This window comes from Malaclemys terrapin, chromosome 11 (assembly GCF_027887155.1).
Source record: "Malaclemys terrapin pileata isolate rMalTer1 chromosome 11, rMalTer1.hap1, whole genome shotgun sequence".
Lineage (NCBI taxonomy): Eukaryota > Metazoa > Chordata > Testudines > Emydidae > Malaclemys > Malaclemys terrapin.
Window position 1 is genome coordinate 31,070,728 of NC_071515.1, and position 288,358 is coordinate 31,359,085.

General features: G+C 40.6%; 3 protein-coding genes across 7 annotated transcripts; 2 read left to right on the forward strand and 1 right to left on the reverse strand.

Moving 5' to 3' along the window:
- Positions 1-6,994: 6,994 nt before the first annotated feature.
- Positions 6,995-63,299, forward strand: TFPI (tissue factor pathway inhibitor). Of its 3 annotated transcripts, XM_054043745.1 has the most exons (8): positions 6,995-7,331; positions 18,774-18,895; positions 27,286-27,486; positions 41,505-41,543; positions 50,126-50,302; positions 51,394-51,468; positions 58,112-58,294; positions 59,879-63,299. In XM_054043745.1, the coding sequence occupies exons 2-8, from the start codon at positions 18,778-18,780 to the stop codon at positions 59,983-59,985; spliced, it is 900 nt and encodes a 299-aa protein (XP_053899720.1). In that variant the 5' UTR covers positions 6,995-7,331; positions 18,774-18,777; the 3' UTR covers positions 59,986-63,299. The 3 variants fall into 3 exon arrangements, with proteins under 3 accessions (XP_053899720.1, XP_053899719.1, XP_053899721.1); XM_054043744.1 differs by lacking the exon at positions 6,995-7,331 and having other exon boundaries at positions 18,763-18,895; XM_054043746.1 differs by lacking the exons at positions 6,995-7,331; positions 58,112-58,294; positions 59,879-63,299 and adding an exon at positions 52,286-52,508 and having other exon boundaries at positions 18,763-18,895.
- Positions 63,300-69,264: 5,965 nt separating this feature from the next.
- On the forward strand, positions 69,265-165,528 carry CALCRL (calcitonin receptor like receptor). Of its 2 annotated transcripts, XM_054043878.1 has the most exons (15): positions 69,265-69,499; positions 114,949-114,985; positions 120,684-120,772; positions 122,707-122,809; positions 124,494-124,638; positions 126,076-126,186; positions 127,301-127,413; positions 130,792-130,883; positions 138,716-138,842; positions 140,634-140,787; positions 142,707-142,767; positions 142,876-142,942; positions 153,148-153,366; positions 153,787-153,828; positions 161,909-165,528. In XM_054043878.1, the coding sequence occupies exons 4-15, from the start codon at positions 122,756-122,758 to the stop codon at positions 162,128-162,130; spliced, it is 1,407 nt and encodes a 468-aa protein (XP_053899853.1). In that variant the 5' UTR covers positions 69,265-69,499; positions 114,949-114,985; positions 120,684-120,772; positions 122,707-122,755; the 3' UTR covers positions 162,131-165,528. The 2 variants fall into 2 exon arrangements, with proteins under 2 accessions (XP_053899853.1, XP_053899852.1); XM_054043877.1 differs by lacking the exon at positions 114,949-114,985.
- Positions 165,529-172,928: 7,400 nt separating this feature from the next.
- LOC128845069 (sushi, von Willebrand factor type A, EGF and pentraxin domain-containing protein 1-like) lies at positions 172,929-235,798 on the reverse strand. Of its 2 annotated transcripts, XM_054043279.1 has the most exons (8): positions 235,222-235,798; positions 196,829-196,927; positions 187,838-188,074; positions 181,418-181,657; positions 179,180-179,398; positions 176,191-176,457; positions 174,828-175,064; positions 172,929-173,245 (listed from the first exon to the last, which is right to left on the reverse strand). In XM_054043279.1, exons 2-5 carry the CDS (start codon positions 196,863-196,865, stop codon positions 179,259-179,261), a joined length of 654 nt encoding a protein of 217 aa, XP_053899254.1. In that variant the 5' UTR covers positions 196,866-196,927; positions 235,222-235,798; the 3' UTR covers positions 172,929-173,245; positions 174,828-175,064; positions 176,191-176,457; positions 179,180-179,258. The 2 variants fall into 2 exon arrangements, with proteins under 2 accessions (XP_053899254.1, XP_053899255.1); XM_054043280.1 differs by lacking the exon at positions 235,222-235,798 and having other exon boundaries at positions 196,829-197,157.
- Positions 235,799-288,358: the final 52,560 nt, after the last annotated feature.

The following is a 288,358-nucleotide window of genomic DNA, read 5'->3' on the forward strand; positions in this document are numbered from 1 at the left end:
TCAAACGGCCAAAGGCACATTCGACTACCATGCGGCACCTGCTCAGCCTGTTGTTAAAACACTCCTTGCTGCTGTCTAGGTGCCCTGTGTAAGGTTTCATGAGCCAGGGCTATAAGGGGTAAACGGGGTATCTCAGGATTACTATGGGCATTTCCACATCCCCCACTGTGATTTTGTGGTCTGGAAAGAAAGTCCCCACCTGCAGCTTTCTGTACAGGCCACTGTTCCTGACGATGCATGTGTCATGCACCTTTCCACACCAGCCTGCACTGATATCCATTGAACGCCCCCAATGATCCACAAGCGCCTGCAACACCATAGCGAAGTATCCATTCCTATTGATGTATTCAGAGGCAAGGTGGTCTGGCGCTAAAATTGGAATGTGTGTGCCATCAATCACCCCACCACAGTTAGGGAAACCCATCTCTGCAAAGCCACCCACTATTTCATGCATATTTCCTAGAGTCCGCAGCAGGATGCGATTTATTGCCCTGCACACTTGGAGTTAGACAGCCCCAACAGTGGACTTCCTCACTCCAAATTGATTTGCAACTGACTGGTAGCAGTCTGGATTCGCCAGCTTCCAGACAGCAATTGCAACACGCTTCTCTACCAGAATGGCAGCTCTCAATCTGGTGTCCTTGTGCCCCAGGTCAGGGGACAGCTCAGCACATAGCTCCAGTAAGGTGGCTTTATGCATCCTAAAGTTCTGTACCTACTGGTCTTCATCCCACACCTGCATGACACTGCGATCCCACCAATCAATGCTTGTTTCCTAGCCCAAAAGCGACAGTCTACTGTATGCAGCTGATCTGTGAATACACAAAGCACTGATAAGTAGCTGCTGTCCATATCACACTTGGGTGCCTGCGATTCATCCTCTGTCTGTAACTTTGCGAGTAACTCTCTGAGTAACTGTGCTGCCATGCGCCATGTCCTCATGACAGCTAACAGCACATAGGAGATCCATCCTCTCTCTCATTGCAGATGTTAGCGCGCACTACAAAAGACTGACAGTTGGAAAAATGTCGTGAAAGGAATCCAGAAACCATTGGAAGGCTGGGACACAAAGCGGTGCATGACGGTACTGTGACGCTCTGTACCTTGGGGGAACACTGTACACCCCCACGTTCATCTTTGTTAAATGGCTGTGTGGTATCCAATGCAAAGTTCATGATGTTGGGTGTCTTCGGAAGGCTCAGAATGCACTGAGCATGGTTGTTATAGTGATGTTACAGTAATGTTATAGTAAGGTTATAAGTTATAATTTCATGTATATACTTATGATGCTGAAAATGTATCCTCATGGCTTAAAGCAAGCCCATGCAAAAGTCTCCAAGAACAGAGAGGCAGTTCACACCTCATCAGGGCATGGATGGGAGAAACCCGGCCCAGCCTCACAAGAACAATGGACACTGGCTTAGGCAGCAACAAAAGAATCTGTTAGACCCTCGAGGGAGTCACCCCCTTCCTTTGGGCAGTTTGGGACTGCAATGAGGTAATGTTCACCTGGCTCTGAAGGGGGGAGCAAAGCCAAGAGGAAAGAAAGGACATGATAAAAGGGAGAGACATTTTGCCAGGCTCTCTCTTCCACCTACATCTACAGACACCACCACCACCAAGCGACTGAAACGCTGCTCAAAGGGGAGAGCCTGACTGAAAAGTAACCAGCCAGCCTGTGGTGAGAAGCATCTAAGTTTTTAAGGACATTGAAAGTGTTAAGATCAGCTTAAAATGCGTTTTGCCTTTATTTCATTTGACCAAATCTGACTTGTTATGCTTTGACTTGTAATCACTTAAGGTCTATCTTTATAGCTAATAAATCTGTTTGTTTGTTCTACCTGAAGCAGTGCATTTGGTTTGAAGTGTCAGAGGCTCCCCTTGGGATAACAAGCCTGGTACATATCAATTTCTTTGTTAAACTAACAAACATATATAAGCTTGCAGTGTCCAGTGGGCATAACTGGACACTGCAAGATGGAGGTTCCTAGGGTTGTTTCTGGGACTGGAGATACTGGCTAGTGTCATTCGCTTGCAAGTAGCTGGGAGCAGCTTACCTGCCAGAGGCTGTGCATGAACAGCCCAGGAGTGGGGGTTCTCACAGCAGAGCAGGGTCAGGCTGGCTCCCAGAGTCAAGGATTGGACTGACCTAGCAGATCACTGGTCCAGACAACACCAGAGGGGAACATCCCAGGTACATTTTGCACATCCCAGGATGTGCTGCACTCCGTTCCGCATTCCCACAACACCTAGTGACGGCTGGTGTCGCCAGGCACTGTGGGATTCATACCCACAGTCCATTGCTCTCGCTGTCGACAATGGTGCCCCGAATGTGGACACGATCTGTCAACAGAGGGAGAAAATGTAGACACGCTTTGGCAACTTTGCTTTTGTTGATTTTTCCTTGTCGACATTAGTTTCATTGACAAAACTTGCCAGTGTAGACAAGCCTTTAGAAGGCATTTAGAAAAAAAAAACCACTACAAAAGGAAAGGGTGAGGTTATGTGTAGTGTTTCTTTAAACTATAGCAAGCTGTCAGGTGGTAAGAGATGGGGGAAGATTCCAGGCTGAAATCCACTGAAAGAGAGAAGTTTCCAGGATAACTTCCTTAATCTGATGAAGTTCCTCATTCAGTATCAGAAAGCAACTCTTCCTATTTTTCTTTACCATTGGGCTCTGCTCTGCTGCAGAATTCCTTGTTACCTGAGCTATAGGGTCCTGTAAAATGTAACCTGCTGTCAAAATCACTCCATTACAAAGTTGTGCGGAGGAGGGCTGCTCATGTATAATAATTCTTACATAGTGTTTTTTTTCCCTTTGTTTTGTTTTTAGTGTGCTAACTCCAGTGGCAAAGCTAATCAGAAAACATCCCTCAGAAAAGGCATCTTGGGTTGATTTTAGGTCACTTAAGTTATGTCTACACTGCAATTAAATGCCCATGGCTGGCCCATGTGAGCTGACTCAGGCTTATAGGGCTCAGGCTATGGGACTGTAAAATTGCAGTGTAGATGTTTGGGCTCCCACAAGGTGGAAGGGTCCCAGAGCCCAGGCTCCAGACTGAGCTGAAACATCTACCCAATATTGCAAAGCCCTGCAGCCCAAGCCTCCTGAGCCCAAGTCAACTGACATGGGCCAGCTTCAGGGTTTAATTGCAGTGTAGATGTACCCCTATATGGCAACACACAGCACATTTTTAGAGAAAGGACAATCTTGCGGTTAAAACACTGGACTGGGACCATAGGCGTTGACGCCCTGGGTGCTCCGGGGCTGGCGCACCCACAGGGCTGCAGCCCCCCATCAGCACCTTCCCCTTCCTCCCCCCGCGCCTCAAGCCTGCTGCAATCAGCTGTTTCGCAGCAAGAAGGAGGATGAAGGGGGAAGGGAGTGGAGCGGGGATGGAGCGTGCTCAGGGGAGGGGGCAGAACTGGGTGGGAAGAGGCGGGGTGGGGACGGAGCAGGGGCAGAGTGGGGGTGGGGTCTTAGGGGAACGGGTGGAGTGGGGATGGTGCTTTGGGCAGAGCTAGGGGACAAGCACCCCCCAGCACTCTAGAAAGTTGGTGCCTGAGACTGGGACTCAGGACATCTGGATTATAGTCCCAGCTCTTCTACACACACGTTGTGTAACCTTGAATAAACCACGGGGGTTACATCTACTCTGCACCTGGGAATCAGCCTCCCAGACTGGGTAAACAGTTATACTAGCTCAGCTTGAGCTAGTAGGCTAAAAATAGCAGTGTGGACATCCTAGCTTTGGCAGCAGCTCAGACCCCCTAGGTCTGAGCTTGGGTGGCTAACTCAATCTCAGTCAGAGCTGAAACATCCACAGTGCCAAATTTCAGAATTAAGCATGGCACAATTGAACATATGTCTGTGTTTGTGCAAACCTAAGGTATGCGCCCAACAGGCCACAATTTGCATGACATATCCTACACATGCACTCACCAGCTATTTGCACGCTTCTCATAGGTATATGCAAATTAATTTGCACACGCCTACTCCTGAAAAGCTGATCCTTTACTTCTCACTTCCTTAGCTTCCCATCGTAAAGTGCAAGTAATATCTCGCAGGTGGGTAGTATTTGTAAAATGCTTTGTGATCCTCGGATGGAAGTCACTGTGAAAATGCAAAGCCTTAATAGTATTGCTAATTTCCAGTGATTGTCCTGGGACACAGTGGGGCTTCCCATATCACTGAATTCCATGAGGGAATTTATGAACAGCAGAAGAGATTCCTGTTATGAGCTCATACCCACTAGCTGCCTGCCCACACCCACACTTTAACAGGCTATTGGGACACCAAAGTGTTAAAGATACAGAAAAAAGTTCAGGGAAGGCTCACCACTCTGTCCAGTGGATCTGCCTGGCTGAGCATGAGAGCCACCTGCAGCTTGTTATAAAGGGCTCTTGCTGATGCTGTCTGGGTTGTTACATTACAGACACCAGGTAGAGTGTGAAGGACCCTGTCTGTATAGAACTCATTTAGTATTGTCAAGAATAAGAGAGGGGAAGGTTATTGAAAGATTAAGATTTGAATAAGGAATGCAAGTGAGAGCAGTGTTTTAAAGAGCACACGTCTACAACAGATTTGCTCGTGTTTGGTTTTTTTGTTTGTTTGTCTCTATTTTCTTGCCTACTTCAGTTTTATACATGTCTCTTCATCACAATTTAACTGAGTTCCTGTGGCAGCTAGTGATCATCTCTCTAGTGAATTGTAGTATGGCCATACTGAGTCCAGTGTTAAATCACATCAGAAATCAGATCTCTTAAATCTTATCAAAGGCTATTTGTAATTGTAATCTTTGCACTGAAGATTGATGTGTATGCACATATATTACATAAAATACAACAAAAGAACATGCAGATTGAAAAGTTGCACACAGAAAAGTTAGAAAATTCCAGAATTAAGCTTCCTGAGTTCCTAGAACAGATATCACTGCACTACTATTCCAGATATGTTTACAAAATGATGAGAGCTTAGGAGGAGACTTTAAGTCAGTGAACATTCTTTTTTGTTAGTTTGTTGTACAGTTTGAGAAATTACTGGGGTCTCCTAGCACTTTTCTAATGACTCTAGGGATTTAAAATTCTCAAATTCCATCTCACTGAATATACTGAATAAAAGCAAAAGACACTAAGAAAGACACCCTGTAAAGATTGCAGGAGCCTGTTAAAAGCACTGCAATTCTTTCCACTGACTTCAGTGGGCTTTGGGTCAGACTGTAAGTCAAACTTTATTTAGTGATGCTGAAAGCTCAAATCAGTCTGGTTTCATCTTCAAAGTCTGTTCCCAACTTCAGTCACAGTCTGTCCGCTCCTAATTATAAATCAAAGAAATTCAAAGATAAATAGTTGTCATTTGGTAAATCATGAGGATTGAATGTAAATGTGGAGAACTGGAGCTACCTCATCAAAATCTAAAGGAAAACAGGATCAGCTTCAAATGAGAGACGCTGTCCTTTGAGCTAAGCTTCTCATTTTGTGCTTTCTATCTACAATGAAAAATTTGAACTCTGGTTTGATTTCATTACTTATCAAAGGTCTTGTTAGTCAGCCAATTTTTAATCAAAATAGAGACATTGTTCTCCTTGCGTCCCTGAGAATATTGTTGTTTATATATGGTTTCTCAAAAAAAAATTGCTGTAATGGGGATAAATAAGCATTCAGGTTTATGGATCTTCACTGAAGTGGCTGAACCGATGTCATGACCCTACAAACTTATTCACACACATGTAACCTTATTGATGTGAGAAATGCCATTGGTTTCAAAGGAACTACGTACAATAAAAGTTACTTGTGTGTAAGTGTATACAAGATTAGGCCCCAATATATCGCAAGGGAGCTATTGTGTCTGGCTGATCTCTTCCATAGAAACACCTGCTAGAATTTACAGATCAAAGTTGAGTGAAATTCAAAGAGGTTTGGAACATGGCAGGGGATGACAATTTTATTTTTAATTTCAGCTGAAATTAGCAAATTTTGTCTGACTTCCATCCAGATCTATAAAACCCTTTCTCTGTGCCTAAAACTCAGCATAGTTCCCTCAAAATTAATCTGAGTTTGGGGTTTATAATACTCTAAAGTAGGACAGTTTTGCCTGGTTTGGGGGCTATTCTGAATTTTTCATGATGATTTGGTAAGTAAATGTTACCAGATTAAGAAAAATAGTATCAGGCATCATGGCTTGTGATTCAATTTGTTTCATCCAGTATTTTTACCCAAACTGTAAACATATACGTCAAGAGATTCAAAAATGGATTGGTGATTTTGGGTGTCTCCATTTTTGAGTGTTCAAGCTGAGATCTTCAGAGAGTTGGTGTTCAGCATTATCTGACAATCAGGCCACCTTTAGGGTTGGGCACTCAAAACTCACTAGTGGCTTTTGAAAATTGTGGCCTTATGTAAAAGTATCCCATTCTGGGAACATCACCTTTGAAGTTATAAGCTGGTGAAGTGAAGAGAATTCCTACCAGTAACTCTTGTGTGAGCAAGGACTACTGCCACTCAGATAGGGCTGGGGGATTGCCTACAATGGAGGGCAGGCAATATTTCTAGCAATGGGACAGTTTTTAACTTAACCAGGGGCTCCGTAGGAACCCTGATCCTCAGACTTGCTGAGGAGATGAGCTATATCTGCATATCCCTTGCCATGCCCCCCTTCAAGCCAGTGACCCCAGCTCTTGGGGTTGCACTGGATGGTCATAAGGCACCTCAGCAGAGGGAAAGTTATAGTCGCCATACAGTAGAAGCCAATGTAGACCCTGTGTTTAATCTAGTTCTATGCGTAGAATGGATAAGTCATTCCCCTCTTGAACAGAACTTCATTTATTGCATAAAGGGAATATGATGCAAGCAGAATACATGGGAAGTTTTAACATATCTCTGTGAAGTAAACAGTGAAACTACTTTATGACTGTCATCAATGTACTGAAGTTAGCAAAAAAACTGAGCTAGCATTTAGACTTCCTCCTTATCCAGTTTCCTCCATACTGGAAGCATGTTTCTTTTGTGGTTGGAGCTATTTAGAAAAGTTACCCTAAAATGCAGGCGAGGTCACAACACTCTAAACAGGAAGCTTCCCCACTGCTGCTGATCTCATTGAATCGTAGCCAGAATAACCCTCTCTTCACAACAAACAGAGGAGCAACCTCTGGCAGTGTAATCAGCAGGCTGCTACCGCTGCATTATAGCAGGATCAGATTGCATTTTTCCCATTGTATCTCCCCCACTCCCAAGTCCTATCTTCAACAAGAATTGATAGCGGAGAAGCAAGCTCAACACGCTTCAGGAATTCGCCAATTCTCTTTCAAAAACTGCGTACAGGAATTTGGTTGGTGAGTACTTTGTAAAAGCCTTTGTTTTGCAAAAGACTTTCTTTGGGGGAAGAAGGCAAGAAATTCTGTCCAAAGGATGTCAAAAGTTGGTTGGTTTTTCCTTAGCATGTGTTAGGTACTGTAGTCGGATGTCCAGATGCAAAGTCTAGTACTCAGGGATTGCAAAAAAGGTAGATTTTTGTTTCTAAAGAGACAGTGCTCTTACAATAGGAACTATTTGCTGGTAGTGAACTTGTCAGCATATGGGCATTTTGGCAAGCTCGAAGTGGCTGCTTAGAACCAAACCATCAGTGAAACATTTTATACTAATTTTGATCGGTAACCCAGAGTTTGTCATGAAATGTCTCAAGCTTTTCAAACAATGCTTGCACTCAATTGAATACAGTGGAAGCTCCAGGGAGAGAGGCAGATTTATTCAGGCAGAGTTTTGTGGTCTGTCTGCTAGACTATTTTCAAATCCTATGAGCCCATGCCTTTAGAGGCAATTACAGTTTTAAGAATCAGCAGAATGCTCTGTCTGTTGTAGCAGAATTACACAAATCTCATGTAACTATAAATCAATTTCACTCATTATTCAAATCAAAAGAATATTTTCCCTGTCTGGTCCATAGATTATTTAAACAATGAACAAGGTAATGACTGTTGTCATACTGAATGAAAAAATAGAGCAAGCAACAAAAAATGATTTGTGCAATATTCTACTTCGGATCAGCATGAACTTGAGCTTCTTTTATGATAACTCTAATGAAAGCACAATGATATTTAACTGGATTTAAAAACAAGGGACAAAATCTAAATAACTACACGCTAGATTTGGTATAGGGAGTATAAGAGAAGAAGGATTCATAGCACTAATGTTCAGTGGGGGAAAAATGGACAAAGGAGAAAATGATGGGGGAGGGGGAACGGTGGGAACAGAGATATGAAAAACATCAGTGTGACTCAGTTCTCTAAATTAGTCATGGAAGTACTTCAGGCAAAATGTAAAATAAACCGTCCTTCCTGAAAGTCTTATGGACAGATGTGAAGACAGGAAGTTCAGCTGTCGAATAGATAGGAACAATAAGGGCATGCTTTCTGAATTGCCAAGAACTAGCACCTAACAATGTTATGGAACAAAGCATGGAGGTCACCACAAAACCGAATTTTATGTCTTAGGGTCATTAAACTAATGAAACAAATGTAAAGATTTCAAAGGAGTCATTTTAACATGTTAAGGGGGGGGATCATTGTTTATCCCTAATGGCATCACTTGACATTTCCATGTAATATTTCATCTTAAAGTAGACATAATAAGCTTTCAAATGGTGTGTGTGTGTGTGTGTGTGTGTGTGTAACGAGGGTATATTAAGTTGACCAAATTGGTGATGCCTGCTCCCTGCCTAGAATGAAATGTGAAAAGCAAACCTGGCAACAATGAATTAATTTTTTAAAATCCTTTAGATTTGGTAATCTAAAGCAATCAGTATCTTTCAGAAACTTTGTATTGAAATTCTGTAAACCTTATCAGTGTATGTAGATGGCCTGATCCTAAATTGGTTAGTGTAAACTTCCAAATCTACTTTTAAGTCAATGAGCTATGTCCACTTGCACAAGCTGAAGATTTGACCTGAACAGTCTTGTCTCAGTGTGTGGGCAGAAGACTTTCCATAAAATTGGCCTCAGACCCTTCTGCTAAAATCCTTCTCAAGCTCCTATGTTTCTGAAATATTGCTAGTATTCTAAAAGTTCTTAACACGATTCTTAACACAATCTGGCAGCTATTTATGTTAATCTTTTATGTTTACTAGTGCAGAGTCCGGGCGGAGGGGAAGTTGGGGACAGATCCTCAGCATTGCTCCATTGAAAGTCCATGCAAAAATCCAGGAAAAAATAACATTACCCCCAAAGACATAAAGTTCTTTCATGTAAAGATGCTAAGTCCTTAAGCAGTACTGGGTAGTCTGGCATGGACAATAGGGAGATGATAATTGTCCTATCTATGCAAACACTCTTTAACATCAGCTTATTGGGGAGAACCTGATAGCAGAATCTGCTCAAATGGAACCTCCACAAATATAGTTTAACTGAGAATGATCTCCATTCTATGGGTCCTTGAGCCATTCTACAATGGGTACATTATTTTCTGTTAAATTTTATAGAATGATTCAAAACCAGAAAAAAATATCATTTTCTATTGATTCCTTCAGGCCCACAAGGCCCTATTGTCAGCTGCAGTCAAGGATTAGCCAGCTGAAGACTTGGCCTTGTGTCATAACACAGAGTCTTGATCCTAGTGGTGGTCTTAGTACTTGCCCAGTGCTGTTTAGGTGCACCATGAAAGAAGAATCTCTTTACAGTTGCACTTCTCCTTAACACATGCAGTGTACCTACATACCACAGGCCTGGAGTTGGTTCAAGGCCTGTAAGATATTGGAGGACATTTTATAATTGGCACACAGTTTACAGTCCAGTAATTGTTGCTTCATATCAAATCAGAAAGACCAGTCAATCTTCTGAGGTGAACATGAAACAGAAAAATTGGACATTTTACCCAGCAGACATTCTTCCTTCATACTTTAGATTCAGAAATAAATTCTGGTGTGTGCTTTTTTTATTGTTGTTGGTATTATCATGTCAAAAGCAAAACTTCTGACTGCTTTCTGAAACATATATATCATGGTTTGTTTAGACTTATCTTGTTTCAATCACTTTTTATTTTTTAGAGGGAGAAGAAACAGATGTGTGAGAAACAGCATTTCAACATTCAAATATTAATTGAGTGTAAACAGAAACCACTGTCTATTCCTAGCTTTTCCAAATCAAGCTACATTCAGTAAATATTTGTCTTGTAGGGATACTGTCAGATTAAAAATGATAGGCCTGGTTTTCTTCTTCCTTACAGCGGTGTCAATGAGAAAAACATGGTGCTATCATTTGTTAAAAAGTACTGCGTGGATCAAAATACCTTTTCTACCACAGGGCAAAACCCTGCTTTGGTTAGTTCAGTGATGAGAATGGGGACATAGTCCAGTTTGGGATCCTACTGATTAGAGTAAATGTGGGGAAATTATATATATTTTTAAGTACAGTGAATTATCCAAAGGGACTAGTGGACTAAATTAAGTCAGAATTGCTATAATCTTATCTAGTTAGATATTTTTTCCTTAATTTAAACTGTACTAAATACAACCTAAGACTACGCACAAAATCTCATAACCTATGTCATACTGTTCCTGAATTTACTATATCTTTTGCATTTTTCCACTCTTCCATTTCCTATGCTATCAGTTTGAATAAGTCACTTTCATGGTCACTGAAATGTCACTTGATGCTTTTTTCTAACGCTGTCAGTTGCTAATATATGAACCCACCTTTTGTTTGTCTTTCCATTTAGTCAGACAGAAGAAAATGTTTGCTGCTAAACTCTAGTTACTATAGAAATTAGTGCAGAACAGGCTGCAAAGCAAAATAAGTATATTCAAAAGGTCTAACACTGCGGGTCATGAAAAATGTATTCCTGAAAAGTGGTCAGAAAACACAAAAAAGTTTGTGTTGGGTTTTTTTTTTTCAGCAAAATCCCTACAAACGTGGAGAAAGTTTTGTGCTATTTCTAGCCATTACAAGGATATAAAGGGACAAATCCCAGGTTAAGTCTCCTTTGTGCCACTCCAGCTATAGGACTTACAGCTCCTCTATAGTTGGGGATTCCCATCATAAAGGAATTCACAGTTAGGATTCCTGTCATAAGGAAGTTCCCATTTGGCTTGCAGCTGCCTCTATACCACTCACTTTCCCCCACCTTCAGGTCATGGACCAGGCATAGGTATTATTCACGAGTATGTGTTATGTAGGTTATCACTAATCAGTGTTGAAAAGGCCTATATACCACCCTGAACCATCAGATAACCTTATGCCACAGAAAACCCCATTTTAGGAAAGGTCTAGAAAGTTTTAAAGTTTATTGGGACTACAGTTTGTAACCCTCCAACCGTAAAGTCAAATGCAACAGTTACCATTAGTTCCACTGTAGAGAGCTCAGAGGGAGCTCTAGAAGTAACCTATCCTATCTTCTGGCACAGCTTTAAAGTCAGTCCTCTTGGGACTTACTAGAGGGAATGGTCCCACTGGAGAATTGGAGTCTCCTTTTTCCAGTAGTAAAATGCTCCTTTTTCTAACTCTATGGGCCAATAAGATCTTGAGTTTAAATTCCTGATATTCTGATGTAAAGAAAAGCTGTAACTGATGCATGATTGAATCATTCCTGTCCTGAAGTCAATGGGACCACATGTGGAGTGAGATGCTACTCTGGTGGAGTGAGGATACCTGAATCTGGCCAAGTATGAACAGGGGTTGGGGGAAGTAAATGGAGAGAGCACTAACACACACTCTTCATGCCAAGTCCATCCCCTCTTGTCTCCTGCATGCAATTGGCAAAAATTGTACATGCCCCAGCTGCTTCTGATCCCCAGAGCAGAAGGTCACACATACTACATTTTGAATTGTGCTTTATTGTATATACCACCTTAAAAATAATAATTCCACTTGAATCTTAAATCTTAAGGCCTCCATTGAACATTAAGCAAGCATTTGTAAAACTTTTGGTTTTGTAGAGATACATTTTTTTGTTAAGCAGCAGTTGAATTTGATATTGGATTTTGTTTTTCTTTTAATTTAATATGAGACATTCCTAAACTGCAAAAAGAGCCTCAGATGGTAAGCGTTAGAACCTTCACCCATTCCTCCCAAGGTGACACAATATACTAGGAATGTTTGACTGTAGGGGAATTTAGTAAGAAGATAAAGGGCATTCTGTATTGACTTGTTCTTGAGAATAAGGCAGATGTGCAATTATAAAGGCTCAATTTCCTCTTGGGAAACTACCCAAACATTGGCAATCCCGTAAGGGCTACTTTCAATAAAATACTCTTTTCAAAGGGGTGAGGGGAGATGGGAACAGGACTGCAACTGTCTCATTGAGATTTTTTTGTCCCTTGTGCAAATGCAGTAATTCCTTCTTAGACTCCCCCAACTGAATATCTTGTTGTTATATAGTTTCGGTTGCACAAGTTGCTATTACAAAGGGTCATTTTCAAATGCTAATTACTTGGTCAAATGTTTCCCTTTTTGGCTTAATACACAGCATGTTTGTTCTCAGCCTTGGATGAAAGCTTTTTGGGGGTTTTGAAGGATTGAGCAAAAACTGGTTAAGCAATTTTTGAGAACTAAAAGATATATATTTCCTATCCCTGGAATAGGCAACCAGAATTCTAGATTTAAACCTGAGGGATTGGAATCCATAAGTCCCACTATATAGGGAGGGTTCAGGTGCAAACTTGGGACTGATCCAAGGTCCACCTGAGTTTTGGATTAGGCCTACATTATCTTGAGAAGCAGTATGGAGGGCTCCATACACATGGGAAGTGGGGCATTAAATAATATGTAGGGGCTCTTCAGGGACTGAAAGTACTCAGAAATCTTTCTCATTCCAAATTCTCTTCAAGACACAAAAGTGAGGCATGCTACAAAATGTCTCGGAATATCTACTTCTGATGAACTCATGAAAGACTGGGGAATTCTAAAATCTAGTTGATTGGATATTGATTTTACTTCTTTACCCAGCCCAAATGATGTCAGGCATTCTCTTTATTCACTGAAAAATATTTATTCTCCACTCACTCTTGAAATAATTGCTGACTTAGAATATGTCTCGCTCTATATATATAATAATCCTGGTTATGGATTTAAAAAATTTTACTAATGTAAACCACAAACTGCAATTCAGACTTAACTCAGCTACTGAATGTAATATTATATTTCTAGCAGTTTAGGATGCCTTGTACAGAGCTCTTTATTTAAACAATGTGGTCTAGGCCTTTGACCAAATAGTGGATTATAAATGTGATACACTAAAACTGCTTCTCTAGCTTCGGATAAAAAAAGACCTTCTCCTAAACTTGGATCACAAACCTACACAAGCAAAGAAAGACACTGGTAAGACAAGTGCATCATAAGATGCATCCACATCCTAAAGACAACGGATGCAGTAGGGAAACCTCAAAAGGCACATTTTGCCACCCTTACTCATTCTGAGTCATATCATAGTCACTGTGGGTAAGGGTGGCAGAATTTGACCCCAAACCGGACCTTTTAGAGCTAGGTACTAAAAGGAATCAGTTGGTCATATTTCTTCTTTAACTGATTTTGTGGGTTTGTGTCACTATCTTGATGCTATATTATTTGCATATAAACTCTTATTTTATTTTATTTGGACATGTATTGTTCTTATGCATCTCATAGAATTACACGGGGAATTAGATCCATACGGAGAAGCTTAAGCAAATCCAGGGCAGTCCTCCTGAACTCCTCCTCAGAGTCTATTTGTTTGTTTTTCATGCACTATGTGAATGTCACTCAAGATGGAAATGGATCCTTTGCCCTTCTTGGCTGATTAGAAACTGGAGACTGTCTAAGCCCTTTGGTGGCAGGAGAGCACGAATACTTCCCAAAGGAAGCACATGCTGCTGGCAACTCTTTAATATGTCCTGGTCTAGATCTCAAAAGGCAAGAGTGCCTGGCAGCAAGCATTTCAGCTAACGCTCTCACATAGTATTTTGAGAAAGCAGTGGCCAGGCAACACTTAATAAACAGCTTTTTTTTTTTTTTTTTAATTCTAATCATCAAGCAGGCCAGGCTGTGACATGGAAACAGCATTCATCTCAGTGTCAGTGGCCTTTGGTCAGTGATTTCCTGAGGCCACTGAGCAGGCCAGATATCAACTGCTGATGTCAGCAACATGAATCATGAGTTGCTGCTTTCTTGATTACAATACCTGGAAGGAGTGGAAGGAATATCTTGAAATGTCTCTGCTTTTTTATTTCAGAGAGAGAGAGCACAAAGGGAAATTGCTAGGCAACCGATCAGTCTCTCCAACAGCCCATAGCTGCAGAGTTCCACGGGCCTTTATCCTGGCACCTCTTGTGTTCAATGTTTACTTTTATTAATATAGTGCCAAAAATATGCTGGATGCCTGACAGGCTAATTAAGCACTTAAATTGCCTAGAAGTGCTTAGTCTAATTTTGGACATGATACAGTGAGTTATAGCAGCAAACAGTGAGAATAACGGAATGGAGAACAAAGGTTACACTCATAAGATCACACGGTTATTTAGGTTTGTTAACTGAATGTCTTAACAGTCCCACAAAATATACATAATATTATAAAATATGGGTGTGTACATGTATCTATCTACATACAGATATGATATGTACTCTGAAAACCACCTGCTTTTTATAGTTTTTATCTGGGAGGATTGAATTGAGGTGAAGATGGGAGTGTGGTGCTAGTTATGAACAATTACAGCCACTATTCAGTGTGTTCAGTAGGAAACATATAACCAGGAGGTAAGGGTCTGTGTAAACAGGAAATAAAGACAGTCTTGAATTCACCTAAAGCACAGTGTGTTGTGTCTCTATAATCTCTATTGGGAGGGTGTGAGACTGGAGAAGTTGGTAAAACAGGATGGATGGAGAGAACTGGTAGAGCAGAAACAGACACAGGCAAGAGGAAGGACTTTGTAACAGACAAAGGATAAAGGGGCAAAACACCTAGCTTGTTTTAAGACTGGGCTTGATAAATTTATGGAGGGGATGGTATGATGAGATTGCCTACAAGGGCTATGTGGACCATCCACAACTGCTATTAGCTAGCATCTTGAACAGCCGGAGATGGGACACTATAGAGGGAGGACACTGAGTTACTACAGAGAATTCTTTCCCAGGTGTCTGGATGATGAGTCTTGCCCAGATGCTTAAGGTCTAACTGATCACCATGTTTGGGTCAGGAAGGAATTTTCCCCCATGCCAGATTGGCAGAGACCCTGGGAGGTTTTTCACCTTCCTCTGCACCATGAGGCATCGGTTACTTGAACTAGAGTAAAGGGTGGATTCTCTGAAAGATGAAGTCTTTAAATCAAGATTAGAGGATTTCAGTAACTCAGCCAGAGGTTATGGGCCTACTACAGGAGTGGGTGGGTGAGGTTCTGTGGCCTGCAATGTGCACAAGGTCAGACTAATATGATCGTAACAGTCCCTTCTGGCCTTAAAGTCTATGAGTCTATAAAGGCAAGTCAGAAATATTAATGCAGATGACAGGGTGAGGTAAGACATGCAAGTAACAGAAAATCAGTCAGTAGTTGTTGGTGAAATCCACAGAACTTCTTTTTGGAGAAAGTGCAGGAGATTCATAGCAAGTCTACAAACTAGCAAGAAATTCCTCTAGTATGGAGGCAGTGGGAGAACTTCCCATGGATCATTCAACTCTGGATGGAACATACTGACCATTATAATGATGTGGGCCATTATAATAGTGCTAGCAATGCTAGTATTTAGGGACAGGAAGGAAAGAATAATATTTATCTAATGAAAATAGCAGTTGGAGTATGGGAAGGTATAATATTCTTACTTAGTGTCCAACCCTGAAATCCGTTTTTCCCATGAGTGAGCCAACTGAAGCTAAAGTGACTACTTGCATAAGTGACAACTGGGCAGAGGAACATAAAACACTACCTTTGTGAAAAGTACCATGGAATCTCTCTTGACAACATGTGGGGAGAACTTCAGTTTCATTGCTTTTTGTATGATTTTTCAGAATTATTTTATTAATTAAAAATCAGTTTGCCTCCTCCAAAGACCAGTTATTAAATCTTGAGCAGAAATTAACCATTTCCAAATCTGGTTCTAGAATTACAATCTAATCATATGCTGAGGTTTAATACAAAATATCATGTTATCTAACACAACATGGGTTTTGACTTCTTGAAAACTTGCCAAAATATAATATGGATGGATTATTTTCAATGGCATGGGTAAGAGCTGAAATGAAGCATATGAAACAACTGAAAGGCAAATGTGTTTCTTTGTTTAGTTTGGCAGAAAAATATAATGGAGCCATGAAAGACTTTAGCAATGTAGTTTTTCTTCTGTTAAAACAATTCCCTCAATCCCAAAATCTCATTTCTTATAGAAAACATTGAATGACGATATACCTCAGCATCACTAGCCACATGAAATATTAAACTTTCAGTGGGAAAATCTTTTAAAGCCCTACTGGATCCAGATTGAATTTTGGATGACTCATGCTTTACAAATTACTTCTAATACTCGTATGCTCTGTTTTTTCACTAGATTTTTGTTTTCAGAATTTCATCTCTGCTTTTGTTTACATATAAAGGCCACAGATTGGAATTAAACTGAATAAACAGAAGGAAAAAATATCACTTGTAAATTATCAGGGGAGGAATGATAGTCTTGTCATTAAGGCACTGACTGGGGACTGAAGGTCAGGGTTCAGTTTCTGGCTCTGCCGTGATTTCTGTGTGGTCACGGCAAATAAACTAATCTCTATGGGCCAGATCCTCAAAGGTATTTAGACTCCTAACTTTTGAGGATCTGGGCTCATATGCCTCTGTTCTCCATCTGCAAAGTGGTGGTGATAATTCCCTGCTTCCGAAGGCTGTTGTGAGAAAAAAAATTGTTAATGTTTGTGGGTTGCTCAAGTACTATAGTGATGAGAACAACTAATTTCCTGGGCAGATAGAAATGATAGATGTAGATTACAGCTAGTCATGCTTTCATTTTTCTAGTGAACTAAAAGTTTGGCCCAGAGTCTGACTCAGACACAATTCCTCTCATAAATCCATGTTCAAATAACCAAAGAAAATGTTGCCTCCCATGTCTCTGATGTAACAGGCTCAGCCAGGAAGGATTGAGATAATAGGCCCATTCTTCTTCTGTGTCTGAGTTTACAAGAAGTATGGGGAGAGAGGTTGTCAGGTTGTGTGAGAATCCTGCTGGGGCTTAGGTGCAAATTAAAGAGCTGAGCAACTTGGCAGCATTGGGACGTAGGTGGTTTTTCACATGCCAATCAGAGAAAATTTAGATGCCAAGAGACTTTCCTGGAAGAAATGTAGGCAACTAGGGAATTTAAGCATCTACAGGATTAGGCAGCATCTGAGCAGGCTTTTGAGGATATCGGTAGGATTACCAATCCTCCAGGATTGGCCTGGAGTCTCCAGGAATTAAAGATTAATTTTTAATTAAATATTATCACGTGATGAAATCTCCAGGAACACATCCAACCAAAATTGGCAAGACTAGATCTCAGTGATGACTATATATGTTGGACCTAGGGACCTAAAGCAGAAGTTAGGCCCCTAAGTCCCATGATGTATCTAGCCCTAAAGCACAGCAATGATGTTGACTACCTTTGTAAAGCACTGTATCTAGATATCATTAGGTGAGATAATCTCTGGGTGCATAATGGAGGGGCGAGGATCAAATGTAGTCCTTGCATTTACTTGAGAGCTTGCCTGCAATGAAGAAAAGTGCATGCTCTATTCTTCTAAAGGGTGTTGCAATGCGGATAATACCTCTCTGCATTGGGGAATTGATGGGTACACAATTTTTCTCAGTGATCTCATTTTCCACTTAATATTTTGGAACAATTAAGATAACTTTGATTAGTGTGAAGGTGTTTTGTTTCTGTAAAACAAAACAAATGTAGGCACTAAACGTCAGATTTTCAAAAAGTGGCCTCTAGATGTGCATGCACACCCCTGTATTCTTTATCACTCATACATACAAATAACATTTTTGCTTGCAGAATTCTATATTCTGTATTCAAATGATTGTGAGCTCAGAGCTGTGTACACAAAATTAGAAACTGCGTTGAGATCCTTTGAAAAATTTTGCCCTAAACTTATTAGTCGTTACTAAGAAACTAAATACTAGAAAAGGAGCTTTAGTAGCTTGTGGTGATAAATTATATGAATGACTTTTCTCAAAATATATAGGGACAAATTCTCTGCTGGCATAACACTATTTTCTTCAGTGGAATTTTACCAGCAGAAAATATGGCCAATGAAAATAAATTCATCACATTTTGTTTAAAAATATATATATATATGTATAGATATATATATTTTCAGATAGAATCCTAGCTGTTGTGCAATCAATTTAGTTGATCACTTGTACAACATAAATCTTCTTTAAGGAGTTGAACTGAAGTTGGCTTTGGAAACTGAAATGCTGCATCTAAAGAAATCCATGCTCTGGGATCTGATTTAAATTGTATCTTAAAATAAACGTAACTGCTTGGTGACTCTTAATTGTGTTTCTAATCTGCGCTGAGGATGGGATCTCAGAATCAGAGAGCTGAAACCTGAGCCCTTGCAGAGCACGGCTGAGAATCTAGGCCTATGTTTTCTTTACACATACATCTCTCTCTCTCTCCCTCTTACATGTATATCCACATGAGCTACAGTGTACTTAGTCATATACGTACTAATGTATTATACTGTTCAAAACCTTGTGGATCAGGATTTATTTTTTTCATATTCTTTTGAACAACGTTGTTTCTCAGGAAACTTTATTAAGTATTTATTGTATTTGTATGTTATTCAGAAAGATGAAAGAAATTAAGAGAGACTGTTCCTTAGTTACTACCTTACTCCTGTTGTTGGGCTGTATCCCATGGCATGTGACTGCAGACTCAAAAAATGGAGAAGAAGACCAGGACATCCCAGGTAAGAGTTTACAAGTTTAACCCTTTCGCCATCTGAAATTGCATGAAGCAAGAATCATGGACCTTAACCTTCACCACTAAAGTCTAGGGGGCTTTCCTATTGAACTCAGTGGAAGCAGAACTGGACCTTATCTGAGCAAAGAGCAGTCCTAATAATGTATTGGACTGTAGCCCTTGCAATGAGATACTAAGAACATGGCATAAAAATGACAGAACTTATGAAGTATTGTGTGTGTATAAACCAGTTACGAAGCTCTTTCCAAGCTACAGCTTCTGGACTGTCTCCCAACCCTTTTGAAACAATTCCAAACAAACCCCATGCCAGCTGCTAACATCACTCTGTAAGAGCTATACTGTGAATGTGTCCTATGCAATTGGGCAGGGAGTAAGGATTGCTCCTTGCATGTTTGGGGAATAGGTGGAATCATGGCTGTACTCTCCACATGTACCAGGGGATGAAATATGATGGGTTTGGTAGGGGGTGAGGATACACCACTCTCCTTCCCTCCACAAAACAGGAGCTCACATAATTGCTCTTCTTTTCAAGAGTTGTTCCTCTGATGGTGCAATTAAAGACTGCCCCTTACCCAGGCACACCAGTTTTTTTCCAGGCATGCCCATTTTAAATACATAGTTACTACATGTGCACAGGCAAGTGTATTAACTGCATGTGACATTAGCTTCATGTGCAAAACTTAGAGGCCACATTTTAAAAATTTTGGTGCATTTTTCAAAAAGTAATAGGTCTTTTTCTCTAAGCCATTCAGAACACAGCATGATGACATCAACACAGGGCAAATCCTGGCCTATGGTGCCGTGACAATAATGGGAATATAAACGCATCTGTAAGTAGGCATTCACACCAGATTACCTAATTCTCAACAGGTTGGGCCCAATGCAGAATGGTGTAAAGAGTAGCTCCATAGCTACTCAGTGGACAGATGGTTCAAGGCTGTTTAGGGGACTAGGAGCTCTCTTAAATGGACTCCCTTCCAGGTGGGCCTCTTTGCATCCCGCCTCTCTGCCGTGGGAAGAGAGAGAGGCAGGATCTTGACCCTCAAATTGTTGAGTCCTTCAAAGAACATAGAGTATGGGTCTTGTAATAAATGCTTTCTCTGCCTCTCTCATAGTTACCCTGGTGGCTTGATACCTCCCCCAGCTGGCAGCTCAAATTTAGAGAGATCAACTGGGTGTCCAGTTTAAGGGAAGCTTGTATGTATCAACCAGAGACACCCATGCCTCTTCTTCCTTGCCCCCCACTGTCCATAACCACAGAGCAGGGATAACATTGAGTATACACAGTATCTCATAGATAATATCCCTAAAGGCTAGTGGGAATAGAGTCTTAGAACAGGAGGTGACCGCCACTGATTGACTGGGAGGATATCAGAATAGGATTAGCACTCTATAGACTCAGGATGGGCTTCATAGCTCTAGCATCAGGGAGGGAGTATCTGGCCCAGGATGAACAGTCATCACCCACACCAGTGTTCATGAGATAAAAGTATTAATTCTGTGTAGTCATCAGCTACAATAGAAATATAGTCAGTGTAGTCGGATTTTATTCCAATCGGTGTCACCAAATTTGAAAATAACATCCTAGCTCTGCACCAAATAAATTCCCTCCTTTCATAATCAGGTTCGATCATTCTGGAGAAATTTGCCCTTACATTTACCTCTCAGCCTTGAAGCCCATAAATAAACTTCCTTTTTTGCAAAAGCTGACATGACCTTGCATAGCATGCATCCTTTCTATGCTGTACAGTACAAACATTTTCTTTTGACAAACTCATTGCTTCCTAGTAGCTTGTGAAACTCTTATTTCTTGTTACAATTTCAACAGCCTTGATAAATTGTCGCACAGACCATTTCAATTTCTAGTTCAATTATTAAACTAAAAAGCCTGTAGACTAAGCTTCACAATCCTTTTGGGGAGTGGGGGGGAAGGGTCATGAAAAACAAAGCACAGTGCTTACAGATTACTACTTGTTTTTGCTTTTAAGCACAAAGGAAAACTCAAACCCCTTCTCGAGTCTGTGATTCTTTCACAACCAATAACTTGAGAACCAGTCATGAACTCGTTATGTTGAGCATTCCCACATCTTGGATCCAGATTCCAAATCAAAGAAATGTTAGTCTTTGAAACCACGTCCTCTTGCATCTAGTAAGGACTCCATAGCACTTTTTGCAAAAGGAGGGCTGCTATCTGATGTTCTCACCAAATTCCTATTCTATAATTAGGTTTTTCCTACCTAAAATTCCTCCTGCAATTTTCTTAGATGTGGAGTGAAATCCTGGACCCATTGTAGTCAATAGCAAAACTCTTATTGACTTTATTCAGGGCAGAATTTCACTTATGGTGTTTACTTCCTGTCCTAAGCAGTTGTAGAGTGGTGCTGAATGCTGCTAAACAGCTCCCATGTGTCACTCCAGAAATCCACCGTAGGTTCTATTTCTGTGGTGGATAAAGTGGTTCTTAAACCCAAAGAACATGTAAAATCATGCTCTGGGATCCTTTTGAATAAAAGTATCAAAACCCCCATGTTGTTTAAATTACCGCAGTTTGGAAACTGTAAGCTCAGCAGGATAGAGAGTGTTCCAATATGTTCTGCATGGTGCTGAGAACAGTGTGAGTGCTCAAATAATAAATAATTACAAGAATAAGGGTATCAAAAAGTTACAGAAAATGCCAACCTGTTACATAACTGTTTCTATGTTGCGTAAAGTGTCCCATGATACCACTTGTGGCTGGGTGCCCTTTATTTGATCTGAAGTTTCAAACGAATGAGTCACTGACATTCAAATGTACTTTTTATTATGACGTGAAAGTTTATCAAGAATTAATGTGACAGTCTGAGGATTCAGATATACTGGTAGGAAAAGCTCTTAGCAGTGTGTGGGTGGTAAGTCGTCAAATGAAACTGACAGAGAGAGAGAAAAAGAAACCCCTTTTTCATCAATGACAAGCTGCTTAGTATTGATAATACTTATCAAAGAAAAGAGGCATTTATGAGAAAGCTTATAATGACGACAGCATATCTTTACTAATAAGAATAACTACTGAAAGATGCCTGGGGTGGAGTGAAATAAGTAACCTCAGTAAACAGAAGAGAAAGCACTGCAAGCTCTGAAATATTCCTGTGTAAAGTCTTTCTAATGCAGATGACTGGATCTCTAGGCTTTATTTTCAGAGCTGAGTTAAAGTGTAGTTCTGCTCTGAAAAGTAAGTTTGTAACAATGCCATTATGGATCTTATAGTTATTGTCTCCATGACTTCGGTATTGAGTCTATTCATTTGATAAGTAAATGATGGTTGTTGGTTTTTTAACCATTAGCCCTGAATAGTCAACTCAAGATCTAAAAGTCAAGCTGGGCTTTTTGGGTATGTCTACCCAGAAAAAAAAGTGCGGTTTTCAACTATGTTGACAAGCTTTATCAATATTTCTTGTCTGTTCACATAAACCTGGGTTTTACATGCCTCAAGCTACACCATGACCTACTAACAGAATTATAAAGATGTTATATTAGGTCTCTGTCATAACACTCTGATGAAACTGTTGATAAATACAGACTTTTTAAATGGTAGCCACTGTACATGGACCCTATACCCAAAAGCTCAGCTGTAAGCATTCCTTAAAGCAATGTTTCTGAGAAATTGGATCAAATTCTGAACTCTAGTGCATCAAACAGAATATTCCTGGGTTGGGGGTATATATACCTCTGGGATGACTTTTCAGACTTTTCTTCTCAAGCTCTATCGGGCTGGCATATTATATGGATGCTTAATTTATTTTTTTCCTAAGATTAGTCCTCAAGGAAAGATGTTTCTCTTGAAGTTTCATCAGCCTTCACTAAGGTGTAAATTCTAGGCACACCACCAGAATGTAGGGACCAAAATGCAGCAGAATCAGTGTAGGGAGCAGAAGAGTATGTATGGAGGCAGAACTGCAGCACCTGTAATCAACAGAGCAGTGCTAGGCAAATGCCTTACCCCATAAGTGTGAAATGGGTAAAGGATAAAGATCTATGCCTATTCAGATCCACCAGCCAAACTCTTATCCATTTTAGAACTCTTCATTATTGCTGGGAAAATAAAGCTAATTCCAAATCAACTAAAGGAGATGAGAGCTGTTGAGTTTAAAACAATGAGAAACAGCTCTAGTAATGCTCCAGGGACTGGTGGGATGGTTCCAATCTTCTGAATCCCACAGAAAACCCTTTTTCATACAGTTTATTTATTTGGCCTTTGTACAAAAAGGGAGAATTTGGCCTTTTGTGACTTCAATGGTGCACATTTTCTTGAGTCTCTATATTGCTACTATAATTCTTAAGAAAATAAATGTGTCCACAGCTTGAGACAGTGTAGAACAGGGCACGTACAAAACGCACATTTGCAGTCCTACAACAATGTTACAACAGTAGTTCCAGTGTCATTCCTATTGTAAACAGAGGAAAGGCTTTGGGAAGTAAGGAACACAATCATTTGTTTCTGTGGCTTTGATTGGAAAATAGCTAGTTGCTGAGACAGATGATTCTTCTCATTCATTGAGCAGCAAACCTCCTCTTAGATAGTAATTTGTTTGTCCTCATCGTATGGTTCTATGATTAAATTTACTATAAATTTATAATTTGGCTTAATAAGATGGAGACAGTATCATATTATATAGATGTGACAACGTGTAGAATGCTAAATGTGTTGATGTAGCCATGTGTCTGGACCGCTTGAGTCTGGGAAGCACAAAAGGTTTTTATGCCCTCTTTTCGTGCCCCACTGATCTAGATTGATTTGGGCCAGTGACCCAGTTTATTTTAGAGTCTTGAGTTTTCATGGGTATTCTGAGAAGAAAGGATCACTAACACTTTGATATGATACCCTCTATCTAAGCATCTCAGCACACACTTCAACCAGTATGAATTGACCCTCACAACACCAGTTTGAGGTAGGTAAATATCTGGACTTGGCTGGAAACTGAGAATCCCATTTTGTGGGAAGTTCCAAAATTTCAACAACAATAAAATTGGTTGCAGAATAGAATGAAAAATGAAATTGAGACATTTCCTGTGATATGGGAATTCCAAAATTGCCTTTTCAAAAGGACTAAATGACAGAGTTGAACAAGGAACTGAGGTTCCCTGGGCATCTAGGCTGCCCCGTAGCAAGGATGTTTGGAAGCCCTGACTGTGAGGTGGCCCACCTGGCAGAGACCTGGAAATCTCCGGAACCCTGACTCTTCAGCAGCCCGCCTGGCCTGCTGCTTGGACATGGGAAGCCTAGGAGACCAAACTGCCTAGGAGCCACAGATCTGTGAGGTTCAGGCAAGTTGGCAGCAAACCAGACATGTTTTCATCAGAAACCTGCCTGACAAGCAGGATTCCATTGAAAACCTACCTAGTTTCCATCAGAATTTTGACAGAATCATTCCTATGGATTTCAGTGAATCAGCATTTTATGATGGAAAAACCTATAAATATCCTATAGCTGAGGAAACTGAGATACAGACCTTTAGAGACAATTTTCAAGTGGAAGTGACTAAAATTAGGCACTTAGATCCAGATTTTGTTGCCTAGCTACCTGTTTTAGGAACATAAAATCTGATTGTGTCCTTTACAGTCTCTCGTGTTCTCATAATAGAAGACATTAATTTTTAAATGGTTCATTTAAAGGCCATGAAGTTATGATATTAATAGTAGTGGAAATTAGTCCTCACCCTGCAATTTATATAGTTCCATTTAAGTGAATAGAGTCTCAGCTATGTAAATCAGCATAAATCTGGCCTTTGGGGTTTTTTTGATTAGGCCATTTTTGCAAATTAAAAAACAAATATCAGAGAACAGGCACAGGTTGGCCAACAGCAATGCAGAGTTTTTACCATCGTGTCTTTAGCCTGACTTGGAGGGACCAGAAGTGATTGGGGCAGGTCAGTGTCTTAGAGGGACTGGAGTGACCAGACCACATTAGCTTCTTAACTGAGACTGGGCACTCAGATTCCAATTATGATGTGATGTTGGTTCCTGTCCCCTTTCTCTCTCGCCTTGTCCCTGGACCATTGCATGGGTATCCTTGTGCGCAGTCTTAAGAGAGCTCAATGCTTTAATTGGTACAAGGAGAATAACCTACCCCCTCACTCTGACTAATTTTGGTGAGGAAAATCTTGCACTACCATATTCTATTTTGTGTGTGTTCTATGGATAAGTGGAAGGCTTCAGTTTGAAATGCTGTCAATCTGACTTTCAATAAAAATACACGCATACACCTCTAAAACTTTTACAACCCTAGGAGGGAAAAAAGGGTGCACAGTATAATGTAAACAGTGAAAGAGCTTCATCCACAGGGGTACTTAACGGGGTCTTCAACTACAGTGCTGTCTTTACATCCCCATACAGTCTCAGCAGTACAGTCTAGCTAACAAGATTTCTACTATCAAGTACTATCAAGCTATATTGCATATTAAAAGGCATAGATTTCAGCTTTTCAACTCAAGTCAATTTACTTTAATCTAAATATTCTAAAGTTGTGCACACCTTAATGATTTTACAGATCTACTTCATAATAAAGTTAAAAAAACAGGAGTTGCAATGAATAGGTTTATGACTTAGTAGTGTGTGTTATTTAATAGAATGGTGCTGCCCTCTGGAGTACCATTCTGGTTTTGTTTGTTCAAAGGCTGCCCTCTATTTCAGTGCTCGAGTTTCCTACTCATTCTAGCCCATTTCCAGCAGCATTTGTCTAGTGTATGGCATCATCCTAATGATTTAATAGCATTAACACCTAAGAGACCTAAATAGAAACAACTACAAAGGCTCAACTGTGCCCAATATTTTTTGGGTGGAAGAGAAGAGGGGGAGAGTGGGAGGAGCCCTCTCCCTACCTTGCACCCTCTGCACAGGGGCTGGTTGCTGTCCATTGGGTGACATAGGTACTGCTCCCTGCTAGTGCCCTGTGAGTGCTAGTTACCTGGTAGGATGGTTGGATAGCAGATTTGAGTTCCCCAGGCATTGAACAAAGTGCACACTTCACTTTTTGGGTTACGCTGTGACTCTTTCACAGAAACCAGAATTCTTCCTGCAGGTCCCAAGAAGTACACATTGTAGCAGATGCTCGTTCACCTTTTCATCCGTAGCTGAGGATAAATTTTGCCTAAGTCCCAGTGTAATGCAGTAAAAAAACAAAACAAAACAAACCTCTAGCTTATAAGCTTCAATCTAGCCCCAAATGTCTACTTCCTCTGAGAGGCAGGTATTTTTTACTCAAATGGCAGGGAAAAAGGTGGTTAAATCCAAGGGTCATCTAAAGGGAACTAGGTGGTTTAAATACAATGGGTCAGGAAATGGATGTTCTGTTCTGGAAAAAAAAAAGTGAGATTTCAATTTATTTTCAAATTGAGATGAAAAGACACTCCCCCCCCCCCACACACACACCAAAATTTAAAAATGCAAAACAAAATTCCAAAAAGATTTTCATTTGGGGTCAATTGAAATAATTTTTGATTTTCATCATTTTTCTTTCTTTTCACTTTTGAAATTTATTTTATTTTATATACTAAACAAAAAGTCAAAGGAATACCATTGAAACTTACCATTTAGAAAATAGTAAAACAATAGTGAAACAACCTTTTGGGACAATTTCAGAATAGCTTTTCCAGTTGTGTTCAAAATAAAATTTCATCAAAATCTATGTAATTTGACAAAAAGATTGTCAAAAAATTATTTTGATTGAAAACTGTTTTGATGGCAGTTTTTCAACTGTCTAGTTGTAGATGTCTAGTCTTAAAGCTGTATGCAGACTATAGCACAAGAACTATGGTCATCCAATTAAATTAATAGGCAGCAAATTTAAAACAAACAAAAAGAAGTACTTATTCACAAAACACACTCATTGCCAGGGATGTCGTGAAGGCCAAAATTATTATGGGGTTCAAAAAAAGAACTAGATAAATTCATGGAGTATCGGTCCATCAGTAGCTATTAATTCATTCCCTCTGAAATATCTGGCACCAGCCACTGTCAGAAGACAGGATATTGAGCTAGACGGACCATTGGTCTGACCCACTGTGGTCCTTCTTATGTTCTAAAATTTGAGCTGTTTTGATAGGATATAGAAATCCCTCACCAATCAGAGTTCCGGTCCTAGAACTGGGGTTCTGATATAGATGATCTTATTTTTTTATAAGCATATATTAAAGCTGTACAAAACATCAAATATTGTGCCAAGCCTTTCAAAGAGTGCAGGGGCAAGGGCAAGGGACAGAGCAAAGGTAAAATGGTCTCGGGGTCAGATCTCTAATCTGGGCCAATGTTTAAACCTCTAATCCCATTGAAGATATATTGCTAAATTCCCAAACTAACTGTAAAACATTTAGTATCACACTACCTTTCTCTCCACCATCATAGGTGCTGCTTTACCACCACTGAAGCTAGGAAATTCAATCTGTGCTTTTAAGGCAGATGGCGGTGAGTGTAAAGCAATATATACAAGGTATTACTTCAACATTCAAACCCGCCAATGTGAGATGTTTGAATACGGTGGATGCCATGGCAATGAGAACAACTTCATAACACTAGAAGAATGCCAGGAGATGTGCGTGGTATCAGGTCAGTATCCTTTCTCCTGTCCTCTTGCATGTCCTTTATATTCATATGATGTCTTATATCTAGATTGTGAGTTCTCAGGGGCAGGGGCCATCTCTTGTTTATGTTTCCCAGAAAAATGGGGCCTTCTGCCTGTAGGGGATATCTCAATAATAATAATTAATAATAATCATAATAATACTGCTACATAGTCATCCAAATTCTTTTTCAAGGAGTATGTCTATAGGTGTGGTGTCCCAGGGTGTGATTACAGCTCAAGCAGATGTACCCAAACTAGCTGTAATCTAGCTAAACTCTGGTTCTGGAGCAGTGAAGCTGCAGCAGCACACGTGCTTTGGTGCAGGCTAGCAATTCTGCAGGGTTCCAGGTGGGTTTATACAGTGCGCACTGCCACAACTTCACTGCTCTGGGACCTGAGATAGCTAGAATAAAGCTAGTTTGGGTATGCCTATTCAAGCTGTAATTACACCCTGTGATTGCAGTGTAGAGACACTTAGGCTGGGTCTACACTACCCGCCTGAATCGGTGGGTAGAAATCAACCTCTCGGGGATCGATTTATAGCGTCTCATCGGGACGCGACAATCGATCCCCGAATCGACGCTCTTACTCCACCAGCGGAGGTGGGAGTAAGCGCCATCGACGGGAAGCCGCAGAGGTCGATTTTGCCGCCGTCCCTACAGCGGGGTAAGTCGGCTGCGATACGTCGAATTCAGCTACGCTATTCACGTAGCTGAATTTGCGTATCTTAAATCGACCCCCCCCCCCACCCCGTAGTGAAGATGTAGCCTCAGTGTGAGCAAATCTTCTGTCTTGGGAAGACATGGTGTGAAGGTTTTTTTTTATGCCAGGTTCTGGGTAAAGGTTGTTGTGTAAAATCAATTCTTGAGGCAGAGTTGCTCCCTGGATGTCGGGCTGACACTGCTGAAAGAAGGGATTGTCTGCATGCTGATAAACCCCTTTGTTCCAGGACTGGTATAAATAAAGTTATTCTTAAAATATACCCAGACTCACATCCCCAGCTTCTCCTACACTGAGAAGACAATCTGCAAGACCTCAGACATTTGCTACAGCTACTTGGCAAAGGGGCAGAAATAATCATTAATAATGCTCACAAATAATATCCTTAATCATTGTTTCTCTGTAATGCCTGTAATTGCTCAGTTTTACGGTCCGAATGAGGCTTTGTCAGCTAACTGGTAGAAACAAAATAATGGGATGCATACCAAGATACACAGTTAAAAATGGCTTGATTTTTTTTTTTGTAAGAACTGAGCACCTAAACCTCCTACTCACTTCCAAAGGGCCTGTAGGTGTCCACACCTTTACAGATTATACCGTAAATTCAGCATAATTAGGAAAATTCCTCATATGGCATATTAAAACCTCATATCAATCACAGAAGTCATTTTGATGTGAAAGTGATATATCCCCTGTTTCTCTCTCATAGATGTCAGCAATTTGTGGTTGGGAAGTATCGCTTTGTCTGAACTTGATACTGAAACTGGATATTGTGTAAGGAGGATCTACTACAGAAATGTTTGGGTACAGTTAGATGCATTTTGTAATAAGGCTAGATCACCTTTATTATAGTTATAGCAACTTAAATTGAGTATTTCAAAAGCAAAACTTATATGAAAAAGACCTTTGAGAAAACAATGACAGATTACTATTCTGTAGAAGAGTTGATAATGACATTTTATGTAGAATATGAGCTTCAGTATTTAGGGAACACCACACTTTCTGTTAAATAATAATCATAAAGTGCTTAGGGCTCCATCCTTGTGAAATCAGCCTTCAGGACTATTCTCCTACAGAAGTGCTACAGTCATAGAATCATAGAAGAGTAGGGTTGGAAGAGACCTCAGGAGGTCATCTAGTCCAACCGCCAGCTCAAAGCAGGACCAATCCCAGCAAGGGCTTTGTCAAGCCGGGCCTTAAAAACCTCTAAGGACGGAGATTTCACCACCTCCCTAGGTAGCCCATTCCAGTGCTTCACCACCCTCCTAGTGAAATAGTTTTTCCTAATATCGAACCTAGACCTCCCCCACTGCAACTTGAGACTCTTGCTCCTTGTTCTGTCATCTGGTACCACTAGAACAGTCTAGCTCTATCCTCTTTGGAACCCCCCTTCAGGTAGTTGAAGGCTGCTATCAAATCACCCTTCACTCTTCTCTTCTGCAGACTAAATAAGCCCAGTTCCCTCAGCCTCTCCTCATAAATCATGTGTCCCAGTCCCCTAATTGCTGGACTCTCTCAAATTTGTCCACATCCTTTCTGTAGTGAGGGGCCCAAAACTGGACACAATATTCCAGATGTGGCCTCACCAGTGCCGAGTGAGGGATGCTCTTAAATCAGAAAGCTACTGTCCCCTCATGAATGTGACAAATTCACATTTTATGGACTCATCACATCGCTAGGCATGCTCTTCCAGGTTCCTTTGGATACCAAATATGGATTTTGATTTCGTGGGAGACAGATGGAAAGTGTCGTGTAGATTCAGGAGGGAGCCAGAAAGGGGTTGGGAGAAAGGTTGTGAAGTGCAGGAGGAGCAGTGGGTTGAAACTGAAAGGGCAGAAGTCTCGGGGGGTGTGTGTGTGAAAATAGCCTGAAGAATTCCAGTAATTTTCAGTACTGTAAAAAAGTTTTTTTTGTTTTTTTTGCACTCAGATTCATACAAATGATGTATGAATCCATTAAGATTCAAGGACTCATCTAATCCTGTGTCCTCAACAGAAATTTCTTTTCAGTCACAAACCCTCTGTTGCCCAATTGCAAAATATGATATTAAATAGTAATGGGCCCAGGAGACCCACGGACATAAGGGATTAAGTTATTCCTAGGCTGAGCAATACACAGATCACTTGAGATAGATTCATAACTAAGCTGTCTTGACTTTTTGAGAAGCAATCTGAGGACCCTTCTGATAGGTTTCTGTGCAAACGTCAGTAAGTGTCATTCTGTTTGTCCTCACCATGTTCAAAGCATGCCCCTGTAACAGGCCTCCTCATAGCTCTGGAAATATGCTGATGTACTCTAGGCATCAGGCCAGAATTGCAGGATAAAAATTGACCTCCTGGGAACAGTATGTATCATCTTTATGCTTGGCAAATTTTTGTATATCATAAAATATTTAATTCTGGAAAATCATTTGGAAACTAGTTTACAATAAGAATTCAAAAGACCCTTTCCTGCTGTTCTGACCCAGAGATGCTGCAGCTTTAAGACGACGCAGTTCACAGCATTGTGCTGTGTCTGTGTTACACGCTAGATGCAAAGGGCAATCTGTTTTCCTCTGTCATGTCTATCAATTTGGAGTCTGTCACTAAGGCCTGACCCAAAGCCAGGGGAGGCTCCAGGCACCAGCGTAGCAAGTGTGTGCCTGTGGCGGCAAGCCACGGTGGGCGGCCTGCCGGTCACTGTGAGGGTGGCAGGCAGGCGGCAGGCAGGCAGCTTTCGGCAGCATGCCTGCGGGAGGTCCGCCAGTCCCGCGGCTTCAGCAGCAATTCGGCGGCGGAGACGCTGATGGTGCAGCACTGGCGGACCTCCCACAGGCATGCCACCGAATCCACGTGACCAGCGGACCTCCCGCAGGCATGCGGCTGAAAGCCGCCTGACTGCCGTGCTTGGGGCAGCAAAAAACAGAGCCGCCCCTGCCCAAAGCCCAGTGAAGTCAATGGGAGTCTTTCCCTTGATTTCTGTGGGCTCTAGATGACATCTTAAATGTGTCTCAGGGGAGTCCCAGAAAAAAATTTGTGTCCATATAAAAAACTGCCAAGAGCAGGGGTGGGCAAACTCCGGCCTGGGGCCGCATCTGGCCCTTCAGAGCACCCGCCGGGGAGTAGGGTCCAGGGCTTGCCCCACTCTGGTGCTTCAGTAGGGGAGCGGGATCGGGGAACCATGACTAATGGGAGCTATAGGGGCAGCGTCTGCGGACAGGGCAGCATACAGAGCTGCCTGGCCGCACCTCTGCGTAGGAGCTGGAGGGGGAACATGCCACTCTTCTGGGAGCTGCTTGAGATAAGTGTCACTCGGAGCTGCACCCCTGACCCCCTCCCATGCCCCAACCCCCTGCCCCAGCCGTGATCCCCCTCCTGCCCTCTGAATGCCTTGATCCCAGCCCGGAGCACCCTCCTGCACCCAAACCCTCATCCCCAGAGCTCCCACACCCCAACCCTGTGCCCCAGCCCGGAGCCCCTTCCTGCACACTGAACTCCTAATTTCTGAACCCACCACAGAGCCCTCACCCCCAGCAGGAGCCCTCACCCCTTCCTGCACCCCAACCCCCAATTTCGTGACCATTCATAGCTTGCCCTCGCGCCAAAAAGTTTGCCCACCCCTGACCAAGAGCCATGTCATTAGCCCAATCCCAAACAGCTTCTTATGTGCCTATTTTCCCTCAAAGTGTCAGAATGACGTAGGGGGGAGACGAGATAAGGGAGCAGGTGTGCAGGTCACATCAAGTGCTAAAATGTTTCCTGCTAATACTTAGCACTTACTGTACATAGTGCTTCTCCTCATAGTTTGCGAACATTAACTAATCCTCCCAAGAGTTAGGTACATAAATAAATATTCTATCTCTTTATTAGAGGTAGGGAAATAAAGTTAGAGAGTTTAACACTTAGTCACATCCATAGAATGAATTTGGGTCAAAGCCAGGATTACAGCTGAGGGACTGTAGTTTCAAAAGTAACAAGGTATATTGCTTCTTTAATGAATAGCGGGGGTAGGCATAGGATTAAGAATCTGGATTTTATTCCAATGATTTGCTGTGTGACCATGGGGAAGTCATTTAACTGCTCTTTGATTTAGTTTCCCCATCTGTCACATGGAGGTGAGGATTCCTACTTAATGGGGCATTGTGAGGCATAACTGGGCCAAAGTAGTGGGCTCAATTCAGTAAGCAAGGTAAACTAAAAAGAAGGAACTCTCATGGAAGCCTGAGTTTAAGAATGACATGTGCTAAAGTATGTTAACAGATAGAAATATCAATAGTATACCTTGCACCAATTTTGCATTCACTAGGTGGGCAATGTACATGTTGAGGGGGCAGAAATGAGCAGAAAAGCAACTAACAAGAAGGTTAAGTTATCTTACACACTCCTGCTAATTCCCTTGCCACCTACTGCTTCCTTTGATTCTCCCAGACAGAAAATTGTACTCATTTTGCACTCTCACTGAACGCCAAAGCAGTGCAATTTATATCACTTAACCACATACACCTTTGTTTCTGATCAGTCTGCACCAGTCTATTGTGTTGTCGAACTTAGTTCTATACTTAGCCCACTAGAACATCCCCCACCCCACTGCAAACTGTCTGATTTCATATCAGGTCAAATGTTTGGATTTCAAATTTTAGAAGCAAAGTGGGTTTAATTATAATTTTTTAAAAATATTATATTTTATAAAGATTCTTCTTTGAAGCTGTCATGTCACACACTGAGCTACCTCTGATGACATAGAAATTTCACTGCAAAATTTCAGCAATGACCTGTGACAATGATAATGACTGTGTCACTACTAATCCTTCCATCAGCAGTAGCTTTCTGGACAATGAACTAGTTTAAGACTCAGTTTTATTGGCTTCGGCTAAGACTCAGAACAGAGCCTTCAAGGCGGAAGTTCCTCTAAAAGTGAAGATGCAACAGTGGAAAGTAGCCTAAATCTATTCTTAGGGGTTTCAGATGAGTAGTTTGCCCTGTATTTACCCTAGTGTCATTGAGATTAAAAATTAAAGTTCAGCCAGCAGCAAGTGCATGTAAGAATGATATACCAAAAAATAATGATATGCTATTATGTGACTGACAGATGAAATACCCAGGATGCTGGAGCAACTGAAGATTCTATAGCAATTAAGGTAGCTGTTGATCAGCATTTCAGAGTCTGCAAGAACAGGCTGAATAAATTTACCCCAGTTCTAACTGGGCTCAGTAACCTCACTGGGGAATCACTTCTGAATGGGTTGAGGAGGGGTGCAGCCTTTACATCATCTTTTGAATTTCCTTTTCCTGCAGTGCAGATAGTAGTTAGTATTTTTGCAGCCATGTGCCCAGAATTATTTTTTGGTAGAAGTTAATACAGTTTATCAAAGGCCTTTACAATTTTTTTTCTCTATTCCTTTTAAAAGCATGTTTCTATGGGCTTTCCCCCTACCTATTTGGGTGTTCATTAGCATACAAAAATACCATACAATTCAAATGGTTTTTAGCCTTGTTTTTTAAGATAATCATTTTAAGAAGCTGACAGATGTAGGAGGGAGATTGTTCTTGACAGGAAATCCAGCTGGGACAGGAGTTCAACTCAGGTGAACATGAACCTTGGAATCTCTTGATCCAGTACACAAAGCCAGCATGAGTAATCACATCCCAGTCCATTCCCACTTCTTATGTTTCCTTTCTTGGCTGCTCCAGACTGCCCTGTCAATCTCTTTAGCTATTTGTCCTACACAGAATTGAATCTTGTGGGTTCACTGTGGAATACATATATACCCTTTTTTTAATTTGCTAAAAGTCTGATTCAGGAAAGCACTAAAGCATAAGCTTAAAGTCAGTGGGACGACTTTGCAGCTTTAAAGTCAAACGGATGCGTAAGTGCTTAGATGCATCAAAGCCTAAGTGAATATAATAATGTGAAAGATTTTGTGCTCCACAAAGCAGATGATTCCCTGGCTCCCGTAAATGCATATTGTTTATCATATACATTTCTGTAACAAACATGTCTTTGAATCACAAATAACTAATACTATTTTTTATTAAAACTCATGCAGTATTAACATAAATTTTAAAAAGAAAAATATAAATTAGTCAAATTGTATCATTCCTATTTGGCATAGAACTTAACTACCATTGGGATTTCTAGACCAAAATTCCTTTTTTGAGGTCATATTCATAAATTTGTGTCAGGGATTTAATTTAATTTATCCTGTAAGCAACCAATCTTTCATAAAAGAAACCCATACAAACGCCATGTAAGTATTTATTCTAAAAATCTTTATTCTCCAGCAAAATTATCCAAAGGGAAAAACCTTTGTTTAAAGGGGTCTTTATCAGTTGTACAACAGCATACAACTTTTTGATTAGAAAAATATGATTAACCTGTTTGTATTCATGGGGATTTGTGCTACTCAAGAAAACAAAGCACATATATCAGAATAGCAAACAAAGCTCCTTTCTTGATTTGTTTTTGACGCTAAAAAGGTCAGGATTTTGGAGTGTGAGGATTCGCCTCTTGTTTTCTATCCACCCGACTGACACTTGGCACACTTCCGTTGTCATCTGGACTTGGGATTCACCTGGAACACTAAAGTATTTTCTCTCTCCTCTTCTGACACAGGTACAGAGTAGGGAAGCCTCTTGCATGTAGCTCATGCCAAAATGTCACCCTCTGGTCACTTGGAATGGTCCATCAGGATAGAAGGGATAAGAGTAAGGAAAGAAAGGTTGATGCATAATGAATCAAGGGTGAAGATTTTACAGGAGTCATGAGCATATGTAATCAGTAAGGTGCCATGGGAGGAAGTCGATCTCACCACATGGCTCTTTTCTCCTCAATCTAATGTAGTCGGGTTGTTAGAGACAGAGTCTGAAGCAGGAAAAAGAGGTCCCCTTCCCTAAACTCCAAAGGCAAAAGGTGTTGGGGCAAATCCTGGTAAAGGTTTTAAAGGTGGTATAAAGCTAATCTTTGCTGTCTTCTGATCCAACGCCCCCATACCAGAATCTCAGCTGGGGTAAATTGGCATAGTTTCATAGACTGAAATGGAACCAAGCTGCTTTATGCCAGCTAAGAATCTGACTTACTGTGTACAAGTCTGGCCTCAAGCCTGTTTAAGATACCTAGTATGTAACCTAGCAGCAGCTCTGTGGCAGATGCTAATGGACCAAAGGGGCTGTGAATCTGCAGCCAGGGATGGGCACAACATAGGAGCATCTGTTGTGCCTTCTCTACACCAGTAGCTGGGAAGGTGACAGGTAGTATAGGGGCCAGATAAAATGGCTTTATGGCCAAAATTCACCTTCAGTGCCAGTTAACCATAAACCCAGGTTAACTGGCTAATTAATCTAGTTTCGCCAGCATGATTCAGTAGAACTGGATCTTATTGTTGAATCTGGTGCTCCATCTCAGCATTATTTTAACTGCTTAAATACATCTTAATGTTGCCAGTGTTTCAACACAGCTATATCTATGCCACAAACAAAATGTTTCTTGTTAATATTTTAAATTTAGGAATTAAGGAAAACTCACAAAATGAGAAATGCTTGGTTAAAAGGGAAATGTCTCAGAAATAAACAAACACCCAAGACATACCCATGAAACGTCCTCTGCCACAGCACTTCAGCAATAATGGGATGTGCATGCATCTTCCATGGACCACTCACGTAAACCCCAGAAATGAAAGATGCTTTGGAGGAAGCACAGAGGAAAGGCTAAAAGTTCATGAACACTAAGATATGAGACATGTAGGCCTGACATCATAAGTAATTAAGCCCATGAGGGAGGCCTTATTTCTTAGAAGATAGATTAGGGAGGTGAATGAATTATTAGGCTGAAAATTGAAGGTTTGTGCTAAATATAAGTAAATAGGTCAGTAGGCTAAGAATACAAAATGTCTGAGCCAGCTAAGATAAGAGAGAAAACAGCCAGGGAATCCTTTAGTACAAACAAAATAAGAATGGACAAAATAAGTTTAAAAATATGGAGATGGGGTAAAAATGTAGGTCAAACAAACAATGCTTGGACAAAGCATGACATGTAGGAATTAGTAACTAATCCAATCCAAAAATGTGTAATGCAATGTATAGTAAATGCAAAAAATGTAGAATGTATATGCAGATGATACAAAATTACTAAAGATAGTTAAGATCCAGGCAGACTGCAAGAGCTACAAAAGGATCTCTCAAAACTGAGTGACTGGGCAACAAAATGGCAGATGAAATTTAATGTTGATAAATGGAAAGTAATGCACATTGGAAAGCATAATCCCATATAAAATGATGGGATCTAAATTAACTGTTACTAGTCAAGAAAGAGATCTTGGAGTCTTTGAGTGGATGTTTTCAGAGAACTATCCACAATGTGCAGCGGCAGTAAAAAAGCGAACAGAATGCTGGGAATAATTAAGAAAGGGATAGATAATAGGACAGAAAATATCATGTTGCCTCTATATAAATCCATGGTATGCCCACATCTTGAATACTCTGTACAGATGTGGTTGCCCCATCTCAAAAAAGATATATTGGATTTGGAAAAGGTTCAGAAAAGGGCAACAAAAATGATTAGGGGTATGGAATGGCTTCCGTATGAGGAGAGATTAATAAGACTGGGACTTTTCACCTTGGAAAAGAGATGGCTAAAGGGAACTATGATTGAGGTCTATAAAATCATGACTGGTGTAGAGAAAGTAGATAAGGAAGTGTTGTTTACTACTTCTCATAACACAAGAACTAGGGGTCACCAAATGAAATTAATAGGCATCAGCTTTAAAACAAATAAAAGGAAGTATTTCTTCCCACAAAGCACAGTCAATCTGTGGAACTCCTTGCCAGAGGATGTTGTGAAGGCCAAGACCAGAACAGGGTTCAAAAAAGAACTAGATAAATTCATGGAGGATAGGTCCATCAATGGCTATTAGCCAGGATGGGCAGGAATGGTGTCCCTAGCCTCTGTTTGCCAGAAGCTGGAAATGAGCAACAGGGGATGGATCACTTGATGATTACTTGTTCTGTTCATTCCCTCTGGGGAACCTGGCATTGGCCACTGTCGGAAGACAGGATACTGAGCTAGATGGACCTTTGGTCTGACCCAGTAGAGCCATTCTTATGTTCTGGCATTAAACTTGCAATCAATGTGGGGAAGTAGACTGTAGTGAAACAGTCTGATGTTACCATCCAGAAAATAGAAAGGTTGTGGGGTTATACATAAGTGTAGAGGGGTTTGGCCGGGGCTCGTCCCTCTCCGCGGTGGCAGGGAACACACCGCCTCACTACTTCCTTCCAGTTGCTGACGGGGAATTAGCCTTGGTTCCAGGAGTCTTTATCAGTATTTATCTAGGAGGCCCAGGTCCTGGGTCAGGGTGGGGCAGCAAGGAGTCAATGTCTCAGGCCCTCAGGCAGGTGCTGAGCAAACAGTATTTATCTAGTAGGCCCAGGCCCGGGGTCAGGGTGGGCAGCAAAGAGTCAGTGGCTCAGGCCATATGTCATTTTCAGGCAGGGGCTGAGCAAAGCCAAGTAAACAACAAGCCCAGGCTGTTGGCTCAGAAGGGCCTAGGAGAGGGGGAGACTGCCACCCACAAGCTGGGTGGCAGGGGGGACGCAGGCCCATCCACTTCACTGCGTCCCAGCCCGGGGCCTTAGCAGCGGCAGAAGGCCTGCCGCTGTCAGTGGGGATACTGGCTGCAACACACTGACATAGGTGCTCGCAGTGCTGCAGCCAGATTAGGGTCGGCTGCCCCCGGGCTACTTCTGAACTCCCCGTCTGGAGGTACCGGGGTCCGGATGGTGGTCCAGCACCAGGGGGTCCAGCACCATGGGCTCCTCTGGGTAACTGGCGAGAGGCAGGCTGGGCAGCTCCTCTGGGCTCTGGTCGGCCTCGGATGTCGGCAGGTCAAGCCAGTCCTCGGATCCGCTGTAGGTCGCCAGGGTCTCCCAACCGGGAGCTAGGCCAGAGGCGTCTGGCCTCTCCGGTAGCTGCTCCTCGAGTGAGTTCTGGGGTCGGGCTTTTATACTTCCCGTCCTGCACCTTGACCTCTGGGGGGCAGGCACAGGACTCGCTGGCTCCGCCCACTCTGATGTGGGAGGGGCTCGTCCCTGTCTGTGGTGGCGGGGAACCACATCACCTCACTACAATAAGGTACAAACTTTTGCTAACAGGAAGGGCCAGAAATATGTTCAAATGAAACATAGTCACTACACTGTGTATTTGTTGTCTTTGAAGAATAATTTTTTTAAATTATGCTATCTGGATTATCCCGGGGAAGAAGGAAAATGCATCACAATGGAACTTCATACTGATTCTGCTGTTGTGATAGTTTTGCTTTAAAAATCCAAAATGAAATTATGGCATGATGCTTTCAAAAGAACAAATATGTCAATAACTGCCCAGAAAGAGAAGTTACTGTTGGGATGAAGTGCATTAAAAACCAGTGCCAGAAGTTTAGCATTTACCATGAGCACCTCTGTAATTGAAGAGCCATGAAAAGTTATGGTGCTATAGATATGTTTATTATTAATCATAATTCAAGAGGAACAAGTTGTTTAATACTGAACTAAAAAGAGACTATTAAAATTATGTTTAAAGTCAACACTTCAATGGTGTTTTCTTATAAGATATTCTCTTAATATACTATATACTTATATACTAAATGTGTGTATGGTGATGCACAGAGCAAATAAAGATTGAGTCCCTTCCTGAACAGCTTCCTTACTGAGGCCCCGATTCTGCAGTTTGTTGCCTGAGATGAACTGCTGCATCCAGGCAAAGCCCCATGAAGCAGCCCACCTGCAGGTACTGAATTGCAGGTGGAGCTTTAGTTAAGAAGACCAGGAGAAAATTGCTATGCCAGGGGATGGGGACAAGCTGAGTTTGAGCACAGTAGGATTATGTGGTCACATAAGAAGCTAGCATGTATATACAGATAGATGAACTTTTATTTAGTTAAATTTGGTTAAATTGATTTCAGTATAGCTTATAAGCAACCTTGAAGGAATAGGTTATAAGACGGAACTTAAAGGAAAGGAGGAGGTTAAGTGGAGGTGGAAGGAAGTCTGGAAATGGGCCTGGAAGAAGAACATAAAGGAGGCATTAAGAGAAGTGATTTTCCCTGTTTTTTCAGTTTGTAACATGCTGTCTCTTTTTAAGTGGCTGGTCCCCACAGAGGATAAGAGCCTCTGGTTATTGTTACTACTTTAGATCAAGCGGAAGAGTCCTGTGGTTTGCTTTTGCTTCAATTCTTGCTGATAACCATGGCGGAGATTGTTACATTCAGACTCTGTCTATGAATTGGTTAATCATGGTTTCCCCAGATTTATTTTTTGTTCAAAATTGTCTGACAAATTGTTTGCACAAATAGATTCAGGCCTATGCACTCACAAACTTTTCATAAAGTCCCAATTTTTGATCCCTGATTAGATGACCTAAAGTGAGTAATTCTGAGGTGAATGTTTGTGCATGGTTACAAATGAAAGTTTCCTCCCTGCAGTGTTCATGTAAACAAGAGATTTGCATGAGTGTTCATGGATGAACAAACATGGTCAGATCAAGTCACAATTTGGATGTGAACACCAACAATTTGGATGTGAACACCTGCGAAAGAACCTGCAAAGAATCCTAAGGACCTGACTGCTTGATTCAGTCTTCTTGCTGGCTTTGACCCGTTATTCAATCCTGATGCTGTTCGGAAAACAGATAAAGAATATAATTCAAATGTACTACTTTGATGCAAATATTTTTTAAAGGTTGATAGTCATAAGAATGGAATGTACCTAATACTTAACACATACTGTAACTGGAGAATCTTTCCAGGGCTGGAGGCTTCTTGGGCATATATTAGCATCATGTTTTTTCTATTGAAATATGAAGTATATTTAGCTTTTTTCAAATGAGTAATGTTGACAAATTCAGTTACTTTAAACTACAGACCTTGGAATTAGCATCCAAGAATTTGTTTTATAAAAAACAAACAGAAGGATTTGCAAGGTCCACTCAGCTTTTCTCAACACTGTAACATAACGTTAAGTCAACTGAGGTATTCTCATTTTAACAGATCTCTGTGTATTGTTCTATGTTTAGCACATTGTAGTCCAGTGATTATTTCAAAGAGGGAGATTCAATTCTATTGACGACTTCTATGGGCTTTGGCTCAGGCTCCGATACTGGGGTTTGATTATAGGAGCAAAATGGAAAATGTCTTGGGGTTCATTTTAGAGTTGCATGAATGAACTTCAAATTCCTAGACAGTATGTCAGTGGGTCAAGTGAGGAAATATAGGATTCATTTTTTAAGTCATGTATCCCAGTTCTTAAATGTAACCATGGGTTGAAGGAAGGGCACTTTTAAAACAAATAATATTGAGCATATTTTTAATATCAGTGAAATGAGTAGGATCATCACTTTGGAAATATTGAGTTAGATTGTGCCTATTCCTGCATGAGTGTGAATGGGGGAAAGGGGAGAGGGCACAAGGAGCTTTCCCAAAAACCTTGCACCACAACAAAGAGGCTAAAGACAATCCCAGTTCTTGTGTGCCCTGCTAATGCTAGCCGCAGTGCTGCAACAGCTGAACAATTGCTGTGGTTGGGCCACATCTGCATGGAGACTTGAAGCCATGTCCATACCATTCTAGAACCATATCTAGACCTAGCTTTTGCTAGAAAAAGGATTACGCGGTTTTAAATCTGAGTAGACAAATTTAATGTAGACAGGTGATTAAAATTGTCAAGAGCCTAGGTTACATAGGAGCATAAGTGCCTAAGTGACTTTGGAGAATGGACTTCGAATCCAAGGTATCATTGAAAGTCTGTCAGTATATAAGGTGGCAGAGTGGGCTGTCTGAAGAGGGGAGCAGTTGCCACAATCTCTCTAAAAAGTTGTCTATATAGGTAACCCCAGATGCAGCTCCTCTGGTATGTGTGCTTTGGTTGCCTGGTATAGATGAGCCACTGGCTGCCAATGATATTTAAAGCATTCTGTCTATTGAACCTGTGCTGAGCAAACTTAAATGACATGAGGTGAAATCCTCACTCCATTGAAGTCAATGAGTGTTTTGCTATTGTCTTCAGTGGGGCCAGGAATCCTCCCCCATGTCACAGTAGCACAGCTATAGCAGGCGTTTCCATGTAAATAGAGCTGAAACCAGTGTTAGCAAAAGTGTAAAATATTTGCAATATTTTTCTAATGTAGACAAGACCTAGGGATGTTGCAATAGCGATTTTTTTCCATATGTAGGGCTTTGGTTAAATGCCACAGTCTCATTCTAGAGATGAACCTCTTGCTATTCATTTAAAAATATATATTTTTCTTTCTATTGCAGAATTCCCGGTGAAGAAAACCCGTAGAAGATTTGGAAAAGGTAATTTTAATATTGTAATTACTTAGCAGTGTCTTATTTGGAGACAATAGGGAATGACTTTTTTATGGTAGGTCCCCTGTTGCATCTCTAAAAGTGATCAGTGCTCCAGAATACATTCTGATATTGAGCAACTTCAGGCTTAAATGGCATCAGAGTCCTCGGTATTCACTGAGAGTATCTGGGATGACAGTGATTACTAAACCAATAGCAAGCAACCCCTCCTCTCCAAAATAAAAATGTTAAGCATTTTTTTTCCATTCCGTCAGTAATGAGGAAAGGGGGACTTTAACTGATTCTTCAAGAGTTACGAGGACATTAAATTCAGAGGGGAATCTGAGATGAAGGTATTGCCTTTTCCACAGCACTAAAATGATTTTACCATTCAAGTACTTCCTCTGCTAAGGAGTTAGTGAGCTGACAATTATAGTTTGTTTAGCCTGTATGCTTGTGATTATTGTTTGCATAGTCGTGAATAAAAAGGATTTTGTATTTGCATGTTCAGACTATTGTGCTTTCAGGTAAGAAATAAACATTAGACAGTAGTGGCTTAACAATACAGGTTAATTGAGTTGACTAACACCATTAAAACTCAGAGCTTCTAAAATATCCACATTTTCTGCCATTGCCCCAGGAGTGTAACTTTTTTTTTTCATAGCGAACATGAATATACTTATTAATCTGTGAAAAAGGGAGACCCCAAATGTAATCAGAAGAAGCACAGCACTATGCTATCCTATCATTGCTGCCTATCCACTTGACGTCAAAGATTCCACTGTAGTCTGAGGCCTTTTGTGGTCTGAAATGGCCAAATAGCCCCACTAACTTCATAGAACTTAGTATTTTATGTTGCTAGTAAATTCTTTTCCTCTGCTTACCAGCTCTTCTCCCTCTTCTCCTTTGTGTGCATGGGCATACGCATGCTGTTCTTGGCGATGAAGGTGGGGCTGTTTTGGAGTGGATGTTACTCCACACAGATATGGCACATTTACAAGTATAAATGTACTGAACTACTCTCATTTTTTATGTTTGTAAATTAATATTCTGGTATTTTTCAAACCAATTATTCTTCAAAAATTTCTAAACAATCAATATAAAAAGTATAGTTTGAAAAAGGGACCTGATTTTATACCATGGAGTCCTTAAAGTTGACTTTCCACAGATGCTGCAGAAGTTTGGCAATATTTCCCTGAAGGTCTAACCCTCATTTCCATGCTTTCCATGACAGAACAGCAAATGCCCTGCAAAACTCAGCTGTTGTAGCTAATCATCAACAGTATTAAATGTTGACTATTTCTGTAGTAATACACTCTTGGATATTAAGTCTCCAGGGAAGGACAGGACGACTCAGATGCACAATGATAGCATTTGCGTATGTCACTATATTCAAGGTTGCATCATCACCTTATCCTTCAAAACTGCTAATCTTGAAAAGCTTATGACAGCTGTACAAATTAGCTCTGAGCTAAAACTCAGTGTACTAGATTTCATCACAAGAGCACATTTTAATATCAGCTTTAAGTTTTCTAGCAAGCCGATCCGCTGTTTAAGCAATATGAATTATTATCCAATCTTTCTCCAGCTCCCTTAATTCAGTTAACACAGGTCCTTCTTTGTTCTTTCATTATGTTGTTTCTCCTGCTGGAATTCTGTGCCACTGCGTAATGCAGAATTTGCACAGAATAAATGTTTCTTGCAGAATTTTATTTTTTCCCCACAGAATTAGTGATTCTTCCTCCCTCCAGCACTCCTGCCAATGGCACAGACTGCTGGGGCTCCCGCTGTCAGGAAGAGCATGATTATATTGTGTTGTTTTGACAAAATACACCTCTACCATGATATAACGCTGTCCTCGGGAGCCAAAAAATCTTAACGCGTTATAGGCGAAACCGCGTTATATCGAACTTGCTTTGATCCGCCGGCTCGCACAGCCCTGCCCCCCCCCCCCCCCGAGCGCTGCTTTACCACGTTATATCCGAATTTGTGTTATATCGGGTCGCGTTATATCAGGGTAGAGGTGTATGCAGAATTTTGCAGAATTTTAGAATATTGTGCACCAAATTTTTTAATATTTTGGCACAGAATTCCCCCAAGAGCAGTTGTGCAGCATTTGGTGAAAAATCCTTCCCCTCTGCTGGGCCTATTGTCTGAGAGAGCCTTTTAGTGCCATTCTATATAAGCAACTATCTATCTCATTGAAATTCTCAGCTGAAAGCATAGTGTCTCCCTTCCCAGACCACTCAACTTCATTGTCCTGTGCAAAGTGCATTTTGTAACTCTGTGAAGTGCCTTGGGATGCATTTTGTATGAATGATGCTAATCCAAATGGTGTTATGCTTGAATTGTATTGTAAATGTATTTACTGGCAGAAGATGCAATTTTTCAATCTAACTACAAACAGCCCAGATGTAAAATGAAATGTAGGTAGTAAAAAATTTTTGAATATTATTGACTTTGGTTACTTAAAATAAAATATTAAGATAGTCTGATTTACTTTTTAATGATGATATCTGCAGATTATCTCAATGAAGCGTCACAAAAAGTTTTGCTAAGTACAAGACATCAACAGCATTTCTAAGCAGAGATCTGGGAAGGATAGAAGTTTCATTTCATAAAGCATTCTGAGATTTTGAAACATGGCTTCATTTAAAATTTGGGTCATTTGAAATGTTTCATTTTAACAAAATAAAAATAGTATAACAATATAATAGAAAATATTAAAAAATTGAAATGAAAATAATTTCAAAATGAAAATTCAAAATGTTTTGTTCTGAAAATGTTCAACTGGGACATGTTGACATTGCCAGAACTTTTTCCATGTTTTTTTCTATTCTGATGTAATCGACCTCATTTCATGATGTGTTTTGATTTTGATGGAACTGCATATTCCGATGAAAAATGGTTCCATCAAAGTTTCTCCAACCAGTTCTATTTCTAAGACAGACTAAAATTATGCATTCATAATATAGGGTATGGGTGCCTTTATAAAATAGGTATTATTAATATTAAATTATTACATATTCATAAATATACATATACATATTCATAAATATAATTTGAATGTAACGAATTATAATAAATATTTAAATATACAATATTCCATAATGGTTCTGAATTAGATGTTTTGGTCAAATGTGTATCTGATAAGTGACACCTTTTAAATTATGGATCAGAGTTTGCTTTCATTTATACCAGAGTTAATTCTAAGCACCTTCACTGACTTCAGTGGGATTACTGTAGATTTACTTGGTGTAATTGACCATTTACATTCAACTGGCAGGCCACAGTGGCTCAAACAGATCCATTCTCACTATTCTATATCTCACACATAATGAGTGTTTTGTGTGGTTGCCTAAATATACATTTACCTAATTAGTCAGTCAATCAGATACAGAATGCATATTTCAAAATATGTGTACCTGACAGTTCAGAATGACTCAAAATCACAGTTATGTTTTATTTCCTGCCATGATTTTATTTCTTAACTTCATTTAGAGAAAAATTAAATAAAATGAATATCTACACTTTAAGGCTAACCTTATGGCTATGTCAGAAGCTAACAAAATCAAGGATCATTTTGCTTTTCCCTTTACTGACATAGCCCAAGATGATGGGTCTTCAGATCTCTGTATTCATCTTGTCTGAATATTGTATGATTTTCCCATATTTTCTTGGTTTCTGCTGTAATCATGTAGTACTAACTAGATTCAAAAGTGATGCTAAATCTCACCCCAGGTTTCTGTCCCATTGCACAACAGTTCAACGTCTGAGACAAAATACACTCTGAATTTTTCTGTTCCTTTAAGTTATGTCCCCTTTCCCTTCTATTTTAGCATTAGTTCTTTATACCTCCTTCTCTCTGCTTCTATGGTCTTGTCTACACTACAAGAGTAGTTCGATTTTACTTAAATCGAATTTTTGGAATCGATATTGCAAAGTCGAATGTGTGTGTCCACACTAAGGACAGTAATTCGACTTTGTGAGTCCACACTAACGGGGAAAGCGTCGACATTGGAAGCTGTGCACTGTGGGCAGCTATCCCACAGTTCCCGGAGTCCCCGCTGCCCATTGGAATTCTGGGTGGAGCCACAAATGCCTTCTGGGTAAAAAAAATGTGTCCAGGGTGCTTTTGGGTAACTGTCGTCATCCGTCCATCACTCCCGCCCTCCCTCCCTGAAAGCGCCGGCGGGAAATCAGTTCGCGCACTTTTCTAGTCAGTGACAGCGCGGACGCCACAGCACTGCGAGCATGGAGCACACTGCGACCATCGCTGCAGTTGTGGCCGCTCTCAACGCCTCGCAGCTTATCATACACCTTTCCCTGAGGCAGATGCAGATAAGTCAGGCGAGGAGGCTACGTCACCACGGTGATGGCCTGAAGTCTGAGAGTAGCACAGACCTCTCAGAAAGCAGGGGACCCAGCGCCGAGGACATCACGGTGGCAATGGGTCATGTTGATGCCGTGGAACGGCGATTCTGGGCACGGGAAACAAGCACTGAGTGGTGGGACCGCATAGTGCTGCAGGTCTGGGATGAATCCCAGTGGTTGCGAAACTTTCGCATGCGGAAGGGAACTTTCCTGGAACTTTGTGAGTTGCTGTCCCCTGCCCTGAAGCGCAATGACACCCGGATGCGAGCAGCCCTGACTGTCCAGAAGCGAGTGGCCATAGCCCTCTGGAAGCTTGCAACGCCAGACAGCTACCGGTCAGTCGCGAACCAGTTTGGGGTGGGCAAATCTACCGTGGGGGTTGTTGTGATGCAAGTAGCCAAGGCAATCGTTGATGTACTGCTGTCAAAGGTAGTGACCCTGGGAAACGTGGAGGCGATCATAGATGGCTTCGCAGCGATGGGATTCCCAAACTGCGGTGGGGCCATAGATGGAACTCACATCCCTATCCTGGCACCGGACCACCAGGCCAGCCAGTACATTAACAGAAAGGGCTACTTTTCCATGGTGCTGCAAGCACTGGTGGACCACAGGGGACGTTTTACCAACATCTACGTCGGATGGCCGGGCAAGGTTCATGACGCTCGTGTTTTCAGGAACTCTGGTCTGTTTAGACGGCTGCAGCAAGGTATTTACTTCCCGGACCACAAAATAACTGTTGGGGATGTGGAGATGCCTATAGTCATCCTCGGGGACCCAGCCTACCCGCTAATGCCCTGGCTCATGAAGCCCTATACTGGTGCCCTGGACAGTGAAAAAGAACTCTTCAACTACCGGCTGAGCAAGTGCAGAATGGTGGTGGAGTGTGCTTTTGGCCGTCTCAAGGGGAGATGGAGAAGCTTGCTGACTCGCTGTGATCTCAGCGAAACCAATATCCCCATTGTTATAGCAGCTTGCTGTGTGCTCCACAATCTCTGTGAGAGCAAGGGGGAGACCTTTATGGCGGGGTGGGAGGTTGAGGCAAATAGCCTGGCTTCTGATTACGCACAGCCAGACAGCCGGGCGATTAGAAGAGACCAGCGGGACGCGCTGTGCATCCGGGAGGCTTTGAAAGCTAGGTTCCTGAGTGAGCAGGGTAACCTGTGACTGTAAAGTTTGTGTACAGAGAAGCCGAACCTGCCCCCGTTTCTTTACCCAGTTAATGTTGACTATCCTCTCCAGTTACATACCCCCTTCACCCCCACTTCCAACACACGTTTCGAAATAAAATCAGTTCTACTTTGTTAATGAACACCGTTTTCTTTACTACTGTTTTCGCGGGAATTTTTTAAAACTGGGACGCAGATTGTGGTGCAGAGCGGGTGTAGTGTAGTGACGCAAAGAAAGCTTCTAAACTCAAGGATTGACAGGCTACGCTGTGGTGGGCTGGTTCTTTCAACGGAGCCTGTCACCCCTCCTGATCGGGACTGTGTGTATGGGGGGGCTATGTGACTTTGTGGCAGGGGGAGGACGGTTACAGATCTCCTGCTGCGTGGCTCTGTGATCCTGCATAAGGACCGCCGCTTAAGATCTGTAACTGCCCTCCCCCGCCACAAAGTCACAGAGCAACCCACCCCCCACTACAGAACATGAAAACCACCTCCCAGACTGACCAGGGCAACTGGTCACTGCACTGTGTATGTGCCCTGCTGCTGTACCTGCCCCCGCCTATGTACCCTGCCAAAGGTGACTGTCCTGTCCAATTACCATCCCCCTTTCCCCCCCTCCTCCAAAAGAACATGATGGAAACATTAGTTAACAGAAACATATTTTTTATTATCAACTACACATGGAACTGGGAGGTGAAACTTGGACGGGGGCTTGTGTCAGGCGGGAAGGAAAGAACTTGTCAAATTTTGGGGAATGAGAGCCTTCTGCTACTAGAGCTCTCTGCAGGGGTGGAGTGAGAGTTTGCATGGACTCTGCCGCCTCTCCTTCTGTGCACTTTGGGTGAGGGGGGTATGGGACTTGGTGGCGGGGGAGGGCGGTTAGAGATGGACTGCAGTGGGGCTCTGTCCTCCTGCCTCCGTTCCTGCAGAACATCCACAAGGCGCCGGAGCGTGTCCGTTTGCTCCCTCAGTAGTCCAAGCAGGGTTTGAGTCGCCTGCTGGTCTTCCTGCCGCCACCTCTCCTCCCGATCCATGTTTGCTTGGTGCATTTGGGACAAGTTCTCCCGCCACTGGGTCTGCTGTGCTGCCTGGGCTCGGGAGCAGGCCATAAGCTCTGAGAACATGTCCTCCCGTGTCCTCTTCTTCCTATGCCTAATCCTCGCTAGCCTCTGGGAGTGTGATGCCAGGCTAGGTTGTGAGACAGTCGCAGATGGGGCTGTGGGAATGGGAAAAAGGGAGTGAATTCCTCAGAAAGATAAATGTAGTTGTGAACAAAGAACATAGTCTTTCTCTGTGAACAAGACCATGCACAGCACCTATCACATGCGCACTCAGCACAAGGTCGAATTCTCGGCCTTTGCATTCAGTGCCTGGGGTCTTGCACAGCACATTTAAGAAGCGTGTCAGGACAACGGAATTTCTGTTGCAGGCAGACATGGTAAGCCGTAGATTTGTGGCAGCTTAAAACTTTAATATTAGCAATGGCCTCATTTCACATTGAAATCAATGTCGGTCCCTGCTGCCAGCAATCCGGCAAGCAGGAACTCTGCTCCTGTCCCACACCCTCGCGGCTGTCCCCGGGAACGATCCCTTTCGGCTGCCCCTCTCCCGCCTCCACCGCATGGCTGCAAACCAGCGGTTACAGTTCTGTAAAGGAACGGTAAAGCAGTCCCAACACTAACATTCCCCTACCTCATTCAAAGCAGGTCACCATGAGCGACATCACCCTCATGAGGATCTCTGACAGCGAGAAAGAGAGAATGCTCCGGGAAAGCCTCCAAAGACCAGGGCCATATGCCGCCCTGCTGTGTAGAGCAATGATTCCCGAGTACTTGCTTGTCTCGTGGCGCGGCAACGTGTCGTACTACGGAGGACCCAATAAGGCCGCTCTCCCCAGGAACCTAATGCAACGGATTTCCAATTACCTCCAGGAGAGCTTCCTCGAGATGTCACAGGAGGATTTCTGCTCCATCCCCGGACATATAGACCGCATTTTACTCTAGCTGCTGTAGCAGTGACTAAACAGTAGAGCGGCTTGGGCAGGACAATCATGCAAAACTGGACATTGCTAGATTTTTTTTCAATAGTTGCACTGCCCATGACTGAACCGTTAAGCGCCTAGGGCAAACTAATCATGAGAAACCCATTTTTTTAATTGTTAATATTCCTGTTCTGTTAAAAATAAATGTTTAGATGTTTACAACACTTACTGGCTGATCCTTCCCCAGATTCTGTGTCCGGGGTAACGGCTGGGGACGGTTGGTAGGGGATCTCTGTAAGGGTGATGAAGAGATCCTGGCTGTCGGGGAAATCAGCATTGTGAGCGCTGTCGACTGCCTCGTCCTCCTCTTCTCCTTCCTCATCTTCCCCGTCCGCTAACATGTCCGAGGATCCGGCCGTGGACAATATCCCATCCTCAGAGTCCACGGTCACTGGTGGGGTAGTGGTGGCGGCCGCACCTAGGATGGAATGCAGTGCCTCGTAGAAACGGGATGTCTGGGGATGGGATCCGGAGCGTCCGTTTGCCTCTTTGGACTTCTGGTAGCCTTGTCTCAGCTCCTTGATTTTCACGCGGCACTGCGTTGCATCCCAGGGTTAATTCGATGTAACGGCGCTAACTTCGACATAAACGCCTAGTGTAGACCAGGCCTTCAACTCCCACTAATACTGACTTGATGCATTTATCAAGTGGTGAATAATTTGTAGTAAGATTCAAATAAGATAAGCAAAACATAATTCGTTCTTTGATTCAAAGAGTCAGTTTCTTACTAAGAACATCTATCGTTTGATTGGTCATCAAATCTTGTGTTTCAGATCACACAGATAATTCACTGTAGCTGGAGCTTTGCTATATGATAAGTGAGGAGCGGGCAATCAAAATTATTTTGCTCTCATGCTCCAATGCAGTATTGCAGTGAGATTTTTGTTAGTTTTTTTCACTCCTTAGTTTGAAGTTACAGGCCTCTCTTAAAAAGTTTTTCTAGTTCTGTTGTTGTTTTGATCACAAAGAACATGGGTTATATTTTTCTCCTCAATCTTTATTTTCAACAGAAAAGCCCAACTTCTGTTTTATGGAGCAAGACCCTGGAATCTGTCGAGGCTATTTTTCCAGATATTTCTATAACAAGGACTCACAGCAGTGTGAAAAGTTCATGTATGGTGGATGCCTGGGAAATCAGAACAACTTTAAGGCCTTGGAAGAATGCCAGATTGCCTGCCAGGACAATTGTAAGTTTCTTGTTGTTGTTGTTGTTGTTGCTGTTCTCATTTTTATTTTTATTTTTGTATGAAAAACGTATTGTTTTAAGGGATTTGTGGGGAAGGCGTATAATGCAAATTAAAGACCTGGATTCTGCAATAAGCACTGCATCGAGCTAACGCATTTAGCCGTGAAGAATTAAGGTTTTGTTTTATTTTTTTTTTAAATAGCATAAAGCTAGTGCTGGTTATTTGGCACTGCTTAGTTCCAATGAATATTGCAGAATTCCTGATTCGTTCAGTTAAATATCTGTACATATTTTCATCTTAAAAATTCCAGTAAAATATTCATTAATGTTGTCTAGTGTACCTAAAAAATATTTAGAATATTACAATTTTTAAAAAAATCTTTTAAATCAAAATGAATGTGTTTGATATCACATCCCTAGTGCATATGCAAATTTCATTGATCAAAAGTCCATTTCCCCATGCCTGAAATAAGAGTAAATTTTTATATAATACAAAAAACAATTAATGGAAAAAATACAGGGCCATGTGGGATATACTGGTTTAGCTCCACTGATTTCAACAGATCTATAAAAAAAAAAAAAAAAAGCCGCGATCGGCAGCGGCAGTTCAGCGGCAGGTCCTTCGCTCCTAGAGGGAGTGAGGGATCTGCCACCCCCGAATTGCCGCAGATGCCGCCCCTCTCCTGTGGCCGTCCCAAGCACCTGCTTGTTAAACTGGGGCCTGGAGCTGGCCCTGTATACCATGCCTTGTTTCTGGCCTGAATCTGGATAAGGGTCATATGAATTATTAGTAATAATACATATTTGAAAGGAGTTTTATATGTGCACTGACTAGAATGTTGGCAGTGCAACAACTAAAATAATGAATTTCAGTTTGGATCTTAAATTATTCGGGGGACAGAGTGGTCCCAGGATAGCATTTGTTCCAATCCCATATGGTAAAAATACCAGTGGGAGTTGGAGGAAGGTTGGTTTTTAGTGTTATTAATTTCACACTTGGAGTCAGTCAAACCAGTATTAGTCTCATGTTAGTTTCAAGGTCTAGGCTGTCCAGATATCCCTTTAGTCACTATTTCTCTCTTTTTCTTTCAGCAAATTCACTGCAATTAGACCACTATGAAGAACACCCCATCATGATGAACAATAGCTCTCCTGTTGCAAAGCCCGGTGAGTTTTCAAGGCTTTTTGGTAAGAATTTCCTTTTGAATTTGCATGAGTAAAACAAATGGAGATAACAATTCCTCTGAAAGTGAAGGGGTAAAGAAAATATTATCTATAGATCTACAGACATTAAGAAATACTTGGTGGCAAAACATAAATTATTTGTACATGATTTGTATGGTAGAGACTGAACAGTTTTCTTCTATGGCCTGGAGTAAACATTGACATGTAAGAGACACTAAAATGTACTATTCTTTAAGTGTAATGACTGTGAGACACATAATTACCATAGAAAAGATTAAATTCAGTTACTGTATGGCGACAGAGAAGGGGAAAGTGAATAAATTTGAGCTATGTCTGATCCTACCTGAGTTTTTCCCACATAGAGACCAGGGTGTCTGCCTTCCATACATAGCAAGAGTTTCTTGGCTTTTTCCCTCTATGTCAAATGAATTCTCTGCTGGTGATTTGCAGCTGGACTACAGACCCCTTCAGCCACCTGGATGGTCCAGAGGGGCCATAATCAGATTTCAGAATTTGGCCCAATAAAATTATCGGGCCTGATTCTCATGTACACTAAGACCATTTTACACTACTCTGGTAAGGGGGTATAAGTAACATGGGTGTAAATTACATTTGTATCCATTTCAAGGCTGTCAGAGAGATGTAGAGTCAAGTGAATGTAAATAAGCCACGGGCCCTTCAACTCTGATGTTAGCTCTGGACCAGTTTCCACAGTTGAGGACTGTGCATTAGAGATTGAAAATTTGTCCAGGTTTTGAATGGTAAATGTGGTTGAGGCATGTCAATTTGTGATCCACAGTTTTACAAGAGGGAACGCGCAACAGCTGGGAAAAGACTGATCCCTCTCACCAAGTCTTTCTGATGGTCTTCTGCACTTGTACTCACATATACTTCCTGAGATTGGGTGATGGCTAATGCATTCACTGATCCTTCAGTGTTTGACATTGGCTATAAGATAATGGATGGGGAATGTATCAGTGCTCTTTGCTTAGTAAGATTTTAATAATAAACTCTGGAAATTCGCTGGTGTTGTGTTATATTTCTTGCATTCATTGTGAGGATATTCATTTTTGGCCTGAGGATAAGCTTTGGTGACGCTATCTATTTTGGGTACCAGTTTGCAGCATTTGATGCTGAGACAGCAACTCTCAGTTGCTGCAGTAGCTAAGCTATTAGCAGAGAGGACAGCATTTTGGACGACTATTTTGCTGAAAAGTCTTACAGAAATGGAAGCTTTTTCTAACACGAAAGCATAAATACAGAGTCATAATAGCATGTGAATTCCTTGAGATATATTTACTAATTATGTGAGTCTGAAAATCTCACACACAACAAATGTATGAAAATGAGAGGGCATAATCAATTGTTTTTCTAAAGCATTTTCTATTTTTAAATAAATGGGCATGTTATGGACCCAATAAAGAATGCTCTCCACGGTATCACTCATTATAGGAAATATATTAACATACCATTGAAAATGTATTTAATCTCTGTTTCAAAGAAAGAAACGTGTTGTTGGTAATAGATCAGAAGCTGCAGAAACATGAAATAAATAAGCTACCAACAAACCTATTTCCATATAGAGAATTGAATTCTTCTATTTCTAGATGGAACCATATTTCTTCTTTAAGTGCAAATCTGAAACTTCTTGCAATGTTGCTCCCTATGATCATGCTGCTGACAGAAAAGATCATTTAGTTGGATTCTCCTTCTGGGTGTAAATCACAGGGTAATTTCATTTTACACTGCTGGAAAACCAGAGAAAGTAAGCCGAGAATCAAACCTTTCATTTTCTGATGGAACAGAAAGGGGAAGCTGACTTGTGATATTCTCCACACTCCACTGTGCCATTTAAACATAGTGCAGGAGTGAAATCCAATTATCAGCACAATCCATATGGATTTATGCAGGTTGTCAATTCCTATTCTTGTTACTAAAAGATTCTCTCCAAACGTGGCCCTGACCCTCTACTGGGGTAAATTGGCATTGCTCTACCTGTTAACATACCTGTAGCAATTTATACTCTCAGATCTGATCTGTTGGATGCAAGATCTGATCATCTGTTATCTTTGTAACAGTTCTGCAATTTATGTGAAGATTGTTCAGTTTTGTCATCCCTGACATCCAGAAAGCTGAGACCGAAGTTTAGGTACTGCAATAAAGTAGGGCTCAGAGAACAGTTTGATGATATCTCTGAAATTATTAGATATATGAAAGATAACACAGCAAACATGCATTGTGTCACACTTGGCTCTTGGACCCTATCCATGGATAGAGGAAGAATGAGTGAGCTGGCTGCTTCCTGCAAAGGAGTCCAAACAGGTGTCCAGCCCTCAAGTACAGGACAGAGTCCCTGTTCAATGGTCGTTCTCTTTCCTTCCCTGTTTTTCAACAAATTTCAAAACTTTCCAGTCTGAGCACCCGAGGATCTCCAACTTCCCAGCTTCTGGCTTTTCATCAGGCAACCACATGTAGCTCTGGAGAGGCTGGAAGCCTGGGCTCCACAGGAGCCCACCAAGGCCTGGCTTCTGTCAAAAACTTCAACGGAACTGACATGTTCTCATGGAATGTTTCTATTCCATTGTATCAGCAGTTTCTGATGGAAAGTTGTTTTGTTGGAACACTTTCTGCCGTCAGTACTCAGAAGCCTTCGCTCTGTTCCTTGCATGTATACAATACAATGGATTCTTTCATTGCCTGTTCATGACCAGGTGGTGCTGAGCTATTGGACATTTTATCTGGCAAATAATAAACATAGGAAGTCCAGGTATATGAAATTGTCACTGGAAATCTAAAACCTGCATAAATGAAGGAGTTTGGATAAACAGGAGAACAAGAATTCAGAGGATAAAGCCAAAAGTCTTTAAGGGTCATAGAGCTCAAGGCCAGAAGGGACCACCAGATCATCTAGTCTGCTGCCCTATATATCACAGAACACCACCACCCAGCCATCTGCACACAAACCCCAAATGGAAAAACTGCCTTGGCTTCAGTAGGCTTTGCATCAAACCCATAATGTTATTTTAAGTGCCAGTAGAGTAACGCTGTAGTTCCAAGCATAAAATAATTGGATGTATGACTCCTAATTAGAGCAGCCAAAGGTGTGATTGCAGAATGTGTAGACATAAGCAAGCTAGCTAGCTACCAACAGCGGTGAAGTTGTGGCAGCATGGACTTCAGTGCAGGCTAGCTGCCCAAGTAAGTACCCAGGATCCTGGGCAGGCTTGTAAAGATCATCTGAAGCCTGTGCTTCACTGATATTTTTGAAAACAATTCATGTCTACTGCCTGTGCAACAAGACCTAGCCTGGTAAGCTCATAGGCTGTCCAGACCTCTGTGTGGTCCACCCACTGGGGGTGGGGTGGGGCTGAGGGCGGGGAGAGAGAGACATACTGTGCAAATGTGGTTACATACTTCTAACATGCTTTTTTTAATTGTGTCAATCTCACATTGATGGCGACTATCACAGTAGTCAGTATATTAAAATCAAAATCCGTTAATCACCGGTATAATTGTGGGACATGAAATCCACAATAGAGCTTGTTTCTTTTTATCATTACATTTTTTTTCTTAATTACGACCTTCATGCAGAGTTGCCTTTCTACGTAGATGAAGGGTACAGATTTTCACAGGCTGGCTATTTCCATGAAGCTGCACAAAATGCAGGGGACATGCAGGCATCCTGAAGATTGTGACAATCCATTTAAATGGGGATTGGGTAACTATTAGTCTTTTTATTTTTTTACAGAATGCCTTGGACAATGTGCAGCATAGTTTTTTAGAAACAGTACAATTAGAAAGGATCCTGAATAGCATTCAGATGTCACTTCGAAGGGTGTATTGCACATACCTGGATTAGACCGTCCTTACTCAGCTGAAACTACTTCATGGAAGGAGGAAAGTTATGCAGGAATGTCCATGAGCTGGCAGTTGGAGAGTGCATAGGGTTGCCACCTCTCCAGGATTGTCCTGGAGTCTCCAGAAATTAAAAAATAATCTTTAATTAAAGATTGTCATGTGATGAAATCTTTGTCCAATCAAAGTTGGCAACCCTAGTGCCAGAGGGAGAGTCCATTATGGAAAGGAAATATGGGCTTTACAAAGTGTTAGCTGTCTCCCAATCATTGTGATGAACCCATGTTCATGGGGCACCTGCATGCATGGTCATGGTATTTTCCCAGAGGGCCAGCCCCGTGGCATTAATTCCCAAGACACACTTGCTCGCAGCATGACAATTCCCTGAGGCAAGGATTCTTTCTAGAAGATGAACAAACCAGGCAAGTAATTTATATTCCCAACTTGAACTCTGCGAAATATTATAACATCCCAGTCTCATCTACCCGTTGTCACTGATATGCCCTCCTTTTGTGTTTTTTCCAGGTTCAAAAGTTCCCAGATTAGCATAGGTAAGTCGGTTGGTCTTTACTGCTTCCTGAAGCAATCTTTGTGTTTCAGAGCGTAATTTCATCTGCAGCTGAGGTCAGGATGAAATTCACTTTTGGCATAAACTTGCTCAGTTAGCTCTGATGTACACAAGAAAGTTGCACCAGTTTATTAAACTAAGTTATTTTAAAACGGTGCATACTCCTATCTGGACAGTCTCTTGTTTTGCTGTGAGTGACTTATTTAAAATTAATTTAAACCTATTCCTGATTAATTTTAAAATAAACCTAATTTAATCCAAAATAAGGTGTCCACATAGGAGTTTGCACTAGTTTAACTTAATCAGTTTAAAAATCACAGCTTTTGTTAAACCAGTGCAATTTATGTAGGCAAACATATTGCTGGCTTTTTTCTAATCTTCATCGGAAGCACTGTCATTCATCTGTCAGACACAACATACTGGTCCATTTGTCCTTTCTGGAATAACAATCCTTATGCTCCAAACACAGTTCATGCAGTCACTAATTCTTTTTCTCTCTCTTCTCTCAGCAGTTTCAATGAACCCTTTTAGTTACATGATTACATCCCATACATTACACATTTATTCTCATATTGAAACCTGAAAAGACTACATTTACCTTAAAATACAATTAAAAATTTTTTACTCAATTTTTTGCATTCAAAGAATTCTTGTTCAACACTGTAATGTTCTTAATGTCGCTTAAAAATTTCTAGTTCCATTTTACTGTTATTTTCCTCCCCACCACAATTACTATTTTTTTTTCCTTCCCAGCAATATTTCCCACTCTTTTTCATGATGCTATCCAGGGAACCTGTTAGCTAATCATACTTTATATGCAAATATTTTTGGTAATGAGAACATTTGTAAGACACATAAAATGTAACTCAATTTTCTCCTTTCTTTTTCAGCCTGCAGTTCTGGGCGTTTCTAGCCACCTCGTAGCCTGCTGCTCACTGAGCGGCTTGTCTGGGTTGTCGTTCTGTATCTTCAGGATGCCTTCGGCTCTGTTATACTGCAGTCTCTCCTGAAAAATTCCAGCTGTTCTTTGCTCTGAACTGGCTTTTCCAGCTCTCCAGCCCTGTGGCTTCTTCAAGAATCTCTGTCTGACTTCTCACCATCCTCTTAGGAATCACAGCGCTTAGGCTGATAAAATGGCTCCCATTCCCTTGAAACTTTAACCTTCTTGCCTTCAGAAACTATATGCATAATTTTCACTTTGGCTTCTGAAATAGGCCTGAGCCCATCTGGGGTGATCGGTCATCCTGCTTCTCCTTGCTTTGATGCTCCTTCCAGCTTTGGGTGAGCTCCCTGGACTTGGTTCAGCTTCCAGTCATTCTGGACACCACTTGTCCATCCTCCAGAGCTTCAGCTCTTACCCTTTCACTTGAAGTAACACAGAAACAATAAGAGCAATAACAGGACAGCAACATTCTGCTTGGAACCTTAAAAATGTAAATGCCATACTAACACCAGATTCCAGAAGCTTCTCTATTGATTGTTGCGCCTACTCTTCCCCTTCACTTCTTGGTTAGACTGCCAATCACACGGTCTGCTCTGTCTGGAATTTTCTTATTGGGCAATGTTGTTCTTACTTTGACCTTAGGTTTAGCCCTCCAAATCTACACAGCCAGGGCCCAATCCTGCAAGGTGCTGAGCACCATCAGTGATTTGAAGGTGTGCAGACTCTCTGAGGAGCAGTCACTTCATTAGGTTTAGTAACATTTTGGCGGTACTATTTTCATATAGTCAATGTTTAAATTACTCCTCTTTTTTTGCAAGGTGTGTCAGTTAAACCTTCTTACCAGTGATGTTAAATAGCACCTCTTTCTATAATGTTAGGTGAAAATATGAAGCATTTTGTATTACTACATATGCAGTGGGGCAAGTCCTGCTTTTTTTACTTCAAATGTGAGGACAGAATTTGCCCTAGTATGTTGTGTGATCATGTAATGAAAGATGCTAGTGTAATGCATACTGTACATGTCGGGGGCAGAAGTAAAGTTGATGTGAAATTTACCTATGAATTTCCTGAGCTTTGTGTGATTAAAAACTCATGCCTAATATTGCCTTAATGTACTTAAGGGGTGGGGGGGGGGAGGACTTGCTCACATTGTACCTATGTATTTAAACTCTGCCATTTGTGACACTGAATATAACAGATAAGGAAACAGCACCAGACACTCAGTGGTGCCTCTAACCATGTTTTCTCAATGTTCTTAGAACCAGCTCCTCTCCCTTCTCTCTGCATGACTCCTGCGGATCGAGGCCTTTGCAAAGCCAATGAGAAAAGATTCTTCTATGATCACTCAACTAAAAGATGCCATCCATTTAGCTACAGTGGGTGCGGTGGGAATGAAAATAATTTCAACTCCAAAAACTCTTGTCTGAGGACCTGTAAGAAAGGTAGGGAAATCAACAGTGCGAAGAAGTTAAGCTTCTGATGTCCAGAGCCTGAATATTTCATGCAAGTGGGTCTGCTGAAATGTAACAATGAAAAGATAACAAAAACGTGCTAGAAAAAAATCTAGCAAAGAATTGCATATCAGATGTTTTATAATTGATCAAATAAAATATGCCTATCGTACAACAAACATGTAATCAGTTGCTTGATCCATTAAATTCAGCAAATGATTGTCTCCACAGCACAGTATGTTGTAATGTTAATTGGAATTACATGTGTGCATCAAGAAGAGAATATGGCCTTCTTTTAGTAAAATGTTTAAGCACGTGCTTAACTTTCGGCCTGTATGTAGTTCTGTTCCATTGAAATTAATAGGACAACTCACATGATGAAAGCACTTTGCTGAATCAGGGTCTTAAGGTCAGATTTTCAAAGGTGTTTAGGCACCTAAAAACCCACATAAGTGCTTCTGAAAATCCCAGTAGGTAACTAACTTCCCTTAATTGCTAACTTGCTTAACCACTTTTGAACATCCTTCTAGGTGCCTATCCTCATCTTTAAGAACCTAAATACCTTTGAAAATCTGGTCCTAAATGCTTAGCTGTTTTAAAATGCAGACATATTTAATACCACGTTGTGCCAACAAGCCCCAGCTGCCCCAGGTAGCAAGTGATCAATTTTGTAAAATGAACTCGCTTTTGGGTTTGCTCATTTGTCACTGTGGGGAAAAAAGTGCTGATGTGAAATCTCAAGACTGTTACACAAGTTTATTCTGTCTCTGTCTTCCCTGCCTGAACACTGGAGTAAATAGGAGAGCATACTTCCCCCACATTGTAACATGGCTCTCGATGTTCACAATCAGCATAATAATAATGGTAGTAAAACAACCTTCACGGGAACAAATAAAATGGGGATGCTCCAATCAATGTGATTTCGGGATGAGACATCCACTTTACTGCCTGTGCATAAAGGGCCAAATTGTGCATTCAGATACACATGTGAAAGTCAGCCCTATACAGAAGGTGAGCGCAAACCCCATGCACCGCTGAAGCCCTCCAAATAGGGCATCAATGAGACTTATGTGGCACAGGGCCTTGTGCTGGTCTCTGTACAGGGATGAATTTCACCCATTGACTTCATTCGAAATTTCATGTGTGGATCCATAGAACGTCTACCTTACTGCAGAATATTGCAGATCTTTTTTTCAAAAGATAAGAGTCATTAAGAAACATTAGGCCTAATTCTGTTGTCACTGGTCTGGTCCAGCTCTCGTTACAGGCAATGGGACTCTTGCCATTGACTATAGTGGGCTTTGGATCAGGTCCCCTTACAGTACCGTAAATCAGAGTTAACTCCTTTTTAGAGTCAGTGGAGTTACACCAGTGTATGTAAGAGCTGAATCAGGCCCATGATCCCAGCTGATCGCACACATTCTGCTTTAAGCTACACCAGTGTAAATCTGTAGTAACTCTAGTATGGAAGTACACAGGTGTAACAGAAAGCAGAATCTGGCCCTTCTTTATTTTCATATGATATGGATGTCTTCTTTGGTACAGTGTGTAAAATTAATTTTTGTTTGCCATTAGATTTCAGTAAAAAACAAGGACGAAGAGGTTTATTGAAAATCAAGCGAAAAAGAAAGAAACAGCCAGTGAAGCTGACGGAAGATGAAATCATCATTGAAAGGATATAACTTCTGCTGTTGTAAAAGAGAAATGTGAACTACTCCATTATCTTTCATCTGTGAATTAAAGCATTAATGACAGCATTTTTAAACTCCTTACTGTACCAATCATTTGATTATACATTATTGGACGGCTTATCTATTTTGTTTTGTATTCCTCTTTTATGTGTGCTAAGCGATCAGCATTTAATTTTTCTCTGATAAACTTAGTTAAAAATGCAGTTTGGCAATGTACACTCACCAATAGAGCTGAAGTAGAACAAAACAGACTGTGGGTGTATATCTGAGCCACAATGATTCAAAGATCAGGCAGGCTTCACCTAGTCTGTTTTATTATCTTGTTTGTCTCCCTCTAGAAACTTTCTTCTCAAAAGGACGTACAGTGCTTTTTATATAGGAGCATGGATAATTCATTCCTGAATACAGATAGAGGGCTATTGCTAAAAAGAGAGACTGGGCCTAATTCTGATCTCATTTATTATACATTGTGTAAACTAGGTCTAAACTCTGCTGGAGTCCGTGGAGCCAGACTGCTGTAAATAGGGTGTAGGATCAGAGTTAGTCCCACTAAGACCACAAAGAGAATATTCAAGTCATAAACATGTGGAGAAATGTCACTGTGGATATTCACAAAGCCCAAAGTATATCAGGGACACCGATCTCTACAGTTGAAGTCACCAAGCCTCACCTTGTTGTGGCAATGGAAACATGGCTGGCAAGATAATAGTTCCCGGTAAAGCATGTATATCTTTGTCTATTTAAAGACAAAACAAAAAATTGTAAGTAAGTTGGGCACTTTAAAGATCTCATGACGTGTCCTGTCCCTTTGAAAATATAATAGATGCTGGATAGGTTTTTGTTTGTTTGTTTTTTAAAAAGACCATTTATCATTTGGCAATAAAGGCTTTGCATATATAAAAATGAGCTGGTTTTCAGAATACTTATCTTAATTGATATGGCCCTACTTCCATGATATGTGAGCCCCTCACACTCATAAATATATCTGTCCTCACTATACCGTTGAGCCATACGAAATTGCTCTTATCACTGATTTACAGACCGGGAACTGAAAGAGAGAGAGAGAGAGAAACTAAAGGCCAGATTTTTAAAGGTATTTTGGTGCCTAAAAATGTAGATGGGTACTTTGGAAAATCCCATTAGGTGCCTATCTGCCTTTTTGGGGCACTTAAATACCTGATATGTAACTGACTGTTTCAAGTCACACAGAAAATTGTTGCAGAAGAAGGAACTGAAGCTATGTCTGCTATGTACATAGCTAGTACCTCAGCCACTGAACCATCCTTCTGTCTAGTATGAGTTGTCCGAGTGATTTCAGAAGCCTATGCTTTTTGTATTGTTTGTCCTCCGCTACATTTTGCGCTACTACTGCTTTGAAAAATGCTTCTAGGACTGAAATATTCACTGGAAAATATGATGCCTTATTCTTCTATCTTTAATAAAACTCTGTGAGGAGCAAAGAATCATAATGTGATAACTGCTTGACTGGACCAAATTGAGCTCTTCTTCACCAGTGTAAATCCAGAATAACTCCAATAATTAGTGAAGATCAATAGTGTCATTTCTCCCCACTTGTAATTTGTTTTATGGTCCTAATGGGTCTGATTCTGATCTGACTTACTGCAGTTCAAAGTCTACACTGGGGTAACTGACAGCATAACTTGCTCCAGCAATCACATTATGACTGCATTCCTCAGTCCCAGTGAAGCATGTTAGGATCCTTGGATGAAAGATTCAGTAAAGAGGTTTTTATTTTAACGTATACAGGGAAAATCAGATGAAAATATGTTAAATCGGACCTAGAATGAGAAACATATTCAGTATTCTATAAGGAAGCTTAGACATAAACTGTGCAGATTGTGAACTGCATTGTAATGGAGAAGATAACTTTATTAGACATCTGGGCAAGTTAGTAATGACAAGTGCAGCTAGAAGGCCTGATCTTGCACGGTTACGCAGGCTAAACTCCCATTGAATTTAACTGTATGTATCAGATCTATCTTGTCCAATCACTGTAATATAGTGATATGCACAATAGTGGGAAACAGAATCTTGGTTTTTCATTTCATCTGAAATTGAGCCCCTCCAGCACACACACACACCCCACCCCCATTCTGAGGTATTGGCTTAGTACTAGCTCAAAGGAAAAACTGCCCCATAGTGAATTTCCAACCCTACTTTCTGGAGCACCTGTGTCTTACTTGGGCCTGGTCCACACTAACCCCCCACTTTGAACTAAGATACGCAACTTCAGCTACGTGAATAACGTAGCTGAAGTCGAAGTACCTTAGTTCAAACTTACCGCGGGTCCAGATGCGGCAGGCAGGCTCCCGCGTCAATGCCGCGTACTCCTCTCGCCAAGCAGGAGTACCGGCGTTGACGGCGAGCACTTCCGGGATTGATCCCAGAAGATAGATTGCTTACCGCCGGACCTGGAGTATAGAGTGCTCCCATCCAAGCACTATTTGTCAGCCAAGAAAATCCTGCAGAGTATATGTGATCTGTGGAGCTGATATCCTGAAGTGCTACGTTGAGCTCAAAAATGCCATTTTAAGATATCCTGGGACTGGTTCTCACTTACACTATGGGCCATTCTACCACTCTGGCAATATAATTTATACTCCCTGTAAGGCACCATTACACTGCCATAGCAGTATAAAGGGGCCATCGTATGAATGAGCATCAGACCCCTGTTCTTTAGTAGGAAGAGCACAGTTCTCAAGCTAGCAGCAGTTTTAAAATGGATTTGCATTGTCCATTCTTAGGGGAAATCCTTTATTTTTCATCAAGTCTGCTCCATGGCTGCCATTGCAACCCCAGGGTGTCACCATTTGCAATGCTGAGACTGTAAAGAAGCTTAAAGTAATGGGACCTTCAGTAGTATGTAAATCAGACAAATATTGGTTTCACCTATTACTTCATGTACTAAGCAAACACATTGCAAGTGGATTAATTGTGTATGCTGCTTCTTCAATCCAAAGCATTGCTACTAAAGTGAAAGCGGAAATCAGACTTTCACTTTATGCAAAACCCTGCCTTTACTGTGTGGTTTTTATAAAAGTGGTTTTTATAAAAGTGCAAATGTGCTAAATATTGTTTGCAAGGTTATTAACCCTGTTGTCTTTTAAAACTGTAATAACCATGAGTTTCATGAAACTTCTCTTCTTTTATCCGTGCATTTGTTTCTGTATGGTAATCTGGATTTTGTAGCATAGTCATAAATGGAAACGTTTATGATGGCGTTTCATTATAATGTGAAATATTCTCTTAAAAGCTTCATAATTAAATGGCTCAATTTGGCAGAACCTCAGTTTGATTAATTCGCACCACTAACAAGGCAATGCAGGAATTGTTTACATTTTAAATCTATTTTCCCCTTCTGCCCAAATAAGGAGAGCAGCTATTCACTTGGGAAAGTGATCCAGATAAAGGATCCATTCCTGGACTGTACAGTGCTTATTACTGTGAGTAGCCCCCTGAAGGGATCACCATGGATCAGCTTGCAGGTAAGAGGATGGGCAGTTGACAGAGGGCAGCCCAATGAAGGAGTGATTGGGCTTGAAGTATGATTGAAGTACCCCAATCATGCTACCACTCTACCCCGAACTGATCACTCAAGACCAGTCGCCTCCATCACCCAGACCTCCAGTCCCTCCACCTCATGGCCTGGAAGCTTCATGGTTAAACCCCTTTGGAGCCCCTATGTTTGGAGCCGGTAAGGGAGATTCTACTCGGCAGCAGGAAACCTTCCACCAGGGCTACTTATCTAGCCAAGTGGAAGAGATTCACTGGCTGGTGTGCCCAGCAACACATACCCCCACTCCCTTGTGCCTTGGTTGCCACTGATTCCCCCAGGGGATTGGAGTGTTGTGCTCACTCTGGGGAGTTAAAGCCAACACCACTTCCTACATGATGCACCATATCATAGAAAACACTATGTGCAGCAGTTAAGTACTTGCAGGGTTGGTCTGTCAATAGTAAAAATAGCAAAAAGCTTTTTTAAAAAGATGAAATATTTTAAATATACAAAACTGGCCCTGTTTTCTGAAGAGCTGAACCCATGGAGCCTCTGCCTCCCTGCTTGAAACAGGATCCCTTCATTCTCCTCCCTTCACTGCCCCAAGGAATCCTGACATCAGGTTTCCTCAGCTGCTGACTGTCCACAAAACCCTGCTTAAAGTGACATTCCCTCTACAGGATGAAGGGGAGGGAAAGATGGTCATTTGGCATGTCAAAATCTAATATAACCTGGGGCTATCTTTCATTTATGCCCTGAGCTCTGCAGTGTTGGTGGGGGATGATGTCCACCTGCTTCTCCCCAGCCTGATTTTTACTCCCATATCAACCCCCCATGTGCAGATCAACAGTGCATGCCACACGGTTTACAGAGGAGACTACCTAGGACTTTTCGGGGCATAATCTTGGCCCATTGTTCTTATCATTAATACCATTCTAATATTACATTTATCGTGCTTCTTTCATCCGGAAGAGGATCCTTTGCTGCTTTACAAACCACATCTATGGGAACATTGCAGTAGGTAAGCAAAATAAGGGCTATGCGTGAAGGCCACACTGTGCACCACAGGAGGAGAGGGTGCAGAGATGGTATGAAGCTCAATGTGTTCTTCCACAGTCCAGGGTGATTCCCATGGTTGGCATAAATTATAGCAGCCTGGAGAATTGGATTCTAAGTGTTCTCCATTAGAAAGAAGAGTAATGAATTGAAGAGTAGGATCAATAATGTGAAGTGACTCAGCAATATCCAGTGTTTCCATCCTGAAAAAGGAGTTGGGCATTATCAGACAGACAGGTACTGCACAGCTGGGGTGAAATCTTGGCCTTATAGAAATCAATGGCAAAACTCCCCTTGATTGCAATAGGACCAGGATTTCACCCCAGAAGAACATGAATCATCCCTCTTTGAATGTGCAGGATTTGGGCACGCATCAGTCATCTGGGAAGTGTTGTTACAGTTCCCCTCCACTTATCCTGTTTCCTTAAGCAGTAAGGGCTAGTATTTCATTTTTAAAAATTCTTTCTTCACATCCCATTTAACATCGGAAAAGACTCATGTTCCCACACAGTAATCCCTTATTGGCTATTTATCCTTCTGAGGGAAAGCCACTGCAGCCTGATCTGTCTGTCCCCTGATCTTATCCACAACAGAGCTTCCTTTCATTTTCCTTTCTCTCATTCACATAGCACCTCTTCCTCTGCTCAGTGTGACACCCTCAGAGCAACTAAACTCAGAGTAATCAACGGTGACAAAGTGGGTATGTTCTTACTGTTTTGTCTGAATACTGTGTGCCTCAGTTTCCCTTATGTGTTATTCAAGTGTCTAAGTGGTGAGACAAGGGTGTGTGATCCTTGCAAAGACCTCTAGGAGCAGGTGTGACTGCCTGGGGACAGAGAGAACAGCAGCCTGTATCTGTATCCTGGTAACTGATGGCCAGGGATACAGAGTCAGTTGGAGGAGATGGAAAACAAAGTGAGACAGGTAGGCCAGGTGACCTGCTTGCCCAGGAAAGAGACAAAGTAAGGAGATGGGGCAGCAGCTCATGACTAAGGCTGGCTGCTGGAAGCTGGTCAGTCTCCTGGGGGAGACCCCAGAGCTTTGGGCTCTGGATCCCCCAAGATGGAATTTGCTGAATGTTCTTGCTTTCTGTACTAACAAGATCTGTTCCATGCTGTGTTCCCATCAACTAATAAACTCTTCTGTTTTACAACGCTGGTGGAGAGTCACTGCTGACTGCAAAGTTGGGGTGTATGTAAGGCTTTTCCAGGTGGACTCGCTGCAGGATGCTCACAGTGTGAACTGGGGTGCTGAATGCTCCCAGGTCAGACCCAGGCACAGGCTTCTTGCCCTGGTGAGAATGTGCACTGAAGGAAAACACACTGCACTAGAATCCTGCCTGACTTCATTCAGAGCTGTTTCGGAGCACCAACACTGTGATTCTGTGACACCAACAGGTACACTTGCTCCACAAAGACAGTTAAAAGTGAATGATGAATCTTTATTGGATAACAGAGTTGGTCTGATGGAAAGAATGAAGGGATCTAGGTCCAGGTTACAAAAATCAGAAAACTGAATCCTATATGTTAGTGACACCAGTAACCATATTCCTGGCATTTAATAAATTTCATCGGTTCCTTTGTTTAGCCAGAAATCTATTCAGATTATTTGAAGGAAATTTAGACTGTGTTCAGAACTTCCATTTTCTTTTCACTTCTTAATTCTCTTAATATACTCACCCCACCACTTTTACTACTCTTCTAATCTGTATTCCCTTTCCTCCATTCTACTTATTTTTCTCTAAGTTCTCTTGTCTCTCTTCTCACTGCCATCACACCTGCTTTAAGAACCAGTACATTTCTTTACATTTTAATAAGATGTCTGGCCTTCCAGATTCAATGTGTTCCTGCATATTAACTTGCAAGTAAATTTTGTTCCTCACAGCTATTTCCTTCAGGTGTTATCTTCATTTTAAAATTGGATTAGTTTAAAAATAAAATGAAATATAGGTAGATCACAGGAAATAATTAATGAAAATTCTCATCTTTGTGTCTATAATACATTACAGATCAGTGAATTTCAAAGAGTTCGGAGGGTTTCTTTGAGAAAGTACCCATAACCTTTTCTGAACATACAGCAAAGCATTTAACCTGCAAAACAAATCTGGAATAACAGAACAAATCAAAAATAGTCTCTCATTGGTCTATAAGTAACTCATAGTTTTAAGCAGGAGGAAAATAACATGTGAACAGCATGTGTTTGGTCTTTGTATTTCTGCTCATGACTGGAAATAGAAAATGCCTAAAAATGGATGGGGAAGAAAGTTATCTGAACTTTTTTCAAACCTCATTCATTTCACATTGTGTTTGGCCTAACAAGTTGTATAATTTCTTATATTATCAGAAGTGGTCTGTGCAGCCCTTTCCAGCAACTATGTTTTCATCATGGAAACTATGAAATGAAAACTGATGTTTAAATGATGTATGGGTGAATGCTGAACGCTAGATGGCAGCTTTACACTGCACATATCATAGTCTTCTAGGTAGCTAGAGAGTAATGTTTTCCCTACCCCTGTTTAAAAAGGTTTTCTCCAGTATAGTTCATAGCTGTTAACATGCTATAAGAACTTTTTTGTGTCTTGTTTCTTGTGCTTGGTTGATTCACATAGTGTTACTCCATATGTTTTGGCACAAGAGCTCTGGATTAGCAAATCTTTGGTGCACAAACCTGTTCTGTTTAACTTACTGTATATATTGATTCTGTTTAACTTACTATATATATGGTAGGGTGTCAAAAATCTTTTGGCTGCTCAGATTTATGTTTAAATCTAGGACCTAATGATCCAAGATTTTTCCTTTCTATAAAGTTAATCTGGATCATCAAATCTTGGGTGTAGTCATAAGGCTGAGACCCTTGACAGATTTTGGTGATCCTACCACATCTACAGTAAACTAAATATTGCTGGAGCACTTTGTTTAAAAAAAATGATAGGAAAGAACTTTATTTGCCAAAGAGAAATTGTGATTTTCAGAGATGTTCAGGTAATAAAATACTCACTTCTTTGTATACATACTCTGTGTCCATGGACAATTCTGCTTGCTTGAGTTACTTGCTTCCCAAAATGAGAGATTGAAAAGATCAATCTGCATAACTACAGTACTAATTATTATGTTCCTGTATGTTTTGCATAGATATTTATTATGACCAAGAACTAATTTCACATCAGTGTTCTGGTTCAAATTGCTTCTCCTTATTTTCTAGCTCTTTATAGCCCAGCAGTGCTGCTAGAGAACAGGGTCTAGGCACTTCCATATTTCCATGATACCCCTTCCTTTTAAAACTATAAGCCAGTTTTACACTAAGGTAAGGCCATTGTCCTGTGTGGAGTTACTCTTGATTTACATAAGTGTGAGTTCAGAATCAGACCCAGTGTCTTGTTTATTTCTGTTTGCATTGGCCAGAAATTTAGCATATCAATTCTTAGTTGGAGTGTGTTTGGAGTGTGACATACATTGATCATACTTTATTCTCAAACAATTCTCACGTTGATTTAAGACCTCTGCAGCACTTAGACGCAAGTGAGGCAGATGGCCATTAAAGTCCCAATCCTGCAAATACTTATCTCATGAGTATCTTTACATAGCTGTGTGGTTTCATTCAATTCAGTGGCACTACTTGAGTGTGAGAGTTAGCAGGATTGGAGTCTAAAATGTTTGAGCTCCCATTTGTTTTGGATTACGGCATCGTCATTTACATTTTCAAAATATCTATTGATTTGGGAAGCCTACAGTTTTGGATGGACAGTTTAGTACACCTTAAAGAGGCTTGATATTTTGAGAACAAGTCATCAGCACCTCAAAAAGTCATGTCCCAGTTCCAAAATCTATTGACATTAGTGGAAAGACTTACATTAACCTCAGTGAGCTTTTACTCAAGCTCTAAACTCGTATGTTCTCAAGAATTCTCAAGCCGGGCAACCAAAAATTAACATTTCTGAGATCACTAGACACTTTGGAAAATGTAGGTCTGAATTCTGTCCAGCACTGATCCACATAGCCAATTTTATTTTATTTTACCTTGATATTTTCTCTCGCACTCATGCAATCTCAATTTTATTTTATGCAACTGAAAAAAAAAAAGTGAGACAGGAACAACCTGGTAGTTTTAATTTAATATTTGTCTTCATGTAGAGATTTGATTCTGATCTTTAACATAATTTTATTCTTCCAATATTAAACTATTTCTGGGTATATCTTCTTAGCACTTAACAGTCAAATGCCTAGAGCAACATACAGTGCTGTCATCTGTAGAAAGGATTCTGTCAGAGAAGGTCAGGTCACTGAGCTAGTAAGAATGCAGCTATTGTCCTACATTCTTTGTTTATGAGTAAAGATTTAGGTTGGTTTATTTATCTGGAACTTGTTTTAAACTGGGAAAAGAATGAATATTTTCAGATTCACTTCAAGGCACTAGTTTATCTGGATGGCAAGTTTCAACAGATCTCAGTGAAGGTGAAAGTAAACTAGCTTTCACTAGGAACAATACATTTGGATACCACATGAAACATGTCAGTGTTCAGGCTGCCTCTAGTTCTTGTCTGGGAATATAAGAGGAGCTTGCTTTCTGGGGGTGTGCTATTTGAGAAAGAAAGAAATTTAATACTACTAAATGCAGGCGGGGTCAGAGTGATGTAACAGGAAGCTCTGATGTTTCCCTTCTGCTGCTGATCACTTACAATCTGACAACCCTTCCAATTCTCCTCAGAGCAACCCCCCTCTCCACAGAAGACTAGAGTAACCTCTTACATTAGGATCATCAGGCTCTGATAAACTGGATTATACCCAGATTGCAGGATCAGATTGTAGGTCTCTTATCATTCTCCACCTTGCTGGGGGGAGGAGGAAGAATCACACTCTTTCATAAATTGAAAGGCAAAAATCAAATTGAGATCCAAGAATTTATTTGAATTTTTTTCCAAAGGAACTGTGTTTGGTGAGTACAGATTAAAACAGATTTATTGTATTATCAAAGAAGAATGACATCCCTGGGGCATCTGAATGTATTTATCAAAATGGATATTAATATTATAAGGAGGAACTGCTTGTTTTTTTTAACCTGATCATGTTGGTAATCTGCAGAGGTAGAGCTATAAGAAAAAAAAGTCTTGGTTTATGTTTTTTAGTGAACAAATGCTGAGCTGATTTTATAACTGATAGTGTTAAAATATTTAACAAATTAATCAAAAGTTGGATTGGTAAAAAGGATGATACAAACAAGACCCCCAAGTCAGCACTTAAAGGGTTCTTTCACAAATCCTAATATTAGCTGATCAGGTTTCAGTATTTGCATCTGGAGAGGATTAGGGCTTTACTGGTTGGGAAATACTCCTTAAAACTAATTCAGAACAACTGAGGTTCTTTCAAGAGAGGAAGAATTAAGTGATAAAAGCAGAGCAGTTTTCTTTACTTGATTTTCTTCTCCTCCCACTGTCATTGTTATTATACAGGAGACAGAGATTACATTCAAATTAGACCAGAATGACTCCTTGCTGCTTTATAACAGAATTTAAAAGGGTTTTGTCATTTTTAAGGAAAAACTAATTTTAGTTTGTCAGGTTTTGATGAGGTTTTTTTCCCCCCCTTCTGTTTTTCAAGGTTTTCTTTCTCTACCAAATGTGTGTGTGGCAGAGGGAGGAGTGGGGTGTTGTCTGGGGGAGGTGTGTGGGGGGGGGGTTGTTTTGGTTTGGGTTTTTTTTGTTTGTTTGTTTTTTTGGTTTTTCCTTCTGTGTTGATCAGTTTTAAAAAATGTTTCCTCCTTTCCCCAACTTATTAAACCATTGCAGTGTGGAAAACTGGAAATGTATGATTGGAGTGGGTACATTTTAGTATAAAGGGTTAAGCTGATGCTAAAGTTTGGTATCTATCTTGTTTGCCCTAGAGAGGATTAAACTTTCTAATTTAGAAGTAGTATTTCCTGTCTGTATCCATGAAGCCACATTCCTATGATAGTTACCTTTGTTAGTCAATTGCTGCATGTGTGTGTAAGTATGATGGGGGGGGGGGAAGCTGATGTCACGGATCATTAGATGGAAAACCCCCATGAAAATGTATGCTACTACGGGAAATCTATGTTGAGAAATAATATTGGCGACAGTGTACATATGAGATACAAATGAGACGTTGTCCTGCAATAATTCAGTTAGCCCCTGCTAATACTGGAAAATCATAGAAGCGTCTGTGTTGTTACTATCTTACCTTAATACATTCACATTTAATACCTGGGGCCAGGCTCTACTCTCATTTACCGCAGAATATCTTCACATATCATGGAACCTAGTCACTCATTTGCAACAATGGGGGATTTAACAATTAAGAATGATGCTTTATAAATGGCTGAGTTATGCTCTCAGCTACACTGCCTCTAAATCTAGAGTAATTCCATTGAAATCAAAGGAGTTACACTAATCTAGATCAGCATGACTGATAGTAGGCTTTATTGGCTGTATCTTTTCTTTAAAGTCATGATTTTCAACCATTTTTCATTAGCGTATCCCTAAAAATCTTCAACTGGAGGTACAGAGCTCTTTGGAAATCTAGTGTCTGCATATATAGTTCAATTCTGTTCAGTCCGGTTTTAGTTTGTCTTTCGCAGACCCCTTGGACATAGTCTGCAGACCCCTGTTGAAAACTACTACTTTAAAGATCACACAGAAATCAGCAGGATGAGGGAGGATGTGTTCTGCTGTATGTTGTGTATTACTTCATATATATTTTCCATGTGTGATTAATGTAGCAGTTCAGACATGGTAATGCTATCTATTTTAGGCACTGTGTTTTAGCCAGTTACTGTATTTATACAGTATTCTCTGAAGAATCTCATATGATTCTGCTTCCACTGAGGTCAACCTCTCAGTGATCTGAGGATCAGTCCCAAACTCTTTACCTTGCTTTGGCAATAGGTGTGGGGCAAAAGGCATTTAGTGTTGATAAAATCAAACAATAAAAAAACAGAAATCAGTTCTAATGTTTTAATTAACTGAATACTAGAAATAATTGCCTTCAACGACTGTTTCCGCTAAATGGTTTAGACTCCAATCTTTCACAAGCTCAAGTGAGTAGTGCCAGAGACGTCAACTGGACTACTCACACTTGCAACATTAAGCGTGTGTGTAAGTGTTTACAGGAGCAAGGCCCTAATCTAAAATGATGAGCATATTTTTGTACGTGATAACCAACCAGTGATGCTCAGCAGTTTGGCTCAAATGATTTGATGTACAAAAGAAAAGTATTAAGTATACCTGATTACCAACCATGGGTCTGACCAAATATAGGACCAAATTCTGTGGTACTCAACATCCTGATTCTCCCAGGCTTATTCAAGCTGTGATACCTTGCTCGGTGATTCAACCCAAACACACACTGACCCTCAGCAGGCAAAACTCCCATTGACTTCAGTGGAAGTTCTGCTCAATTTTCAGAATGCAAGATTTGTCCCAACAAACAATTTTTTTTTTTCTGATTTGGCACAACAAATAAAGTCCTAGCCCCACTGAAGTCCACTGACCAGCATTTCACCAAAGGTGTGCATGTTATGTTATAGTTAGTTTTAGTTTTGTGTTGAGGAATTAACTGCATCACAGATATCAGGATGTACACCTTTTTCTTTTTTTCCTGACAGGCTGCCGATAGACATTTTTTAGTAATTTCAAAAAATTTAGATATTGATTATTCATTTCAAGTCTGGAAGTATTGAGTAAACTTCAGTGAGGGTTAGATTCTGCCCTGCTTATGCCTGGTGTGCAGTACCTGATTCTCTGAAGAGTTCCATTGATTTCAGTGGGACTGCTCATGGAGTAAGTTACTACTCTACATGAGTAAAGGTTTCTGAATCCGAATAGCAGGAAATAAAGAATAAAACTGGCCTGTCCTGCCAATATTTGCTCAGTTTAGTTCTTGCAAATGCAAGTAGTTCCATTGCCTGCTGTAGAACTACTCGGGTGTGAGGCTTCTGTAGGACTGGGCCCACAAAACTTTCATAAATCACAAAGGCAAACTTATTTGAATACTTCAGTAACTCCCTCTAAGAAAATACCGAACCCAGTCTGTTTCCAATATTAAAGTATATGCAGTGATATTAAAAATATATTTCTAGTAAGTTTTATAGTAAATATTAAAGATGCCTTGTGCTACTTTATGAGCAATTTCAATGAAAAGTTAGTTTCTACATTTCTGTAGGCTACTTAACTTAAGCTTTCTTTAAGAAGTTGTTCTCTTCAGTGCATTTGTTTAGTTTTCTTGGTTTTAGTAGTAAAATTCCTTCTATGCATACTGTTTAGCTGTCATTTATGAATGTATACAGAATACTGGAATAAAGTCACAGCCCAAATTCACCTCTGCTGTAAAAGCATGTATAATAGCTTGTCATTGGTGGCACATCAACTTGAGATCAAAAAGTGTAATTGATTAAGAGGTATGCTTATTGAAAACACCTTCCCTAGGCTTAGTTTCTCAGTTAGGAGGGGAAATGTTTAAGACTTTAACGTATAACGTGCCAGAATTTTGGAATTTATTCTAGCATAGCATTGATTTTAGGAACAAGTGAATAATTCTACAACCTTGACTTTTGTCAAGAAAATAGCTTTTAAATGAGAAAAACTTGATAGGTTTTTGTTGTTGTTGTCCACACCATGCTGTTTTTCATTCATGATTTGATTAATGATTTCTTAAATAATCAGAGATATTCTGTTTTAAAAAGATATCATGCAAATTGGATCTAATCCGGTTTGTCCATTCAATTCCTGTGTTCTTCAGAAAAAAAATACAAGGCACAAGGATCAATATTTGAAATTGAATACAGTTCAGTGCCATTCTTGTTTTTATAAACCAGATAAACATGTCCCATTACTGTTCAAACCCCTTTCTCTTTAAATTGTATTTTTTTTGGTAGCATCAATTAAAATTCTCTACACTATCTTATTTGTAGTGAGATATTTTCAGTATAATATATATGTATATATGTAGATATATATATACATATACATTACACAGAGAGAAGCAGAAATTAGACCATTCCTTATCTAATTTCTGTTTAGAGAACTGTAAACACTCCAGAATTATAAACATGAATTAAATTAGCTTTCATCAAGTATCTTTGCTTTTGCAGCATTTTCTTTGTTCTATTCTTGAAACACAGGCAGACTTGGAAGAGTTAACTTTTGCATTTTCAATCAAAGTCTTGTTTTCTTATTTCTCATGCATGTCTGCCTTTGGTTCCTCTGGCTTGTTTATGGTGTTTACATTTCCCCAGAAAAGCTATTCTTTTTTCTGCCCTACCTCTGTGCAAACACTTTTAATCATTGCTACAGTATACATTGTCCAGTAGGACTAAAGTGATTTATTTAGAGCCACTTTCCCAGGATATAAGATACAGTTGAAAGTCATTATTTCTAAAGTGAACTAAGCTTTAAAAAACTGGCTTGACTTAAACTAAGTAATGGTTACTGCACCTCAGATGGTATAAATCAGCATATCACTGTTGAACTTAAAGAAAATGTCCCATTTTACACCAGCTGAAGATCTGTTCCAAGAAATTCAGTTTCCATTGGATATCATTAAACCATACCTGACAAATAAACAACTAATGGAATGTTAGAAGACATCAATTGATACATGGTTAGATCCTGCATGTCTTACTCAAGCAAATTCCCCCTGAGTTCACGGAGAATTTTGTCTGAGTAAGGACTGCAGAATATAGCTTGTATTAGTCAGGCTCAAAATGGAATACCAAGTTCTATGAATTAAACACAGTGATGATGAAACTTTTTTTCTAAAGAATATTCTATAGAAGTTTTTATTTTTAAAGCAATGATCTCTTTAGTGTTTAGTAAATTGTATTTATTCTTAATAGTCTTATTGATACCATAGTAATTAAAACCTTTCTTTCAACATTATCTAGGGCTCTTTAATGCTACTTCCACATTTGAAAACTGCAGGAACTGTAGTAGTATGAAATTATATACAATGGAACTCTTTATATTCTTATTTGTCTCTTTTGTGTGTATAATGATGATGGCTGTTATAGAAAATCATTGTAGGTAGTAATTGATTTGAGTGCATTAAGCTGTTGGTTAATCAGTATACTTTGGTGGGTGGAGGGGAGAACCTAACACCACTTAAAATATTGTGCTGGGATCTCCTTTGCTGTTAGATTTGTATCGATATTCATTTGTTTTGTGATTTTTAAAAATATTTATTCCCATCTGTCTCTAACAGCAAAAATGTAATTTGTTTCCAACATCTTATGTCCAATAATTCTAATTTGATGTATTTCAATGACTATCTTAACAGAGTGAGCCCCTTACCCTGCTTTGCCATGAATGGGATTGTGTATTTCAGTGGATACCTGCTATACACAGAAAAGAAAATTGTTGTACAACCTTATTTTACTATACAAAGAAGTGGGCTGTAGTCCACGAAAGCTTATGCTCTAATAAATTTGTTAGTCTCTAAGGTCAAATACTCCTGTTCTTTTCAGGGATGATCATGCAGCCTTCTGTATAATGGGGACATCCACCCTTCTGTTCATTTAATCCAGCAGGTGTCACTCTGGAGTCTAAAAGTGAGAAATATTTTAGAAACTAGTATGAATCTGAGATTTGGGGGCAGAATGTACAATTGAAAAATGATCCTTTTATCAGGCATTTTCCAAGATGATTTCTCAAGCATGACATTTTGCATCTTAGGTTATTTTGTTTTGCGATATACTCATCTTGCCAGTGTTCAGTATCCCTTCAGAATTTTGAAATCATGATAAAATACAACTGTAGATCTGCATCTGGTGCAGGATGAGAAATTTCAACCCCAAAGCTCAGTTTTGAGTCAGGGAAGGTATTGGAACCAGCTTTGTTTCTAATATTACTAATAGCTTCTGTGAGAATATACTATTTGTACTTATTTTACAGTAAGTTCCAGAAGTTTTCCTTGCAAACCCAAATTCTCATTTTAGTCAGTCGGAAGGTCAGTCGCACAAGTGACACATTTGCAGTTACTCTGAGCCTAGTAAGATGCTTTGCAGTAGGTTATCATGAACATGTGTTTACTGAGACAATCCGTACATTGTTTTCTATTTGATTTTTGCTCAAAATGACATAATAGCTTGTATAGTTATGGCTCTTTCATTGTTAAAATATTTTGAATAGAGGAACTTTTACACATTCTACCAATTCATTAGAATAAAAAAGGCAACTCCATACTTTTGCAAGTAAAAGAGTCATGTCGGTGTGCTGCTGAGATAGTTTGAGGGCTATGTATGATGTGTTCATTATGTTCTGGTGGGTTTTAAGTCGGATGTATAAATTCATATTGCAATGGACAGAAGCACAGTTGTTCTCAATCAGTGCATTGCCAGAAAGAATTCCTTTATGTCTGCTTCTCCTATACTGTATAGATATATTTTCCTGACCATTTCAATTCCCCCCCTGATTTAAATGATGAAGTTTCATTTTGTGGCTGTTTGTTTCCTTTATGGAGGAGGCTACAGATGTTGTTGTTTATAGTCCATGAACTTAGATGGAGAAGTTATACCCATATGACTGTATAAGGGGTACACACTGAATGGAATGCCTCACTAGCCTTCTTTGGAAACCTGCCCAGCAAATTCTGTGATGCCCTAGACTACCTATAAGTGAGACCAGAACACACATGATATTAATAAATGGAAAGACTGATGAATCTCAAAGTTAGTTGAAAAGTTCTAAGAACAATTGGCAATACAAGTCTGTAGCTTCACTGCAAACATGCTGTGTCATACACAAGCCCCCTGGCAAAGAGTCCACTGTTCTTTGTGAACAACTCTCAGCTCAGACCTGACAAACTCACTACACCAAACACATGCCTTTATTTATCCATAAAGAGTAAGGTATCTATAGAGAGTTCGTAACTTGTCAAGATTAATAAACATTGTGAGATTTATGTATGGGTAACATTTAAGGAATAATATAACTATCCTGAAAATATGCTATATGGACTTGGAATAAAAGTTAATGACCAGGGGATAATATGTCTTGGTGATGCTCCATCCTAGCAGGAAGGATGGATATCACAGAGGAATGCTTCAAAGAGATTCAGGAACTTGGGTGCATCTATTGTTCCCCTCCAAGGTAAAGACCGGGCTGGCATAGTCTGAAAGAGAGTGCTTGAGCGGCTAATGGGCTAGCCACCATGGCATGGGCTTTCTCACTAGAAGTGGGGGCTGACAAGGAGACTCAGTCTGGGGTACCCACAGAACCATCACAAGCTGTTAAATATCATTCATCTGACACAGTTACAGAACTTGTAACCTCGTTAAACAGTCCTGTTTCCTTTCTCTCCCTACTCTTTTTCCTCTTTAAGCCCCCATCCTGTTCCGTTTTTATTCTGTTCCATTTCCTTTCCTGTGATGATGTCCAGTGAGTCATTTTGCCAAGCATTAACAGGACAGCTTGACAACACTTCCAAAAGCTTATCCTATACGGGCTCATGTATATGAAACAAACCTCTGCTGTATCCTTCCTTTAAATAAAAGATAAGTGTCTCCTCTTAACACACATCTAGCTGTTGGGGAGAGGAAACCTTTTCTGCAAATGACTGTACAATGAAAAGGAGAAATTCACTGTCTTTGCATCCTTCTTAAAGCCATTCTTGAGAAGAACAGACTTATCTATTGTAACTGTACTAGGGTTGCCAACTTTCTAATCACACAAAACCAAACACCGCTTCCCCGCCCCTCCTCTGAGGCCCTGCCCCCCCTCGCTCGCTGTCCCCCACCCTCACTCATTTTCAACAGGTTGGGATGGGGTTGGGGTGCAGGAGGGCTGCAGCTGGGGGTGTGGGCTCTGGGGTGGGGCCGGGGTTGAGGGGTTTGGGGTGCAGGAGAGGGCTCCGGGCTGGGGCATGGGGTGTATGGATGGGGGATGAGGGCTCTGGGGTGGTGCGGGCTCTTGGGTGGTGTCAGGGATGAGGGGTCTCGGTGGCGCTTACTATAGCTCCCAGGAAGTGGCCGCCAGGTGCAGGTGCAATCAGGGAAGCTCCATGCGCTGCCCCCCACCCCAAGCACCACCTCAGCATCAGCTCCCCTGATCGCACCTGCACCTAGGGGCCGCAGGGACGTGCTGGTTGCTTCCGGGAGCTGTGTGGAGTCATGGCAGGTGGGGAGCCTGCCTTAGCCCCATTGCGCCGCTGACTGGACTTTTAACAGCCTGATCAACAATGCTGACCAGAACTAACAGGGTCCCTTTTTGACTGGGAGTTCTGGTCAAAAACCGGATGCTTGGCAACCCAAATCTGGATGCATTTGGCAACCAAGATTTTTTTAATTGATTTAATATTTCATGGGGAAGCTGTTAGTAGTGGTTGAATGCTTAAAACAAATATGATCAGGAGATGTCAAAGCTCAGGTTCTTCTTTCAATATTATTTTGGTATGTTCACTTGGCTACTATTTCCTATTTCTCTTGTTAAATGTGGTCTTTATTGCACCATATTACTCTTTACTGGCCCAGTTCAGCACTGCATTTAAGCACATGCTTAAGGCCCATTGATGTCAATCAGAAAAAACATGTACTTAATGTAGTTTGAGTGCTCTGATTCTCCCCAGTTGTTGCAGAACTCATGCTCATCCATCAGTTACTACTAATGAAGATCTGAAAGCTTCTGTTTCTTTTATTATAATGAGCATGTTATCATGTCTCCTAAGTCATAACAGCCTGATTAATATTGACATTAAAATTAGATGTCAGTGCAAAAAATAGAAATGCTACAAAACTGTCTTAGATCATCCCTATTCTTTTTTTTTTTTTTTAAAGAAATAAAACTGTCTATAGAAATAACAAGAAACTGTTGGGATTGGAAAGCCAAACAAGTAGGCCCTGGGAGCAGTTTCTCCTTTTATTTATCGTGCTGTCTTATTGCCTTTTGGGGTCCAAGGATTCCCTCAGCACTCTGTCAGTTATTTTCTCCCATTGCAGCAACTTAATTTCTGGCAAAAAGAAGTGTAGAGGGCTGTCTTCAAACCTCATCAGTGTCATTCCTGTATTGGCTAGAGAGGGGCCACTGCAGCATGTTATGAGAGTTCTTTCCCTCCCACAGATGCTGAATGTAGCGCCTTTGCAATACTGCTAGATTCTAGCTGATCAGGGAGCAATCCCGAATCTCTCACTTTGTAGCACTAACCCCTGGGCCAGCTGCCTGACCCTCTATTTTTCTTAAATTATTTCCCAGACACTATAAAAAATATACAGCAAAGAAAAGCTCAATGAGAGCTATTTGTAGACATTCAAGGGCAGAATTTGGCCTACAGGATTCAGCTGGGCACATTTTATTTAGTGATATGGAGATGACACCAATCTGCTGACATGCTAAGCTTTTTCCAGGAGTCACATTACAACACAGTGAAGGACGTGGCAGTACTTCAGGATTAGTCCGATGGATACCAAAATGACTGTACTCTCCGTGGTTGGCAGGTACTCCAGTGTGTGGGGGGTACTGGAACATTTTGAAAGAGTACCAGCAATACAACTGAATTTATACTGGTGGTGTGGAGTCAGGACCCAGAGGTTCTAGATTCAGGAAAGATTTTAGGCCCCATTTCCAATTAATGTTCTCAGCCTACAGGGAGAAATATTATAATCCCAGAAAGATGATCCAGTGTGATAGGACTCGCATTCTAGCAGCTGCTTCTTTCATAACCTTACCTCCTCAGGACAGGATGCCATATTGATAACCACTGTCACCACCCCTCCCTAACTCATGTGTTTTTTCAAAAATCCTCAGTCAGGCCCCCAAAATCATGAGATTATCCTAAAAATCATGAAATTTTAATATTTTTTTCTAAATTTAACCTAGTTTTCAGCCTTTAGGGTTCATCTGTTAAACTTTTCTCCCCAACTATGTAGGCTAGAAAAATTCTGTGTGTGTGTGTGTATATATATATATATATATATATATATATGAAAGCTCAGAGTCTCACAAGTAGGTGTCTATAGAAGTTGGGGCTTTAATAAAAACACTGAACGTGTGAGAACATCATGAGACAACAAAATCATGAGATTGGCAGAACTGAATTTGATAAAAGTATTGAAAATTGGGGAGATTAAACCAAATGAGGGAAATAACAATGACTAATGGAGTGATGGGGGCACGTATGGATCATAGGCTCAAAATCAGTGCTCATAGAAGAGTAGAAAGTTCCTTCTGGACAAAATAATTGAATGGAAGGTCTCTGGCCACCATAGGTTTAAATCCTTGAAGGACCCCTCTGCTCTGCTCATATATTTAGGGCCATCTCTTCCAAACTGAACCAAGTACTCCACCACCCTTCATAAGTTGCTGCCACTTCTTTACATGCACACATGAATAAAATGATGCAGTTGTATATGACATGAGCTCACAGTAGTGTTGTTATATTTATCATGTATGTTGTATTTTAATGTACACAATATTTTAATCCCGCAACAAAACAATTGGAATGAGTTCTGGATTTTAGCAGATGGTTAATTAGAACACCATGGGCTCCTGTGTTCCTGTTGACTCAAAGTATGTCCGAACAGAGAGAAGGTATGTGAACTTTTATCTAGGCCATTACAAGATTTTAGTGGTCTATTACAGCAATTTTTTATTTAATTACATATAGATTCTAATATGTTAAGGCTGAAGCAAAAGGAACTCGGTGTTTATTAGGTATCTTTGTCTTCCTGGAGATAATAGAACCACATATTGTACAGATGGAAGAGACCTATTAGCTGATCCATTTCATATCGATGCCAGTGAAGGATTCTTCCCTATTTTTCATTTATTAGTACAATCAGGCTAAATATGCCAAGTGATGAGGCTTCCATGATGTCTCTTGGGTGTACAATACATTTAGTTGTCATGACAGTTTTCTTGAGATTTAGTCTAGAGTTTTCCTTTCAGCCCTATTCTTTCTAGTCATATACTGCATGTAAATGCAAAATAATTCCTCTCCCTCCTTTAGGTGTTAACAAATATTTAAAAGATGTAATGATATCTACCTTTAATCATCTTGTAAGGCATATTTCTCTTTCCCCAGCCCACCTAGCCCCACACCAGTTTAGATGGTCTAGGGTTACCATATTTCAGCAAGCAAAAAAGAGGACGGGAGGAGCCCCGCCCTAGCCCCGCCCCTGCCCCTCCCACTTCCTGCCCCCCCAGAACCCCCAACCCTCCCCCCGTTCCTTGTCCCCTGACTGCCCCCTCCTGGGACCCCTGCTCCTAACTGCCCCCCAGGACTCCACCCCCTATCTAAGACTCCCTGTTCCTTGTCCCCTAACTGCCCCCTCCTAAGACCCCCCCAACTGCCCCCCAGAACCCCACCCCCTACCTAAGACTCCCTGTTCCTTGTCCCCTAACTGCCCCCTCCTAAGACCCCCCCAACTGCCCCCCAGGACCCTACCCCCTACCTGTACCCTGACTGCCCAAAACTTTCTCCACTCCCCCCAAAAAGCCCCCCCCCCGTTTCTTGACTGCCACCTCCAGAACCTTCCTGCCCCCTGGCCCCCTTACCCTGCTGCTCAGAACAGGGTGTTGGGCTCTGTGCCAGCCGGACACATGGCTGCGCTCCCCAGCACAACAAAACCCGGTCCCTGGCCCTGCACAGTGCTGCCGGACCGGGCTGCAGGGGAGAGCTGCCCTTGTATCAGCACAAAGTGCTCTCGCTCCCGTTTTGCTACGCTGCATGGCAGAAACCGCTCCCAGTTGCAAAAGGGGAGGGCTGCACTTTGTGCTGAGACACTTGCTCAGAATGCAGGGCGGATCCGGCTCCTCTCCAGCTGCTCCGGAGTCCAGCCCGGGACTTTCCTGCAGCCCTCCCAGCCGCTCGCTCTGCTCTGCCGGGGGAGGGGGGAAATCCCGGACATTTTGAGTGCTTTACAAATTCCCCCCGGACGCTATTTTTAGTACAAAAAAGAGGACATGTCCGGGTAAATCCGGACGAATGGTAACCCTAAGATGGTCCCTTCAATTTTTCAATATTTTTTTGGTAATAAAGGTCTCAAAATTGAACACAATATTCATTGGGTGGTTGAACCAGTCTTCTGCAAAGGGCAACTGGTGTTACCTCTGTCTTGTGCCATGTCTGCATGTGCAGCCCAAAACTACATGGGTCCTTTGCTGCCCTCTAGCTGCAATAAAAATCTGCTGATTGGTTGTTCTCCTATAGGACTAGGAGCTACTATAGGATAGCCAAGACAGTGTTGTTTTCTTGTGCACTCCTTCAATAACCAGTGACCTATTATAAGTGCTGTAAGACTATTACTATAAATGTTCTTCTACGGCAAGTTCTAACTGAATGGTAAAATACATTGTATTAAAAGATTCTGGAGAAAAATATCTGTTCGATATTTTTACTTGTATCCTCACTGGTGGCTGTAAATATGTGTTAATGTAATAAGGGGACGTGAGGGAAAACTTACTAACAAACTGTAAATTAGTTCTAGTGTAATTAGCAAAATGAAAATAAGTAAGAATAGCTCAGTCTGTTGACTTTGGAGTTCTGAACAGATGTGTACAAAAATAACTATTTCTTGAAATTTCACAAGAAAATAATGTTTCTGTGTCTTTTTCAGGTTTAACCCCCCTTACTGTTTCAGTGTGAAAGGTACCTTTGGCCTTCTGGAGTTCAGCCACTTTCCATGTTTGCTAATAAAAATGCATATAGCTTTGAAAAATGTATGCAGAAATGGGTCCTTTCTGAATTTGTAACAATATGTCAAAATCTTGGAATTTGAAGGAGTAACATTTTATCATTCATATTTCATGCTCCTCTGCCTCTAAGAATCAACTTCTTTCTTTCCTACTTAGGAAAGTCTTAATACATTTGTAATAAACTTGACAAAAATTTAGCAACTTTCACCATGTACCAACTTTGGCTGTGTGGCCTGGTCCAGATTAAAGCTGATGGGTATTTAGAGGTTAAAGATGAGTATTTGCAGTGAAGATTGTCATTGAAACTTAAGGTTTTTAATAAAGTGGCTCTTACCCTCTAGCCATGAAAGGAGAGGGGAGTTTATCATCTGTTGACGGATCCAGGCTGGTGTGAGGACACAGAAAGAGGGACTGCACCTTTGTTGCATGCTTCTCCCTTTTCCCTGGGGGACTCCACGGGGTGTCAGCGCCATACAGTCTAGATCCTACATCACTGTAGTCTATGGGTGTTTTTCCACTGATGTCAGTGGGTGCAGGATCAGGTCTGGACGGAAAGGAAGTGGGTGAAAAGTGGGGGCTAGCAGCTCACCACTACTACTGAGCCTGTAGAAACCATATGCTGCTTCTACCATCTGAAATTGGGCAGCTGTGCATTGGGCAGCTTCCTTCTCCTTGAGAGAGATCCAAGGACAGTCCTGGTTGGGGCAACATGATTCCTGCAAGAACTGTTTAACTATGGGCTAATAGGAAATGAAGGAGCCAGGCAATGTTGTGGAAGTGAGGGGCCTCTGGTAGTTCTTGGTGTGGGAATTCCCAGGCTCTTTCATTATGGGGTGAATTTCAGGAATTAACATGTAGGTGAGAATTTTGATCCTAGTGACAACTGAAAGTGTTTCCCAGCATGCACAAATACTTTATCTTAAGTAATATCTGAAAATGAATGTGGTGGTCTCATTCTTGTCCCTAGAGGGCAATTTATCTATATAACAAAGACAACTTAATATGGAATTCTTGGTAGTCTTTGTGTAATAGTTGGCAAGGACTGGAAAATTAAGGGTGTTGCATGTCAGAAGTGAAGTCAACAGAGCTGTGAGGAGAAGCTTGTCTAACAGTTATTTATCCTACTGGATGACTTGCTCAATCCATTGCTATTCCTTCACATAAAAGAACAAGGGAAAAATCCAGTGATTTTAAATGTATTCAACAAACAATATCCAGATATGCAGCTTCAGTTCTCGATGGGTCTTATAGAATAAGACAATTAAAATCTAAACTAGTGGCAAGTGCCAGTGGAAGAGTTTTGAGTTAACTTCATACATTGAAACCTTTTCCAAATTGTTAACTATGGTCAGGTTTGCCATGGGCCTCTTGTTGGAACTGGCAGTGATGACAATGTTTTTTTTTACCCCTCCAAATCTCCCAAATCCACTGCATTCAACCTTTGAGTCTGATCTTGTATAACCCCTCCAGAAGCAAGTAGAGTTTACTCAGACAAGCCATCCCATGTTCTTCAGTGCAACTACTTGCATGAGTAAGCACTACACAGCAGAAGTAAGTTTGCAAAATCAACAACAATTCAGAGGAACTTGATGATGGAAAAAGGAGCTAGTGGTGACATGAGGAAGAAAGCAAGCCAATATTGAAGAATATACCTGTATGAAATACAAAGTGTGTCCATTTGCCAGTGGAGACAGACCTATTTCAAGTGATGAGTCGTGGGTAATTTAGTTTTTATTTACTAAGCATGAAGTTACTTAATATCTATTTTGTAAAGAATACAGAAATACTGCATGGTGGAGAAAGGAGTGTGAAAGTTGCTTCATTTTAAAAATAAAGCAGCTAATTTATAGCTGTCAACAACATTTCTGTCACTGCATGCTCGTTATGTGTTCCTTCTAGAATATCCATGCCAATCCATAAGTGCATCTAGGCAGGCAATTATTTTCTAAACTTTAAAAACAACTCAAGGAGTATTTTGTAGAAAGCAATTTTGTGCAAGGCCTTTCAGTGAGGAAAAAAGCATTTAGAAAAATTAGGAACAAAATATGATCTAACACGGGGCTTCCTACAGCTACATGAGGATGTTTTGTTTTAAATTAACTAGGTTTCCTTAGAAAGCAACTAGCTGAAAGAGCTCACAGAATTTGCTTATGTATCTTATTCTGTTCATGGCTCAAATATTACTAACTGGACAATTTATCCGCTGGCATAAACTGGTGGAGCTAGACAGGTTCAACATAGATGTGCAAAATTTACATCAACAGAGAATTAGACCCAATGGCTTTTAAATGTGGACATTCCTATATGAAAAATGTTAAGACTTCAAAGAATGTTTGCTAGGATTTCTGGAACTACCGTTCTGCAATCTAGTTCTAATTTTGGAACCTAATTTCATATTATCAACAGGAAGAGAAGTAGGACTCTATATATAATCCGAAAATGATTAGTATGTCTACTAGTACAGCTAACTTACAAAACAGTGGGTATTTGATTTAAAGCACACCCCTGTAGATAGCAGTGTTTTAATAAATGAGCACAAATAGGCATAGGGTGAGATAAATTCAGCTTGTCACAGGCAGACAGTTGTTTCCTGACACTGGAGAGTTGGTCAACAACTTCCAGTGTTGAAGGTGTCACGGGTCAGAGGGATTCTGTGTGTTTGCAGCCCTTGGTCTTAACAGGAAGGTCATGGAGTTATCAAGCAACTGTTGTGTGTTATTTGAAGAGATTCAACTGCCTTTCCTGCCCAGTTGTCAGATGCACAGACAGGGAAAGGGAAAACAATACAATTATAATGCATCTGCTGTTACCTGGACCTTATTTTCTCTTGGTGTTTTCAGCTAGAAATTATAGAACTCACATATTTCCCCATTCTCATATCCTTTATGTCCCACTTGATTCTGTGGGCCAGATCCTCTGGTGATGTAAATTGGCATTCAATGGAGCATCCAATTCACACCAGCTGAGGATCTGTCTTTGTGTTCCCCACCAGACGATGGGACTTGGGTCACCATCTTTCCATAGCTGCCCATATCTCTAGTGGCTCTTTAGGAGCTGAATTCCCACTTCCCTGTAACTCTCAAGAATAAATTGGTTCTGCAATGAACTTCAAGAATAGAACCTTCTGTTACGTGTTCAGTACTGAGGGACAGCAAATGAAAAATTGGAACTGTCTTCTTGAAAACAAAGCAAGCATTAGTCAAGCCTATTAGGTTCGTCATTTGGTAAAAGGGCCCCTTTGTCAATGTTTTGGTAAGTTATTGTGTTGTTTTCCTAAGCAGAAGGAGGGAACACTGTGCAAAGAGGTTATTCTTTTGTTACTGTTCACCCTGAAAACTAGATTAATCTTTTTGTTTTGTTTTGTTTTGTTTTTGCCTGCACCTTGTGTTAGTATCCAATCAGTGACAGAGAATGAACTTGACTCTGTTGTTAGAAAACCATTTGGTAACAAGCCAACCATTTGGTAACTCTGCTGCTCCTGCCAAGTTTTCCCTTAACAAAGCACTAATTCATGGATTTGAAGTAGAATTGGGTGAACTGGTTGGAATAAAATCAGAACCCGCTCTCTCCTTCACCAAAAACTCAAACAGAATCTTTGCTGAGAACTGGAAAAGGTTCACTTACTCATCTTCCTTTTTAAATGCTTACATGCCTCTGGACTTCCTACTCTCAGACAGGGACTGGAAACAAAAGTACCAAAATACCACGGAAAAAGGGAGCTCTTGCATTATTTCTGGCGTACTCATAGCCTGGAAGTGTCTGAAAAATATCCAAAAAGCCTGTTCTTGTACGATTCCCTAATTTCCTGGAACAGCTTCTGAAATCTGGAACAGCTTCTGAAAAACACAGATATTTATCCAAACTCAGCAGAATCTATGAAACATTTCACAGTTTTCATCTGACCTCTTTCCAGACGAGGCATTTTGAACAAATTCTACATTTTCATATTCCTTGGCTCCTGCCTCTTATTCTTTCAATGGAACAAATGTGAAAATGCACTGCCTTTTTTCCCTCATGCACATTAGTTTTGTAAGGTGATTGACAATCTCTTCTCCCCTCCAGTAGACATTAACAATGTCATTAAGAAAATGGACAGTGTATTGAAGTCAACAGGGCTCTGTGGGAGCTCTGAGCACCACATAAACAGAGTTCATTGCAGGATCAGGGCCAGAGTTAACAACAATAAATCCTTAATGAACGTATACCATCCTATCTGAAACATAAGAATAGTTTTCTGGCTCTAATTTGAAAGAATAAATCCTGATTTTATACAAGGAGAGGATTGGAGACTTAATTGAATTTATTCTTTTTTTCTGGTTAATTTCTGATTGATTAATAATGGACTCTAAGTTCTTTGGAGTCGGAGCCCTCTTTTTGTTCTGTGTTTGTACAGTGCCTGACACAATGGTATTCTGGTCCATGAGTGAAGCTCCTCCTTGGTGCTGCGGTAATACAAATGATAAATAATAATAATGAATCTATGCCATGTTACTCTTTCAAATTCTGGTTGCTACTGAATGTTGAAGGGATTTGAGCTGGGCAATCTATTAGGTTAAAAATTATTATCCTAGAAGTACAGTATATTAATGAGAATTTTTAAAAAAGCAGAACGCTGATCAAATAGTGATGAGTACAATATGGAAACCTAGACAGATGGTGGTGATAAGTACAATAAATGTGGTTTCCAGCACAATCTTGTCAGTGTTCATTAATAAGTACCTAAAGAAGAGCAGTCAAAGGGCACGCTCTTGCTCAAATAGAACCTTGCTCCAAGTCAATAGGATCTTTGCCATTAACTTCAGTGGGCTCAAGATTAAGCATGCAGGGCCTGACTGTGAATTCACACTGGTGTAAAACCATTGAAAAACCATTCACTTCAACCATATTACTTTGGTTTTACACCAGTGTAAATTAGATCAGACTCTAGCCCACTATGCATCATCCACCTTCCATTCCTTTACATAGTGCTTCTATACAGCTCTTGATTGTGCTACTGTAGATACACATGGTTTAAATGTGTAACTTAATCTCTCTCATTAACAAAAGGTTATTCTTAGCTTTTCAGTATAAAATAAAATGTAGTGATGGCAAATGAATGAGTGAACCTATTTTATTATTTTATTATTATCATTATTTATTTATGATTAATTATTATTATTTTAGGGGGGAAACCTGTGTGTGTGTGTGTGGAGAGAGAGAAAGAAGATTAGCTAATCTACATATACTTCCACATAAAATGTTTCATTGGGTATATATTTTCATATTTTAGCATAATTTTGTCACGCTGTTCTTCAAGGGACAATATAATTCCTCTATACCATTTCAACTGTGCAAAAGGTAATATCTGAAGTTGTGTGTAGAGGTAGTGTTTGCAAATTCCTTTATAAAATAGAGATTTATGAGCATAGTATTCATACTGTGAACGGAAAGTTGATTCTGACATCCTTAGTGGAATATATATACATCTTTCCAGATTCTGCACATTATATTAATAGTCCTTTTATAGCACCTTCCCTCTAAAATGCTTTACAAACATTAATTAGCTTAGCTTCACAAACATTATCTGAGGTAAGTGTTGTGTCCTTTCTCTGTACACAATAATATGGAGAACCCATAAATACATAGTTGGATTCCAAATAACTGTTTATCAACTACATACAAATATACAAGGCCTACCTATCTATGTACACTGCTACTTGGGGAGGTTTTCTAATGACTAATGAGCATCTGACACCATCTTCTTGCTCTGTAGTGTTAGGGTTGCTTGTAGTAGAAACAAGGACATGAGACTCGCTGGTACTATCACTAGTCATTGTTAGGCTGTATTGTAGACTCAATATATTTAACAGCCATCACTGATGAAGAATCTTTTGCTGAACTGGTGCTCAAAAACTGATTTGGTGCTACTTCTACCCGATGAGACAGTGGACCTGTCTGTGACATGATCATTCCAGGTTTCCATAAACTATCTTGGATTTTTTTCTCCCACATGAACACTGTGCAGTTTGCAGTTTTAGTTTTACTTTCCTTAGGCCTCTGCAGTCACTCTCTATTCCAGTGTGTTCCTGGAACATCCTCATTGTTAGTTGAGTCCCTGGTCTTTACACATTAATAATATGGAGAACCTACACATGCATAGTTGGATTCCAAATAATAGTGTTTATTAACTGTGGACCAATATTCAAGGCCTAGCTCTCTATTTACACTGCTGCTTTGGCAAAGTTCTGATGACCATAGCAATGGAAGACGGGAAGGCCCAAGAAAATATCCCCCAAACAATTTAAAGGGCTACTACCAAATTCCTATACTACAGTAAGGCTATGTCTACGCTACAAATTACTTTGGATAACTTATGTCGCTCATGGGTGTGAATAATCCACACCCCCCCCCCGAACAATGTAAGGTATACTGACCTAAGCGCTAGTGTGGACAGCGCTATGTCAGCAAGAGAACTTCTCCCGCTGACATAGCTACCGCCTCTCACGGAGGCAGGAGTTAAACCAGTGGTGGGCAACCTGCGGCCCATCAGGGTAATCTGCGGCCCGCAATCAGGTTGCCCACCACTGTATTAAGCTGACGGCAGAGCTCTCTCCCATCGGCTTAGAGCATCTTCACCAGAAGTGCTACAGCACTGTAAATGATGTAGTGTAGACATAGCCTAAGTATGGGTCTTAATCCTGTAAATTCTGACATTATGGGCAGCAAGAAGCACAATGTTTCTGCCCTCCCATGCAATGTGAGCAGAGGCTAGGCATACGGCACAAGCAGTGTTAAGTGCAAACTGTACTCCTGCACAATGAGTTGGACATAAATTTCAACTCCTTGCACTCCTGCAATTTTAATTTCATGACTGTCAGCTGAAAAACAAGTAGGGTATCGCCGTGTCTGAAAAGACATTGGCTTAATCATGTGTTTTCCTCTTAAGCTCTGGTCCTTCATAGTGATCTGCATGAGTTCAGTAATACACCCATGTGGATATCACAGTACAGGATTGGGGATGTAGGCCTCATTCTGGCTACCAGGTAGTGTAGTGCCTGTGCAGCCCATGTTCTATGAATACAGGTTGTGGATCCCTTGCATTGCCTCCTGTTGTTGGGTTTTTCTCATGCACAGTTAAGTGCAACATTCTTTGTTTGCACTGTGCAGGAAGAAGTAAAGTGTAAAAATAAGACAAATATTGATGTAAACATTATAAAAATGAGAACTGAATTGGGAAATGACAAAATAAACATTTACTGTTTAAATTTTTATTATCTGATGTATTTGATTTTTATCTTTGAAAAACAATTCCTTCCAGAATAAATATACATTCTTCATATTGTTGTCTTTTTTGTTTTGTTTTGTTTTGTTTGTTTAAGCACCTGAAGTCTCCTGTCAATGGCTTGTACCATTATAGGACAATGCAATTGTATATATATTCTAACAGTCATATCACATTAACATAATGTATCTGTAAAATGGCCAAACTTCCCAAGTTTCCAATAAAGCAAATCAAACTTTCTGATGCACATAGAGGTTGGCACCCCATCCTCCTCTCTCACTTAATTGTGGGGGCGTTTTTTTTTTGTTTTGTTTTTTGTTTTATTTTTGTATCTTGGCTCCAGAACAAATTGCTACATGAAACTAATTAATCTCATCCATGGAAACAGATGTATCTGATTTGGTAGCAGAGACATGATGTTTTCAGGCATCAGAATATAATATGAATATTATACATAATGTAATTCATGCCTTTAGTGATCTAAAAGGATTCTACCCTGTGTCAGATCATTGATCAATCAAGTCTAGTATTCTTCTTCTGTCTCTGGCCTGTACACGATACTTCCTCAGAAGGTATTTAAAATATAAATCTCATAAACGTGCTTAGCTACACATGCAGTGCTTTACAAGAGAGGGAAAAATTCCTACCTGACACTTTCAGGTATTTATTTTGAGTCCTGAAGCCAGGGTCGGCACAACCCATTAGGCGACCTAGGCGGTCACCTAGGGCACTTACATTTGGGGGGCGGCGAACGTGGTGGCCGGATCTTCGGCCGCCCCAGTTGTTGGTGGTATTTCGGGGGCGGGACCTTCTGCCGCCTCTGTGGGGGGCGGCATTTCGGGGGCGGGACTTTCCGCCACCTAGGGCGGCAAAAAAGCTAGCGGCGCTCCTGCCTGAAGCCTGATATTTGATCACTTTTATCTTAATATAAATAGCTACAAATGTGACTAAAGCTAATAAAATTATCCAGAGCTTTTAAAAGCAGCTCCGGTACTTGTCTGAATGGCCTTCTGTGGTAGTGAATCTTAGAGACTGACTATATGCTATGCTATGCTATGTAAAGTAACGTTTAAGTTTACCAGTCATTAATTTTATTGACTCCCTGCTTTGGGGTTAGCACAGTCCGGAAGGCATGCTCAGATTTTATATAAAATCTCAGTCAAGACCCTTCTAGATTTTCCCCCTCCTTTCTGCAGTTAAATCATCCCCATTTTTGAAGCCTCTCATCATCAGGTGAATCATACCCATCTCTGACCAGGCAGGCCTTTTCAGACTTAGCAACATCTCTCTTATGGGAAGGGACAAAACTAGCACATGGGGAACATTTGAGAGTATATCGTCGTTTAATGTAGAACCCAATTCATGATTCTCTGCTCATTTACACCAGTATGACACTGACACTAGTGACTTCAGTAAACTTGCTTCTGTTTTACCCCAGTGTAAGTGAGAAGAGACTCAGGATCATACCGTCATAATATATTCTGAATTTTTCTATTTTTAATGCACTCAGCAAGGTAGGTTCAGAACTGTAAGGTTTTGAAAGGCACACTGCCTCCCTGTTCTTCTGAGGTGGGCAGCTCCACACTACTCCCAATGCAAGGCTGTACCTGAAAACTGTAAGAGAGTCATATATGAGAAGTTTAATTGGTTTTTGCCAGTGCACATACTGCCTACTTAATCAAGTTGAGTTTCATTTGCACCAAGCTACCCAGTTTCTCTGTGCAATCTCCCTGGAGTGTCTTATAATTTTCCATTAGTTTCTACTAATCAAAATAACGTAGTGTCCTCAGCAAAATACATGTACTCAGTTTCCATTTTCTCTTCCAAACCACTGGTGTCTGTCAATCCAAGTATTAATGTGTCTGCCCTCTGTGAAGGAGACGTGCAAGGAATCTGTGTTTTCTAACTAGCTAATTTGTCACAAAACTTTGCCTTTTACCAGTGTTCAATTATTTTAAATAATGTTCTGCAAGCCTGTTAATTTTCATTGCCAGTGATTTGGTTTCCCTACAGTTTAGTGGAGCCTTCATGCTGTTTTATAGAATCATATCTATTATCTTCCCATACCAACATCACATATACAATTTAGGTTCAAAAGAGTAAAATATTCATACTATAACAAAAGCTGAGTGTACATTGATAACCTTTGAAACAGAAACCACAGTAAAAGCTTAAATTTAACTTTCTTCAAAGAAAAATTGTTATCAAAGAACAAGTTGATGACAAATTTACTATTAAGTACTTATATAGTACAATGTTGGACACTACAGAAAACTCTTAGGGATTAAAATAGACTTTTTTTAAAAGACTATATCCTGGACTAGCTTTCCTATTAATTACTCATTTTGACAGAATGACTTCTAACATAATCTACTAACTGAAAAATTATTATAATCCTGGCACATCCACTACATGACTATGATTCTAAGCGCTGTGTGATTCAAAACCAAATGTCAATAGAAAGCCTAATAAATTAAACATATTGTGTAGTGGATCTGAATGTCATTGGTATGCTCAGACTTGTGGTATCTAATGAAACTGAAAAGAAAAAAAGGCTCAGGTTCTAAGATTTAGCCCAGGGGTCGGCAACCTTTCAGAAGTGGTGTGCCGCGTCTTCATTTATTCCATCTAATTTAATGTTTCACGTGCCAGTATACATTTTAACATTTTTAGAAGGTCTCTTTCTATAACTCTATAATATATAACTAAACTATTATTTTATGTAAAGTAAATAAGGTTTTTAAAATGTTTAAGAAGCTTCATTTAAAATTAAATTAAAATGCAGAGCCCCCCAGACCGCTGGCCAGGACCAGGGAAATGTGAGTGCCACTGAAAATCAGTTCGCATGCCGCCTTCGGCACGAGTGCCATAGGTTGCCTACCCCTGATTTAGCCTGTACCTTGGCCTCGACAGACATCCAGAGTTAAATCATAAAAATCTAAATTATCAGTGTAAGGTGGCCCTGATTGGTATGTCCTAACCTTTTCAGGAGCTATCACTTAATTGTTCGGAATTGTTGGGCACTATGACTTGCTTATATGAATGATATGACTGTATAATGGAAATAATAACAATAGATTTGCTTTTTGTGTGTGTTCATTTCAGTTGAACGAGTAATGCAGTGGAAAAATTGTGTGGGGGATGGTGCATGCTCTGCTCACAAATAGAACTGATGTTTTGAAAATGTGGCCCACAATAAGACCCTGAAGAACAGAACCCTGAGATCCAAAACCCAGAGAGCAGCCTTTGAGCAAGAATTCTGTGGAATGTTGTAGATAAATCTAGGAGAATGAGGAATAATAACAAATCCTAGGATATAGCAGCAACTAAAACATTAAAAATGGCCGTTTCTATCAAGAGACTAACACAAAGCACACAATCAGCAACTTCCTATGTCATAGTCTTGCAGAACAAGAAGATTATAGCTTAGAGCAACACTATCTTACCTATTTAAAGATTAAGAAGGACAGAGAAATGTGGCTTCTTAATGAGATTTTAAGATAACTCAAAGGCTCTATTACATTTTTAAGTTTTCCAAGCTAATATGTATGTAATGTATAAAAGGATTTATTGTAGGGAAAGTTTCATATTGTATTGGTCAGTTGTGAAATACAAATGGATATGCCTCTGAAATGCAGAATGGGCCTTTTGCAACAAGAATAGGTTGTATATACTCTTTGGAGAATAAAACTATATATATTGTGCAATCTATCAGTTAACACTAACTACTGTAAATGTATTGTAAAATAAAGAGAAATACAACATCCTGTTTTATGTAGTAGAATTATATTTTGGTTTGATATCAGTTAACACCTTTCATAATTAAGGTATCACAAAGTAATGTATTTGCAAAGTAACATTAAATACAAATAATGCAGACTGCATAGGCAAACTCAGCAGCCATTACACAGCTCTTCTGTAGCAGAATTCACAGTGTTGGTTATTAGAAGCAGTGTTATTAGACAGAATGTTGGTCTGGACTCTGAGGATATCCCTTACCTCTTGCAAAAAATCCAGCTTGACAGTCAACAGAGGTACATAGAAGAGACCTTGGGCCAGAGCCAGACGTAGTGTAGCAATGCAGATGCATTCTCTTATATAGAGTCTGCCTTTGGCCCATTTACTTTAAATTCTTATCTAATGAAGAACATTTTATTTTAGGAGGACTTTCATTTTGCACTCAGAAATCTGTAGGCACCAATCTGGAATCCCACCCTGATTTTCTGCTTAGTTCAACTAAGTATATTGGTGTTCCCCTCTGGGTTTTTGTGGAGTGTGTGTGTGTGTGTGTGTGTGTGTGTGTGTGTGTGTGTGTGTGTGAGAGAGAGAGAGAGAGAGAGAGCAGGTGCAATTTTGTGTCTACGGAGGCGTATCTTTTGTAAGCTTTTGTGGGGGGTGAGAAGAGCATGGGAGGGCTGTATTTATAAGATTATACTTTCAGAGCTGCTATTTTTAGGACAGTCTGCCAAAGCCAAGCAGTGTCAATTGCAATCCTACAGGCAAGCAAGAAGCTCAAGGGAAGTTGATACATTAGTTTTTTGCCTGAAGTATGTTGAAAAAGGATGCCATGCTCTCCTCCTCCTTTTTTCTGTAGTTGATGGCAATTTGGATTGATTGGTCATTTACACATTACATAGCTGCAGTAATTGTTCTTTCTTGCAAAAATAAATCTCTATTCTTTTTGCATTTGACAGTGGCTTTGGTATAAGATGGTAAAAGATTATAAATGGGATAAATTAAATGCAGACCTAACAATTGTTTTAATAGGTTACAGTTGCTGGAAAACTATATGACTTGTTTCCAGTGCTCTCCCAGCTGTCTTCTAAGCTCTGACAACCCTCCAGAGATGTTGTTTCAGCCATTTTACTGGGCTCGATTTCAGGATTTTCATAATGTTTTTCTGGCACTCCTTGATGCTTCTCTGAAAATCTGCACATGCTTCCCTGTCCCTTCTCTGTTCCCTGTTCCAATTTCTATGGTCCTTTCTGTGACTCAACCATCTACTGTGAGGTCTTCTTTTGTTCCTTTTGTCTCAGTTTCACTTCCATACTATTCCAATTCTCCTCTGTGTACTTCATGATCTTCGACTTCCTTTAGTAAAACCAACACATTTGGTGGAAATATTTTTTCTACTTCATCAAAAATTTCATTTTGACAAACATCTCTAGTGTGGCCTTCGTAGTGCTTCAGTGAAATGGTTTCATGGAACCACTCATGGCAGGAAGGGTTTGTAAATTCAGGTACTTAATCTCTGATCCTGCAAATGTGACCCACACACCTTCTGGGTGTGGTGTTCTGTCCCATCCAGTGACACTGAGACCACTTAGAGAGAGAGATTAAAGAGTCTGCTCTACAGCCTTAGGTAATAGCCATATTGCTTTTACCTTATGCAGTGGAGGCTCATGCATTTAGCTCCAGAGGTCCCAGCTTCTATCCCGCCTGCTGACAATCGGGGTCTGTTGGCATTACACAAACACTTATACACGTGAGTAGCCCATTGACAAGACACACACACAAACTTACTCAAGTGTAAGTGTTCACTGACCAGGACTTTGGTTTCTTTGGATCAACCCAGCTGCCCCTTGTGACTCTTTATTTTGCAAGAGCTTTCGTTCAAAATCAAAATGTGACTTAGTTTTAAATGCTTTAAAATGCTCGTGGATCATGGCGGAGGTTTATTATTATAATAAAATGCTTTCAAATGAAAGAATTATCAGGATATGCCAGGTAGGTCCTTTTCCATTGAACTACCACCTTTGGTGGATGTCTCTGGTGTATTGTTTGGGCAGTGAAACTGGAAATGACATTTAAAGAGCTATAATTAGGCTCTGAAGTTAACACCCTTCTCAGTGCTATTGTTTTATTCTGGCTGTAGAGATTTAACAAACCCTCAGCACATTGGGACATGAACACTTCACCCTAACCAGAAAAGCTATAAAGGGCATTTTTCAAAGTGAACAAACTGATTCAGCGAATACTTCAAAGTCTAAAGGAAGACTTTAAAATGGAGTCTGCGGGGATTTGGAATTGGATGGTTACTGGTTGTAGATATCTCAGAGAGAATAATCTGTGGATCTTCCCTGGAGCAACATAGACACCCAACTGTTATGTGAATTAGACATAATGCATCTATTTAGATGAGTGGTTCTCAAATTTTTGTACTAGTGACACCTTTCACACAGCAAGCCTCTGAGTGTGACCCCTCCTTATAAATTAAAAACACTTTTTTTATATATTTAACACCATTATAAATGCTGGAGGCAAAGCGGGCTTTGGGGTGGAGGCTGACAGCTCCCGACCACCCATGTAATAACCTTGCGACCCCCTGAGGGGTCCTGACCCCCAGTTTAAGAACCCCAGATTTAGATTATGGCTCTAATTCTAGTTGACACAATATTCCCAACCCAAAACATTCAAAAATCACTCAAATAACTTGAGATTGGTTTTAAACCAATTAGATATTTTAAAAGTAATACATTTGGGGTTCTCTTTATTTTCTTCTGTGTTTGTACCTTTAGCGTGCATTTGGATCCCATTATCAAACTTTTCTCCATAGCAATAAGGACTGGACATATTTATTTAAATAAAAGCTGAGATTCTAATGAAATTGTATGTTTCCAAGAGTTGGGACTTTTCGTAAATCCACAGATATTGTGGGAATCAGGATAAAATCACAAGAATTTGCAACATGGTTGATAGCAGATCATTGTAGCTAGATCAGTTTGCTGGTCTCCAGCATGTTGCAGTCACTACACAGGTGTTATACCAAATGGGGGACCACCCTAGAATACCAACTAGAAGCTACAGCTGATTCAGAATGAGAAGTTCTACTTGCTTAGCAGAGCTGATTATAGGGAGCCCTGTACACTAGGGATGCAGTGATTAAACTGGCTGACAAAACTGACTTCTTGATTACTTCTAGGTGCAATTCAAAACACTGATACTGTTTTTAAGGTCCTTTCTGGTGTGTGTCCCAGCAATCTAAAAATCCACATGCATTATAGTAATAATTGTGGTCAATTGATTTGAACATTCAGGGGTCAGTGGCAGAGTACTTTCTTTAGAACGGGGCTCTTGGCTCTGGAATTCACAGCTCTCATTGATCTAACATAGGCTGAGCCTATTGATTTTCAGGACATCGTGGAAAACCCCTCCATGTATTCAGGCTTTTGCATGAAGAGTATGTGAAAGAAATCTATTTGTTTTTAATAGGTTAATTTTGTTTGGTATCAGTATCTTCTTCAAAGTATCGTCACACTTAGTGTTGATTGATATTTTACAGTAGTCAGGTAAAGATTTACTGATGACAGTCCCTGAATTAAAGCTATCTAACTGCTGAATTGTAAATATTTATATCTACATATTATTAAGGAGGGAAAGTACAACACATCTCATTTGTCTGGCATCAGTCAGAAATAAATTAAAATAGCTGAAGGAAAATTCAAATAATAAAAGGAGTGCATAAGGACACTCATTTACATGAAGAGACTCCTGCTTAGGCTCAAGGAGGCTTCTATTTCTCTCTCTGTTTCTGAAATAATGAAATAAAGAAACTTAAAGAATACAAAATAAAATAACTCAGTAGATGCTGCTGGAAGTATGCCGCAAATAAGAGAACAATCAAAGTGTAGCTTTATTCACAGCACAATCTAGTAATGCATGCAGATAGTTACTGGCTGGAAAGGACTAATGCAAATCCTCAGTTTCATTATATTATTGACCTCCAAGGACCAACTATGAGAGAAATTATTCTAGGAAACAGACTTCCTTGGCTCTCTTTTTGTGACCATCACCAGGTGAAGTGGCCCAGTACCTAGACCCACCTTTATCTTGCCAAACTTGACCTTTGCTTCACTACATAACAGCCCTTGCAGTAGGTCTCTCCCAAGTGGCCTAATGTAGATTCGAGATTAGCAAACAATCACACAGAAGCCAATTAGCATATCATGAAATTCTAGTGGAATTCCTGACATAGCCCAGCATGGCCTTAATCTAGGGATCATACATAGATCATCTAATCCTGGCTGATATTACTCAACTGTTGGATTTGATGGAATTGGGCTGTGCCTTGAAGGTTCTCCTGGCAACTCAAAGTATCTCCCCATGCTTCCCCTCTTATATCTTTTATTGCCCTGCACACATATCACATATAATAAAACAAGTTTCCCTAATACAAACCAAAATTATATGTGCTTTGTCATCTTTTATCTTTCTCTTTCTGCTTGATTAGTCAGGGGAGCCATTGATGCAGTAGGCACAGACCCTATGTTGCAGCGATGACGCTTTGCACCATGCTACTGAGCAAAGAGGCCTAAAGCCAGATAAACTCAGCCTACTTTTTAGATGCCTAAACAATGGCTTTAGGTGATAGACTTTGGGCACCCACTTTCAAAAATGTTGCCCACTGACAGAGTAAAGAAGAGGGGAGTATGATTGTTACATTAGTTAAACGACATGGCTTTTTTTTCTGTGCTTTCAATATATAGTTTAGAATTTTCTATACACCAACTGTGGCCAGACCACAGTCTTCTTTTATTTCTTTCTTTAACATCTTGGCTGCTTTCTTTGACAGGGAGAAGTGCCTTTGCAAGTTCTTAAAAGTGTCTTCTTTGGACTATAATTATCTTCTGTTTAGCTTTCAAAGCCAGATTTATTTATTTTTCTTTCTGTTATGCATGTTAGAATGAATGTTCAATTAAGTCTGTCTGTGTTTTACTGGTCCTTTATGTCTGTGTCTGCTTTATATATCTTTTGTAATACAGACATTTAATAAGCAGAAGTGGGGGGAGAGGAGAAAAAGACAATTTTTGGGGATAGACTGGAAAAAAGTCAGTGTAATTATTACTGACTGTTAAATCATATGAGTATTGATTACTCTTTTAAAATTGGCTATGTAGTTTTTTTTAGGTTTTCTTGCACTATTGTGCAACAAAAAAATATTGATAGATCTGTATATGCTATTTTGTGAACTTTACCAGATATATGAATTTGTGATGAATTTGGTGGCTGTGATAAAGGATTCTGTACTTCTATGACATTTGCAAGATAATATGTAAGATTTTCAGGTAGTTTTCCTGGATTTAGGGTTAATCTTCAGAATGGGTACCAGCAGGTAACTAGGAATAATCTGTCAGAGAGAGAGAGAAAGGCATTTATAGCTGGTCATAGCAGGTCACTGCAAACAATGTGTAGGCCTTCAGAACTATGCATGGACTTCTAGAAAGATAAGTTAAATTGTGTGGGAAAGCACTTTGAACATCAGGGCTTGTTCTGACCAGGAGCATTGGTGAATTATGTGTTGTCTAGCCCAGTACCCCTTTGTTGTTGACCAAGGAAGCACATTTGGCTGTGTAGAGTAGCGAGACGTGAAAAATATATTGCTGTGCCATAGACCAATATGCAAAGGCTGAAGAGCACCTCTTTCCTCAAGAAAGATCCAGATGGAAAAATATTGAGGTCAGGTGTCTCACTTAGCAGACCCTAATCCCTAGGGAATGGAGTTTTTCTTAGGATATGTTCTTTGAGACTTGGTATCTCTGGGGATGCTCATGGTACATTGGTTCATTTCTAGAAGCTTCCTTGCTTTGTACCAGGGCCTTTGACTCCCAGGGCATGGGGACTGATGCATTTTCTTGGGACTTAAGGGAAGCTGTTCCTTCCTCTAATTCCCTGTATATGGGGAAAATTTGACTAATAAACTCTGTTTTATAATGCTGACTGGGAGTCACGGCTGACTGCAGAAGTTGTGGGTACATGACCCCTCGGGGGGAGGGGAGGAGGCATGTAAGGCTTCCCCAGGTGTCCCATTCAGATGGACTCATTGTGGGGAGCGCATGGCATGGAAGAGGGGTGCTGAAAGTTCCGAGGTCAGTCCCAGGAGGCCCTGAAGTCAAGGAGACTTAACCTAGTGAGAGTGTGCCCTGAAGGATTGTCACACTACAGGAGATCCTGTCTGAACTTCATTCAGAGCTGTTCAAGAGCACCGAGCCTGTTCACCTGTGACACAGAGGGAAAACCTATTTTGAAGTGTTTATTTAGGATTAAACCCATTTTCAGCAATGCTCAGTCTTGGGACACTTTAAACTCATTTTCCATACTACTGTACTTCATAGTTGCGGTAGCTCTTTTGGCTTCTACATTTGGATCAGTTTGAATTTCCCATCAGGTTGGTAGCATGATTTTCAACAGATGTTTTAGGGCCACTTTTCATTGTGATTCATGACGGTAATGCTTTGGGGTTCAAGCCAGACCAGAAAGGGAATGTCATTGCCTGCCCTGCAACTCTGGGTGCCTTAAATGCTATGCTGCTGTGGCTCACAGCCCTGACAGTAACAGGCTGCATACATGCATGCGGGTCACACCCTGGCTACCACTGCCAGTTACTTTTTGTAGGGCTCCCGGTCCCGAATTTCCCCCAAACCATCTGCCCTATGGTGTCCCGCCCTCAGGCTGAACACTTTCAGAAGTTAAATTCTCTACTCCCAGAAAGAGATAGTACCAGCAGTTTATTATCTTAATGGGGATTAACAATCACTCTATTTTAATCAAAGCACTGAATTGGCTTATAGTAAAAGTAAAACAACTTCACAAAACAAAAAGCTGTAGGTTTAAGTGATGCCAGGTATAAAAAATAAGGATAGAAAAGTTACAAACAAAAATAAAAATATGATTCTAAGAATAAAACTTAATTTCAGCAAGTTACACTCTTTGCCTAAGCAGGTTTTTCACCTATATTCAGGGCCGGCTCTAGGCACCAGTGCAGCAAGCAGCTGCTTGGGGCGGCCAAGGGGAAGGGGCGGTACGTCTGGCTCTTTGGCGGCAATTCAGCGACGGGTTCCTCGGTCCCTTCTGGAGCTGCCGCTGAAGTGCCACCGATCGCGATCGTGGCTCCCCCCCCACCCCCGCCACTTGGGGCAGCAAAAACCCTGGAGCCGGCCCTGCCTATATTCAGTTCCAAGAGACTTCAGCTCCCATGGCTGAAAGATCCAGTGTTCTGTGATTTCAAGAGCCTGTTAGCCCCTCAAGGATGCCAAAATGGCTTTCTAGCCTGCTTATATCTTCTAAAGTTCAATGATCTTGCTTCTGAAGACAGGAAGCCCTCCTGGGGTCTCAGCTTGCTGTTAATCCACCATGTTGATTTATGCAGTCTTCTCTCCTCCTCACCTACTGTTATCATAGTTAAGAGGCAATCTGCCCCATTTGGTGGGTTGATGGCTTTGTTTACTTTTTATGTAAATGTATCTTTATTGTCTCTGCCTGATGATCAGGCTGGTCAGACAAGCAAATACCTGTTTCTTATGCATTGCTTGCCAAACAAAGAGCATAACTTTATCATATATTTATAACTCTTTGTATGCACCCTGTCCATACACCACACAATGATTTTTGGGACCAGTGTGTTACCAGTTTGTGTATGATATATTACATGACACCTTTTTTTTTGCACATAGTCCCTGTGTCTCTAATGGGCCAAAACAGACACATCCAGGTACTGGAGAGTTCAAAAATAGGATCCACATCAGAGTTTAAGCCTATCTCTAATATACATTACAGCTTTCATCTAGGGGACCACTAGTATTTTGCAAACTAGTCTACAAAATGATATGGTATTGAGGAATCCCTTCAACCATATTGAAAATGAAGCCATCTCTGGGATGACATGCAGCAACTGTTTAATGCTACAGTGCAAGCACTATGCAACAGTTTGTGATGTGCTGAAGGAACAGCAAAGGATAGAATTTCCTGAGCTGGGAGGGATCATCTGGGAGACAGGATCATTAAAGAAATTAATTATTGAAAATGCATTACAAGTAATCAAATTACTTCTTAAATAACTGATGTTATTCTCTCCCTATGTTATGCTCATCACTATGGCAGCGGAGCACCTATAGCACATGTTAGCTTATTACTTTTTATATAATAATTTCCTGAGAAGTAATATGAATGTGCATGTTGAAATGACCAAATAAACATGTTATCCAGTGTAGCAACAGGTAGTCTAGCCATGAAATGCACATGCATGCTGCGTGGGTCTAACACATCTGACACCTGGAGCAATAACCAGTCATTTTTATTTCTGTGTAAAAAGTAATTCATGAAATGACTATATTACATTTTCAAAGTGATTTAATAATTGTATTGGTAGCCAACCCTTATATTATTCTAATATAATTGTGGTGTATATAAATACACACTTTATCTTCAGAATATACTACAATTTTCTAATGAAAAAACACTATTGTATTCTACAAAACACAAGAAGTCAAATGTTGTTCACAGTTACATCAGTGGGAATTCGGGTCATTTATGTCAATAGATTTACTCCAGATGGACAGTGATCAGGCTAGGAGCAGAATTTGTCTCTACTTTTAAAAACTGCTAGTGTAGTATTTTAAGGCTGTTTGCTGTAGAATATTGTAATATTTTTAATATGTTCATGTCATCGTGTTTCTGCAAATTACCTACTGCCACAGTCCTAATATAGAATTTCTTTTGTGAATTATTTATAGCATCACTAAAAAATTCTTTTCCATACGAACTGCACCAAAAATCTGTTGACACAGCAATGTTGTTATAGATCAAAAAGTAAACAATAACTAGAAAGGAAAATCATTTTTTCCCCAAATATCTGTAGCACTGAATTAATGTACAAAAGGCAATCATAAGAGTAACCCATTTTAGTGTACCTTTATGAGATCAGTGAGGCAAGTAGCATTTAAACCAGTTTTACACCGGTGTAATTCACTCACTTTCCAGATTCACATCAGTGTGAATAGTGAATCAGGCCCAGTGAATTTTTGTGTGTGTGAGGCTGTCCCAGCTATGTGCTTTGCTGATAAAGAACTTGGTAGTTCCATTGAAAAAACAAAGACCTGAATGCATCTTTGAGATAGCTACTGTTGCTGTCTCTGTGGAAAACAATATTATTTCCCTACTTATATGCTGATTAATTCAGAAACATCAGATTCATCACCTGCTGTGCTTCAGTGAATATTCTGTTCCATGAACAGTGCAAAGAAGCCAATGCAAGCAAATCTGCACTTCACCAAAGGAAGTTTGGCATAAGGTCCCCAGTAGAAATAAATTTGGGAGAGATTTTTAAAGATTTCACTCACATGGAATAAAAATTGGGTGTTGTTGTTTCTGTTGGCTCTAGCAATGTCAAAGCCATTGATGATGAAAGTATTGTTGTAAAGTTTCTCCCATTGCTTGGAATATTGTCTCATTTTTTAAAAAGAAAGAAGGAAGGAAAAAATCGCTGCCAAGATAGCAGCTGTGAACAAAGTTGTCAGCAAAACGAATTTCAAGTTTCACACGCTCCATGGATAACAGGATACAGGAATACAGCTTTCAGCAGATTGGCTGTTGAGGGGCACAGATCCAGACCCTCAAAACAAAACAGATCTTTAATATGGTTGTGTTTATGGTTTAGCTTTTAGAGATAGACATGTAAAGTGTAATGCACAGAGGGAAAATGGGAAGAATCTGGGCCAAGTGGCTAGTATATTGATACGTCAGTTTTTGGGTTCCCAAAATGTTGCACCTTAAATTGGCCTAATTTTCAAAGGATGGGCGCTCAGCTCCTCCTGCAAACCAATCCACTATACTGTGTCTGATGTTGGTGCCCAAAAACTGAGTCACCCCAAAATCAAATTTGAAAATATTGCCCATTGTTTGCTCATTACCAAAATTAGATCAGTAAATATGGGGAAGGGAATGTGATTTCTCCATGTGAAAAGTTTCTGTCCATCTAGGTTCCTGTATGGCTTTCATTGTCATTTTAGGAGTTCCTCCCAAACTGATAAAATGTACACAAACCTCCACTTGTTTCTATCTCTTTTCTTGTAATCTGCAGGAAGGGGACTTTGTTTGTTCTCGGAGGGTGTTTTAATGCATTTTTAACCAGGTCAAAGAAGTGGATTTTCTAATGTTTCATGCTCTGTCATTGAACCCTGCCGAGACACCTTCAGACAGGCTGTTCCAAGGGAGCAGTCAACTGGTTCTTAAGGATCTGGAATCTTTCAGTTATTTCCCTGAACCAAACTCAAATGGAATCCATTTGAATGTTTAGATTTATTTGGATCTGTATTCTGCCCATCAGGCCATGGAGTCTAACCTTCAGTTAGTGAGTATCCCATGATAGGGTGACTGTCAGGCCCCCAGCAGTTCTGCAGTCTTGGTCAGATACTCTAGTCAAACCTGAACACCTTAGGGCAGGGGTTGGCAACCTCTGGCACGCGGCTCGCTAGGGTAAGCACCCTGGTGGGCCAGGCCAGTTTATTTACCTGCCGCGTCAGCAGGTTCGGCCGATCACGGCTCCTACTGGCTGCGGTTCGCCATCCCAGGCCAATGAGGGTGGTGGGAAGTCGTGGCCAGCATATCCCTCGCCAACACCACTTCCCGCAGCCCCAAACACTTGGGACGGCGAACCGCGGCCAGTGGAAGCCGCGATCAGCCGAACCAGCTGACGCAGCAGGTAAACAAACTGGCCCGGCCTGCCAGGGTGCTTACCTTGGCGAGCTGCGTGCCAGAGGTTGCTGACCCCTGATGTAGAGTATCAGTCCTAGCCAAGTAGAAGCGCTATAGATCTACTGAGATCCTGGCTCATTGATAGTGGCCTAGAGCTAACTCTTAAGCATTGCTATCCTGATTATATTTCAACATTATTTGTGTAGCTGTTACACGTTTCAGAATTTAGCATTACATTCTACTAACATCACTTGCCTTGTAGGCAGTAGAACAGAGGAACACACTGCAATAATCTTGCAGTATTGCCCATCTTGAAGATAAATAATGGAGGTGTGTGTGTTTGTATATATATAAGAGTTATCAGATTGCCTAATACTTTCCATTATAACTCTCTTTAGTGGCTTATAACTTTAACAAATTTTAACCATCAAGCCTGAAAATTTCCAATGTACTTGTCTCTGCCATAGATGGTATTTTTAAGTTTGAAGGGAATGTATGTATTACACACAAAAATAAAAATTGTATTTATCCATGTATTATGTCTGAAATAACATGGAATCTGTGTTTGGATCATCATAGAATCATAGAATATCAGGGTTGGAAGGGACCTCAGGAGGTCATCTAGTCCAACCCCCTGCTCAAAGCAGGACCAATCCCCTGACAGATTTTTGCCCCAGGTCCCTAAATGGCCTTCTCAAGGTTTGAACTCACAACCCTGGGTTTAGCAGGCCAATGCTCAAACCACTACCAATGATTTGTACTGTAGTTAATATAATGCTCTTAATGTGTTGTTGTTCCACATGGAGTTTAATATTTCATATTTCCATTTAAAGTAACCCTTATCCAAATGAGAGCATATATTATTGAGGCTGTGGAATTCTTGTGTGTATCTGAAGCATTGCTAAAGTTGATTTACATTCAGGTAAAACAGGGTGGAGCAGTGCAGAGGGATATGGAAAAGTCTGTTTGTACTTAAAGGAGTGCTAATTGGGCTTCAGGGGCTGAGTGTAAAATACACCAGTCTTTCCCACGGCCACACCCTAAGCATATGATCTTTAATTAAATTCATGGAAACACTCAGACTACTTCCTACAGATTGCAGCTGGCGCTGTCTGTAAAATTTGTGCTCTGCTGAGAGCAGAGGATTTTACATGATAACATGAACTGATATGTTTCATGCTTCCTAAATGTTATTACAAGGCAAAATGAAATGGGTAGAATGCAGTGGAAAAGTCTGAAACATGCAACATCCCATGTCTTACGAAATAACATTGAAATTCGATTGTGATGGCAGCCCTGTAATGTTAACCATGGAAACTCTAACACAGGGGTCAGCAACATTAGCACGCGGCTCGCCAGGGTAAGCACCCTGGCAGGCCGGGCCAGTTTTATTTACCTGCTGACGTGGCAGGTTTGGCCGATCGCGGCCCCCACTGGCCACGGTTCGCCGTCCTGGGCCAATGGGGGCGGCGAGAAGCCACGGCCAGCACTCGCCCCCACCGCTTCTCGCCGCCCCCATTGGCCCGGGATGGCGAACCGCAGCCAGTGGGGGCCGCGATTGGCCGAACCTGCCGCATCAGCAGGTAAATAAAATTGGCCCGGCCCGCCAGGGTGCTTACCCTGGCGAGCTGCGTGCCGAACATTGCCGACCCCTGTCTACACCAATACCATAGTTCATGCATCCATTTTAGGAATTTGTGTGAAAGGAAAATGTATCTATTTTATGGCTTTCTTAAGCAGATCTTTGCAGTTTTACTAATAGAAGAAGAAATGAATGGTAAGAGGACATTTTCCTAGCACAGTGGAATTCTGGCCTATGACTGGGGTTCCCAAGCACTACAATAATATCAATTAGAAGCCATCTGATATTGTTGTACAAGTTGATGGTCTGGTTTATGTGGGTCTACTCTTTTTCTCACTGGATGGAATATAGCTGATCTTCTTTTGTTCTACTTCTACTTTCTGTTTTACTCCTGTTTTACTTCTACTTTCTACTTCTGTTCCGTTCTACTTTTGTGATACTTCTACAGTTAACTGAATAGAAACCCTTATTTTTGTGAGTCAAAAGCCTTGAATGGGGGTGTGGGTTCTCAGGCAAGATCTGTGTGTGCTTGTATATAGCCAGGGATCATTCTACAACACTATGGAATTCAGTGGGACTACAAAAATTTATGATGAAGATTTACAGGTGAAATGAATTTGTAGGTAACTACTCTCCAAGCCATTGGGACTAACATTAACTATTGTTGGGTTTTAACTTTTGTTTAGCACTGAAGTATCTGGTAATGGCTGATATGTAAAAAAATAAACCAAAGTAAATACAAATTATTCATAAAATAATAACTAATAATCACTATAAAGGTGCAGATTTCAGAAATGTGTCTGAATGTTCCCAAACTGCTGAGATATTTGGATTCAGGACTTTGGTTTGGAATGGGTCTATAAAAAGAAAAATTGGTGGAAAGCTGTAGAAGTCTCTGTCGATTTACAACAGTAAGTTATTTTGTTTCTCTGCCTTATTTTTTCATCACTCTGCTATTCATAGCTCAAAGTGTTAACTTTCAAAGTGGACTATAAAGAAAGTTGATATACAGTAAATAAGGTAGAATTTTCTCTCATAGAAATGAATACGTTGCCCAGCTTAGCTCATATGATGCCAGAGCATTGTCTCATGAGTACTATAGGTGCGGTAACCTTAGAATGAAAGGAAGAGATTCTAGCAACCACGAAATGAGAGGATACTTCTAAACCATAATTTCATTATAAGTCTTTTTGTGTACTTCCTCTGAATTTTATTTTATTTTTTATTTTTTTGGTTCATATAGATGATTGCTAAGTAGAATGTTTCACTAGGAAGGAAACAAGCAAACTAAGATTTCTCACCATTATGGCAGCTATAAGTGATGCATTCTTAGTGAAACAAACTAGCTTCAGCGATGGTTTTGGCTACTGAGGTAGCTGTGATTTGTAGCTTTGACATTTAGGAATTTTTAACTAAATTGAGCCTAATACAAAATGGGTGAAATGTAATGGATCTTCCCTTTTCAGCTTTACTAAATAATGCTTTTGAGATGTGAATATTTAGGTTTATAAAGGAAATATTTAGATTTCTTAGAATTATGGTTATTTAGAAAGAACTGGGAAAACCTCAGAAGTAGTTGGTGGTTCAATTCAAATAAGCATCAAAAATTGCTCCTATTTAAGCTTCTCCGAACTCACTTGAACTTATTTTAAATAGTAAATCAGGTTAGAAATCTCTTGTGAGAACAGATATCACTGCCATAATTTCTGGAAGTCCATTTCCAGTCACTCCATAAATACTAGCATTTCAAGGACAGTTTCTCTGAGGGTATTTTGGTTCTTATGCTTCTACTCTTACTTGGAAGCAGGAAATGAAGAAACCTGGGTAATTAAAACAAACTGATGCTGCAGACATTTTCACAGGTGCTTATCTTTATTCTCTTGACTAGTGCCAATCAAGTCAATGAGTAAAACTAAGAACATTAATTAGAGGACTGATTCTTGTTTACATTCAGTGGCAGCGTTAGGCACCTGTAATCCATGCAATCGCAGGGGCCCCCAAAGTAGTGAGGGGCCCCCTGACAACCAGATCAGGTCTGCTGGGCATCAGCCATTCCTTCCTTCTCAGTGCTGCTCAGGGCTAAGAATGGCAACCTCCACACAGTGTGACATCACATGCACCAGAAGAGCCCTGGAACTGAGCTTTGCCCCCCACAAGACAAACACAGCCACTGTACGGTAAGACTGTTCTACACCAGTCTGAGAGTGCAAAGAGACCTTCAAATGCATGTATACCGTATATACTCGTTCATAAGCCGAATTTTTTTAGTAAAAAAGAGAAGCACCAGAGAAGGGGGTCGGCTTATGAACGGGTATAGAGAGGGAGAGGTGGGACAGAGCCCCTCCCCACAACAGAGGGAGCAAGGAGAGGCAGCAGAGCCAGAAGGGAAGAGGCAGAGCCAGACTCTCTCCGCTTCTGGCCACGCTGCTCTCCTCCCAACCTCCGAAGCAGCTGCAGCTCTGGGGATGGCAGGCTGTAGCCGTGCCGCTCGGCCCCACCCCCCAAAGTAGGCTGTTGCCGTGCCACCCGGCCCACCGGAGCATGCTGCAGCCATGCTGCCTGGTCTGGCCTGCCGGAGCAGGGTGCGGCCGCGCTGCCCAGCCTGCCGGAGCAGCTCCAGCCAGGCCACAGACATCCTCCCCTGGCCCTCCCCAGATAAAGTGGGAAGGGATGGGATGGGGAGAGTGTGGGGGTCCCGGGCTAGGGGTGGGGTCATGTGCGGGATGGTCACAGGGGTTACTCCCCTGACTCCCAACTTCTCCCCCCCAAAAAAATTTCCCCACCAGTTACTGTCCCGGCCCCTCAGGGTAAGCAGCTGGCGCGCCGGGACACTTTGTTTACTTAGATTTACTTCCATGCCAGTGGACGCTCAAGGTAAACAAACCAGCTCGGCCCGCCAGCGGCTTATCCTGATGGCCCAGGAGCCAAAGTTTGCCGACCCCTGAATTATAGGGTCCGCTTGTGAACAGGTTATAAAAATGTTCCATTTTACTTATCCATCTTGGGCAGGTCGGCTTATAAATGAACTGGCTTATTTTAAGTCCCTTTTACACTGCCAAACTGGTCTAGTGTATATGAGAGTTAAGCCCAAAGGCCTTTGATTTCAGAGGGAATTAGGTGTCTAAATACCTTTGAGGATCTAAGCATCGGTGTTTCCAGGCCTGGGACAATACTTAACGAAACTTTTTGAAACTTGAAGCTGTTTGGGTTCATTCTCTTATCCAAAGAGGTCAGATCATTGTTAGCCAAGATAGCTTCTATTTTTGTGACCATTTTATTATTAAGTGTTCACGTTTCTAAAGTGTGATGTTGATTTAGGAGAAACTCTTGATTTAAATCCTTTGAGCCTCCTAGTAAAAGACATATAGCCAAATGGAAAAAGAGTCTGATTAAGAGTCTTGGAAAAGAAGTCTGAAAGGCAGTAAGTCCTGAAAGAACAAGAAACTGATGCATTTTGGTTAACAAAGACTCCCAGTTCCACTGCCTTGCCTCTGACCCTGAGAAAAAGTCTTGCACCCTGGTCGTATTGTTCATGTAAAATTAGCATATGTCACTGACGCAAAAACAATAACTTTTTAAACTAGGCCATTAGAGAAAATGACTTCATGCTGTAAACATTTTCTCAGAGAAACCCTTGGATCTTTTTTCAATCATTATTTAGTAAACAGCATCAAATAGAGTCATTCAAATAAAAAACACCAACTGAGAAGGCGCACAAAGAGAAGCACAATTTTCTCTGTGCAGCCTGGGATGAAGTCTCTGGAAAAAATAAACTTCAAACATTTCAGCAAGGGTGTATCTGGAAGTGCTCTGTGGTCTAACTCGTGCACCCATGAGTTTATACCAACTGTTGTTTTAATTCAGCATAATCATGATTTAGTGTGAAGGGGAACATGTTCTTCATTAATTTTATTTGTTGGATGTGCTAGCCTATGCATTTTATATACAAATGAGCAGAGGGGGTGGAGAATATTTTACTTTTTTGTTACGTTATGTTGGCAAGTTAAAGTCCTTGGGTGAAATTCTGTACGACCCTTCTAGGAGGCACAGCATGGAATTTGCAGCCTGGAGGAGGGGGAGAAAGGTGGCTTTAAGCCATCTTTGGCCCCTCTTGACCTGGTGCTTCTCTGTGCTCCCACCCCACATGATTTACCCAGCCCTGTGAACCTGTCCATGTTCTGGCAGCAATCCAGGTGACCTGGAGGGCTGCAGTGCGGCCTGGAACATAGTGCACATGGGACATTGTTTTTAAAGGAACAAAATGAGATAGGAGATTTCCAGAGAATTTAAGCATTCCATTGAAATTTGGTATTCTGAATATGCAGCTGGGAAACAACAATAGAAGCTGCTCACAGGCCGGGGGACCCAGTAAATCCAATAACACACTCTGTCCCAGTGGTTTCTGCGCCAATCTCTAATGGGTCTGGTTTGTGGTCACATTAATAATCATCCCTGTAAGGTTGTCAACCCTCCAGGATTGTCCTGGACTCTCCAGGAATTAAAGATTAATATTTAATTAAAAATTATGTCATGTGATGAAACCTCCAGGAATACGTCCAACCAAAATTGGCATCTCTGTGAATTTTGGGTTTTGGCCTGTTTTCTCAATATCAGCAAGGTGTAAACATTCACGGATGTCTTGATCTCCTTTAAATGATGATTTATTCCCTCGAATAGGTCGTTGACTAATAAGGCTAGAAGAGCGGTAATGAGGCATTAAAATAGATCTTATGAGAAAACTGTGAAACAGGAGTTCTCCAATTTTTTCATGGCAATGGACTACACCTAATAGAGAGATTGTCATGGCCAATCCCTTCCCATTTATAATCACATGCAACCATTTCCCTCCCAACCAAAACGTCTCTGTGTCAACCACAGCAAGGAACAGTAATACTGAGAAAGTTATTGAACATATTTTTTGCTTCTTTGAATGCAATTTAGCAGCTGGAAACGAGGAGGAGAGCCAGCACCTTCTGATCACAACTCCACTGACCACAGTGAGGACTGCCACTGTAAAAGGATAGGTTTCCATTATTAAGTGTTTACTTGTTTTTATTATCTTAATTCATCATCTTTGCAACAGATTTGACAGTGACCCCTATTGTAGCTAAATGGCTTTCAAAGGCATGGTACATGCTGGCCTGGGGTGCAGAAGGGCAGCACTGGAATGGGAACCTCCAGGAACATTTCTGGATGAGACTATCCCCAGTATATGGTTCCTGGGGCTCCCAGGGAGTGCACATGGCAGTGGTAGCTCCCCCACCTACGCACAATCATACAAAGAAAGGAGTAGCTGAGCCCTAAGAATTAGGGTTAATATGGAAGCCATTAGAGAAGTTATATTCTCTTCAAAGACTTTTATTAAAGGGTTGTGTCTCCATTACACTAGAGAGAAAGGGAGAGACTTGAAAGTATGCAACAGCCTGGAGTTGTTTCATCTGTAGTTATTTTTTAAAAAAGTAGTGAGTTTCCATTCACTGTTTCTGATTGAAGAGTGCTTATTCTATGTTTGGGTTGGAACCTACTCATGTTTGAGCATGATTGTGAACAACTGAGTTAGACACCAGGATGCTAACCTCAACTCAGTGTAGACCAAGATAAATCATGTTCGGTATCATGTCAGAGAACCATGATTAAACCTAGCTACCCCAGTATTTAATCATGGTTAGTGGACATGATGCTGAACATGGTTTGTCCTGGTCCACATTGTCTGCTAAATTATAGTCGGCGCCATGGCATCTAATTGGATTGTTCATAATTGTTTCAAAACATACGTTTTTCCAACTCCTGGACAGTAAATATTTGTGGGGGAGGAATGGTGTTTCACAATGTTTTTTTTTTTTTCAAACAGAAAAGACATAGAATTCCACACAACTAGATATTCTATTTAAAGAGTCCCTGTCCCAACTTGCTTACAATATTTTTGTTCTTTTTGTACAGTTCCTAGCACAGTGCAGCCTGGTCTATAACTGGGATCTCGAGGTGCTACTCTAATACTAATAAATACTACTATTAAATTGTGCATTTCTGATAAGCCCTGAATGAATTGTGAATAATGAAGAAGACTTGTCATTAAAAAAATCAAAAGTCCTGGGTTCTTCTTTTCCTGTCTGTTCCACATCCTTGTTCTGTTTTCAAAAAAATGACTTAGCCTCTCATTGCAACAGCTCACCCATCCATAACTAACCTACTCACATGGGTGTTTTGAAGCTTCAGTGATTAGTGTTTGTCAAGGCCTTTAAGATCTCCAATAGGATAGTCTGTAGAAATGCATGATTTTATTTATTTTGCTGTTAACAATATAACTTAATGGTTTTTTAAATTATGCCTCAGTAAAATAATAATCATGAGTTCCATTTTTTTAAAGCATTCTTAAAGTTGGTCTCTTGCTAGGAACAGACAATTTAGTTAATGGACAGGCCCCTTTTAACAAGAGGGGGCTGATGATAAAATGGTGACCATTTGGAAAGCTGCTACTTTTGTTGTTCTGAATGCTCGTGAAAATAAGTTGACTTTAAAGATAAGATTATTTGGGAAATTTTCTTTAACGCTGCTTAAAATATGTTAAGCGTGACTGTGCATTTCTTTTTTGAACAAACCTTTGTTTTACATGGTAGGTAGAACCGGGGGGCGGGGGCGGGGAGCTCTTGGCACAAAGACTTTTCAGGAAAGAAAGTTATTTTAAATGTCTATTGAGAACATGTTCGTAAAACAGGAAAAAACACAGTTAGGTTGATAATAGCTCTCTGCAAATGTTAGCATCACTAAATAGCTTTGCCATCTTTTTTTAGAGGGAATGTGATGTCCTAAAGTAGCAGTTCTTAATTATGCACCATATAAAGCGACCAGGAGCTTCTGCCTGTGCAATTTCTTTTGCACAGGAAAATGCATTTTTAATGTTTGAACCAGCAGATTTGTTAGCTGCAGTAAATAAATAATGAGAGTTGCTCTCTGAAATACAATATAGAAACATCTTTTAAGGAGTGAGTACTGGGTTAAACAAGTTCCTCAGCAAATCGAGAAACAACTGGCACTTGATAAGCGATAGTAACTTAAAATTTCACTTCTCACAATAATATCCTCATGAATAGACCAAGGAATCTAGCATGGCAACAAATTACAGCAGTATCAATCTGTTTACAAAGGTATGCATTGCCAAACCCACTAGTGCCTTTATTTAACAACTACTTCAAAAAGGGAAACATTTTTATGTTAATTTTAATCTATAGCCAAGAGCAGTAAAAGGTGCAGTTGTTTTAAAATGTAAATAAAACCTAGATTTATATCAACCTTTTTTGTACAAAATAGGCAAAAATTGGTTTCCAGTTCTCCCAGGGAAGGTGGTTTTATGAATGCTGCCAGCTTGTTCCTTTGTTTGAGCTAGAAATGAAAGCATGATGGTACAATGCCATGTGACTATGATTGCTTCTTCCCTCTAGAAGGCAAAATAGCTAGCACTGTTGACAGGAAATATTATAATCTACAAAATGTTGTGAAGTGATTCTGTAATTTTGTCTCTGCTCCGAATGACTTACATGCTGTTTCTGGAAAATAAGGTATGATTATGATTGTTATGGTTTTATTTATCTAGCACCAGTAGGTATTCTTGCAGAAACATGAGAAAATACAGCCGAAACATACCTTCATGATCCCAATGCATAGGAGATCCCTGACACAGTGATCCCCTGACCCCATTCCACTGGCAGTGTTCCATATTTCTGACTCCCTCTTCTCTCCAAAGTCTATGGAAGGCTCAGTACAGGTATTGGTGTCCTCATAGTGGGCAGGAAGGGGTGAGAGTAGACTAGGAGAGGCACAGATGGATCAGGGCAAGGAGAAAGCATCATCCCTCCTCCCCAAAACTCCTTACTACCACCACCAGTCATGCCTCATACTGTATAATACTTCCTCGATTCCTCCTTCCCTCTACCTCCCATGCACACATTGGAGAACCACCTTTAGCCCATCAGTGTTCCCCTGCTAGAGACTGATTTGATGCAGTGAGCCATAACCATGGAAACAGGAATAGCCCTGGCCTCCTATTGATCCTGAAGGATCTGCAACCTTTCTGGGTAGGCACCGTAGGCTATTCTGCATGAGAGGAATAACCCTGCCCCTAATGCAGCAACTGTTGAGAAAGTTCCACAAGCAGAAACTTGTGCGGATTTCTTCCTCTTAATCCCCATTCTAAAGTGTCAGTCCTACGGGCTCTCCCAAGGACAATTTACAATCTCATCAGACATTTAGAACTAAATGCAAAAGACACTGTTACCAAGAAAAAAAATAGTGCTGCCCACATATTGTGATAGTTCTTTTAAGATCTTAAGTATTATTGCCAACGGCCAAGAACATTACTGATTACTGCTTATAGTATCCGTTGGACATGGGAAACTAAATTTAATTGGGTGGTAGCCAAAATCTACTAATGGGGGAAAGTGCACAGGAGTAATTCAGTGTGTTGTAATCTTATACAGAGACTGTTCTGTAATCTGTACAAGCTCTCTGGCAAACAACTTTACTTTTAAGTGGTAAAAAATTATTTGCACCCTCATAAAGAGAGTATAAACGATGTGCGATGTCATGAACTAGCCTGCAGTAGTTCACCTGAAACACATCTGAGACCTTCAAACACATCTATCTTAAAAGATGACTCAGGGAAAGATGTGAAAGTACAAGGAAGCACTTTACCATAATGTCTGTATTTCCAGCTAGTACATGAAGAAGCTGATGTACAATTTCCAGCAACAATAAAATGAAGCTACTATAATGTCATACTTCCTCTTCCTCTTTCCCCCATTTGCTCTCCACTTACTAATTTATTTTCTCACCCCCACTCTCAAAGAGCTCCAGGCCTTCATGCTGCAGCCACTTCATGTGTAGACCCCTAGCTGAAGGTGTTGGGCTCCAAGGAGTTTTTATTTCAGGCAAAAGTAATTTGCAAAGGTCAATACTAAGGCTCAATGAGCCTGAGCAATGGTCGGAGGGAAAAGGAACTAAGCAGTGTGAAGACCCCTGACAGCATTATGCCTGCAGAAGTCAGGAGCAGGGATAACACCACTTCCAGGGTAGCTAGGACTCTGCAATGTTTCTGCACCTATTCTGCAGGTATTGCATGTGCTTTCCTCAGTGCTGCTCTGTATTTACCAACTGCTGTACTGGGTAAGGTCCACCACTCCAAACCCAAATCCTACTCTTCTAGGGTCCTGAGTGCTGCAGGAACTGCCCTCTGGCCTTCTCCCCTTGTGGTCCACAGTATTTTGCAACCAAAATATGGCTGCCTCCTTTGCAGTGTACTGGGAAGGCTCTGTGATCCCACTCTCACCACTAGCACGTACTCAGAACCAGCCATAATTATACCCAATGACTTTAAGAGCATTATTTGAAAAAAGTATATGCGCCAGGTGGTTTAATTCCTCCTTTTCTGCTTTGTACAGGTTTGGGAGATAATAGTTACACAGCAGAACAGAAAAGGTAACTATAGTGAGTGCGCTGAATGCAACAATCCCCTTGAAATCACAATTGAGTTGCACTAGTGGTCAATTTGGCCCAGTATATGAACATTAAGTCAGGCTATGGTTAGTTTTTTGTGTTTAGTACATGAACTATCTAAAATATAACCCCATGAGGATCCAACTTATTCAGGCAAAGTATCAATTCACCCAAGAACTATAAAAAGATGCAATATAGCTCACCAAGTAACATGTCCGGCTTTACCCAGAGAAAGAGCATACTGCAATGAAGCCTTTGAGGCTCATGGGAAGCTAACGCTTCAGTGCCACTGGACAAGTGCCGTAAGAACAGTTCTAGGGGGTTTGCAAAGATGTCTGTGCGATGTTGCTGAATTCGACGTGCTGTTGCCTGTGAGTTAATTCAAAACAGTGTTGAAAAGGGAATTCTAGTGACCTGAAAATGTTCAGCTCAGATGTAACAAGTTAATTATCAGCTAGCTATAATGGGGTTTCCCTCTAATTGTTAGAGATCTGGTTAAAAACCAGTTCAACAAACTGCTAACTGTGGTCAACTAGCCTCCTTTAGTGGACGGGGTAGTGTTATCGACAATGGATCTGGATGTCCTTCGTTCAAACTCTGTAAATGGGGAATCAATCCCTCAAAGACTGAAAAGTCATTTATCAGATTAAAAATATTTCCAAATTGCACTGCAGCAGCCCTGGACACTTTGCAGTCCTCCTTCAGCTTTGTCAATGAATCTGAAATTTGTTTAGTATCACTGTTAATCAAGCTTTTTAATTAGGAGTTATTATGGGCCTCCTCCTCTAAGGTGCAGAGTGCTCCAGAAGTCAACAGTAAATGAGGGTGATTAGCACCTGCCAGGATTGAGACCTATGTGCTGTTCCATTTGGAACATGATTTTGATTTGAGACTTCCTCAAACTGTCAAAAGATCCTTGCAGGCCATTTGAATTAGGGATGCATAAAAAAGTTTGGATCGTTTCCAGCTTGGTTCTTTGCCCATATCTTGGGCTGAACCAAACCAAAAGTTTGCCTGAGGTTTGAAATGTTTTGAGTCCTATGCCTCCTCACTCCCTGATTCTAAACAGAGATAACAAAATATTGTGAGAACAGTTATTCTCAGGGTAATTCCAACCAATCAAAATCAGGAAGTACTTTCTCTGTGTGACAGAGTGTTGTCATAAAACATCCACTTCAATTTTTCAACCAAAGAGGTTTGCATATACAGCAGCAGTAAATCCAGAGTTGCAGATTTTCATGATGGCTCCAACACTAAATAGAGCTTAAATCATTCATTCTGTAAAATCCCTCCCAGAGAGAGAGAGAGAGAGAGAGAGAGAGTGTACACACACAGTGGCCGAAAGGTGCCTGGCCCGTTTCCTCTTCTGTGCTAGCTATGCCCAGAGGATACAAGTTCAAGCCCTGATATTTCTGGTTGTATTCTCCCTTTGCTCTGGTGTTAAAATGGTACCTTTCTGCAGTTCAATCAGGAGGACATTTACTCTTCTGAGGAAGGGAAAAGAGCAAAAGCAGAAACAGCTGTTTTGTGCGGGCAGGATGGTTTTGTGGAGAAAACAGGAGGGGAAGGGGAAAAAACATCTGTTAAAGCTTTATGAGTGACTCTTTTGGCTCAGTTCATTCTACAGTTGTGGAGCTCTGCCTTCTGCAGCACATGTCACTGCTGACAATGACAAATACTACAAAGGCAATGGAAATAATATAAAAAATAGAAATAATTTGGCTAAGAGGAATGTAGTAAAGAGAAGAAACATGCAGTTCATATGGTTAAGTTATTCCGTGTTCTGTACAGTAGGCAATAAAAGTAAAATGCAAGTATGATATTTGAAGAACTGATTTACTGTTTTCAGAGTAGTAGCCGTGTTAGTCTGTATCCGCAAAAAGAACAGGAGTACTTGTGGCACCTTAGAGACTAACAAATTCCCCATGCTAATCCTAGTGCCTTTATTTTAGAGAATACTTAAGACTTTGTATCAATTAATACATTAAATCACATTTACCCTCAATATCTAATGTGTAAACTGATGACCTATTGTCTGTCTTGTTGAACCTGTCACCAGCACATAGAGATGAGGGAAGAGAGGGGGACTCAGTGCATGGGCTTCCACCATGTTTCTATCAAGTTGCATTTTTGATGGACTTTTAAAAAGCTCATGTTAATGTGAACCACTGTAAGAATACTCGTCCTCTCTCATTACGGAGTTGCCAGTTACAGTCAGTAGACAGATGGAAGAAGTAGTTTTGGGTGTCTCATGCCGCCATTCTCCTCTATCTGCAGACTCCCTGGTTGGACTTTATCTCACATGATGCATTACAGTCTTCCCTTTCCTGAAGGGAAGTGGGGGACCAGGCAGTAACCTGGCTGCCATATTTCATGCATGAAGTCCAGCTGGGGAGCCTTTTATTTAACTTAACAAAGAGAAGTTTGGGGTGACTTAAGCACAGTCTGTAAGTATCTGCATAAGGACCAAATATTTAATAATGGACTCTTCAGTCTAGCAGAGAAAGTTATAACATGATCCAATGGCTGAAAATTGAAGCTAGATAAATTCAGACTGGAAATAAGGTATACATGTTTTAACAGTAGTGTAATTAACCACTGGAACAATTTACCAAGGGTTGTGGTGGATTCTCCATCACTGACAATTTTTAAGTCAAGATTAAATGGTTTTTGTAAAAGATATGCTCCAGGAATTATTTTGGGGAAGATCTATGCCCTATTTTGGATTAGATTATCTCAATGGTCCCTTCCGGCCTGGGAATCTAGGAATAAACTGTTTTAAATTTCTTTTAAAACTATTCGCATTCAAATCTCTTAAACTTTGTAAGTTCACTGGAATGTTGTTTTCCTTGATATGACAGTGATAGAGGACACTATTTAAAAAAACAAAAAAACACCTTCCCCCCCCAAAAAACCAGCCAAATTTGCATTGCAAAATAGCTGCCTATATGAACATCCTTAACTGCTTGCAATTTTACTGTAGAGTAAGACTTCCACTGTGGGAATATTTTTTTACACTGTTATTCTTAGGTTCTTTCAGCATTAATGCTTTCTGTTTTTCTCTGCCATTAAATATATTTTTGTATCTGACTATATTCCCCCAAATATATTATCCTGAATCTTTCCCAAGTTAAATCTTCTCTCCATAGATACCCTTGTATTTTGTTTCCTTACTTCTGCTCTCAACACCTTTCAACTTAGAATCATCTGTGAATTCCATTTATGTTTTTCAGCTTACTAAAACAGGATAGGGTCATTAAAATAGAATTTAACATTTATATCAGCTGTATCTCAACAACCACCTCAAACCTAACTCTATGTACTGCTGTTTATCCTTCAGCCACTTTTTAATCTACATGGCAATGTTCTTATCCAAACCAAATAGAATAAATTTTGAGCTAATGAATTCATGAGATGATGTAGAAAATTCTTTACTGAAATCCAAATGTATACTATATGAACTGCACCCACACATTTTGCAATTATATCAAAAAACAGTCATCTCTAGGAAGAGACTTTCTTTTCTTAGGTATAAATTGAATGTACATTAACAACTTTGGGGACACTGAGTAGGAAGCACTCACAGCATTGCAGAAATGAGCTCATCTCTTGTCTACTAAGAGGAATTAGAAACTCAGAGTTTGAGCATGCCCCTGGAAGAGTTGATATGAGATTCTTATAAAACCATTACTTACAAAAGGTGTGCCTCATTTAAGTAACTGGGCTAGTAGGTGGCCAATATTGTTTAATGTTAAATGTAAATAGTCTTGCACCCTTAATCAAAAGAGCCAAATTCTGTCTTCATGTACACTGTAAAACCTCTCTGAAGTGAATGGAGGTACACAGGTGTATCTAATGGCATTATTTGATCCTACATGCTAAATCTATCAGTCAGCGAGAATATGTTTTGGAAAACTATTTAGAGACTGTTATAGAGAAAACTATGGAAATTTCAGATTCATGCAAATCATCAGTAAATAGGCAAACAAAATCCTAAATTATACTTGCATGCCCTAAAATATATAACAGTGCCTGGCACCCCATTTGAATCACTGTTCTTGAAGACAAAATGGGGCTTCCTAGCACTAATATGTCATTGTTTGGAGAGGAAAAGACAACTGCCTTCAGTGTTATGACCTTGTGTCCAGGTAGTTAACTACTACTTTCTCTGTCTTCTCTATGAATCCAGAGACCTTTCAGTTTATCTGAATGTGACAGTCCAAAACAACAGTTTATTTATCCAGCTCCAGTTTAGGTTCTTTTAACTACAACCCGTGAAATAATTCATTGTGAAGAACATTTAATGCAGGGGTCGGCAACCTCTGGCACGCGGTTCGCCAGGGTAAACACCCTGGCGGGCCGGGCCAGTTTGTTTACTTGCCGCGTCGGCTGGTTCAGCCGATCGCAGCTCCCACTGGCCGCGGTTCGCCGTCCCAGGCCAATAGGGGCTGTGGGAAGTGGCGCGGGCCCAGGGATGTGCTGGCTGCGGCTTCCCGCTGCCCCCGTTGGCCTGGGACGGCGAACCGCGGCCAGTGGGAGCCGCGATCGGCCGAACCTGCCAACGCAGCAGGTAAACAAACTGGCCTGGGAGAATATTGCAATTCATGGCAATAGTCGATATATTTTCCAAATGTTGATTTCTGGTTCAAATTCCCATCAGAGTAATATTTGACTGGTAACTATGCATAAATAAAGAAAAAAATCATAAGGTGAGAGACTGAAAATAAACAGGCCTATCCAAATATAGAGCTTTCTCTAGATTAGCACTACCCTCAAATACAAAGTAGAGTCTATGCTGTATCTCTGGAACGTCGTAGTGCAGGAAAGTCTTTCCTCCCTCACAGCTCAAAGCTGCCCTAGTCACATGGTCCAGAGATTGTATGTGGGTAACCTGAGAGGCAATGGACTTTTGAAGTCTAACAATCAAAAGTCTCCATTACCACTGGGATCATATCATGCTTTGCTCAATACACATGTAATGTTTAGCTGTTCCTTTTACAAACAGACTGGTTAGAAACTAACTAACAATATTTCTTCCTAGTCTGTATATCAGATAATGGTCTCTGCAAGGACCCACTTTCAAGAATATGTTTTAACTTTTTATTAAGACAAAGTTACAACAAAATGATAACACACTACATCTTACATTACTTATTCAGGATCAGGTTAATAGTCAAAGAATCTGATATAGCTTCTGGCTAGGGACCCCTCCTACTCTGAGTACACTAACAAGGGTGATCACATTTCTAAATAGAATCATAGAAGATTAGGGTTGGAAGACACCTCAGGAGGGTTACCTACCAATAGTAGAAGAGAGAGAGCGAATGATATTGGGCCAAATTCATGCCTGGTATAAACAGGCACAACTGTGTCTTTAACCTTATACCAGGCCCAAATTGGCTCCTTCAGGCTTCATTAAAACCTGAAAATTAAACAAACTCTACATCCCACAAAGTAAGACTGTTTAGTAATTATTTGTATTACAATTGTACCAAATGGTCAAGGCCCCCATTGTACTAGGCATTGTACAAAATATAAAAGACAGGCAGGCTTCTTGCTTACCATCATCATTATGTATATAAGATTATGTTTTGTGTGTGATGGATTTTGTGTGAAATGACCCCTGTTGGGCAAGGTATGCTCAATTGTTTGCTTATTGTCACCAATCAATCTCTTGTAGGACATAACTACTGGATAAGAAAATATCCGAGACAAGAGTGAGTATGACCCAAAGGAAAATGTGGTTGGAATCTGGACACACCTTTGCATGTAAGTAATTGGCTCACAACAGTGCCCTCCCTTCAACATCAGTTAAACCCGCAATATCCGGAATATGATTTTTGTGGCTTAAGTAATGCTAGAGTAGCTCTGGTAGTATCATCCACAACCTGAAGCTTAGTCCTACAGTACTATGGATTACTACTACTATTAATGGTAATTAATGCTAATATAGTAAAATATGTTAATTTAGAAAAGTGAGGCCTGATATCCCCCAGATCAACATTTGGAAGGTCCCATCAGTGCATGGATCATGCCTTCCATGTAGAAGAGATGGAAGGTCTTAGACACCTCTATGGCAGCACCCACTTCAACTGAACTCTGTTGAGGATGCTCCATAAGTCCAGGGATCTACACAGACATCTGGAGTCGGGGGAGGGGGATGGGGGTCATGTTATTCCCTAAAATACTGTAATATTGCCCAGACTGAATTATCTTTCTGCTGGATCATCCTCTTGGTAGGGCTCCCACCTTAAGGGAGGTTATTAGAGCACCTACTAGAGCAGCAGGAAAGGTGTGGGCTGGGGAGCCTATTGGGAGGAAGAGGCCTTTGTGTGGTTGGTCCTGCCTTTCCACTTATCCCCCATATCTACAGAGTCTGAGGGGAAGGGGTTTGAGCCCTGTGGCCTGTTTTGTGGGGAGCAAATCCAACCCCACAATGGAACAATGAGGAACAAATCATTGCAAGGGAACCTCTCAGAGATTTCCTCCTGTCAACCCCCTTCCACAGGGTTTCTCACAGGAGGATCAATTATGTCTATGTATGTGGGTTTGAAAGAGATTTTTGTGCCTTTTAGGGGGTGTTAATGGATTTGTACCTCAATGTACAAAGATTCATTCATATAACAATCTGCATTGTATTGTGAAAAGGTGCCCTTGGAATAGCTGAAATTACTTTTTAAAGTATTCAGAAATACATTTGCAATGTATTTGTTATATGTAGAGTGGTATCCTGTTCCCACACTGTTTACATCTACAGACAGGGAACAGAACACAGAATTTTATTTATTTATTCATTTATTCTCTTGATGGGTAATGGAAATACATTATTATGTTTATGGGAGAAATGTTACAGGAGTTCCACAAAGATCTGATATTTCCATATTTGGGAATGTTCAACTATCAGCAGATATGGAAGCTATTTTACAGCTCACTGTTAATCCCTGCATTGACTCCCATCATCCCTGGGAAGCTGTAGCATTAGCCTAAAGTTGCTGCCTATGGATCAGTTTTTCCATCAGTGTCACAGGAGTGAAAGGAAGGAAGAAGTGGAATTTCCTTTTTAAACATGCCAGTTAAACGCTCATATAAACTAAACTGCAGTTTTACTTAACACATGGGCTTCAACCCTGGCGTGTAGCCAGAATTTACTGCATGTTTAATGACCTATAGTGTAATGGGGCAGATTCTCTCCTGCACCAGAACTCTGCTGAGCCATAGAGATTCTTCAGGGAACTAGCACCAGCACCAGTTCCCTGAATTTGAGAGCCAGCTCTGGTTCTGATACCACTTGAAGCTGTTATCAGGCATATCAAAATTCCACCATTGATGTAGGTCCTTAATAGATCTCCCCAGTGGAGGATTGGTGTAGCAGAGCTTTGCCATGCCCTCTTCCCCACCCCAACACAGCCCCTATGCTGGGAGGAGGTGGAGGCAGAGGTGTGGGTCCAAATAGCAACACAGATACACTAACATGTAGTCCCCCCACATCATGGGAATTGTCTACTGGTGATCTGCTGTGGATTACCCCCTTTGCACCACCTGAGTGATAGGAGTTGTAGCCATGGAAACGGGGTCACAACTGGGCTCTAGATATATTGATTGTAGTGAACTATAAAGAAAAATGGCAGCCATTTTTGTCAGTTTTCAGTAGATTTTGAATTATATGAATTACTTCTATTTTTCTTACAACTTTTCCATTGCAGCTTGATCTTGTTGTTGAACTGTAGCATAAAACACATTGAATCAGATTTAATGATGGAGACAAATTGGATCATTCAATTGCTGCTCCTCTTGTCAGTTACCATGGTGAGTTTTAACATTTTTCTTAACATGTATTTCCACTTTCAGTTTTCAGAGCTGCGACACAGATCTTGACTTCTCTGGCAAATATGGAAATACAGAATAGAAATTCTTGTCTTGCTCTAATGTAAAGCTCCGGTAGAGGACAATACCCTTTAATGGTATATCCTGCTTTTAATGCCTGTGTAGTAACTAGGAGACATACAGAAGTTTGAAATCCTTTCCTGCCACTGATCACAATTGTGTCCTCCGCTAGCAATGGGTTTTGCAGCAGTGATGGGTTCTGACCTTATACCCATTTATGTCAATGGGAAAACTTCCATTGACTTCAACTAAAGCAGATGGGACTCACGATAGACAGATAGACTGATAGATTTCTAAGCCCAATAGGTACGCAATACAGTCAGTGAAAAACTTTTCATTGTCAGTCTTCAGTCTGACTCTCCTTATTTTCATAACTTAGTATAAGTGCCCGTATAAACTCAGAATAATGTGTCCTCCATATGACTACAGTAACACATTAATCACCCAATTCCTTTGACCTTACTGTTTTGGTGTGGTTTGTTTTATGCTTTATAAACTATAGAGGAAACCAAACAGCCCTAAAACAAACCAAAAGCCCCAATAACTTCAATTAGTAAGTCTTGTTTCATAGAAAATCCTTTGGGGCTTGATCCAAATTCCTTCAGAATCAATGTTCACACTTCAATTTACTTCAATGGGCTTTGTAAAAGGCCCTTTAACTTCTTCTGATTTTGTCAATACATTTTATTCTCTTCCATTATCCATTGCAGTCTTATCATGTCAGACCATCACGTCTGCCCTCAAGGAGGAGCACTTTATTTTGATTTAATAGTAAGAAGACTCACCAAATGAACAGGAAGAGAACCAGCTTGTCTGTAACGAGCTCTAATGGCTACTTTTGGTGAAATTGTTTTAAGAATAATAATAATTGCAAGCTCCTTATATATCAGCATGCTAACCTGAAAATCAAAAGATCCACTAAAAACAACGAGGAGAACTTGAGGCATCTTAGAGACTAACAAATTTATTTGGGCATAAGCTTTTGTGGGCTAAAACCCATTTCATCAGATGCATGGAGTGGAAAATACAGTAGACAGGTATATATACACAGTACATGAAAAGACGGGAGTTGTCTTACCCAGCGGGGGGTTGGTGCTAACGAGACAATTCAATTAAAGTGGAAGTGGGCTATTCTCAACAGTGGAATACCAAAGGAGGAAAAATCACTTTTGTAGTGGTAATGAGGCCAATGTAATCAGGGTGGCCCATTTCAAACAGTTGATAAGAAGGTGTGAGTAACAGTAGGGGGAAATTAGTTTTTGTAGTTGGGCCACCCTGATTATGTTGGTCTCATTCCACTACAAAAGTGATTTTTCCTCCCTTGGTAAGGCAACTCCCATCTTTTCATGTACTGTGTATATATACCTGCCTACTATTTTCCACTCCATGAATCTGATGAAGTGGGCTTTAGCCCACAAAAGCTTATGCCCAAATCAGTGTATTAGTCTCTAAGGTGCCACAGGTACTCCTCGTTGTTTTTGCTGATACAGACTAACAAGGCTACCACTCTGAAAAAAGATCCACTGTAGCAGTTACAGAAAAAAGTGCTGTGAAAACAACGATAACTTTCCATATATCTATTTTTTAAATCTCCTTTTCTTCCTAGTTTTTTGCCATTGCTATACCAAATGAGCAGAATCAGAATGTGACAGAAGACTCCACTCAGTTGAGTGTGACTAGGAATAAAATTATGACAGCACAGTATGAATGCTATCAGAAAATTACACAAGATCCTATTCGTAGTAAAGAAGGTAAATGGTTTTTCTTATTATTTATTATTTGAGTTACCATAGTGCCTAGGACTAATGGACTAGAGTCCTGTTGTGCTAGGTGATGTACAAACACAAACAAGAAAGATGGATGGATGGATGGATGGCCCCTAACCCAGAGAATTTATAATCGAAGCAGTACCTAGAGGAAGTAGACAGTAGATTTGAATTGTATAACTAAGAAACTTTAAAGTCCTCCTCCTTCCTTGTCTTATTAGTAACTTTTTTTATCTATAACACGAATTGCATTTCTGTAACTTTCAGGAAGACAAACGTGATTTTCCTTAGCAGTGAGGAAGAATATTTAATTGCTATGGAAAGGTGCTAGAGTATGTTAGCTACCCAAAACACCACTGCCTACAGACCTAATGCTTTATTTATAAATATGGATAACTAAATATTCAATTCCAGCCCAGATAAATGAAGAAAGTTTATCCACCGATAGCTATTATAGGTACTTCCACCCCTCTGGACCCGCTGTTTCATGTCCCTAGGAAAATTGAAAGCACTTCATGTTAAACAGGTGATATAAATACTTAACTGGAAATGTTCACATATTGGAACATCCTTGCTTTCTTCTAACTTCTGGGTCCTAGAAATATTCTTTGCCTTTTAAATAGTAACCCACTTTTGACACAAACCATTTACAGGAACTCATGAAAATATTCAAGATCGCATTATTCACTTAAATACTGGACTCTTAGAAGGTGGGAGAAGAGAGATTTTACACTGATTTTTTTTTCTCCTGATTAAATTATCATCTATGGTCAAGAGAAATGTTTATGCAGTTTAAAAATAAATATAACTCGTACAGAGCTGTGCCTTCCACCTGGCTATGGGCATATTGTATAGCTCTGCTGTGTAAATAAAAGCAAGGAAATGGTCTTTACAAGTTTGTTCTTTATCCTAACATAGATTATTTCAATTTAAACTGGTTAGTTCAGTCACTTGTGTCTCAGGTCTGTGACTATCTAATACATTGCATAACTCTACTCTAGACCTGGCATTGAGCATAAAGTGCAGATTAGGCCTTTGTAGTCACAATTCTGGTGAATGATGACACATTTTAAATACATCTTAATGAAAGAAATGTACTTACAAATAAAGGTATTATTCTTATCATTGGATCAGATGGAATTTTTTAATTAACATATTTTGGCAAAGATTTTACTTCATCCTTTAAAAGCTCATTCCAAATCATTGCTTTAAGATTTTTATTCAAGAAAAGAAGGTTGCTTTTGATTGAAATACTTTTGTTCTGTGTTGAAGATTTAAAAGCTACAGGTAAAAGACCTGGGATAACTGTTAGAGAAATTATTTGGTTTATATGCTTGCTTCCAGATTTTCCACCTAATTATTGTAAGGCTTTTGTGAATGTGGAATCAAACTTTATTATCTGATTTCTCTACATTTGTATAGGTCCTTACTGTAACAGAACATGGGATGGTTGGTTGTGTTGGAATGATGTTGCAGCAGGAACCGTATCAATACAACGCTGTCCTGACTACTTTCAGGACTTTAACCCATCAGGTAAATGTGTATGAACCTGTATGCCAGTTTTGTTTGGCTAAATGGCATGTGGGGGTGATTTAATCTTCTTCTTGATCTAACCACCAAGCACAGATCAGTGGCTCAGCACCTGGGCAGCTGCTACTACAAAAGATTCCATGTTATTGCATATCTACTGGATGTATGCACCTGCTCCTTGCCCAGGTCCACTGGCCACACACACCCACTGGCAGGACACTCCCCACTGCACCACCACACTGATAACTGCCCCTGCAAGGCTGCATAGATTAGAAAAAGAAGGTGAGGGTAGCACAAGATTTGTTAACGTGTTAGTTAACCCAGAATGTTTCCCTAACATGTAGACAGATGTTAATACCTTTAACCTCAAATTCAGCTGGTCACAGTTAACTACTTTCCCTCCATGGTCAGCCTTGACCTATTTTCCTAATTGAAACATGCCCTCTGTGGTCATGAGAATGTCATAAACTGGAGTGATTCTTCTGTGTTCGGGGTCTCCCAGTGCCCTTTCATGACTGAGAGTATTTGGCTAGGCATTGGCAGTAAAGCATTCACAGATAACGCAATTTCTTCAGTGATTGTCAACATTATAAGCAATATCTCTCCTGACATTTTCTTTCCTCTCCAACTCTATTTATTAGACTAAAATTTCAGATTTTAATTTAGATCCCTGATTATCACATAAGAACTTGTAAAAAGCAACAGAGGGTCCTGTGGCACCTTTAAGACTAACAGAAGTATTGGGAGCATAAGCTTTCGTGGGTAAGAACCTCACTTCCTCAGATGCAAGAATCTTATGATACTTGACATAACTTAAATCTTCTTATCATGCCATCTAGTTCTCTAATAGTTTGTGTGATACAGTTTTAGAGTAATTAGATTGAAGGATGGGGGGGGTATTTTTGTTTGCTTGCCCTTGCCAAGCAAATACAATGGCTACCAGGTTCTCAAAATTTATATTAATGTAAGAAAACTCTCTCTTCACACTAATAAATCTGTCTGTCCCTTGCCAGTTTTTATAGGCTTTGAAATACTAGAGATGGAGAAACAGACATTGAGTATTGACTTTTTTTTTTTTTTTGGCTTGTTTTTTCTTCCCCATTTTGGCTGGCTAAAGAAAAAGTTACAAAGATTTGTGACCAAAATGGAAACTGGTTTAGACATCCCGAAAGCAACAGAACATGGACAAACTACACCCAGTGTAATCTCCGTACACATGAAAAAGTAAAGGTAGGAGAGGAATGCATGTTACCATGGATAGGAAGCTCATTTGAAAAGTTTGTAACAGTCTTGATGAAACCTCAAATACCAGCAATATTGACCATCATTAACATACTAGTTTTTTCATAGCCACGTAATTCCCTTATGTTTTCTTATAATGTGTTTAGAAGCGGGGACAGCAATATGTAGAGGCAACAAGAGAAGAAAGCAGGCTAAGCAGACTCAAAGGGCTGGATTCTGATTTAACCAGTTTTAGACCAGCTTGAAGTATGTAATGTTACTCTGGGGATAACTCTACGCTGCAAGCTAGTGGTGTGCATAAATACAAGTATAAATAGTAGTGTAGCTGTGCTAGCACAGGCAGTGTAGGTACAAACCCACCAGAACCCCATGGGAACTTCTTTAGAATGGCTAAGTTGTGCCTACACTGTCTGCGGTACCCTGCCTACACTACAGTTTCCACTTGAGCTAGCGCAAGCATGTGTGCAAAGAGGGAAGAAAACTTTGAAGAGATTCCCTTCAAATCTTTGCTCTGAATTTCTTCAGAATTGATCCTACCCACAAGTGGAAGAAAAAGGCCCAGAACCCCATAGATCTCCATGAGGGATGCAGATCTCAGAAGGATCTGCCAACGATATGGTCCATCCAGTGCAGTCATAATGACAGCAATTTCCCTACCAACAGGTGCATAGATGTCATTAATATATCTCCAAGATGGAGTAACTCCTGAGCCGAGCTGGTTCACATTAATTTTAGCAAAAAAAAAAAAAAAAAATTGTTCCCATCTTTCATCAAAAATGTAAAAATCTGGAGGAACTCTACTCCCGTGTGGTTTTGGATGGACACATTACCGCCTTCCCTGCCCAAGGCACTTGTTCCAGCTCCCACAGACAGCCATTTACAAGGTCCCAGGAATGAACAACTCACGCTTTATCATCCGTGCAGGCAAGGCCAGATCTGTATATGGAAGTCTTCATCTATGTGTGTGGATGTGGAGGAACAATCAGGCCACAGTGCATGGTGTCTGTCACAAAGATGGAATTTCTGTAGATGTCAATGGAGTTTGGAGATGTCAATTAGAAATCTGACAGCAGAAACACAGCATATTTATACTCAGTAATAGCAACAAACAGCTTGTTAAAATGCCATCTATTGTCTATCTTTGAGCTATGCTGTGATATCTAGTGGCATGACAGATAAAGGAAAATGTACCCTCAGCTGAAAGAGATGCAGCTGCTTATAGTTTTTTCTTTAAATTAACAGTGAAAATGAAGGCAAGTAACAAACAGAAAAATATATGAAACTGTAAACTGCCCAAGGAATAGAACTTGAAAAGCAATAGTGGGTCAGATTCTGAATGAATTTAGTCCTCAAAAGAGTGAGGGGATCAGTAGTAGTGGCTTGTACTAATATTGAAGGCAAGTGATGATAAAAATCTGTATTTCTATCATAGCTCAGAGTACTGACCAATCATTCACACTGAAGAACAGCTAAAGTCTTTAATGAGCATGTTTCTTTACCTTTGCCTCAAGTAATGAGAATGAACTTTTCTAATTTAGTTTGTAAATGGAACAAACGTCATAACTTCATTTTCACTACAATGTGGCTGGAAATATAGAGAAGATTAGCCAAATAAGCTGCTCCAGAGCCATCTTTACTGTGAATAATGAGACGTGCAAGCTTCCGTCAGACAGCGCTGCCAACATCCCTCAACTCTGACTTGTAATATTATTCCATACAAAAACCTACGTTAAGAGTGTGCAGCTGCTGACTTTGGTAGCACAAATGATACATGCATGATTGTATACAATGTTTTCATGCCTCACTCAGTAGGCAGATTACGAGCTGCCCAGTAAAGGTGGCAGATGTTCACTATTTATTTTTTATACTTACTAGTCTATGAGTAGTCCCATTCCCACTCTGCTGCACACCACTCAATGCTGGCACTAAATTAGGCAGAAATCTTCTAGATTTATACCTCTTCCATCATCCAAAACTGTCCACTGAATGAGAGAGAAAAAAGCATGCCATCATATCATTTAGTGTTGTCACTAGTGTCAGAGTTAAAGTTTCATGGATAATTTTAGTTTTGACACTTCCACATTTCAGAGTGCTTCATTTTGCAGCCATAATATTCTTTTAATGTTGTTTTGAATTGAATTTCCTTCATTATTTTAAAAAGGAGTAAAAATAAAGAAATTTCATCATGAAGGACTATGCATCCTTGCCTTGTTCAATGAGACTGTTAGTAGACCACACAGAATCTATTTACATAGGTCCTGTAGCTTTAATATCCTACACAACCATCCCAGTGGTGGATATTCTAGACCAAAGGTTTTAATTGAGTCTCTGGAAGTCAGGAATCTGCACTATAGTCCAATGCCCTAGTCTTGTGTTGAGGGCATGGATTTCTCATCTCAATTCCTCTCACAGAATCCAGTATTTGGACTGTATGCAGGTGGAGAGGATTTTGCCCTCTATGCCTGCATTTCCATTTATGCAAAATGGGGGTAAGAAGACTTACTGCATCATAGGTGTTTTTGAGAGGCTAAATTCAATAACTGGATGTTTGTAATATTGATAATCTTGACTGGAAAGCATTAGGTAAATTCAAAGTGGTGGTAGTGTTTAATGCGCTGCTTACTTCAAATTATTAATGAAGATACATCATATGTTGCCAAGTATTCCTTAAACTGCTCTTTATAAGTGTTTATTTTTACAGTGTTTTCTTTACTACGTAATTTTTCAAAATTCTTTAATGTAGCTTGCTGAAGACAGATTTAAGACACAAGTTTAATTGCAGCTATTTTTGAGTTATCATTAATTTATTTCATGCTCTTCCTGGAATGCTGATTGAAAGCTGAAATTCCAGCATGGCAAACGTAGGCCCTGTTTGGAAGGAAATGTCTTTCAAATGCTTAGAAAAACCCACTCCTACAAGAGTTCCACATGAAAGGGTTACAAAAATGCATCTCCAAAACACATCAATTTCTGCTTTGCAGAGGAGTAGCATTATTGGATGAATCAACCTTTAGCCATGAATGTTCCTAGCAGAGTAACGTAAATAGCTCAGATTACGTAAATGCACAGAAAAGACTTAGGAGTGTCTATTAAAAAATGACGCATTAACTGATATACAATGAGCTTTAAACGTGACCGCTACTAATGTTACGTGCCATATGGAGAGAGAATCTTCAATGGCTTAGGATCCTCTTAGAGTTAATCACAGGACCTCTAGAGCTGATTCACTATTGATCTATAATATTTTTCATTTTTTAATCCATTACAGATGTTTTACATGTAACAGAGATCTACTGGGGTGTACTTTTATCAAGAGTATTTTTGTATTGCTGATAATGTGTTTTTTATTTTGTTACTTTATTGCAGACAGCCCTGAATTTGTATTATCTGGCTATCATCGGGCATGGTCTTTCAATTGCATCACTTTTGATTTCCCTTGGCATATTCTTTTATTTTAAGTAAGTATTTGTTTTTGCATCTTTCACCAGATGCCCTTGGCTACAATAATCCTGGGTAATCAGGCAATTTGAAATACCTGATACCCTAAAATGTTAATAAGGGTTGGGTGGAGGATCCAAATTGAATATATGGGTTTGGATCATTGAATGTCTTAGCATTCAAAGGTATATCATAATAGGAAGGAAAATTCTCCTCTTTCCCAGAAACCTAAGAAGGTAAAGGGTATGAGCAGGGAGAAGAAATAAATCATGTTGATTATTGTCTTCTGGAACTAGTGCCTGATTAAGGTGAATAATTAAGGATGACATTTTTTTTAATTATCTAGAGTAACTGCCCTATCTCTGGCTTTACACTCCATTCTCTGCATTCTCACCTCTTCTTTTTCTTCTTGGCATTGATTATAGGAATGTATACACCAAATTATGGATAACACATATATCAGTAATAATTGGCCAGGTGAATTTTTTGTTTACTGTCAGGTGACCAAATACTCTGTCACCCGTCCCAGCTTTTGTTGCAATCCTGAGCTACAGTAAGGAAGCATCACTGACTATCCCTTATTGGCCTGAAGTTTCAGATGGTGTCTGGCTGGCCAATGGTTTCTTCAAGTGTGAGCCAATGGTTTCTTCAGGTGTGAGCCTCTCGTCCTGCTGAACTGACCCTTTAGTGTAATGAGCTAATAAACACTACTTGACAGCTATTACACTATGGGACTGCTCCATCTTAAAGCATTTAATGAGCTAGTTCAGAGGGACCAGAGGACATTCCTAGACCTACAGCTAAAGGAAGGTGAGTATTGAATAGCAAGACACTCAAAATAATACAGATACTTTGGGATAAATCCCTGTCCTCCACACCAAGGCCAGGCAGCCAGGTTTGTTTCCTCCTCCTCCTCCATTCCAAAACAAAGAGAGGCAACAAAGTTGCTTTTGAGTCTCTACTGCTAGTTTGAGGCTGCAAGAGCGCCCACAACACTGTGGCTGCCTCCATGAGAAACAATGGCCAGTGGATCTGTGGACTGTTAGACCCATCCACCCCTATATCCTTCCTCTTCTATTCTAGCCTTCAAACTTAGAAAACTGTCTAATTTCAAGCCTAAACTTATTGATGGCCAGTTAATATCTATTTGTTCTTGTATCCACATTGGTGCTTCACTTAAATAACTCCTTTCCCTCACTGGTATTTATCCCTTTGATGTATTTATAGAGTCAATCATATCTCTTCTCAGCCTTCTTTTGGTTAGGTTAAACAAGCCAAGCTGTTAGAGTCTCCTCTCAAAAGGTAGGTTTTCCATTCCTCTGATCATCCAACGTAGCTCTTCTCTACACCTGTTCCAGTTTGAATTCCTCTTTCTTAAATATGGTAGACAAGAATTGCAAACTGTATTTCAGATGAGGTCTCACCAGTGCCTTGTATAATGGTATTAACACTTTCCTGTCCTTACTGGAAATATCTCTCCAGATGTATCCTAGGATTGCATTAGCTCTTTTCACACTTGCATCGCATTGGTGGTTCATAGTCATCCTGTGATCAACCAATACACCATTTCTTTCTCTTCCTCTGTGGCTTCCAACTGATAAGTCCACATCTTATAGCAAAAAAAATCTTGTTGTTAATCTTTAAGTGTACGACCTTGCACTTTGTACTATTAAATTTCATCCTACTTCGAATACTCCAGTTTTCAAGGTCATCAGACCTTCTTGTATGATATTCTGGTCCTCCTCCATATGAGCAATACCTTCCAAATTTGTGTCATCCACAAATTTTATCAACACATTCCTACTTTTTGTGCCAAGGTCATTAATAAAAATGTTAAATAAGATTGGTCCCAAGACTGATCCTTCGGGAACTCTACTAGTAATCTTCCTCCAGCCTGACAGTTCACCTTTCAGTATGACCTGTTGTAGTTTCCCCTTTAACCAGTTGCTTATCCACCTTTCAACTCTCATATTAATCCCCATCTTCTCCAATGTAAGTAATAATTTCCCATGGGGAACTGTATCAAATGCCTTACTAAAATTCAGGTAGATTAGATCTACTGCATTTCCTTTGTCTAAAAAATCAGTTATCTTCTCAGTGAAGGAGATCAGGTTGGTCTGGCACAATCTACCTTTTGTAAAATCATGTTGTATTTTATCCCTTTTACTGTTTACCTGTGTCCTTAACTACTTTCTCTTTCAAAATTTGTTCCAAGACCTTGCAAGACTTCCTACCATGAGTAATCTCATCAAAGACAACAGGGCTAATTAGGCTAGAGACACTACACCTATTAATTGTTGTTTTAATGATAAATATGAACCTTCAGCAGGGTAATTAAAAGTTATAATCTCTCTTTCTCTCTCATCCTTTCAAATTTTGATATATCTTATCCCTGAGTAGGGTAATAGTTAATTGGAAACAGAGGGGCTGATCAAAGTCTCATCCAAAGACTTCTAGTCACTATCTTTGGTCTGGGTTAGGCCAATAAGGGCAGTAGGCGACTAGCAATTATATGCAAAACCATCTTTTAGGTATATCCAACTGAATACAGTGAACCTCCAATTTAGGTGCATATTTTTCAAGATTTAGACTAAGATTTTCAAAACTCACTAGCAAATTTTTGGTGCTACATTTGATAGCCCTTTTGAGACACTATTAAGGGTTATGATTTTCAGAAGGTAGGTGCTCAGCATTTTCTGAAAATGTAGGCCCTTATGTGGTGTTTCAAGTTGAGCACCCAAAACCATTAGACATGGAAATCTTAGCCTTAAACTGCAATGTTCTGGTTATTCTGCTTCTCATGAAGATGGTAAAATTGTGTGTACGTGAGTGTAGCTTATAATTCTTCAGTAAAAACTATGTATATTTTGGAGCCTTTTTTTTAGTTGTTCACTGTTGAATAAAATAGACTGATGAAGAATCCGTGAGTGTCAACAGTTGTTTCACTTGGCACAGAGAGTGTTTTACTGCTGCTCTAAAACTCATAATGCGTTTTAACAGATTGAAAATCAAACGCTGTGAAAAAAATGTTTGGGCATTGAATTTTTAAACAAATTTGGAGGTGATTTGAAACCACAATCATATTAAAACTTGATTTTCACTGTTTAGAATAGAAATCCAAGCCAATTTCATCTCAGCTTGTGACAACACTATCAGTGTTTACAGCAAAGTCAGGTGGTTTGCATTGCTACTATTGAAGTAAATTGTAAGAATGTTATGTTTGTCTAATTCTCTAAGGCAATGGTTTCTTTGGTAGAAAGATCCCATATCCTTAGAGAATGACATGGAAAAAATCAAGACTCACAAACCACAATTTCTAGTCTGTGGTTATGCTGGGATACAAAAGGAAATTACAAAATTTAAAGAGAGCTGAGGAAAGGCCTCTACAAGATGTTCTCATGGGATACATGCACAGATCCTGTATAGTATTTTTAGTAGTACAAAAATGTTTGAGAATCTAGCCTAATTCTAGGATATGTTATGTATGGGCTGATATTTGTTAAGGTAATTCATGGCTTTAACAGATGGAGCTTTTTTATTGTTGTGGGGAAGTATATTTGGAATTTTGAGTTTCCAATGTATTTATGCTTTTCTGTGGAAACATTATTTCCCATATGATATCTGCTGGACTGCAGTTCATTAAAGTATTTTTAATGATGGTTGGAAAATACTTTTCTCCATGGAAAATTTAAACCTTTTTGTCAAAAACATAAAACTTTTTGATTTTCAGCTGAAAAATCAAAACTTTTGGAGAAAGTAGACACTTTCTGCAAAAACTTTCATTCAATCAAAAACCAAAATGTTTGAGGTTTTTGACAAAAAAGTTTAAATTTTCCATGGAGAAGAGTGCTTTCCAACCAGCACTAAAAATATTTTAATGAACTGTAGTCCAGCAGATATCATATGGGAAATAATGGGTTTGCGGGTTTTGTATTTTGTGTATGAAAAGTTATGTCATAACTACAATTTTTTTGGATAACTCACTTAATTGATTTTAGAATCCACTGAAATATTTTGGATTCTAAATACAGAACCAGACCCTTTGAGGGTTCTATTTGTGACTGCCCAGTGCAACTTCTTGTACTGGTTCAATTTTCTGGTTCTCCCATGGCTCTAAGCTGATAGCATACAAACACTGTACTTGTGTGTTGTATGAACTAGCTGCACAAAGCTGGTGCAGTTTTAGAAAGGGATCTGTGAAAGAAAATCAGAGGGTGTGTAAACATTGAAGTACCACACACACATCTTACTTGTGTATCATATAAACTACCTGTTAACCAAGCTCTTAAGAAAGATTTAAAATAAAGAGAGGGCAGAGAAAGGATGGGGCAAGTGACAGCTTACAAGAACAACAGGCACAGGGAGGGAGGGAAAGGGTTTGGAGGAAGAAAGAGAAAAAATTAATTAGACATAGAAACAGAGACATTGTTGTACTGGATCAGACCTGTGGTCTTGTCTAGTATGCTATCTCCAATGGTGGCCAGAACTAGATGCTTCAGAAGAAAGGTGCAGGAAACCTCATAGTAGACAGATATGGGATAATCTGTCCCTCATGAAGGTTTCATGCTAGACCCTGGTAGAGATTGGTTTAAATCCTAAAGCAGACGGTTTTATATCCCTTCCCAAAAAATGTAAGCATTAGCTATTATAACTCTGGATAGTCTTGTTATCTACATAAATGCCCAGTCTCTTTTTGATTCTTGCTACATTTTTGGCAGAGAGTTCCAGGGTCATATTATGTATTGTATAAAGAAAAAAAATCAGCTTCGAAGTTGCCACTTTTCAATTTCACTGAACGTCCCCTTGTTCTTGTGTTATGAGGCAGGAAGACTACTGCCTGATCCTGTATATGTCATATTGGGTAAAATTTTGAAAATGCTTAAATCCCATTTTGAAGAGTGCTGTAGGCATTTACGAGCATAAATCCCATTGAAAGTTAATGGAACCTAGGCTTTCAAAGGGCCAGATTTACAAGGGTATTTTAGCACCTTTAAAAGGCAGATTCCTTCTGGATTTTTTTTAAAAAAAAGCTCCTAAGGAAGTTAGATACTTAATTCCCATTGAAAGTCAAAGGCCCAACTCATTTAAATTCTTTTAATAATCGCAAGAGACACCTGTCTGCTTCTTTAGGGGCATAAATACCTTTAAAAATCTGGTCCTTTAGGGACCTAAAATCATTTAGGGACTTTTGAAAATGTTACCCTGTATTTCTTATCCACAGACATCAGAGAAATGTATTTCATGGAGTGCCATAGATCAATGCAAACCAAATTTTATTTCATGAGGGTAAGCCTAGTGATAGACCCTTAAATGACACTTAGATCATAATATGAGAAGGAATTATTAAAGGTCATTATATCAATAACAAAAACAGTGTGGAGAAGGGGTGCGGAGGGGTAGAGGATTAGGAAGGAATCCTATTTATTGCTGAAAGAGTCTTTTCTTCCTTTTTAAATGTCATCAGTCTTGCTTTCTTGTTTCTTATCCTATGTTCCTTTCATGCATGGGTGGGGGAGGGCGCAGGGATGTGGGTGGGTGTGCTGAATATTCAACAGGAACAGCTGTTGGATGACCCTGACAGATGGCCTCATAAGTTGTACGTTTTTTTTCCTTGCCTGTGCATTGAGGTCTTGACAATAAGCAGACACAGAGTCCCGGAGTTGTTCATGACTCATTTTGCATATAACTATTAGTTCTAGTCTGGAGTCATTTCTATATACATCCATAGTCAAACCTGCATGTTCTTCAGGAATTAAACCCCAAAGACGAAAACAAAATTATATCCAGAGAAGACCTAATAGAATATAATTTCCTACTTAATTCATATTCATCGCTGCATTGTGTGATTTGTGCATTTTCTATCTATATTTTTTTCAGAAGATTAACCTTTGCCAATCATTGGGGCCAGATTCTAACATCCTTCCTTGTGTGAATTGCGGCTTGCTCCTCAAGTGTAGTCCCATTGACTTCATTGAGACTGCATGTGGAGTAAGGTGGTACTCAGTTTGAACAAGGGCTCCACAATCTGGTCCTTAATGACTAGCCTTGTCTACACTTGCAGCAGCATGCAGCTACACACCACAGTGAAAGGCAGGCTGTGTCCGCTGTGGTGTATAGCAACATGCAGTAGTGAAAGGCTCCAGTAGGGAGGTGCCAGAGCCATTCTCCACTGCCTCTACCCTTCTAGAGTCTTTTCCTACTGCCGGAGCCTTTCACTGCAGTTGTGAAAGGCTCTGGCAGCAAGACACTACACTGCTAAAAATAGCAGCATAGAACGTGGAGGCACCGTAGAGAGATGTGTAGGGTATATACCCTATGGTTCAGTCATGTAGGGCATTCTACTCTGTTCTACTTGCCTACGTTGTGCCTCACTGTCTACACTGCTATTTATACCCATGCTCGCTGGACTTGCAGCGTCTATATTCTGTCACCACACATGTAGACTTAACCTTAACTGGCATGGGTTCCTCTCTGGTCAGCTCTGTTTACTTGTGGGAAGCTTCATACTCCCTTCTGGTGCCTGAGCAAAAATTGTGAACACATAATCATAATTTTATAATGCAGATCTTTACAGTATGACTTGAACAGGCATAAAATACACCTATCTAACCATACTGGTGACTTTCTACTTTGCTTTTACCTTTCTTCCTATGTCTCGCATGTCTTCAACAGATTGCCGATCACTGCACCTCAACACTTGTAAAGATACTGTAAATACATTGCTATGAAAACATTATTATATTAATCTGTATCATCTTCCTGGCTCAAATATTGAGCAATATTTGTCCAGCTTTTAGTTTTTCTTGGTGTGCTGTTTGTAAAGACTAGACAGTGGGGGTTTTCCCCCCTTTCCTGATGCATTCAGACTTGGCACTCACTGGCGTGAATTGATGTCTGGCCTTCACAACATTGACGAGTAATTGGAGTTGTTCATGATAGATTTTCTTTTTTTAGTTAGAATTTCTCTCTGTCAATTAACACTACTGTCCTCCCAATAAAAGGAGGGTAGATGGATAGGGCTGTACTGCAGCATGTAGCCACAATTCCACACCATTGCCAGAGCCTTTCCCTGCTGCCAGAGACTTTCACTGCAGCATGAAGCTACAGGTGTAGCACCCTGTACTCTACAAGCCACTGTAAGTGTAGATGTAGTTTTAGACCACTGTAGAGCTTCCTGGACTTCCAGTGACACTTTTCCCGAAGGCCGCAACCCTTCCTCTACATCTTTTGCAGACGCTAGTGCTAAGAGTGGTGCTCACCCTGTACAGAGTCTTTGCACTCCTGTAGTACTAGGACTCCCATTATGCTCAGCTCCTGCACTGAGGGTGCAAGAGGTGGAGATTCTTATTGTGGTGATTCTCTCCCTTTTCACACATTCACAGGCCCCTGGCTCTAGGAGAGAGGGGGAGAGCCTGATGGTCACGAGGCCTAGGTTCTATTCCTGTCTCTGCAACAACATGGACTTGCTGTGTGACTCTGAACAAGGATACTGGATTAGATGGATCAATTCCTTAGTAAATGCTATATTCCTGTGTATGAAAATAATTGGTGGGGCATACACTTTTAAAAATAATTTGGCATGGAATAAAATATCACCTTGCAATAGTAAGTAAACATATTTTCCCAGACCTTTTTGAGCCAATTGCTCCAAAGCAAGTCCTTTTCTTATAAGCATAATAAAACTTGTTGCACTTGGTCTGCATTATACAGCCAAATAGAAATAAAATCAAGGATAAAGAAAATCTTTACCTTTCACAATATTAAATTTATTCTTTTAAAATGAGTTGGCAGAATAGTTAATATGAGGCTGAGAACTCATATGTATTAATTTGCTCTTCTCTCTCTTTTCTAGGAGCTTGAGTTGCCAAAGGATCACCCTACATAAAAATCTGTTTTTCTCTTTTGTTTGCAACTCCATCGTAACAATAATTTGGCTGGCGGCAGTTGCCAACAACCAGCAGTTAGTTGCAACTAATCCAGTAAGTGAAAGTGGATTTGGCTGCACTGTTGATTTGTGTGGAAAGAAATTTAGTGATGGAAAATATTAATAAATTAGATATCATTAGTTCATGACATCATGTCTATCAAAGCTAACATTTTTGAATTGCAGTAAGAATTTATTCATTTTTAAATAATGCAACAGATGTCTGGTCAGTTTGGCCAGCGAGGGTTTGTGAGGGCAGGGGAGTTCAAAATCACATGGATCTTTATTAAATAGATAGTATTGGACTACATTTCTGATTTCAGTTTGGTATTGTGTGTCATGCAGATAGATCTCTTGTATTCTTACACAATACTAAATCAATGTCAGGAAAGTATTATGATCTGGAAGAATGATTTAAATGAAGTTATACCCGGGATGAATTTGTCCTGGGGTTGGTAATAAAGAAGTCTTGAGTTCTAAACTTGCCTCTGTTATTTGCTTTTGGGGGGGCTTTTGTTCCACCCTCCCCCCTTTCTTTAAAGTTGGATAATAACACTTCACTATCTCATGGGAATGCAGGGCAGTTAGCAAAGCTTATGTAGTGAGGACTAGATTGTGGAGCCCTTGTTCATTTTTGAACACTTACATAAAAAGTCCTGGTCATTTTCAATACTCAAAAATATTTTAATTTAAATATAGTCAGGTACAATATTGTTTAACCTTGCATTTCACTCCTTAGCAGTAACAACTAGAGAATTTACTGGTTAGCATACAGTAGATACCTTTTTTTTCTGCTGGGTGGTCTTAGTTATAATATTTCTGGTATTTACTCTAAGGCTAGCTATAAATTAAAATAGTTCTGTCATGTGCTGCTGCCTGCTTAGTTTATCAAGGGAATGATTATTCTGAGCAATCCCATGAATCCAAGCTTAGATGTTTTTTTTCCAGTGAACAGGAGAGGTACTGGTTTCTAAAACATTTAGGATTTTGACTGGACTATTTCAAAAGAATTTAAGATTATGCTTCAGAACTAAATAAAAATAAATTCATAGATAGTGACTGGCTTTCCTGTCACACGCTTGCACTGGTGCAACTTCAATGTCTTTAGTGGAATGATCCAGATTCAGACTGGTGTTGGGGAACTTGGCTTTGTAAGATTACAGCAGGAAAAATGTGCATGGGCCTGATTTTGATAGCATTCACATTGGTGTAGCTTAGTAGAAGTAGACCAGTGCAAAACTGTGAGAGGAAAATTAGACCCTATTAGACTCTTGGTTTAGTTCTGGAGTATAGGATTAAGTTTTGTAGAGAGGACTGGGGCAAAAGTCTAAACATCCTAAGAGCTATTAAGGAGGTGAATCTCCTTTCACCGAGGAGAGTGCATGCACTGTTTCCACTGGAGTTGCTGGTGTAACTGAGAGGATAATGTGGCCTAATCAAAGGATCTTCTGCCCAAAGATATTACTTACCATCAGATACTTTTCACAAAGATTTGAGGAATCTTTATTTATCTGCATTGATGAATTTACATCAGTGTTAGCAACATGAGGATCCTCTGAGGGGAAAACTTTTAAAAAAATTTCCCTATGCCCACCATGTTCTCCATGATGCTGGAGGCCTTCAGCCTCCATCCCAAAAATCAAGTCAGCTAATAAAACTACAGTCTCCTTTGTGGAGTCATTTGGATGTCACAATTTGAGTACTGCCTTATGAATATCACATATCAAAGCAAAATTCATAGCAAAGCAGAGTGATGAAATAAGTAATGCTTCCCTCTTGCCATTGAATCTCTCTGGAACCATTGCAAACGAATTATTCAAACTGTATTCTTTGTTTTTTTCCACAGCTTAGTTGCAAAGTATATCAGTTCATTTACTTGTATTTAATCGGTTGCCATTACTTCTGGATGCTCTGTGAAGGCATTTATCTGCATACTCTCATTGTGGTGGCTGTCTTTGCAGAGAAACAACACTTGATGTGGTATTATCTTCTCGGCTGGGGTATGTAATTCCATAAATTGTTCTCTTTAAAAACAAAAAACAAACTGCTGCTGCCTCAAGATTTTTTTGGGGGGGTGGGGAGGGGAGGAGGGCGAAACCATCATTTTTAATTTAAATCTATAAAACTAATACTGTGTACGCAAGTACTTCAGCAATGTGTATCAGATCAATTTTGTTTCTCTGAAATTCAATATGTCCTTACTGTTTTAGCACAGCTTTTTGCATATACCTCTGTCTTTGCTAAAAGACAGATTATGTACTGGAGAAGTCAGGAAGTGACTCCTCCTTTGCATAAAGAAAAACGCCTCTTATTATGAAGAGACAATAAGAAGTAATTATTCATTGTTTCTCATCTTGAAGATGTTTATACAGGAATGAATGTTTGTTTTCAGAGACGTCTCACCATGCCTAGGGTGGAGGAGGGTCAAAACTGAATTGGGGAAGGCCAAGCATTTATTTTTCCAGAGGTTCCGCTTGACTTGTATTGCTCACAAAGCAAATAGAGAATTACTGTAGGTAAAGAGCTTACGTAAAGAACAATACCAAAGACCACAAACTGAACATGCCAGATTAAGGCAGTGTGGGATAGCGCTTTCACAAAAGTCAGGACTCAGGCTTCTGGCTGTATTTGCACAAAGCTTTTAGGCCAAAATTTTCTGAAGTGACTAGTGATTTTGTACGCTTCAGCTTTTGGTTGCTCATCTTGAGACACATTCAAGAGACCTGATTTTGAGAGCATAGGTGCTCAGCAGTTTCTGAAAATCAGGCCCTTTTATGTTGTCTCAGATTGGGCACCAAAAATCACTGTTCAACATGTAGGTAATTAGGGATTCAATAAAGTATATTAAACCTCTTTTCTGGTAGTTTTATTTTTATATACTCAAGTACATATACTATAGATCACTAAAAATTATTCTAGAGGCATTTTAATTAACCCTGTTGAGACTGTGAATTTTTATGCATATCCCGTTAAGCATTAATAGAGCTTTCAGTCTGGAAAACGTCAGTATAGTTGGAGTTGTACTTTTTTAAAATGCCTTTTTGTTTACAATTTGACATAAGATTTATTTATATAGACAATACATCTTTCCTAATAATACAACACACTGGACTACATTTCCATATGACAGGACAGACATTGGAGCAAATCAAATGATGTTTTGCTGTATAGTGCTATATGGTTTTGCAACACATAGCATGGTTGAAGTGAAAAAATATAAGATTCCCAAGGCTGATGCAAATATTTGTTTCCTAGTTATTTTCCATGTACTAGAAACCAACAAAACACACAGAAAACAAGCAAAACATAACCAGTACAATTGCATGGCTGTTCATACTGCTGTATGTACAAAAACACTAGTGAATTAGAGGGGGCTTGTCTAGCAATCTGCACAGAATTACACTAATGTAAGGAAACATGCCTAAAAATGAGCATTAATTTTCAAGTGTGAGAATGAAAACAATAGATGAAAAATGTTGTTACATTAACTTACCTGGTCTGATTTTAAATTTTCAATCTGTCTTCCTACTCAGGGCTTTCATCCAGCAGAGCTTTAAGCATGTGCTTAATTTTACAAAGTCAATGGGTCGACTCACTTGCTTAAATGTTTTGCTGGATTGGAGCCTTACTTGCTGCACTATTACTCAGGATTAGATTTTTCAACACAGATGCTTGCTACATTAGGCCTTACTCTGGAAAAATCTCATTCAAATCAAAAAGTACCTGAAATCATGTATATCTGTGCACCTATTACCTCCCACCCTCTGTCCTGATTTTTTACACTTGCTATCTGGTCACCCGAGGCATGCAGGATGAAATTAGGTTCATTATGTTTAACACTTACCGATTGTCATTTTAACAGAATTAACGACAGAATTAATCTTTGAATTAGGCTGATTTATAAATTTGCTGTTCTCAGGATTCCCATTGATCCCTGCCTGCATACACGCTGTAGCAAGAAGTATGTATTTCAATGACAAGTAAGTAAAATCTCAGCTTTTGTTTCCAAAAATGTAACATTTTCTTTCAAAGAGAGATGGTAATTAATCAAAAGCCCAAATGGTTATTCTTTCCATTTTTCTCCACAGCTGCTGGATCAGTTCTGAAACTCATCTGCTGTACATTATCCATGGGCCTATTTGTGCTGCTTTAGTGGTAGGTGTTTTTCATATGATCATTTGTTTTTTCTTGTCAATTTCCTGATTGTTCCTAGTCTTTTTACAGAATTGATAGGGTCAATATCTCTCACCACAAAAACGGTGTGACTGTGAAGACAAGAGGACAGATTCACTAATGGTTTAAGTGCAAAACACCAGTGAATGTATATTACGAGTCCCCTTCTGTGTCCAATCAACAGGATAGAGTATGTTACAGCCCTCAGCTACAGAGTTTTCAAGCTGGGGCAAAAAATTGGATGATTTAGTTAGGGATTGGTCCTGCTTTGAGCAGGGGGATGGACTAGAAGACCTCCTGAGGTCCCTTCCAACTGTGATATTCTATGATTCTATTCTATGATTCTATGATTAAAGAAAGATTTTCTATTTTATATATACATATACAAGCACAGCTATCTTGGCAATTAATAACTATGAAAAATGCATATATAAGCTCTGCTAAATTGTTATCCATTGGTGATATCATTTTATAAATTAACCTTAACATGTCAATGACTGTACATATTAAAATAATTCCCTTTAGTAAAAGATAATCAGAAAACTTGGACTGGCTGAACTCAGCAAAATTAGCATGTAAAAACACACCGACTTTAATTTTTCCTATCACTTTCCAATTCACACAAGGCAGTTTTATTAAAAAATTATAAATTGAACAATATTTTGGTAAATAGTTCAAAGTTGCCCCTGAGGCTGAAATGTTTCTATTTGCATGTTATCTTTGTACAGAAGACAGAATGTGTGGGCCACTGGTTATCTCCAACCAGTTGGTGATACCTCATAATGTTAATGAAGCGTGTCAGTGACTGAACCTTTAATGCTTATCATGACCAGTTTATTCTCCTTGTTGTTAGCTGGTTTGGCCTGGGCCTTTGTTCAACTTTTGTTCAAATTTTGTAATGTAGAGACTTTCATACGGAAAAGACAAACAAAAAGCTGGCATATTTAAATAGGCCAACACTGAGCGCTTTTTTGTAAGTCTGCTCCCACTGAAGTCTAGGGGAGTTTTGCAATTGATTTCACTAGACTGACACTGAGCATGTCTGAAAATCCCACTCTCTAAATCCATTTACTTTTCATGCATTGTTTTATTTATTTACTTACTTTATTTATTTATTTATTCTTTTTTATTATAATCATCAAAGATATTTATGCAAAGTAGAGGGAGGTTCTAGACATTCACAGTCTCTCTCCTTCTTTTGATGCCTGCTTTGAAGCCATTTGTTCTCATATTATAACCACTTTAAATTCCCACTTCAGTGTCACAAATGCATGACATCACAATTACTTTCATGAAATTACTGCAGGACATAAACTCAATATCCAGCATCAGGGACCCAGCTCTCACTGACTGGTACAAAAAAAATTATACTGGGAAAAATGCAATTTGTCAATTTTCTCCATGAAAATGACTGAACCTTTTTGACTCCAACATTCCAGAAAACATTCTCTCCTAGACTAAGAATGAATCTGACAGATTTCAGCCAGGAAGGAAAAAAGATTGAAAATATTATAAACAATTGAAAATTATCCCTTAGAATGGAAATATTGGTCCCACTTTAACTGTGAGCCAGATCCAACAGTGGCCCTGATTCAATACCCACTAGAGTCAATGGAAATTATATCAAGCCCTCTAGACACTGTTACCTGTTCTGCCTACATTTAATCTCAGTTTTCTGCCAACTAAAATAAGAAAATAGGATTTCTTCTCCCCTCTCCACACCCTCCTAGGGCAGAATCCTGAACCCATTGCACAGCCTATTATCTTAGCTGTTGAGAAATGTTTGCTGAGGAGGTCCATGGGGTACATAGATACTGTGGTACTCATGCCCCCTTTACAGGGTGATTAGCTAGTGAATTAATGTAGTTGAGAATCCCTTGCCTTTGTCCCACTCCAAACCCTCTCCATAATGAAGCACAATGTGTTCCTCTGGAACTGTGATCCGTGACCAGTGGGGCAGGGACCCCTGCAGAGATTCCCTGTATCCTGCCTCCCTCTACCCTGACAATCAGGTCTTCCATACCTGTAGATGTTGTGCATGAAAGTACTTGGGCTCTAGTATTTCCTCTAGTCTGAAAACCAGTTCTAAATCCATCTAACCTTTCCTCTCCCCAACATATACAAAGGGTGAGATCCCAGCTCAATTAACATCAGTAGGAGTTTTGCCATTTACTTCAATAGGGCCAGGATTGCACCCAGAGAATGCATGCTACTCTATTTTATACTAACATGCTACTATTTCTTTAATCCAAAACTGTCTAGTCCCAGAGATGTCACATACGTAACTATGCTGTCAGTGCTAAGGCTGAGATGTCATTTGTATCTTCCTTAGTTTACACATTTGAGCTCTGAATTTCATGAAAACTAGCACACCTTGCAGGGTCTGGCCTCATTTGCCAAATTTCATATCTTCCTTCCTCCCCCTACCTCCAACCAATCAATATCAAAGATACACAGGCACAAAGTACCTGCTCCAAAGCCTATTGAAAGCAATGGCAAGAATCCCATTGATTTCAGTGGACTCTGGGTCAGGCCCAAACTGCCCAGCATTGTTCCCATCAAAGTCAACAATAAAAATGCCTTTTGATTTCAATGACAGCAATATCAGGCGCACAATGTGTTTGAGTCTTGTAAATCTCTATGTCCAGCTGTTTTTATTTATTTAAATATTTGTACAACTTTAATATTCCTGCATGAATGTTTAATGAAAAGGAGGTTGAAAATGTGGCTCTTATTCTCAGTATATGTTTCCTGGGCACTGAGGCAGGAAAAAAATATGGATGCAGAGATGATGAAAACTGAACAGGGTTGTAAATCTTGCCCATGACATGTGCGAATGAAAGAGATCCTTTTTGAAAGGGTTACTGTACTTTTCCATCCTGATAATAGTTAGATGTTATACATTGATTAAAAAAAGACAAGTCAGGGATAAAGACGGAAGACTAAATGCATGTGCTTTGGCTGTATAAGCAGAACCCTCATGGCTGAAGAAGTTTGACTGCCAATCCAATTTCCACACTTAACTAAGCATGACCTGCTTTAGGACAACTGTAAGCAACAATATTAAAATATAAACAAGATAACTAGGGGAAAGTGTTTTTTCTCCTTGTAGGAGCAACATCTTAAAGACCCCAACTGGGATTTTCAGAGGAGGAGTCAATGGGAAATGGGTTCCTAACTCCCTTAGGCTGCTTTGAAAGTCCCATCTTCCATGAAGTTAACAAGAATGCTTTTAGAAGCCATGTTATTATGTAATTGTGATCAAATCTAGGCCCAAGAAAGGAGCAGCTATCTATTTGTATCTTGACTGGAGTTGTCTCCAGTTGCCCAGTGAGTTGCAAATGTTTGCCTAAAGAGTCATGAATAAAGAACTAGCAGGGGAATAGGGAAATGGAGGCCGATGTCAGTTTCTCCAATGGAGGAGAATCATAGATCAGAATGGGAAAAAAAGAACAGCAGTGGTATTTTAATTTAAGTAAAAGCAGTTTTGACTTCAGCTATATTAACAAATGTTTTTTTCTATGCTGAAGTTTTTATTTCTGCCACTGAAAAGGACAGATTTTAAAATTATTTCTACCACTCTATAAGCAGGAATATGTTACAATAGTTTAGTGTATTTTTTCCTTGACAGTTCTTTAAATAAGCCTGAAGACCACAATTCGGCAAGGTAGCTAACAAGACAAGGTAGATTCAGCCAGGTATGTAATTTTAACATGAGAGGCAGTATGGTCCGATGGATGGGGCACTGGACTGAAACTCATGAGACCAACCTTATGTTTCTACCTTTGCCGCTGACTTGCTGTGTGACCTTGGGCAAGTCATTTCCCCTCTATGTACATCTATTTCCCCTCCCAACCTTTGTCTGACTTGACTTGTGTAAACTCTGTGAGGCAGAGACTATTTCTTCCTATGAGTTTGCACTGTACCTAGCCCAATGGGACTCCAAACTCAGTTGGGTCTTGTAGTTATTACCATAATACATATATACATTTGAGTAGTCCCATTGATGCCAATGGGACTATCTGTGCTTAAAATTTTGCATGTGCTAAAGTAATTTCCTGAATCAGGACCTGCTTTTGCTATTTTGTTAAGAAATCAGGCCATCACAATCTCTCAGTTTTAGCATTTTGGAAAAAGTCTCTATTCCTGGCAAAAGAGATTACTGCATATTTCTGCTGCTCCTTTTCTCTGGTCTGCACTCTACTTTGCCACATCACTAAACTCATTTATTTGATTCATTTGTTCTAATATCTGCACTAGTTAGCCTTGCAAATTGTGTGAATGTGTTTATGGTGGGAAAGTGGCATGTTCTATTTTAAAAAATGAAATATAAACACTAATAAAATTTTATGAATGAAATAGTTCTGTTATGAGCTACTCACCTTTAACTTTTGTTAATTTGCTGTTTAATTATCTTCAAGCTGAAGATCTGCGTTAAAAATATTTTGTACTAATTCAGTCAAATTGCCAAAGCTTCACAGATATGTAAACTACAAGTTTCAGAGAGCCATTTTGTATTAAAGTAATAGATCTAAGTGAGAGAGCTTAAAATTAGCAATGAAGGAAGGACATATTGTTGGAATGTACAATAGGAAGTTAGATGAGGATGGTAGGCTGCCTGAAACCTAAATAAATCCCTTGAGAAAGAATCAGAAGACCTTGATTGCCTAAACAAAGCTAAAAGGTAGTTGCTAGTTTCCAGCAGAAACTCATGCAGAAGTTTCCTATGTAAAGCAATTTCCTATTAAATTGATTTAAATAGCTCATAAGTGGAATATAAATAACATAGCACATCCACCTAATACCATGTTGCTGGAACCATAAACAGCTGTTAATCATGAGTGCATAATTTACGTGACAGGAATGCTGTTGTATACAGGGTTGCTAACCAGGTCACAACTTTATTATAGTGAGACAAAAAAGATCTATACCCTAGAGGAGGAAGTCCTGCTTGTTGTAGAAAGGAGGGCATTTACGTGTACTGGCGCCTTCCCCTATTCTTTGCATTGGTACACCTGCTGAGAGATCTTCTGCATCTCCCCACGCTGTTAAAGACTATATCTAGACCAAGTTCTTAAATATGGGATCCTATACTGGTAATGGCTATCTGCACCAGTCAGCCTCTCATTCTTGTTCAGAGAGATGGGATTGCCATACAGACCTCACCCATGAGTCTCGGGTGGTGATTAACTTGATGTCTCTTCTTCAGGGGGGAAAAATACCAATTTAGAGAACTAAGATTGGAAAGCTCCTTTTGTCCCTAAACAACTTCATACAAGGAAGTTAATCAATGGTTTGGCCAATGAGGCTACTATTTGGAGGCAAGTGCCCTCAGCCAGAGGTATTGCTGTCTTTAAAAGGACTTATCCCATAGGCAGGAAGGAGAGTCATTCCCTCTGCCCCTTACAACATGTCTGAGATTAGACAACTGCTGCCATTATACAATGATACATGAAAATTCAATGCAAAGTTGTCAGTTTTATCCTCTTCTCTGACCTCGTTTATTTGTCTACCTGGCTGTGCTTATACTGTGAGCTCTTCCGGGAAGGAACCATCTCATCTTCCATGTCTGTGACACTACCACAAATAAATAAACAACAATAATAAATAGTTATATATTTGTCACACTTGCATCTTCTAATGGTTTATTTGCACACTTATTATTTAATTAGATTTAGGGCACATGCTTGTAAACTAGACCACGAGTGGTTTGTTCATTCACTTTGAAACATATTGAAATATTAGCAAGAAAAGGTTTTACTGGGAGAGGTAAAGAGGAACCCAAATTCTCATTGACTTCAGCAAAATTTATGGTTGCTCGTTACTTTTTGGGATCACTCCTTAACAATGAAGCAAAGGCCCAAATCCTCAAAGGTCAACGGGAGATCTGTGGGAGTTAGGCATCTAAATGCCTTTGAAAATCTGGTCCAAATTCCTAAAATATGCTCTTATCACTTTGTTCTATATGGTAAAATAACATGGAGAGTACCATCAGACCATTGTAGCTAATAGAAATGTCATTTAATTTACAATACTACTGAATAATCTGAGTATTTGTCACTTTGTCTATGCCTTTAAGTTATAACAGCATATCCCATGGGTCTACTGTAAAAATGGTCAAGAAACACTTTTTTTTTTTCTTTTAAAAAGTTTTGACTAAAATTTAAAAAAATCATTTGTCCAAATTTTTCTTTCAAATGTTTTGGATTCTCATTGAAAATTTTTTTTCCCAGTTTTTGGCTTTTTTGATTGATGAAAACTAGGGGAGAGGGGAATCAATTTTTAGGTGGGGGAGGGTACTCAATGAAAACCCAAACATTTTTGATGAAAAATGGAATTTTTTTTCTTGAAAATTTCCATACATTTTATGTTGAAAAAAGTTTTGATCGAAGATTTTTGATCAGCTCTAGATAACAGGGGTGCAGTTTTAGTTAAACTGTAATACAAAATCTGTTGACTCAAAAGCCTTCCTCTTTGACTTTTCTATAATAAAAGGTTGCTGACCTCTCAGAACAATGAAAATGTCAATTTTAAAATTGTATGTATCTGTATGCTAAAAAGGCAAGTAATAATTTTATAGCTGTTTTTTCTATCCCTGTGTATTTTGTGATTGATTTCTGAGAGCAATGAATGCCTCATAAAGTGTACACATTCGGAGTGGCAGGCTAACAACTGCATCAGTGAGTTTTTTATTTCCACAAATGTCCAAAAAGCTTTTTATTTCACTTGTCTTTGCTGCTGGCATAGCAAAATTTGTTATCTACATTTTACTCTTAGCTCCTGTCTACAGTGCTCACTTTACCCATGTCAGCAGTCCCATAGAGGTCAAGCACTACTCGCTTGGGTAAAGCAAAAAGAGTATATGGCCTTATCTGGAAATGAATTGGCACCTTTCTAGAGAACTGCACTTAGACACAAGTAGAAGATCCACCTAGACAGGCTTCACTCTGCTACAAAACTAGAGGGGCAGGATGATTTTGTAGCTATGGCACAGGACTGTGCATTAGGAGCTATCAGTTCTATTTCCAACTCTGCCTCTGACTTCCTGTGTGACTTTGGGCAATTCATTCTGGGTTTGTCTACATGGTGCATTACTGTGTAGGTGGCTTTGCGCATGTTCCGCTGCTGCTTCTCAGTACTCATGACAATTGTTAGATGAAGATTAATATGGATCACTAATGGTCTGTGCAGGCTGTGTGGAAAATTCTGCAAGATTTAGCATGATGCTGGATGTGGGCTGAAGTATGTAGGAGTACGCCGCTCTGCTCAAGCAGTATGAGTCAACCGGTGACCCAGACCTGGCCAACCACTTAATTGAAACTTTGAGCTGTGCTCACTGAGCCAGAGGGGAGGAAAAGATCAAGACCAAGAACCTGGACTGTACACCTTCCAGCCAGAAATGCTGGAGTTTACTTTGTTACTTTGGAGTAACCTAGCAACCACTGACACCAAGCCGATCATCTGTGAGTACTAACCAAATAGCCAATCACCTGCTTCACACAGGAAAGACACCTCTGGAAAAAGAAATGACGAGTCAAGTCCAGAGCGAGTGGAGGATCTTCCACAGGCAGCACAAATCCAGAGCTGGACAGAGTGCTACATAACATCAAGTCTGGCACCACTGCCAACTAAGACAACATCCTTCCAGAGTTCCTGAAACATCTTGGCCCATGCCCCCATTCTTGGCTTGCTCAATTCTTCACATGGGTCACCAATGAAGGAAGACTGCCAAAAATCTGGCACATGTCAAAAGTCATCGGCCTCCCAAAATCTGGTAAATACCCAAACCAGGCCTCAAGCTACCACCCGATATTGCTGCTTTCTGTGTTTCTCAAGGTTCTAGAGTGCCTCATGTTACAGTGAATAACACCAGAGATGGAGAATATTTTTAATGTCAAGCAAGCAGGTTTTCAACAAAGTCGAAGCACATGCAACTAAGTACTTGCACTAACCACATTAATCGAAAATAATTTTCAAAGAAATCTGAAAATGGGTTCTATTTTCCTTGACCTCACTGCAGCATACGTGGCACACAGGTCTACTTGTTAAAATATGAAGAGTCCTCCAACCATGGGTTACTGATGCCATCAAACTGCTATTCTAAGACAGACGGTTCAGGGTGCATGATGGTGAGAAAACAAGTGCTTTGATAAAAACAGATGAGCGGGTTACCCCAAGGGTCTGTTCTAGCCGCCACCTTGTTCAATCTATACATCAGTGACCTGCCACCAACCCAGTCATCTATGCAGACAATATCTGCTGCGGGCTACAGGCTTACACTTTCTATGAGCTGGAGAATACCCTGAGTGGCGAAGCTGCAAAGCTGGCCGACTACTTCAAGACATGGCGTCTTCAGCCTAGCACCAGCAAGACAGTCTCTAGAACATTTCACCTCCACCATGCCAACACTAAGAGGGAATTAAGCATCACAATGAATGGCCAGAGGCTGAAGCATGAAGTGTAATCAGTTTACTTAGGCATGACCCATGACCAAACACTGACATATAAAAGCCAGCTGAGCAAGATAGCAGCAAAGGTCAAGACAGGCAACAACCTTCTCAGCAAACTGGCAGGTTCTTCATGGGGAGTGGATGCTCTAACCCTAAGGACTCAGCCCTTGCCATCTCGCACTCAAGAGCAGAATGGAGTGCCAGTATGGAGTCAGTCAGCATACATCAAACTTGTTGATGTGCAACTCAGTTCAACAATGTGCATCATCACATGAACTCTCCGACCGACTCATCTTCTATGGCTTCCGGTTCTGAGCCACATTGCTCCCTTACATCAGGACGGAGATTGCAGCAGGCAAGCTGCTTGAGAAGGTACATGCCAACCCGCACTTGCCCTTGCCTTTTTGCCCACCAGTTACATGTCTTCCATCACGACATCCACTGTGATTGAGGCTGCCATTCCAGAATGTGACAGCGGAGTCCGTGTGGTGGGAACACTGGTGCTTAATATCAACCACCAATAAGTTCTTCTTCACAGATCCTTCTGCTCACCCACCCAGTTTTGACCTGCCATGTCATCTGTGGGCCCTTCTTAACCAAATCCGGACTGGGTAAGGCCTCTGCACAACCACCCAGCACTGTTGGGATCTTTGGCACAGATCAAACAATGACACACATTATCAAGGTATGGCCACTAACCAGATTTAGTGGTGGGCTCTGAGAACCCCATTTGGCTGCTAAGAATGCTATTGCTTTGCTCAGAGAATATGCAAATGCTAAATAAATTAGTGTGCACCACCTGAGGTATAAATTCTAGTGTGCACAAGCATGTTGTACACTAGGAAACTTTTACTGCATGCCAACAGGGACCCTGTGGGCCAGTGAGTGTATGACATGCCAGTGTGCACTAGAATTTACATCCCACTGGTGTACACCAGTGCACTATGTAGACAAGCCTTTAGAAACTGATGAAATTAATCACCTTCAGCTGACCATGGATCAAGACCTTCCATTAAATTAAGCCCTCTGTGTGTCAGTTCCCAGTTTGTAAAATAGGGATTACAATACTTTTCTGTTGCATGAGTATGTTGTGAGGATTTATTTATTAATGTCTAGGAAGTGATTTGAAAACCTTGGATGGAAGCTGCTGTAGCTATTATTTTACATACCATGATATAGTCTACTCTCTTCATAATCCAGCATCTAAGATTGGTCCAATAAATTTGGGTGAAATACTGGCCCCTTTGAAGTCAATAGTAAAATTTCCATTCACTTCAGCAGGTCCACAATTTCACCCATTCAGATTAACATCCTGATCCTGCATTTCTTGGGCACCAAAAATTCCCACCAATGTTAATGGGAATTTTGAATATGCAAGGAATGCAGGATCTGGCTGCTAGACTGCACGTCTCTTTGGGGGTGAGTTCCTTCTTGTTATATAAGTACAAGCTTTAAAAAAATATGCATATATTGCATATATGATTACGTATATAGAATCACAAGGAGCAAGTTGTCATGAGAAGAACTAATCCCCAAGTGCAAAGAATAGATCTGAACCAGACAGAGGATGTTTCAGATGCTACATTTTGTTATAATGAATACATGTCTAATGACATAACATATAGTCTGAGTTTTCTTTAGTAACATGTACATGTTTTCCTTGCTTTCAGTATTCAATACAAAATAATTGTAGTCTATTTTATTAGACTATTACAAAAGCAATTTTCTTTCTTACAGGTGAATCTTTTTTTCCTGTTGAATATTGTTCGAGTTCTGATAACCAAGCTCAAAGTCACACACCAGGCAGAATCCAATCTATACATGAAAGCTGTGAGAGCTACACTCATTCTAGTGCCACTTCTTGGCATTGAATTTGTGCTGATTCCATGGCGACCAGAAGGCGGTATTGCTGAAGAAGTATATGACTACGTGATGCATATTCTTACGCATTATCAAGTAAGAAGCTTTAAATAGCACTTGTTCCCTTGAGCTAGATAGTACTTGCAATATGACTGCAAATAAATGAATGACAAAGGCAAATTTAATTAATTTCTAAACCTTTTTTAGATCTTTATAAAAAAAAACTTCTGCTTATTAATAGCCTTATATTTCTCATTTTGTTTAGATTAATCCTTTAAAAGGAATAAAATGTCATGCTAAAGTGCTGGCCCAACAGACCATCTGTATTATTAGTAATAATCCACTGAGTTTAGATTTGAAATGCATTTTTTCCCTTTGCTCTCTAGATCTGAGTTTTATTAGGTGTATGTGTGTGTATATATATCTATATCTACATAGATAGATATAGATATATTCTTGTATTTAAATAAATCTATATGTATTGAAAAAATCAAGAGAAAACGTTTTATTTTGCAGGGTCTGTTGGTGGCTACAATTTTCTGCTTTTTTAATGGAGAGGTACAGTAACTGATTTCAATTTATTTCCTGTTCTTTTCACTTTCTTAATTTTGGCTTTGGGTTAAAGGAAATTGTTTTGGTGTTTTTTTTTTTAAATCCGCCTCCCCCTATTTGTGATCCCAATAACAAATGTAAAATTGTAAATAGAAATTTAAATTTACACTTCTACCTTTTAAAATAAATAAGAATGTTAGCGATAAAGTATTCGAGAATAACTTACCTAGCAAGACCTGAATTTAGACTTGAGTGTTGCCTCTAAAATATTTCATGATATTCTTAAGGGTTTAAACATATTAAGTGTTGAGCAGCCTAAAATTCCCTTGATTTCAGAAGTAATTAACGGCACACAGCACTTTGCAGGTTGGTATCCATATAAAAATAACAGCAATGCTATGTGGGGAAAAAAAATTCAGTACTGAAGAATAAAATCATAAATTCCTAGTGGACATGTATTCTCATCCAAGAAGCCACCAAACTGTCATCATTGTGTCAGCCTTACCCCCAGCAAGGCCTTGAATTGGTCCTTCGAGGTCAGGAATGCTGTACACTTGTGGGACAGAACTGGAAAAATTGTATTGTTGCTTTCTAGGAAATAACTGCTCTGTAATTAGGTTAAGGTCTCCATCCCTGGGACTGTTAATGTGATACCTTTCATGAATACTAACTTCACTGTATGAAATGGAGGTAAAAGGTCATCTCTTTTGGTGGTGTTTCAGATTTTTCATTTTGGGGGGCAGAACTCTGGGCTTACGTTTTGCAATCGGCCTTTTCAGCACAAGTGGAAAAAATATTCAAGGCCAAGGCTTTGTAAACTTTGTATATTTGGGCCATCAAAAAGTTTTCCTTGCTTCAGTTGAACCTCCAGTCTTCTGGGAGTCCAATCCTGCCCTTCAGGTGACTACAGAGCAGGCATGCCAAACCTGCAAAAAAACGCAAAAATTTGTTTTTGGCTTAATTGGCTGGTTTTTGGGTTAATTGGCTTGTGAGTTGCTTGTTAGCTAGATTTTGGTTTGTAGCTTGTTTGGCTTCTAGCTTGTTGCTTGTAGTAGCTTGTTGCTTCTTTTTTTGATCGGTTCAGGGCAAGCAGGGGAAAGGGGAGGAGAGAGTCAGGGGTGCACAGTGGGCCCGCCACCATCCCAGACTGCACACTCGGGGGGATCTAGTCACATAGAGTATTGGGGTTCTTGGGGATTGGCTTGTTTTGGCCTTGTTTTGAAATGGGATTAGCTTGATTTTTGGCTTATTGTGAAAGTTGGGGTGCTTATTTACCACGTGAAAGTTGGCAACAGTGCTACTGAGGGCACATACTTGCTCCTTCTGAAGTTGAAGGACTGTGCCCTAAATCTTCAGTGGCTAAGGCCCTGACCCTGAATCATAGAAGTTAATGGTGCTTTGCCATCAGTTTTGTTTTCACTAGCAATATAAAGCAATTTGGTATTTTTCCCATAGTTGTATCAGGGAGACAGTTACTGATCCAGCTGGTACCTATTTCTACACAACTGCTTATTCCCACACATAGTTCAATTACAGTATATGTGAGTAAGCAGATGTGTGGGAGTAAGAGTTTGTAGGATTGGGCCTTTAGGTATTTTTTAGGGTTGTCAAGCAATTAAAAAAATTAATCACAATTAATTGCACTGTTAAACAATAATGGAATACCATTTATTTAAATATTTTTGGATGTCTTCTACATTTTCAAATATATTGATTTCAATTACAACACAGAATACAAAGTATATAGTGCTCACTTTATATTTATTTTTGATTACAAGTATTTGCACTGTAAAAAACTAAACAAAATAGTATTTTTCAATTCACCTAATAAAGTACTGTAGTGTAGTCTCTTTATCATGAAAGTTGAACTTACAAATGTAGAAATATGTACAAAAAAACTGCATTCAAAAATAAAACAATGTAAAATTTTAGAGCCTACAAGTCCACTCAGTCCTACTTCTTGTTCAGCCAATCGCTCAGATAAACAAGTTTGTTTACATTTGCAGGAGATAATGCTGCTTGCTTCTTGTTTACAGTGTAAACTTTACTGAAATTGAAAACATGCATTCTTGTGGCACTGTTGTAGCCAGTGTCACAAGAAATTTACATGCCAGATGCGCTAAAGATTCATATGTCCCTTCATGCTTCAACCACCATTCCAGGTGACATGCATCCATGCTGATGACAGGTTTGCTTGATAACAATCCTCAGCAGTGCAGTTTGACGTATGTTCCTTTTCATTATCTTGAGTCAGATGCCAGCAACAGAAGGTTGATTTTCTTTTTTGGTTGTTGTGGTTCTGTAGTTTCTGCATTGGAGTGTTGCTCTTTTAAGACTTCTGAAAGCATGCTCCACACCTCGTCCCTCTTAGATTTTGAAGGCATTTCAGATTCTTAAATCTTGGGTTGAGTGCTGTAGCTATCTTTAAAAATCTCACATTGGTACCTTCTTTGCATTTTGTCAAACCTGTAGTGAAAGTGTTCTTAAAATGAACAAAATGTGCTGGGTCATCATCCAAGACTTCTACAACATGAAATATATGGCAGAATGTGGGTAGAACAGAGCAGGGGACATACAATTCTCCCCTAAGGAGTTCAGTCACAAATTAAATTAACACATTATTTTTTTAATTAGCATTATCAGCATGGAACCATGTCCTCTGGAATGGTGGCCAAAGCATGAAGGGGCTTACGAATGTTTAGTATATCTGGCTCATAAATACCTTGCAATGCCAGTTACAAAAGTGCCATGCAAATGCCTGTTCTCACTTTCTGGTGACATTGTAAATAAGAAGAGGGCAGCACTATCTCCTGTAAATGTAAACAAACTTGTTTGTCTTAGCGCTTGGCTGAACAAGAAGTAGGACTGAGTGGACTTGCAGGCTCTGAAGTTTTACATTGTTTTGTTTTTGAGTGTAGTTATTTAAAAAAAATCAACATTTGTAAGTTGCACTTTCACGACAAAGAGATTGCACTACAGGACTTGTATGAAGTGAATTGAAAAATACTATTTCTTTTGTTTATAATTTTTACAGTGCAAATATTTGTAATCAAAAATAATATACATTTTTATTTCAATTGCAACACAGAATACAATATATATGAAAATGTAGAAAAACATCCAAAATATTTAATACATTTTAATTGGCATTGTTTAACAGTGCGATTGAAACTGCGATTAATCACGATTAATTTTTTTAATCATGATTAATTTTTTTGAGTTAATCACGTGAGTTAACTGTGATTAATCAACTGCCCTCGTATTTTTATTAGGCATTTTAAGAATGTGTGAGAGACAGATAAATCATTTGACTAATAGAGAAGAATTGACTCAAATGCACACCCAAAATCTGAACTAAGCAAAACTGAACTGCAAGTTTCTTATGGTTTGGATAAGTTTCTCTGTCCGTTATTTTTGGAGCTGGTCAGAACATTCTTGACCAAATTACGTTGTGCCAAAATATGCTGTTTTGCTGAATCTGAAACATTTTGCAGACACATATCAGCTTTGAGGAAATCCCTGTTGGGGAGTGAGAGACACGCTCATAGTTGGTAGTCTTGTCATTAACGCACTGCCCTGGGATGTGGTAGACCATAGTTCAAGTCCCTGCTCTTCTGCCTGTTTCAGAGCAGAGTTTTTCATCACAGATGATTCTGAATCTGATTGGATCACCTCCCACATCATTGTGCCATAATCACTGCCCCTCTCCTGCCCGCCTCAATTGAAAAGTTCAGGTTTTGATCTGAAAATGGATAATTTGACAGAATTACATTTTTGTGCAAACATTTGAATGGTTTTAGTTTTGTTCTACTGTGAAACAAGAACAAAATGGAATTGCTGTCCTTTGATCAACTATAATTATTTTTAATTTATGTGCACCTCTTAACGATGTTTCCATTCCACTGCAGAACAAAATCAAATCTATTTGTGATTTTAAATTTAAAACTTGCTCTATTAGCATTAGTAATCAATTATTTATTCTATTAGGGTTCCAATATTATGAATTTACAATCTATTCTTTGACCGTATTCTCTCCTGAGCCAGAGCTCTGTTCAGTGTCAGGGAGTTGGGCAGCTGTCAGTTATACCACTAATTTAGCATCCTTAATGGGCCTTACATTGCTGGAGGATCAGTGTAACAAAGCTTAGCCCTGCCATGCCTCTACAAGCAGATGTACTAGCAGGGAGTTCCCCTCAAACAAGGGAATTTTCTGCCGGGCATTTGTGGACAGATTACAGCCACTTAGCCTCACCTGAATCACATAAAAGGGCCATAAATCATCTTGACATCTGGCCCACAATTTTAATCTTAGCTGATATTTGTCCATTTACATCGCATTGTGCAGAATCTTATGTTTTAAACATTGTTTCCTATCGTCTTTAGGTCTTCCAGTGGCACTATTCTACTTTTTTTCAGCTGGCTATAATTTCATTAAATCTTGCTATAAAAAGGATAGTATAGTAAGGTATAACGGATCAAGGGGGGATTGACAAATCATACAAAAATCTGCACTCAACGAATGTTCTCTTGGTCTCTTACTAGATTCTGCTGCAGACATGACATTCTGCAGACATAATTCATAATCTTCTGTCCTTAAGGGCCTCTGTTATAACAGTCTTTAACTTGATATGTCTTATCTACGATATGTCCCTTTAACATCACTTGGCATAGCAACACCTCATTATAATTTGCAGAATGCTAGGCATCCTAGAGAAGTGGCAACATGCACGTGCAGTTTGTGTAGCTATACGGAATAACAGTGAATAAGGAATCTGCATCTGCTGTGAATTTCTTTATTATTAATGGCACGTGGATTTTCCATTCCTTTGGGCAATGGAAAAGTCTTTACAGTAAAGATTGAGGTATACGAATTGTTGGGAAGGAATATCTTTTCTTTATCCATATGCCGGGGTTTCCCAATTGCCATGGACAATAGCATCACTTTACCAGCAGAAAACCGCTATGCCAGACACTCAGATACATGCTCTAACATAGAGCGTAGCATGGTCTGCAATCACAGTGGGTGTTTGGAGCAGTCTGAGCTTCAGTGGGCCTGATACAGACCTCATTGAAGTCAGTGGAAAAATTCCTATTGATTTCAGTGAATTTTGGATTAAACCACTGGTTTGGTTAGGTCATATTCAGTTGAACAGGAGACTGGCAGGAGCATTGCCCCAACAGCCAGCACAGAGGGACATCTTTAAACTAGGGAGAAAAGCAAGAGCCATACAGCCAGACAGGGCACATGTATTAGTGACCAGGAACTATGGCCATGACTATATATACTTTGCAATATGAGCTTATTTTAGGGTGTTTTTTGATGGTGTTATTTGCATGTAAGAGAGCGAGCCCACTGTCTGCTAAAACTATTTAGAATTGTTCAAAGCTGAGAAAAGGATAATAAAGTCCTTTGACCACTCTGTATGTATCTTTGGTTAAAGGAGCATAATCTGAGGCAAAACTTTGCTGCTGCAATTTTTAGCCGTCTGCTGTGCAGTTCCTAGGTGTTGGATTAGACATGTTAGATGAGACTGCAGGAAAGCCAGAAATAATGGATAGGTAAACAAGAGAATTACAAGAATAGACTTACAAGAATTACAAGAATAGTAGTGAGATGTTCATTTAACAGTATCGGAGGGGCTGTTGCATGAGAGATTAAAAAGACTTGGTTTAGTGTAGAAAGAAATACCATGAGAATATGTTGGAGCCTGGAGGTGTGGGAAGGGAGAAGAAAATTATTATTGATTTGTATTGCAATAGTGTTAAAGATGTTACAAACTTGGTTCCTGCCCCAAAAAGTTTACAATCTAATTGAAGAGAAGATTCAACAAGTGTGACAAACAGGAAGGAAGGTGGAAAAGAGGATGATGGTACTGATGGTCTTGTAATTAAGACACTAGTCCAGAACTAAGATTATCCATTCTGGATCAATTCCTAGCTCTACCATAGAATTCCTGGGTGAATTTGAGCAAGTCACTCAGTTTCTCTGTGCCTATCAGTAAATGGAAATAATAACAATTTCTCTTTCCCATCGTCTTAGTCTGTACCTGCATAGTTAAGGGAGGTGTGCAACTTTTTGCTTCAAATGAACCCAGTGTTGTGGTTTTCTCTCTTATTTATAAGTATATATAATACCTGGTGGAAAACAGGAAGCCGGTAGAAATATTCAAAGTGTGGGGTGGCATGGTCAGAGTGATGGCTCTGAGCAGCTAAGTTTTGTATGGATTATAAAATGCATTCTAAAGCTTCCCTCTCAGAAGGGGAGATATTTTAGAACATTCTTCTGCCTCATAGCTCCACCTGATTGAAGTGGTTTCACCACAGCAAAAAATTAAGGCTGCACACCAACCTTAATCCATGTGTGGAATTCCCTTTGACATGAACTGGAACTGCATACACAGACCAAGAAGAATATATGCTCTTTTGTGTAGCAAGAGCAAGGTGACTAAAATGGATTATAATGGATTCTCATACAGTAGATGGTGTCCCAGGTGGAAGAAGAAAAATACAGCTTTCTTCTTAACTTTTTCAACAATTCTCCACTCCCCAAAGTATATCTTATTTGCCAGCATACTGGGGAATATGAAACTCTTTTTAACTGAGGTTTTGATAGCAGACTACAGGAAGTCTAACTGTTGTGTCTGCGCTGTTCTATTTGTATTTATTTATCATAATTAAAGCCAGAGAGTAATTAGACAAAATAAGCCATTGTGTTAGAAAATGTAAACTAAACAAACGAAAATCTCAAGACATAAGGAAAGCTGAATGGAAGATGTTGCCCCATAATAATAATTTGTTAACAGACACTGATCCATCTGCAAATGTTGGTTTATATTCCAAATGGATATACATCAGTAAATCTGACAACATAAAAATGAAGGGCAAGATTTTCCCATGTGGCTGGTGATTTGAGTGCTAACTTGAGACACATGGGTCCTGTATCAAGACAACTTCATCTCAGTATTTTATGAAAAGCAGGCTCATCACAAGTTAGGAACCCATAAGTATTAGTTTGAAAATGTTGGCCAAAAGAAATGAATAATTAAGCTACTGCCATTACATTAAATGCTAATCAGATAGGACCAGATCTTTAACACGTGGTATCCTTTTTAGTGCCCATTGTTAACAGCTGCAAATAACTCTGACACAACTTAGCACTTAGGCACCCGGTATTTTGCTTGTGTAAAAAAGGAAGCTAGGATGTAGATGAGAAGGAATTCAGGTCCACAGGGCTAAAACTTGATCTCTCCTGTAACTAGAAAGTGAATGTTCACTTTGGTCCATAATATAGTTAAGTGGTAGGACTAATACATAATCCCTGATGCTTAAGTCTGAGCAAAAACATAAATTAAAACTTTCCATAAATTTGATTTTCCTAGCAGCAGCTGTTCCAGCATTCTGATCACTCCTAACTTGGCCTCGTTCCCTCAAAAACTAATTCCATGTGAATTTCAATAACACAGCACTTTAGTAAATCCAGTCTTCCTGTTGCACAGGTGTTTTGTCATATTGTATTAGAGGAAACCAATGAAATACATAACATTCTCACAATGAAGCATGTAAACAAACTGATGCTGCTGTGTTCTTTGGCTATTCTATTAAATTTATTTTTAACCAGGCTAAGAACATGTGCTGAAACTACCTTGCCATTAGTTTTATGAAGGCTTGATCACAAATAAGAGAAGACTTGTTGGACCAGACCCTCAGCTGGTGTAAATTGGACTTCAATGGAGTTATATCAACTGATGTTGCTGAGGATCTCACCACATTAATCATGAATACAGATAACCATTGGCTAACCACATTAGGGTTGAGGCAGTGTGTGAAAACTTCTGTGGCCCATGGTATAGAAGAGTCTACTCTCTGGAGCTATAAATCCAAAATCTTTCATGAGCACTGAATGTATTAAAAATGTATATATAATGATATTAGTCCGGGTTTATCAAAAATATAGCCTAATTCAATTTGTATTTCTTTCATAATAGCCCATGATTTTGAGGCTGTATACTAATTTTTAAGGCCAGCACATAAGGCATCTTTCCAGGTAATTTATACACATTTTTTCCCTCTTCCTTTCATGGAATAGGTCCAAGCTGTTTTGAGAAGGCACTGGAATCAGTACAGAATGCAATTTGACCACAGCTTCACTCACTCAGATACTATGCGCACAGCTTCCTACACGGTATCATCCATCAGTGATGTTCAGGGCTACAGCTTCAATCACGATTTCACGAATGAACATTTAAATGGAAAAAGCTACCATGACATGGAGAATATTGTTTTAAAAGCTGAAAAGCTGTATGGTTGACTGCAGAAATGCTGTATTGCCCGCATTCTAGTCCTCATAGTTCATGAACTTGAAGTTTGAGTTAATGACTTCGTGGCCAGAAGATTTTTACCTCACTTGGGACATGTTTTTCCTGAATGATGCAAACTTAAGACAATGCATTTCTCATGTGTATATACATATGCACATATATGTTCATACATAGATATAAGTACATATATAAAGAACCAGACTTTGCCTCTTCTGTTTCTACTGTGTAGACCAAGTTGGCAATTATTTGTACGCAGGGAATCAATGAAGGATTTCTTATTTTCTTGAAAGTTTGTGTAAAGACTGTGTTGTATTGAAAGTCATTTCATTTACCTGCAAGAACTCATCTTGTAAATACTGTCTTAATCATAATATATTTGCTAAATTCAGCCAGTACACACAACCTAAATCAGTGGTTAAGATTGAACTCTGTCAGCAAAGACAGATTGTTGAAGATAATTGAGTCTGAGATGTTGATATGTATCTGGCTCGTTTTTTGCCACTATTTTAAACCAGGCATATTGTAAAGGCATCCAGATGCCAATGCCCGAAATCTGAGGGATGAAACCCCAGCTGCTTCTATTCTGCAATGTAAAATTTTACAAGATGTTTTTAATTATTTTAGTTAGTATACAGACAGCCTGATCCTGCCACTAATGACGTAAATGGAAGTTTCTTATTGACTTTAATGGGAGCAGGACCAGTGAGATCCTGATCTGGAAAAGCTGATAAGCCCATCTTTATCTTTGACTTTGATGGAACTTAAACTAGTGCTTAAACTGTTTGTAAAAGTCAAGCAGGATTGCTGATTTAGAGCAAGATTGCATACATGTAAAACAAATATTTTCCTTGCCACATGCCTGATACCTGGCTCCTTAGTTTATCAAGCAGGCAAAACAAATCCCATTGATACAGTGGGAGTTTTGGCTGAGAAAGGCATGCAAGATTGGATGACATGCAAATAAATATTATCGTAGAGCCAGCTTCTTTAGCCTAGCCTAGAGTAATAAGAAAAGGTGGCTTGGGGCATTTTCCAGTGGTTTTTGGAAAACTTATCAAGTCTATTATGAAAATCCTTTGGAGCCTTTCTGAAGTGCCTTGTTTGGGAAATTCAGTATTATTTTGTGGTGATTGATTCTATAAGGCTTGAATCTGTTAAGGTCTTAAGAAAAATATGTCTTTAAAGACAGCATTTTATGTGTGTTTTTAAATGTTTTATGTTTTAAACAAATAGTGTATTTTCAATACAAGGGAAGAAAAATCAAAAGGGGGGCACATGATAAGAGGTTACTTTAGTTCTCAAAAAGTCTTATTTAAAAGTATTTTTTAAGGCTGAATAAAGTGAAATAAACAGAAATGGATGAACAATCTAGTACTGTGGATGGTAGAATATTGCATGCAAAAGTATTTCTGATTCATTAAAACCAACACCAGAGGCTTAAAAAATACTTTTTCAGAACACCTCAGTTTTAAAGGCTTATTAGTGAATATGAAAAATTCAGTTTTAGCCTTTAAGGGTGATATGTCATAAGTCTTCTAACAGACTTCAATAGACAGCTAATTAGCCAGCCATCATAAGGCTTTTCAGTTTGAGATTTCATAAGAATGTGAATAGTTTTTGTCTTCATCACAGTCATTTGCAACTTTATGTATACGTTTAAACCTTCTATTGGCTGGTGATTTAATGTAGAAGAAAAGCCTTTAGTCGGTGGATTAATATTAATCATAGTAAGCTAGAATCTCAGTTGCCCAGATCAAGAGGTCTGTGCTGATAGTGGATAGTCTGACAAAAAAATGTATGAGGGTCACTCAGAAGCTGTGCTTGTACCAGTGCCAGAAATCAGACATCACAGTGTCATTGTGTGAATGCCAGCTGCTTACAAATGTCCTTACTGACCAAGTTGCTTGAACAACAATTTAAAAAAATTTACTCTGGCTGAAACCCCCAGCAGACTTTCATGCATGGGACCAGAGCCAGAGCTGCTGTAAATCATATGGCTCTCTTGAAGTCAAGGAAGCTACACTGGCTTACACCAGTGGAGGAACTGGCCCATATTGTCCATGTGTCTTCCAAGCAGACATTACAGACTTAAAACATTTTATACAGTTTGAGCAGCTGTGTAATTCAAAAGTACCTGGCCAGACTAACATGATTAACCCATAAAGGGCAGTCAATGTAATCGCGAAGGGTTAAATTTTAAGGGCCTAATGTTCCCGTTAGCTGATGCAGCTCTACTGATTTTACTGGGGTTTTTACTTCTTAGCAGAGGGGAGTATTGGCTGCTCATAGCTCCATTAGGAAGCTGTGGATTGGGAAGGTGGGGGGAAGAATGAGGTTCACAGCTTCTGGTACAAGAGCCGTCCTAACAGCTCAGGGTGACAGGCCCAATGTAGTGCCATGTACGCTCTTAGAAAAGAAACAGCATGCAGCAGGTGAGAAACAATCCTTTGTGGCCATGGTGTGCCAAATGGTGTGGTAGCTACATTTTGTCCCTAAGCATGAGGTAGACCTTCTTGCGTATGGCTGTTGTATTAGAGAATAAGTTCTCTACACCCTCTTCTTACAATACCCCTCTCACATACCCAGGGAGCCAAGAACATGGTCTAAATCCTCCTTTATCAGAATAAATTTGAATTAAATCCTTACGCTGATTTCTCACATGGTCATTTTTATACATACTTTGTACTGTGTTTGGGACAAATACTGGTATAGTTACTATCTGTGCTCTGAAGGAATACAGACAGTTATGGTTTTTTTTTAAGAGTTCTTTTTACCAGGCAAGCATTTCATAGTAACTGTAGTTTACTGTTAGTATGTTATTCAGTGAGGATTTGCAGTCTCAAAGAGGGTTGGGGGACTACCTGTCTTGTTTAGGATCTCATTTTGTATTTGGCATCTGTAATACTAAGATATTAGTTTTATATGTTTATGGATATTACTTCAAATGAGAGAGAGTGTCTATTTTTATGCTACTGCTGTCAGTTAATAAAATGCCACAAAGAAGTTAGGTCATGCTCACTGCTGGGTGCTCACTTGATTCCATTTTTTAAAATGTTAATTTACTAATTGTTTTGTCATTCATTATTTTTCAAGGTTATGATCTATTAGAGTATTTGGCCGAACACATGCTAACGTATATCCTCCTATGTTACCATTTCATGTCATAAAAGAGTCATGCTAGAAATCAAGCAACATTCAACACTATTGTACAATGTAAATAAGATTAATGGACTATAGCAGTGTATTTATTGCTTATAAAGTAAGAACAAAATGAAAAAATGTGAAATTATTTTTGGTCTTATTTTCACTCTGTTCCTAAGAAACATTCATTTTAATTGTTGTCAAACAAAGTATTAATTTTCTGATCAATAAAACATTATTATGCTTATTCATTTCTTAGAGGTTTTACCTATAAAAGTCATGGTTTCTATTTATTACAATTGTGGTAAAGGTGAGCAAATGCTCAGGCTTTTTACTCCCTCCTAACTATGTATGAAAAGTAATCTGAATCTAGAGAAATAGGTATAAAATTGTTAGTAGCACTGCATAAGGCTGGAGTATTTTTAATGTTCTGCAGATTACGGTCTCCTGTAGCTTCTGATGCCATACAGGCAGACTCTCCTGCACCGGAACCCTACTGGAGTGACAGACTCTGTGATTTCAATTCACAAGTTTCCTATAGCTGCACTATTAATGGCTGTCTTCTTGTCACCCTTACTTCTGAATCTGCCGTTGGTTAAATCCCTTATATAAATAGTCAATTGCTAATATTATTCGGGTGGAGCGCCTTTTCCATGGATACCTATGAGAGCAAAAGGGCTGAGTAAACTTAGCCTATTTCACATCAAGCCATAGAGTTCTCCACAAACATAATGCATCTGCAGAGTCCAGGGCCATCTGTGAATCTGCCTAATAACTTTACTGTTGCACTAACACTGCAATAGCAAATCTCACAGTGCTGTAAAATACTTGTTTATTTTTGCAGCAAATTCTGTAGGCAAATGAGTAGAAAAGCAGCTGGGAAATGTGTTTTGCAGCTATGACTGATGATCACATAATAACCCAGATATATTTTAATTATGATAAATTATGGGCTTTGAACTCTAAAGAACATCTGGCTTCTGTTTGAAGAGATGCCTGACAGTACAACATTGCTGAACTAATGTGAAATAGTTTCTCTTTGACAACTTATTTAATTTTTGTCAGTTGAAGAGCAAAGGCCTTAGCATTTTTTGATAAATAAAATAGACTAAGGCAGTCTGTGACACAGTTGTTTTAGACAAAGATGAGGCATGTGCCATAGCACACAAGAAATATCAGGTATGTTAAAATATTTAAGCCTAAATTTTAGGAAAGGGGTATCAATTGCACAGTGATAAGAGGTTTCAGAGTGGTAGCCGTGTTAGTCTGTATCAACAAAAAGAACGAGGAGGCCTTGTGGCACCTTAGAGACTAAGAAATTTCTTTGGGCATAAGCTTTCGTGGGCTAGAACCCACTTCATCGGATGCATGAATGGAAAATACAGTAGGAAGATATATATACATACATACACACACACACACACACACACACAGAGAACATGAAAAAATGGGTGTTGCCATACCAACTATAGCGAGACTAATCAGTTAAGGTGGGCTATTATCAGCAGGAGAAAAAACCTTTTGCAGCAATAATCAGGATGGCCCATTTCCAAGAGTTGACAAGAAGGTGTGAATTACAGTAGGGGAAAAAATAGCATGGGGAAATAGTTTTTACTTTGTGTAATGTCCCATCCACTCCCAGTCTTTATTCAAGCCTAATTTAATGGTGTCCAGTTTGCAAATTAATTCCAATTCTGCAGTTTCTCCTTAATCTGTTTTTGAAGTTTTTTTGTTGGAGAATTGTGACTTTTAGATCTGTAATTGAGTGACCAGGGAGGTTGAAGTGTTCTCTGACTGGTTTTTGAATGTTATAATTCTTGACGTCTGATTTGTGTCCATTTATTCTTTTGTGTAGATAAGTGATAAGAGCGATCAAAGAAGCAACTTAAAAGACTCCAGTTCATCAAGGTACTAAAGCACGTGGTTAACTTTAAGCATGGGCGTAGTCCTTTGAAGTAAATTAAGCAGTTCCACAGCTGGTTCCCTTGAAGTCAACAATGCTGCTATGACAAATGATACCAACTGACGCTCTATCCCCGTTTGACCATTCACATGGTTAAGTACCTTGCTGAATTGGCGCCTATAGCTAATGGGGAATTGAAAGAGCAATTAGCCAAAGATAATAAAATAAATACCAAGCCATTGTTTACATAGGTTGTAAATGCAGTGCATGCCAAAGAATCAGTGTGTTCATCAGCCCTCCTGAAGGATCAGTTAAAGGGGATAAGGTTGTTGCAAAGAAGCTTTCTGCCTAATAGTCTTCAGAACAGAGGATGGTGGGAAAATACCTAAGACACAGCTACACTTTTTCATCTACTTAAAAACACAAGAAGGGTTAAAGATTCAGGGATGAAAAAAGCAGGAGCTGAAATTAATTGACAAATTAAACAATGGCAAGTTGCCAAGAGTTCTGAAGGAATTTAAGAATAAAGAGACTGAACTGATAAAAAAATATTCAAACTCGTATTAAAATCAGCTATGGTACCAGAGATCTGGAGGGTAAAGTGCTAGAAGGGGTCCTGGGAATTACAGACTAGTATGCGTATTTTACTTTGGTAAATTAAGTGACCAGTTAATTGGCCAGAACCTTAAAACACTTGGCTGAATAGGATATGATAGGCAACACTCAGTACAATTTCTTGAAAGGCAAACCAACCCTTTTCTATCTAATAGATATATTTACATCAGTCAACAAAGAAGTAGATAAAGGAAAAACAAGTAAATATTTATTTGAGCTTTCAGAAAGCCTTTCAAAATATCATTCACAAAAGTCTAAAGTGCTGTCATGGATTAAAAATTTGTAGTAAGAGATCAAACAAAGAGTAGGAATAAATTGTTAATTTTCAACATAGTAGTATCTACTGGATCGGCCATACTACGGGTGCTGGTGATTAAAAGTGGGTGAACAGCGACATAGCACAGCAGTTCTCAACTGGGAGCAAGAAAAAGGTTGAGAACCCCAACAATTGTTTTGACTAGAGAAGACAATGAGGAATTCCAGAGAGCTCAAACAAAGAATGGCAGCATGATGGCAGATGACCCTTGGTGTTTACAAATGCCAGGCAATGCATGTGGGAAAGGAATAATTTGAACTATGCATACAGATTTCTGAGTTTTAAATTGACTGTAAACATTAAAGAGGAAAACATGGGCAACATTGAGGACACCACAATGAAAAAAAAAATATGTTCAATATGTTGGGGTGGTCATAAAAAAATGAATGTAAGCAGTGTCTTGAACTAAATGGACCACAGTTCTGATACGGCATGACAGCACCCGTGTGCCAGTCTCTCACAAATGGGAGTGATCAATCTATAAGGTAGAGTCTATAGTGCCCTGTAACATTGTGTTTCAACTCATCTCTTTCTGAACATAGCCATAAACCCAGGGCCGGTGCTTCCATTTTGCCACCCTCAGCGGCAATTCGGCAGCGGGGGGGGAGGGAGGGGGGGGTCCTTCCGCACTCCGGGTCTTTGGCGGCAATTCTGCGGCGGGTCCTTCACTCACTCTGGGACCCACCGCCGAAGTGCCCCGAAGACCGGGAGCGCGGAAGGACCCCCCCGCCGCAGAATTGACGACGGCAACCGGGAGCACGGAAGGACCCCCGCCTAGGGTGCCAAAAACCCTGGCGCCGCTCCTGCATAAACCACACCTAGAATCCAAATATTTCATTTCCAGATGAACTGAAGGTGCACAATACTTCAAGAGGTATCAGCACCTTGGAGGATTTGTCCTGTAAGCAGCATCTGATTAAATAGCTCATGGGAGTTCATACCCATCTGGAGGAATTTATCTTCTGCAAAAAATTAAATAGTGTTGGTCTTTCTAACTGTCTTGAGACATCCATTGAAGGGTGTGTAATCTTGCAATGCAGTACTTAGCTCTAAATGTGTATTTCTTTATCCCAGAAGTTAGTTTACAAAGGGTCCTATGTGATACTGCTATTTATACTGCAAGTATTTTCACTCTCATGACAGGTGATACTCACACCATTCAGTTCCTAGAAAGTTAAGACCAAAAACCTCATGAAATACTGAACTGACAGCAGAGACCAAAAAAATCAACAAGCCAGGTAGTTCACCGTTGAAGCTGACATTCTCACTGTAATCGGACCTGCTACTTCTTAGGGCTAAGTCCAAATAGTAGGTGATTTGGCATTCACTATTTGCTGCACAGCAGGTGGAGCTGAGGTTAAAATTCCTGCCATAATCATGAAGTGCCTTGCTTTTGTTGGCTTGTGTCAACTTTTCTTTTGTTCCCGTTCTCTACTGCAAGAGCTTTGTATCAGATACCATAAGAAAGTGGAAGCATAGTTACTTGTGCTCAAGTTTTTGAGCCCCTACTCAATTCATCAGGATGTGTGGCATTCATCATTATAAAGACTGGGACGCTCTCTCATTTTAATTTCGAAGATGAGAGCAATTTACCAACAGAAACCTAAACTGGTACGACCAAAAAGAGTGTTCCGTTTATATTTCCCATAATATACTGTTTAACTTACAAAACTAAAGCATCGGGACCCTTATTTTCATTGACATCTAAACATTACGAATAAAGAACACTGAATTTAGGTAGGCTTTGTTTTAATGAATCAAGAATCATAACGATGTCTTGGTCCCAGTATTCCTGCTGTTTATTCCATTAAGAACTAGTTTAACTATCTTTATATTTTTTCCTCTGCCTTAATGTAACAATATAATATGAATACTGGGCAGTTATGCTGCACTTTTCAGATGTAGCTCTCCAAATTCTTTAGCAACATTGGTAAGCATTAGTATGCCAGTGTAAACTAGGGGATACTGAGGTATAGACCAGGGGGTTTCAACCTTTTTTCTTGCTGAGGCCCCTCTCAACATGCTAGAAAAACTCAAGGGCACAGCAGGAGTAGGGGGAGGCGTAGGCAGTTCGACTTCTATTTTGAGGGGAGGGGGCAAGGGCCAGCAGGGCTTGGGCCAGCGCTGCACAGCAGGGTCCAAGGAGGAAGCGCCACCTCCACCCCCTGACTCACCTCAGCAGGCCACTCGCCTGTCTGGGTTGGGGGGAGGGGGGTGCAACCAAAAAATATAACTAAAATCGAGGACTCAGCTCAAAAAGTTTGAAAACCGCTCTGGGTGCAGGCAGGGGGTAGCTAGGAGCTGTGTGCAGCCAAAGGGATAGCTCAGGGTGCAGGGAGAAGGGTACTAGGGGCAGGGGGGGTAGCTCATGGTGCAGGGAGGTGGTAGCTAGGGTCTGTGTTTGGGCAGGGGGTAGCTCATGGTGCAGGGAGGGGGTAGCTAGGGGCTGTGTGGGGACTGGGGGGTGGTAGCTATGGGCTGTGTGCTGGCCGGGGGGTAGCTCATGGTGCAGGGAGGGGGTAGCTAGAGGCTGTGTGGGGGCAGGGGTTAGCTCAGGATGCGGGGAGAGGGTAGCTAAGGGTGCAGGCAGCATGTAGTTACGGGCTGAGTGCAGGCAGGGGGGCTAGTTTAGGGTGCAGGGAGGGGGTAACTAGGGGCTGTGTGCAGGCAGGGGGTAGCTCAGGGTGCAGGGAGGGGGGTGGCTGGGGGCTGTGTGCGGGCAGGGGGTAGCTCATGGTGCAGGGAGGGGGTAGCTAGGGGCTGTGTGCGGGCAGGGGGGTAATTCATGGTGCAGGGAGGGGGTAGTTAGGGGCTGTGCGCGGGCATAGGGGTAGCTCATGGTGCAGGGAGGTGGGTGGCTGGGGGCTGTGTGCCGGGCAGAGGGTAGCTCGTGGTGCAGGGAGGGGGTAGCTAGGGGCTGTGCGCAGGCAGGGGGGGTAGCTCATGGTGCAGGGAGGGGGTAGCTAGGGGCTTTGTGGGGGCAGGGGGTAGCTCAGGGGGCAGGGAGAGGGTAGCTAAGGGTGCAGGCAGCATGTAGTTATGGGCTGAGTGCGGGCAGGGGGCTAGCTTAGGGTGCAGGGAGGGGGTAGCTAGGGGTTGTGTTGGGGCAGGGGGTAGCTTGTGGTACAGGGAGGTGGTAGCTAGGGGTGTGTGCAGGCAGGGGGGGTAGCTCATGGTTCAGGGGGGGCGGTATCTAGGGGCTGTGTTGGGGCAGGGCGTAGCTCAGGGAAAACAATAGTTAGGCACTGTGTGCCAGGAGAGCTCCCGCTGCGGTGGTTGCTCCCTGAGGGCTCTGCTGAGCCCAGAGCCAGGTCCCTCTACCCAGGTGTGAGCAGACAAAGAGGGCTGGGAGCTGAGGAGCTCCCATATCTGAGCACCAGCAGCAGAGGGAGGAATGCCGCAGCTGCCCCACACTGCCTGGCTCTTGCTTCCCATCTACAACCTGACCAGAGGGCTGGGCCTGAGGGGGGATGGGGGAAAGGAGGCAGTGTGGGGGTGCTGGAGCTGCTCCCAGACTGCTCCACTCTGGGTAAGGCACTGCAGTTTGGGGGGCAACGCCCTTATGCCCCCACAGCTCTTCCCATGGACTCAGGGCTTCTGCCTGTAGGGAACGCCGGGGATCAAGGCTTCAGTCCTGCACAGCTTTGTTACGGGCGGGAGGAACACTGGGGCTCTCAGCTTCAGCCCTACGCCACTCCCAGATTCAGGCCTACAGGGGGGGTTGCTGGGGCTCAGGGCACTGGGTTTCAGCTGCGGGGCTCTGCACACAGTCCCCCAGGGAGCAGCAGACCCTCAGTTGAGAACTTCTGGTATAGACAACTTAAGTGACTTACCCAACATTTCACAGCAAGCTAATGGCCAAACAAGGAACTTTCTCCTGACTTCCATTCCAGAGCCCTAATGAATAAACTACATTTGTCTTCTAGCTTTTTCTGCAAAAATAGCAATACTCCCTGGGCCAAATCATCAGCTGGTACAAATGACACAACTCCATTTCAGTTAATAGGGAGAGCAAGCTATGCCAGTGAAGGCTCGGGCCCAATGTGTTTATCTAATTCAGGCAACTACAGATATCAGTTGCTAGGTAGTGATATTACCAATGCTGAATCCAAGACAACAAATAAATATTGATAGATTTTAATTCTGGATGGGATCTTGTTATCTGTAAAATAATTTTACAGTCCAATTCACAATATACAATAGAGGCCATTAACAAGCAGAGCTGGTCATAAATTTGAATGAAGAATAGGGGAGAAAAAAATCCCTCTATATTTTTCATGGAAAATTGTTTCTAATTTTCAACCAGTTCTATTGCTAATCAATATTTGTGTGCCCTTATTACAAAGTTCTAGTAGATACTTCCTATTCTAAACCTAGGAGGAAAAAGACTGTGATAATCTTACATAGCTCTGAGGAGCATAATTATTGACAAATCCTGACTTTTTAATAGCAGCCACTCTACTCTGAAACAAATATCCCCATAATGATATTATTATCATGTTAACAAATATCCCCATAATGATATTATTATCATGTTAACAAATATCCCCATAATGACACGCCTACATATGGTTTCAAAATTGCCCTCACCCGTTTTACATTATAATTAAAAAACAAAAAAGTGGAAACCACCCAAAACCCCCAAATGTAACACACTAGTATCCTGTCGCCTATCAGTCCATGTATGTCACTCACAATGCCACATTTCCCAAGTAGTAGCAACAATAGGGAAGCTGAAGAAGAAAGAAAACGATAGTGATTATATTTTTACCCTAATTTTATTTTATAAGAGGAAATAAGGGTACAGCACAAACTGCTTTCAAGGAACAGTCTGAATACTTGGATAATATGTAGTTCTCACACACGCATGCAAATACATTCTAAAAAAACCCATAACAAACAATACAGTCATTCCATCTCACGTGCTTCCACAGAACACCGTTACATTGCGGTAACCATTCCACTTTCTGCAGAACTCTCTGTTTAATTCGCAGTACTGATATGCTGAAGTTTTCCTCTGAAAATATTCCAAGTGTCCTAGCAGCATGACTTGCACTGCTCTGTCATGGCAGTCACCATCAAAGTAAAAATTCGGATCAACAACTTTTGGCTTTTTATGGATATCTGGTTCTAAAGATACAGGCAAAGAAAACACAGGATTAATTCTGACCTAGACAGTCACCTCAGTGATGCAGAGCATCCTACTTTTCAACTTACATGTATCAAATGCTATGAGGATAGTTTTGATTTTAATGTTTACATATCTGGAACTTTTAATACAACAAATATCATAAAAGAATTAATTGGTAAGGTTAAAGGTAAGAGCTAAGACTCACATTGCTTTTAGTGGGTTTTGAATGAACTCCTAGGAAAAGGACCCTGCAAAGATTTACAAATGTGTTTTTAATCTGAAGCATATAAATTGACCCACTGGGATTACTCTCATGCTCATCATTATGCACATGTATAAGTTATTGCAGGATCAGGGCCAAAATAAATAAAATGAATAGGAAAGAATGCAATCAAAATTATGCCAACAATTTTCTTCATTTTGAGCATGGCAGGCTGAAGATAGAGACTGAAAAAAAATTGTATATCACAGACTGGTGATAATTGTAGCTGTAGCTGGATAATTGTTCCAGACTTGGCTGGAACAATGCTTCATGTTCACTCACTCTTGGCCTAATATGAGTCAGGAGAGAACTGGGGAGTGGGCATGGTCATGACCAATGCATCCACAGTCTTCAAGCAGCCACCTCCTAGAAGCCACTATGAAGATAGTGCATGGACTATAGTTACTACTGTAACCCTAGGACTGTAGAAGCAACTAAAGATGAGCCACATGGATGGCTAGTGGGTTCTTATAATTATTTATACTGTGATAGCATTCAGAATGAGTGAGGCATTCTCCAAACACAAAGATAGACAGAGCTCTGCCCCCAAAAGACCCTAAAAATGTATATTGATTCATACATTCCAAGGATACAAGGGATTGCTACTACTACTCTACTCGTACTCGAGATTCCTGTGTCCGTGCATCCAGGCATTACGCGTTCACCCTTTTGGCCACACCATTGCACTGGGAGCTCACATTCAGGTGATTATCCACCATGACTCCCAAATCTTTTTAAGAGTCATGTTTCCGTGGACAGTCCCCCATCCCGTATGTATGGCCTACATTCTTTGTTTATAAATTTATACATTTACATTTAGCCACGTTAAACGGCTTATTGTGTGCTTGTGCCCAATATGCAAGCCCTAGAAAGGTCCCTGTGCAAAGCCCATAAATTCAGGTTTTGTTCTTGTGAAAAGTCATCAGTTAATAAAGCAATGGTGCTTTATTCCTGTAATCCCTCACTGGTTATTAGAGCGTGGTATGGTATCTCATTGATCTGTATAAAGACTCAGGGTTGGTAATCAGAACACAGATCTTCATCAACATAATTAATGTGAAATATCTATACTCCCTCAGCAGATTTTAAATCTGTAATAAAGTAAATCAAGCAGCTGAACTCAACCCACCTCAGTTTAATTCAGTGCTGATTTGAGAAATCTGACAAGTGTTGTTTATAGAAAAAAGGTAAATTACTTTTAATGAATCCTTGAAATATAATTTACATGCCATCAGGCTCATCAAAGTGGTGAAAATATAACATGCAAATAAGAATTTTTAATTAGGTACAAAGTTTTTCATTCATTTAAACTTTCTTACCTTGGCACTTATGGTTTAAACTTGGCAAATTTGGGCCAATAGGCGTGAATGTGCTTGTGAAGGTCCACCAAAGTCCCTCCTCTGAGCATGCATATATTGGATATGGATCCCTGCTAAACTGGTATTTGCTTTGACACAGTACAATACAGTCAATGGTCATGAGGTCCATGCCGTCCACCGAAGGATAGCCACAGACTATAGCCCCATGCTCCGGCAATTCCATTGTGCATGCAATTGCTTTGTGTATACATAAAAAAGACAACAATAAAAACTGAGTTAATAATGAGTGATACTGCTTACATTTAGTAAAAAGCAAATTACGCAAAATCTTAGACAGAATCTCTTAAAATATTACTATAAATTCATATACATGATAATAATGTCACTGTTGAGTAAATCTTCAGGATGATGTGAATAGCCTCCTACTGCATGTAAAGGGAAACTGATTCTTATGTGCCTATTTGTGTAACATAGGAAAAGTTTGGGATTGAACCCTTGGATGGGCGTAAGACTCAGATAGTCTTCAGCAATTCATTATAGCATTATAGCTGGAGATAGTATTTGGGACATAAGAACATAAGAACGGCCCTACTGGGTCAGACCAAAGGTCCATCTAGCGCCCAGTATCTTGTCTTCCAACAGTGGCCAATGCCAGGTGCCCCAGAGGGAATGAACAGAACAGGGAATCATCAGGAGGAACACAGCTACAATTTTCAGAAGCGTTCAGTGAATTGGTGTGACTCACTCCTGGGGTGCCCTGTGGAAAGTGGGTTCTTAGTAGCCCTGAAAATCAGGCAACAGGTGTCTCAAGTGGGATACCCCACACAACTGTGGCACACCAAGTGAGTGAGTGACCACTTCTGAAAACATGCTGGTTACAGGAGATGATTTCTTTTAACAGAGAGGAGCCTGAATCAGAATATCAGATCTTTCCCCTCAAGCCTTGTCTCTGCCCCAACTTCCAATCTGGAGCCAAACTTTGCATCTCAGGCTCATATTTCATTGTAACAGGTTTGTTTGAATCCTATAACTTGTGTTAGGATCTGTACCTGGAGCCATTGAAGGAAGCAATTCTTTACACAGAGCTGACACATAGGCTTCAGTGAAAAGATACTGTGCTATATGAGGACAGAGAGCAAAGCTGTAAGAGCTGGGGGGGGGGGGCGGGGTAAGAGGGGACATTTGGGGATACATGTTTTCACCCTTGCATATAAATGGCCTGTAGATGTAGACAAAATGTGAGAGTTTATATCCTAACCCCCACATGGTATTAATCATCAAACAACAAATGCCACAGGACAATTAGCATTAATACTTCATTATATTCCCTTCTGTTGACCTTAAGCATAAGCCAAACACATACATTTCACGGAGATCTCAAAGGAACATTTGGCTTGGTTTCCTGAAAGATCTGTTGCTATATATTCCACTGAATATTGGCCATATGCCAGTTTGTCTCCGTTATTAACATTGGACCCTCCTTTTGTGATTGTCAGTGGACCCCTGGAGTTGTCTTCAAACACAGGCTCCTTCCAAGACAATTCAGGCAAGTCATTCCAGTAGGGGTTTCCTTTTTTGGTTTCTATCTCAATGTTCTGAGGACAGGAGATCACTACAGGTGGTTCAGTATCTGAGGAAAGAACAATATACATAATAATAGATATCAGGCTTTGGCTATTCCAAATGCTAAGAAGCATAAGAAAGTCTATGTTTCACAATAAGATGCAATGAGACAACCCTGCTGCTCAGATCTAAGGTTATTTAACTGCATGTTTCTTAAGTGAACAGAACCGCAATACGCTTTATGCAAATACATATGTGCCATTGTATAGTATTTAAGACATTTGGACCAGATCTGGATCCCAGGGAAGTCAATGGGAGATTTGCCAAGGCTTAGCAGTAGTGCCAGGACTGGGCCCATAATTAGTTCTCAACAAAGAGTGTTGATTTTACTTACAATGGGCTAAATTCGTCTCTCAGTTACACCAGTTAAACTTTACTTAAGTCATTGGGCTTCACACTGGGTGTAACTGAGAGGAGAATTTCACCAGGACTTAGGGCTTGATGTTCAAAGGTATTTAGGGGCCTGCAGATCAGCACTTTAATATCTTTGAAAGTATGGCTTTTAAAGCTTAACAAATAAAAGAAGTTAGACTTATATCAGGATACTTTTAGGACACAAATGCCTCACCCACCTTTGAAAAGTGACATCTATGCCCCATTGTGTAGCACAGACTCAGGAAAGGGCCTGGTTCTGCACTGCCTTTGGCACCTTATGTAACGTGTACCTGTGCAAAGGGAGTGCAACGTGGTGTAAATTGCTGCCCAATCAGAATGTGAATGTGAAAATTGTCTCAGACAATTGCAACTACAGGAGAATTTGGGTTGAATAGAATACACTTACTCAACTGGAATTTAGCCAAGTCACCACACTGCTCTTGGCCTTCCCCCAGAATCTGTATCCCCATGTTCTGGGGCACAGTTCTTCTATAATGGGGATCCTTTAAACTGGAATTTCAGAAAATTCCCATAGGATTGTGTGATGTGTGCAAAATATTTCCATTCTGATTTAAAAATGGCTCTTTTTCACTTTTCTCTAAGGCTAAATAGCTCCACAGGGGCTTGTTCACTAGACTAAGAATCTCTAGTAAGTATCTTGCTGCAGCTGTAATTAAAAAGCTAATTAAAATGGGCTCTATTTGAAATATGTGAAATCTTTAATGAAGTACAAAGTTGAATCAGGAATCTTGCAGGGAAATAAAAAAAAATAATTTAAAGCAAAAATGGAAACATAGCAACAAAAGAATACAAATAAAAAAAACAGATTTTTGGCACAGACATTAATGGCATAGCAAAAAGACAGGATACTGTATGGCAGTATAAAGAAGCAAATTCAGTAATCTTGAAAGATTTGAACATTTAAAAGCAGAGAGAGCCAAAAATAGTAGCCCCAAAACTTTCCCCCAGATTTGAAGGTGAACTAAATGTGACCTTTTTTAAAGCTCCAATATATATATATATTGTTAAATAAAATTGCTAGGCCTATGTGACACAGGGTAACACAGAAACAATTACACAACTAGCAGGCTAATTGACCCAGATTCAACCTTCAGATACATCTTAGTAGATAATAGTTGTGGTTTTTTGTGTGTTTACATATATAGTGTTAGAGGTTGACAATGTAACCAAACGGTTCCTGTATGTTGCTGTATTCTGTCAATTCAGAGATCAAAAGGAGATGCTAACATTTAGATGAACTGTGAGTGTATTAATAACATTGTCTTCATTTCTCTTTGAAGTATGTAGTAAACTACCTGTAAATGGTGGGAGATGGGCAGTTGCCTTATGCTAATCCCTATAGCTAATTACCGGTGATGCTTAGGAAATAGGAGGTTACTTCAAAGCCACTATTCTTCACGCAAGGATCACCTGCTGTCAAGAGGCTGACAATAGCCTACCAGGGATTTATAAAAAGAACTTTTGGGCCTTGATCCTGCATGTCAGATCTGTTTAAGCTTCATCAGGGGAAGTTTGAGTCACAAGACTGAGATCCCCAGATCCAGCCTGGGTCACCCTGATATTGTACATGGGACTGTGATCTGCGGAACTGATTCAGAAAGAACCTTTTGCAACTCTGAAGCTCACCATCTCTACAATGAAACTGACCTAAGGACTTTATTCATATCTGTATGTATAATGACCTCTTAACAAATACTCTCTTTTCTTTTTTAATAAATTTTAGTTTAGTTAATAAGAATTGGCTGTAAGCGTGTATTTGGGTAACATCTGAAATAATCAGTGACCTCATGGGTAATGTGTCTGATCCTTTGGGCTAGGTAGAACTTTTTATATGATGAACAAGATTTTCAGTAATCCTCCTCATAATTTCCACATAGCTTCTGTGAGATGCATTGGACTTTGTTTGACACATTACATACGTCTGTAAACTCATGCTTACCTGAAGTACTTTCTGAAAGCCCATGTTGAGTACATTACAATACATCTGTTATATCTGTACTGTGTGTAGTACATTACAATACATCTGTTATATTTTAAAATATATGATTTTGATGACTTAAGGAGATGTAGTTCAAAGCAACTAGAAAAGCATGTCCAGCTCCCATCAAGAATGATGGGAGCTAATGGTGCACATTACTGATAGATTAGAGCATGAAATATGTATGCCTTTAAGATTATGTTATGCTGCGGCTGATTGCAAATGACTGCATAATATGAATTATCACAGAGGGAGAGAAGACACTATGGAGCATATTAAAAAACATATAGGAGGAAAAATACTGTCCACCCCATCACAGTGACATTAACAATGTTCTGAAAAGACAATTTGTTACCTCTTTGGTTGTTTCCAGACCCACAGTGAAAAGAAAGATCTGAAATTCTGAAATTGCCACAGGTGTTTGGGTGCCTGGTTCACTGAGAAACAACAGAGGGATCTTTGGCTACAATGTGTTCCACAGTTGCTAGGATGTGTTTTTTCACGGCCTGTTCATTGCAGTCACCCTCATAGTACTGTAGTGAATCTCCTTTTCTGGACCCTGTACGACGCCTGACTGTTAATAGTTCATATATCATGAGGTTAGTTAATAAGGATATGCCCAAAATGGTGCCATGATGCACAAAAGTGCTAAACAGTTTTCATATAATAGAGAGTAGAGTCCTGGCAAGCACAAATGTATTACATTACCAATTTTTCTCTTGAGCACAAGGCCACAACACAAAGCAACATGAGGGATATATCAAAAGCATAAATATACAGCTCAATACTTGAATGAGGGGTAAAAATGTCATTTTGGTTTCATGTGTAAGACTCTAGCTCAAATAAAAAAATAGCTATTTGTCATGTTTTCAGTTTATCACATACAACCTGACAGTAACAAATTTACAACCTGAGTGACACACTGCCACTTCTGTAACACATCACAAACTTTCAGTGTTTGCTCTATGCAAAAAAAGATCTTGCTCCACACTTTGGTTTGAGCTTTCAGAAAGAAACTGGCCATGCTTTCTGTGTCATCTGCAATTGCTTACCATAGACAGATGACTGGGGATACCTCTGTTAGATCCTGTCTCCATCTATACGCCCCATTCAATTGATAAAACTATGTTTTGATATTCAAAATTAATCCATCTGCAGATTAAATTTAATTGCCTGTGATGTCACCAATCCCCAACAAGATACCTCAATTTGATCCCCAAAGCCACGAAAGCCTCTACTGGGGGTAGTACAGAGCTGCACCAGTCAAGCAAGAGTTCCAGAATGCATTGTGCCTCAGGCAGGTCCGCTGGAGAACCCAGGTTAAGTAGTTATGACACCACCCTTGGAAAGTTTATTTCCTGAAATTTTTCCAATTAGTGCAAAGATGGTATGGGACTGAGCTGCATCCTTTGCAGAAGCTAATGCAGTCAGCACTCTATGGTGCTATTCCATCTGGCCCTGTTTCCTTAAATATGTGGTTCTCGTGCCTCCTTGGAGTCCTTCTTGGATCTGTTTAAGAAATTATGTTTCTCTTTCAATTTCTATTTGAAAAGTATCCAATAAAAATGGATAGTAGAGTACTTATCAGTAAGGGCTTGTCTACACTGGGAAATTTACCAAAATAGCTATTTCAGTACAACTCCACAAGTGAACACTCTTATTCTGGAATAAAACTGCCCTTTCCTGATTTAACTTAATCCATTTAGGAATTATAAATTAAAATTTTAAATAATTATTCCAGAATGGCTATTTTGGTAAATTTCCAAGCGTAGACAAGCACTGGGGTACATCTTCCTTCTGTAGTGATTGGGAGGTGAGAGAATAGCATTAGGCTTGCAAGTCTCAGGGAGTATTTTGGAAGACCTCTAAGTCAAGAGTTAAAGGATCTTTATTCAACAATTTAGTATTAGCCAGACAGTTGTCTTACCTTAAAAATATTCATATGCTGAGAAATTGCCTTCAAATTCTAGAATACCTGTTCTCCATAACCAACAAAAATAACTATATTTTGTAGGACCTACACACACTATTTTTGACTGTTCAACTCCTGAAACTATAAATGACGCTAGTGAATAATCATGGTAACAAGCAATACTAAACCATAATGGCTTGTGTTATTAGAAACATGGGGAGGGAAGGAGAAGTAAAGATTTGCTAAAAGGAAACAGGCAAAATGTGTAGTGAGAGAGTTTATTTTCAAGCCTCTTAGGAAGGCTGTCAAAAAAGAAAGAAAACCCAATATGCAGACACACACACTTAATAATGATCAGACTTTGCAGGAGAAGCAAAGTGGATAAATTCTCAGGTCAACTTCTGCTCTTAGTTAGTCTAGACTTACACCACTGTTACTCCACTGCACTCCTCTGTAACTGACATCAGAATGTTGCCCTGAGAACCAACACACTCTAGTTGAAGATGGAGAAACAAAACATTCTTTTCTCAATTCATATCATAATTGGAATCCATATCTTTGTGTTGTCTTATACAAACATGACTTAAGCTCTAATAGCAGCTGAACGTGTAAATCAATAAACTTTCAGTCAGCAAGAGTCTTTAAGAAAGCTAATCCACTGAAATTTTCAAGCCTGCTCACCTGTGCAAGTCTCTGGCCTGTGAGCCTTTGTCATTTGCCAGGCTTCATCCAAATGAAACCAACTTGTCCCAGACTGAGAAGGCTGGCAGAAAAACACTGACCATGCTCTCCGATGGAAACCAGTGCTCTTCATGCAGAATGGTACACAAAACTGCCATTTGTTCATTCCACTGCCAGGATAAGATAACATCCCACAAGACCCATCAGTGGGAGGTTGGGCAGTGCACGAAAGATCTGGCTCTAAGAGTAATATAAAAAATATTAAAGTCTCAAGTCCATTCGTATCACTGTAGTAGAAACACAGTAAGTAAACTGCCCACAAAGAAACACATGCTTGCAACTTTTTTTTTAAACCGTTAAGTTCTTTACTGAATGATACCATTTCAAAGTGCTTAGGATACCTGAGATGCTCAGAGTTGGTTATTTCTAGAACTCTCTGAAATTGTATGTTCAAAACATTTTTTTTAATCAAACTTTTCCATTTTTCAAAACCAAACACCTTCAAGGAGTCATCTTCTTCTTCTTCTTTTTTTTTTTTTTTTTTTTTTCAAGTTTTACTGGAAATGAAACTGAAAATATTAAAATTAAGAAATTTAAAATGTCAGATATTCAGTTTTCTTGTTTGTTCCACTGTGTGCAGCAGAATGAATTATGTCTGGGATATGTTTGCTTTTACTTTACTTTTTCATTTTTCTTTTGTCATTTTGTAATTTTTCCAAAGTTGGAAAAGGGTTCAATGTAGCAAAAGAAAAAAGAAAAAAATGTAACAGTGGAAGAAGCCTGGGGCATCATTTTTTATAGCATTCAATAGCCAAAAAATGGGACAGTGGAGAAGGGAAAAAATATGCAAATTCAAAATTATTAAAATCAAAATTCAAAGAAAGAAAGAAAGAAAGAAAGCTCTGATTTGAATCCTACAAAATGGAAACAAATTGCATTTTTTTGCAGAATTAGTTCCCCATTATTTGATTAGCTGCGAATCTAGTTTTCCTGTGTGGGAGAGCAATGACTTGACCCAGACAGGATATTATGTAGGCTCATTTAGTTGTGCATACTCATGAACAGTGATACTAGATGACAAAAGCAAAATACAGCTGATGGGCAAAATCCTCAGCCAGAGTAAACTGGCATAAATAATGAAGCTAAACTGATTTGAGGGGCTAGCTCTCTAATTCACATGTGTAACGTGGCCCTTTCTATCTCCAGCAAACTCCTCTAAGTTGAATGCCACTCTCTGACCAGTCACTTTCTCCATTACTGCTCTTCAGCCATCTCCCAAATGTCTATGGGAAGATGTTTTTAACTCTATTCAAACACACTATAGCCTTTGCGATGACCATGTGACTGTAATGCAGAATCACTACATGCAGTCACAATACAGGTGTCAATCAAAACTGTTAGGTCTGCCATCTGGGGCTTAAGCAAAAGGGAGCTAATGAAACTTCAAAGCAATCTCTCACTCTAAATTCTTGCATTTCAAAGGAGTTACTGTCTTTGAGACAATGGATACTGTCAACTCCCTATCAGGAGAGACAATGTATATTGTCCCCACTTAACAAGCAACAGAGGGTCCTGTGGCACCTTTAAGACTAACAGAAGTATTGGGAGCATAAGCTTTGGTGGGTAAGAACCTCACTTCTTCAGATGCAAGAAGTGAGGTTCTTACCCACCAAAGCTTATGCTCCCAATATTTCTGTTAGTCTTAAAGGTGCCACAGGACCCTCTGTTGCTTTTTACAAATTCAGACTAACACAGCTACCCCTCTGATACTTGTCCCCACTTAAGAGTATGTCCACTAAAGTATTTAATTAACACCACTTGATATTGAAATAGGCAGATCTGGGTCTGTTTACCCCTTCTCCAGGGAGTCCCTCCCCCATATAAAAAAAAATAATCTTAAAGCGATAAATGCATGCTATATAGCTTGAACACTTTTGCTCCTTGAATTTTAGTTAATATATGGTGCACAACCTTTTAGTCAACTATGGTATTTCAATCCCTCTTGTTTACAGTGACACAAGAAGAGGATGCTGCCTTCCAGAGCACAATGTTTGCTCTGGCTTACACATTCCTGAGGAACCATTCCCCTAAGAATGTTTCATGGTTGGAGTATGTGCTCAAAGAAAGGAATCATGGTTATATATGCCAGCTAGGGCTGAGAGGAAAAATAGTAATATTTACTCTGTGTTACATATATAAAATCGGACAAATTTCGATCTGCACTAACACTAACCTACCAGTTGCATTCTTCTTCTAAATAAAATAAAACATGTTTTCAGCATCTTTCACATCCCACAGTACTTTATAAATAGCTCTGCACTATGCACACATACATATCTGAAACATCACTAAACAACAAACCGTTACACTGAGACAGAGAGTACTGACCTTGATTGCAGAGTTAGACCTAAAAATATAGTCTGCTGGTTAAAGACCAGGAAGGCACACAGCTGTTCCTGACTCTGTCATAGGTTTCCTTACTTTAAACTTCTGTAAAATGGGCATAATGACACCTACCCATCTTTGTAAAGCACTTCGATATCTTTGAATATAAATTATTCTACAAATGTTCTTATTATTCAAAAAATTCTAGAGTATCTATTACAACTTGACCACAGGATCCAGAACAGTGTAGAGGAAGCCTCCTCCCTATCTCCCTCTCTGGGGTCACTAGGATCCACGTGGTGTCTCCCTCTGCCCAGACCTGTGGCCTTGGGGAAAACCACAGAGAGAAGCCAGCCAGAGACTCCAGCCAGTAGCAGCCAAAGCAGGGATTGCTGCACTGGTGGGGTGGGAGTATATGTCAGCCAGGGCACCATTCCACCCAGCCAAAACTGTGCAGAAGGGACCCCACACACTCTGGGGGCACCAGGAGCCAGCCAGAGATTCCAGCCAGTTGGACCAGAAGCAGCCAAAGCAGGGACCTTTTCCACAATTGGCCATTTCAATCAAATGTGTACAAAGTTCTGTCTTTCTTGGCCCTGTGCTCCAATCACTCCCTCGCCTCTTCCCTCTCCCAAGTCTTTTCACCTCAATTTCACTCCACACCTGCCCATCCTTACCCTCTTCTCCCCTGACCTGTCTCCCTCACCTTCCTTCTCTTCCATTTTCTTTCCATATAGCTGATCCCCTCCAAAGTAACCTGAGGATTCCCTGATAGTTTGTCTCCATCTGACCCATGCTTCCCAGGAGCAGAAGGGGCAAAGGGCCCAAGACTATATGGAGGCACAGCTCTTCCCAGCTGATAGCCCTGGGAGCAGAACCACGGCTTGTCCCACACAATGGACTGATCACTTTATAGATGTTCATGGAATTTTCCATTTCCCTCTACAATCCCTACAAAGCCGCCTCCCTGTTTACAAGAGAGGATGATCAGGCCCCATGTCACCATAATGACCTATACAAGATGAGTAATTGTAAATAAATATTTTTTCTTACATTCAGCTCATGTGTATTTAGTTGATAGAGAGGAGTGTTTGATAATTGAATTACTGTGCTTCCTCATTGAAGTCACTTCCTGATAAACAGCCAAAGGTTTTTTTTAAATAAATAAATATGACATCTTGAATAATCTAGGCTGGTTGGCTGGATAGAGCTGGTGTGGTGTTATCATGGTACAAAAATATGTGTAATTAGCTCTCTTCTAAATAGCAGAACAGAGTCCAACTAAAAAGTCATAAATGTATTCTTCTGTTTTGAAATAACAATTTGTGGGAAAATAAAACCACGTAAACACAATTGTTAGTTATCTCATCAACAATATCTTGAACCTTTGCTTTTCATTTTATTCCTCCCCCTTCCCCCCAAAAGAACTGGGATCCTGCCCAACTTCAGCACAGTTACAGCTTTAGTTCTTGCAGTTGCTATTTGCAACAGGTAGCTAAACAAACACCTTTATAAATGCACTAATGCCACACTTTCCACTAGACAGCTGTCATGTATGTGCACAGAACGACGCCAGATTTTGCAGGGGAATAATGCTGGTAGAAATTATGAACTGGTTCAAATAAAATTTAAACAAAACACAACCTTCATCTGAAATTTTCCCAAACCAAACTTGAGCCTTTTTCTGAGTTTTTCACCAACAGAAGTTGGCCCAATAAAAAATATTACCTCATCCACCTTCTCTCTCTGAGGTTTGAAGAAAATTCAGTTTTCTTTTTTTTTAACATTGCTTTGCACTTTAGCTGAAAGCATTAAGTACTTAAAATACCAAGGGTGGGGAGGAGGACTAGGCCTGCGTTATTTAAAACCTGATTGTAAAGAGGACATGTATAAATAGCATGAAACTAGCCTCTCCCATGAATTTTCAGCACTTCTGCATTTGCCTGAAGCCAAATGAACAGGGACATGAAAACTTTTTAAAACTTAAAAATGGTCATTCTTATTTAATGGAATTTGTTCCACCTTCCCTAATTTAGGCCTTGTCTACACAACAAAGTTGCTCTAGTTCAACTTAGATTGGTTTATAAATCCATTTAGTTAAAACAGTGCAAACCCCTGTGTAGAGACTCTTATTTCAGTTTAAAAGTGGCTTATTTCAATTTAGCTTAAACCAAATTCCTAATCAATTTAAGATAATCCAAAATAAACATAGTGTAACGTGAAATAAGAATGTCCACACAGTCTTTTGCACCAATTTTAAGTAAATCACTATTGAGTATAGTATTAGACCATTATTTAAACTGCTTCAGTTTTCTTGTGAAAACTAAATCCTACAAAAGTTAGTGTATTTTTTGCATCCATCACCTACTGCGATTTGTGGGGTAAGTATAGCATTCTGTAATGACATGGGTATTTAACTGTCTCATCAAATTCTACAATACTGTACAAGCTGTAGCTATATGGAAGATGGGGAAGATCCCATAGTGAAAAGGAAAAAAGGGAAAGAAAAGGTCAGGTATGGATTATTTATGGAAAAGGGAGTGCTCTTATATGAATGTTATTTTTATATTAAAAATATGGCAAAGGAATAATAGCACTATACAATACACACCAGTAATATGTGTCCACACTAGGAGATTTAACAATAGAACCCTCATTGGTGCCAGCACCAGCCATGAGGTTCCAGCAATTGCTAGTATTTGATCCCCTTAATTAAGCCTGTCAAAACCTGTTCTGCATTTGGTCTCTAGTGAGGAAGTTTTTACAAGAATTCCTTAATGTAGACACAGCAGAAATGACACACATGATTGTGGGGTTTTGTATAGTAAAACTGTTCACATAATTACAAAACACAGATATTCAGTAAATGTCTTTAATGCTTTCTCCCACCACGTTGATGAAGCTTGCTGTTATATTATGGCTTCTAGGAGATCCCAAATAAGAAAAGTAATTTTCTATTTCTTCTTTCTTCCACCTCTAGTAATCAAGTTGTCAGCACTGTGGCTTAACTCAAGTATCTCTTGCATTTTCCTTTTCATTTAAAAATGTTAATCAATGATAGCAAAAAATCTTTCTGCTTAAAATAGAGCAGTTTAATTAAAATGAGACCTAAAGAAACAACCTGGCTAATTTCAGAGAAGTCCTAATTATTATTTTTTTTTTAAATCCAAACCCTACTGACTAAAGAATTGGTCTATCCATTTGCCATTGATCTTCATCCGGATCTTTCAAATGCCAGGACTTTTCTACACATAAAAATTGTGCTAATTTAACTAAATCATTAGAAACTGATATAGTAAAGGGGGTGCAACCCCCTTGTGGGGACAATCTTAAATCAGTTGAGAAAGCCTTATATTAATTTAGCTTAAATCAATGTAAAGCACTCAAACTAATTTAAGATTGTCCACACAATGGTGACTGCACTGACTTAAGTACATCAGTTTCTAAAACAGTTCAGCTAAAATTAGTACAGTTGGTGTGTGTAGACAAGGGATTATTAATGAGTATAGAGAAATAGCAGGAAGAGTGTTACCAGTTTTAACTTCATTTTGGAAAGCACCGTTTTCGGAAATCAGTACTGCAGGGAATCAGTGTCAGACAACAAGGGCTTTCTGAATATTTCAGTGCTTGGCTGACTACTTCTTAACTCTAGCTCACATCTCAGGCAAATAGTGGTTGTCATTAAAAAGATTTTCCAACAGTTACTCCACAGTTGCCACAACTGTTTCCTGGTGTTAATGAAGTCCTACCAATTGAGGCCAGTGGCGGATCTGGCCCACTGGCCACAAAACGTACTTGAAAGATACAATTCTTATTACACCTAATATAATCATATCACTTGGTATATAGGACTTGATATGAACAGCAAAATATTCATGGTTTGGTGAACATCCAACTGTTTACAGGAAATATTACTGCCAAAGAGGTAGCATTAAAGCAAACAGCTCTACTTCAAATTCGTAAATCTGGTTCATAACAGTTTTCAGGATCCTGATTGTTTTTCTTTCTTAAACTTCAGTCAATAATAGCACTTACTTTGGATGGTAACTTTAAACTGGCAGGAGGCTTCATTTCCTGCTTCATCATGGGCGGTGTATTGCACTTGATGAGATCCATACCGGAAACAGGAGCCACTGGATATTGAAGCTATTGAGGTAAACACCCCACTGTTGTCGCTAATTTCAGGTTGTTCCCAGCTGACCTGTACTGGATCAGTCTCGGTGGTTATGGTAATGTCCCATGGGCAATTTGTTATGGTTGGAGGAATCGTATCTGTGGAGTTCAAGGGAGACAATTAAAAACATGACACGCTGTCACTTGCTGTGGCACAGCGAAAGGCTTGAATAATGCATTCTTGCTAGTAGTAAGTTGCAACCTGCTAAGCAATAAAGGCTATTTAAGAAGAGAGAAAGCACGAGATAATAAATGATATTACTGAGACAACATTTGTTGCACAACTAATTTTTGGAGACATTTCAGATCTAATTAGATTTATAAGCTGTTTTTTATATGAGTGGGGTGACAATAGTGCAAACTGTGATTCTTCTCATATAAATGGGACAGTTCCCTTTATACGAAATAGTCCAATGTTTATTCTGCATTGTGCACTAAATAACAGGATGCAGAAAACAAACATGTATAGGACCTGCACTAAGAGTCTTCTAGGTTTACTGTAGATTTTTTGAACCACTTAAAAATCAAAAAACTGTTGCAAGCATGCTCAAACCTTCATGGAAGTGCAGCAACCCTTTGTCCAATGTTGGGGGGATTTTCCTAACCTCCAAAGAGCGGAACAGTCACCTTTTCTTAGTTCATCAGCCAAATGGACATGCCATGACATGGAGCTGAGGGCTGGGGCAATGGGGCAAAGAGAAGAAGGGGTGGGATTTGTGTATGAAAGTTTTAGAAACCCACAAACAACAACAACAAAATAATTTGGTAACTTACCAAACTAAAATAAAAAGATATAAGTTTGGTGCAAATTTTAGAGGACCCACTGAGGGGGTTCATATCAATGTAACTAATTTGAATTAGAAAACAAACTATCCAGTGCATAAAACATAACTGTGTGTGTAGTCAAGTTCTAAGAATTTAAACTTTGGGCTAACACAGTAAATAGTGATACAATGAGGAAACAGTCCTATATACTCAATGAAGGAAGGAAGAAATATTTTTCATACCCAGAAAAATATTTAAAATAATGCAATGTACATACATTCTTACCTATGCCTCTATTATCAATGTTATTAGCATTAGAATTCTATAGTCACCTGGATCACCAGAGGTGGCCCTCATGATGGTCTTTGGTTGGCGCCTGGAACTCAAGAGTCAGAAGACTCCCACTGGCTTTAGAGGGGATTATTGTATATAGCTAAATCCTGTGCAACTCTTCAGAAAGTTAAAGCAACATTTTAATGCCTCATTACACCCTTACAACTCCACAAACCCTAGGTTGCATCATTTAAGACAGTGCTTGGCCCAATGGCTCTTAACTCTTACAGCTATACTTGGAACACACTAAGACCAGACACTCTAAGAATATCACAGTTCCCAGTATAACTAAGTTAAATCACAAAAAGAACAGGAGTACTTGTGGCACTTTAGAGACTACTCTTAAATCAAAGTTATACTACTGGAGTAAAAATAATAGGCAGCGCGTGCTTTGCCTACCCAATGGGTAATTTGCATTTCTTTTAAATAAATTTCCAATTGTAATTGAAACTAGAGGCTAAACCTGCAGGGAGGAAAGTTTTGTTCACATTTTTTAATGCAATCTGTGACATAATCCAGATTCTAGGCCACCATCATACCATTTAGATGCTTGTAACTACAAAAATATATTTTAAAATTTGTTCACACAATCTTCTAGCACACAAAAAGCAAAAGTGTTCAAATCACCCTCCCAAGACACCTGTTTGCCTGTATCTGAATTATTTTTAGGCTATTTGGCAATATTTCAATTTATTTTTAAAAACTCATTGTAAATGTGTGACTGAATAAGAAAAAATTAATTTAGAACAAATGTTCACCTCACTAATGAGCATTTCTTCTCTCTCTTTTTTCCCTCTCTCTTTCTAACTTTCTAGGGCAAAAGTTCACAAAGAGCAGGGCTCTACCATCTGTTTGCAAGCTGCCTGTCAATTCTTAGATTGAGCAACTTCCCTGCCAGTTTACAAAGTTTTGGCTGCAAAAATTCTCTTGTTCTGAGAAAAGAGATGATGTGCCTTTATGAATAATTGACTTTTTGTAACCTTGATCTAATCCTAACAGAAAATCATCATCCCCAACATAGTGATCACAGGACTTATTTGAGAAGATTATTATGTCAATATCACTATTTGTTTTTATTTTGGTAACACTTAACAGCCCCATGTAGGTTTAGGACAACATGGTGGTAGATGCTGTATAAACACAGAAGAATACATTGTCTCTGCTCCAGGGAGCTTACAATCTAATCAGAAACAAGCTGCAACATAGAGTGTAATATATGATAAACAAATAAGTACAATCAGCTATCCTTGATTGTTATTCATCCTAGTTCATCTGTAGTTGGTTGATATCTTGTAGCTCCCAAGACAGAAGAGGGTCAGAAGCAAGGATTTGCAAGATGAGAGGAAGCAAGATGATTCTTATGGATCACCTGAGGGAGATGGTCCATGTGTAGAGGGCAAAATGGAGACATTTGTGAGAATAGCAAACTAATGGCCATGCAAGGCTAGGATCTTCACTGAACAGAGGGGGAAAACATGATTAGAGCCAAGGATATAAAAGTAAAGTAGGGACACATTGTAAATGGCTTTGAAGACAAGATATTTAAACTTGTGATGGAAAACAGGGAGTCAGATGGAAGATTCATAAGGTGGGACAGGAAAGATGTGGTCAGAGTGATGGGCAAGGTAAAAGATCTTAGCTGCTATGTTTTGTATGAACTGGAGTGTGATTGTTAGGGAGGCCAGAAAGGGAGACATTACAGTAATCAAAATGTGAAACCATGAGGGCCAGATTCTAGCAATTCATTCTGTGAAACCATCAGCTATAATATAATACAATGCCAGCACCGTAGTGGTAAGTAGCTCTACTACATTAGGCAATGAACAACTTCAACAATAAGGCCTTAAACGACTGTGTAAAACTAACCATTGAGAGTTTTCTATCAGAGTGTAGTCATGTTTGATTGCTCAATCATGTAACCATGATTATATTTTAGGACAGGTACACTATGCTGTGGATTTTTTCTTCTAGACCCAGTGGAAATGTTTCACATTTGAATGCAGAAATGATCACATTATTTCATTATTTATGAACATCAGGATATGAATCACCTCAAAAATAGCTTTCTCCAGTGTATAGCATCTGTGCAAAAATAGTTTGTTGTTGAAATGTTCAGGAAAAATGTTCTGAAAGGCCTTGGGCCAAATGTTGCACTGATTTACATCCTCTGTTGCCCCATTGATTGACATGGGGTTTGACTCAGCACAGAATTCATCCCTGTGTTTAGATTTGGTTTATATTTGTGCCCTTCATCCTACCACCCAAAACGCCCATCTAATCCTAAATATACCTGTGTCAAATCCATCACAGTACATGTGAAAAGAGGATGTATTTATTTAGAAAAAAGATCCTGCAAAAGCTGTACATTGTCTAGGGCTACTGACAGAGCCTTCCCAATACCATGTAGTGTCTTAAGCTCCAAGCCTTGTGATTCTGAGGGCAGAATCCCATTGATTTCACTGGTGCTTTTCCATGCAGGCTCATAATGCAGGACTGGGGACTTACTCTGCAAGTAATCCCATTGCTTTCAGTGGGACTAGTGCACTAAGGTACCACTTAATGTCATGGTAGATTCTGGCCTGTAGAAATTTCAGCCACAGGTTTTTAGACTTCGTACATCTTTTCAAGTATTTTAGGTGTACTTTTCTTAACATATAGGTTTAGTTTAAGCAGTGTTTCTCAAACTGGGGTCGCCGCTTGTGTAGGGAAAGCCCCGGGCGGTGCGGGCCACTTTGTTTACCTGCCCCATCCGCAAGTCCGGTCGATCGCGGCTCCCACTGGCCACGGTTCGGTGCTCCGGGTCAATGGGGACTGCTGGAAGTGGTGCAGGCCGAGGGACATGCTGGCCGCTGCTTCCAGCAGCTCTCATTAGCCTGCAGCGGCGAACCGCGTGTGGCCAGTGGGAGTCGCCCGTGATCGGCTGGACCTGCAGACGGGACAGGTAAACAAACTGGCCCGGCCCACCAGGGGCTTTCCCTACACAAATTCCCCAATTTGAGAAACACTGAGGTAAAGAGAAGTTAATATGAATTTTAACTTGATACTCCACTTACCAGGAAAAGTTGCTATATTGCAATTCAGAATTTTTTCTCTGAATATCAACATGAATTGGCTACATCCTAAAGATCAACCATACATATTGTAATAATATTGTGAATGTAGTCTATTTGCAAAGGTTGTTTTCTGAAATCACATTTAAATATTATGGCTTTGAAGGACAGTTCTGGTAGAATTTAGTGAATGAAAGTTTTCACCACCAGCAATTGGGGCAGAGAAATCAAATCTTCATGGACCCATAAAAAAGCAAAACATCCTTAATTTTAGCTTAAAATTTTTAACAAACTTAAAGACCATTTTTAAAGGCAAACATAAAGAGTTGTAAAGCACAAAGCACTGATTTCATGCTGCTGTGTTAGCAGACCAGTACTTGTATTTGTCAGAAGGCACTGGATCTAAGTTGTTTTTCCCATTCCTTCATTTTGACCTGGATTTGTCTCATTGTCAGACAACACTGAACATTTTACCTCTGAATTTTTCATCTTAATTTAGGACTGTATTTGATATCAGATATAAATCTAGTGGGAGCCAGTTGACAGAGAGATTAGAAGACCAAACTAAGCTGTAAAAACACAGTTTCAAGGGTACCTTGTGAATTATGATTTTCATAACAGACCTGTTATGTGAAAAATAGACACTTCTCAAATCTCATAGTTTATCTCTGAGACTCATTATCTTTCTTTGTTACATACACTTGATTTCTGCTGTCATTTGGGCAAAAAATAATCCCATCCAAACTACACCTATTCATTTCAAAAGAGACTCAGGCCACCTCAGCATTTTGTTAATGGGGTCCAGAAGAGTTCTTTGAGGCTGAGCAACATAAAATGTGCATTGAGGTTCAACACTCTCCTCTCCTCACACTGTTACTCTAAGGAAGGAGAGCCCTTTTTCATTAACTCTGATCAGTGCCTTTCAGGGCCTTTTCATACAAGAGAATAGACGTCACATAAAAATAATAATTGACATTGCCATATTTTGGATTCATCCACCTGTCATTGAGTAAAATTTTCAAAAGACACCTAAGTGACTCAGGAGCCAAAGTCCCATTTTCAAAAGTACTTTAGGAGGCACTTTGGAGCCTCAGTCTCGAAAGTGGAGACTCCTAAGTGCCAAAGTCACTTCTGAAAATGGCTCTCGGGGCTGTTAGGCTCCTAGCTTGAGATGGGGCTCTCAGGATTTCCAAGGTCCTTGCCACAGAATTGGGAATCTGGAAATCCTAGGACCAGCTCTCAGCATCCATGGCTCTGGGGCAGCCTCTCCATGAAGAATGCCCCTGGCTGGGGACTCCAAGGCATCCAGATTCCAGGGCTGGTGGAGCGGGGAACCTACCAGTGCCAAGAGATCTAGCTCCAGCTGGGGTTCTGGGGGCTGTCAGGCTGTCTTCTGGGGATCCTACCTACCAACAGAGGCCAGGCTCTAGCTGGAGTACTGTGTGGCTGGCAGGCTCCCTACCCCAGAGACCCAGCTCCAGCTCCTCAAGTTTTGTTGGAAAATATTCAAGTAGCTCTAGTAAGATGAAGAGAAGGGGAGAGTGATCAACAATACTAAGGGCAGTGCAAGTTTAAATATGGTAAGGCTGGCCTTGAAATCTAGCCAGGGAAATGATCCTTAAATGATTATAGCAGTTTCACTGGTATGGACAGAACAGGTGCCTTTGTTCCACGATCCAAGATTTTCTATTTAATTTGCCTTTAGTTTCCTCTTCTATAATATGAGGACAATGATACTTACCCACACTGTAAAAATCTTTGAGAACTATGGAAGGAAATGTTATATAAGAATTACTCTTTATTTTCCTCCATCCAGATTCAGACACACACGCACACACACACTCAATACATGCCAACAAAGAAAATCCCTAACAGGCACACAATTACACAACATTTCCATTGTTTTCTTGATCCAATTTATCTAACTTTACTTCAGGGAAGAAGTTTGGTGATGAATATCTAGCTGAATGACTGGTGACAAATGATATCCTCAACAACATGAGACTGAATCACCTCTGATCTTGGACATCTGTTGGTTTTGAATGATACTTGTGGTAATTTCCTCTGCTATGTTCATCAAAGAACTTGGGAGTTCATTTAGGAAAGAAAAATTACAGCTAATAATTTGGTATCATTTCTTGCCTGGTAGTGCATAGGCCAATTACACTCATCTTTATTTCTTCATACTACGAGATCATTTTCAAAGCTAAGCTTAGTTTGGCACTTTCACAAACATTTTTGTTTTCTTAACATTTCCCTGTTTACTTCTTACATAAATTGCTTTTGGTTAGTACTTTTCTGCTAACTGGCACATCAACAAAAAAACAACAATATTCTGTAGCCAAAAGATGAGTGAGCCATGCAGCCACTCGCTGGAAAAAGCAAGGGGGCCCAATTTTGGAACTCATTGGTGAGTACTTCCTAAAATTATTAATCCCATTGGCTCCAGTGATAATGCAGCTATTTTCTTGAATAATTGTTCCTCAGCACAGTAAGGATTACACAGTTGGGTCCAAAACGTACAGGTTCAGAACATCTGAATTAAACACAAGCATCACTGTGAAATATTGAATTCCAAAATGGCAAAGCTCATCCAGCACCATATTTAGAGGATTACTATGTTGGATTAGGCTTTATCAAGTATCGTCATCCCCAAGCAGTCAAATATCATGAGGTTTATTACAAATAAACAATCTGGGGTGGTTCTTTTTATTTGCCTTCCTGAACCTCTAGGCTACAATTGGCTTCGTTGTTAAAGCTCTTCTCCTCAAGCATGATGGAGAGAAACTTACTATTTTTTAAAAGATTTTCATGCTGCTTCTTGACTGCAGCAGCTGGGGCTTTAAGAACACCACCAAAATATTGCAGGACTTATAATAAAATGGCCAGGGTAGGCAACAGTGCCTTATGTTCAGCTCCTGCTGAGACGTGATTGTGACTTCTGAGGCAACTGAACCAATTCACATGACCCTAGTTGTTAATGAGGTCCTGGGTTAATTTGAATGATAAAATCATATGAAATAAAATTGGATATTATGTATTTTACATTTGCAGTGACCGTATTGTAAATATCCCATATGAATACAAAGGTTATTCACGTATTTTATCACTTAAAAAAAACATGCTTCATAGCTATGTCACTATGTCTATCAAATAAAGACATGATTGCCTTTGAAGTGATTTTGATTAATATCACAGCTCCAAGTTATCAGCGGTGTAAAGTAAGATTTTTGTCATTTTTCTAGACTGCAGACAAAGAGCCAACACGTTGTGAGCTACGGGGAATATTTTGCCTCTTATATGAACAGAAGCAAAATGGTGATCCACCAGTTACCAGCAATCACCAGTGTGGCAGTGGTTAAAACACACAATTAAGACTCAAACATTTCTTTTCTACAGACATCCTATGCAACATCCTCATGATTAAGATTTATAGACTTGGGAGATTGGACATGTTACGCACCTGCACACCATTCTGCTTTTGGGTCCGTTGTGTATAGAATGATGTTAGTCGAGTACATCTAGCTAGCACATATCCTGCACGTGGAAGGATCCTGCGCATGATGAAGAGTCTCTGTGTGCTATTCACTTTTCACCCAGAAGCCCCAGAACAATACAAGATTGATCCCAAGTATATATGGATGTATGTGTTGCAGTTTAGAAGAGGAACATGAGAAGGGTCAGGAGAGTTATCTCCCAGCTGAAATAATACAGTAACCTTCCCATTGTATAACACAGCAATAAACATGGACAGATCAATTTCAGAGGTGACTAGATTTTAATATTTAAATCTACAAGAACTAATATCAATTATTCTAGATACCAAAATAAACAATCCCACTGTACAGAAAACTGAGGCATCCTCTTACCCTGTGTAAATAAATTTAAAAAACTTTCACAAAGCTTATCACATTTACCCTAAATTTGAGCTTCACAATATGTCTTGACTTCAATTGCAGTTGGATTGTTGTTGTTGTTGCCACCTGGGGAATATTTTCAAAAGTGCCTAAGGTATTTAAAAGCACATATCTCAATGAAATCGAGGAAGTTGAAAATCAGTGGAACTTGTGTTCCTAAATCATTTAGGCCCTTTTAAAAACCCCTTTCTTATTATCTTATATTTATTTGCATGACAATGAGAATTATTTTATTATTTAAAATTATTTCATAATATTCTATGTAAATCAACAGAACTTCATTTTCACATCATGCATTCCAACTCAAGGTATTTAGGATGCAAACTGAAAAGCATTTTTTTAAATGAATCAAACTGTCCAAGCACAAGTATAGGCTTAAGCCTGGATTTTACAATCTCCATGTTAGTCCTGATGTTCAACCACAACAAACCCAAAATATGTATTCTAAACTCCCAGGAAGAAGAAAAAAAAAGTTTGAAACAAAAATGCTTTTAAGTTGATTCATTTACTGGATGAGGCTGGGTTTTACATCAGAGTGCCAAACCTCATTGATTGGAATTTGATTTTGCAAAACTACAATCAGAAGTGTTTAGGATCCAGGATCTAATTTATCTGAATCATCACCAGCTTCACAGCTGGTTTAGATCTGGGTAGCTCCTTTGAAGTCAACCAATTTACACCAGATGATGATCTGGACCATAAAGTTTGTGGATAAAAAAAAATAGTCTGCTTTTGTCCAATGTCTATCACTTTTTAAGTAAAGTTGTTCAGTCAAAAGGAAATATTACCTGGTTGTTTTGATTTCTTTGGCCGCTTAATTTTCATAGCTGTAGCTCCATGTCCCTCTACATGAGCTGTGTAGATCTCAGGAGACTTTTTCTGATTATCTGCAAGGGCAAAAGAGTTTAAAATTTCATGAAGACCCCTCCAGGATAGCACATCACATAAAAAAACTTTTCAAGGAAATGTCAAAGATGAACTTTCTTTTCATGTTACACAATAATATGTACTCTAGAGTATATTATCTGGAGCATAATTAGGAGCCTTTGGACTCTAAGGAAATAGTTGCAGAAAGTTAAAAGTAGCAGACGTAGTGAAAACTAAATTTGAAATTTGATATTATTGGCGTCCTGTACACAGAACTCTTAGTTATCACCACGGTCCTTGGCCTCTCTCTACTGATACAACCAAGATAAACCAATTTTTGAGAGCCTTTTAGGCATTGTGTTGCACTGAGCTTGTACCTTGTTTCTATCCTGTTAAGCTTAGTTCTAACACAACCTTTTTTCTTAATACAATTAGTGGTGCTAAACATTAACAAACTTTGGCCACGATCCTGCAATTTCCAACACATCAGAGCCACACTCACTTCAAAAATAGCTCACCTAATGTACATTTTAGGATTGGGGACTTGGTTTATTTTTCACCCCTAAACAATTTGTTCATAAAAGGCTGAAAGCTCAAAGATGTAGGTAATTATTTAGTGGCTTAGGTTTGGCTAAGATAATGTGATAAATAGAAAGTAAACATTGGCTGTATGTGCCTTTTGATAATTATACTTCCATCCTCAAGTTAGACAAAAATACACCCAAATACCTATGTTAAATCAACTTTATTAAGGTTGCAAAGGCAAGCACACAATAGAAAGGAAATGCCAGAATTAAGGTTGTCTATTGCTAAAAACAAACAAAAAAGGTTGAGCAGGTGAAAAATACTCACAAAGAGAGGCCCCTGGTAGGAAGCGATCTGCATTTCTTGGTTAGCTGGGCACAATCTAACATTATGTGTTTCAATATGGCCAAATGCAAGGCCAAACTTACAAGATAGGGGACTATATCCCAGAAAGCAGTGACTCAGACAAGTGCTTAGGATTCATTTTGGATAACCAACTGAACAGAAGCTCCCAGTGTGATGTTGTGGCGATAGGGCAAGGAAATATCAACTAGGAACAAGGAGGTTATTAAACTTTATCTATACTGTACTGGTGAGTCCACTTCTGGAATACTGTATCTAGTTCTGGTATTCACATTGAAGACAGGATGTTGAAAATTTAGGAAGAGTACAAAGATGTGTCACAGGAATGAATTGGACTAGCTAACATGCCTTACATTGAAAAACGTAGGGAACTCAATCTTTTTAGTTTATCAAAAAGAGACTTTAAAAGGAAACCTGATCACAATGTATAAGTACCTAGACTGGCCAGTCCTCACCCACAGACAACCCACCAACCTTAAGCATATTCTCACCAGCAACCACACACCGCACCATAACAACTCTAACTCAGGAACCAATCCATGCAACAAACCTTGATGCCAACTCTGCCCACATATCTACACCAGCAACACCATCACAGGACCTAACCAGATCAGCTACAACATCACCGGCTCATTCACCTGCACGTCCACCAATGTTATATATGCCATCATGTGCCAGCAATGCCCCTCTGCTATGTACATTGGCCAAACTGGACAGTCACTACTCAAAAGGATAAATGGACACAAGTCAGATATCAGGAATGGCAATATACAAAAACCTGTAGAACACTTCAACCTCCCTGGCCACACAATAGCAGATGTAAAGGTAGCCATCTTATAGCAAAAAAACTTCTGGACCAGACTCCAAAGAGAAACTGCTGAGCTCCAGTTCATTTGAAAATTTGACACCATCAGATCAGGATTAAACAAAGACTGTGAATGGCTATCCAACTACAGAAGCAGTTTCTCCTCCCTTGGTGTTCACACCTCAACTGCTAGCAGAGCACCTCACCCTCCCTGACTGAACTAACCTCGTTATCTCCATACTGATTTATACCTGCCTCTGGAAATTTCCATTACTTGCATCTGAAGAAGTGAGGTTCTTACCCACGAAAGCTTATGCTCCCAATACTTCTGTTAGTCTTAAAGGTGCCACAGGACACTCTGTTGCTTTAGACAGGGAGTAAAATGTAAGGCTCTTTAATCTACCAAACAAAGCTGTAACAAGCTAGAATGTCTGGAAACTAAAGCTAGACAAATTCAGAGTAGAAATAAGGTGCAAATGTTTAACAGAAACGTAATTAACATCCTCTATCACTTGGAGTCTTTAGCTTAAAATTGAATGCTTTTTAAAAAATATGTTTAAAATCAACCACAAGATACTGAACTGATGCAACAATTAGTAGGTGAAATTCAATGCCTTACACTGTTGCAGGAGTCAGACTATCTAATATGATCACAATGGTCTTTTATGGTCTTAAAATTTATGAATCTATAAAGAGAAAGCAAACGTTATTAGACCATTACATAGGCTAAAAATCATAGAACCATAGCAATGTAGGGCTGAAAGGGACACACAAACCCCCCTGCTGAGGCAGAATCAAGCATACCTAGAACATCCCTGACAGGTGTTGATCTAACCTGTTCTTAAAAACCTCCAGTGATGGAGATTCCACAATGTCCCTTTGGGGCCTATTCTAATGCTTAATTCCCTTAGTTAGAAAGATTTTCCTAATATCTCACCTAAATCTCCCTTGCTGCAGATTAAGCAGATTCCTTCTTGTCCTATCTTCAGTGGACACAGAGAACAATTGATCACCATCCTCTTTGTAACAGCTCTGAACGTATTTGAAGACTATCATGAGGTCCACCTTCCATCCTCTTTCCTCAGGATTAAATATACCCAGTTTTCTTAACCGTTCCTCATAAGTGATTTTTTTCTAAACCTTTTATCATTTTTGTTGCTCTCCTCTGGACTCTCTCCAATTTGTCCACATCTTTCCTAATGTGCAGTGCCTAAAACTAGTCACAGTGCTCCAGCTAAGACCTCACTAGTGCTGAGTATAGTGGAACAATTACCTCCCATGTCTTACATATGGCACTTCCATTAATACATCCCAGAATAGTATTTACCTTTTTCACAACTGTATCACATTGTTGACTCATATTCAATTTGTGATCCACTGTAATGCTATGTACATTCAGCAGTACTGTTGCCTTGTCAGTTATACCCCATTTTGCATTTGATTTTTCCTTCCCAAGTGTAGTACTTTGCACTTCACTTTAAACATTGGAATAGTCCCATTAACTTGGCTGGGACTGCTCATGGGCCTAAAAGTTGTACATGTGTTGCAATGGGACCAATGAGTGCACTTGAAGGTTCCCAGTCCTTTAAATTTTTTTGTTTGTTTCTTACTTATAAATAGAAATCAGCTAATGCCATGCATCTCTACTCACATCTCCCAAACAACTTAGTAAGTATATGTAATCATGACAGAGGAACTAAAAAAGAACTGGAGAACAAAATCTTCCTTAAGCCATAACACATAAAGATATTCAGATAATTAGCTGTTGCTCTTTCAAGCATATGCTAATTAACAAGGAAGCTTGAAGCATAACTAGAAGGAAAAATCAGTTATGCTTGGGACATTAACTTAAATTGTCATGTTAGAAAGACAGTTAGCCTCTCACTGTAGGGAAAGGGGTATTTTCATTTTTTTCTACAGAAATACTTGTGAACTTAGTAATGAGATATTTTGAAGGAATTCACTCTTCAGGGGATTATTTTAATCATCCATTTAGCAGTTAGCACCACCTCCTCACTGGGCATTCACCTGATATGGCATCCTAGAGGGTGGGAGGTGGAATTATTCAGTTTCTAGTTTACTACATATTTAAAACAATCATTTAGAATGAAGCTTTAAGTGCAGTGTCACTAAAACACAGAGAATGGCAGAGATTGCCAACAGGAGCCAGTGCATTAGAGACCATTCTTCACAGCAATGAGAACATCAGAGCCATACATTCTAGTACTCTGTCCTTTGCTTTTCCTGGATCAACTGGACTGTTCGGTGGAGACCCTCCACTGCTGGGTAGAGCCCCCAAACCTCCTGTTAAGCAGGTTCTCTAAAAGGGTAATTCTGCAATTCTTCATAGCTAATCCCCTCTTTCAAGGAGGAATGAGCTTGCAAAATGCCCATACAAAGAGCTAGGGTCCAAAGTCATAAATCACCAGAAATAACTGCAGGTAATGGATACTAGATATATTTAAAAAAACTTATACTCTTGTCTTGAATTTACCAATTTATGATCCAATGCCAGTATGTTATGCAGAATATACATGCAAAATGCTTCTAATTTAACTCCCACTATTGTTAACAAGAGTGACACACATTACTTAGGGACAATTTAAAAACCCTTGTTTCCCTACAGAGGAATAACACGAATAGGTGGGATATGCTGAGTTTCTTCCTAATTATTTTGAGGGGGGCAGATTATGTTGCCTCAGAAATTATAGAGGGTTTTCCCCCCACCAAATCCATAAATCCCCTCCCATGCCCCCATAGCCATCCTCCCATAGACTGCCAGCCAGCAAATGCCCCCAATTCTTTTTGGGAACTCCAGTCTGTAATAAGAGGGTCTTCTGCAGGATCACTGGGAAGTGGTGGTTTTCTCCACTTTTGCACCTCTCGAGCTGAGATCTACTGATTTAACTTCCCTCTAAAACAGAGAAAACCATGCAGGGCTTAGACCATAATGCACAATTTAGAGACTTTAGTCTTCAGAGCTCATAACATGGTAAAGCTTCCTGATTATATATTGGCAGATAAATGACTGTGTAAAGCTCTGTACCATATAGTACACACTAGTTATAGTAAGTATTTGAAAGAAAACAGATCTTAGCATCTGTACTCCATTCCACAGAACTTGTAGTAGAGGCAAAACATGAATTGTGACTTAAGAACATAAGAACGGACATACTGGGTCAGACCAAAGATCCATCTAGCCCAGTATCCTGTCTTCTGACAGTGGCCAATGCCAGGTGTCCCAGAGGGAATGAATAGAACAGGTAATCATTAAGTGATCCTTCTCCTGTCACCCATTCCCAGCTTCTGGTAAACAGAGGCTAGGGACACCATCCCTGCCCATCCTGGCTAATAGCGATTGATGGACCTATCCTCCATAAATTTATCTAGTTCTTTTTTGAACCCTGTTATAGTTTTGGCCTTCACAACATGCTCTGGCAAAGAGTTCTACAGGTTGACTGTGTAGTGTGTGAAGAAATACTTCCTTTTGTTTGTTTTAAACCTGCTGCCTATTAATTTAATTTGGTGGCCCCTAGTTTGTGTGTTATGAGAAGGAGTAAATAACACTTTCTTATTTACTTTCTCCACACCAGTCATGATTTTATAGACTTCTATCATATCCCCCTTAGTCATCTCTTTTCCAAGCTGAAAAGTCCCAGTCTTACTAATCTCTCCTCATATGGCAGCCGTTCCATACCCCTAATCATTTTTGTTGCCCTTTTCTGAATATTTTCCAATTCCAATATATCTTTTTTGAGATGGGGCGACCACATCTGCACGCAGTATTCAAGATGTGGGTGCACCATGGATTTATATAGAGGCAATATGATATTTTCTGTCTTATTATCTATCCGTTTCTTAATGATGCCAAACATTCTGTTCGCTTTTTTGATTGCCGCTGCACATTGAGTGGATGTTTTCAGAGAACTATAAACAATGACTCCAAGATCTCCTTCTTGAGTGGTAACAGCTAATTTAGAGCCCACCATTTTCTATGTATAGTTGGGATTATGCTTTCCAATATGCATTACTTTGCATTTATCAACATTGAATTTCATCTGCCATTTTGTTGCCCACTCATCCAGTTTAGAAAGATCCTTTTGTAGCTCTTTGCAGTCTGCCCGGGATTTAACTATCTTGAGTAGTTTGTATCATCTTCAAATGTTTCCCACTTTTTATGGACCATTTATGAATATGTTGAATAGGACTTGCCCCAGTACAGACACCTCGGGGACACCATTATTTACATCTCTCCACTGTGAAAACTGACCATTTATTCCTACCCTTTGTTTCCTATCTTTTCACCAGTTACCAATCCATGAGAGGACCTTCCCTGTTATCCAGGGATTGGCGACCTTTTGCTCTTATCCCATGACAGTTTACTATGCTTAAGAGCCTTTGGTGAGGGACATTGTCAAAGGCCTTCTGAAAATCTAAGTACACTATATCCACTGGATTCTCCCTTGTTGACTCCCGCAAAGAATTCCAGTAGATTGGTGAGGCATGATTTCCCCTTACAAAAACCATGTTGACTCTTCCCCAACAAGTTACATTCATCTCTGTGTCTGAGAATTTTGTTCTTCATTATAGTTTCAACCAGTTTGCCCAGTACTGAAGTCAGGCTTACTGGCCTGTAATTGCCAGGATCACCTCTGGAGCCCTTTTTAAAAATTGATGTCACATTAGCTATCCTATAAGACAGCCTTATTAATGCTCCTTCAGCCTTATACCATGTGTTTTCAATGGCAAAGGTTAACATATAAATGAACAACCTGTGCCAGCATTTTAACACACCTTTTCTGGAAGAAAAAAACAAACAAACAATGTTTGTTGGCATGATATACTCAATTTGATTAAGGAATGTACTAAAACAACTGTGACCCATCCAACTTATAAACAATATACTGTTCCTGTTTTTGAATGCTCATTTCAAAATGAGAATTTTAGTAGATTTTGAAATAAAGACACCAAAGCACAATTAAATCAGGATAACCACATTTACATTTAATCACATGCTCTCCATACTCATCGCATTTTGAAATAAATGTGTGCCGCAGAAAGAAGAAGGATGCTCTTACAGTTAAAATCCTGCACTGAGAGTCAAATCATCTGGGTTCTACTCCTGGCCTTGGCATAGACCTTTGGCAGGTCACTCAGGCCTGGTCTACACTACGGGTTTAGGTCGACTTTAGCAGCGTTAAATCGAATTAAGCCTGGACACGTCCACACGACGAAGCCCTTTCTTTCGACTTAAAGGGTCCTTTAAACCGGTTTCTTTACACCACCTCCGACGAGGGGATTAGCGATAAAACCGGCCTTTGCGGGTCGGAATTGGGGTAGTGTGGACGGAATTCGACGTTATTGGCCTCCAGGAGCTATCCCACAGTGCTTCATTATGACCGCTCTGGACAGCACTCTCAACTCAGATGCACTGCCCAGGTAGACAAGAAAAGACCCGCGAAGGTTTGAATTTCATTTCCTGTTTGCTCAGCGTGGAGAGCACAGGTGACCACGCCGAGCTCATCAGCACAGGTAACCGTGATGGAGTCCCAGGATCGCAAAAGAGCTCCAGCATGGACCGAACGGGAGGTACGGGATCTGCTCGCCATATGGGGAGATGAAGCAGTGATAGCTGAACTCCGTAGCAGTAAAAGAAATGGAAAAGTATTAGAAAAGATCTCCAAGGCCATGAAGGACTGAGGCCATAACAGGGACACACAGCAGTGCCACGTGAAAATTAAGGAGCTACGGCAAGCTTACCACAAAGCCAGAGAAGCAAACGGAAGGTCCGGGGCAGAGCCGCAAACTTGCCGCTACTACGCAGAGCTGCATGCGATCCTAGGGGGTGCAGCCACCACTACCCCAACCATGTGCTATGACTCTCTCACTGGAGAAACACACAGGGAAGACGGTTCGGGGAACGAGGAAGATGAGGATGGAGGTACTGTAGGTAGCTCACAGCAGCAAGGAAGCGGAGAAACTGGTTTCCCCAACAGCCAGGATATGTTTGTGACCCTGGACCTGGAACCAGTAACCCCCGAACTCACCCAAGACCCTCAGGGCACACAGGAGACCTCTGGTGAGTGTACCTTTGTAAATATTTGTAAACATTACACATGGTTTAAAAGCAAGCGTGTTTAATAATTAATTTGCCCTGGCAATCGCGGCCAGTACATCTACTGGAAAAGTCTGTTAACGTGTATGGGGATGGAGCGGAAATCCTCCAGGGACATCTCCAGAAAGCTCTCCTTTATGTACTCCCAAAGCGTTTGCAAAAGGTTTCTGGGGAGGGCTGCCTTATCCCGTCCGCCATGGTAGGACACTTTACCACGCCAGGCCAGTAGCACATGGTCTGGAATCATTGCATAACAAAGCATGGCAGCGTATGGTCCCGGTGTTTGCTGGCATGCAGACAACATCCATTCCTTATCTCTCTTTGTTATCCTCAGGAGAGTGATATCATTCACGGTCACCTGGTTGAAATGGGGTGATTTTATTAAGGGGACATTCAGAGGCGCCCGTTCCTGCTCTTCTGAACAGAAATGTTCCCCGCTGTTAACCACGCGGTGGAGGGGAGGGGTGAAGTGATCATCCCAGAGAATCGTGTGTGTGTGTGTGGGGGGTGGTTTACTTGTTTGTGCCGCATGTTAACCGGGAAACCGCAGCCCCTCCTTTTACATTGAAAACCCATTTTAAATGGACAACCCAATTCATCCTTGATATGGGAAATGCGCTGCTGTTTGCAACCTTTCCCACATGTTAAGAAGGTTAAAAAAGCCAAAACACTGTGGCCTACCATGGCTGCCTGCAAGCCAAAATATGCGACCTTGTAATGAAAGAGTGTACCCATTGTTCTCTAAAATGTGTCTTTTTTAACCACCTCTCCCTTCTCCTCCACCAGCTGCAAATGTTTCTCCTTCGCAGAGGCTAGTGAACATTAGAAAGAGAAAACGTAGGACGAGGGACGATATGTTCACGGAGCTGCAGATGTCCTCCCACGCTGATAGAGCACAGCAGAATGCGTGGAGGCAGTCAATGTCGGAGATGAGAAAAGCACAATATGAACGAGAGGAGAGGTGGCGGGCTGAATGGCGGGATGAAAAGAGCAAGTGGCGGGCTGAAGACGATAGGTGGCGTCAGCTTGCAGACAGACGGCAAGAGGCAATGCTCCGTCTGCTGGAGCATCAAACTGATATGCTTGAGCGTATGGTTGAGCTGCAGGAAAGGCAGCAGGAGCAGAGACCGCCGCTACAGCCCCTGTGTAACCAACAGCCCTCCTCCCCAAGTTCCATAGCCTCCTCACCCAGACGCCCAAGAACACGGTGGGGGGGCCTCCGTCCACCCAGTCACTCCACCCCAGATGATCGCCCAAGCATCAGAAGGCTGGCCTTCAATAAGAGTTAAAGTTTTAAAATGCAGTGTGTCCTTTTCCATCCCTCCTCCCGCACCCATCCCAGGCTACCTTGGCAATTATCCCCCTACTTCTGTGAGGAACTAATAAAGAATGCATGAATGTGAAAAAACAATGACTTTATTGCCTCTGCAAGCGGGAGGGGAGGGTGGGATGGGGTGGTTGGTTTACAGGGAAGTAGAGTGAACTGGGTCGGGGGGGGGGGGGTTGGAGGGTTCATCAAGGAGAAACAAACAGAAGTTTCACACAGTAGCCTGGCCAGTCACAAAACTCGTTTTCAAAGCTTCTCTGATGCGCACCGCGCCCTGCTGTGCTCCTCTAACCGCCCTGGTGTCTGGCTGCGCGTAATCAGCGGCCAGGCGAGTTGCCTCAACCTCCCACCCCGCCATAAAGGTCTCCCCCTTACTCTCACAGATATTGTGGAGCGCACAGCAAGCAGCAATAACAATGGGGATATTCTTTTCGCTGAGGTCTGAGCGAGTCAGTAAGCTGCGCCAGCGCGCTTTTAAACGTCCAAATGCACATTCCGCCACCATTCGGCACTTGCTCAGCCTGTAGTTGAACAGGTCCTGACTCCTGTCCAGGCTGCCTGTGTACGGCTTCATGAGCCATGGCATTAAGGGGTAGGCTGGGTCCCCAAGGATCATGATAGGCATTTCAACATCCCCAACGGTCACTTTCTGGTCCGGGAAGAAAGTCCCTTCCTCCAGCTTTCGAAACAGAGCAGAGTTCCTGAAGACGCGAGCATCATGTACCTTTCCCGGCCATCCCACGTTGATGTTGGTGAAATGTCCCTTGTGATCCACCAGGGCTTGCAGCAGCATTGAAAAGTACCCCTTGCGGTTTACGTAATCGGTGGCTTGGTGCTCCGGTGACAAGATAGGGATATGGGTTCCGTCTATGGCCCCGCCACAGTTTGGGAATCCCATTTCAGCAAAACCATCCACTATTGACTGCACGTTGCCCAGAGTCACTACCCTTGATATCACCAGGTCTTTCATTGCCCTGGCAAATTGGATCACAGCAGCCCCCACCATAGATTTGCCCACTCCAAATTGATTCCCGACTGACCGGTAGCTGTCTGGCGTTGCAAGCTTCCACAGGGCTATCGCAACTCGCTTCTCAACTGTGAGGGCTGCTCTCATCTTGGTATCCTGGCGTTTCAGGGCAGGGGAAAGCAAGTCACAAAGTTCCATGAAAGTGCCCTTACGCATGCGAAAGTTTCGCAGCCACTGGGAATCGTCCCATACCTGCAGCACGATGCGATCCCACCAGTCTGTGCTTGTTTCCCGGGCCCAGAATGGGCGTTCCACGGCATGAACCTGCCCCAGTGACACCATGATTTCCACATTGCTGGGGCCTGTGCCTTGTGAGAGGTCTATGTCCATGTCAATTTCCTCATCACTCTCGTCGCCGCGCTGCAATCGCCTCCTCGCCTGGTCCGGGTTTCGCCTTGGCATGTCCTGGCTCTGCATATACTCCAGGACAATGCGCGTGGTGTTCATAGTGCTCATAATTGCCATGGTGATCTGAGCGGGCTCCATGATCCCAGTGCTAGCTATGGCGCCTGGTCAGAAAAAAGGCGCGAAAGTAGTATCTGATGGACCAGGAGAAGGAGGGAGGGCGGGAAGGAGGGAGGGCCGAGTGACGACATGGCGTACAGGTACAGGAACAGGGAATTAAAATCAAGAAAGGTGGCTGTGCATCAGGGAGAAACACAAACAACTGTCACACAGAATGGTCCCCCCAAAGATTAAACTGAAAACCCTGGGCTTAGCAGGCCATTGATTTCACGTAGGAAGGGGAAGCAAATGAATACAGAACAAATCTATTTTTTACATCTTAAGCTGGCAGCCGACGGTGCAGCATACTCTCCAGTATGATGATGATGGATACCAATCATAATATACCATCGTCTGCAAGGGGCTGCTGCTGTGTAGCAATGCAGCCCCACGTCTGCCAGCCCCACGTCCGCCAGCACCCAGCATCGCCCTCGGCCTCTTCTGGGTGCTTAGCAGACAATACTGGGCAATTGGCAGAAAATGGTAGCCATCATCATCGAAACATGTCTGCCCAGGTGGCCATGATTGACAGCCACTCCAGTATGACGATGATGGGTACCAGTCATAATATACCATCGCCTACCAAAGGGCAAGGGGCTGGTGCAATGCAGCCCTATGGCTGCCAGCCCCACGGCTATCACTCATGCTACACCGTCTACCGCCAAAAGGCAGTTAGCAGCTGCTGCTGTGTAGCAATGCAGTCCCACGTCTGCCGGCACCCAGAGGACATATGGTGACGGTGAGCTCAGCTGAGCTGAGCGGGCTCCATGCTTGCTGTGGTATGTTGTCTGCACAGGTAACCCAGGTAAAAAGGCGCGAATCTATTGTCTGCCGTTGCTGTGACGAGGGGGGAGGGGCCTGACGACATGTTCCCAGAACCGCCCGCGACACTGTTTTGCATCATCCGGGCATTGGGATCTCAACCCAGAATTCAAAGAAAAGGCGCGAAAGTAGTATCTGACGGACTAGGGGAAGGAGGGAGGGCGGGCCGAGTGATGACATGGCCTACAGGTACAGGGAATTAAAATCAAGAACGGTGGCTGTGCATCAGGGAGAAACACAAACAACTGTCAAACAGAATGGTCCCCCCAAAGATTAAACTGAAAACCCTGGGTTTAGCAGGCCGTTGATTTGACGGAGGGAGGGGGAAGCAAATGAATACAGAGCAAATCTATTTTTTACATCTTAAGACGACGGTGCAGCGTGACTGATAGCCCTCGGCATCTTTCTGGGTGCTTGGCAGCAAATACGGGGCACTTGGCAGTTAGTGTATGACGATGGTCTTCAGGCCTATTGCACGATCGGCTGCTCGGGGAAGACTCTGCTAATGTGCGATGACCCAACTTGTAATAGGACGGCTAACAGTTGTAATACACCATCTACTGCCAAAAGGCAAGCCCCACGGCTGCCAGGACCCAGATCGCCGATGAAGGCTACCAGTCTACTGCACCGTCTACCGCCAAAAGGCAGTTAGCAGCTGCTGCTGTGTAGCAATGCAGTCCCACGTCTGCCGGCACCCAGAGGACATATGGTGACGGTGAGCTCAGCTGAGCTGAGCGGGCTCCATGTTGTCTGCACAGGTAACCCAGGTAAAAAGGCGCGAATCTATTGTCTGCCGTTGCTGTGACGGGGGGGGGAGGGGCCTGACGACATGTACCCAGAACCGCCCGCGACACTGTTTTGCATCATCCGGGCATTGGGATCTCAACCCAGAATTCCAAGGGGCGGCGGAGACTGCGGGAACTGTGGGATAGCTGTGGGATAGCTACCCATAGTGCAATGCTCCGGAAGTCGACGCTAGCCTCGTACTGTGGACGCAGTCCGCCAACTAGAGCATTTTATGTGTGGACACACACAATCGGCTGTATACAACCGATTTCAATAAAACCGGCTTCTATAAATTCGAACTAATTTCGTAGTGTAGACATACCCTAAGGTCCAGATTTGTAAAGGTATTTTGGCGTTGCTGTACTCAGTCTTGCAACATCTAACTGGTTTAGGATCCCAAGTCCCATTTTCAAAAGGGATGTTAACCCTTTGGAGTCTAAATCCCATTGATTGTTTCTGTTATATATCAATAGTGCCTAGCATAACGGGGCTCTGATCTTGACTGGGGTCTGTGGTGGGGTGTACTCCCCACACTGGTTCTGAGAGGGCTGAATTAGGCCAGGCAGGCCCAATCAGCCAATTAAGCAGCAAAAGAGGGAGATATAGGCTGCATGGACAGCATTGATTAGAGGGAAGCTCACCTGAGCGGAGGTGGGCTGGGCTAGTTTAAACCCAGAAAGCTGGCAGCAGCAAAATCTGTCGGGAGGAAGTTTGTGGTCACCCTCTGTTTAGTAGAGAAGGAAGGTGGGAACTCAGGGATAGAGTAGGGGGGCCTGGCCCGCAGGGAAGGGCATACCCTAAGGAGAGCAGGATGGAAAAGAGAGCCTGTGAGATGCAGGGTAGGAAGCAGCCCACAGAGTAAGTAGCAAAGTTGGGGACTGAACATACTTTGTCTGCATGTTGTAGGGTCCCTGGGATGAAACCAAGAGTAGGGGGTGGGTCTGGGTCCCATACCTGCCACTGGGGAAGTGGCACCAGTGGGACAGTGAACTGGAAGGCTGCCTGTGTCACTGCAAGAGTGATGGGCTCAGGGCACCAGGTGTGAGGACTGCTGGATGCCCCCTGAACAGAAGAGATTTTGAAGGACTCTACCCAAGAAGGGGGAGATGCTGAGAGACCTGGCCAGAGGGCTAAGTCACAAAAAGGCAGCAGCAACTTTGTGGAGTGAGAGAGGGGCTGCAGACTGGGGAGATAGAGAGAGAGAGATGGTGTGCAACTGCGGGAAGGGGCATCAACCTCGTGAAGCTAATCCCCAGAATGCCCAGGAGGAGCTGAGTAGAGGACCCCGTCTCAGGGTCTCTGGGTGGTACAAATAATAATTGTTATTAATAATAAATAAGATGGATTTAAAATACTAAATATGGCCAACATTTTGAAACTCAGAGTCTATTGTTAGAAACCTAAATCCAGGTTTAGGCACCTAAGTAACTGACCTGATTTTTAGAGATACTGAGCACCTGCAGATCCCATTCACTCCAATGAGAACTGTGACAATTCAGCCCCTCTGAACATTGTCCTTGTATTACTGACGAAATACCTCAAATGGTGTAAATGAGAAAGCACTCTTTGACAGACCTGCGGGTGGCTATATTACAACAGAAAAACTTCAAAAACAGACTCCAAAGAGAGACTGCAGAGCTAGAATTGATATGCAAACTAGACACAATTAACTCCGGTTTGAATAAGGACTGGGAATGGCTGAGCCATTACAAACGTTGACTATCTCCCCTTGTAAGTACTCTCACACTTCTTATCACACTGTCTGTACTCGGCTAGCTTGATTATCACTTCAAAAGTTTTTTTTTTCTCTTAATTAATTGGCCTCTCAGAGTTAGTAAGACAACTCCCACCTGTTTATGCTCTCTGTATGTGTGTATATATATCTCCTCATTATATGTTCCATTCTATATGCATCCGAAGAAGTGGGCTGTAGTCCACGAAAGCTTATGCTCTAATAAATTTGTTAGTCTCTAAGGTGCCACAAGTACTCCTGTTCTTCTTTTTGCGGATACAGACTAACACGGCTGTTACTCTGAAACTTGTCTTTTAATCTTGTTAGCCCTAATTTAATCCTGCTTTATGTCACAAGTATAACAGTGAAATTATAGAAAATTAGTTGCTATTCTCCAAACCTCCATTTGTTTACATCCAAAATCATCACATGACTGAGGCCCGCTGTCTGTCTGTGCCGTAGGGTGCCCCTAATTGAGCCGGCTGCTGCAGAGAAGCAGTGGAGAATTGCAGGTGAGGAATGAGGTGTTGGCAGGCCAGGATGCAGATCCAGCCACTGGATCTACATTACCATCATTAAACCTTACTCCAGCCAGTGATGTTATTCAACTGATCTCATGAATACTAAACCATCCACAATAGTTTAATACCAAATCTTGGATTTTCAATAAATCTACTAAATATTTTATTAATTAGAGTAACTTAGAGAGGCCATTCTTCAATTTTCACTGGGAAAACTCTGCATGTTGTTGTTTACTTCAGAACCCCTATCACTCCTGGAAGATCTGAATTGGAATTAGAGGCGAATAACTGAGGCAGAAGTTTTAAGTTAGGTGAGGCGACGTTTTACCACTTAGTATGTACATAATTAGCAGATGAGTTTGTTATTTAAATACACTATCCAGCTTTTAGAAGAAAACAAACACAGGAGCTGATGTGTAAGGTCATAGAGGGATAATCGTATTCTTGCCTCTGTAACAGGGCATAAGGAAAGGCACAGAGTAACTTCAGCATTTTTCTTTTTTACAGTTAACAGAGTATTCAAGAAAAGAGCCAGTCTGACAACTCTCAAGATTGATGTCTTCTGCTTATACAACTAGGGTTACCATATTTAAAAAATAAAAAAGAGGACATTCCACAGGGCCCTGGCCCAGCCCCTTTCCCACCCCTGGCCCTGCCCCAACTCCGTCCCTTCCCCGCTCCAACTCCGCCCCTTCCCCAAAGTCCCCGCCCTAACTCCACACCCTCCCCTGAGCGCCCCGCATTCCCCCTCCTCCCCCCCAGCCACGCGAAAAGGGCTGCCCAAGTGCTACCGGTTTCACGGTTTGCTGGGCAGCCCCCAGACCCTGCGCCCCCAGCCGGCGCTTCCCCAGCGCAGCTGGTGCCCGGGAGGGGAAGCGCTCAGCCAGGGGCGCAGGGTCTGGAGGCTGCCCAGCAAACCATGAAGCCGGTAGCGCTCGGGCTTCGGGCAGCTCCCGTGCCTCCAGACCCTGCACCCCCGGCCGGGCACTTCCTCTCCTGGGCTCCGGCGGCTGCTGTGCTCCCTGAACTCCTGGGATCTGTAAGTGCCAAGCTGCCCGAGCGCTACCAGCTTTGGGCAGCCCCCATGCCTCTGGACCCTGCACCCCTGGAGCCCGGGAGGGGAAGTGCCCAGCTGGGGGTGCAGGGTCCAGATGCATGGGGGCTGCCCAAAGCCGGTAGCGCTCGGGCAGCTCAGCTCTTACAGAGCCCAGGAGTCAGGGAGCACAGCAGCCCCTGGCGCTTGCTCTAAGGTAAGCCAGGGAGTATTTTTCCCGGACATGTTCGGCTTTTTGGAAATTCCCCCTGGACGGGGGTTTGATTACCAAAAAGCCGGACATGTCCGGGAAAAACCGGACGTATGGTAACCCTAATACAACAACAAAAATATATAGCACAGGTTGGGAAAAAATTGTATTGCCACTAAGTGCACCTCAGTGTACCTCCACCTTTACCCAGAAAGGACCACCTCAAGGGAGTGAGAGGATAGTTCTCCCTTCTTCATGTTCTGTCTCCATATCCATTCAGTCTTGCACAAGCAGTGGGAGAGGCCCCAAGTACATACCTAACGTTCCAGAGGGAACTATACTTGGGGCAGCTGGCCCACCCATGCAGCAATGGCTACACTTCTGTTTTTAGTATACTAGCTCTATCAGAGCTAGAGCGGGCATATCCCTGTGAGCTGAGGATTACGTCGCCAGCTCCACTGTAGACTTACCCAGGGAGATTGGAAAATCCCACCTTCTGTCAACAGGACCTGCCAATTGCAGGTCTGGCTTTTAGAATTCAACATTAAGAATTGGACTGTCACCACAAACACAGTCACACAACCCACCAAAATCCCTTCATATAGTCAAAATTTGCAATCACTGTTGACTTAGGCTGGGTGCAAAATACTGACATAATGCAAAAAGCACAGGTAACAGGATACTTAGACTGCCTGCTTTGGTATATTCTGATGGTTTTGTAACTTTATTTCAAATACACGCACATTTTGTATCCAACACAGCTTTAAGATTAAAAAAAGCAATTGTGAAGAACCACAGTACCACAAGCCTAAAATACAGCTGCCCAATAGCAGCAAATAAACTTTACAGAATGCCTTATGCAGGAAGAAGTAGGGTTTCCCTGCAGGACAAGAAGACACAGCAAAACAGTGAAAAAACTATCCAAAAACATTGAATTTGCTTTTAGATGAAATATGTAATGTGTTGCTTTGAGTTGCAAGGGAGAGACAGGTGGGAGAGTCTATCTGTGTGTGCGGAGGTGGGGGGATTCTTTCTGGATCAGCTTATGAAAACTTTAGGATGATGAGCAAGCAGAGAGATTCAATGTAAATAATGCTGCCTCTTTGTCTCCTCCATGAAAACGTTTCCATTTTTCATGTCCACAGCTTTGTTACTTATTTGCCATCTCTTATTCTGAAGTGGATTTTGCTCAGATGTGCCCTTCTGTCCTCTCAGCTTATTTATACACAACATAAACACAGACAAATTCATTCAGCAATGTCTTCTCAGAATTGTCTATTATCTGCTTGCCCTCATGCTTGTTTACTTTTACTTCCAGTTGAACTACAGTACAAGACCTTCCTGCCTATGATGAAAGCCTGAAAGGGTAAGGACTCCTCACATAGAAAACTTGCTTTCTAGCAGATGAACAGGAACTCTGTGGGTAGATAACATCTTTCTCTTTATGAGTCCTGCCATTCCCCTTATGAAACATGAGAAAGTACATGTGAAAGTGGCATCCTTGTGAACAGATACCAGGCTTCCTGAGATCACTAGAAAACAAAACAAACCAAAACATAAGGGGGCTGATCCAGCCAGCACGCCACTCGAAGAACTTTCATTGAAATAAATGGGAGTTCTGAGCAGGGAATGCTTACAGGATTGGGACCTAAAAAAGTCAACAAGGGATCTACTCTTCAAACACAATACAAAATGTAGAGGAATTTTCCCTATAAAGCCAAACTATATTTACTAGCTTCTCTGAGTAAGGCACAGACCAGCACTGGGACATTATCCCTGAGGGAGCACTGGAAACACAGTGTCTCAGAGAGGACACAGTGCCTCTCGGTGAGCTCCAGCATGTAGATTGTGCACACACTGCTTACTTAAATTGTAAGCTCTTTGGGGCAGGGGCCATTTCTTTGTTCTGTGTCTGTACAGTACCTAGCACATGGGTCCTAGGCCATCAATAGTGCAGACAGCATATGGCCTGCAGTTGTGCCTGACTTTAGCTCATTGATGGGAAGAAGGGAAAAGCTCCTTGTGTTACCATGGATACCTGTACAGGAGCCAGCCATAATCTAGTGCTCTATATTTTGCTGCTCAAGGGAGCTAAATGCATCCAAGGATATTTTTGTCTTGGAGTTGGGGATAGAGCTTGGAATCAATTTCAGAAAAAGTAAATATCACAAGCCAGATGCTAGCAAGGGATAAACATTATACATTGATTCTAGGGATGAGTAAACTGGCACTGTTAGCATAAAATAAAAACAAACTTAACCCTTCCCCCAAAACTCAAGCTGAACCCCAAGCAAACTCTATTGTGCGAGCTACAAAAGCTTTTGAACTTTTGTTTTCTTCCATTTTTGTACCAATTAGCACATCCTAGTTCTCATAATAACCAGAAATGTCATAATGTCATGGGAAAGGTTATTTTCATGCTGTTTTCCTGACTGGAAATACATGCCATAGTTTTCCAGAGACAAGGTGGGTAAAGTAGTATCTTTTATTGGACCAACTTCTGTCAGTGACAGAGACAAGCTTCCAAGATTACACAGAGCTCTTCTTCAGGACTGGGAAAAGTACTCAGAGGATGTGTTTACACTGCAATAAGACACCCATGGCTGGCCTGCATCAGCTGACTCAGGCTTGTGGCACTCAGCTGGGAGGCTATAAAACTACAATGTAGATGTTTGGGCCCAGGCTGGAGCCCAGGCTCTGGGATCCTCCTTCCTCATAGGGTCCCAAGAGCCTTGGCTCCAGCCCAAGCCTGGATGTCTACACTGCAATTGTATAGCCCCACAGCCTGAGTCCTGTGAGCCTGAATCAGCTGTCATGGGACACCCATGTGTGTTTTATTGCAGTGTAGACATACCTAGAGTGTCACAACTAAATAGAAGGTGATAAAGATTGTTTAGCATAAGCAGTTAACGTTGTAAGAGACTCTCAGGATGAAGTGGGCAGTTAACAAACACCTCTACAGTCTAGGACAAAGAAGGGTCAGTGGGTTATGGTTGTAATGAGCCATATACATCAGGTGGCTTTATTGAGTCCATGATTTTTAGTGTCTAACGAAGTTATGAATTTGAGCTCCCAGGTTTGTCTTTTAACTGCCCAGTTCACCTTGCACAGTCTCTTACAACATGTGCAGGATGAATATTTGAGGCACTATTCCAACCCACAGTTGAATGAAGTTTTTAACTGTGTTACAAAAATCTTGTCATTACTGCTTTGCACAGTTTCTAATTCATTTTTTTCCCCGGGGGAAAATGTGTTCCCTAATTATTTGAATGTCCTCTTTCTACAGTATTAGATGCATCTATCTACTATATATTAAATAAGTATATATAATAGTAATGTAGTAGATTCTAGAAATGGGTACAACATTGAAACCACTAACTAAACACCTTGAACTTCAGGGAAGTTCTAATGCAAATAGAACCCTAACTTTGCTACAGATAGGCCTAAACTGGTTACATATTTAATAAGACCAGAATTGACCCTATTTGAAAAATGTACATCAACTATGTGAGAGCAAAATTATTTTGCTATGTTTCTATTGTAAACTTAATAGTAGTTTTACAGTGAGTGTAAAAGCTTCTTAGGGCAAGGTCAATCTCTTAATATTTATACAGTACCTACCACAATGGGGCCCTGGGCTGGGTCTTCTAGGTGCTATTGAAATACACATAATAAAATACATTAGACCCAAAGGTGTCACTGTCCATTGGACCTTTGAGCTGCTTACTTTTCTCTCTAGACTACCGGCACGTTATGACTGACTCCCTTATGCTGCAGATAGGACATTTTTCTTTCTGCTACACTGTTTTTATACAATTCTATATTTTTTCGTATTGTCAGACAAATCTTTTGCTAATATTTAACTCCTTTGAATTCCCCTGGATCTCGTTTTAAAGCTACCAACTAGCTGTGCCGCACAAGTTCTGACTGTCATTCTTATATCACTAATAGGCAGATGTGAGGTGTCATTGTTCCACCAAGCATTCACTCTGGTTACTTGAGTGACATATTACAGACCCTGCTTCAGTTATTTCTTTGAAAATAAGACTGTCAAGACATGACTGCAAAAGAACTGTAAAAGTATTAAAAACCTCCAAATCTTTCTGTATTTTTCATAGATTCATAGATTTTAAGGTCAGAAGGGACCATTATGATCATCTAGTCTGAACGCAGGCCATTGAATTTCTTCAAGAGCTTCATCCATTGTGCTGTACAATTTACAATCAAACATACATGGCTGAAGATATAGAAGCTGAAAGAGATTACTAATGAGATACTGAGGTTTTCATCTTCGGGTCTGTCTCATATCAGTAGTGATTGAAAAACCGTTTTCAGACAGTGATTTGACATGTGTAAAATTAAATGATTATTTCAGTCCAGTTTCTGATAGACAAGCATCCATCACAAAATCATAATATCACAACATCTGCCAGCACAATTTGCCTCCCTTTTTGACAGCCTCAACAGAGAGGCAAATGGAATGATCATGGAGATCAACATACCCTCAGGGCTACAGCGACTTCTTCTAGAACACGTTCTCATTCTATCCTCATACAGGACAATAATCACAACATCCTTGGAAACAACATGGTTACATCAGTGTGTATATTAAAGCTGGCCCATTCAGCCATAACACCACCTTACTGGAAAGCTAGGTTCCCAGTTATTTTATCCAAGTAGGAATCTGAAAGAAAATCATATCTTACTTCATCTCTGATATGAATAATGTAATCCTCCAGGATCCAGCTACAGTGCAGCATATAGCACAAATATGTACTAACAGAAGATTGACATGCTCTGATCTGACTTTGCTCTTCTGCCTCCCCCTCTGTCCTACTGCCTACTGTTCCTAGCAATCGTTCCTCCTCCCTATTTGTTGACAATAAGGTTCCTCACCTTTTCTCACCCTCTAATCTTTCCATCTGCCCAGTTACCCCATCTCACTCCTGACCTTCCTTGCCCCAGCTCTTACCCGCTTCTTCGCCCTGCCCCTTACCCTCTGACTCACTTCTGGTTCTTTCTGCTCACAATGAAAACATGTTCTGGTCTTCCCCATCCTAATAAAACCACCCTTGACCCCATGTATTTATCCAATTCCATCTCCCTTTCCCCCTTCACCTCTAAACATACTGAGGGCCTTCTACAAACACTGCATAAGGTTCCTCTCCTCTAACTCCATTTTGAATCTCTCCACTCATGTTTCAGTGTCTCCACTCCACTAAAGGCTCACCAAGGCTTTTAATAAACTCTTCCTGGCCAAGTCTAAGGGCTTGTAGTTCCTCCTCATCCTCTCTGCTGCTTTAACACTTTCCTTGAAATGTTCTCCTCTCTTGGATTTCAGACACTGGCCTCTACTGGTTCTGTTCCTACCTCTCTAACCATTCCTTTCACATAGAAGTTATGTCTTCACTGCCAAAAAAGGCATGTTTTTACAGCAAGATATCTAATGTGTGCTAGCTATCTCAGTGTGAAATCATAGCAGAGACAAGGCACAGGTATTTTTTTACCATGATGTAACTTGGCATGATCAACCACAGGTGGGAAAGACAGTCTTAGTATTTACCCTCCTCTTCTCATTCTACACCCTTTCTTTTGCAGATTGTATCTATTATTTCAGCCAGTCTCTCTAACATCTACTGGATGTCTCACAAGCAACTTAACATGCTCAAACCGTATCTCCTTAACATTCTTCATAAGGTCTCCTCTCTCCTCCTCTGTTACAGTAGACACCACATCAGAGTCAAGCTTCTTGTCTTTACCTTTGAAATCTTTCACAATTTTGCCTCACCCCTCTAATCCACTCTTGTTTTTTAAAAGAAACATATATCTTTTTAATTTTCCTTTCAAGTGGGGTAATATGGATTGCATTCTGATACGCCTGAGAGTTACAGGAAGACTGAGATCATTCTTTCTCTGTCAGTGCACAAACTTGAAATCGTAGATGAGGTAAACCTGTTGACTCAGAGGAGTAGGAGAAAGTTTGCCTCAGCCAAATATCTTCAAGACATGTGATTGCATGGTTAATATTCCTAGGGACTCTGTAATGTCACTGATACTATTACTTGCATGAAGGGTTGATTTTTTAATATATAATGGAGCAGATTGTGGCTGGACCTACAGTGATCTAACTTCCCATCTTGCAAAGGGACCAACCCATAGGGGTGGGGAGTACAGGCAGTGGCCTGAACTCACACCACTGTCAGTGACAGACTCCCCATTGCATAGTCCTGATTCTCTCCACACCAATCAATCAGTGTAGCTTGCCAACAAAAGACTGATCTGTTTGTATGCTGAACCCTGTGAAAAGGTGGTATAGCTCCCAGTCCAGATTCCAGAGATCCCAGAGAAATGCTAGTTGAAATGGAAATACTTGACTCAGGCATTTCCAGTATGAGCCAACTGTTAATCACCTGCAGCAATTAATTTGAATAGCACATCTGTACCATCTGAATTAAATTATATTTTGATTGCAAAAAAATGTCCCATATGGCACAGCACACTGTAACATCTTTATCTGCCCTTATGACATTCTGTATTACTTCATTATCTTGGCCATGAGTATTGCTTTCATATAAATCTCGACATACAGAGCCAGAAGCCAGACACAATTATTTTAAATACCCCTCTCTTCTCAGATATGTGGCCTAACTTTTAGAGGTGCTAAGCACCACTGAAATCAATGGAGGTTGCATGTATTCAGTGTCCCTGAGAATCATGCCATTGGTGAATATAGATATAAATATGTTATATAGGTAGCTGATGGATGGATGGATGACTAATAATTAGATTTTTGGAATGATATGACAGATATTCATAGATTTTAAGGCCACCAAGGGACATCTTGTTATGCCTTTTTCTGCTAGATTAAACTGCTTAGAAATTTCTTCCCCGTGTCTTTGAAAACTGTTATCAAGGTGTCTCAACTTTATCTTGTATAGTGTAAGTAGATTGAGCTTCCTTAGTCTCTCTTTATAAAGTATGTTTTCCATCCATCCATCCTTCTACCCATTCACCCACCTCAGAGACAGATATCTAGATTGGGATTTTCAAGGGTATTCAGCACTTTGCTCTCATTTTTTTTCAGGTTCACTCTTGGGGCTAGATTCACAAAAGGACTTAAGTGCCTAACTACCACTTTAGGCACCTAAATCCCAGAATCAGGTCCCACTGGGATTAAAAAAAAAACAACCTCAGCTGCTGCTGCACCCTGTAGGTACCTAAACTCATTCTAAGTTTTTGCACTGAGCTTTCCCAAGGTGCTTGGCTTCCTGACTCTACCCATGCACACTACAGCCTCACTCTATGCATCTGGATGCCTAAGACCTAGTAAGATGCAAAAACTGGTGGAAGATAAGCATTCCCTTACCTAACTCACCTGCAGTAAGTTCACCAACCTGAACGTGCCCTGTATCCAAACTCACATAAAACAGTGAGGGTGAGAGGAACCCCTCATAAACTTTAGTCTAATGGTTAGCATATTCACCTGGGATGTGGGAAACCATGGTTCAAGTCCCTCCTCCACTTAATACATAAGAAAAAACATCAAAACATGTCTCTCACTTAAAACTAATCAATTTATTAAACAAAGGAAGTCTTATCTGTAGTTAGTTAATTTAACTTATTGTTTCTGGTCACCCTGTCCTTTGGGATTTTAGAACCAGTAGATCTCATCCTCTCACACCTAATTTTATTCATAGAATGGAAGAGGAAAACAAGCTTTCCTGCTTTTTCAACTCTCAACTGGTTTCTTAACTTCAAATGAATAGCTGGCCATTAAACTGAACTGACTGAATAAACTGAAATCCAGAAAATATTCTCTCTTCACCTGAAGAAAAAACTACTGATGTCAAAAGCTGGTTTAGCACTTCAACAAACTGGTGCTTAATCAGTGATTTCCACCAGTCCAGTGATTTGACTTTCTTTAAAACTTGGCAGCAAACATGCACTGCTTAATATTTTTAATGAATATAAATGATTTTAATAGTAAGCATTAACAGAGGTTGTCATAATTTCAAATTTAATTTTAATTTTAGTTTTATTTTAAAAAAATAAACCTATTTAATTTAAACTAAAAACTTTTGGTTTTTTAAATCATCATTTTATCCACCCTGACCAAACTAAGAAAGGAAAGAATTACAATGTTATTTTTATTTTGGCAAGAAAAGAGCAAGACAGACCATGTAGAAAGTGAGTTTTCCACAAAAGGAGTAAAGCAGTAAAAACCCACTTGTTTTCAAATATTTGTTTTGTACAGATAGGCAGATGATACAAAACCCAAATTGCACTGAAAAGACCTGTGGAGAAAATTTAAAAAAGAAGCAATTTGTGCTAATCCCCTGATGATGAGTTACTGAATTAATCTTTAATTGTAATGCTCACAAAGTACCTCAAGTGTCTACCTAGTGTCAAATACAGGCATGCTGCTAAATGCAAACCAGGCACGTGCAGCTTGAGAGGCCTTCTGTTCAGAAATGCATACAAATACCCTCTGTGAGCCCAAGATGAACTATGGTAGGATTTTTCAGAAAACAGAAAGGCAATGCCATTAAAAATTGAAATGTAAACATTGTAGAACCATAAACGTGCATTTTTCATGGTGCCCACTGCACTCAGTTCCCTAGAAGTTGTCCTTCAATAGCAGCTTAAGGACACTGAACTCTTTTTAAAAAATGTATAATGCTGATTTACACAAGTGGGAATTACACATGAATATTGAGACAAGGATAATTGATATGCCATCTATCATCCAAAAATGCTGGATTCAGTTCATTCACCACTGATTTGCAGATACTTCTGGGATGAAATCCAGGAATATTATGCAACAATTTGGGACAGGAAGTAAATACTATATCTAACTGATACTGTAAAGAAAATTTAGGCACCTGAAATTACCTGAGCAGGAACTTGATCAGAACACCTGGATAAACACCTGTATTCTTACAATTTCTTGGGACTTTTTTATTATTAATTATTATTATTATTATAAGTAGTCAGGAACTCAGTTTTATTTCAGCTGGAAGATGGCATGTACAACAGTGGCAAGTACAACAGTTCCCCTTACACTAATGGGAACACTGGTTCAATTCCGACTCAGGAAGGACAAGTGTGACTTATTGAAATACCAATACCGCCTATTGCAAACCTTGCTGTTCGTTAAATGTATGTTATCTACGGGCCAGGCTGTCCTTTTATGCACCACTGTCCCAGATAAGATGTGGAGAACAGCAACACCCTAAAAATAGCACCTGGAGGCACTGTGCTTCAGAGAGTGGCATAAAGTGAATTAGTAGTTTGCTGTTGGCCTATACACGCTGCACATTAGGAAACCCCAATGCCAGTTCTGCTCTGGCAAGGCTATGCCCATTCCCAATAAGACTAAGACGTGAGCTGAGAATCGATAGATTCAGTGCATGACACAGGCATGCAATATTATGTGAGAGTGAGACGCTAAGAACAGGCTCGGTATGTTCAATTGTACACTCTGCTTAACCATTGGGATAGCATCATTGCAAAAATGGCATTCACTAATGAGGCTATGTCACAGGGACCAATATCAACAAAAAAGAATGAATGTGTTTAATGTTTAAAATTAATATGAAGTCCTCTCTCTGTCCCTGCACAGGTCAAAACAGATTCCCAGGACAATTTTTACCATGATTTGAATAATCCAATTCTTAGAACACATGTTGGCTGAGTACAAGGGCTTTTATACCTGCCCCTGCTGAAAATAATGTCTTCATTTTCTATGAAATTGCATTTAATTTCCATGTCATGCTGCTTTCTCCTCCCATTCCTCATTCTTTTCAAGCCATTGTTCTTTTTTCTTTCTCTCATTATGAAAGGTATAAAGGTCTGAAAAAGCTAATTTTACCTTTCTTTACACATTTTACTGCTTACAATTTAACACGTGTAACGTAATGTACAGAAAATAGTATTGTAAAATGTAATGAAAATAATAGGACACACCTAGAGGTGAAAATAATTTTGTGGTTTTGCTCAGCAGATCATATTCCATGGGACCAGAAGAAAAATACATTATTGATTTCACTGATGATATAACTATACTTTATTAGAAAGATTTCTAGTAATTTGTAAAAGGATTCTGATTTTCAAGTTTTTCTCAGAGTTCAATGTTTATCCATAATCTAAGTTTGCAACCATTTGTATTTCTTTTTTATACATAAAGGCCACAATTTTCAAACCTAAAATTACGTTTCTAAGACCATCCATGTGGGAAATATTGACCTACATTCTAAATTTGGACCTGGATCTTACAGTCTAATTCATGCAAGCAGATTCTTGCTTGTGTGGAGACCCACTGACTTCAGTGAGGCTTTATATGGGCAGAAGGTCCAGTCAACTGATTAGAATGCAGGATCGGGACATAGGAATCAAATTATCAAAGTTACCTCAAGATCACCTCTAATTCTGTGCACATCAGTTTTGCATGTTCAATCAAGTGCAGGTGCAAATGATAACTTAGATGTCAAACTGTTGTTTGCCCCAAAATATCAGGGAGACAGATATCTAATGCAAAATCCTAGCCAATGAAAAATTTGCCATTTGACTTCAAATGGGAACAGGATTTCACCCATAAATTCTACTAACTGCATCTGCAGTTCATTGCACCCACTAAATTATTCAATAGTAGAGGCTTTTAAATGTTTTTTGACTAATTCTATAAACCGTATTCCAGCAGTTTCCATGTATAATGTGATTTAGTTGGTTCTTAGTTGTATCTACTAAAGTAAAATGAATACTAAAAAAATTCAGGACACTTGCAGCTAGTCCAAAGAACAACATAGGAAGTAATAACAATTCACACTGCCAGAATGAGAATGCATAGGCCTTGTACTAGAATCATTAAGACATTATCTATTTTATACTTGAGGATATAGAGAGCCTAGTTCTAGTTGATGGGGGATAGTAAGCTGTCATATTTAGCAAAACAATAAAAAACAATTAAGTACTAGCAATCATTGTTCTATAGTACTATTTGCTCCATGCATGGGAACTCTGCATTCTTACTGTAAAAACACAATGATGACAAAGAAGAAAACTATATCAGACTCTCCGCATCTGCTGCGTAAATGCACCGCATTCTTTTTCTCTGTAGCAATACCACCTTTAGCTCCTCTTTTTAAAAAAAATTACAAAGACATATAAATAGAAATATATAAGAAAAATTAGTTATTTTGTTATATAATAAGTGATAAGGTTATGAAGAAACACTGAAAGATAATGACAAATATGCCCGCTCCTTAGAACAGTGGTTCTCAACCAGGGGTACGTGTACCCCCAGGGGTACGCAGAGGTCTTCCAGGGTGTAGATCAACTCATCTAGATATTTGCCTAGTTTTACAACAGGCTACACAAAAAGCACTGGCAAAGCCAATACAAACTAAAATTTCATACAGACTAGGAGTTATTTATGTTGCTCTATATACTATACATCAGTGGTCACCGACCAAACGATTGCGCTTTTTGGTGGTGTAGCATGGCTGCCGCTAAGGCAGGCTCCCTGCCTGCCCCGGCCCCCACCCTACGCCACTCTCGGAAGCAGCCAGCTTGGCCCTGCAGCCCTGGGTGCAGGGGTCTCCCTCCATTCACTGCCCCTCTCTGTAAGCACCGCCCCCGCAGCTCCCATTGGCCAGAAAGGGGGAGCTGTGGCCAATGGGAGCTGCAGGAGCAGTGCTTGCAGAGAGGGGCAGTGCGCAGAGCCATGTGCCTGCCAACCTCCCCAGGGGCCGCAGGGGCATGTTGGCCTCTTCTGGGAGCGGTGTGGGGCCGGGGTAGGCAGGGAACCATGCTGTGTCACTGCCTGGGAGCCGCTGGAGGTAAGTACCACCCGGCAGGAGGCCACACCCCAACCCCCAGCCCTGAGCTCCCTCCCGGAGCCAGCACCCCATATCTCCTCCTGCACCCTGAACCCCCTCCTGCACCCCAAGCCCCAGCCCCGACCCCCCTCCCAGAACCAGCACCCCATACCCCTCTTGCACCCCACACTCTGCCCCAGCCCAGAGCCCCCTCCTACACCCAAACTCCCTCCCAGAGCTTGCACCCCTCACCCCCTCCTGCAGCCCAACACCATGCCCCAAGCTCAGTCCAGAGTCCCCCCTTACACTGCAAACCCCTCGGCCCTAGCCCAGATCCCGCAGCCTCTCCCAAACCCCAAACCCCTGCCCCAGCCTAGTGAAAGTGAGTGAGGGTGGGGGAGAGCGAGCAATGGAGAGAGGGGGAATGGAGTGAGTGTGGGTGGGGCTTTGGGGAAGGGGCGAGACCTCAGGAAGGGGCGGGGTAGAGCCTGGGTTGCCCTTAATTTCAAGAAGTGATCTTGGGCATAAAGTTGGAGACCACAGCTATACACTGAAATAAGTACAGTATTTATATTCCAGTCAATTTATTTTATAATTATATGGTAAAAATGAGAAAGCACTATCAATTTTCCAGTTGTAGTGTGCTGTGACACTTGTATTTTTATGTCTGATTGTGTAATCAAGTAGTTTTTAAGTGAGGTGAAACTTGGGGGCACACAAGACAAATCAGACTCCTGCAAGGGATACAGTAGTCTGGAAAGGTTGAGAACCACTGGCTTAGAAAACATTACTTTGCTCTTCAAATAAAATAAAACCTGAAACAAAACAATTTCCAGTGGGTGAATGCACTTAAGACCAACGCACTATATTTGTGAGACAGCTGGTGCACATCATTCTGAGTGTGGCGGAACTCTATTTGAGGGCACAAATTTCAAGTAATTCTGTCATGGTGGGTCTGATCTGGTTGTTATTACCAAAATCGATTCAATGGGAGATTTGAGTACTTAAGAAATGTAGGACTGTACCCTTATTTATACTCTAGATTGTATGAACAGAGAAAATTAGAGTATCTCTCTTGTTCTCTGTATCAGCCTCCCTCTACCCAAGAATTAGAGGTAGTCAAAAAAGGGGAAATATTTCACAAATATTTTCACCAAAAATATACCTTTTTGTTGGCCTACAGAGGAGACTGAAAAATTGAAATTTGTAATATTTTGACCGGGATGTTCTGAATAATATTCAAAGACTGACCCAGAGCCCAGACTAATGGTCATCAAGCAATAACCCTAGGGAAGTCAATATGAGTTTTGCCCAAGTAAGGACTAAGTTTGGACTTAATGTGAAAGTCTAAAAATAACTCAGTATGTGGCCGACTTTTTTTTCTTGTTATATTGTTGCTTTTGAGGTTTGATTCATTTTCTCACTTTTTTTCTGCCTGCATTTTCAGGATTCCATCTTGATTTTATAATAGGCGAAATGGTGAGAAGTTTCAAACACTGAGAGATGGATCAATGTAAAATTGCAATACTTACCTTGGTATCAGCTATATTTCATTGTTTTACATATTATGCCTTCTGAAAATGATCACTAGTTAGTTCATTATATGAATGCAGTATTTTAAGGTGCAGTATGGGTGACATTAGACAGAGAAATGTCCCTTTGTTTTATCCATCTATTTGTAAAAATCCCAGCCTAAGCACTTCTTATTTATTGTAGACAGGTACCATTAATCAATAGTGTGTGGTCTGGCTAAAAGCTAAAATATCTGGCAACACCTGCCCATTCAATTTTGAATGTCAGAGATTTCTATTTTGCTCTGGTTTTGTATTTGCTACACCTTTCTTTAATAAATGTGTTTCTGTTGGTTATGCTTTTTCACAGTCTAGTAAATCCTGATTTGCACGCAAAGCTTTTAACATTAAAATAACATCAACATGGGAATTAAATCCAATTAACTCTAATACCTTTTATAACATTGATCATATAATTAGTACTCTTATTGATTCCCAGAAATGTTGGATTCAAGGTTACCAGAGACCATTATGCTTTGTAATTAGATGTACATACCTGTCATACAAATTAGGAAAAAGTAGGAGGCTTCATTAGCCTCTCATTAGATTCTGAATTCTCTTTTACACAGCCTGAATTTTGATAGTTACAGCTTATCCTAGAGAGATTAGAATTTAAATGGTGATATTCTGAGTTGAAGAGGGAGATTGGTTATATTTAAAGTATAGCAAAATATTCCTGAGGGTCCATATTTAAAAAAAAATAAAAGTTATTTCAAAGAATTCAGTCATACTTTCTTATACCTTTTATATAAGAGTGTGCAGACATTCACTTCAGCCATGTATTGAAAAAACCTGAGCCAAGGCAAAATGTACTATTATTTCAATTCACTCTAAGGTGTTTTATTAGCAGTAGTAGTCATAAACACCCTCATCAGGAGTGAAGTCCTACTGTGTTGGGTGCTATAGATATATATAACAAAAGACAATCCCTGGCCCAAAGATTTTAGTCTAGATTAAGACAAAACAAAGCAGATAAGATTAAGGAGGGGATGAAGGTAACAGCAATAGGAACTCAGGGTTACATAGATCATCTGATGCATAATTTTCAGGTTTCAAGTCAGAATTAAAAATTAATGAATCATTGCTGGCTATCCATACAGTCATTAACAGTTGACAGCATCTGCATCTCAGAGTTATATCTTTTGGGATGAAAGACTGTATACAAATTTAAACTATCACATAACCAATAGTTTAAAATCTCCATAACCTTTAAATCACCGGGAAGATTATGTGAATTTTGTACAAGTTTAATGTGATACTTTAGTATCTGGGTAATGGAATGCTCTGTGGGCAACACCTATGTGAAATCAGAACTTCATGGTGCTGTTGATTTCTGCCACCTTTCTGCATGGAAGTGTAATACATGTAGCACTTCCTTGACCATGCATTTTTTTAAATTGTCTTTCTTGAGCAACATTTTTGTTGATAATACGGCTATTAATATGCATGATGGGAGTTCCTCCCCTCTTTTACTGCATCAGAGTCTACACCTATATTCCACAGTCCTATCATCACTGTAACATATTCAGAATGAGAACTCTTCTGACACAGATCGAATACTAACTTCTAATGCCCTACAGATGGAGTAATTCTATGGGTTTGTGGATGGAAATTCATTTTTTCCTCCTGACACATATACTGACAAGTGCCCTTTAATCCCTTGCCAGAGACTGTGCACATGACAATGACTACAGCTGGTGAAATTTTTCAATCAAAACTTTTTTCAACAAACTATTCAGATTAGTTGATATTGAAACATTTGTAAATTTGTGTCAATTTTGCCAAATTGTTTTTGGTTGAATAAAACCTAAAAAAATCCAGAAAAATCTAAAATTTTGTTTCAATATCTTCAAAATTAAATATTTCAATTTTTTATTTGAAATGAGTTTTCATTTTCAATTTTATTTGTAAAACTTTTAAAAGTTATAAAAAACTGCTCCAAATCTAATTTTTTAAAAAATATTTTTATTTACTTATTTCTTTTCACTTTTCAATTTGCAGAAAATTTTGAAAAAAAAAATGCTGTAACCCCTAACTGATTACCACCCTCCCATCCCCCTATTGCTTGGAATTGCCAGTGAACTGAAAGATTTGTTATTCACCCAACTCTATCAACAACAGAAAAAAGTTACTCTATTAGGGATATTGCAATGATAAGACTGTATCAAAGCACTTTTCTAGGCCTATACTTAAAATAGGAATAACTTACATCAGTGGTGGGCAACCTGCAGCCCGGTTAAGCTGCTAGTGGGCCGCCAGACAGTTTCTTTACATTTGCATGGCTGCCCACAGCTCCCAGTGGCTGTGGTTCGTCGTTCCCGGCCAATGGGAGCTGTGGAAAGCGATGTGCTGGGCTCCTCTTCCCGCAGCTCCCATTGGCCAGGAATTGGGAACCGCAGACCCTGGGAGCTGCGGGCGGCCATGCAAACATAAACAAACTGTCTGGTGGCCCGCCAGCGGATTACCCTAATGGGTCACGTGCGACCCGCAGGCCGCAGGTTGACCACCACTGACTTACATGGTTTGAATGTATAAGGATGTGAACTGCAGCTTTTACGATCAAAAGGCAATTTTCGACATTTGTATAGTTTGAAAGAAATGCTTAAATATAAAGTAAAGTAGCCATAATTCTGCCAGAATGCTTAGGTATGAACTAAAAGTACCTGATATGGTAGAGTACTACATATTTCTCTTGGGGCTAAATTCATTCCTGGTATAACTCTATACAGGTCAATAGAGTTACTAAAACGAATATATTTGTTCACTTGTTTTTATTGATGCATCCTACACAAATAGTGTACTTAAACCTGGCACCCTTAAAGGGTATTTCTGTTTGTTTTGTTTTAGTGTGTTAGTTTTTGTTTGTTTGTTTCAGTTAGGTAAGTTATTGCTGGCTTGAGCAATTATTTCCCCTTCAAATTATAGGGATCTTAACCCAATGGCAAAAAGTTAAATAGAAACTTAATATGTGGCCTGGGTGGACTGATTTCTTGCTAGAGAAATCATTTGAAAATGGAGTTGTGAGTGGGTAAATTAATACTGAACTAATCCAGTATATTCAAGTCATACGTGCAGAATCAAGCACAGCTAAACTTATTAAGAATTTAATTCCAAAGTAAATAACGTACAGTTTAAATAGTAGGAAGAATAGAAAATCTCACCATTTTAAACTATGATTATCTCAGATAAAAGTGTACTCAAGAATAAATACATGAAACTATTGCCACTGCTATCAAAACATTGCATCACTGAAATTGCAGGAATTCGACTGGCACGAAAGAGGAGATAAATCACAGACAAAACAAAAGCTTTACGTGAAAGAAAAAGAGAAATGAACTTAACCAGTGTAATGCACTGAACTACACAAAGAACAAATGTGGGAAATGGTAAGAAAATTAATGAGAAAGCAATAGGAAAAGTGCCAGAAAAATGGCATAAGTAATGCAGTAACATAACAAAACTTGGCCATTGGGATAAAGTATAAAGCACTCAGAGAAGATTAGTGAAAATTATGAACTATTTGTGTATAACTGGGAATGTAAAGTCTTTGAACATAGCAGGCAACATCCAAAAAGGCAGCACTTTACAATGAAGGGCAAACAATTTAAATTGCTTTGCAGTAGAACAAAGTTTTAATGTGCATTTCATAAAAGGCCTGAAAAATAACATCCATACATTTTATTATATTCATAACATCTTCATGGAAATCTCAGAATTTTCATTACACAAATAAAGATTAACCCAAGAAAGACAGAAGCAAAGGAATACCAGGCAGCAGTTGATTTGGGATAAATTGGTGGTGTTCAGCTTGGAAAAGAGATGACTAAGATGGGATATGATACAAGTCTATAAAATCAAGAATGGTGCATAGAAAGCGAATAAAGAAGTGTTATTTACCTCTTCACATGACACAAGAACCAATCATCAGCCAATGAAATTAATGGCAGTAGGTTTAAAAAAACCAAAAGGATGTACTTCTTCACACAACACGCAGTGACCCTGTGGAACTCATGGCTAGGGGATGTTGTGAAGGCCAAAAGTATAACTGGTTTCAAAACTGAATTAGATAAGTTCCTGGAAGATAGGTCCATCAATAGCTATTAGCCAAGATGGCCAAGGATGCAACCCCATGCTCTGGGTGTCCCTAAGCCTCTGACTGCCAGATGCTGGGATTTGGTGACAGGGGATGGATCACTCAATAATTGCCCTGTTCTGTTCATTCCCTTTGAATCATCTGGCATTGGCATTGTTGGAAGACAGGATACTGGGCTTGATGGACCATTGGTCTGACCCACTATGGCCATTCTGATGTTCTTAACGCAGGTGTGAAAGATTTTGTGCAGGAATAGGAGATCAAAGCTAAATAAAACAATGATTAATAATGCTCTATTTCATTTGCCACTTTTAATATGACATACATGATAACACTTGAAAATTTGCTTCCTGAGAACATTTTATCTATAGACTGAAAAAAGAACAAATCACCATGTGTGTCTGTCTCTCTCCTTCCTTTTTGTGAAAGACATCTTAAATTTTTTAAGGCCCCCGGGATGGTAATCTGAGAAAAACACCAACAGATCATCGACTGGTGCACTGGAAATCCTCACTGAGGTTTTCAAAGGAATGCAAGGGATTTAGGCACACACCTTCCATTGAGATTAAAATTAATGGAAGATATGTATTTAAATCCTTTATATTCGTTTGAAAATATCAACCTCTACTTTTATGCATTGACAGATTTTTTAGGATGCATATTTTATATTAGAACTAGCTTTTAGTGCACATATTTATCAGGACACATGAAACTATTAAGCAGGCAGCATCCTCAATATACATAACATACAATATAACATTTGCTGCATCTATTAACACACAATTCAGCATCTGACTGGCTTTGAAAATAAAAGTTTTGTCAAACCCTTCCATTGCCTTTAAGGCAAGGACTTCCTATCTTCAATCCAAGGAACTGTTAAAAATAGGAGTTCTTAGAAGGAGAATATAAAGCATACTGAGTTGAAAGAAAATACGAGAGAGCACAATGCCAGGGAAACAGTATTAACTACACAGAATAAATGCACAGCTACAAACAGTTTCATATCCCAGAATGTACTCTTTCAACATTTGTTGTACATTATATTAGGGGGAAGAGACAGAAAGAGCTGGTAGCATGAATTGTATTTAATCAAGGCATTACAATATTTTCTAGTTAGAACAGAACAATAATCTCTTTTCTTGTGCTCCTTAAATAGGCTACAGGTCACCTGTTCAAAAACTTTTCTTCGGCCCTGATTCTACCCTAACAAGTGTCTTGACAGGAAACGTCAGGTTCCATATTCATTGTGCATCAATGATTTCCAAATCCAAAGTGTTGGGTTTTTTTTAGTGAAAACAATGTGATCTTGTTTCCTATCCTGCTAACACATTCAGGGTCTGAAACCCAAGCTGTGGTGCTTTCTGGCTCATTCATAATTGCCAGTAATAAAGATGCGGCAGGCTAAATTCTGCCTAATTCAGTTACATGTGTGGAACCCGACTGTGCTGATTGTTCCCTTGGGCCTTGTAGATACTGTGGAGTTCCCTCGGGCCTTGTAGATACTGTGGAGCCACCAGCGCTCCACTGCTCCTACACCAGCTGGGGAGCTGGCCCATGGGTCTCTCAAGTCTGATCAGAGAAGAGGTTTAATAAAAAAAAATAGTCTTCTTACTCACCAGATCTGCTCCTTTTGTGCATTCAGGGTCTTAGCTGATGATTTCAGAGGCAAAATATGCATTTTACTAATTTTACTGTCATTAATATTCCCTAGTGAATACAGCTATGGGAGAGTGTGATGCACTCTTTATTGGCTTATGCTTCACAAACAGAATCATGACATTCCAACTGCAGAATCTTTATTATTAAGGATGGTATGAGAGGAAGGCCACCGCTTGGCTTTCAGATCTCAGGCTAACTTTGCAGGACTAGGACTTAAAAATAAAACATTTTACACATAAACCTTCAAATTTGATATGAGAGCCACTGGGAGACAGTAAATATGAAACTCTAGAGTGCCAGTCTCATAGTCACTTTCCAATATTATAAGGCCTTTTATAACTGGAGTGACATGAAAGCATTCCAACTGCAAATTTTGCAGATGCACACTGTACCATAAAGAATGTCCCAAATAAAATCAATGTTTTTTTTTTTCATCTTGTAGCCGGCTACAGTGAGCGATAAGTCTAGTAAAATGCCAAGGAAAGCAGAAATCTGCTATCTATTGAAATCCAAGAAACTCTGTTAGCAATTTTGGAAGTCACACCATCAGTAGAAAAGAAAAATGGAAAATAAATATTTCTATAACAGTAGCACCCTGAGGCCTCAATCAGGATTAGGCCCCCATTGTGCTAAGTAATGTACAAAACACACAGTTACACATACTCCCTGCACCATGGAGTCCACGACCTATAGCAGTGATACTCAGACCTCAGTGGTTCAGGAGCTGATCAACAGTACCCAAAAGAGCCACAGTTGTGTGAATTCACTGTTTTGTTCACTATTTATATATATATAAGGTCTGTCAATTAATCACAGTTAACTCACGTGATTAACTTAAAAAATTAACTGTGATTAATCGCACTGTTAAACAATAGAATACCAACTGAAATTTATTAAATATTTTTGGATGTATTTCTACATTTTCAAATATATTGATTTCAATTACAACACAGAATACAAAGTGTACAGTGCTCATTTTATATTATTATTTTTATTACAAATATTTGCACTATAAAATGATAAACAAAAGAAATAGTATTTTTCAATTCACCTCATACAAGTACTGTAGTGCAATCTCTTTATCATGAAAGTGTAACTTACAAGTGTAGGGTTTTTTTGTTACATAATTGCACTCAAAAACAAAACAATGTAAAACTTTAGAGCCTACAAGTCCACTCAGTCCTACTTCTTGTTCAGCCAATTGCTAAGACAAACAACTTTGTTTACAGTTACAGGAGGTACTGCTGTCTGCTTCTTATTTACAATGTCACCAGAAAGTGAGAACAGGCGTTCATATGGCATTGCAGGGTATTTACATGCTGGATATGCTAAACACTTATATACCCCTTCATGCTCTGGCCACCATTCCAGAGGACATGCTTCAGTGCTGATGACTCTCATTAAAAATAATGCATTAATTAAATTTGTGACTGAACTCCTTGGGGAAGGATTGTATGTCTCCTGTTCTGTTTTACCTGCATTCTGCCAAATATTTCATGTTATAGCACTCTTGGATGATGACCCAGCACACATTCATTTTAAGAACACTTTCATAGCAGATTTGACAAAATGCAAAGATGGTACCAATGTGAGATTTCTAAGGACAAATACAGAACTCGACCCAAGGTTTAAGAATCTGAAGTGCCTTCCAAAATCTGAGATGGGCAAGGTGTGGAGAATGCTTTCAGATGTCTTAAGAGCAACACTCCAATGCAGAAACTACAAAATCCGAACCACCAAAAAAGAAAATCAACCTTCTGCTGGTGGCATCTGACTCAGATGATGAAAATGAACATGCATCGGTCCACTCTGCTTTGGATCATTATCAAGCAGAACCCATCATCAGCATGGATGCGTGTCTTCTGGAATAGTGGTTGAAGTATGAAGGGACATATGAATCTTTCGCGCATCTGGCACGTAAATATCTTGCGATGCCGGCTACAAAAGTGCCATGTGAACTCCTGTTCTCGCTTTTAGGTGACATTGTAAACAAGATGTGGGCAGCATTATCTCCTGCAAATTCTAACCAAACTTGTTTGTCTGCACAATTGGCTGAAGCAGGACTGAGTGGACTTCTACGTTCTAAAGATTTACATTGTTTTATTTTTTAATGCAGTTATTTTTTTGTACTTAATTCTACATTTGTAAGTTCAACTTTCATTATAAAGAGATTACACTACAGTACTTGTATTAGGTGAATTGAAATATACTATTTCTTTTGCTTTTTACAGTGAAAATATTTGTAATAAAAAATAAATATAAAGTGAGCACTGTACACTTTGTATTCTGTGTTGTAATTGAAATCAATATATTTGAAAATGTAGAAAATATCCAAAAATATTTAAATAAATGGCATTCTATTATTGTTTAACAGTGAGATTAATCGTGATGAATTTTATTAATTGTGATTAATTTTTTTAATCGTTTGATAGTCCTAATATATATATATTATTCTCACAGCAAAATGATTGACCAAGTATTCTACAACTGGTCAATAACATAGTAAAAGCATACTGATTGGTTAATAATTAAATCATGCAGTGTTTTCATATCATGTGCTGCAAAGCGCTGCAGGAGACACATTAAAGAGTCACTTGTGACTCCCAAGCCTCAGTCTGAATATCACTGATCTATAGAAATCAAAACTGCATCCTATGTACTATGAAGTCACAGTCAAATTCAATGTTGTGCACAGCAAAGGTCGCATATGGCAGATTATGGCAAAAATCTAAACTTCTGAACCTTCAGATGTATGGATGACAAAACCATAAAGATGTAGAATCATCTAGTCCAGTCACCTGTATTGAAGCAGGACTCTAGATTATCCTTGATGGGTGTTTGTCACTTATCAACAGGTTTCCTTAAAACAATTTACCACACCTTCTCTCTTTTTTATGTTCCTATAGTCCTGTCTTATAATATGCTCTAATTATCACAAGGATAATACATTACGGGTAGAGAAAACTATTCTAATATTCCAAGAGGATATTGTCCTGCTCTTTTTCTCTTTTATTTCCCTGTTGTGCTGGCCCCAGACACACAGACAGGGATTTGTTCTTCCACTAAGGAGTTAAATTATTGCATACAAAATTATTTACACTGCTGAGAATCTGGCCCTGTATGAAGTCAATAAAGCTATGCCACTTGACACCAGCTATGGATCTTGCTCATTATATGTTATACAACCACACACTTGCTATCTTATACTTTGTAAAAGACACATGACAAATAGAACCAAAATTGTGAAGTGCTCAAATTTTCAGTTTGAGTAAACCAAGTGAGATTGCTAACAAAGGACAATTCAGTTAATATACCACATCTAACAGATTTAAAAGACATATTTTATTTTTGGTATAAAGATCATAATAGTATCAATAATATATAGATCATCATAATTTACTTACCGTTAAAACAAGCAATGAAATATTTTTGATCTCTTACTAAGGTTTCAGTGATCTCTTCCCTTGACTTCTAGAAAAGATAACTTGGCACTTGATAAAAGATAAGGACTCCCATTCTCAAGTCATTTGTCAATTATCACAAATAATGTTTGGACTACCTGGGGTTCTTGTCTTTTCCATAATTCAAGGATTGTACATCTGGCTGTCACAAGTTAATGTGTTGTGAGGTCAGCATTTTGTAGTGTATATATATATATATTAATCCCAATATAACAACCAAGGGATCACAAGGCTAATTTATTCTATGATTTTCAGAATTAGGGATAGGATTTGGGTCCAGTATTCCTGAATTATAGCATGCTGGACATTACCATTTTAATATGATTTGCATTAAAAATGATTTTCCTCCAAGTTACTCTGCTGGCCTAACTCAAAGAATGGCAATTTAATCTTCTTCATTTGAAAAATAAGTTAGGTAGAGTATTTAACCACCTCAGGTATATTCTATAGCAACACAGTTGCATCCATTTGTTATTCTGATGTTCAAGCTGAAACAAGTAGAAATGCTGTTCAATCCATTATCTTCCCATTTTTGCTAGTCTAAACACAAAGGGCCTGATGCTGCTGGCATACAGGATGGGCAGCTAAAAAAGAAAGGGTGGAAGGCATTGTGTATAGTTTATATAATATCAACCCTTCCATCTTATAAATACTTGATATCATGTTCCATTATGAAAGTGGGTGTATTATTATAATAATCCAACAAAAGTTTATACTTGTTTATCAGACCTTTGCCCCAGCTTACACTACATTGTTTCTTATCAATGTCTTTCCTTTCTCATGAGAATTTGTTTGAAAGGCAACAACCCAATTTTAAACAATGATCCAATAGTCTTTAGTATTTACTTATATATTACAATAATGGCTTTTTTGCTCAAACACCATAAAGTTAACTGAGAGGCAGTGTTCTGGAAAAATTGACATGAATTATTATTACAAGGAAAAGCCCTGGTGCCAGTGGCATCAAGGGATTATCTCTGGTACCAGCTGAACTCTTCAGAAGAACATAGCTCATTCTATACTAAAAGCACAGCATGGGAATGCACTTGTTTTTTAAACATAAGCAAATGAAGTATTCTGTTATGTACTTTCAATGGTTCCCCCTTTCCTTCCTGACCCACTTGTTTATTCTCCTGTACCATTATCTGAAATAGCTTTCTGTGTTTACACATACGTTCTGTAAGAGTCTGATCCTGGGAATGACACAGCCCAAGCAGCAAGGTTACATGCTGGTGTTTCTGTCAGGATGTGGAGAGAGAATACTCCACACCTGGATTTACAATGGCAGGGGAGCTGCTCCCTGGTTGCCATTGACCAGAGGCTTCTGAATCCCCACTCCATTTGGAGCAATGGCTGTGAATCGAAACAGCAGATGCTCTCCCACTCAACCCCCCCCTCCCACCCCCGCAGAATAGTGGGAAGAGCCTTGGCATGCAGGGGGTGGGCTCATCAAATTCTCCCCAAGCTCTGGTTCTAGTTCATCAGAGGGGGTAGGACACCATGAAACCAGGGGGGCCAGGATCAGTTAATGACTTGGGATATTTAGCTGATTATTTGTGGTTTTTAAATAAAAACAAAAATTCTTCATGTATTTATTGATTTGGTGGGCAGGGGGGCCAGAGGAGCTCAATTCACCTTCTTCTTTTTAAAACAAAACTGGGGGGTTCATAGAGTTTAAAATCCGAAGGAACATTCCATCATCTAGTCTGACCCCTGTATAACACAGAACATTAAATTTCACCCTGTTATTCCTTTATTCAGCACAATAACTTGCAGCAGATAGAAGCATAATTTGCATTTGTCTAAAGCATATCCACCAGAAAGGCATCCAGCTTTGATTTGAAGACATCAGGGAGAACTTCCCTTGGCAGTTTGTTACTCACCCTCACTTGTTTAAAAAAAAAAAAAGTCTAAGTTTTCATTTGAATTTGTTTGTTTCAACTTCCAGCCATTAGTTCTTGTTATGCCACTCTCCACTAAATTAAAAGGCCCTTTAGTGCCTGGTATTTTCTCCCCATGAAGTTATTTATGCACTATAATCAAGTCAAAAAGAACAGGAGTACTTGTGGCACCTTAGAGACTAACAAATTTATTAGAGCATAAGCTTTCGTTATTTCGTTATTTCGTAAGCTTTTGTTAGTCTCTAAGGTGCCACAAGTACTCCTGTTCTTTTTGCGGATACAGACTAACACGGCTGCTACTCTGAAACCTATAATCAAGTCACCGCTCAATCTTCTTTTCTGATAAACTAAACAGACTGAACTCTACGTCTCTCACTGTGAGGTAATTTTCTCAGCTCTCACATAATTTTTGTGGATTTTTCTGCATCCTCTCAAATTTTTCACCATTCTTTTTAAAATGTGGACATCAGAACTGGATGTAGTGTTCCAGCATTGGTCTCACCAATGCTGAACACAGAGGAAAAATCATCTCCCTACTTCTATTTATTACTCCCCTGTTTATACAAGGATTGCAAAACCCTTTCTGCAACAGCATCACCTTGGCAGCTCATGTTCAGTTGCTTGTCCACTATGGATCCTAAATCATTGACAGAGTCACTGCTTTTCAGGATACAGTTTCCCAGGCTTTAGATACGGCTTGCATTCTTTGTTCCTAGATGTAAAACTTTGCATCTCGCTGAATTAAAACACAGTTTGTTTGAACAGGCCCATCTTAATAAGCAATCCAGATCACTCTGTATAACTGCCCTGACCTCTTCATTAGTTAGCACTCTGCCTATCTTTTTACATCATCCTGGCTCTTTCCAAATACAGAACAGAAATATTTATTGAATAATTCTGCCTTTTCTGCATCGTAATTAACAATTTTACCATTTCCATCTAATAATGGGTCTATACCATTGCTAGGATTTCTTTTATTCCTTATTTTCTTAGAAAACTTCTTATTGCCCATTGCCCTAACAGCCATGGATTTTTCCCTGTTATCTGTAGCTTTCCTTATCAATTTTCTATACTTCATAACTTCTAATTTATATCAATTAACATCTATTCCCCCATTTTTCATTTGTTATATACTTGCATTTTTATTTCTAATTGCTGCCTTCACTTTGCCACTAAACCATTATTGGCTTTCAACCAAAGTTGTCCTTTTCTTGATCGTAGAATGGTGGCCTTTTTGGCCATCTAATACACTCCTCTTAAAGAACTCCCAATTCTCGTTCACATTTTTCTGTCTAAATTTTTCCTTCCAATTTTGCTCAGAATTTTCCTCAGCTTTGGAAATTAGCCCTTTTGAAACAAAGTGTGTAAATATATAAAATATTACTGGCTGGGACTGTCCTGTTTACCTATATTAAATGTCATATGATTATGATCATTGGTCCCTAGGCAACCACTAATTTCCAGCCAAGTGATTAATTCATCTTTATCCATCATAATGAGGTCCAAAATAATGTAACCATAGAGATATATTTTGTGTTAGAAAATTAACTATAATTTTTAGAAACTCTAATTATGTTTTATTCTAGCTGCACAAGATTGCCAGTATATGTCTGCCAAATTAAAATACACTGAGTATCACAATTTTCCCAAACATTACAGACAAGTACTTAAGGAGAAATTCATCCGGTTCTCTGGTTTAATTCAGTGGTTTGTAACAGAAGGTAAGCAGTACTATCTTCCCCTCCTGCTTCCTCCCTCCAGGCTTTGTTAGTTAGCACAATGCTCTATATGTATTCAAGCCTCTGTAGCTCTGGGTTTTCAATTACTCTGAAACAGGTAATGGTATTTTTAATGTAGAGTGCCACCACCACACACACTCTTTTACTCTATCCTTCCTGAACTAGTTATAACCAGTGATTTTAACATTCCAATCATGTAAATCATCCCATCAGCTTTCAGTAATACCAATTATATCTATTTTCTTCTGGTCAATGAGAATTTCCCATTTCTCTTGCTTGTTATCCCGACTCCTAGATCTGGTATTCAGGCAGGTGAAAAAGAAAATCTACTCTTCACATTCTTTGCCACATTGGTTCAATTTGTTTGTAACATGCTGAGTTGGAGTTGTATCACAGTTGCCTTCTTAGCATCCTTCCCTTATATTGTTAGTTTAATGGCCTTGTGGCTGCCCCAGCTAGTCTCCAACAAAGATTAGCCCCCGCAACCTATGAGATGCAGGCTGTCGTTCATACAGCCCCCTCTCTGTGATGGAATACACCTCTGTATTCACACCCTACATACTACTGTAATAATCTTTGTACAAGGTATGCCTTGTATTTGAAAACTCATAGTTTGCTGGTCAGTATTGTCCTGATAAAATATGTGTGGCATCATTGTATGTGACATTATAAGATTCCCCTGTATGATGTTAACAACACATGTTCCAAACCCTACAGCCCTGATGGGGGGTTCAAACAGGTGAAAAAAACAGCAGGGCCCATCTTTTCACACAGATCCTTCATCTCCTGGTTCTCAGTTGTAAATGTTTTTCAAACAAGGACTAAAAAACTACAAAAAAAGAGGGGAAAACACCCCTCCCTCTCTCTCTCGCTGTCCATCACATGCTCAAGAGGAAACAGCCATTGGACTCTGGCAGAGGAATCCTGACCTGAAGAGTTTGGTCAGTAATCTTGCTAGAAGCATGTGGTGAGAAAATTTTCTTTGACTCTAATACAGTTTGCTAAGTTAGGTACCAGAAAGTGTTTTATCTTTATTTTTCTGGTAACAATTTCTGATTCTTATGCCTCATTACTTGTACTCACTTAAAATCTCTCTTTGCAGTTAATATACTTGTTTTATTGTTTCATCTAATCCAGTGTGTTTAAATTAAAGTGTCTGGGTAACTCCATTTATCATGATAAGCTCGTGTGCTCTTGGTTCTACTCTCTCCAGATCTCTTCCTCTTGTGGGGTCTAGGTAATGATTTCACAATTTGGTTGTCCAAGAAGTCTTTGTTTCCTCACCTGCTGCACAATGTTGAAACTTGTTGTGACAGATATGGCACCTTCCTGCAATATCCTTGGAAGACCTTACTGTATTAAGTTTATGTATGATTATGGGCTGGGAGTATATGTAACCTCTCTAGGTGGGAGATGTGACATATGTGAGATCTGGGAGTTCAAAAAACTGTACTGAAAATCTGTCAAACAATTATGCACTTTTGGGACAATAAGTGTTAAGTGGATTTTGGGAGGGAATTTGTAGGGAGAAATTAATGCAAATTCCCCAACTCCGGTTATGCCAAAATCCAGCCTTTTGAAGCTACAATGACTCTCTCCTCAGGGCGTGTGCTGATTACCTGTTACAGATGGCCAAGATCAAAGGCCTTAGGTATAACAAAATGGCTGATCTTCCCATTCTCTTCTGGTTCTGAATTGAAGAGAGGTGAACTTGTAATCACAGAGGAAACCCAGTTGTGGGTTGTGAAGGACTACAACCTACCATAGCCCTAGATTGGAGGTGAGGCATGTAGGTTCTTTTATTGTTTTAATATTTTTCATTGTAATGCTTTTACATTCAGAACAAATGTGCAGGGAGCTGTACAATCTTAAAATCCTGTCAGGAGACACTGAGATGCAGGTATCTGCTGAGAGGTGATGGCTAGGAGCTAGAAGTTTAAAGTGGGTGCCCTCGAGGGACCAGAGAGAGGAGGTAAGGCAGGTGCCGTTACCTTGAAACTGTGACACTTGCACTTGCAGACAATGTATCTTCTCCTTCAGTATGGCCTTCTGTGACGATCTGTACCTCGTGGGAACACCCTGCACCCCCATGTTCATCCTTAGAACAGATTTGTCATGTCGGGTGTTTTCAGAAGGCTCATGATGCACTGAGCATTGTTGTTATAGTAATGTTAGAGGTTGTAATTTCATGTATATAGTTATGAGGCTGAAAATGTGTCCTCATGGCTTAAAACAAGTCCCGGCAAAAATTCTCCAGAGCAGAGCAGAGGGGCAGTTCACATCTCATCAGGGCATGTATGGGACAAACCCAGCCCAGTCACACAGGAGCAAAGGACACTGGCCGAGGCAGCAACAAAGGATCTGTTGGACTCTCGAGTGAGTCACCCCCCTTCCTTTGGTCAGTTTGGGACTACAATGAGGTAATGCTCACCTGATTCTGAAGTGGGGAGCAATGCCAAGAGGGAAGAAAGAACATGATAAAAGGGAGAGATGTTTGCCATGCTCTTCCTCTCTCTTCCACCTCCATCTACAGACACCATGCCAAGCGATTGAAGTGCTGATCAAAGAGGAGAGCCTGGCTGAAGGGCAACCAGCCAGCCTGTGATGAGAAGCATCTGAGTTTGTAAGGGTACTGAAATTGTTAAGATTAGCTTAGAATGCGTTTTGCTTTTATTTCATTTGACCAAATCCGACTTGTTGTGCTTTGACTTATAACCACTTAAAGTCTATCTTTGTAGTTAATAAATTTGTTTGTTTTTTCTTTCCTGAAGCAGTGTGTTTGGTTTGAAGCATGTCAGACACTCCCCTTGGGATAACAAGCCTGGTACATATAAATTTATTTTTTAAATTGACAAACTCATATAAGCTTGCATTGTCCAGTGGGCATAACTGGACACTGCAAGACAGAGGTTCCTAGGGTTGTGTCTGGGACCGGAGATATTGGCTACTGTCATTCGATTGCACAATCCAAGCAGCTTACCTGCCAGAGGTTGTGCATGAACAGCCCAGGAGTGGGGGTTCTCACAGCAGAGCAGGGTAAGGCTGGCTCCCAGAGTCAAGTTTTGGAAGGACCTAGAAGATCACTGAGCCAGATAACAGCAGGGGAATATCACACCTTCAGCTTGCTCTTCATACACCAAAACTCTCTTCTGTCTTTTGGCAGAAAGGAAAACATAGCATATCCAAGGTAGGACACAGCAAATGTTCTCTAATTGTCCATATCTGCTACCTATTTGCGCCATACCTAAACCATGAGGAACCACACTTGCTCTCAAACCTCCTCCAAAACTCCCATTCTCCATTCCAGTTCACCTGTTTGAAGTCCTTTATCTACAGTGCATTTGCCCCACACTATCTCTAGTAAGTGTCTTGGCATTGAATTGGAGAGACTATTCTTAATGGCGGTCCTTTAAGACTGCTATTGGGGTGGTGACTTTTGTTAACTGGACTGAAACCAACATTTTATGTAGCACCCTGAGCATCTTTCGGTGGATAACTGCTTTCAGTCACTACAAACCTTGAACCAGAGATGTAAAGGCTTCTCCACTGCATTATCAATCTTTTTTTATTTTTTCACACACCACACAACTAACCTGTGCAACTCATTGCCATGAGATATTGCAATGGTCAAAAGTATAACTGGGTTCAAAAAAATTCATGAGGCTACGTCCATCAATGGCTGTTAGCCAAGATGATCATGGATGCAGCCCCAAACTCAGGGCAACCTCTGGCTACCAGAAACAAGGAGTGGAAGACAGGGTGGATCACCTGTAATTGTTCTGTACACTCCCTCTGAAGCTCTGGCATGGGCCACCATCAGAGACAGGATACAGGGTATGATGGACTATGGTCTGGCAGTTCTTATGTTCTGAATTGCCTGAGTGATATAGTGCCTAAGAGTAGAGCTGAGCAGAGAGGGACAATTCCGTTTTGTGGAGGATTTTGATATTTCAAAATTTTGTTTGATTCGAATTCAAAACAGAAACCAAAATTTTCTAAATTAACTGCAAAACAGAATCACAGACTGCCCTCAACTCGTGAACCCTGGAAGCTCCCAGGCTCTCAGTTCACTGTCAGCTGAGCTGAAGAGGAGACAGGCAGGTGTGCTGGCAGGAAACAGGCATTTAGGCCTGGTCTACACTACGGGGGCGGGAGAGGGATCGACCTAAGATACGCAATTTCAGCTACAAGAATAGCATAGCTGAAGTCGATGTATCTTAGTTCGACTTACCTCAGGTCCTCACGGCATGGGGTCGATTGCCATGGCTCCCCCATCGACTTTGCTTCCGCCTCTCACTGAGCTGGAGTTCAGCAGTCGATGGGAGAGCGATCGGGGATCGATTTATCGCGTCTACACTACACGCTATAAATCGATCCCCGATAGATCGATCACTACTCGTCGATCCGGCGGGTAGTGTAGACGTACCCTTAGGTTTTAAAAATCAAACAGTCTCTGTAGAAGGTTTCAGTTATGGCAAATTGGCAAATTCTAACAAAAAAAAGTTGTATCTGAATTTTCTGACCATCTCTACCAGAGTGCACTGGTTACTGATTAGACAGCAAGGTGCTGGTGCTGCAAAGTGCCAAGTGCCCCCCATCTCTTATTGGCTTCAATAGGAGTTGAAGGTGTTCAGTACTTTGCATCGTTCAGGCCCTAAAAGATACTCGAGAATGATCGTTTGTGACTATCACCTTTTGAAAATGTATCTTATGAGACAAACCAAACAAAAGCGACTGTAATACAGTCAGATCTGAGTAAGACTCTTTACCTGGTAATTGAATGTGTGGCATTTAAGATCCATTTGTACATGTTGTTGTGAAATTTAGTCATTGCAAAGGAAAAGGAATTTGATGATTCAATATTAATGAAGTCATCCTACATATTCCTTTGTACTCCCTTTAGGGTCATGGGAGAGTTCTAGTTTATCTCACAGGAAGAAATCCTTTTCCAATTTTTTTGACCTGTAATATTCTTGGTTTCCCAGTCATTAGAGGCAGCTGCACCTTAAACTGATGCAAACAATATTTGGTGGAGATGTGCTGGAAAGAGCTCTTTCTGAAAATCAGCACATAGAACCTTAAAAGCAATCTGGTCACAGAGTAAGAACCCAGGTTTACACATCTGGGAGACACATTTATTTGTACTCAGGTACAATGTTACTCTCACCAAGAAAAAGGTTGGTCAAATAAATGCATCTCAGTTCTCTCTAAATGTCTTATGGGCCTTAAATGCAACGTAAAAGTCAGTCAAAACACCTTCTCTCACTTTTGCTTGAAACTAGGCTTGGGTACACATGAAATTGCTGGAGAGCTAACCTTATAAACAAAACCTTTTAACAAAATTGGGATAACTTTTAAGTATGTAATGAAAAACAAAACCAAGAAAGTTCTTTGTGGGTGGGGTTTTGTTGTCAACAGTAGTGTAGCGCTGTAAAGAAAGGCTAATATATCTTTTATCAGATGGACTCAGCCATAATCATAGCAGGAAGTTCATTCAATCTTTCTAATTTCAAGGCTCCTTTTTTCCAGAGAAAGATTTTAAGAATATAGGCTATACCAAGGGTGGCAACCTTTCAGAAGTGGTGTGCCGAGTCTTCATTTATTCACTCTAATGTAAGGTTCCGTGTGCCAGTAATACATTTAATGTTTTTAGAAGGTCTCTTTCTATAAGTCTATAATATATAACTAAACTATTATTGTATGTAAAGTAAATAAGGTTTGAAAATCTTTAAGAAGCTTCATTTAAAATTAAATTAAAATGCAGAGCCCCCCGACCGGTGGCCAGGACCCAGGCAGTGTGAATGCCACTGAAAATCAGCTCGCGTGCCGCCTTCGGCATGCATGCCATAGGTTGCCTACCCCTGGGCTATACCTTGAGCTATCAAGTGTGGGAAACTGCTTTCGGCTAATATTAATTCTGAAAAACACTATTGAGCGCTATTAAAGAGCCCCATTAAGAGTTGTCAAGAGTTTAGATTGATCAGTCATTACCTGCTAGCAGGTTTACATCATAACTATTTATACTATTTCAATAGCTCTTTGTGACATCGATCTTAGCCATTCTGCTTGAATTAGAGCAACCATACAGGCACTCTGAGTGATGTGACAGTGCAAAAGCAGATGTTACCGTCATGCCTCTTTGTGTTCCTCTTGTGTTTCTTCAACTAACCCTTCTCTATCATAGCTCAGTTAGTCAATGCTGAATGACATTGCCGGTGTTATTCCTGAAGTATAAGAAAATGCTCTCCATGTAGAATCAATTGATATTCACAGGATAGAATGCAGCACAGTGGAAAGCAGTATGAGATAAACTGATCACTGTACTGTTGCAGTGTCAGCAATGCTGTCTGTCTCCATCTTATCAAAATGCTGGTTTGTCGCTCTAAATATTTTAATGGATTCAGGCCTGAATTCACAGAAGGAGTTAGACAGGCAAGCCCTATTTTAGACTCTTAAATCCCATTTTTGGCTCCACTTCTATGCACAAAAAAGTCCCTAATCCTTGTGATGTCTAAACTCACTCAGCACCTAAATTTGGAGAGTAAAAATTCCCTAGGCTCCTGTGTTTCTGCCTCTGGGAACATACACTGCTGCCTCCCTGTGGGCATCCAATCACCCATCTCCCAGCTAAGCCTCAGAGCGATTCACAAATTGAGTAAACCGAGTGGATTAAAAAAGCAGGAGTGGATCTCTTTACCTCAAGTGGGTAAGAACGAGAGAGTCTTAAGAACAGAATTTATTGAAGGACCATTAATACTGCGTTTCACATAGTATTGCCTGACTGCTGGAAATGGGGGAGACGCTGCTTAGAATCTAAATAAGACGGATCCAGCACAAAGTGAGTGGATCCAAAAGTGATGCAGTTTTAAATGTAACCACTTGGAGATGTCTGAACAATGTCAGCTGTATTGGCTGGATTTCTCAAATGTAAGAGGCAATGAGTACAGTGAGTATAGATGCCTTAATTTTGAGGTCATAAAATGCTGAGTACTGCTGCCTCTACCTCTGAAAATCGGTCCCTTTAAGTGACTCACATTGGGCACATTAAAACTGAGGCACCCAAAAGCATTAGCTACATTTTGAAAAACTTGGTCTCAGGGACATAGATGAGCTCTCAAATCTTAATAAGCAACTAAGCTTTCCACTATATCTCTAAAAACTTTTAACTACTTTCCCATAAGACTTTTTCTATATAACATACTTCTGTTTTGAACATCTTCACACTTGTCTTCATGAGTCTGACCTGGCTGCATGCAATCTGAAATTTTGGGCCACTGAAATTTTGGGCCACTCATTCACTTTGACTGCACTGTTTAAGGAAATTCACACTTAGCCCAGCTTTTAAAAGCATGTTGTTACCAGTGGGTCCATTGCAGGCAAAGGTATTAGTCTTCATTTGCTGGGATCAAGAGGACAGAAAGCGTTTGAATCAGAGCTTCAGCCTTAAAAGTGTCTCATTGTTTTAAGCTGAAGGCCAACCACTGCTGTGGTTTCAATCTAAGTTTTTGTATTTATGCTTTTACTCTGTGTCATGCAAGTGCGCCCAGAATGGAGGTGGAGGCACCTGGGAGAAAGCTTTTGTTACTGTTGCGTTAAGAAACTCAAATATATTATTAGTGCATTGACACAAGAAAAAATAAATCCTGCTAATACTAACTATTTAGAATCCCCTGCCTACTCATAGTAATTATAAAGGACTAAACTTCCTCTCATCAGTCACAGCAAAGGACTTCCTGACACCTCTCTCCAAAAGAGAAGTCACTTCATTCCATAGAGTTTTAATCTAAAATTATGTTTGATTCTCATATGATGGGGGCACAAAAAAAAATCCCCATCAAAGCCTAAAAATTCTATCTTTGAGTGAGTGGCAGTACTGAATAATAAATGTGCATGTGCCCCCCGTCCAGTCTCTTTGTGGAATTAAAAAGTGCTCTTGGGATCTGTTTGAATAACAAAAAGAACCATTAATCTGCAAGTTGGGTGCTTGATAGCACTCATGCAGCTCATGAGATCACTTTATAGTTCCATCAAGCGGCAGGCAGGGGAGTCATTATGAGTAAATACAATGTAATACATATACAGTGTGTGTGTATACAGTGTCTTGCATTCCATAGAATCCCAATCTGTTTTACAGTCTGATATTTTAAGAATCATTTACATGGGATGAAACAACTGCCATTCTGCTAAACCTCGCTCCTATTTTCTTAAAGAGGTTAGTGTCCCAGATGCAGCTAGTCCATTGCACAGGTAACAGGAGGAAGCCTGCACCAAGGTCATGTACTACCTGGTTGCTGCAGAGCCCAGGTCTGAGTGGCATCCCCAAGAGTTCCTTTGCAGTGGGACCTAGGATAATAGAGCATGGGAGCAATGGGGAGGGCCCACTAGAACTACCACCACTTGTCGCAGTCCCCCAAAGAGTAGAAGCATATTAGAAGTCAGAGTCAGAGTTGCTGTTTCAGGGGATTAGCTGCCATAGAATCCCCCACACCAAGCCTGGCTACTCAGGCTGGTGTATGGAAAAGAATGTGTGGTTTGCATTAGACTGTGGAGATGAGCAATAACGAGCTCACTCAGAAGTTAAATGGAATATGCAGAATATCAATAACTCATTATAAAATTGTCACTCTCTGCACTGCGAATGAAGACATTTTATTACAGAGGGAGCAGGTGGAGAACCTGGGGGAGAACTGTGGGCTAGAATTAACAATCCCCACCAAAGAAAAAAAAAGCACATATTTATTATATAATGTGTGTAAAATTTACTTAAGTGGAATTTGCAGGACAGCACTCAGTAAAGAGTTCAACGCATTTATGCTTTGACCAAAAGCGGATATCACTTTCCATAATAAAGGCAATAACAGCCAGGCATATGAAAAACAAACAATGAATGAAATGAGTCCAGTGCCAGAAAAACACCATCTGCTGTTCATCAGATGAATGCAAAGAAGCTATATGAAGCAGTCACCATCAAGGCCACTTAAAATTAGTATAGTGAATCTGATGGAGAAAATTATTTTTAAAAGTCATGAAGATATAGAAGTCCAGTCAGTGTGAGTAAACAGAAAATATGCTTACTAGAGCTAGAACATGTTTGGGGTTATTTATTAGCAACAGTAAATTTTTCACATGAATTTTTCATGATTGTTATGAACGGGACCATACCAGCAACAGAAAAGAGGCAAATGCACACATAAATGTACACAATAGGAGTTGTAAGAAGTGATTTGATAGTAATCTAAAAGCAGCTAGAACAAATTTCTGATAGGAGACAGCTACTTAATCTAGCAAAAGCTGAAGCTACACAAACTCAGATTAGAAAGAAGGCACACATTTTTAACCATTGGAACAATTTACCCAGGAATGCGGTGGATTGATTCTTCAGCACTTGGAGTCTGTAAGCCATGACTGGATATATTGCTAAAAGAGATGTTATACTGCAACCAGAAGATATAGACTAGAGGCAGAAATTACTGGGTGAGGTACTTTTGGCCTGTGTTATGCAGGAGATCCAACTGGAGGATCATAATGGTCCCTCTGCTATTAAAATCAAGCTATGAAGAATAGCAACTACAACAAAACTCAAATATTTTACTGTCAGAGACTTGTTTAAGCTCCCCCTGCTAGACCCACACGCTGAGGTCAATGTGCTTTTAAGCTCCCCTAAGCCTCAGTAGGCTCCAACCACTGTCTCTGGCTCCAGCATCTCTGCCATACTTCGTTGGCACAGACTCTGTCTGACATCCCTTTTGGAAGTGGGACCCCACAGCCCAACTGCCTTAGGCCTCAAGACGTGCATTAATTTGCGACAACATGTGGCTGTGGGGTTTGTCCACTGGATGGAAAAATCAACTTAAACATATTGGAAACTTGATAAAATATTACTGTAGGTGCCAATATTCTTTTTTTTAAAAGGTGGGAAATAAGCTTAAGAGTCAGTCCTCTCCTTCTCTTTCTCCTGTTCTCCACAGTCAATTCCTTTAAATACAATTAAATTCCTGTATTAAACACACTTCCTGCAGGACAGAAAGAATTCTAAAGGGCCAGGCCTGTAGGTGAGGTTTCTAATGAGTATAGTGCAGATACTAGCGAGTGTAATGGAGTTGGAATAGAGACCCCAAGAACTGCTAGTAGGATTAGTCCATGAGGCATGAGCTTGATGGAGAATGTGAAGCATGCTGCCAGAGCTCTGCCAGCAGTGTTGGACCTGTTCCTGTGTGTCCCTGAACTATACTATACCAAAAAAAAAAAAAAAAAAAAATAGACAGTGGCTATGTTGTAATTTGCCCATTTCAATCCATTTCTGATTGATGCCACGTATTCAAAACATTCAGAACAGGCAATTTTCTTGAGACCACAGTTTAACAGTGTATTTATCACTGTCAATATAAAAATATACTTTCGCATTTTCTTAATTTCAACAGAAACCTCCTGCAACATAGAAAGATTTCTCTGGCATAACAAAACCATCCACAAAAAACAAATAGGATTTCTTTACACATTCTTAGATATTTTTAATTCATCACATTTATTTTTGTAGCAAAATGGCCATATTAATTAAAACACACTAATGAAAAATAAATGTTGGTTGACCTGACCTGATTTGAAGATCTGGCCACTTATTTTAGTGCCTATTTTAATGCATTCTTTTGATAATTTGGCCCTATTTGCTGGTGTGCTGAGCCTTTCAGAAGCTTGGGTCTAATTCATCATAGTTTTTCAAAGACAGCCAAACAGTTGTGATTACATAATTCAACTGCAGTGGCAAAATTCATACCACAACCCGGTATAAGCCTACCGTTACTGTTGCTTTCAGAAGTTACTGTACAGTAGTGTAAAATCAAGAGTCACCAATGTCAAACAAGTGTATATGAGAACAGAAGCCAGCCTTGTAATGAATGGAAACTTCTAATGTTCCTGGTGTTTTCTTGCGGTTGTGGAAGCAGAGAAAAGAACTGACAGAAGGGAACTGCAATGCATGATGGTTGTTAGCAAGAGTCAGGCTTCGTTAGCAAGAGACAGTCTTTGTTAGCAAGAGTCAAGCTAGCTGTGACCCTGATAACCCTGATAACGCGAGATTTGTAGAAGCGAGGATTGTGTGAGGATTGTGTGAGAGGGGTGAGAAAGAGCTGTGTAAGAAGTCATTGTGACCTCAGTATAGATAAGGTGTAGAAGACCTTGTGTAGATAAGGTATAGAAACTAATTGTATGTAGGCAAGAGTCAAAACAAGTAAGGAAATGAGATATCAAGATGGCCTATGTATAAACAAAATGCAGCTGTCCCTCATTATTTCTGAAATGAAAGGTATAAATGCTTGCTGTAATTAGTTACCAGAGAGAGACCTACTTGCTCTCTCCTCTGCACATGTGAGAGTTAATAATAAAGCCTCTGACTTGCTGCACCTAAACAAAAATAGTGAGAACTCAGTTTTTCTCCGACAATTTGGGGGCTCGTCCGGGATGGCAACGCCCACTGAGGCAACGGCAGCTGCTACGGATCGTTCCCCTTCGAACCCCATGGCGCCACAATAGAGGTAAGAGACCTTTTGAAATCTCTATTGGGGTGTCGGAGGAGGACTGTCCGTGGGGCCGTCTGCCCCTGTTGGGCTCACGCCATCCGAACTTATTGACTGTGCAGCAAGGTCAGATGCTGAGCGGCGTAATAGGGGAATTGTTTGCCGCCCCCTGTAAGCATATGCTAGGTGCATAGGGTTTGCACCTGTATTGAGGAGTTGTTACTGCCTCAAGAGGGGTTTTTACCGCCTCAAGTGATGCATCAAGGTACTTGGGAATAGTACCTGGAGGTACTCAGGAGTAGTACCTGGTATAAGGCCTTGGTATGTTGGTGTGTGTAGTCTGTGTGTGTGTGTGTGTGTGTGTGTGTGTGTGTGTGTGTGTACACAGTGTGAATTGAGTGTTACCGGAAGACGCCCAGAGTACTCTGCGAAGTCTTTTGGCTCGTGACCAGAACTACTCTAACGCAAGCCCGGTAACTAGAGGATCTTTAGGAGATCCGACCCATGTAGGTTGACTCGGCCTGGCATCGTCCGGCGAGGAGGCTACCTGGGTCTAGGAGTGTGTGCACCCATCTTCCCTCCCCTTTTCCTCTCCGTGTGAGCCACTGACAGTCTGACCATCTCACTGGATGCAACAGAGTAAGCGGCGCTTTCTCTCTGAGATTAGCCGACGCTCTTTGCTGAAGGGAGGTGTAGGGGGTCATGGCTATCCTCGTTAGTCACTCCTGTGTGAATACCCTGTAGGGAGAGATCCTTAGTTTATGAGCTGCTAGCGCGGACAGGGTATCCTTCCCCCTTTGAGTGTGTGATTGGAAAATGGGTGGGGGACAGTCTAAGTCTTCCCTCTCACCCCCTAAGGGTACCCCAGCTTATTTCATGTACGTACATTATGGCCCGAAAACCTGCAGGTATTTAGATAATTGGAATCTTTACACGCGTGCAAATCCATCTAAACAATGTCCACTAGAAGGTACCTTTGATTTAGACAAACTTAAATACCTTAAAGAAACTCTGGCTTCACCAAAAGCCTCTGATACACAGTGGGAGCAATTTGTCTGTTGGTGGGAGGAAGCAACAAAGAGACTCCACGAGTCTCGAGTGCGGAGTCTAAAAGACTCCCAGGAAAAGTTAAAAGCTCAAGTGCAACATTTACAGCTTAAATGCAAGGCATCCAGCTGTCTTCCCCCTAGGGTGATTCCTTCAGCTCCTGTGTATCCTAATCCCGTTCAAGCAATTCCTTCTGCTCCCCTTTATCCCCAATTAGTTAGGTCTGACAGTGAGGAGGAAACTGCTGAGGATATTTTAGATTTCTTCAGTAACATTCAGCAGCAGCAGCAGCCCGTGCTGCCTCCTCCCCCTGCACAGCCTGGGTCTGCTAACGAATCTCACCCGGCAGTGCCAGTTTCACCACCGCATGTATCAGCTGCATACATTGTTCTCTCTTCCCCTGGGAGAGAAGCCTCCTCTTCACCACAAAGAGGTGATTCTGAGCCTCCCAGTAGCTCCCCTGATTCTAATCCCTCTGAGGAAAGTACCCGTTATCTTACTAGAAGTGTGGCACATGCACTCCAGGTTCCTTTAAGAGGCCTGGAACTATTTCTCAAATGCGTACTTTTCTTGGCATGACTGGGTACTGTAGACAATGGATTTTAGGCTATGCAACAATGATTAAACCCTTACAGGATCTGACTAAGTCAGGTACCCCTGAGCCTCTTCCTTGGTCTCCAGAGGCTGAACAAGCTTTTGTTGCTATCAAGCAAAGTCTGTCCAGTGCACCAGCCCTGGGACTTCCTGATTATGCTAAACCATTCACTCTTTTCTGTCATGAGCGTAATGGGTTTGCTTTGGCTGTATTAACGCAAAGGCACGGAGACAAACACCGTCCCATTGCTTATTACAGTACTGCCCTAGACGCTGTGGCAGCTGGATTTCCCCCTTGCCTGCGTGCTGTAGCTGCAGCAGCTCTTGCTGTTCAGGTATCTGAATCTATTGTCTTAGGATCTCCTTTGATTGTTGCTGTTCCTCATGCTGTGGCTGCTCTCTTGTTAAAATCTAAGACACAGCATCTATCCACTTCTCGTCTTACAAAATATGAGCTTGTCTTGTTGTCTTCATCTCATATTACTTTGGCTCGTTGCCCTGTTCTAAATCCTGCCTCCTTGTTGCCTGGGCCCAAAGACGGAGACCCACATGACTGTGTGTCTGTGACATCGGTTCTCTCTCGTCCAAGAGATGATTTACTAGATGTGCCTTTGCAAAATCCTGATCTTATTTACTTTGTAGATGGTTCGTGCTTGCGAGATTCTAAGGGCAAATTGGTTGCTGGTTATGCTGTGTGTTCTGCACATGCTGTTATTGAAAGTGCTTTCCTTCCTTCTGTGTTTTCTGCTCAAGTGGCCGAACTTGTGGCTTTAACTCGAGCCTGCATTCTCGCTCAGGATCAAGCAGTTACAATCTATACAGACTCTCGTTATGCTTTTGGAGTGGTACATGATTATGGGTTGCTCTGGAAGTATAGAGGTTTTCTTACATCCACTGGTTCTCCTATTAAGAACAGTCTGTATGTCTCTGCTCTTTTAGATGCTCTTTTATTGCCCAAAGCTATAGCTGTCGTGAAATGTACAGCTCACCAGACCCCTCATGATGAAGTTACCCGTGGAAATGCTTTGGCAGACTCTGCAGCCAAAGCAGTGGCCCTTTCTGCACCTCAGGCTGAATATACTTGTGCTTTGATTGAACAGCCTCCACTAGCCTCCCTTGAGGATCTGGCCAAGATCCAGGAAGCTGCACCGGCAGCTGAGAAACGTTTATGGAGTGCTAATGGCTGTATTCTACACCCTGATCATCTTTGGCGTGCCCCAGCTGGTCGCCTGGTTGCACCGAAGATGCTAATGCCCTATCTTGCTCGTGTATACCACGGAATGGCTCACGTGAGCAAAGGGGGGATGGTTGCTGCAGTTAACCGAGATTGGTGTGCGTTCGGGTTCCCAGTCATTGCACATCACTACTGTCAACAATGTGTGATTTGTCAGCAGCATAACATTGGTAAAGCTGTTAAAGTTAGGCAGGCAGCTCACCCTCCCCCTTGGGGACCTTTCGTAAATATTCAGATTGATTTTATTCAACTGTCTAAATGTTGTGGCTATGAATATGTATTGGTTTTGGTGGATGTATTTTCAAATTGGGTTGAAGCTTTTCCCTGCAGGAAAGCAGATGCCAGGACTGTTGTGAAACTTCTGCTTAAAGATTTTGTACCACGATTTGGCATCCCTGTGAGTATCAACAGTGACCGTGGAACTCATTTTACTGGACAGATTGTAAAGGAGTTATGTGCAGCTTTGCAGACTCAACACAACCTTCACTGCCCCCACCATCCGCAGTCTGCTGGGACAGTGGAACGCCAGAATGGAATTCTGAAAAATAAACTGGCCAAGATTTGTGCTGAAACAAACTTGAAGTGGCCAGATGCCCTTCCTCTGGCACTAATGAGTATGAGGGCCACTCCCAATCAAAAGACTGGACTCAGCCCTCATGAGATTCTGACAGGGCGCCCGATGAGACTACCAACTGCACCCCCACTGACCCTAGCTCAGATGGACATTCATTTAATGGATGACACAATGCTTAAGTATTGTCAGGCACTAATGAAATGTGTTAAGTCTTTCTATACACAGGTGAAAGAAGCACTACCCAAGGATCCTGTGCAGCCCTGCCACTCGCTGGAACCAGGAGACTGGGTCTACATAAAGGTCCATCAGCGAAAGACTGCCTTGGCTCCACGCTGGAAAGGCCCTTTCCAAGTCCTGCTAACTACCAACACTGCTGTGAAGTGCCAAGGACTGCCCACCTGGACCCATGCTTCGCACTGCAAAAAGACCCCTCCGCCTGGAGAGGATTCTCCAGCTGCTGATCAGCCTATTTCTCCTGCTAACTCTGCTGTGCCTCCTGGACAGCAGGGAAAGAGGACAAGGTGAAGTGCTAGTAACCTCTCCCTTGTCCACTGACAGATCTACTGTGCCTTTGAATTCTTTTACAGGAACCACACCAGTACAGGGTGAAGTGCTAGTAACCTCTCCCCTGCACTGTGGTGAATCACAACTGTTTTTGAAGAAGAAAAGAAGAAACACTCGCTCTGCTGAAACCACCAAAGTCCAGAACTTTCTAACTACAAAAGACATTAAGAACTGGCCCTGGTGGAAGAAACGAAGTATTGTTTATTGGCAAGGAGGGAACTGTGGGGAACGTTCCTGGGAATGTGGGGTCCAGTGGTGGGGTGGATTCTTTCCAGGATCAGGGCTTTGTGCTTATGGACAGGTACCTTCAGGATGCACTGCCCTCCCTAATTGGCTTTCAGATGATAAATATCAAAAACGCCTTGCCACCACAAAGACTACACCTACCACTAGTCCCTTGACCCTTGCCACCACCACTGTAACTTATCCAGATACAAACAGTACTACACATTCCAATGATGAGAAATTGGGCCAACTAGAGAAGGCCATAGGCCTTGTTTCTGGAGCACAACTAACCCAGGTACAGGCTGGAGTTGGTGAGTTACATGTTATCTCCGCCCTTAGTTCTATGACCCAGAAGTTACTGACAGAGATGGTATTGAATATCACTGAGGCTGGGAAGGCATTGCAGTGGGATCTAGCATGCTCAGAGATTCAGGATTTCTTGAATGACCAGCTAATGGCCATTCGGAATGATCTAGAGCACCAGGCTTGGCCCACTGCCCTTACAGACACGTCAGGAGTGCCATCTGACCTGTGGCCATGGAGACATACTTGGAAACTTTCTGGGTGGAAGTGTGGACGTTCTCAGTGCTCCTTCCAAGCATATGGACCGGTACAGGGGGTGTGGGCTCCCACATACCGTATCCTGCCAGGTCCATGGGGAGGATGCATATGGGATTGGGTAATTCATCAAGACATCTGGGAAATTAGACCACCTGGTATGCCCAATCGATTTTTAGTTAGTGCTCCTAGGATTACACCTGACATTTGGATGGGGTTAGGTAACCTGTGGACATTCTGGCCATTAGAACCCCCACAGCTTCAGTGTACACGTAAACTGAAGCCAGGAGAAGTTGTCACTGTCTATGACTACGTTTGCTGGGAGGGTAGGGGACAAGGAACTACCCTGACAGGACACTTACTCTTCCAAGCTAATGATAGCTGTGTGTATGTTAATGACACCGTATCCCAAGACATACATTTTAATCTCACTACCACTGCAGGCAATCATATCATTTACTGGCCTGCAGATAGAGTTTTTCAAGTAGCCCTTAGGTTCCAGATACCCTTTAATTGGACTAGCTTACTATCTGATAGATTTCAAAATTTGCTTTCATTGTTACCTGAGATTCAGAAAATCTCTGAGGTACAAGGGCAAATTCACATGCTTCAAAATGTATATCAAGTAGAAAAGTATGCCTTTCACACTGCTTATAGAGTATCTACCTTATGTACTAAATATGATGTATTGTGCTTTATGACAAAGGCTGTACAACAACCCCATTATAGTATTGCTATGGGAATGTTATTGCTTGTATTGTTATTAGTTAGTTTAGGATTATGTTATTGTTGTTGTAAAAGACGTAATAATAGTAATACCTTTCATGTTCATGCTAATCATGCATTATCATTGCATCCAATCAAAACCCCTAAGGTTGAAGCATCTAATTTAGAATCTGAAGTCCAGGACTTGATGCAAATAGAGATTTGAGAATGTTTGTTGTACTAGAAGTACAAAAGGGGGGGGTTGTGGAAGCAGAGAAAAGAACTGACAGAAGGGAACTGCAATGCATGATGGTTGTTAGCAAGAGTCAGGCTTCGTTAGCAAGAGACAGTCTTTGTTAGCAAGAGTCAAGCTAGCTGTGACCCTGATAACCCTGATAACGCGAGATTTGTAGAAGCGAGGATTGTGTGAGGATTGTGTGAGAGGGGTGAGAAAGAGCTGTGTAAGAAGTCATTGTGACCTCAGTATAGATAAGGTGTAGAAGACCTTGTGTAGATAAGGTATAGAAACTAATTGTATGTAGGCAAGAGTCAAAACAAGTAAGGAAATGAGATATCAAGATGGCCTATGTATAAACAAAATGCAGCTGTCCCTCATTATTTCTGAAATGAAAGGTATAAATGCTTGCTGTAATTAGTTACCAGAGAGAGACCTACTTGCTCTCTCCTCTGCACATGTGAGAGTTAATAATAAAGCCTCTGACTTGCTGCACCTAAACAAAAATAGTGAGAACTCAGTTTTTCTCCGACACTGTCCTTGACCAACACTGATAAATTGATCCAAATAATTAAGTAAATGTTATTGATATTGTATTATAAATTATTAATTGTTGTGGAAAAGTATATGTAACTTGTCGTGAATTGTTCAGCCTATGCAAGGAACAGAGTAGCTTGGTCCACGTACTTTGCCAGGAAGTGCCTATGCTGTCTATAACAACTGCATTTAATAATGCATGTGTAATAATCTCATATTGCTCAAGCTATTTGATTGTGCTGGCTAATGAGAATCCATTATTTTCAAAGCTGTTTTTTCTACTTTACTGTCATGTTTTCAGGACCAGACTCTTCTCTCAATTACACGGTCTATATTTCCATTGTTACAGCCTATTATCTGCACTTAACTAATAATAAGCAAAATCTTGCTAGTAGAATAACACTGCATCCTAAAATAATGCTATTCAAGAGACCTGTCAAGTGAACCGTTGAGAGATAACTTATGTAAGCTTTTCTATATTGAATAAATACATGCCTTTCAATTGTTAATAGACACCTGTTGCAAAACTATTCCCAAATATGAACGTTGGATGGAATTTTTTAAAACATCTAAGTGAGTTAAAAACACAACTGACCTTCACTGGGAGCTGTGGCCTAATTCACTTAGGCACTTTTGTAAATCCCACTGTGACAGTGGCAGACCAGGTCATGCTAGAGTGTATTCAGGTCACTTCACTTGTGTATTGATATGGATCAAGTGGGGTGTATGGGGTTGTGAGTGGGGGGTAGTACCTCTGATGGGGGAGCAGTTGTACTCCTAGGAGTAGCTCATCCACTTTGGTCCCCACTTGACACCCAGCTCTCACCTATGGCTCCAAGTAGCTGTCAGCATGCGACAGCGGCCACACCTCAGAAACCGTCTCGACTGGCGGGCTAAACCAGATGAGGGTAGCCGATGAGTTTAAGACTCTCGGTGAGTTAGGGCCTGTCTACCCATTGCATGCGAAGGCTGGATCCAGCTGACTGAGGCAACCTGGTTCAACCTGGTTCAATGGTCAGGTAGGTGGTGACAGCAAGCATTGTGGAATGCTTAAGAGCACGACAAGACACGTAGGCGTCCTGGTCATCCACTGTGCCCTGCCCTATCTCCAGCCATCTTGACTTCTGGCCTGCCACTAGATACAGATAGGAACTGAGAAGAGAGAGTGAGGCTGACGTCACACAACTCTCCCTCACTTTAATCCAATTCACATGCAAGTCTCGATATCATATCATATCATATTACATCATATCAAGTCCTGTGGCGATGGGCGAGCAACGAAGCAGCAGGTGTGGATACACTGGGAGCTGTAGCTGCGGACCTGCACATAGGCGGCTCAGGCATAATGATTGTTCCTCACTGACTGAAGCAGCAGTGGAGCTCGGCATCTTCTTGAGCGACTGAGCAGCCCTACTCAGGATTGCACTGCTCACCTCCATAGAATGAGGAGGGGGCTAGAAAAGGTGCCCTAAACATTGCCTGCTTCACCTTACCTTGGCCAGCATACCGCGGCTGGCGGGGATCCCACAAAAGCGGTCGAACAAAAACAAAAACAAAACTTAGAGTGACACCGATCACTATTGGCACATGGAATGTGCGCACATTACTGGATAACATCAAGGCAGACAGACCAGAGAGAAGAACAGCACTTGTCGCTAGAGAGCTCGCACGCTACAACATTGACATTGCAGCCCTTAGCAGAACTCGCCTTGCTAATGAAGGACAGCTGTCCGAGTCAGGCGGTGGCTATACATTCTTCTGGAGTGGCCGCAGCAGTGATGAGTGTCGCGAATCTGGAGTTGGCTTCGCCATCAAGAATCATCTTGTTCAGAAACTTGACAGTTCCCCCAAGGGTATGAATGACCGGCTCATGATAATGCAGCTTCCGCTTCAAAATGGAAAACAAGCTACTTTGATCAGCACATATGCTCCTACAATGACCAACCTAGAGGATGTGAAGGATAAATTCTACGAAGAACTAGATACTCTGCTATCGTCAGTGCACTGCACAGACAAGCTGATTCTGCTTGGCAATTTTAACGCAAGAGTTGGATGCGATGCCGCAGCCTGGGAAGGAGTCATCGGGAAAAATGGAGTGGGAAAGTGTAAAAGCAATGGCCTGTTACTGCTGAAAACTTGTGCAGCACATGACCTTCTGATTAGCAATACGGTCTTCCACCTTCCTACCCATAACAGGACTTCGTGGATGCATCCCCGTTCCAAACACTGGCATTTGATCGATTATGTCATCATCAGGAGAAGGGACAGACAAGATGTCAGGGTTACAAAAGCTATGTGTGGCGCTGACTGTTGGACGGATCATAGGCTCATAGTATCCAAAATGAAGTTCCGTATCATGCCGAAGAGACGACCAGAAGTCTGTAAGGCTCTCAAAAGGATCAACGTGTTGAAGCTGAACAGCCGCATCACTGAAAATCTAGCGGAAGACCTAGAGAATGAGCTTGCTGATCTTCATATTGAGGATGACGCTGAGAAAGACTGGGAGCGATTCCGCAACACTGTCCATACAGCTGCATTGAAGGTATTGGGGCCCTCCACATGCAGGAGGCAAGACTGGTTTGACGAAAATGATGCAGAAATCCAGGCCTTACTTGCTGAGAAGCATCGCCTGCATCGTGCATATCAAAACGATCCATCCTCAGCGGCAAAGAAGACTGCCTTTATCAACGCTCGCAGAACCGACTGCGCAAAATGTGGGACTTGTGGCTGAGCGCCAAAGCAGATGAAATACAGGCATATGTGGACAGGAACGACTATAAGCAGTTTTACGAAGATCTTAACACACTCTATGGTCCACAGTCTTCTGGGAGCTTTCCCCTCCTGAACTCTGATGGTGTTTCTTACAGAGAAGACGCAGATTCTCCAGAGATGGGCTGAACATTTTGAAGCAATTCTCAATTGCCCCTCGGTCATCAATGATGAGGCCATTGACAAGATGCCCCAGGTTGCAGTCAATGATTCCATGGATGCTTCACCAGAAGAGGACGAAGTGAAGAAAGCTATCAACCAGCTGTCAAGTGGCAAAGCCCCAGGGTCAGATGCCATACCAGCAGAGGTGTACAAAGTCGGTGGACCCGTGCTGCTATGGAAACTCACTGAGCTGTTTCAGTCCTTCTGGAAGCAGGGAACCATTCCATAAGAATTTAGAGATGCGTCCATCTTGCACCTCTATAAGAGGAAGGGCAATCGCCAGGTATGCAACAATCACCGTGGAATCTCGCTGCTTTCTACAGCGGGGAAAGTTCTTGCACGGGTTCTGTTGAACCGATTGATCACTCACTTGGGGAAGGGCTTACTGCCAGAATCACAGTATGGCTTCCGCAACGGACGTGGGACTATTGACATGATCTTCACTGTGCATCAGCTACAGGAGAAATGTCAAGAGCAGAATTGTGAACTCTACACAACTTTTGTGGACCTCACGAAAGCATTTGACTCTGTCAGTCACCAGGGCCTGTGGAGGATCATGTCGAAATTTGGCTGTCCAGACAGATTTATATGAATGGTACGTCAATTTCATCACAGTATGATGGCTCGTGTCCTGGATGATGGTGAAACATCTGAGGCCTTCCCAGTCACCAACGGCATTAAGCAAGGGTGTGTTTTAGCACCCGCTTTGTTCAGCATGATATTCTCTGCCACTCTGACTGATGCCTTTCAACACTGCACTGAAGGAGTAGGCCTGAAGTATAGAACTGACGGGAAACTTTTCAATCTGAGGCGACTGCGTGCCATCACCAAGGTGAAGGAAATTGTACTTCGAGACTTTCTCTTTGCCGATGATTGTGCTCTGAATTCTAGTACAGAGCCAGAAATGCAAGCCAGTATGGACAAGTTTTCAACTGCATGCAACAACTTCGGACTCACCATTAACTTCAAGAAGACTGAGGTCATGCACCAACCAGCTCCCCATGCTCCGTACTCAGAACCGTCCATAACTGTAAATGGACAGAGACTTCAGACAGTGGACCACTTCACGTACCTGGGCACTACCCTTTCCCGAGCAGTGTCAATCAATGATGAAGTAAACTGCAGAATTGCTAAAGCCAGCTCTGCATTTGGCCGATTGCGCTTCAGCGTTTGGGAACGTCGAGGGATCAGCCTACCAACGAAGCTGAAGGTCTACCGAGTAGTGGTGCGTCCAACTCTGCGGTACGCCTGCGAGACGTGGACTGTCTATCAGAGTCATGCATGAAGGCTCAATCACTTCCACATTTCCTGTCTGCGAAAGCTTCTAAAAATCAGATGGCAGGACAAAGTGCCTGATACTGATGTCCTTACTAGAGCCAGTCTGCCGTCAGTTCACACATTGCTGATGAGAGCCCAGACCAGGTGGGCCAGACATGTTGTGAGAACGCATTCCTAAACAGCTCTTCTACGGAGAACTCACTCAGGGAGAGCACTCCCATGGAGGACAAAAGAAGCTGTTCAAGGACACGCTGAAGACCTCTTTGAAGTCCTTCGAGATCAACACCGCCACATGGGAAACCTTCGCACTGAACCGTCCAGCATGGCGCAGCCTCATTCACACAGGCCGTAATACCTCTGAGGCGAGGCGTATTGCTGAGGCTGAAAAAAAGCGTGAGCTGCGCAAGTCCAGAGCTGCTCATACATCATCGACAATGCCATTACATGTCTGCCCGACGTGTGACAGGACGTTCCACGCCCGAATCGGACTGATCAGTCATCTTCGGACGCACAGAGCCCGGTCATCGAAAGAATGAGTTGTTGAGGTCTTCATCAATAACGATGGACGAACATCAATATGGATCAAAATGAGTGTAAATGGAAGAGTGCATATTCAGGTGTTTAAACTTCATGATATCTAGTGGAATGTTACTTGCATTGTTTTCATTTATCTGTTCCTGTTATAATGTAATAGCAAATATTTACATTGTGTGTACCCTTGTAACTCAATTACCCATCAAAGAAATCTTGTGAGATGGTAATGAAGGACTTAAAGATTTTAACAGAAATGCTAATTTCAAACAAATGGCCATTATGTATACTAGAGGTCAAAAGTCTAAGTTCATTCCTCACTCAAAGGAAAAGCACATATGGGTAGAGACACTGACAGCTTGTTTTCTGTGAGAAGAAGATATAAGAATGGATTCAAAGGAAGATCCTTCATCTTAAGGAAACCTTGAGAATGAAGTTCTGTTTTCATATTGGTTACTGTACAGTGACTCAGCTTTTCCACCCAAGAAGTTCCATTGATCTCAACAGGACTACTGGAGTAAGTAAGGTGAGAAGAATTTTCTCTGGTATTTTAATTGCTAGAAAACAGAAAAATACTATGCACACAATGCAATACCCTGGCCAAGTATTTCCTGATAGTTAATAAATGGCAGTTAAGGGATTTAAGATTCACCTTCAATCTCCAATTCAACTGGTCAATAACCATCAGGAAATAAATACCCTTCCTATCATAGTTACCAAATTAGTATTGAAGGGCCCTTCCTGCAAGCACATGTAACTTTTATTCATATAAGCTTTCCTATTCACTTCAGTGGAACTGGTCATGAGTATAAAATTTGCACCACAAAAGAGTTTGCAAGCCTGGCCCTTTCATTGTACACCAGTGAGAGGTTTTTTCAAAGCTATGTATTACTAGAAATCCATGCAATTATTTTGCAAAAGAAAATTGACATAAAAATGGGAGATGAGCCAGGCTAAACCTTTATAGATGAGAAGGGTTTGGGTCCTGCTTTTACCTGTAAGCTTTTGCTTTTGTACAACCAGACAGCAAATTTCTCCTCTGGCTCACACTGGTTTTACAATACTTAACCTCTGTTGACTTCAGTGGAGTTACTCTGGTTCACACTGCCACAAGAGGGAATCCAATCCATTATTGTGATGCTCCCTGAGTGCATACTGAGTGCATCTAGTCCTCTATATGCTCAAATCTAATCCACTTTTAATTCTTAAAAAGATAGAAGAGTGCTTGATCATTCTTGGGCAAATAAGAAAACATATTAAGGCCCATATTTTTGACATTTGCTCTCTCTTTCAAAACACTGAGATTCATGGAAATACTGACTATGAAAAGAATAACTTCCTTACATTATTTTACAGCATCAAGAAATGCCAAAACAAACAGAGTGGAGGCAATATTTCCAGGAATGATGAGAAATGGCATTGTTTGAAATACCTGTGGGCCGGGCTGGCCTTACCATGAGGCGAACTGAGGCAGCCGCCTCAGGTGCCAGACTGTGGTGGGGTGGGGAGGTACGCCACTAGGACCCAGAGTGTAGAAAATTGTGTCTGCTGCTGGTGTATATGTATTCTCTCTGCTCTAGATGCACAGAGATGATGAAGTACTGTGCTGGAGGAAGGAGGGCACAAGAGACATAACAGGCAGGCAGGAGAAAAGGTGAGAGGGAACAACAGAAAACAGCAGGGACTGTAGGGTGAGAGAGGAGGAGGAGCCTCTTATGTACCTCTCTAGCATCCCCAGGAGCCTGAACTGATTAACACCAGCTTCTCAAGGAGCTTTCTGTTTCCTGCTGTGTCCCTGAACCCACTTGAGGAGAACAGGCAGTCAACTGAAGTAGTAGGAGCCAGTTAGGCCCTTAAGACACTGATATCTTCCCTCACTCAGGCCGTGCTACCAGCCTGCTTATTTGTCCCCTTCAATTGAGTGTTGAGAGCCACTATAGCTGGCACAGAACAGCAGTCATGAGTGAAAGAAGAAAACACCCCTCTGGGGCAGCATTCAGAAAAAGGAAGAAAGCAAAGGAAGCTTTTCTATCTAAGCAGGAAGGAGCTCTCCTGAGATACATAGACACAAATGTTCACAGTGAGCCTTCCGGCCCTAGTGAGGATGTGAGTGGTGAGGAGATGCCTGATCTTCCAGTTAGTCAGAGTGCAGGTGACCTGGCAGCTACTGCAGCATCCACATCTCCATCTCAAATGGATGTAACCATGCACATTCCTGAAGAAAAGTGTAGCTCAGAGAAGAGTGTGGTGGAGGCGCAAGAAGAACAGCTGCTGCTGAGTTTAGTTCCTTAAGTCTAGATGAGCCAGGTCTGTGGACCCACTTGAGCAGTAGCCTGAGGGACTTCCTTGTACTGCATGGGCCACAGCAAGTGAAAAACTTCATGTTCCCCAAAGACAATGAAAATAGAAGTTTCCATCCAACACATTACTGGCATGAAATCCCCAATGGTGACAAAGTGGAGAGGCCATGGCTTATGTATTCAAAAAACCCAGAATGCTGCATACTGTTTTTGTTGCAAACTCTTCCAGTCTAATGTTCCAGCCACATTGGGTTCTACTGGAAAAATCTGGCTAGAAATCTGGCACGCCTTGAGAAGGCAGCAAATCACCAGAGAGCATTCCATAGATGGAAAGAGCTTGAGATGAGAAAGGTTAAAGGCCACCATATATGATCAGCATCAAGAGAAGATTGCATCAGAGTCTCTTTACTGGCAAAATGTTCTGAAAATGCTATTGCCATCGTGAGAATGCTTGCTACCCAAAACCTAGCACTGCGTGGCACTTCAGATCAGATGTATGTGCCAAACAATGGAAACTTCCTTAAAATTGTGGAGCTGATGGCTGAGTTTGATGCTGTACATCTAAGAAGAGTCACCACCCTAGAAATGTACACACACCACTCCCTTGGAAAAAAAATTCAAAATGAGATCATACAGTTACTGGCAACAAAAGTCAAACACAAGATTGTGGCAGATCTGAAGTCAGCAAGATATTACTCTGTTATTCTGGACTGCACACCTGACATCAGCCATACGGAACAAATGACTTTAATGGTGCGTTTTGTAACAACAACAGAACCTAGTGAAAATGTCCCTGCAACGGTGACTGTCAGAGAGCATTTTCTAGAATTTGACATTGATGATACTACAGGAGCTGGTATGACAAATGTGCTTCTTAAAAAGCTGGAAGATATGGGAATTGCGATAGCTGACATGAGAGGTCAGGGCTACGATAATGGTGCCAACATGAGAGGAAAGAACAGAGGAGTGCAGACACAGAGCCGAGAGTTAAACCCTTGAGCTTTTTTTGTCCCATGCAGTTCTCATTCATTCAACTTGGTGGTCAGTGATGCAGCATCAGCTTCTAGTGAGGCTGCTGAATTTTTTAATGTCATTCAAAGCATCTATGTATTTTTCTCTGCATCAACTCATCGATGGCAAATTTTGAAGGAACATCTGGGAACATCCTTTCTGACACTGAAATCACTGAGTGCTACACGATGGGAAAGTCGAGTGAAGGCAACAAAGCCTATCAAACACAAAATTGGGAAAATAGATGATGCCATAGTTGCTATTATGGAGGATAATGCTATGACAGGAACTGTTCATGGGAGAACAGTGGCAGAGGAAAATGGAATCACCAGAAACATAGGGAACTTCAAATTTCTGTGTGGCTTAGTGTTGTGGCATGACATACTGTTTGAAAGAAATGTTGTAAGCAAGAGACTCCAAGGTGTTGACCTTGGTATATCTGGAGCAATGAAACAACTGGACAAAGCAAAGTCATACCTACAGTCTTACCGGTCAGATGAGGGATTTCAAAATGTTCTGAAGAGTGCACAGAAGTTGGCAGAGGAACTTCACACTGAAGCTATTTTCCCACCCATTCAAGAGTCACCGAAGAAGAAGACATTTTGATTACGAGGCATGGGATAATCCCATAAGAGACCCCCAACAACAATTCAAAGTTGAATTCTTTAACCAGGTGCTAGATTATGCAATGCAGTCACTTGAAGAACGTTTCATGCAGCTCAAGGAACACAGCAGTATATTTGGGATGTTGTATGATATTCCAAAACTCCTCACTATACCTGAAGAAGACTTACACCAGCAATGCAGGGAACTAGAGACAGTGTTGATACATGATGACATGCGCGATATTGATGCAAGTGATTTAGGTGATGGACTGAAAGCCCTTTCAAGATACATTTGAGCAGGATCAACTCTAAAGGCTGTTTGGAATATATGTGCACAATTAAGATGACCACTCTCTTTCCAAATGCTTTTGTTGCTCTGTGCATACTTCTAACACTTCCCGTAACAGTTGCCAGTGGAGAACGCAGCTTCTCCAAGCTGAAGTTAATAAAAACACATCTACGCTCCACAATGACACAGGAGAGGCTGGTCAGCCTTGCAACCACCTCAATAGAGCATGAGCTGGCCCAGACGGTGGACCTTCAAGAAGCAGTTCAAATCTTTGCAACCAAGAAGGCACGGAAAGCACCACTTTGATTATTCAAACAGATAAAAATGCCAGTGTTTACTATGCAGACAAGAAAAGTTACATTTGCTGTTCAGGCATTTGAAAGTTAAGTGTTACTTAAAATTTTTGAACAAGGCATTTTAAGTTGTTGGTTCTCCTTTATTGGGGTAGGCAGCAAAGCAGTACCATGAGAGGAGCAGAACAGGAAGAAGGCAGAATTGAGACCTTTCAAAGTTTTGGCCAAAGCGAGGGGACATGGGGGCATCATTTGAGCTCCCTGCCTCAGGTGCCAAAATGTTGTGGGCTGGCCCTGCCCATGTGCACAGTGGCTACCATCGATGGGCCTCCCAGGTAATGGGTATTTAATAGTCTCTTGTACGAAATTATTACAAGCAAGTGACTGTCTTTCACCATTTTAAAACAGATATTAGCTTTCATTTTATTATATATGTGGCTTGCATAAGCCAGGCACATTTTTCAACAGAAGATAAAAGAGAACATTGTTTCATATCCTTTTTGCTATGGCAAAACCAATTAGGTTTCTCAAGCATGTATTCCTTCCATTATTTAACTAATGTTTGCAATGTGCTTTGAGATCAACAGATGAAACACGCTAGAGAAGTACAAATAATTATATATTATCATCATTTACTAATGAAGGTGGGTAGTTTCAAAGGCATAAATGGCAAGTTATGGCAGAAGCAAGGTATATGATTTATTTTGTAAGGGCCTGCACCAATGCCCCTGAAAGTAAATGAGAATCTGCTCCTATGGAATAACCCTATTGAAGTCAATGGAGCTGGGCCCTCTGATGCCAGTGGTGAATTTGGCCTATATACTACAATAAGAGCTCTCTTTGTACCTGTTGTTTTAAGAAATTATTTTGATATATTAATATTTAACAATCCAAGAATAGAAGGGATGAAAGACAATCATTAATTTTTAGCATGATTGTTTTTGTTACAGGGGAGAATACATTGTCTGATATCATATTCATTCCAAAACAGATTACATTAACAGTATCACAACACTCATCACCAGTTACTTAAAAATCATAGACTAGATTTGGACAGGTTTCTTCTTAAAAAAATATGGAAATATGTTCTCTAAGGGTACGTCTATACTTACCCGCTGGTTCGGCGGCAAGCAATCGATCCTGGAAGTGCTCGCCGTCGATGCCGGTAATCCTGCTCTGCGAGAGGAGTAGGCAGAGTCGACGGGGGAGCCTGCCTGCCGCGTGTGGACCTGTGGTAAGTACCTTTAAGTTCGAACTAAGATACTTCTTATTCACGTAGCTGAAGTTGCGTATCTTAGTTCGAACTGGGGGCTTAGTGTGGACCAGGCCTAAGAGAAGAAAGATTTTCATTGAAGCCTTCACATGGCATTAAATGCAAAATTATGGTAAAACAGAACAATATTTAAACGATTCCGGAGATCCATGGACTAGTAGATGGAAATTTTGCCTTTCAAGTATATTTCAGACCAATGGGGAGTGAGGGGAAGGATTTATATAAACTATTCATTTTTAACTGAATAGCAAGCATGGGGAGGATTTACTCTCAGGAATTTTCCAGTTAGGTACTATACTATACTTCCCATTTTCTCATGCCTTTGGAGTACATTGTTTCCATACACTATCAATAGGTAAGAGGCACTAGCAGCATGTGCAAAATTGATGTAAAGAAAATATTTGCACTCCCCACGTCCTTTGACTACGGTGTGAAGGGTTGTTCCCCCTACACAAACACTGAGGCTATGTCTACACTACCACAGTAAGTCGACCTAAGTTACGCAACTCCAGCTATGTGTATAACAACATAGCTTAGGTCGATTTACTGCGGTGTCTACACCATGCTGGGTTGACAGGAGACTCTGCCGTCAATTTAGTTCAGACACTAAATCAACCCCTGGTGCATCAATCGCCGCAGCATCGATCCTGCAGTAGTGTGGACATGGCCTGAGGCTTTATACCAGCTGCCAAAGCTCCAAAGAGCTGAAACTGCAGCAAGGGTCTGGTGAAGTGTCAGGGCATCCTGTCTACACTCCATGTGCTGGCAGCAAGTTGGGGTGCAGTGAGAGGAGTGGCAGAAAATGTTGTAGTATGGCGGCATCAGAGAAGGAGCCTCTAGACTGGCTCTGCACAACTGGAGGTACCCAGTGGAGTGATTCTCCACTCCTGATTCTCCACACCTCACCTATGACCATAACCCACCAATGTAGCACAAAGTGGACACATCACACATTTTGCTCAAGGTTTTTAGTAAAAATGTTATGCTGAGGCCAAAATTTACAAAGTTGAGTGACTAACGTTAGGCACCTAAATTCACATGTAGGCACCTATATTTGGATACCTGATTTTCAGAGGTGTCAAGTCTCTTTGCCTTCAGTGGGAGCTGTGAGCACTCAACATCTCTGAAAATCAGGCCACTTATTTACATGCCTCACTTTAAGGCACCAAAATCTGAAAACCTTGGCCTCAAATATTACATGTAAATTAAAATTAATCTTTTCATGAAGGTTTTATAAATTACATTGTATACAAAACAGACCATAAACATGACAGAGTTTGACCTCTGTTTCAAAGAGGACTATATCTTCTCAAATACAGTACACAACTTCCACCCCTTCCTCTTTTTAGCTGTACAGATTTTATAGGAGGCAATTTAATCTGTGATAATCGCTGTAATGATCTCTTTCCTCATCAGTAAAGAGCAGCATAAGAACATAAGAAAGGTCATACTGGGTCAGACCAATGGTCCATCTAGTCCAGCATCCTGTCATCTGAAAGTGGCCAATGCTAGGTGCTTCAGAGGGAATGAACAGAACAGGCAATCATCAAGTGATCCCACCCCCACTCCCAGCCCCTGGCCGTCAGAGGCCAGGAATACCCAAATCATAGGGCTGCATCCCTGCCATCTTGGCCAATAGCCATTGATGAACCTATCCTCCATGAACTTATCTAATTCTTTTTTAGCTCTGGTATAATTTTGGCCTTCACAACATCCCCTGGCAATGAGTTCCACATGTTGACTGTGTTTTGTATGAAGAAGTACTTCCTTTTGTTTGTTTTAAACTGGATGCCTATTAATTTCATTGGGTGACTCTCTAGTTTTTGTGTTATGTGAAGGGGTAAATAACATTTCCTTATTTACTTTCTCCACACCATTCATGATTTTATAGATCATTATCATATCCTCCTTTAGTTGTCTCTCTTTTCCAAGCTGAAAAGTCCAAGTCTTTTTAGTCTCTCCTCATATGAAAGCTGTTCCATACCCATAATCATTTTTGTTGCTGTTCTCTGTACCTCTTCCAATTCTAATACATATTTTTTTTGGGAAATGAGGTGACCAGAACCGCATATAGTATTTAAGGTATGGGCGTATCATAGATATATATCCTGGCAATATGATATTTAGTCTTATTATCTATTCCTTTCCTAATGTTTCCTAACATTCTGTTTGCCTTTTTGACTGCTGCTGCACATTGAATGGATCTTTTTAGAAAGTTATCCACAATTACTCAAAGATCTCTTTCTTGAGTGGTAACATTAATTTAGACTCCATCATTATGTATGTAGAGTGGGATTATATTTTCCAATGTGCATTACTTTGAATTTATCAACATTGAACTTCATCTGCCATCTTCTTGACCGGTCACCCAGTTTTGTGAGATCCCTTTGCAACCCTTCGCAGTCAGCTTTGGACTTAACTATCTTGAGTAATTTTGTATCTACAAATTTTGCCACCTCCCTGTTTACCAGATCATTTATGAATATGTTGAACAGCACTGGTCCCAGGGAACAGAACCCTGGAGAACACCACTATTTACCTCTCTCAATTCTGAAAACTGACCATTTATCCCTATTCTTTATTTCCTGTCTTTCAACCAGTTATTGATCCATGAGACAACCTTCCCTCTTATCCCATGACAGCTTACTTTGCTTAAGAGCCTTTAATGAGGGACCTTGTCAAAGGCTTTCTGAAAGTCCAAGTACACCATATTCACTTACTCACCCTTGACCACCTGTTTGTTGACCCCCTCAAAGAATTCTAATAGATTGGTGAGGCATGATTTTCCTTTTCAAAAGCCATGTTGACTCTTCCCCAACAAATCGTGTTCATCTATGTGTCTGATAATTCTGTTCTTTATTATAGTTTCAACCTATTTGCCTGGTACTGAAGATAGGTGATCCTGGCAATTACACGCCAGTAAGCCTTTTTAAAAAAATGGCATCACATTAGGTATCCTCCAATTATCTGGCACAGAAGCTGATTTAAGAGAGAGGTTACACATTACACTTAGTATTTCTGCAATTCATGTTTGAGTTCCTTGAGAATTCTTGGATGAATACCATCTGGTCCTGTTGATTTATTATTGTTTTATTTATCAATCTGTTCCAAAACCTCCTCTACTGACACCTCAATCTGGGACAGTTCCTCAGATTTGTCACCTAAAAAGAAGGGTCAGGTTTGGGAATTTCCTTCACACCCTCAGCTCCGAAGATGGATGCAAAGAATTCAATTAGCTTCTCCACAGTGGGGTTATTTTCCCTGAGTGCTCCTTTAGTACCTCCATGTCCAGAGGCTCCACTGATTGTTTGGCAGGCATCCTGCTTCTGATGTACTTTAAAAAATTGTGCTGTTTGTTTTTGAGTCTTTGACTAGTTGTTCTTCAAATTCTTTTTTGACTTGCCTAATCATACTTTTGCATTTGCCAGAGTCTATGCTCCTTTCTATTTTCCTCACTAGGATTTAACTTCCAATTTTTAAAGGATGCCTTTTTGCCTCTAACTGCTTGTTTTACATTTGTGTTTAGCCATGATGGCACTTTTTTGGTCCTCTTATTATGTTTTTTAATTTGGGGCATACTTTTAATTTGAGACTTGTGATACAGCAGAGCCAGGAAGCAGTGGGAGAGTAGTAGAGGGAAAATATATAAGCCCTAGGCTAATTAAGGCGTGGTTCCCTGCAGACTTGGCAGGGTTGTTACAGGTTAATTGGAGCACCTATAGTCAATTAAGGCCATGCCAGGAGCCTAATAAAAACCCCCCTGCTTCAGGCAGACAGGGTGTGTGAGGAAAGAGAAAGGATTAGCATTTGTAGGTGTGTTGCTGACAACTGAAAGTCCAGAGAACTGGAGGAAGGGAGACCGTGCCCCAGCATTAAGGACTGAGGGTAACCCTACCCCAGGAAGAAGAGGGTAAGAAACCTCCAGGGGCTGAGGCTTAGACTGAGGCACAAACTCAGACCCCTTCCTTGCTTCCCTCCTTTACTGCCTTCCTAGGCCACTAGTGGGGCAAGGGGTGGCATCCTAGCCCCCCTGCCAAAAAAAGGCTAGGACCCACCATACCAACACTGGCCATTTTGCCAGACTCTATTATGGTTTTATTTTTAAGTTTCTATGCGGCTTGCAGGCATTTCACTTTTGTGACTCTACCTTTTAATTTCTGTTTAACTAACTTCCTCATTTTTGTGTAGCTCCCCTTTCAAGGTTCCCTCCCCATTCTGAACTCTGGAGTACAGATGTGGGGACCTGCATGAAAGACCCCCTATGCTTATATTCCACCAGCTTAGGTTAAAAACTTCCCCAAGGTACAAATTCCTTGCCCTGGAATGGTATCACTGCCACCACCAAGTGAGTTAGACAAAGATTCAGGAAAAGGACCACTTGGAGATCCTGTTTCCCCAAAATATCCCCCCATCCCCTCCACCCCCTTTCCTGGGGTGGCTTGAGAATAATATACCAACCAAATAGGTAACCAAGGTGAGCACAGACCAGACACTAAAAACCCAATCAGATTCTTAAAAACAGAACTTTATTGTAAAGAAAAAAGTAAAAGAAGCATCTCTGTAAAATCAGGATGGAAGGTAATTTTACAGGGTAATAAGATTTAAAACACAGCGGATTCCCCTCTAGGCAAAACTTTAAAGTTACTACAAAAAAAAAAAAAAGGAATAAACTTCCCTCTTAGCATAGGGAAAATTCACAAGTTAAAACAAAAGATAATCTAACATTTCCTTGCTGTTACTTACTATTTCTGTAATATTAGCTGTATCATTTCAGTAGGAGCTGGCTTACTTGCTTGGTCTCTCTCTTAGTCTCCAAGAGAACTACCCACAGAGCACAAAGCAAAAACCTTCCCCCACAGATTTGAAAGTATCTTCTCCCCTTATTGGTCCTTTTGGTCAGGTGCCAACCAGGTTATTCAAGCTTCTTAAGCCTTTACAGGTAAAGGAGGGATTTTATGCTACCCTTAGCTGTATGTTCATGACATCCCCTTTCTGAAGCTAAATGCTATGGTGGTGGTCTTCTTTGCTGTTTCCTCCCTTCCCTCTCCCTCCCCTACATGTTTAAACTTAATTATATTGTGGTTGCTGTTACTGATCAGTTCAGCTATATTCACCTCTTGGACTAGATCCCATGTTCCACTTAGGACTAAATTAAGAATTGCCTCTGCCCTTGTGGGTTCCAGGACTAGCTGTTCCAAGAAGAAGTCATTTTATGGTGTCCAGAAACTTCATGTCTGCATCCTGTCCTGAGGTGACATGTACCCAGTCAAATCTGGGAATAGTTGAAAATCCCCATTATTAATGAGTTGTCAATTATTATAGCTTCTTTAATCTCACTGAGCATTTTACAATCATCATGGTCAGGTGATCAGTAGTAGTATATCTCTACTGCTATATTCTTATTACTCAAACACGGAATTTCTATCCATAGAGATTCTAGGGTATAGTTTGATTCAGTTAAGATTTTTACTATATTTGACTCTTTTCTTTCACTATAGTGCCACTCCCCAACCAGCGTGACCTACTCTGTCATTCCTATATATTTTGTACCCTGGTATTAGCATGTCTTATTGATTACACTGGTCTACAATTTGAGACGTCGTCTGCTTCAGAGATAAAATGTGCTATTTATTATGTATTTTGATGTGCTGAATTCAAATATGACAATTAAAACAACTGGCTACTGTTTCTAAGATATTTAAGATTTTACATTTTGTCTATGTATATTGTGTAGATAGTAGAGTTTTAATCATAAATTGTAAACCTAGGTCTTTTCATGTGTTTATTGTTGCTTAACATGATAATATTTCACCTATCCTGTTTATGTAACACTTTAAAAAAATCAGCAAAAGGGTTATATAAATAAAATTTATTATGAAACAAAAGGCAAAAAACTATTATGTACATAGTGTAGTCCTATTCAGTGTCTACTTGGTGCTTCTTGGCTTGTCTCTTGTATTCATTAAATGGAGCATCTCTTATCACTGTCCAGCAATAGTCTGCAAGCATTGATGGGCTCCATTTGCCCTGATAGCGTTTCTCCATTGTTGCAATGTCCTGGTGAAATCGCTCGCTGTGCTCGTTGCTCACTGCTCCACAGTTCGGTGGAAAAAATCTAGATGAGAGTGCAAAAAATGTATCTTTAGTGACATGTTGCAACCAATGCTTTTGTATGCCTCGGAGGTTTTCCACCAACAACCTGTAGTTGTCTGCCTTGTTGTTTCCGAGAAAATTTATTGCCACTAACTGGAAGGCTTTCCATGCTGTCTCTTCCTTGCCACGCAGTGCATGGTCAAATGCATCATCTCGAAGAAGTTCACGAATCTGAGGACCAACAAAGACACCTTCCTTTATCTTAGCTTCACTTAACCTTGGAAATTTTCCATGGAGGTACTTGAAAGCTGCTTGTGTTTTGTCAATGGCCTTGACAAAGTTCTTAATCAGACCCAGATTGATGTGTAAGGGTGGTAACAATCTTCCTTGATTCAACAAGTGGTGGATGCTGAACACTTTTCTACCCAGGCTCCAATGATTGTCGGAGTGGCCAATCTTTCTTGATGTAGTGGGAATCTCTTGCACGACTATCCCATTCGCAGAGAAAACAGCAGTACTTTGTGTATCCAGTCTGCAGACCAAGCAAGAGAGCAACAACCTTCAAATTGCCACACAGCTGCCACTGATGTTGGTCATAGTTTATGCCCCTCAAAAGTTGTTTCATGTTGTCATAGGCTTCCTTCATATGGACTGCATGACCAACTGGAATTGAGGGCAAAACATTGCCATTATGCAGTAAAACAGCTTTAAGGCTCGTCTTCGATGAATCAATGAACAGTCTCCACTCATCTGGATCGTGAACGATGTTGAGGGCTGCCATCACACCATCGATGTTGTTGCAGGCTACAAGATCACCTTCCATGAAGAAGAATGGGACAAGATCCTTTTGATGGTCACAGAACATGGAAATCCTAACATCACCTGCCAGGAGATTCCACTGCTGTAGTCTGGAGCCCAATAGCTCTGCCTTACTCTTGGGTAGTTCCAAATCCCTGACAAGGTCATTCAGTTCACTTTGTGTTATGAGGTGTGGTTCAGAGGAGGATGATGGGAGAAAATGTGGGTCCTGTGACATTGATGGTTCAGGACCAGAAGTTTCATCCTCTTCCTCGTCTGACTCAAGTGAGAATGATTCTGGTGCATCAGGAACCGGCAGTCCTTCTCCGTGGGGTACTGGGCGTATAGCTGATGGAATGTTTGGATAATGCACAGTCCACTTTTTCTTCTTTGACACACCTTTCCCAAATGGAGGCACTATGCAGAAGTAACAATTGCTGGTATGATCTGTTGGCTCTCTCCAAATCATTGGCACTGCAAAATGCATAGCTTTCCTTTTCCTGTTCAACCATTGGCGAAGATTTGTTGTACTAGTGTTGCAGCATATGTGTGGGGCCCACCTCTTGTCCTGATCTCCAATTTTGCAGCCAAAATAAAGGTGATAGGCTTTCTTAACCATAGTGGTTATACTGCGCTTTTGTGATGCAAAAGTCACTTCACTACAAACATAGCAGAAGTTATCTGCACTGTTCACACAAGTACGAGGCATCTCTGCTCACTTTGGCTAAACAGAAATGTGTCCCTTTGCAAAATCAAACACAGACAAATAAGAGAGCACGACACTGCATGATTTCTAAAGCTGATATAGGGCAATGTGTTCAGCAGAGTGATGTAAGCTTCGTTATGATTGCATCATCCATGACTTCTAGGAATAAGATGATGCAATTCATATCATGTATGACGCAATACCAGCTTCAGATTGCATCATTCACTGTTTTGCCTAAAAAGCAAGTACTGTCCAAACCCAGTCATAGATTTATTCATAGATCCAGTCAAAGATGTATTTTAGTCATTTCTGGTTTAAATTAAGATCCCTTCCCTTTATAACTCACTTATCCTCTGCCATTCCCAAGTCAAGGGTTGTATATACTGACCCAATAGCATATCTTGAAAACTAGAGCCAATCAACCATTTTAAGCATCATTTTCATTCTCAGTGACCCAGAATTAGTAAAGTTTGACTACATTTATTTCAGAAGCATTTTGGCTGTAGAGCAGTGTTATCATTCCACCAAGGTGGTGTCATAGCAGCAGTATCCCTTACACTACCTAAGCAATAAATGCAAAACTTGAGATTAATATTTATCAATGTAAATTGACATCTGCAACTCATGTTAATGGATAATACTGTTAGGGACTTATGAATAAATGCATTTTAAAAAGCCCAACTAACTGTGGAATGCAGAAATAGTCAAAAACAAGGTGTCAACTGATATTTAATTGTGGATAACTTATAATCACCTGTCTCCTAATGTGCTACCAGAAAACTGGTTCATTTACCTGGTGTCTGATGCAAAAAAAATGTATTTAATTCTTAAAGATTTAAGTTACAATATGTTTTCACATCAATGTATATAGATTGAACCCCCCCAAATGTTCAAATTCAGGATAATATGTTTAATCCAACGTTGGGCAAATCAGTTTCCTAATATATTTACTAATCTTTCTTCACTGGCATAGATAGGCTTATGAACAGTTTACAACCTAAATTTAGCACATCAATTAAAATTCTTAACCTACATTTACCAGCAACATCCAGGAGGCTACTAGAGGAGATCAGGACATCCTAGACCTTACCCTTTCACTTTTCAGAGTAGTGTACATTGATTTAATCATGCAACATCCAACTAAGCCCATAGGGTTTCCATGCCTAAAAATGCATGAAAAGCATTTGAACATTTTTATGCCCTGTTATTTTCTTCCAGCAATGAACTAGATGTTGCAGTAAGTGAGGATTGCAGGGAATGAACAAATGTCTCATTGCTGAACACTAATTAAAATGCATCTTAAATCACAAACAAATCAAATGTGGTGGTAACTGTGCATTAGTTCTGTGCAAAGACCCAAAAGTGGAACAGTTGATTTCATCCAGATTAGAATGGAGTGTATTGGTAGAACTGTATGGGAAAACCCATTCAACTCCTAAAGGCTATGATATAAATTTAACGCATCTTATAATGAAGAGGATTAGTGACTGCTGTGCAATGGAGTGAAGTCAAAGCCACTGCGAGTGTGCGGCTGCAGCGAGGCAGATACAAATAAATTCAGCACACAGGAGTACGGAAAATGAGTTAGGAAAGAAAGACAGCAGTATGAAATGCAGACCTGTGTAATCCAAAGAAAAATATTTAAACAGAATGTCTGTGCTGCAAGTTTTGCTACAAATAGCAAAACCTAACCCTAACTATTAAAAAAAATATGAGCAGAGTTACTCAATCTGAGAAGACACTCAACTGCTAATAGATTTCAAATATTTATGAAGAACATATTCATACACAAATCACCTCATAAAAGTTTCATGTGCACTCCAAGGGGCACATAAATTTTAGAACCTAGTTTAATAATGCACTACAGTACATTAAACCAAACCTATCTGGCGAAAAAAGCATTGTACTCCCAGTCTGGACTATACAGAAGAGGCTGTATAAGTTCCCAAGACTACGTTCGCTGAACATTTTCATGAAGTTTCCAACACTTTCTGGAGGTGGCTTTAAAAAAAAACACACACCAGGTCTTTTAGACTGGCATGCAGGACTCTTAAGGTTACAGAAACAAACTGCAATTAAAAAGGGTGTAAAAAGGAAAGGTCATGTAAAATGAATAGGAACATGACCTACCCTACACAGCACTGATGTATTAAAAACATACAGGATAGGAAGGCGCCAGCCAGCATGCTTCCCTATCTAATCAGCTGTGCCTGTGATAAAGAAGGAAATAAGTTAAAGGGAGGGACTCTTCAACACTTAAACAATCCCCAAGACTCCGGTCTTGCAGTAGTTATATTGTGTCTTTAGGATTCAGGCCAACTGAATAGCTAAAACTGTACAAGAAAATTTAGCAGTCGTCCATTGTCAGCTTCATGTTTGCTCATGGATAAAGACCTGCTTGTACAGGGAAGATAAATACCATTCTTCACAAGTTATACAGTGGGGCAAATTCTGCATCACGTAGCCCCGCTACATGAACCATGCTGTACAGATCCATATAGTGCAGTCCAGATGCCTACTGCTATAATTACTTTCCTATTCCCGTCTGTCAAAACACTCACTAATGTGTCTCCTGTTCCAATTCTTCATCTTTCGTAGTAATACACTGGGACTGTAGGATGTAGCTGAAAGAGGTATGCCAACTTAAAATTGGATTTGGTAGCAGTAATAATTAATTCCCTCAAATTTCTAAAGCAACAGAGTGTCAATGGATTTAAGATCTCTGTACCTTAGATTCATAGATTAAGGCTGGAAAGGACCATTCAATCGTCTAGTTTAATCTCCTGCATATCACAGGCTATTAAATTACACGCGGTTACTCCTGTATTGAGCCCAATACCTTATGTTTGACCAAAGCATAACTTCCAGAAAGGCATCTAGTCTTGATCTGAAGGCATCAAGAGATGGAAAATCCACCACTTCCTTTGGTAGTTTGTTCCAGTTAAACACCCTCACTGTTAAAAACATGTGCCTAATTTATCATTTGAATTTGTCTGGCTTCAATTTCCAGACATTGATTCTTATGCCTTTCTCCACTAGATAACTGAGCCCTTCAATACTCAGTATTTTCTCTCCATAAAGATACTTATACACCATAATCAAGTCACCTTTCATCTAGAGCCCGGTGTCCTCTCCTATTTCCATCTGAAGCCTGACTCTGGGGGTGGCTTCCTCTGACCTTCCCCCTCCTCTCCTTCCCCCCCCCCCAGACAATTTTTGTAAAATGGCTGTTTATTGTTTGGGTCAAATTCTGCCTTCATTGACACCCATGCAACGCCACTGTTTTCCAAAGGGTGGCACAGCTGTATAGGAGAACATTAAAACAGGTTTTTTTTATCATCCACACCTTTGAAATGTACCTTGGTAACTTCCTATTCCAATTATAGGGAATGCTGTAAATTCTGCACTGCAGATAAATAAATTCAAGCAGCTAAGAAGCAGTGGTCATTTGGCTAACTTAATCTAGAAGAAAGAGTTCTATTAATTCACAGAATAGGGTCAGGTAGTCTGAAAGCTGGATCCAGCCCAGGGGCTGCCTGACTTTGGTGGATGAAGTCATTTGTTACAATAAATGGGCTTCCTTTTATTCATTGTTCTGATACTAAGAAGTCAATATTTCTCTATTTTGGAGTTGCATAAGGGAGGGAAATTTTGTGGGTAAGGGGCAATTTTTGTTGCTTCCATAGGGGGGCCCTTTCTATTATTGTAGATAGGGTTACCATATTCAAACATTTAAAAAAGAGGACACTCCACGGGGCCCCGGTCCCACCCCCAGCCCTGCGCCAACTCCGCCCCTTCCCGGCCCCACCCCAACCCCACCCCTTCTCCACCCCCATTCCAACCCCTTCCCCAAAGTCCCTGCCCCAACTCTGCCCCCTCCTCTGAGCACCCCGCATTCCCCCTCCTCCCTCCCGCTCTGATCTTGGTTGGGGGTTGCTAAGTGCTTCCCTGCTCCCCACTCGCCCCGCAGCCCCTGCAGCCTCTATGCCCTTGCTTGCCTGCCCTGCTCCCACTCGCCCTGCAGCCTCTGTGCCCCCTGCTCCCCACTCGCCCGGCAGCCTCTACACCCCCCCCCCTGCAGCCTCTACACACACACACCCGCTGCCGCCTGCCCTGCTCCCCCCCGCTCACCCGGCAGAGGGAGAAATGCAGGCTCCACGTGGACTAAACACTTCCGCGCTGCTCTGTGGGAGAGGAGGGAGCGGGGGAGGAACTCTGGCTGCTAGAGGCCCTAGTGGTTGCGAGCGGCTTTCAATCAGGCCAGGCGTCCAATCAGCCGTGCCGCACTCCGCAGGAGGGGAAATCCTGGACATTTCTACTTCATTAGAAATCCCCCCGGACGGCCATTTAAGGCTGAAAAAGCCGGACATATCCGGGGAAACCCGGACTGATGGTAACCCTATTGTAGAAATACAAAGAAACAGGCACATGAAATGTGTGTGACTGGGTAAATAGGAGATAATAGGAGAGTGGGGCAAAGAAGGGAGATTGGCGTCTCTATGACATCCACTTCACTCTCCTTTAACCCTAGGCAGGGTTGGGGCAGTACTACTCTCCCACCAAATGTTTGTGAATTCCATATTTACGTTAATACTGCTCAGGTCACTGTAACCCACGCTATTTGAGGAAAGAGTGAATCCAGGTCCAGTGGCAGGCAGGGGAATTCCCTGGTAGCATGGTTGGTCAAGAGCTCTGCCACAAGAAGTTAAAGGAGACCAAGAGATGAGCAAGGAACCACAAATCTCTGCCCATATGGTCCTGTACCTCCAAAAATTCCGGTTTTATGTGTCATTCATAAAAATACGTTTCTCTGATTTGCTCCCTTGACTCTGAATAGCACACGGCCCCAGAACTGTGATATATTTGAAATGACCAGACTGGCTTTGATTTTAAGTTATTTTTCTCATTAAAGTGAGCTGTTTATATAAAGATATCTGTCTTAAACAAGACAAGCTGCTCCACTACCGAAGGAATTCATTAGTCATCATTATAGCTGATGTACAACAAATTTCTCGTCCCTGTTTAACAGATTTTGTGTAATTTTTAAAAGCTCCAAAAGAAGGTGCACTTTTTAATTCAGGAATGTTCAGAAGCCTTTGATTCAGAAAGGACAACTTCAATTTTATTTTCTTCTTTGCAATCTGAGAGCAAGAGAGAATGATCAGTATCTGAATATTTCAATGTGACTACTGCAATTGAGACAAGTTATATCTATATCTAAATAAATGCCTCTACCTTGTAAAAGCTATAGCCGCTATAAAGACAGATATATTTTGTAGCATGCCCTGTTTACTATGATGAGTCACTACTATTTTGTTAAGAGTACAGTGCATATTTTAGAAGTCCTTTAACTTTTCATTCTTTCCTACACTTCCAGATATAAAATCCCACTTATTTGTTTTAAAATGTTCTATAAAACAATACAGTAAATAAAAAGAACTAGCACCTACAGTTATACAGATCATTTTAATAATGGATTTTGAAACTCACCAAGGTTCATCAAACCTCTGAATGAATTTTAAGAAGATAGGCCTGAAACAACCAAGCTAATTTTCACTTGTGTTCAGGTTTCATTTGAGGGTGACCAGCTTAGGATCACCTTCCTTCCTCCCATAAGCTAAACTATCTCTCCCTTCAGACTGAATTATCTTGAGGGAGGTTCACTCACTTGATTCCCCCTCCTGCATATTTTTTTGAAACTGGCATGTAAGATGTATTTCATTAAACACTCTCTTTAGCATCTTCTGGGCGAAGGCTATAGACAGGCTGCAGCATCAGGACTGAAAACAGAGTGGAGTATGAATATTTCACCCTATAAGGAAAAGAGAATCAACTAGGCAAAAAAGACAAATTTCATTCTCATGAGACACTAGAATGAGAGACCAGATGGTAACGACATATAGGAGACGGATATGAACTGTTGACCTGGAGGGTAAAGATCCTTTATCTCATTTTACATAGGCAAATATACAAATGTATTAGTCATCTTATCCCAACTATTCAAACTTCTTTAGTCTTCAAAATCAAGTTAGAAACCTCAAAAGAACAGGTTCTCTCATAATGTTTGAGTTAACTTATGAGCTAAAAATAGTTTGAGGCATAAAAATAAAAAACAATCAATGAAGGGTAACCATACTTCTGAGATGACGTGGATTTGTATGGAGTCCCCACTGCCCAGATGAGTAGGAAAGTTGTGGAGGCTGGCCCTGCCCACTGATTGGCTGGGGGTAAGCAAGCAGAAGGAGTTGGTCTCTCCAGAGCTCTGCCTGGCTAAAGAGCTGGCAGGAAATCCAGCCCCTGTTTCTTGCTGCAGATTGGAAGGTGGGGTTGCTTTTTTGAGAGAGAAAAATATGGGCTGCAGCCATGGCACAGTGCTGCTGCTGCTGCAGGGAGACAGTAGGCTGTGAGTCTGAACTTCAGGCTGGAGGAGAAGCCGAGGGAGTAGCCGGTCTGCGTGGCCACTGTGAGGGAAAAGCTGTAGGAGGGAGTTTGGAACTAACGTACAGTAAAAGGAGCCACAGTATAACTTAAACTTTGGGTAAAGGGCATGGATTAGTTCTCACTGTAACTGAGTTGTCCATCCCTACTATAGCTGAACTACGCAGTCCCCTCATCAAATCTGTATTTGAGAATGTTGGCCATATTCTCAGCTGATAGGAACTGGTGTAGCTCCATTGACTTCAATAAGGCTATGCCAATTTACATTAGCTGAGGATCTGTTCCTCTATTTTTCCCCCATTTTAAAATAAATTGTCATTGTTTGAAACAGATGTATTTATTTCCAACTGGCAGAATCAAATATGTCAGTGGAATTATACCAGGTATAAACTGGGCCCTTAAAACCATTATAACTCCATTTAAGTTAAGTCAATAAATACAGTAATTAGAACAATGTTTCAAATGCATGCAATTTGGAGGAAAATAAATTAAAAATCATTGTTGCTTGAATCACTGCTTCATTTGCTAAGCATTTGGTTTTAAAATTAATCATTTACACTTCAGTTCCATAATGAAAGTTACCATAGGAACTCCAAATATCATGGCACTTCTAATACTTCCATAGTATAGGTCACTTTCCTAACAAACACTAAAATGATACAAAATTAGCATGATACTATGTATTTTGGACTTGATGAAAATCAAAATAAGTGGCTACATTTGAAAATACAGACATCATTTATGGCTGTAATCTAGCTCTCAATTGGCATTTAAAGTGTCTGATTTGCCTACTCACTTCCAGATCTCACCAACCCCTGGATTAAGCAAGCGAAAGATACGGCTAGCCTGTCCACACCTTGAAGTCATTCTTATCATAAGGAATTTTGAGACAATTGTGCAAATATATTTTCTGTGCTACTTTCCCTATTATTTTGATACTTGAAATACTTGTAAGGAAACAAGATTTTTCTTTCTTTCTTTCCAGGAGTCCATGTGCTCCTGCTGTGTACTCCCCATCTGAAGCAGTCCTGTTTGCAATATCTGAATTGGTTGTTGTATAAATTACTGTGTTTTGACAAACATGAGTTCATGTGGAGAATAAGCAGCAGAGTCTAATGAATTCGTTAGAAACAAAGATGCTATTTTTGCTCAAATGAATACAGAGTGCCTGCTTCTGATCTCATGTACACTGGTGTCAACCCTGTGTACATCACTGGCTTCAATTGAATAACATCTGATTTATACCAGGGCAACATCAAAATTAGGCCAAGAAAACCTATACTAACTTAAAAGAGAATTTTCTAAATGGATTTTCTAAGTTTCTCCAGGGGTCTCAGCAGGTTTTTATACATTTAAATCACTAAAGAATGAGGATGGGTATTAGGTGATATGACTAAAGTGCTGAGAAATGATACACTTCCCAAGTTAAAGGGGTGTTACAGAAGGGAGCAGATGGATTGGAGTGCAGCATTAGAGGTTATGACTTTACACTCCAACTTCCAAAATATTTGGCTGGCAATTTTAAATTTGGTAATAACTATGAAGACTAGCTCTGTTTACTTCCCTTCTTATCAGTGTACACCCCCCAAAGGAAATCAGAGTTGAGTTTTCAACAGCGATGGTCAAATTCAGAAAGTTCTGTTCAGAGAAGTACCCAAACGTTAGGATATTTATCCAAAGCTCATCCAAATTATGCCAAAACCCTGGCCAGGCAGAATTGGCATTGGAACTCTCAGAACACCCTTTCTCATGAAGTTTCCAGGAGTTCCTGGTTTTGATCAAGCTAGAAATAGCAAAAACAGTCTGACCTGCGGTACCTGACGCACCCATTTCTGCCCAGAAGTCTGCGTACAGAAACGTAGTTAGGGATCAGACTCTCATGTGCTGGTGATGCACCTGGAACAGCTGGCAAGGGGTAGTAAAAAGGTGTTTTTATGGCCTCCCTGTACTGGGGTGAGCTGAGACCCACTCCTCCAGCTAGGGTTACCAGATAGCAACTGTGGTGGAAAAAACGGGACAGGGGTTAATAGGCACCTATATAAGAAAAAGTTCCCAAAAACGGGACATCAGGTCATCCTACCCTTAGCCAACCCCCAACATGTTCCCTATATTTAGGGACATGGTGAGGGTGGTGTAAAACTTGTTATGGTGGCTCTATGCCACTCAGCTATGTCTCTTACATGAGGGTAATCTCAAATTAGCTGGTTATGTCAAACTTCTGGCTGCGGCTTCTCTGTACTGCAGGACTGGCCCAAACAACTGGAAGGGAAGCTAAGATCTGGCCCTACATGTCTATCTACGTGTTTACACCCACAAAATGCAGTAATTATTTTTGACCATATAAAGTTGGGGCGTCTGTGTGAACTGAAACTCTTTTGCCCGTAGCCATAGGCCCAATCAGAGAGCAGGGAAAGAGTTAAGCAGGTGAAAATTAATCACTACAACTTTAAATGGTTAGTATGATGCCCAAGGTATCGTCTCATTATTTCCTAGTGCTCCCCGTCAGTTTCTGTATCCCTTCAAACAATATTTGTATGTATTTATAAACGCCTGACTGCCCACTAATGCACTCTGAAATAAGTGCATTAATTTCATTAAACAGTTACTGATACAAATGCAATTCATTTCTTTTTAGCACAGTCTTCATCTCCTTTTACATTTATGTAAGGCTTTTGGAATCATTGAGCTGCTCTGAAAGTTAAACATTTTCAAGACAAACACTTTTCAGAGCAGCCTACAAGATAAATATTTAAAGCCGGCTCCTCCACCCACCAGGCCTCCCCTGTGTCGGGCAAATAACCCTAATTAAGACTTGCATATTGTAACAATACTGATATTGAGTCAAATTCAGCACTGGTGTAAATGACACACAACTCCACTGACTTAGGTGGAACTGCATCCCCTTAGAACAATGGTGAACTAATCCCACACTGTTTTGGTTTCATCCTTTATACACACATCTTCAGATGCACATGCCACACAAACTAGGACATGTCATTATCATATGTCAGAATCTATTTATGAGGTAATGGTAGTGTGTGTCAAAAAACAAAGACCAGTAGTTACTCATGTTGCATAACACCTTAACCACTAGAGGTCTAATTCATGTGAGTGGGACCACTTACATAATAAAGGCACTGTTTCACATGAGTAGGGCCCTACCAAATTCATGGCCACGAAAAACGTGTCATGGGCCATGAAATCTAGTCTCCTCCCATGAAATCTGGTCTTTTGTGTAGTTTTACCCTATACTATATAGATTTAATGGGGGAGACCAGTATTTCTTTAATTGGGGGTCCTGACCCAAAAAGGCAGTTGCAGAGGGGTCACAAGGTTATTTTAGGGGGGTTGCAGTATTGCCATCCTTACTTCTGTGCTGCCTTCTGAGCTGGGCGGCTGCAGAACAGCTGCTGTTGGCCAGGCGCCCAGGTCTGAAGGCAGTGCCCTGCCAGCAGCAGTGCAGAAGGATGGCCAGAGCCATCCCGTCCATAGGACAGACCTGTGCAACTGCCCCGGGCACCACACTTTGGGGGGCCCCACGCTTCAAGGTGACGTGGGGTCCAAGGTAGCCTGGAGGTTAGCAGTGGCCTGGAGCCAGCAGCGACCCAGCCCCAGCCTGCCCCACTCTGCCCCAGCTGCTCCTGGAATCACTCAGGGGAGAGGGCAGAAGCCAGAAAGAGGCAGGGTGGGGGCTTGGGGCAGAATGGGGTGGGGCCAGAGCAGGGATAGGAGGAGGTGGGGCAGGGGCTTGGGGGAAGGGGTGGGGGGGCAGGGCCTGGAGCAGAGGGATGGGGTGTCACGGGCCCTGCATCTTCCTAGGGACAGCCCTGAGAATGGCAATACCGTACCATGCCACTGTTACTTCTGCACTGCTGCCATCAGAGCTGGAGAGTGGTGGCTGCTGACTGAGGGCCCAGCTCTGCAGGCAGCAGCACAGAAGTAAGGGTAGCAATACTGCAACCTCCCCCCTCACACACACACACACACACACACACTATAACCTTGCAGACATCCCCCCTCACCCCCCCCCACAACTCCTTTTTGGGTCAGGATCCGTACAATTACAACACTGTGAAATTTCAGATGTAAATATCTCAAATCATGAAATTTATGATTTTTTTAAAATCCTATGACCATGAAATTGACCTAAATGGACAGAGCATTTTGGTAGGGCCCTACTCATGAGCAAGGGAATCTGACCCATAAAGTTTAGTGATGAGCAAAATTCAAAATACCTAGAAGCTTAACTGAACCCAGTCGGAAAAAAATATATCCTTAATGATTGAATGGTAGCATCAGCAGCAAAAGCACAAGAATAATATGTTTTGCATTAACTTAGGGATTTAGATGTTCAAAATGCTGTACAAACAAACTAATCCTTGGGTAGGTTTTGTAGGGTCTTCAAAAAGTGAACCCAATATAATGGCTAAATAACAGAGTAATTAGCTAAAGCATACACTATGGGTTTGTCCTGCTTTCACTGCAGCAATGGAAGACTCCCATTGACTGCAACAGGAGCTGGTACACACCTTAAGGGTATGTCTACCCTGCAATTAAAAACCCACAGGCTCTAGGACCCTGTGAGGTAGGAGGGTCCCAGAGCTCAGGCTGCAGCCCAAGCCCAAACCACAATTAAACAGCCCCTTAGCCCAAGCTCTGCAAGCCTGGCATGGACTAGCCACAGGTGTCTAATTGTAGTGTAGACATAATAAGCTATTACCAGCGCTTAACCTCTCTTATCAATGGTTCCCTTGAAGATAACCATAAGATTTAAATTATGATATCACCATACTTCTGCCAAATGTGGATATAGACACCAAAGGATATTCAGAACAAAAGGTGTTCAGACTACATTCTCTTCTTCATTATCTCCAGCTCAACTGAAAAACTAGAGTAACCAAGTTTGCCCTCACATCCATGGGGATAGGTGACACTGACACTTTGCACAGAAGTTTAACATTCTTGCTCTTTACTTAATCACATGGGAAATACACAGATCTATACAAAAAGAATAAACCCTACAATCATTTCCCTGACTCAGTTTCCTCACCACTCCAGAGCATTCTTTGGACTGGATCAGGGTCCTCTGTGGGATCCTGGATCCCCATGCAGCTGAATGACTTCTTTTCCAAACCATGGAGCCTGTCTTCCTAAGTAAGCTGGCTTCCAATGATCTTGGTAATCCGCCCCGTTCTCCTCTCCTGCCCAATGTTCTGAGTATGTCTCTGTAAGTATTTCCCCAGTGAGTCTTTTGGCTTCGTCCTTCAGTAACTCTCCATTGCTTTCCACTTCCCTCTTCTCTTCAGACAGGAGGAGGAAGTATCTACTCCCAGATCAAGCAAACCCATTGTACCAAGGTACTTTACCTACCATTACTGAGTTGTAATGACTCCCCATTGTCTCTAGCCTGGTAGAGATGTGGAAATGGGGCCCAAAGGCTGATGTTCAAGAAGCCCCCTAAAGCTTTAAGAAATGTGTATTACACAAATACACAGGCCCAAACCTTCAAAGCACAATGCTTTGAGCTGCTGTGCATCTTCAGCTCCTACTGAAGTCACCCTTCCTAGAGGCACTCACCACCTCACAAGATCAGGCTCCTCAGTGTCTTTTTCCTGGGGGTCTAAGAGGAAGTCATACCTCACAAGGTAACAAGGGGAAAGTACAATAGGAAAGAGCAAGCCAACTACAAAGGTTAGGATGAGAAACAGGGCTATTGGAACCATTCACTCTCAGAAGTAATTGATGTTCCTCCACTCCTTACTAAATGTTCCTAATTTGGTTCCTGGCATCTACCAAAAGCTGACTGTTGAACCCAGACCAAGTTAAAGATAATATACAAATTTCAACAAACTCCAGCATGACCAATGGCTGAAGCATGCATAACTTTACTTTATAAATCACCACAGCATTAACTATCTGTTGGGAAAGGGTGCAATAGTTGGTGTTTAGCTACCTTTCAATGTGCAGTTAGGCCAAGGAACACTTTCTTCTGGAGGCACTGCAGTCCACACTCCTGTTGGATGGCACAAATAGCCATTTGCCGGTTCACTGTCAAACTGGAAACCATCTTTGCAACGAATAATGCAGTAATCAGCTCGACAATACAAAAATCCATTTGTGGGAGATGGAAATTTCTTGCATGCTGAGAAAAACAAGCAAGATCCTTTTAGATTTAAAAAAAAATTTGAAAATATTAAAAGTTGATGTTTGTGTTACAAAGCCATTTATTAAGTCAATAACTGTACCTGTAGTTTATCTGTGCATTTCAGTTACTTTGTTGTCAAACTCCAGCATTTGTTAACCTGTCATTTAACTTCAAATGAGGAAAAAGCATGTTCTCTGTCTGCAATCCAGGAGATTGGTATGTTTCAACTGGATTCCCCATTGCATGTGCTGTTAAAATCTTCGCAATTATAATTACCTGAAGTTGGCATCTGTTCTGGGGATAGCAAGGAAGGCACTGTCAGAAGGCAAACGGATGCCAAGGTTGTGAGAAAAAGCAGCATGATTTAGATATATTTTTTTTTAATTGAAGCATCAACTCCTGTACAGCACAGAGATGCTGGTACTCTTCATCTAATCTAGAAACCCTGTTTACTTAACAGTTAAACATTTAACTGGGGACAAATAAACCCTACAAACATTGCCAAGGCTAAAGGAGAAGAGCTGTAGATAGACATGTTAATGATCATAGAGAAGACAAAGGGCAGTTGAATGTATTCACTGAGGTGCATAACATTTATACAAATTGATTAGCTATTTTAAAGTGATGGCCCAGGTTGATGTTGATACCATTCCTAAACTCCCGGAGCAGCCTTTGGAGATGATTGGCTCACCTTTCATTAATTTGCTCCTACTTCATTCCAGGGTCTAAATGGTTCTCTTGTCACTGTTGCCAGTATTCTGGGATGGATCCTCTGCCAAACTAGTTTTAATAAAATGTCAATAGTCTTATCCATCTGTTCCACAACGATCACTGCTTCTAAATAGATTTTGTTTTCTTTTTAGGTATTTGAATACACTTATTATCATATAAATAAAATCAATATTAAAGATTACTGATGCAAGAAACTAGGAATGGCACACACCATGATGATTGTCTACTACC

Excerpts from the sequence above, each read along its gene's own strand:
- CALCRL (XM_054043878.1), top strand. The coding sequence starts at position 122,756 with ATGATGGAGACAAATTGGATCATTCAATTGCTGCTCCTCTTGTCAGTT. Across the intron at positions 122,810-124,493 it reads TCCTCTTGTCAGTTACCATG|TTTTTTGCCATTGCTATACC; the intron begins GTGAGTTTTAAC and ends TTTTCTTCCTAG. Across the intron at positions 153,367-153,786 it reads ATATTCTTACGCATTATCAA|GGTCTGTTGGTGGCTACAAT; the intron begins GTAAGAAGCTTT and ends TTTATTTTGCAG.
- TFPI (XM_054043744.1), top strand. The coding sequence starts at position 18,763 with ATGTTATTCAGAAAGATGAAAGAAATTAAGAGAGACTGTTCCTTAGTT. Across the intron at positions 18,896-27,285 it reads AGAAGACCAGGACATCCCAG|GTGCTGCTTTACCACCACTG; the intron begins GTAAGAGTTTAC and ends CCACCATCATAG. Across the intron at positions 51,469-58,111 it reads CTCTCCTGTTGCAAAGCCCG|AACCAGCTCCTCTCCCTTCT; the intron begins GTGAGTTTTCAA and ends CAATGTTCTTAG.
- LOC128845069 (XM_054043279.1), bottom strand. The coding sequence starts at position 196,865 with ATGAAAATTAAGCGGCCAAAGAAATCAAAACAACCAG. Across the intron at positions 188,075-196,828 it reads AAAGAAATCAAAACAACCAG|ATACGATTCCTCCAACCATA; the intron begins GTAATATTTCCT and ends TGAACTCCACAG. Across the intron at positions 181,658-187,837 it reads GTTTAAAGTTACCATCCAAA|AGCCAGATCTTTCGTGCACT; the intron begins GTAAGTGCTATT and ends TATTACTCTTAG.